Source organism: Chanodichthys erythropterus, chromosome 13, assembly GCF_024489055.1.
Source record: "Chanodichthys erythropterus isolate Z2021 chromosome 13, ASM2448905v1, whole genome shotgun sequence".
Lineage (NCBI taxonomy): Eukaryota > Metazoa > Chordata > Actinopteri > Cypriniformes > Xenocyprididae > Chanodichthys > Chanodichthys erythropterus.
Genome location: NC_090233.1, coordinates 5,947,933 through 6,164,416, shown reverse-complemented (window position 1 = coordinate 6,164,416; position 216,484 = coordinate 5,947,933). Strand labels below are relative to the sequence as shown.

The following is a 216,484-nucleotide window of genomic DNA, read 5'->3' as shown; positions in this document are numbered from 1 at the left end:
TCAGACGAAGGGGTATGATAAATTTCCAACATAGCCGACCGAGCGAGCAGAGCGACCCATAAATGTAAGTATTTTTTTTAAGATAAACAGTATTTTAGTAATAAATAATCACTTGTTTTATGTTGCCTTATCTTGTGTTCATGTATACGGTTATGTTCTCCGAAAAAAGATTTGTTAAAATCGCTCTGAAAACAGTTTGCTAATGTTTTTTACTTTATGATAGTTCCACAACATATTTTTTTATATTTTATTGAAACCCACGTTGATTTGACAACATAAATTCAAATCCGGTTGCGGCTAACTTGTCTTTTTGCCGCATGCCTGATTAATGTATTGTTTTGTTGTGGTTACGTCCATAAATACGTGTACGTCACATGATATAAACAAAAAGTGCATTCAGTTTGCGTGCTTATACATCAGTATTGTATGTTCTCTATCAACCAGGGACTCCTGAGGAAACACGCAGGCTCATACGTTTTCGTGCAGAATAGCTGTCGCCCAAGCAACAGAGATCACTACAGCTATCGATGGCATCTTAGAAGTGTGTGATAAACATCGGCACATCTATGACGTAGGAGCTAGCGACGACTTATGATGACGTGTAACAGTATAGTAGTGGTGTCCCATTTCTTAGAGGAATATTTTCAGCCCTACCCCTTGACACTGTTTCAAGGGGAAGGGGTAGGCGTAGGGGTATAAAATAGAACTGGGATTGGGCCTAACTCAGTCGTTACCATACACAGAGAAAGATAATGGCCTTTCAGTGGTTAAAAACCTTTTCTGCCTTTAATACTGTCTTTAAGTGATAGTTCATCCAATTAAAATTCTGCGGTTAACTCCAAGTCTTCTGAAGAGACAAAAATTATTTATATGATGAACATATTAAAGGGTTAGTTCACCCAAAAATGAAAATTCTGTCAATTATTACTCACCCTCATGCCATTTCACACCTGTAAGACCTTCGTTAATCTTCGGAACACAAATTAAGATATTTTTGTTGAAATCCAATGGCTCAGTGAGACCTGCATCGCCAACAATGGTACTTCCTCTCTTAAGATCCATTAATGTACTAAAAACATATTTTAAATCAGTTCATGTGAGTACAGTGTTTCAATATTAATATTATAAAGCGACGAGAATAATGTGGTACACCAAAAAAAACAAAATAAGGACTTATATAGTGATGGCCTTTTTCAAAACACTGCTTCATTAAGCTTCGGAGCGTTATACATCTTTTGTGAAGAATCATGATTCGGATCGTGTCAAACTGCCAAACTCCTGAAATCATGTGACTTTGGCACTCTGAACCGCTGAACTCGACACACTGATTCATTATGCCCCGAAGCTTCCTGAAGCAGTGTTTTGAAATCGGCCATCACTATATAAGTCGTTATTTAGTTTTTTTGGCGCTCAAAAAATATTTGTCGCTTTATAATATTAATATTGAACCACTGTACTCACATTAACTGATTTAAATATATTTTTAGTACCTTTATGGATCTTGAGAGAGGAAATGTCATTGCTGGCTATGAAGGCCTCACGAAGCCATTGGATTTCTAGTAAAATATCTTAACTTCTGAAGATTAACGAAAGTCTTGCAGGTGTGCAACGGCATGAGGGTGAGTAATAAATGACAGAATTTTCATTTTTGGGTGAACTTTAATTTAGGCTTTCATTTATATATAAACATTGGTCAGCACTCATTTATAGAGCACATCAAACATGGTAAACATGGGCTGCATTCGAAAACTGAAAAAAAGCTGCCTTCAGAGGCATTCCAAGGTAGGAAGGTATCAAGGCACATACAAATCCAAAGTTAGCTTCACTTTCTGTCTCATGAGATACCTTCATCTGATTGATTTTTGATAGATGTATCCTTCGCTGCCTATGATATCCCACAATCCTGTGCTTTCCATTCTATGACAGTTGAGCTAAAAAACAAAGATGGCATCTGAAAGTTGTGGCTGGTGGTCCGTTTGTGTGTAAATGTATGTTTTTGACCATTGTTTCCATGTCATTTCTAGTGAGATATTGCTATTGTAGTACTTAAATATTTACTTAGTTGTCACCAAAGCTCGCGCCATATTGCTGTAGATGGTTAAACCATTGCGCTGCCTCAGAAGTCTGTCTGAAATCAGTTTCTTGAGGTACCTTCATGCACAAATGCTCCCTGCAGTGTCACTGTCTTATGGGGCAACAAACAATAAGTCAGCTGCCCAAGTTTTCAGATGCAGCCATGGACATTCAAGCATACTTTTGCTTGACACCTCAACAAACTTCACTGGTTCTTGTGGAAGCTCAAACCCGCTTGCGTGACACTAAAAAACAAACCATATTGGTTCTCGCATAACGTTGAAATATCATTTACATCATACGAATGAGCCAAGTCTAAGTCGCTGTTTGGATTTAAATAGGCAAAGTCTATGACTGGATCATTATAGCTATTATTATTATGTTTCTAGCATGTTATATGTTTGGGAACAGTTCTTTTAACTCTAATTGATGAAGTGTGTAGCTTTTAATTTCTTAAACAACCATGTAGAAAGACATCATGGCTATATTCCAGGATAACATTCATCAGGCTCAAATTGTGAAAGAATGGCATGAAGAATCATTTTCACACATGAATTAGAACCTCTGAATCAAGACCTTAAATCCACTTAAAGTCTTTTGGATGAGCTGGAGTTTACAAAGTGCTCGACTCTTACATGGTCAATACAAGATCTTGATCAAAAATTTATTCACCTCTTGATGAAAATAATATCACAACATTTATTTCCATCAAGAGGCGCATTATTGTTTGGTCAAGATCTTGTATTGACAATGCAAGAGTCGAGCACTCCGTAAATACTACTCCAGCACATCCCAAAGACTTTCAATGAATTTAAGGTTTGCTTACTGATCGTTTGCTTACTATCTAATCTACCCAGATCTTATGTGGCATAGTAGGAGATGATCAATAATATTCATAATGCTAATGTAATAATCAATGTTTTGGCTCATCAGTGTACAGTCTGTTATGAATGCATTTACGCTGCAATTACAATTGCATAAAATGATGTGAATTTGAATATCCGCCCTATTTTTCAGAAGGTGTATTCAGTGAATGTGTGAGACTTATTAGCCGCTATAGGGAAATAAGAAGAATATCAAAGTGCAGTAAACTGTTTGCGCTACAAACCAGAGAGCTTATAATAAAGACAATACATTAAAACAATATGGTAATAAATTACAGTTCGCAATATCAAGCAGCATAACAAGCAGTTTTGCACAGCTAAAAATAACTGGAAGTGAATGACATTGGAAACCAGGCATATTAAATATATATATGGCCACGCCCGCTCTTACCGAAAAAATATAGGTGGATAGAAATACAAAGGAAAAATTAAATGTTTTAAATGTGAACAGTTATGCTAGCATCAGTCGGGCGAATATCCAATGCATTTTGCCAGCACAATAATTGGGGGGGGGGGGGGGGGGGGGGTGGGTTGGGTAAATTAGCTGTAAATTAGTAATACAAATTGGAGAAACGTTGCAAAAATCACGTAAACCCGAAAACAGCCATTATGTGTGAAATGTAACTTTATGGACAGCTGTTGAATGAACAGGAGTGTTGCATAAAGCTAGTTAATTTCCCCTGATGATTAATCTGGGCAGAATGGCACTAACACTCAAAAGGTGAGTCGTGATGTTCCAGCTGTAAACTGTTCATCAACAGGCACGACAGCAGCAGCTTCACAATTCAGACAGATAACAGCCTTGTCAGAATGCTCAAAGCCATGACAGCTTTCACAGGCTGTTAGACCTTGCATGCCAATTGTGTACCGGTGAAAATATGAGCGAGTTTTAAAATCTACCAGGACTTTAGTGATGACATCTTGATTTGGATAAAGTTTTCTAAACGAATAAGAAAATCAAATTATTTTACTGACTGACACTCTTTATTTACCAAACTGAGTATACCAATTAGGCAAGTTGACAGGTTAAAAATAAACCAAGCACTCTTTCTCAACGACGGGACCCTTCAGAAGGATATGCCGAGCTGCTGGAGCTGGCTGACTTATTTTCTTATCATTTGGTTCTTTTGTGTTTTATTAGCTCCAACACAACAATAAAAGATGTTCCATTCATTGTGTGCAAAGAAGAATTCAAAGAAAAAAAGGTTGGAGTATAAATTAAAAGGAGAAATGTATGACATTTAACAATATATATATATATATACAATATTATTTTAATAGCCTAATTAACCGTTTTCTACAAATATTTATGCTGTTTTATCAGCAGCTTTGACAGTAAGGTTTTTTGCTCACTAAGGCTGCAAAAATTCTGTAAAACAGCAAAAATGTTAAATAGTATTACAACTTAAAATAACTTCTATTTAAATAGGTTTCAAATGTAATTTATTCCTGCGATTACTTTAGTCTTCAGTGTCACATGATCCTTCAGAAATCATTTTAATATGCTGACTGGGTGGTCAAGAAACATCTCATCATCAATGTGGAAAAAAGCAGTGCTACTGGATATCTTGTGGCAACCATTATTCATTTTTCTTTTATGAATAGAAAGTTCAAAATAAAAATAATCCAATTTACATGCGTAATTTGCAGAAATGTTTTATTTTTTTTATTTTTTTTACATTCTCTGGAAAGTAAAGAAGTTGAGTTCTGAAAGTTCAGTGTACTATGAAAACTAGTTTTTGCACTAGGTTTTCAAAGATAAAGGAAAATTTGATTTCTCAAGATATGCCTCCTTCAATAAACAGCTCTGCTGCAATCCACTCCTCACGCTATATTGCATTTTACTGTATATGACTTGATGGATTACAGAAGGTCCACACAGAGTGAAATAGGGTTATATAACGTTCTTTATTGAGTTCCCTTTTATCAAGGGCAATGTGACCATATTCATATAAAACCCGAAGTACATTCTAAAGACACTCATTACATAGAATATACTACTATACTGACTGCATTCTGAAGCTGAAGAATCGGACAGTCAACATCACAGGCAAAAGCAATGTGTTGAGGGAGAGAGTGTAAGATGCCCTGTGAATAATTAAGCTTCTCAATATACCGACGGCCTATGGAACCTGTGCGCAAGAAGCATGCAGATGCATTCATTAAAGGACAAAAGTTAAACATCTTTTTTTTTTTTAAAAAAGAAAGAAAGAAAAAAATGTGCAATATGGTCAATGGCACAGAATGGAGAAGCTTGCCGTCTTCTAAAAGATAAAAGGGCCATTTAGGAATGCCCATCCTCTGTTATAACAGTTGCAGGTAGGAGATGGAAATTTGTCGTGGTCCCTTTAAGAAGATAAGCACTTTGAGAATGGGAGAACAGTATGAGAGCACGCCACTGAAAGAACAGACATGCGGCTAGTGCTTTACGGGGTCTTGGTTTAATAACAATCAGTGTACGACGGGGCACAGGAACACAGTATTCAAATGATAGTTGCAAGTTGCAGTAGTGATTCGCCCCCTTGGCGCATGCACGGGTCAACTCGAGCTTAAAATCAGCACTAAGAGCAAACATGGTTCAGCCCATCAGATCAGATAACTGATGTTCAATTTAGACAGCTGATGCCTCAATACATCTATTTTTTTTTTCTCTAAACCTATGATGCTTAATTACATTGTTAAGTGGATAGTAAAACACCATCTAAGTGTGTGACCCCAGGCTGATGTTAGAAAGTGAAGGGTTAGCAAGAGGGGCTCAGTGGGCCTATTGCAGGGTAGGAACGAAGAGCAAGATGGTATGTGGTGAACAGCTGAAGAAAAAAAAAAAAAAAAAAAAAAAAAAACACTGAGAGAAGCCAAGTTTCCCTAAAACACTTCTCACTGAGAGGGAACAGAACACATCGTTTCTCCATAAACAGTCCAGTGGACGATCTCGGATGTCAATAAATACAATGGAGGTCAGCTTGAGATGGGTCTTGCGTTCAGCAGGAAGGTACTTTAGGCCAAGGAAAGAACTGTAGGAAGAGAGTAAAAAGTATTAAGGCCCTGATTTTCTTGAAGCGAAATCGAAGAAAGAACTGGTTTGATGTCAACAGGAAGTGTATTTGGAGTTTGAAACGGCACACCAAAGCGAAATTTCCAAAAACGTTTGCATAAAGCCCAAAGTGTTCTTCACTGTTTACATCTACGCGAGGGTCAGCGGACAGTACGCGAGACGTGAATTTCATCATCAGAAGAGCACACGCGTACTGTACAAGCACCGCCGGATTTCATCTTTTTGCAGTAATTAGTTTATGACAACCGTGCCCTTGGGCTGTCAATTCACAAGTTACTCAAAGAAAAACTGCATAAATGGAACAGACCAGAACGCATGCAAGCTACAGCACCAATGGAGGCCTATGTAGATGACAGATTGTGCAAAAAGGTTAGAAAGTACCCTCATTTGTACAACTCTAGCATGAAAGAACGCCTGTGTACGTGTATGAATCAAATGAAGTATACTTTGCAAGGCTGTACATTCGACTGCGCACGTACACTAGCGTACGAAGTATACCCTGGGCTTAAGTCCGACATCAGTGTATCTGAGCGTTTGGACACGTAAACAATGAAGAGCTGCTTTATGTAATTCTGATTGAAAGTCATTACGTTTTTTTTTTCATGTTTAATACAGTAAAGGTGCTTGCTTTAAAGCAATCTATTGTATGAAGTGCTATATAAATAAACATGAATTGACTGGAGTGCCGAATTGCTGAGCTTGTGAAAAGATATCCACATCACTATGATCAGATGCTTTCTTAACTAGTGTTTTCTTACTGCTAACATCTGTTGTGCGTTTATTTTGTTACGGAGAGGAAAGCACGCAGCACATATTAACATATACATCTAAACGTCAATCTCAGCGAGGGCAGCATCAGGATGTTTGCAAACACTGAAGAATGTATTTGTGAAGAATGATAGTAGCTTTTTGGATTGCAATTTTGGTTGCACAACACTCAAGAGCAGCAGTTACAGAACTCACCACTGATGGCCTCTTGGGCGAAATATTTGACATCCATATCTTGATCTGATGCCAGTTTCTCCAGCACTGGTTTTACCTCTGTCTGCAGACAGCTGTAATCAAAACATCAGGGGGACATGATGCTGAAGTGAGTCACATTAAGGGAAATTATTTTTTTTTTTTTTCTGACCAAATGTGGATGATCACATACCTGCTATCCAGCACAGGTCCAATCTTCTGAAGAGACTTTGCCACATTGAAGCGTACATTGGCTACCTGGTCATTTGACATCTTCAAAACTACAGGGAGCATGTGTTTGGTGGTAATCTCCTGACCACACACCTCAGACAGAGCCTAAAACAGAGTTTCACACATCAGTGCTGCTACAGGGATTATGAGCTCTGTTCCCAATCCCTGCTGCCTATCTAGACAGTATTTAAGGGCATCATACACTAATTTCTGAAGTCAAGGATGGATCCAAAAGGTAAATTATAGATGTATTTTATTCAATTAAAAAAAAAAAAAAAAAGTTCCATGTTTTGTTTGAAGATCACCATAGCTGCATGTGAACAGTGCTCTAAAATCTGTTACTTATATAAGGTTGAAATTCAGGCCACATCCACACGAAGCCAGAGCTTTCCCTATCCAACCTATTTTTTTTCCTTGCCTCAAAAAATATCTGAGTACACACGAAACCACTGAAACTGACTCAAAGCGATGTAGTATACATGCCAGACCAGTATGCTGTGCTGTAATTCTGCCTCAGAGATACACTAAAAACAGTGTCCAAGACTTGGAGCATGCACATAAACGCTGTATACAAACTTAAGTAAAGCTAATAGGCTCAGTAGATTCTGCGGCACGAACACAAGCATGTAGTCTGCTATTGTTGTTGCCGTTACGCGATGTAGCGGTGTCTGACTAGGGTCAAGACATGGGGTCATGACATCATCGTTTCACAAAATATACGGTTTGGCTGTACACACAAGAATGCAAGGGTGTCATTTTTAGATTCAGGCTCACAAAACGCTGGATCTGTCTGGACGAAACACCAATACGATACAAAATTCTTATGTATACATTTAAACGTGTCTCCGTGTGGATGGGCTCTCAGTTAGTACGCTGCCTTTGAAGGCAGTTGCCTATGCAGATTAGAGATGCACCGATCCGCCTTTTTCGTTTCCGATACCTGGGATTCAGTATCGGCCAATACCGATCCGATATTCAAGTAATAAGAAAAGTGCTAAATTACCTAATAAACTATATGCCTCACAGGCTGTGACGGTCGGCATGACAACCGCGCCACTGTGGTCATGGAGTGTCACCGCCGGTAGTGTGGCGTGTATATAATATATAATCTCAAAGGTCGGGTTAACCGAGAATTTTCCGTCATTGATGGACATTTTAGCAGTGACGGAAAAAAATCTGCCATCTGTCCGTCATTTTGACAGATTACTGAGGCTGATGCTGCTTGTAACTGTAATTCTCACCCCTGTCCAGTAGGTGGTGAGAGCGCTCCAGTGTGGCAGCAGAGCGCGAGTTCTCCAGAACAAAATCAAAACGATGCGTTTGATTACATGCACCCAGTTTGTCCATTTTATTATATACTATAATACTTATGCTTACATAATTAAGTTTATAATCCATTTCATTTTGTTTTAAATAGTCAACAGCAAGAAAAATTAAACAAATTAAGTTTATGGTCAACAAATGGCTTTTCTGAGGTATATACGTGACATTGTTTACAACACTGATTGAACTGACGTAATACAGATTTCGGTAAGCTACTGCAACTTTCAACATTTTTTGATTTTCATTCATGTTTATTTTCTTCTGTAAAGTAGTAAAGAGGAAGAAATGATCGCGTTCACTCAAAATCCTCAAAAAGTGACTCATGGAGTCACAGCGCGCAGCAGAAGCGCTTCGCATTGAAAAGTTTAAAGCACAAAGTGAAGATATATTGATGCGTATTGTATTACCGGTATCATTATCTACAGATGAAGTATAATAATAGAAACACTGATTCATCTTGAAGTGAGTTTCATTGTGTTGACTGTCGTAACCGAACACGACACGCAGTCTGAATGCTGAATGGAGAATGATTGACAGCCGCAGCAGAGGGAGGCATTTACGTGAACTTTAAATATTCATCTGTACCTCAAATTAAACTATGGAATGGCTTCAGAACACTTGGAATATAGTGCACAGAAGCACCTTTATGGTGCTTTTTAATGTTTTTGTGCCTTTTGTGGAGCTTAACAATAACACACAATGGTACATGGAAAGTATCGGATTTGGATCGGTCCCGTCCTGCCGATACCCGATCCGATAAAAAAGGCAGTATCGGAGCCGATAACGATCTGAATATCAGATCGGTGCATCCCTAATGCAGATAAGAGAGTTCACTATGTTTCAGAACTTACTGGAGATGCTGTTCAGAGCTCCAAAACAGCATTGCAGCACTGATGATATAATTATACGATAACCATAAAATATTAATATTATGTTAACATCGTAACTAAATAAGCACGAGTATGTGTAGTATGTGGCGGTATTGCAGTCATAAACAGCAAAGACCACAGTGTGTACTGTTTTGGGACTCAAAACTCCCTCTCCACCTCCCTACACTTATGTTGAGTGTGATTCATTGGCCAAAAAAAAAAAAAAAAGATGAATCTGCTTTTTTGGTTTTTTTTGTTTTTTTTAAAACTACAGATTTCCCAATACTACCGTTATAGTAATTTTTTTTGGCCACGATAATAGTGTATTTAAAAGAGTGACAACCCTAACTAATGCCAAACGAAAGTTTCAGATATCAACCAAATATAATTTCATGGATGTTGCACCATTCTACAAAGAGAATTATTATAACAAGACAGATCGTAATCTATTTTAATACAAAACAATTTAATGTCAAAACATACGTCAAACTGCGCTTTTCCACCCAAGTGCATCAACACCATGCCTCTATGACTCAGCAGCTGGTTGTTAAAGCTGATAAGCTCTGACTCACATTAATGCAGAAGAGGGTAGTCATCCTGTGCAGGTAGTTGGGGTCATTGGCCATTCCCAGCACTTTGGGCACAATGGTGTTCTGTGCCCACTCGGCTCCAAACTTCTCCACCAGCTTCATCAGGTTACAGGTGGCTGCCTCTCTGATGGCATAAACTAAAGATTACAGAGACTAAAGAGTTAGTCTACTGACAGACTCCAACACATAACTGCGGTTTAAATTTTTCTGCTACAAGCAAAAGGAATTGCAAAAATAACTAGATTTTCTAAGTCTCAGTCCTACATTGTGTAGGACACATTATGTGCCAGAGTTGAACACTTTCTATAACTTCAAATAAAAATGTAACCTACCATGATCGACAAGCCAAGCCATGCACAGAGAATTGAGTTTCTCATCAAAGAACTCTACACCCTAGAAGCACAAGAAAGAGAAAAAAAAAGATGCCTCATATCAGTTAGCTCAACTTACAGGACCCCAAAGCGACTTGGCGGCAATAAGCTAACAAGATGATTAGTTAAAATGCTTTGAGAACAATAGAACAGTCTGATCCCTATTTCAGGATAAAGCATTCTAGGACATTGACAGCTGGGACTCACCAGCTGTCCAGCCAGAAGGGGCATATATTCGATGATTGCCAGCCGCACTCGCCATTTTGCATCCTCAGCTAGCTCAACAATAGCCGGAAGTAGAGACTGTGAAAGTTGGCGGATTCCAATCACCTCGTTCACGCAGTCCAAGTTGGAGATGATGTTGAGGCGAACCTCTGGACACTACAGAAAGGACACAACAAAATTTGTAACATTCCAGAAAACATGCTAAAAAACAAAACAAAAAAAAAACACCACCATTGGCAACTAATTGAAATAAAATTAGTTGACATTAATTACTAAAACTAAGTACAAAATATATTAAAGCTAAATTGAAATATTTCAAAGTTTTTCCTTCTTTTGTGCTAATTCGGGAAAGTAAAATGCGCATGGCCGCACTGGCATTCATAATTGTTCTTATCCACTGGCGCGGAGAAGAGTGAGCGTTTTCAGTTCATTCCTATAAAATAAAATTTCGCAGTCTGCTAGTGACTCTCGTCACGTGATAAATAAAATTTGAATCCTGCTGCTGATCTGTGCTGCGACTCATTTGGCTCATGCAGAATTGAGCAGATGGGTTCAGTTTTTCACTGTAATGTCTTCTCTAACTGAACTAAATTAACTTTTATTACTGTAAAAAAAATCTAAACGGCAGTGGGGGGTGGGCAAGTGATGTAACCGGTGTTGCGGCTGAACACCAGTAACACCAACTATCGCAGCAAGCCTACTCTGCATGCAGTCAGCAAAGATGTTAACCATTTCAGTGTCAATTTTTGATCACAATCACAGGTTGACAACTATGTGGTAGGATTGATTTTTTTTTTTTTTTTTTTTTTTTTTCACAGCACTAAACAGGACTAACACCGAAGAGGAAACTGCTTCCTGTTTTTAAAACATGGATCAATGCAAGCTGCTGTCCAGGAGGTGGCTTTGTTCTATTTATTTCATGCAGTCTGTGTGACTGACAGATGTTCAAAGACTACTCCCAAGCAACTTAGAGAAAAGCGATTGCAATACAGACAGCAGCAAGCAACAAAAAGACCCAGTAAAATAAAGAGATGAGACGTGAGATAGTGTGCTGCACTCATCCATTCATCTCTCACTTCAATGCTTTCTGCTTTCAACTAAAAGGCTAGCATTAGCAATGCCTCACCTCGACAGGATCAAAGTGAGCAGTTGCACAGAAGTATCATCTGTGACTGGAACATGACGCAAATTACCTCAGCCAGACCTCTCACACACACACACACACACACACACAGCAGGCTTACCTCATCTTTGAGCTGGGCCAGGAAAAGGGGAAGCAGGTGCTCAATGGTGTTGTCTTTGCCTAAGATGGTGGAGAGGCCCATAATGACTGACGCCAGCGCAGACTTCACATGCTGATTAGTGTCTGAAACAAGTTCCTGTTGACAGAGGAGCAAACAATCAATGGAAATAAATGGATCACAAAACAGTTCGGATCATATTATGGTTTGAGTCACAGATCATATTTTTTAGATTAGCAAATAAATAAAATAAACAAATAAAAATTGAGGGTTCTAGACAAATGTAACTTTGCTTAACATTTAACTTATAATCAATTTAAGTACTATGATACCACAGCAAAAACTCCTAACTAATAAAGTTCAAACCTCCTTAAAAGACAAGTGAACAGACAGTAAAAATAAGAATACAAATTAAAAGATAAATACTATAGAACACTTACAAATAAAGTTAGGCCAAACAGTAGTATTCATGTACAGAAATGTAATATAAATACAATTGTAATTACACTGCATGCATAGTGTTCACTGTATAAATTAAATATAGATGAACCATTGTTAAAGTTGTTTTGTTGTTTGACAATTAATGACAGTTATTTTTAAGCTGCTGTCACTAAATGCATGGAATCAATGTACAAATGCACAACCGAATGCATGGAACATGCATATACAAGAACCTATGCCTATACAAGAATCCTTGTCGAGACGGGGATTTTGAGATCATTTTGTGTGTGTGTGTGTGTGTGTGTGTGTCCATTCAAGCTCAAGGAGTCGCGAAACAGAGCTCAATTGTGTGTTCGCGCGCCATCTGAAAGACACCTCTGTGAGCATGCATGCTTTGAGTGTGTGCGCACAGAAAACAATGTGGGATTGAGAAATTAGCCTCTTATTGCATTTGAATTGTTTAAAATGCTTGAGTGTTTTAAATTGTCAAGACTTGAAAACACATACAAATAATAAACTTTCACTATTAAAATGGCTAAATGCAGTTAATCCCTGAATCACATGTGTTCCCCTAGTAATACCTGAAGGCTACAAAGTGTGAAATCTCACTGCACCACATTTCCCTCAAAATCAACTATTACATACATAAGTTACATGATTAAAAGTGACAGTAAAGACATTTATAATCTTACAAGAAAGATATATTTAAAAAAACAAAATGCTGTTCTTTTGCATTTTCTATTCAAAGTATCCTGAAAAATTTGTTTCATGGTTTTCACAAAAAATTAAGCAGCACAACTGTTTACAACACTTATAATGATAAGAAATGTTTCTTGAGCACCAAATCAGCATATTACAATGATTTCTGGAGGATCGTGTGACACTGAAGACTGGAGTAATGATGCTGGAAATTTTAATAAGGAATAAATTATATTTTAATATATTAAGAAAGAAAGCAATTATTGTAATTTGTCAATTGTAATGTTTCAATATTACGGTTTTCACTCAGGAGACTTTTACATTGCAGAGGGAAGAACATGTGTAATGCAATGTAATAAAAAAATTTAATAAAATAATGACTGCACTTGGAACATGTTGAATGTTTCTATTGCAATGAAAGATATGAAAGCTCTCTCTATGAGAAAGATTCTAATGTACATCAGCTACACTAAAGGTTTGGAATAAAATCTGCTGTGCTATCATGAATCTGGGGAATTTTTGGATCTATGCTGTGGGCCAATGCAGGTATTTTGGTGGGCATATACAAAACAAATGACACATTCTCAAAAATACATATATTAGCTACTAGAACACCTGTCCAACAGCGGTTTGAATCTACACAAAGACATTTTCACCAGAACAAGATTCTTCTTACAACCCAGGAGAAAACACTGATACACATTAAGTGAGCCAGTGCAGAAAAGTGTTCTAGTGTTGCTACAGCCAGTAGGTCAGAGTACAGACACAATGACACACTGTTAATCTGATCTTGTTTAAGTCTTAGACACTTGGAGAACAGATGCTGACTCAAGAGTTATCTGCCAGTAACTGATCCAGGATTGGAACTACACACCAATTAAATGTGATGAGCACTGGAACAACAAGGAACAAGCGATCAGCCTGAAAAGTGACAGATTGTAGAGGGTTGGTCGACAACATCTCTGCAATGTGAGTAAATCACCAGCATGTGAACATTTCACACAAGGTGACTGAAACAGGTCTTTAATTAGCCAATGGCTAGTAAAATGTACGATTTCACTTGCCTCTGATTGAGTTAGAGGCAAAAAATAAATTTAGAGCAGATATTTCATTGCCTTCTGAGCTTTACGCACTGTTGTTTGGCTCATAGCGCCCTCTGTAGCCTTAACTTACATACGCACTAAACATAAGAGTAAAAGAGGCTTAAGTTCAAGCCACGTAAAGAGAATTGATGCGCTAGATCTAAATGCAGGGCTCGACAATAAGGATTGCCCAATGGCCAAGAGTTGATGGAATGGTCACTGTCCCGATCAGGCCAGTGCTGCATCGTCATGAAAGTTTATCATTTGCACGTGTTTTTTAGCCTTGCCAATTTAAACATTCGAGCGCAAGAAGACACGAAAGAGAATTGAATTCGGTACATTTGAAGTGCACGCCCAGAAAGTGGCTTCTGACAGCATGTGAATACAGAATTAAGTTATCTTTCACGTCGTCTTGCGCTTGAACGGACAAATTCACACATAATTACGTCGACATTCCCGTCTTGGTGAGTATCCAAGTAAACATTCATTTATGTATTAAGTGAACGTAAACAGTTGAGAAAGACAAAAGTATCAGTATGGATCCATGCATTATGTCTTAAAGTGACAGCAGTCTAATAATCCTGCTGCTATCTGTGTAATCAAACAACAAAAGACTCATTGTAAAAAAAAAAAATTAAAAAACCTCACTCACTGCTCTAGACTGAACAACTTTTGAAACTTTTTAGGACTCATCTATATTTAATCTATACAGTGAAGAACATGCAGTGTTATTTTACATTTGATTACTTTTAGTTTCTGTACCTAATCTGTATCTAACTACTTGTTTCTATAGCCGTGTTTCCACTGAAATTACCTGGAACAATTTGTCCCAGGAACTTTTTCACCCCAAACCTGTTGCATTTCCTACGTGGTCTGGGGTACAAGTGAAGATCAGGCAAATTAATCTGGTGACGTAGGACTGACACACTTTATAGTTCTCGCTGGATTTCGTCCTCCGCATATGAAAAAATGGTGACTGAAATAAAATGCTGCGTGAACTCAACCAAGTCTGGTGAGTAAAATAAAAAAAATAGCCAAAGGCGACTCCAGCTTTAGTGTGTCCGTAATGAGCTGACTGAGCATTTTACCTTAACACAGGGGAGAATGTGTGTCATGATGATAGTCTCTCTGCTGTCCTCTGGCAAATTTTCACAAAACTCTGAGGATAAGATAAACAAACAATTAGGTTTTTCACAAAAAACTAATTTCAGTAGCAAATCCCAGTAAAATTTCAAAATTGTCAGAAAGTCACCTTTTTTCTAAAACATGCTGTGATTCATATAATGCAATTAACATTAAGCAAAACAAAATATGAGCAAACTGCACAAATTTGGATTTCCTGAATAATGAGAGAGGCCATGAGGCCAAGGTTTTTTTTTTTAAGTTATTTCCCACACACCACTTTCCCATTAAATTTGTTAAATACGCTTGGCAGTATAATCAACTTTTATAATGAATGCCACTATAATTTAAGCTTATTTCATACTTCCATTTTTCATCACTGTTCTGTTCTGAATATTAAAGGATTTGATGGGGGTGAGGTGAACTAAAATTCGTTTATAGTGTTTATAATGTTTATAAATATTTTGTTTTATTTACTGGTATTTTACATTTCTGAATGTACTTATAAAATGTGGCGTGCACCACTGTCTGACATATAGACCAAAGCTTATTACTTACTATTACTTATTTAAATCTATTACCCACATTAATAGCAGAGGTACTCAACTTCATGGTGACATTACATGGCTGCTCTGATGCCATCTCTCACCTTTGACTTTGTTTGCAGCAGCGGCACGAACCTCAGCCTCACAATCTTTCAGAAGGTTCTGGAAGGCTGGCACTAGGTCATTCTTTGTGATTTCTGGACCCACAGCCTTCTGCAGCTGTAAATTCACAGAGACAAGCATGTCATTTCATATTTCCATTTCACAGTAGCACCTCAGCATTTTCTGCAGACTGAAGGACAAAGGCACTTCCGATGCACGCTAGGATACAATGAAGTCTATTCTAGCTCTGAGTGTGAGATGAGGTACATAACTCATTTCTAAAGCAGGTCAAAAATGCCTGTGTTCATCGCTTTTTACACCCAGGCTTTTTCTAGGGATTTATATGACAGCATTCAACATTTCTTTTCCTGTAAAATCATTTCCTGTCAAACATTGAGTAGCTCAGGATAATACAAAGTCATCCAATGACATAATAAAATAACATGGAACTGCATTTAGGTCAAGTTGCACAACAATACACAACAATGTGTATCAGAGCAGGATTATAGAGACCAGTGAACTGTTATGAGGTGTCATCCTGAAACTGTGGAACCAGCTGTTGAACCTTAGCAGATACATACTAGGGAAGAGGCTTCCAGGAAGCTTATATAACATTAGCGATATAAAACAAAGTTACAAAGGAACACAAATACAGATCATATAACCGTGATTGCTGAATCACTATTCAACAGTAGAGTTCTGCAACTCCTGAACCAAAATTCATTTATGAACCTTACAAGATTTAGTGATTTGAATCAGTTTGACGAGTACTTAATTGGATCAACTGTCAGAGTGGTTACTCAGTTTCTATCAGACTCACTTAAGCCAAGCTCACAATAAAAGATTGAAGCTTGTCGCTTTTGATATATCAGTCAGCATCAAGAATTTGCTGATTGCAGTGTGCCCGGTATACTAGAAAGGCACGCACAGATTAGTCACTTCAACAGATTACAGATTTGTTTGAAACTGCTCCCACTGAGTAAGAGACCAGCACTGAACAGTCAAATTAAAACTGCATTCTGTAGCATTAAATTGATTACACCTGACAGTGAAGACAGTTACAAAAGATTGCTATTTTAAATAAATGCAGCTCTTTTGAATTTTCCATTCAAAGAATCTTGAAGAAAAAAAAAGATCAGTTTCCACAAAAATATTGAGCAGTATTTAATTCTTGAGCACCAAATCAGCATATTAGAAGGATCATGTGTCACTGAAGACTGTAGTAATGATGCTGAATTCAGCTTTGCATCACAAGAATAAATTACGTTTTAAAATATATTAAAATAGAAAACATATTAAATTGCAATAACAGTTCACAATAATAGCCTTGGTGAGTGTAAGAAACTTCTTTCAAAAACATCTTACTGAGCCCAAACACTTGAGGAGAATTATGGACCATTTGGGAAGGGAGCTTACCCACTGCATGCAAACAGCATTTTGTGGTAAATACTTGGATTTTCCAATAAAATTTAATTGCACATAATTAACAACATGGTTAACACACATAATTATGCTTACATCAGAGAATTTGTCTGCAACCATGTAGCGAACCCTCCAGGATTTGTCCTCTGCTGCCTGCCGCAGGGTGGGCATTACCAAAGCTTCCAGATCCTCTTGAGGCAGCAGAGTGGCAATGCTGACGCCAGCTTCCACAGCCAGGAGACGAACAGAGTCCTACAGTGATGTAAATGTTTGCATTCAGATGTCAGGAGAAAACACTTTGATATTTACCATACGATTCTGCTTCAGCACTGAGTTACATAAACGCAATGAAAACCTTTCAAGACTGCTCTGGTCTTGTCATGCAACGTGTGTTCAGAGCCTTTAGCTGTGGTTTGAGTAATGACGGAATAAGAGTGTGTACATTTCAGTGAGTATTACTGAAACCAGACCTGTTCATCAGATGCCAATGCAGTGAAGAGGGAAATGATGTCACTCTTAACATACTCCAGCTCCAAAACTTTGGCAAATTCACCCAGCTTGGAGGCGGCTGCACGGCGCACCATGGGAGTATCATCAGAACACAGGGTGCGGAAGTGCCTGAGGAGAGACGGTACATGCGTTAACATGTTTCCAATTAAACAGAAAATGAAGATGATGAGGTAGTAATTTTCCTTTCCACTTGGATTATTTTAACATTAACACTACTATAACTATAATTGCACCGAGTCTAAATGGCTATTCATGCCAAGAGTGAATCATCACCACAATAAACCATACATTCCTATGGCCACAGTCAGAACAGGGACAAATATATGCCTGTTGACCGTAGGGCTGGGCGATATATCGAATGCTTTTGTCACGCGCATTTCGTCAGTAAAGCCGGTTCCCTGATTACAGCTAAATCGCCATCACCTGCTTTCAAATGAAGCGGCATTTAATAGACAGAGCCGTAGTTTACTGATAAGCCACGCAATATCGCGTTCAATATCGACGCCGATTCATATCGATATTGAACGCGATATTGCGTGGCTTATCAGTGAACTACGGCTCTGTCTATTAAATGCTGCTCCATTTGAAAGCAGGTGATGGCAATTTAGCGGCAATCAGGGAACCGGCTTTACTGACGAAATGTGCGTGACAAAAGCATTCCATATATCGCCCAGCCCTAGTTGACAGAATGTGTTATACATTCAAATAGAAACGGCAAGTAGGTAACGACTTTTGTTGCAGTTTGACTGTATGCTTCCCCATAAACAGCGTTTTTCATTCCTATTGAAGTTGAAAACGCTCGCTCTTCTCCTATTGCTCCGCGCCAGTTTTTTGAGGGGTTCTAGCAGACCAATCACAGCGCTAGTTACAAAACACAGGGGATGGCTTGAGGGAGAGTATATCATGGGATAATTTTTCATTTTTGGGTGAACTATCCCCTTTAATCTATCAAATAGATTTGGAAGAATTGGAATATAGTGCACGAAAACTTTCATGGTCTTTTATAATGTGTTTTGCCTTAAAGAAGCTTAAAGGCTAATTTATACTTCTGCGTCGAGTGTACGCCATAGCTATGCCGTAGGTTGTTTGTACCCCGCATAGCCTACGACGTAGCCTGACATACACCTCTTCAAAAATGTAACAACGCGCCAATTCTACGCAGACCACTAGCGCTGTGATTGGTCTGCTAGAACCCCTCAAAAAACTGGCGTGGAGCAATAGGAGAAGAGTGAGCGTTTTCAACTTCAATAGGAATGAAAAACGCTGTTTATGGGGAAGCATACAGTCAAACTGCAACAAAAGTCGTTACCTACTTGCCGTTTCTATTTGTAAGCTTCTGACAACACGACAAGCTGCTGCTTCTTCGGCTTTTGCCTCGATACTCAACATTACTGTGGACACTGCCTACTAGTGGTCTGCATGCATGTCGACACAGACAACGACGCAGAAGTATAAATGAAAACGGACACATAGCCTACGGTGCAGAGGCTCCGGCATAGGTTCGATGCAGAAGTATAAATCAGCCTTAACAGTAACAACCATAAGTACACACAGTATCAGATTTGGATCTATCCAGTCTGATCAGCAAAAACTGCAGCACTGGAGGAGATACCGATACTGAACATTGGATCGGTGCATCCCTAGTCTGGTTCATATCTTACTCAAATCAAAAGAAACGTTTTTCACTTTGTTTTAGGATAATTTTCATTGTCAGATTATTTTCATGACAATTAAGCACATTTTCACTCTAAATACTATCTGGTGGCAGAAAATCACAGTTCTGCAGTAGCAGTCAAAGGAAGCCACACAATAAAAGATTAAAAAAATAAATTAATCTTAAGTTTATATCTCACAATTCTGACTTTTTCCCTGCCAATCCAAGTTTAGTTTATTACAAATTGTGAGATACTCATTATTCTGTCTTTTTTCTTCAGTTTCTATCCCACAATTCTGATTTTTTTTTCTCCTCAGAATTAAGATGTAAACTCAAAATTGCGAGATATAAAGTCCGAACTGGGAGATGATGCATGAAAAAAGTCATCCAAAGGCATAACAAAACATTTTTCTCTTATTCTGTGGATTTTGCCCAATTTCCTCCACTTGTTATGTCTTATCTCTTGCACTGCTATTTTTAATTTATGCTGATTTAAATAAAATAATTGCATTACATTCATCTTTTTACTATAATACAGCAAAAAAAAAAAAAAAAAAAAAAAACTATTTATGTATTCAGCAAAAGCTGATTAAACTTTACAAGGGCACATGAATGCAAATAAAATAATTATGCACATGGAAAAAAATCACTGATAAATACTGTAATATTCCTATCAAAAATTATTTAGATTTTTTATGGTGTTTTTAAAGTAATGCTGAGAAAACTCCACAAGATTTTTAAAGTCGTTGAGTTGCTGTTCTTCTCTCACTAAACAACCATCTAGCGGTTGTTGTGTGCACATTAAACAACAGATCAGCGACATCTATGTCCGGTCTACAAACTACACTACACAACCAAACACAAGAGAAAAGTGATATAGGAAATAGGGCTGGGCGATATGGGCAAAAAGTCATATCTTTATATTTTCCTATTTGCATTTAAAAAATGCAAAATGCCTACAAACAATGTTCATATTGAAGGCTATTAAAACAAATATAGTGAATGCAATCATGTAGTCTGTTATATATGTGCAAAAAGGCGAAATTACATTACATTCTAACAAAACATTACAATCTACAAGTAAAAATTATGCTTTTTAAAGCAGATGCTTTTTAAATTCACTAAATTAAAATGAAAATAAAAACAAAAGCACAGACTAATTAGCTATATTAACCTATATTTTGATTACACTATTGCAATAGTGACTTTACAGTTACTGCTATAATAAAAATACACTTACTTGTAGGTTTAAAATTCTGCATTTGACACATATGTTTTCAACAACAAACATTTTAGCACAGTGTATTTTAGTCAGAGTTATGGCGATCCTACATGTGCTCCGTCTGTTTGGCCCACATGGGCGCGGCGGCGCTCCTTCATGGAAGTCTATGATGAAGTTTAGAGGAGATTCGCTAGCAGAAGTATTGCCTCATTCTGTATCGTATATAATAAAAATATTTTGATATCATACAAACTCGATATACCGCCCAGCCCTACCAAGAAATAACATAAGATCATGAGTGAAACTGGAGAATTTCTTTGTGTAGCCTGCAAGTAGCTTGTGTTACAAGAGATTTGCAGCAAAAGAGAAAAAAAAACAAGAATATGAAGAAGAGAATGGTTGCTGATGTTCTGTTGCAGGTCTATGACTCCTCTTGAACTTTCCCTCACCCTGTATCTTGCTCTCTCACTGGCTGCAACTCATTGCCAGTATCATTTCCTGTCAAAACACATTTCACACTACATGTCTCACATGAGTAGCAGACAGGTCCAGGTCCGGGCATCAGCACTTCTCTCAGATTGTGTCTTTGATAACATACACAACGCGACCATCATGTCAACAAACACTATACTGTATACGATTTTGGGCATTTGTCAGCAATTTCTACAAAACTGCCATCAAATGGGTTGTTTTTCATCAAGTTTTTTTTTTTTTTTCCTTTCAATATGCTCTTGGTGTAAGCAGTCCTGAATTTAATACATCAATATTTCCAAACTGAAAAAAGTAAAACACTCTTCACAATTATGCTGAACTTACTGGCGAATCTCAGCTTTAACTGTACTGGAAACTCGTGGGTAGCAGACACTGAAGAGACCACAGGCAGAAGTACGTGACGTAAACCAGTCACCGCTGGCCAAACGCTTCACCAGAGGCTCAAAGTGCACTTCCAGGTCCACTGGAGAGTGCTCATGGGAGATCTTCCGCAGAGACTCCACTGCCTTGTCTCGCACCACTGTCTCTTCAACTGTAGCCAGACTCTCCAAAGGGGGCTGAAAAACCCAAGACACAAGTAAGAAAAGTCACAAGAAAACAAATTCAAATTCAGTCTTTCTTAGTTCAATTATTTTATTGAGTCAATTTCTGAAACCAAAAAGCTTACAAGGAGACAGTGCACATATTCAGGACCTCCAACCAGCATGGTGAAGTTCCCCAGTTGCTCAGCAAGAGCAAGCAGAACTTCATCTTCATCATAGATGGTATCTGATCAATCACAAAATATGAGAAATTGAACAAGAAGCATTCATGAGTGAAATGGTTTACTACATCTAAAATAAATGTGTTATTGTGATTTTGGCGATGAAATAAACCAGCAGTCTTCAAAAAACCTTACCTGTGAGGAAAGGTAGAAGTTCAGTGCGTGTCCTTTCCACCCCCAGAGCTAAGGCGATGGTGGACAGTTTCTTAATACTGTTCAATCGTAACTATAAGTAGAAAAGACGAGAAATCGTCTAAATATATTTGATGGTGAAACAGCTGACTTGCTGAGGGACCAAACAAACTATTGGTCTCTGTTTCTCTAAAAGATAACTTGATAGATGACACTTATAATAATCACATCGTTCACAATTCATTGAGACCAAAAATACTAAACCATTAATTTTCTTACTTGATTCCTATCCTGCATCTTTATAATAGGAGGAAAATTAGCTCATCTATTGGAGATCTTAACTAAAAATCACTTCGATATATCTTAACACGATACACAAAATGCGCAATACATATTCCACATTTCATAAACTAAAAGTTGTCTAATAAATTTTACATGTTATCTTGTAGAGCCTTAACTACTGAATCATCATCTCTTGAAATGACAAACTGTCAATGTGTTCAAATGCAAACTAATTCAACAGTCGTGTCAGGCTTATTCTTTACAAATTTTAACGTGCTTTAAAATGGCTTTAAGTTAAAATAATGGGATTCTCTATTTAAGTAAGCTAGTCAATGACATGTTTACAGGTAAATCACAGAACAGCTAAAGTTATTAGCAATCATACAAACTGTTCTGCGTCACACTTTATTTACAAATGAAAGAGGGTCATTGTTCACAGATGAAATAATATATTCGGATTTGCTAAATTACACAGTGGTGGCTTTAGCTGCCAGTCAATTTAATATATAATATTGCAGTCTCTTAATTCCTAAATTATGTTCTTGTCGCTACCGGGTGCTAACCAGTAGGCTAAGCTAGGACAGGCCCATGTTACCGGTAGTTTAGCTATTCGTTTCAAGTCAAACGTACGCGTTTGAGTCTATTTCTATTAGAAATTTGTGTAAAACTACGTATCTTGTTTACCTGAACATCTTCATTTCTTAATTCGTCAATTAGCACAGCAATAGGGTAAAGAGAGTCGTCGCTGTCTGCTCCCGCCATCTTGGATGCTAAAGGCTGCTTAGCTAGTTCCTACTACGGGGTTTCTCACTGCTGCCTGGAGACAGTGCACGAGCCCAACCCAGCACACTAAAAACAGCGCACGAGCTCGAGATGCGCGCACCCCAGTGTTGCATAAATCAACTGTGTTTTAAAACCTGATCCAAGAGATCATTGTGTGCAATGGTTGGAAACAACAAATTTGAGATTATTTATAACATTTAATCTATTTTTTAAAAAATGTTGCATATTTATTCCCCCAATACATTTTGAGACAAAACCTACTATAAAACTGAAAAGCAAGTTGAAAATGAAGTGTTTTTCAGTTATTCTTGACGTTTAAGGCTATTCTATTTGGAGGGAATAATAAAACCCTAGCTTCAAGGACTGAAAAAAAGATCCACTGTGTTCAAAAAGGCAGGAGAAGCAGAATAGGCCATTATGAAAAATAAGAATAAATATAGCCTATATAAATTGTTGCCATAACAGTGAAGAAATAGATTGGCTATGAAATATGTGGTCCCATTTTTAATGTTCTGATCACCATGGAGATTTGTTTTGTGGAAAATGTTTTTAAGATATAGCCTACTCCATTTGTTTAATAAAAACTGAATAATAGAGTTCTTAGATAAAATGTTATGGAATATTCTGGAAGTGATTAAGAATGATTGATGCACCATCAGCTGAAATGGTTATTTTGAATAAACAGGCTATGTATTTAAATGTTACTTAAAATATATAAAGGGGACAAATTCACTTTCACTAATTACTGCACCTTTGTATAAGCATGCAGTAATAGTACTACAGTGTACTCAGTATTCTGCATGCATTGAATACAGATGAGACTTTACATTTGCTAAAGCATTCAGGCTGCGTCTGAAATCGTGATCTCTCTTGAGGCTACCTATTTTGAATAAGTCATTACTTTGTGACTGCTAAAAAATTCTATAAAGTATGAATGTAATCTGGACATACTACATTCACCATGCTGTCATGCGTTAGTTGTCACTTCACTGCCATTCACAAATCCTTTTATTTCAGCTAGTTGCCAATGCAACATTTCTCATTTTTGTTTAGTATAAGTTGAAGTACTTAAAGGAATAGTTGCTGAACGAAGTTGGACATAGTGGTGTATTAAAGGTAAAAAATGATATAAATACTGTTCGGTTTCTCGCACAAACCGATTGTTTCGTGTCTTAGGACATCAATGTGCCGTCACGAGCCGCAGGGTTTAATTTGGATTTGTCGATGGAAGTTTTTTCGACTCTTATTGTTCAAGTTCCCAATCACTGCTATTATTTGACTGACAGACGGCAGCGGTTGCAGTTAAAAATCATAATTTGCGTTCGACTGAAGAAAAAAAGTCCTCTACATCTTGGATGCACTGGGGGTAAGCAGATAAACATCAAATTTTCATTTTTGGGTGAACTATCCCTTTAATTACCTAAATTATTGTGAGATGATGCCAGGCAGGGGCATGTTTAGGTTATTAGGGGCCCTAAGCAAATCTCTGGGATCGAGGGGTCTGTAGTGTACTTCTTTGTAGTGAGTATCTGTGATTTTTCCCTCCCTGCCTCATATTCACCCATCCCAGAGCAACACCCCATAAGCAACGCCACACTCACTAATGCATATAGTATGCAACTGATCTAGGCTACATGTTATTGAGAGCATTTTGAAAGACTGCGTATGTGTGTGTTATCAATGTGTCAATTTATTATAAGCAACACAAGACTTTAACAGCCAGTGACATTTACAGCTGAAGAGACTCTGGACTGATTTTCTACTGTTTAGTGTCAATCACCATCTAACTCAGCCAGTTAAAGGTGCAATATGTAATATTTTTGCAGTAAAATATCCAAAAACTACTAGGCCAGTGTTATATATTTTGTTCACTTGAGTACTTACAATATCCCAAATGTTTCAACTAACCAACGTGTTGAGCTATATAACAACAATTTGTTTTCTGTCTATAAATATATCAAAACAGTTGTTACCAAAAACGTGTGATTTATTAAAGCGTCTTTGGTGTTTCGATGGTTTCTACAAAATAAAACCGAAAAACCGAGGGTTAACGCGGGTATGACGCAATTGACAGGCGACTCCTCACACGTCCCGGAGCCTTGGTTAAAACTGCAATTTTCTCACGATTTACATACAGTACAGTCCAAAAGTTTGGAACCACTAAGATTTTTAATGTTTTTAAAAAAAGTTTCGTTTGCTCACCAAAGCTACATTTATTTAATTAAAAATACAGTAAAAACCGTAATATTGTGAAATATTATTACAATTTAAAATAACTGTGTACTATTTAAATATATTTGACAAAGTAATTTATTCCTGTGATGCAAAGCTGAATTTTCAGCATTGTTGCTCCAGTCTTCTGTGTCACATGATCCTTCAGAAATCATTCTAATATGCTGATTTGCTGCTCAATAAACATTTATGATTATTTTTAATGTTAAAAACAGTTGTGTACTTTTTTTTTCAGGATTCCTTGATGAATAGAAAGTTCAAAAGAACAGCATTTATCTGAAATACAAAGCTTATGTAGCATTATACACTACCGTTCAAAAGTTTGGGGTCAGTAAGAATTTTTATTTTTATTTTTTTGAAAAGAAATTAAAGAAATGAATACTTTTATTCAGCAAGGATGCATTAAATCAATGAAAAGTGGCAGTAAAGACATTTATAATGTTACAAAAGATAAGATTTCAGATAAACACTGTTCTTTGAACTTTCTATTCATCAAATAATCCTGAAAAAAATATTGTACACAAATATTTTGTACAATTGTACACATTAAATGTTTCTTGAGCAGCAGATCAGCATATTAGAATGATTTCTGAAGGATCATGTGACACTGAAGACTGGAGTAATGATGCTGAAAATTCAGCTTTGCCATCACAGGCATAAATTACTTTGTGAAATATATTCAAATAGAAAATGTGTAATAATATTTCACAATATTACTGTTTTTACTGTATTTTTAATTAAATAAATGTAGCCTTGGTGAGCAGACGAAACTTCTTTTAAAAACATTAAAAATCTTAGTGGTTCCAAACTTTTGGACTGTACTGTATGTAAATCGTAAGAAAATTGCAGTTTTAACCAAGGCTCCGGGACGTGTGAGGAGTCGCCTATCAATTGCGTCATACCAGCGTTAACCCTTGGTTTCCGGTTTTATTTTGTAGAAACCATCGAAACACCAAAGACGCTTTAATAAATCACACGTTTTCGGGAACAACTGTTTTGATATATTTATAGACAGAAAATGAATTGTTGTTATATAGCTCAACACGTTTAGTCTTACTGTTTAAATCTAATTTTCTTGATTTTTTGCGAGTACCATGCTTTACCATGCCTCAGAGAAAAACACTATTTTGTGAAGTAGCTAACATAGCATAAACAGATGCAGCTTTAATTTTAGTAACAGTAATACATAATTTTCTCTATCATACAATACGTTTTAAAATTAATGGCATGCCATTTGTCAACACAAGCCATCCAATATTTAATATGATATTCTAAAATCGATCCATCTTACCACAGTGTGTCTCAAACAAGTCTCACAGCAGCTGCTGAGCGAGCACACAGAGTAACGTTATAACATCATTTTCAACACTCTCAAATGTATCTAATAATAAACAGAGCTGTGTTACCTCATACTCATGACCGGAAAAAGCAGAAGTGGCGCCGGTGACTGTGGCATAAAAGTTCTGCTGCTTGTGAGGCGTGTGTTGCGCAATCGCTCCACCGGCCTCGTTCAGCTCCGGCAACACTCAGTCCTGCTCTGCTTCATACTACAGTAACGTTAATAATTGCATCCATGAACATGATTTCTTCCCAACTCCAATCCCTATTCTTTTGCACCGGCTGTGAGGTGAAGACCACATGTCCCAAGATTCCGCTCTCAAACTTGGCGTCATCAAGCTACGCCTTTGTTTTGAATAGGCCTCTAGCGACCTCTAGCGGAAAAAATTATTACATACTGTATCTTTAAGATCTACATTTAGCCTTAGATGTTATATGAACGTGGTCCCTGGATCATAGGTTTTATCAGCTGGCAGTTTTCATTGTACATTTAAGAGTGCAAGTTGCAACTATTATTAACAATGGAAAAATGAAGCTTCTCAGCATGTCACAATATCACCCTGTTTTGCACCAATTCCTGCCAGTCTGCCATCATAGTTATGAATTTCACAAGTTTGCAATTCGAGTCAATATCGGTTATTTTGGGTATATCAGGTAGGCTACAGTACATGGCAAATGTTCTCAAGAAAAAAAAATATCTCAACTAATCCTGTATAATACACATGGGAATCAGTATTCTTTTTAATAAAAAATAAACTTATAATAGGCTTACTAACTTTAAAATTATTTCTACTCCAATACGTTTTTTTAAATATAAACATTTAAATAGTGGCTGTCAACTTGATGGATTTATTCAAACATGCATTATATAGGTGCATACATCTATTGCCAGGATGGAGATTGAGAAGCAAATGGTCAGGACAATACACTTACCTGCTTTCATCATATCTGAGGCTGTGCAGATGGTGGATCACTGACCTAAATGTGGATTTAATGTATGATGAGTGGAACAGACTTGCTTTTGAATGCCAGTGTGATCCAATTTTGTGCCCTGACTAATATTTTTAAAATAAGCCATATACATGGACGTCATTTAAATAGCTAACAATTCTATCCAAAAATATAAAATGAATTAAATGAAAATATATGAATTTAATATCTGACTACTTAATATTATAAATCTATATAAAATGTAAATATTAAAGGGACTATATGTATAACCCAGAAACTCTTATTATAAGCGACACCGTTGGCCGTTAAGTGATCTTACCCTCATGCCGTTCCACACCCGTAAGACCTTCGTTAATCTTCAGAACACAAATTAAGATATTTTAGTTGAAATCAGAAATCAGCTCCGTGAGGCCTCCATAGGGAGAAATGGACACTTCCTCTCTCAAGAGCCATAAAGGTACTAAAAACATATTTAAATCAATTCATGTGAGTACAGTGGTTCAATATTAATATTATAAAGCGACAAGAATATTTTTGGAGCGCCAAAAAAAACAAATAACGACTTATCTAGTGATGACCGATTTCAAAACAATGCTTCATGAAGCATCGGAGCATAAATGAATCAGCGTGTCGAATCATGATTCTGATCGTGTGTCAAACTGCCAACGGCTGAAATCACGTGACTTTGGCGCTCTGAACAGCAGATTCGACACACTGATTCATTTATGCTCCGATGCTTCATGAAGCATTGTTTTGAAATCGGTCATCACTAGATAAGTCGTTATTTGTTTTTTTTGGCGCTCGAAAAATATTCTCGCTGCTTTATAATATTAATATTGAACCACTGTACTCACATGAACCGATTTAAATGTTTTTAGTACCTTTATGGATCTTTTCTGTGACTTTTTAGTAGCTTGTTTTCTAATGTTCAGAGTTGATCTGTTTATCAGAATATGTTGCCTGTCACCGTTGTTGAGATTTACAGGCTGATTCTTGATGTCTGTGTGCCTAAAATATTTATATATATATTTTTTGTGATAAGGACAACTTTAAAAAATAAAAATAAAAATTGTATTGTAGAAGTTGATCCTCCGCTGTAGAATCACAGTGCTGCTGTAATCAATAATGTAAATCTAACTCAGAGATTGGGCTCTAAATGAGTTCAGTGATTCAGATCAAATAATGATTATGTGAAAACTTAATCAACACCACCTGATCATCTTTTAACTTTGCTTGTCTGGTTGGTTTTAATGCAGTTAAAACTGCCCAAACAAAATCAAATATTAAAACTTCAAGGGTCAAGAGCTCAACTAAAACAAACCCTGACCTCGATGATGGTAACTTAAAAATTGTGATTTTCTCCTTTGGTGAAAAACTATAAAAAAGGTAAATGTTTGGAAAAAATGTCTGTAGAACAACCAAAACAAATGTTCCAACTGCTCATCAACAGCTCCTTGAATTCACACACACCACGACAAAATGGCGTCATTACCTGCCGCAAACCAGTGTGTAGGAGGTGTGGTCAGGAGAAAAACTTCATACACCCACAAATTAGTAGAATATACTTATATTTTATAAGTTATGCAACCAAACTTAAATATTGAAGTATATTGTAATTATATTTTTAAGTAAATATAAAATCCGGGCTAAGAGTGCAAAAGATGAAAGAATTTTCATTTTTGTGTGAACTATCTCTTTAATCTTTGCATACTGTAGGCTACTCACAAAAAAAAAGATAGTTTGCTTATATTCCATACATATTAGTATGCACTTTTACTCCACACAAAACATCAAATCAGTTATGCAGATAATCTGAATATGTATGTCGATCTTTGCAGCACTTAAAAACTTAATCACTGTATAAACAATAAGACATGATAAAATGAGAATCAAATCCATTGCAAAAGTAATAGGGTCATGAGAACTGTGAAAATGGTTAGGCCTATTTAACATGCACAAAAAAATGTCTTGTATGATTGAATGGGCTTGTGTCTGTACCATCTGTTCTGCATTCAGTTGCTAATTTGTGTTCAATTAAAACACATTGACATCCATTATTCATACTGGGCTTGCTTTTGTTAGTTTGCGTTTAGAAAAAGGATGCTGTTCATCTTCACATAAGCATTGATCCAGCTCACCCGGTGACCTGAGATCAAGCTTGTAGTTTCTTTTGTTGTTGTGCAGGTTTGGATAAAGGTAGGGAATGCAGATCACCATCAGCATGAAATGACATCAATCTGGAGCCCTGGATACAGGACGCACAAAGCATTTTCAAGCAACGATCTGTAGCAAGAAGCTGCTTCTCAAAATAGCATTTATGAGCATGGGCAGAGCCACACAGCATAAAAACAGCTTACAGTTTTAAAAGGCTGAGTAATTCCTGGTTTTACCGTGTCGTCTGCCGACATACAGCGCCAGGTGGCTGATCCTGCCAGGATGGAGAAGCAAATGGTCAGGAACCTTACTCTTACCTGCTTTCATCATATCTGGGGCTTTATAGATGGTGGATCACTGACCTAAATGAGGACTTGACACATAATGAGTGGAACAGGCTTGCTTTTGAATGCCAGTGTGATCCTTGACTAATGTTGATCAAATAAGCCATATACATGGATGTCATTTTAAATTAAAATTCTTTGCTAACCACCATCCAAAAACCATCAAATTAATTAAATGAAAATATATATGAATTTAATATCTGACTTAGTATTATAAATCTATATAAATTGTAAAAATTCAAGAGGCTATATGTAGAATCCAGAAACACTTGTTATTAGTGACACCGGTGGCCGTTAAGTGAACTGCAGAGAGCAACTTATTGTTCATGCACACGTAACGTACAAAAGACTGAACGTGATTCAAGGCCCCGATATACTCACAGCAAAGTTCTTTTTCGTTCTTCGCATAGAAGTAAAAAGTTGAAAATACATTTGCAGCGAACATCCTGATGCCGTCAACGCTGCTGAGAGCGACGTCTAGATGTAATGTGCTGCACACTTTTCTCTCAATAACAAAATAAACACACAACAAAAATGACGGGTGCAAGCAGCAGTTAAAGGTGCCCTAGAATTAAAAATTGAATTTATCTTGGCATAGTTAAATAACAAGAATTCAGTACATGGAAATGACATACAGTGAGTCTCAAACACCATTGTTTCCTCCTTCTTATGTAAATGTCATTTGTTTAAAAGACCTCCGAAGAACAGGCGAATCTCAACATAACACCGACTGTTACGTAACAATCAGGGTGTACGCCCCCAATATTTGCATATGCCAGCCCATGTTCAATCATTAGACAAGGGCAGGAGGTCTGGATGTGCACAGCTGAATCATCAGACTAGGTAAGCAAGCAAGGACAACAGCAAAAAATGGCAGATGGAGACAAGAGCTGTCGTTATTGTCATTATTAAACACTTGCAGTCTGTATAATTCATAAACAAAACTTCATTCTTTATAAATCTCTCCAACAGTGTAGCATTAGCCATTAACCGTTACCCACAGAACATAGCCTCAAACTCATTCAGAATCAAATGTAAACATCCAAATAAATACAATACTCACATAATCCATTGTATACGTGCAGCATGCATGACGAACACTTTGTAAATATCCATTTTGAGGATTATATTAGCTGTGTGAACTTTGTTTATGCTGTTAAAGGCAAGCACGAGCTCCGTGGACGGGGAGCGTGAGCATTTAAAGGGGCCGCAGCCTAAATCAGCTCATATTTAATGATGTCCCAAAATAGGCAGTTAAAAAAATTTATAAAAAAAAAAAAATCTATGGGGTATTTTGAGCTGAAACTTCACAGACACATTCAGGGGACACCTTAGACTTATATTACATCTTTTAAAAGACGTTCTATGGCACCTTTAAAGGGATAGTTCACCCAAAAATGTAAATTCTGTCATCATTTACTCACCCTCATGTTGTTCCAAACACGTAAGACTTTCGTTCATCTTCAGAACACAAATGAAGATATTTTTAATTTCTGTTCCTCCATAGACAGCAACTGCCAATTTGACGCTTCAAAAAGTTCATAAAGAGATTGTAAAACGAATCCATATGAATCAAATTTTCCTAAGAGACAAGATTGTTTTATATGATGAACAGATTTAATTTAGGCTTTTATTCATTCATCAGCACACATCAGTTGTGGTAAACAGAAGCTCAAGCATGTTCGCTTGATGTGCGGGAACCAATGAGGTTCATTCTTGTGTGTTATGCAGCACGTTTGAGCTTCTGCAAGAACCAATGAGGTTTGTTCTCGCACATTAAGCAGGTTTGGTTGAGATTCTGTATGTTCGCTGATTAATGTTTATATGTGAAATAAAAGACTAAATTCAATCCGTTTATCATATAAAGCGTTCGAGTCGCTTCAGATTCTTAATTCATATGGATCAATGGAGAGTACAGAACTGGCTCAGCTTCATTTGTGTTGTGAAGATGAATGGAAGTCTTAAGGGTTTGGAACAACATGAGTGTGAGGAAGATAGAATTTTCATTTATAGGTGAATTATCACTTTAAGAAAGCATCTGATCATAGTGATATGGACATTTGCACCAGCTCTGCAATTCAACATTATGTCGACAGATGAGGTGATTAAAATTACACCGTTATGATAGTTTGATAATAAAGTATATTGAAGACTATAGACTATATTTGAATTAATCCCTTTTCTTTGCATGACACATTGACAGCTCTTTCTGCATTCTCCTGAATTTGAATAAGCATTCATTTCATGTGTTTTCAAGTCGCAGTCCATAGGTTTTGCCTCTTTGTCGCCATCTCTGTTTGAAATCTGCAATTGCAGTTATTTGCAGAATTATCTTTACATGGGTTGTGCATCAGCATGGCTCCTTAGCGCGGATGAATCTAATGTTTACAGTCAGTCACCACACCGGTGTGGATACTGTACTTCAGAATCACAGATTGTACTCTTGGAAGTATGACCAAAATAAGAATTTTCACCAGAAAATGTCATCTGAACAAGTAAGTAACATGTCTGACACTGACCAACTGAGGAAAAAAAAGCATTACAATAAATCACATTGCCAATGGAGATTAAATCTAACGATCTCTTAGCTTGTATCACATCAAACCATGCAAATTATTAATATCGTTATACTTTGTTCTCAAATTGTTCATGTTATCAGCATTGTGTGACTATGTGTATTTAGTGTGTAGTCGCATTACCTGTAGATTTCAATTTCTGTAGCTACTCCACAGACTGAAGTCTTTTGCTTTTGTCTACGGGTGAATCTCCAGTTGTCACTGATGACTGTCATTTGGATCTTTCTGGATTACAATCTGCTATCAAAATGATAAATTTAATTATTGCAGCTGCTGTGAGAAAAGGCTATAAATGATCCACCACCTGCAGCATCCTCACATGCCTTCTTCATGTAAACAGACGTGATGTAATGACGCAAAGACGGTGACATGCTCGAATTTTCCGTGGAAACCTACCAGTACCGATCTATTTATAAAACATTATTACAAGCTTACCGTTGTGAATCGGACTAAGGTAAGGAGATAGTTTTGAACACGATTGATTTTGGATCATTTTTATCCAAAAAAAAATTACAGGCTGCAGCTTTAAGAGAGAATCTCGGAAGCACATGTAACCATCACATTCTTTGGATTTTCCCGACAAAACCATCCCGAGTCCTTCACATAAAAATCAGTTCATAGACTTCCTAGGAAGTCGGGGAAGGTTTCGATTTTTTGGTTTTGTTACAAGCTGTTCACACATTAGCAATACAAAAAGCGATTAATTCATGAAAATTCTTATATAGCCCCCTATAAATATTTTCTATGATCAAATCAAAATCAAAATCTCAACTCAAACAAAGTTTTTCCAAACTAACTTCTAGCCAAAGAAATATTTTAGGATTTTTTTTTTTTATTATTATTTTAATCTGACTTTTCCAGGCCTGCACAACAAAATTTAAAAACTTCTCTGTTTACAGATTTTCTTTGACTCTAGGAAGCCTTGGGTGTTGTTATAATTATAATCCAATCCAACAAACATTGTCAGACCAATGAATCAACACAGACTTTTTACATGCCTAAAATTTTCTCCAGGCATAAAAATAATGGCATAAAAATGAAATAGAAAATTACAGCCTACTTTAAGTACACTTAAAGTTCTGGATCATTGCTATACTTAACTGTAAATTACATTTAAACTATGAAGCATAGAACAGTTCCTGGAAAACTACATCTCATCCATGTTTCAAAGAGGTTTCTGCGTCATAGTGTATAGCGTCAATGGAAGGATTTAAAAAGGATCAGAGTTCCCTGTAGTGTTGTGGGGCTTAACATGTCGTCACTGTAGACATCTTAATCCCACGAGCCACGCATTCATTGCCCTCAGCATGTTTACATACACCCACAATCTATTCACCACAGCATACCTATATTCTCTCTTACAGAACCAACAGTGACACATAGGGGAAATGATGCGTGTTTCTGTGTGATGCTGTTCAGTGATAAATCTGAGTCTCTATGGACCCCATAGCTGCAGCACTTTACTCAAAAACATCATACAAATATGAGCAGACTCTCTTACTCGTGGTTTCTAAATAAAGCTGTACAATTTTAAAATGTTATTTGGCACTAGAAAGTTCTTAGTTAAAGGCATAGTTCACCCAAAAATTGAAAATCTGTTATCATTTAACAGAAGTTGGTCCAAACCTGTATGAATTTCTTTCTTCTGCTGAACACACTCACACAAGCACAAAAAAAGAAGAAGATATTTTTAACTTCCATATATGGGGGGAAAATACTATGAAAGTCAATGGGGTCTATTTGGTTACTGACATTCTTCAATATATCTTCTTTTGCATTTCAGCAGAAGAAAGAAATTCATACAGGTTTGGAACAACTTGGGGGTGAGTAAATGATGACAGAATTTTTGGGTGAACTATCCCTTTACTGCAGAGCATCTGACCTCAAATTTTACACGATTGATTTTTTTATTTAAATCATTTGATAGAGACTGCTGAAGTGAATTTCTAATTGTATGTCATGGTCACGGATCTTTTAATTAATGTAATTTCTTAAAAAAAAAAAAAAAAAAAATCTTTTTATATTTATATTTAATATATTTTATCTTTTTTACTAAAATAGTTTAAATATAAACAACTTATATTTGCATATTTAATATTAAATGTAAGATTTAAAAAAAATATTATATAAGACAAATACATATTTTTCATTTTTACAACAAAACTAGGAAAGCAAAGATATTATTTATATATTTAATATCAAATAGATTTTTTTAATTTTTATACATAAAAATCATTTTATTTGTTAGTAAAAAAAAAAATGTAAATATGTACATATGTGATAATTTTTTAAAAATATATATTTTATTAATAATATAATGTATTTTATTTTTGTAGCAGAGAACCAGGAAAAATGTATTTACATTTTTAATTAAATTCAAATACGTGAAATTTAGAAGAAAATATATATTTATTTATTTATTTGGAGCAGAGAAGAAATGTATTATTATTTTAGATTTAACATTTTACATAATTTAGTGACTTTTTCAGGTTTGAAAATAACAATTCCAGGTTTTCAATAACCGTGAAAACCCTGTAGTTCACAAAGACAACTAATTTTAGTGTACCCATCCCAGAAATGACTTCTCCGGCACAGCCACACATTAAGACAGCCTTCTTTTATTTGACAATCACAGTTAACACTGATATGATTCAGATGACAAACATGATTTGGAATGTAAACACTCAGTTGTTCTGGTCTGCAGTCTGACCTCACAGTCAATGTCCACTTTGACAGACGATGGAACTGAAGAAAAACTTCAGTTTTTGGTGCAACTTTCATCCTGAGATGCCGAGGCTGACCTGGGCCAGTTGCTCAAACAGGACAGATGGACAGAAGTTCGTATCTCTGGATGATGACACATGAGATCTGGTTTGTGTCTGCATTCATGGAATGCAGTTCATTGTCCCAGATCAAGGATGAGGTCATGACAAATGAGGGACCATATAGTCCTTAAAGGGTCATCTAAACAGAAATCTTCTGAAACACTTCAGTAAGATGCAGAGAAGCCCAAGCAGGAATAAATGAACAGAAGGCATGGAATGGATTGGAGATGATGGGGAAGATGGGTAAGGCATCCATGCTCTGTGCTGGAACTGTCAACAGGATGGGCGGCAACGCTGATGTCTACATACAGGCCGGCACTGCATGGCTTGATAGCAAAGTTGCTCAAACAAACTCCGGCATTCATTCGTTCATTTACACTCACACACAAAAACAATCCCACATGTGTGCCAGAAAGAGTTGCAGAGGAGCATCTTGGGACCGAATGATGAAGCACTGTAAGAGACAGGACTTATGGAGGGGTGCGATTATGAAAAAATAGCAGGAAAGGCAGGTCAGGCTTGCGTTCTTTTCCGGGTGTGTTTGGGTCGTTTCGGTTTCAGGATGACATATCTGCTGTAGGTGGTGTATTGCTCAGACAGAAACGGGATAAAAAAGGCCCTGAGGAATCTGGAGGACCTGTGTGGGAGAGACACGAAAAGGCAACAGCACCAGGATCACGAAAAGGATGAAATACACACAAAATAGTTTACAAGCGCCATAATCCTAAAATCCACTTTCTTTAAAAAGAAACTATTTCTACGTTTATTTCGCCATCATGAACTGGGCAATAAAGACAAGCCGAGCTCATTACTGATAAATTAGGTCAAGGATAATCTCTCTTAGGATGATTAGACATCCAGAGTCACAACAACTCATGATGAGTGCTTGAGAATGATGTCATAAGCATCTTTAAAAGGACAAGCGGGCCCTCTAGTGGATAAGCACACACCCTACAATTTTCAATGACTCTTTACAGCAGAATTCATTTACTCTGAATGAATTACCCACAAGTGTCTCTTGTGTGTTAACAAATTTCCACTCGTTTTGAAAAATGCCCATATACTCCACACATAAAGACTTGCCTGGTAGTGTCTAGAAAAGGCTTGTCAGCGATAATGCTCCACTCCTCTTTGTTAGTGGCGTATCGTGGTTCACGAGGGGCTTCTGTTTCTGTTGCCAGATCCACCAGGTAATGACACTGCTTCAGTTCTACCTGAGAGCCAGAGAACATGGAAAATGACATATGTACTTCACATTCAGCTACAACACTGACATATGCAGAGACATTTAAAGGGCACCTATTATGCCCCTTTTTACAAGATATAATATTGGTCTTGGGTGTCCCCAGAATGTATTTGTGAAGTTTCAGCACAAAATACCCCACAGTTAATTTATTATAACCATTTGAAAATGTCATTTTTGGGGCCTGTTTTAAAAAGAACTGTTTTGGTGTGTACCACCTTAAATATAAATGAGCTGCATATCCCCGCCCTGCCTTTGGATGAGGGCGTAACTTGCATACCTATGGCAATAAACAATGGCTGAGAGTGAGAGACCCGCTGTTTTGTATGGCATTCAGCCGTACATGTTTGAACCGGAATCAGACCCAGATGATGAAGAGACTCCGGCAGAAGAAAAACAATTGAGAATGGAGCAGGACGTTTCTGAATGGTTATTTGATACATTTATGTACTTATAGAGTTTTAATCGCGTCCCCTTTGCAATTATGGATGTGCAACACACACACACAGATACACACACACACTGTGATAACGTTCGCGCAATTTTTTGAAACTACGAACACAAATACTGTGATAACGTTTGCTAAGTACGTTAGATACACACTATACAAACAAGGTTTAAATTATATACACAGACATTCTACGACGACGACAGCAACTTTAGACGCATTTGTTATTGAATTGGCTGACATCGACTGAAATGACTATTTGCTCAAAAAACATTAAATACACTTAAGTTACTTCTTCTGGAGGTGACGTTGGATCGCGAACAGTAGGCAACGATCCACACTTGAGGATTAACTTTGAGGCAATGATTCTCGCAAACATAAATGTATTTTGGAATTTTGAGTGCCGCCTTTCCTTCGTAAATAAAATCCATCCACTGCGTTTTCAGTGGCTCTGATGTCGGAAGTAAGTGAAAACTACTATGTTCATTATTACATCCCACAACAGAACACTTATGTTTCTTAGGAGACATAACCGCTGTCGTTGAAACAATGGAGGATGGTTGACAGATCACCGACGGCGGGGTCTATGCCAAAACCAGATTGTCAATCAAACCACATGGATGGGGCTTAGCGCAATTGTACGTCACAGTGAGAGCAATCTTAGAACAGGGCGTTCTGAGACAGTGCTTATGAATTATTCAGATTGTAAAAATAAACACTGGATAGATTTTTCTCATTCTAGGGTGGTTTTGCTCACACACTGCCAACACACATTTATGGTCAAACACCATGTAAAAGTGAATTTTGCATAATAGGTGCCCTTTAAAGGTTGTAGATAAGTAACACTAACATTATCTCTAACATTATCTTTCTTCTAACTTGTGCATGTTTTAAAAAAAAAAAAAAAAATGGTAAAAAGAGGTGTATAGAGCTTAATAGTTGATTTTTCTAAGTAAAATGACTATTGTCATTGTGTTTTTTTTTTGTTTTTTTTTTGCGCATTTTGAAGTATTGCATCAGAAGCGAGTGATGGAAATGCCAAATTTCCAAAGAAAAATCCCTTCATTCACAAAAAAGTTTTACGCTTGCTTAAGGTTGTTCGACTTGTGTGAAAAAGAGTTAATACGAATAATGGGAGATGGAATCACATTTGCCAAATAAATTTTGATGTAGCGAACATTAAACCCACATGACTAATCAGCCGTTTCCGCTGATGGCATTTTATTTACTGTTGGTTACTAGGTTACCAGGGCTGCGTTCAGCCCCGACAAAACGTTGCAAAACGTTTTTAAACGGAAACGGTGGCGCGTTGAACACCCTGTTCTGATGACACAGGAGTTGCAACTATGGCAGCTGAGAAGGCCATTTTTTGTGTTCTTTTTGAAGAATTTTCGAAGCCTGATGAAATCGGTATAAATATGTGTTTAATACTGCAAAATACGCTCGATGTTACAGTTAAAAGAACATCCTAATCGAGTGAAGGGATTTGTTGAAACTTCTAATTGTTGATACATTTGTCTCGCATTTCAGCATGAAAAGACAAACATTTCAGGTGAAGGATAATCCATTTCTTACCGCTGAGACTGTGTTATGATATATTATTTTTATTGTGAGTATTAGGCTTATCATTATTGATGATCAATGTTGTTGTGCTATTGTAATGTTTACCATTATATAATCAGAGGAGAATCGAAAAGTTTATTAAAGTGTCACTTCACAATACAATAACAAAATATATAAGTATAGTATTTTTATGTTTCATTAATACCCATTGTGCGAGCTGTCTCTTTAATACCGCGTGGTTCATATATATCCTGCCGCTGATTGGGTTGACATTTCTGACACGCCCACCAAACAAGAGAAAACGTATATCTCAAACCTGTTGCACACCGTTTCCAGGAAACATGTCGTTCAACCCAGAAAACGTAGCAAAACGTTGCGCACCGGTTTGAGCTTGAACGTGCCCCAGGTTACCAATACCACCATCATCCGCTCAAACAACTTGATGGAAAAGCACCTAAAAGCACCTTGTTTTTTGTTTTTGCAAACTTTGAAAATCAAAGAAGGCTTAATGTTCACAGAAGATGAGGGCCCATGCCAACATGACACTTCAGTTTTAACGGCAGAGAGTGCATGGTAAAATGTAGCTAAATATTTGATATTTAACAACTGTTTCATGATAGAAATGTTAAATGATAGTAATATCCAGTATTATAAACAACTAAATTTTTGGTAACAAATTTTTCCATTTTGAATTGAAAATATGCCATTATTTACATGATTCATGTGATACCTAACTGAAAAAAAAAAAACATTTTGCGTTTGACATACATAGATATAAGAGTGCATAAAAAGAAATAAAATATTATTTGCAAATAGTTGTTTTAATTGACTACTTTACCACTACAATTATACCTAGAGCTTATTTTTCTTATTTCATTTTTCTTAAATCCCTTTTAATCCTTCAACTATTTAATTCCTTTAAATAGGAATTACCAATTACTAATTACTAATTTTTACCATTAGCAAAAAAAAAAAAAAAAAAAAAAAAACCTTCAAGACAAAAAAAAAAAAAAAAAATCATGTTTAACTGTCAACTTCCCAGTGAAATACATCACATAATTCTTGAGATCCCCAAATAAGTGAATTCACTGTTACCAACTGCCAGCAACAAGGCTTCTGTATTTAATACAACAAAACTGGAAAATGAATAAACTTGAACTGATCACTGCTTTTGAGTATCCTCTCACACATTCAATTCAGCTTAGTTATAAGGCTCAATAAACCTGCGAAGTCAAATGCAAGTCCCAAGTGTATGTGTTGGGTCACTCACATATCGTGATGTCTCCTCAAGATTCTGATCATTCATGTCTGATGGAAGTATCCAGGTGGCATCAGGACCCATGGCATATGGCTTAGGTAGCTGACCCCTGAACTCTGACTGGATATACTGTAAGTGCCAGCTGTAAATGAATAAGATATAGTTAGTATATATCATAGACCTATACTACCGTTCAAAAGTTCAGGGTTCGTCAGATTTTTTAATGTTTTTGAAAGAAGTCTCTTATACTCACCAAGGCTGCATTTATTTGATCAAAAATACAGTTAAAAAAATGTAATGTGTTATATTATTAATATTATTTTTATTTGAAAATTACCCATTTTATATTTCAATATACTTAAAAATGTAATTTATTTCTGTGATGGAAAAGTTGAATTTTCTGCATCATTACTTCAGTCTTCAGCGTCACATGATCCTTTAGAATTCATTCTAACATGCTGATTATTACCAATGTTGAAGACAGTTGTGCTACTTAATATTATAGGATTCTTTAATGAATAGAAAGTTCAAGAGAAAATAATTTATTTGAAAGAAATATTTTGTAACATTTTACATGTCTTTACTGTCAATTTAATCACAACTCATACTCACTTGTTGGGCAGGAGAAAACTGCTGGGGAAGCGGTACCACTCTTTCCCCACACAAACATTGACAAGCCTTCCCTCTGGAACTGTATGGATTGCAGGATCTTTAGCAATGCGATGAAACTCTGGATACAAATCCAGCGGAGCATGGTAGCCTTAAAACGAACAACAACTCCAAGTGAGACAGGCATCAGAAAGGGAGTATTGAACTTCACAAGGTAAAGAATATAGTTTTTATCATTTTGTTTATCAACTTCATCTGCCAGCTAGATAACCCTACCTTTGGAGGCAAATTTCAGTAGAATTGGTCCAAACCTCTCTCAATAACCTTACTGTTGAGCCCTTCCGTGATTTGTCCTTACCTCTGAAGAGGGCCACAGATCGGGACAGTGAGAGCACTCCAAACAGCAGCACAGAGCCGAGAGCCAGCCAGTTGGAGGAGATGGTGTAGTGCTCCAGACGATAGCGCTGGAATATGAAGTGATAGCACTTCTACATGGAGAAAAACAGACAGAAAACAGATTTACACAACACTGGGGAAATATGCTAATAAAGATGTGCAGTTCTCAAAATGTGCTAATTCAAAAATACAAAGATATTCTTTAAAAGAATATTGAAGCTCCATGTACACTATTGTTCAAAAGTTTGGGGTCAGCAAGTTTGTTTTTAAAAAAAAAAAAAAAAAAAAATCAATACTTTTTATTCAGCAAGGATGTATTAAATTTATCAAAAGTGACAGTAAAAAAAAAAGTTTAAAAATCTATTAAAAAATCTAGCTTTGCTATCACAGGAATAAATTACATTTTAAAATATATTAACATAGAGAACAGTTATTTTATATTGTAATAATATTTCACAAAATGACCGTTTTTGCTCAGTATACTAATCATACAAATCATTCCATATCATAGTATTAAAAGTCAAAATTGATGAATCTTATTTTTTTTAATGGATTACTGCATTATTTTATTATAAATAATTTATCAAAATAACTTCCCCTCCCTCTTGCAACGACATCTATGATGATGTGTTTACTGGCGCGAGGGCGGGGCAAGTAGTCACTCACATGAGAGGACAGCGATAGCAAACAACAATGATCCAGCCATCCAATCTATTCCCAATGAACAAAATCAAGCCTCGCTCCACATTTTTCTTGTTCAATCGGGTCCTCCCTTGAAATCGGGTCTCCACAAACTCTCAGTTAATGATAATCCTAATTATATAAGAATTATATAAGTTTAAAATTCACAAAACAGTGCATAATAAAACCAATTGATCGTAATTTCTTAAACTTAATTAACTGTCAATCAATTAATAACAATAGACTATTAAGTGAATAATTGAACATTATTAATTTGTTTAATTTATAACAAATATTTGGATATTTAACACTTACTGTAATTTAACACAATAATAAAGATGATTGTGAATACATGTAGGGTAAGTGCAAATGCGTGTATAAACTAAGCTATCAGGCTAACTGGGCTAACTAGCTTACTAATACAGACATAAATGGTCATTATAACATAGTTGAAACAGTATTTATAATAACATGATTTTAAAGGAATTGTAAATCAGGTGCTAAAGAGAGTATCTATTAAAAGCAATTTGAATGGGATTGCTTATGAAGACCCGATTTCAGGGGGGACCCAATTTGTCACTAAACTGGTTCGCTCGGACATATGTCACAATAGGGAAGAAAAGACTATAGCAACTTCTGTTTCATGCAGACTTAACTGCAATCTAGAAATTCTAACCTGCAGCGAGGATAGTGCCACCGCCCCACACAGACAGATTAGAGGGTAGATGGGAAACAGAAAGCGTTCCTCTTTATGTGGACGAGTGAAGAACACCAGCATCCATAGGTACATAGGAGACAGTGTTAACCAGTACGGCCTGCCCAGGTTGTGAACTGAAATTTATACAATAAGAAACACGAGATTAACAGTATGGCCAGTACGTCACCCGCATGTCACAATTACTTTGTTGGGGGTTTTTGTTGGCAATTTAATGGCTTAATTAAATGAACGTCAAAGACACATTTTTCTCTCTTACCATTGAATCTTTGAAGCAGTGCCTCCATAAGTGCCGTGAGAGGAAGAGAAAACAGGGCCAACACAAACACAATGTTGAAATTAAGAAAACCATTCACAAAGTAGTAATGCCAGGGCTCTGTGCCTGTAAGAGAAAAAAAACAACACACTGTAATAAAAAGGTTTAAGCGTTGATCACTGATGCCATCTGATGGAACTAAGAAGAATTAGCATTTATGTGCTTAAATGTAAACATTTTTTTTATTTGTTTTAAAGGTGCAGTATGTAATATTGACAGCTAGCGGTTGAAATGGGTACTGCAGTCCAAATTCAAAGTATTCCATGTTTCCTAAATTTCAGCAATCATACAGCATTTTTATGCATTAGTACAGTAAATAAAAATAATAATTACATACAGCATGTTTAAGGATGAGTCAATATTTTCTAAATGCATATACAAATAATTTGAAGCATACCATAGAGATCTGGCCCATGAGGAGTGAACACATTGTATAGTATTATGTTCAGAGGAGCAATCACCAGCTTGCCATAATAGTAGCTGTCTACTACAACAACAGGGACCTACAGAAATATATAACAATGTTAAGTTTTATCAGTGCTCTCATGTCAGTATAATACAATTATTCTGGATATTTTTGATTTTAAAAAGCCATTTGCTATTATTAAAATCTCAGTGTATGAAATCAGATCAAAATGACACAAAAACATTTAAGTGGTTTTCTGACATGTATAGTTTTGTGTTTAAGCCTGATCCAGAGATTGCATTATTTGGATATTCTGTTTCTTTGTCCTTTGATAACCTTGATAAATTCTACAGTATATGGCAACCATTTCTGGATCATCTTAACCAGTTAAATGCTAGCTCTGATCAGTACTGTAGGGCATAATATGCTGTCTGCTCTGCCTTCTACTGAATGCTTGTTTGATTGTGCTTTACCACTGGAACTGCATATACGCCCTGGTTCTTAGACTTTTTATTTATTTATTTTTATTATTATTATTATTAAAGGTTGATGAGATTAATAATTATTAATAATCATTTATATTGTTGTTTTTATTGTTAATATTATCAGTTATTGATTCATATATATTTTCTAAATGTATTTTTTTGTTTTCTTTTGCTTTTTGTAAAATGTAAAATTCTAATAAAAATACCATTTAAAAACAAAATGACACAAAAACAACCTAAGACAGACAGAAAAAACTATGAGTTTCCCAACCAGAAATAGCAGCAACGCCACCAGAGTCCACATGATAAAACTCTTCCACTTCTTCTTCAGCAACAGCAGGTCAAAGGCAATGGGTATGCTGCAAAATCAACCAGTAAACAGATCCTAAATTCACCTAGTTGGATGATCAGGATTATTTCTATGGCTTTTTGCCAAATGTGAGTAAATATTGACTTTGGTGAGTAAATGAAAAAGTTACTAGCCATTAGGAACTGCAGGATAATTCATGGATTAAACTGCAAGAACTAAAGTTTGACCCTTACTTTTTATCACTATTTTAGTTTTGTTTTTTGTTTTCCTTCGTATTGTTGGGAAAGTATAGAGTACGTTGGATAGTAGTGGTGAGAGAGAAGTGGGATCAGGACATGGCCCATGTTGCAGTCAAACCTGGGTTATTTACCTGATGAACATGTTCTGTAAATGGTCAGATTTGTAAGTTACATTAAGTGAAACAGTAATTTGCACCGAAAGTTTGGACGGTAAGAGTGTAACAGGTGTTTTAATGTTTTTGAAAGAAGTCTCTTATGCTCACCAAAGCTGCATTTATTTGATAAAAATGCCAAACGATGTAGTATACATGCCAGATCAGTATGTGGCGCTGTAATTCTGCCATAGAGATACACTAAAAATGGAAAATAACTTGGAGAATGCGCACAAACCTTGCGCACTGTATACAAAAGTAAATCTTAGAAATAAAGCTTTACTTTAGTAAAGTAGCTTCTGCGGCACAAACACAAGCATGTAGTTCGCTATTGCCGTTACGTGACGTTGCGGTGTGTGACTAGGGTCGAGACGTGGGGTGATGACATCATTGTTTTCACAAAATATGCGGATTGGCTGTACACACGAAAATGCAAGGGTATGTTTTCAGATTTATCCACTCTGGGACCCGGTTTAAAAAAAAAAAAACGCGGTTTCAGGCTCCCAAAATGCCAGATCCGTCTGGACGAAACGCCTATTTGATACAAAAGTTTTACGGATACATCGGAACGCATCTCTGTGTGGACGGGCAAATATGTTACGTTGTAACATAGGTTTGTAACGGATTTGAATTGAATTGATTCCATTGAATCCTTTCATCTGTCTGCGTTGGTAATGCACTTTTACGTCGTTGTTTTTGGCGATTAGGACATACGCACTTACGCACCATTTTAAAAAATATAGCAATACCAAAATACAAACAATGTAGAATAGCTTTAATACAGCGTGCGTCTCCCTCAGACTGTAAACGAAGCTCGGGCACACGTCAGCAGCGTCACTGCGGAGTTGTGAACCCGGATTGACAACAGACCCGGAAGAGAATACAATGCTAAATATAGTCGTAGTTTTTGTTATTTTTGGACCAAAATGTATTTTCGATGCTTTAAAAAACTTCTAACTAACCCACTGATGTCACATGGACTACTTTGATGATGTTTTTATTACCTTTCTGGACATGGACAGTATACCGTACATACATTTTCAATGGAGGGACAGAAAGCTCTCGGACTAAATCTAAAATATCTTAAACTGTGTTCTGAAGAGGTCTTGCGGGTTTGGAACGACATGAGGGTGAGTCATTAATGACATCATTTTCATTTTTGGGTGAACTAACCCTTTAAGCTCCCACAAACAAAAATGTGAGGAACAAAAATCAGGAAAATAATTTTTAAAAATAAATCAGCTAAATAATTCTTCTCATAAAGGACAAAATACAACTTTTAATATATACATAATGCAAAATACAGTTTCATGGCTGATTATAAATAATGGCAGGAAATGTTGGCAGTTGTGGTAGAAATAGTTTTTTCTTGTCCATACACAAAAATATTAATTATTGACCATTTCTTACCCCAGCAGGGCACTGAAGGGCCAGCCCACTATGGCCCCCGCTGCAGTACCCAGCACAGCCAGACTCGGGCGCCCCTGGAACCAGCCAGTCATAGCTACCACTGTACTGTACATACAAAACGTACTGGGGAGGAAAGCTGCATATAACACATACACACACACACACACACACACACACACATTAACCGGCAGGGTATACAGAAGTTACATCCATCATCGATTTTCAATGAGATCAACCAGATAAGGCAAAAATGACCCATTTGATTTGACTCACCTGCAGAGGAGCAGAACATCCCTGCACTCAGGACAAGGAATGCCAGCAGAAGCCGCCCCACGTGCAGGCCAAACTTCTTACACACGGCCCTGTGCGAGACCCATGACATCAGACCTTTAAGCCACTTTTATTGCATCACACTGTAAAGTTCACCTATTTTAGCCCAATGCTGAGGTGCCATATGTAGTATGCTGCACTTACTTGTAGAAGTAGAGCTCACACACACAACAGGTAAATGCTAACATGCAGCGCAGGAAATAAAACACAAGGACCTAAATGGGAACAAAATAAACCAAACAACAGCAAATTAGTTAACATGTCCACATGTCTAAGCAGGCATATAATGAATAGACAAAGACAAAATAATAGCTGAATTTATAGAAATTAATAAAAATATTTGAACCCTTTTCAAGCAGTGACTGTAGGATTTTGAAATCATCTTTTCACACTGAGGACAATTGAAGGACTCAAACACAACTATTAAAAAGGTTCAAACATTCACTGATGCTCCAGAAGGAAACACGATGCATTAAGAGCCGGGGGTGAAAACTTGAAGATGTATTCATTTTTATTTAAAGATTTTTTTTTCTTCCTTTTTTTCCATCATGGATCATCTAGGTAACAAATGTATGTAAACTTTTGAACAGGGTAATTTTTATAAATTCAGCTATTATTTTGTCTTATGGACTATATGTAAGCATCTTTTATGTAAAATATCTTATTCAGTACAAGGTGTATGAAAAATTTTGACCACAACTGTACCTATAATATAGATACTTTGAATACAATGTAAGCTGCTATGAATAAAACTGTCTGCCAAATGCATACTGTAAATGTAATTTAATGAAAAACTCTATATTACAGCTGAGAGCCATTTAAAAATACATTTTAATAGTCCTCGACAGAGTTGATTAAGCAAACGTAAAACTGTAAAATTACACTACAAAGAAAAAGAAAGTTTTACTTTCCATCACTGTTAGAAATAAAGGATTATTACATTGAGTTGCATAAGAGGAACCACAGCTTTCTCATGGTTCTTTTCTTCAGATTTGAGATCTGATTTTTCCAGGGAGCTTAAAGGGTTACTTCACCAAAAAATGAAATTTCTGTCATTTACTACTTACCCTTGTGTCGTTCCACACCCATAAGACCTTCATTCATCTTCGGAAAACAAATTGAGATATTTTTAATGAAATCCAAGAGGTTTTTTATCTCCCATAGAAAGCAATGAAATTACCACATTCAAGACCCAGAAACATAGTCAAGACATCATTAAAATAGTCCACATGACTGCAGAGGTTCAACCTTAACGCTTCATAACATTAAGGTTGAACCACTGTAGTCACATGGACTATTTTAACAATGTCTTTACTACATTTCTGGGTCTTGAATGTGGTAATTTCATTGCTTTCTATTGGAGATAATAAACCTCTCGGACTTCATCAAAAATATCTTAATTTGTGTTCTGAAGATGAACAATGGTCTTGTGGGTTTGGAACAACACAAGGGTGAGTAATTAATGACAGAAATTAAATTTTTGGGTGAACTAACCCTTTAAATAGCCACCTCACTGTTCAAAGAAATATACTTCTGCATTATAGAACTAGAATATAGTAACCAGTCTGGGGTTGGTCACAAGATTACCTTGTTGGTTTGTAATATTTTGGCATGAAAGCAGGCAGGAAGGGCATGGAGCCAAAGATACGCATAGGAACGAATCGCGTAGGCTGGGGAATATTCCCATGTCTGCATCCCTGTTCCATATAGCAGGTAGTGAGTCTGGCCAGCAAAAAGAGAAAAATAAAAAGAATGTTTTAAGAATGTTTGGTAAACTTTTCTTTTATATACTAAAGTGAGTAGTTCTCAGAAGAAGGTTGAAATTCAGCAATATGGCCCATTCATAAGGTTTATACTTAAGACTGTGATCAGGAATAGACATGATAACCTTCTAGTTAAGACAAAAAAAAGTTCTTGAATCTGAACTACACCCAGACAGTCACTAGTGGGTTGGATTATTACATACTCCAGGGCATCACATGACACAACAGTGACACAGATCAGGGCTCAACAATAAGGATTTGCTTTCTGCTGTCCCAGTTAGACCAGTATTGGCAATAACTATAAAAATATAAAAAAAAACATTTTTGTGTTTCAATAATTTTGTTAAGAAAAAACAGCTATAAATGCAAATTAAAACAAGTGTACATCATATGATATATATATATATATATATATGACCTTTAATATTAATTTTCAACCTATTTTAACTATTATATTATTCTCACAAAGTCATTCTCACTTTTACTAAATCATTGTTAGTCAGATAATATTATATAATAATATAAAATAATAAATAAATATAATACATAATATTAACATGGTGACATATCAAAATCAGCAGAATTGCAACAACAATAATGAATAGGCTGTATCACCGAAAACCAGAAAAGTGTGCAAAGCATAACACATAAGACGTAATGAGAATGCAATGCCAGGCCAACAGGACAAGTGACCATCAACTGGCCCAAAACTCAGACAATGGTTCTGGGCTATTTCTATTACTGCACCCTGAGAGCTTAACAAAAACTTGTGAAGCAGGAAAATATGTAACTCACTGGCTCCCAGTAATTGTAGGTTTCATCACAGTCAGAGATGTTACTGAGCAGCGCAGCACAGAAGCGGGCTGAAACCAGGCACTTGAAGGCTGTGGAGCCCTCAGGAGCCCACACCTGTCCTGCCTTACCGGATGACCTGTAATGGAGAGGCGGGGTATAGGAGCTAATGTGCTTATCTGGGAGCAAGCTAATAAGCAATAAGGGAACAGAGCATATGGTTATACAATGTTGTCTTTCATTTATTTAGCATTTAAAACAGCGTCAATCTAAAAATAAGTGAAAACTCATCCACAAGCATAATCATTACAGATGTGCGTGAGAAATTCGCATAGACAGAAAAAATAAAAATAAAAAATAAAAAAGACAACAATGTCAGGGGAGTGTTATTGTTTTCCTCCTGCGCTGTTCAGCTAATGACAATGTAAGAAGATTATGAAATTGGACGCGCGAATGTGCACCAGAGATACACAATACCAAACATGCTTAAGTAATATGAAAATGTTTCACTACCTAGTGTCACTAAAGTATTCCAGCTCAATTACAAGTATTTATTTTAAAAGAACAATCATTATATAAACATTTTCTTTTTTTAGCATATGTTCTAAGGAGCGCTGACCAGCGTTACTACCCGGTAGAGCATGTGAATGAATGAATGATTGAATGAAAGCCGTCATGTTACATTAAAGCGAGCTTATTCGTGTCTCCTGGATACATTTGAGCATTTGAGTCTCTTCCAGGTGTGTGCGTGTTATTTAGACAGTCTGTGGACATTTTATGTGTTTACTATCTGTATTAATCGCATATACAGACAGACTGACGTTAGCGAGCTAGCGACCTGTCAACACTAACGTACACAATGTTACACCGCGCGTCAGCAGGACTGGCTTATGGTTACTTACTCATTTCGGGGGTCACTACACTTATTGTCCTCAACACATTTGTCGTCTTTTGTTGCTCGGCTGTCAGCGGTAGGTGTGTTGTTCACGTTGTTGGCATCTTGTTTGCTTCCCCGTCTGTTGCGCTGACGGAGACCCTTCGTCGCCATGTTTCTACTGGCTGTGCGTGACGTCATCATTACTCCGAGAGCAGCGCAGGTCGACGGAGAGCCATTAGTACACAGACAGCAAACATTACCCCTATCTGCTCACTGACTGCTAACCCCTGTTATTTTAGTATCTTTGAGATACTATTATGGTTTGATTTACTATTATATATATATATATATATATATATATATATATATATATATATATATATATATATATATATATATATATATATATATATATATATATATATATTATTATTATTATTATTATTATTATTATTATTGTATTTTATATATAGCATGCTAAATTGATGTTTGTAGCAGGGTTGTTATAGTTGACTAAAAGTTTAATGGTTTAACGGAAAATTATATATATATATATATATATAGAATTAATAAATAAAAATTAATTCTATATAATTAAATATATAATTTTTATTTTTGTATTTTCCGTTAAACTTTTAGTTAACTATAATAACCCTGCTGCAAACAGCAAACATTAATTTAGCATGCTTTTAATGACTTACTTAGCTTTTGATGCTTCAATGACCTAAAGTACAGTTTACTACAACTAACGATATTACATATATTTCATAACACAGCTACAAACATTTTCTCATATATACTCATTAAGTACATTTGGCTTTTATTTAAGCCAACTGAACAATTAATTATATTAATATCAGTATTATTACTTTATAGTAATAATGTACCATTGTATTATGGCACAGTGATGGTATCAGATGGTAATAATAACAACATGCTGCACCATCTCTTACGAAAATTATTTTGGCGCATCCCAGGTGAAAAAATACTATAGTAAATACTGTAGTGTTTTTGAACCATGCTATAGTAGCCTAAATTATAGTATACTGTATATATTATAGTATTTACAACACTTTGTTAATGAATGCTACAGCATACTGTAGTATTAACTATAGTGAACTGAAAAACTGTAATAAATACTGTAGTATACTTTAGTTTTACTACAGTAAACTGTAGTGTATATTGTAGTATAATATACCCATATAGTTGTAGAAAACTAATATTGAGTAATACGTTTATATTACTATAGATGTTATATTATCACAGCCAGGGAAAAAATAAATAAAAATAAATAGTTAAACGGTTGGTATAATGTATTTAGGTTGCCTTAGTAACTTAAAATAATATTTTTGTCTTGAATAAAATCAGTTCATTCCAATCCATTTTTTCAGTGTATCATAATATCATGTTCATGTTTGTTAGTGGCATTTTATATATTAACAAATGGCCCTAAATTGACATTTAAAAATCTACATGTGGAATTATGACTTTTCTTCCACATTTTTAGTATCAGTTAGATTTTGGCAATAGCCTATTGAAGCAACCATAAACAACGCAAAACAGGAATTTTGAGTCTGTGATAGTGATTCCTACACAGAAAAATCACTTTCTGCCCTCCAGCTGCATTTTGCGAAACAGCAATGACGTCATGTGCAAACAACCTAATAGGTTGTGTAAAAAAAAAAAAAAAAAAAAAAAACACTTGCTCCTCTTCATAACATAAGGATCACGTACAACATGTTATGATTTTCTGTTTATACCTTCCTAAACCAGCACAGTACAGACTTTTCTCCATCTTGTCCATTCTAATTTTCACTTCCTGCCCTCCATCTGAATTTTGCACATCATCAGAATCACGTGATTGAAAACAAGCTATAAAGAATAAACACATTTTCCTGTTTTGTTTAAATTTGTTGTCAAAAGATTTTACACTGAGCCCTCAGATTATACACTTAGTATTCTCAAACAGGACCTGTAGTCCCATGATCAATAGTTCAGCGCGGGTGTCATGATATATGAAATCAAAAAACCTTGCACACTTGCTAATTCTCCACACTTTAATGCTCCAAAAATCTTCAATGATAGAGTTTTTAGGTTTAGAAAAGACCCGGAACAAAATGTTTACCTCTTTTTGCTTAATGAGTAGGTTACACCAGCAGTTTAAGCATCCCAACACTGTTTGACCAAGCGGGTTAGTTTGAGTAATCTGACAATAGGCTTTATTTTAGAGATCCAGTTTAGTTGACGCTACTGCCAGGAGAATAGAAACGACACACATATAAGCAATAATACAATTTACAGTCACAACTGATCATACACATAAACACAGACATTCCAGAAATATCACAGTATCAAATGCAGCTTCAGAGATATTGTAAACATACATGTGCCCTACAAAGAACCTAGAAAAATATTTAAGTATTATTTAAAAAAAAAAATGCATCAGATTAAATGCTTTGCAGTTGTGAATAATTATGTCTCAGAGTTTCTTAATTAAAAGACATCTCTAAACATGCATAATTAAAGAATATTAAACAAGTAAAAGTAACACAGTACTACTGAATTTTTGTAAACATTTCTTGGATATCTCCCACAATATGTATAATTTAATTAGCATAATGATAGGATTTCAAACACAGCAACAAAAGAATCCCTTTATTTCAGATAGTTTGATATGTCAGGTTTAAATAAATGGGAATAATACCCCATTGTATTTGCTAAAATTTAAATTGAACCACTCACTTGTGTGTATTTATAAAAAAACTACAGAAACAAATCAGTCAAAATAAAGACTCACTCTTCCATTTATGAAGCTAAATTTCAACTTTAAAAATTAAAATCTAAGATTATACATTCATTTGATCCTCTTCACCTCAGCGTGACTTGCAGGCGCAGGGGTAACAGTCTCCGTAGCTGATTCTGTAGTCCCAAGACCTGGCTGTGTGAGAGGGCGCGATCTGATGACTGATATGTCAGCCTATAGCACAGGCTTGCATGACCCATGTGAGGGTGTCTGAAGCGATCTACTAACGCCACATTTTTAACAGAACCGCAAGAAGCCTCACGCACAAGTGAATGGAACTTCAGTTCGTCATAGATTTCTGGGTCCATCCAGAAACTGATATCATGCGAGTAGCTTGATGGGTACAGGGAGAAAGGGCTGAAAGGTCCAAGTGGATTGAGCTCAAAATGCTTAAGAAAGCGAGGATCGGCACTCCAAAGTAAGCGCCAGTCAGAAATGCCAAAAATCACGGTGGCTAAATGATCCAAGTTTATTGAGATGGCAATTAACTGTAAACCTTCATCGAGGGATGAAGAAAAAGAGGGTAGAGATGCGATCCGCCCAAACTTGGGAAGCATCTTTGAATTCATCCACACTTGCTGCTCTAGGCCTATTTGTGCCTCTTCAAAGGAGACGCCGTAAGAAGCGAGCAGCGACTCCAAACTATCTTGGAAGCACTGGAGAGGATTGGATACTGTAGGGAACATTCCCACCAATAGAAGCTGGTGGAACGCAGGAGAACGGCTCAGGGAGATGGCCACTCTCTGAAAGACCAGGCCACTGACTGCATGAAGCGTACCAGGGCTGAAGTCCTCATTCTGGGTGATCTCTTGGACATGCAGCAACAGAGACGGTCGTAGTGCATAGCTGCCAGTAAAGCTTTGTTGGTCATCCATAGACTCACAGTTGTTTTGCTCATTTTCGCTTTGATCAAATATATAGGTATCAGTAGGTTTAATCCAGTAGACCTCTGACTGGGTCAGAGTGGAGTCACATGCCTCAGGTGTTTCTGGTAGGCAGCTTACTAGTTCTGGGAAGTCCTCATTCATAGTGCATACTGGCCAGATTGACTTTAGCTCTCTAAGTAACTGCTCCTGGACAGTTTTCACTGGATGATGTGACTGCTGACCAAGGAAATTCCTGACAGGAGACACAAGAATCCAGTAAATTGATGAAAACATTTAAATTCATGATGCATAAGCATACTGACAAAAAAATTATGTTATATATTAATCTTTTTGGTAATATAGTATATATAGCTTTTGCTGTTAAAAACACAAGATGCAGGTCAGTGGAATGGAAAAAAGCGCAAGATGCGTTTTAAAAAAAAGTTTAACTTCTTTTAACTTAAGCGCCACATTTTTAGATTTGCGTGTCATACGTGAGACACTGCAAAAGACACAGATTAAAGTTTGATCTCAGCTTGACAATGTCACCACTTACAGAAGAGTTTGCAGAGCATATAAATGATAAATCAATTCCATGAGTCACCTTTAGATTTTGAATGTCCATTATCTTAAAAAGGTATGTATGTAAGATTTTTGGATTAAAATATCCAAAAACAACTAGAGGAATGTTATATATTTTGTTGCCTTTTGTACTTGCATTACATCCCAAATGTTTCCAAGAATGTTTAAATCCAAAGAAATAAGGAATTTTAACCAGGACACGGACCGTGTCCATGCGACGTCTATCAAAGACATCATACCTGTGTTACCCTCGATTCCCAGTTTTATTTTGTAGCAACCATGGAAACACTAAAGACGCTTTAATATATTATGTTTTATTAGACAAGGAAACAACTGTTTGGATACATTTATAAACGGAAAACTAATCATTGTTACATAGTTCAAAATATTTAGTTTTATTGTTTGAATCTTGTTTTCTTGATTATATTATTATTATGATATTCTAATATCAATTTAGCTAACTACAGTTTGCAACAAGTTTCTCATAGCAGCCGCAGAACAAACACACAAGAGTAATGTTATAATTTTCAACACACTCAAATGTATCTAATATGATAAACAGTGCTGCTTTATCCTACGCATGAACGAAAGAAGCCGAAGCAGCGACTGCGGCATAATAAAAGTTCCGCTGCTCTTGAGCCATGTGTCTATCGCTCCAGCGGCCTCGTTTCCGCTCCCACAGTACTCGGCCCTGCTCTGCTTCATACTACAGTAATGTTAATAATTTCATTCATGAACATGATTTCTGTCTGAGTCTGAGATTAAATCTTATAAATATATAGTATACATTTTAAAGATTAACTTTAAGTGACCTGTAAACAGTGTTGCGTAAGTTACTCTAAAAAAGTCATTCATTTCTAGTTACTAATCACATCTTCAACAGTGTAATTAGCTTACTATACTAATTACTCTGTCTAAAAAGTATTGCATTACTTATTACTTTTTAAATCCCATATCATCCTCGACCAGTTGAACAAAGCACGGATAGACATGAAACTCTTTTAATTCTTTAATATAAAACTGCATAAATTATTTAAAGGGAGAAGGTTACATTCAAAATATACATTTTAACATTAGACGTTAAATTGATTTTAAATCCAATATTGTTTTAAATAGAATTGTTCTATAATCGATACAGTATTTAATGCAATTACATCAGAAGTAACTAATTAAATTATAGAAAAATTAAGAGTAATCCTTTACTTTTTTAAGGGAAAAGTAATTAAATTACAGTATAAGTTTAACCCAACACCGCCTGTAAATGATGGAGGATAATCAAAATGTAAAAATATGGTAAATGTGCAATTAAATATTCTATATAAACAAGACAAATAAATAAGAAAATCTCTTATACTGGACAATATTGTATAGCTATTTCATACATCCCTAGAATAATGCAACATAAAAGTGGTTCATATGACTAGTCTACTATATTGCTAGTCTTTTGAGTCCATGGCATAGCTTTGTGTGAGGAACAGACCAAAATGTAAGACATTATTCAATAATAATCTTCCCCTCAGCTGTAAAGATTCAATCATATATGATGCCACTGACATTAGGTAGTGAGACATGCGAGAACCAACGGTGTTGGCATGATATTTTTGTAGTCCATGTGACAACTGTTGTATTTAACCACTTCTATGATACGTTAATGGTGCTTTTTTGCCATTTTGATGTATGAAAGACTCAGTCCCCATTTAGTCAATGATATGAAAAGGAACAAGCAGGAGATCCATGAAAAATTCAGCTTTTGTGTTTCATGGCAAAGAGACCGCATTTAGGTTTGGAATGCCATATCGGTGAGTTCCGTTTTTCACCGGAAAATAAGTCTGATTATAAACCTCTCATAGCAATCTGTCCTGTAAACTTTCTCCTCCAAGACCAATGGGCTTTGTGTCCACGATTAGCTTGTTTAGTCTTCTTCATTTAAGCTTCATGCATTCATTTTTTTAATCAACACTTGAATTTGGTCAAAATGTCAATATTTTGAACAAAAAGCTGAGAAAGTCATGTTTTTGTCTACATCCGGCCTGGATTTAGAACAATGTTTAAAACATACATGGGGTAGATCGAGTCCATCAACACCCCCAAAGCTCCTATACCTCTTCATGGGTTCGACATTTCATTCGGTAATGTTAGGCTATTTTGATTTATATGCTGTTCAAAGTTTGATGATCACATTATTTTACATGTGCAATAAGCAATGCATCTATCGTTTGTTTCTTGCTTCTAATTTGTTTTTCATGCGTACTTGTGTGTGTTCTATATTCTATATGTTTAATGTTAACATTATATAAGTCACTTCTGAATAAGAGGCTACGTTCATACTGGGCACTTAATGCTCAATTTCGATTTTTGTTCAGATCTGATTTTTTTTGTATAGCTGTTCACATTGTTGTTTTAAATGTGACCAATATCAGATTTCCAATGTGAACAGATCATGGTTCTAAACTAACCTGCATGTGTAAAAGAATGATACAAGTGGGGTTGCCAGGTTTTTACCACAAAATCCACTATTCTCAGAATTAGTCCAAAACTAGCCCAATTGCGTTCCGTGGGGTATCCCGGTAAAAATCTCTTTTCGGGGGTTAAATATAGCGTTAGTGCGGTCGCTCCAACCCATGGCATCAATGAAAAAGTAACTAAATTCTGCGGGAAAATCATGGACTTGCCAACACACACAGTGCATTGTCATACAGAAGTAAACACTGAGGGCATTACAGTAAGCAATTACGCATTTATTTATAATGTGATCTGCCGTGGATGCCAGCGAAATTAAGCGCAGGCAAAATGAAAAATAAAATCTGTAGCGTATGTACACGTATCAGGATAATCAATAAACTTTGGAATGTTCAGAACGCTTTTAGCATGCTGGACTGGGTTGTAAAACCCCCCCAGAGACTGACCAGATCCACATTCCAACACCCCACACACACAGGGACACACAAAAACACACACACAGACAGACACAGAAACACACAATCATACATTTTGAACTGTATTTGTAAACTACCACTATGCTGAAATATATATTTCATATATTTTTAGGGCCTATGCATGTTTCCTAGTGTTTAAATGAGTGTATTTGTGCTAGTGTGCATTTTAACGATATAATTTTGTCTGTAAACCATAACTTCTCTCCTATGCCTTTCTGACCTATCGAGTTTGGTCTCTCCGTAAAGCTCCGGACACGAGCTATTCACTGAGATATGTCACACCACTGATAAATGCATTTTTCTATGTGTTTAATGATACTGTGAAGAACGCACTCCATTTGGAGATCTGATCTGAGAGTCATAAATCATGCAGATTAAGTCGTGAGGCCAAACAAAGGAAAAGCTTTCCCGCCAACTTTGCACCCATGTTATTGGCTACCCCACCTCAAGGAGGTGTGTCGGCTTATCTGTCATAAAAGCAAAGACGCACAATTTCTGTGTTCTCTCCCGATTGTCTCACGAGCATCTCGTGCACGTTTTTCCCGGACCCCTCCGGTGACCACGCGCTGTCATCGCGCTCAGCTTCGGGATCGCCATCTTCCAGCGAAACTCACTCTCGTCCTCAGTTCAAACCTTCCCGCTGAACGGAGGAAGCCAACGAACTGCACCAGCGCTAACCTGAAATTCGACACACGCAACCAATGCAAGTATACTGCCGTTTCTCAATCTTAGATGATGAAACTGATTTCCGTGCTGGCTTAGGACTGGTTGTGAGTTTGCTACTTGCCTTCTCTCTCTTTCCTTCTCTACTTCTATTCTTGTACATAGGTGTGTATTTTCTTGTATATATATTTAGATGTATAACCTCTGTATTCGTAGTTTGCATATATTAAAACGTTATTCATGCTCGATTGTTCTGTTTGTTCTTTCAGCGGAAAACCCAAGTCACTTTAACGTTTTTTCGATCGCTTTATGCTTTAGTTATTTTCATGGCCAGAGAATAACTCCGTTTATAATATTCTGTGAGGGACTTAGTTTGCTGGACAAACGAGCAGTTTCTCTAAATAATTATTAAACCAGAACTAATCATATATGTAATTGATTATAATTCGTTGTAATTGATTCACAATATATGTTTAATTCCCCATTGGGTCGATATATGAATCATAATTTATTCCTAACCTTATGAATTATTATATTCATATTTCATCCATAAATTGATTAATAACCGCTACATTTCGTTACATATATTATTTGGTGGAGGATTCGCGAGCAACGTTTTAAACTTGGTTTTCGGTAAAAGAGCAATGTAGAATAATTTTGTATGATTTAACTTACATGCGCGCTTTATTCAGTGAGAAGACGCACGGGTCCTCACTACGCACCGTTAACAAGCTGCTGTTTGTGTCTAGAAACACTGCAGGCATAGCCTTGGTTGACCGTGAAATAAACTGCAGTCCATTAATATTCAGACTTGTATGCGAAAAGGCGACAAATTTTCTGCAATACAGCTAATATTAATTTCCGCTTGAATAAACGAGTTGAGTCGTATTCAGCGTGTTTTGAGATCGTGCGGCAAGATTCCCACTAAATCTCTTGAAAGGCCTTTATATTTACCCGCTATTAAATCTGAATTTCTTGTGTCGTCCAAAAATTCACAATAGCCGGTTTGCTCCTGGGTTACGTCGTTTGGACTAGCTACCCAAACACGTGACCCCACTTACAAATCTAATCGGAGAGCAGTTCACCTGGTTTATCGATTGATGTGTAAAATTTGGAGCTATATCAACATTCTGATCCAATGTTGACTTGTAACCCGCGGCGAAGGAATCCCGCAAGCGTTACATATTCGCGTGCATTAAAGTTTGCACCAAAGGGACTGATTCCCAGAGTTGTGTACCCGTGAGTAAAACGGTACACATATATTTATGAAAGAATCCGCTGAGGTTCTATAGTTGTAATCGTGACCGTGCAGTTAAAACAGCGTAAGGGTCAGAACCCCACAAAGCGCTCGTTTTATATCACGAATTAAAGAAAGGGGATGCAGTAACTCTGACCAGACGCCAGAGGGCAGTCTGCTCAGGTGTGCCACCCCTCCCTACTTATTGGTTGTGTGGACTCAGTGACGCCACCGCGTGGACGTTCTGAGTTAAAGCCGCTCCATACTTTGAACTGAAATTATCTCCAAGTTATCTTTTGCTTCTCTATACTGCGGGGAGTTGTAAAAGTAATTTGCTTTTGGTGGTTATGCTTTCCAATCATTGTTGGAATGTGGTTTACTGATTTAAATTTAATTTAAACACGTTTAAATTTTTAATTTAAATTGTTTCCCTTCCAACAAGGGAATTCACTTTCTGAGAGTGCGCCCCCTGGTGGACACTGTCAGATAAGTCAATTCTCTTTTCCCTTGTATTCTTTTTCCTGTATTCACAGATCTACTCTATTTTATTTTATTTCAGTTTATTTATTTTATTTTTATTCTACTTTGTGTTATTTCATCCATTCCCTTTTTGTCTTTTCTCTCTCGCAAGTTATTTCTTTAGTTTTACTTTGGAAATTCATTCCCTTTTTTTTTTTACTTAATGTTTTATTTTATTCACTCTTAGTTCTGGGTCCTGTGTGTTATTGGCTGGCAATAATATTCACGCACACCCAAGCCTCCCTTATTTCATACACTTATTTTGAATTTAATTAAATAACATTTAATTCAATTTTAAAATTAAGTAGTGGCAATCAGTTGGCATTTTGCTATCAACAAGCAATTCTCTTTAGGAAAAATCTGCAAATAGGGAAGGCTTTCTCTTTTCTTTCTCCCATTCTGTTATTCTATGCACTCATTTAAATTTAATTGAACAAGTTTAATTCAAATTTGAATCAAGTGCCTCTGAATTATCCTCTTTTCGCTTTTTCCCATCCTGTTATTCTATGCACTCATTTAAATTTAATTGAACAGAGTTTAATTCAAATTTGAATCAAGTGCATCTGATTTGTTTTTGTTTTATGTTATTTTTACTTTTGTTCTGCTTCTAGCTAGTTCCTTTTATACCCCTACTCTTTTATCCTACACACTTAATTTAGTTAAATTCTATTTAAACAAGATTTAAATTGAGTTTAAATTTACAATTAAGTCGTGTTTACCTGACTGTTTGTGCACTTGCAGATAAGGCCCTTTAGCGCCCTGGGGTGAGCTGACGGTTGCTCCAGTGAGTTCCAGTGAGTGGAGCTACCTGGCCTGGCGCTTCTTACACTAACCGTGTGTGAATCGTGGACATTCTGACCTCGTATCACGGGCAACACGCAAGGACATCAGCGAGTTGTGTATCAGGTACAGGGAGGCAACGAGACCCGGGGTGACAACAAGCGGCAATTTTGTTTAATTTCCCTGCTCAGGCTTCTGCATGACAGAACCGCCCATTTGGAGTAACTGCCCGTAAAGGGGACAGACTCTGAGTTCAGGGAAAACTCAATCTTGACTGGTCACTCGGGCCGTTGGCGCAAATACCTTGCCAAAGTGCGCAATTGTGCTGGTGTTCCCTGTTTGAGAGGTTGCACCGTGGTACAAAGGGGACAGGTGGCCACGGACACCGCAGTAGAGTGTTTGATCGTCGAGGAAAGGTGGCCTGCCATTGAGTTCTTATCTGAGCACCCACGATTCACCCAGGCCTACGACATACAGTCACTTCACCTAATTGAAAGCCACAGAATATTACATATTCTTCAATTACTCAGGTGCGGGCCAACCCTTAGGCTCTCGATCCATACCATCCCTCTAGGTTTTATGATGCAACCGTGCACTCGCCTGACACCGTCATAAACCCAGCTGGAATAGGAAGTTTAAGTTTCACTTCTCCCCTCTAGCCCTTCTGTTTTAGTTTATTGCGATTCTATTTTGATTCCTTTCTATTTGTTTACTGCTCTATTTCTCATTTAATTGCATCCTCCCTGTTCTGTTTTGCTTCTCTACTGTGTTTGTTTCTTTCAGTTCATGTAAAAGCAGAGCCTGTGAGAGCCATCACGGAAAACTGAGTAATAGATAGACGACCGAGCAGCGAGAGTCATCAAAGGACTCTTAGGGCTACCGCCTGTCAAAATCTTTATTCAAATCCGGCACTCACCCACACAAATTGACCCGCGTGGTCCTTTTGGCTATCGACAATTAAGTGTCTAGCCTACATTCCACTAACTGTCTGCACCAGTTAACTGGAACCAAACCAAAGAATTATATAATCATGCATTATTATAAGTCGTTAGCCCTGCGCGTGCTTGCATTGGTTCTGTTTGTGCTGTCTTTCTCTCGCCAACAGCAAGCTAACGTGTTCAGAGCAGCCAGCCCCAGCACCCATGGGGACGGACTCAAGACCGGGTTGGGCTCCCTGACCAGCACAATCCTGCCCAACGACGCTGTGGTTCCCCAGCACCTTAGCAACGTGCAGCTGGACGACAACCTGAATCGACTAATGGCCCACGATCCAATGCCGAGCTACAAAGAGTGGGCGAGAGTCATCCGAGCCATCGCCCACAACCTCAAGCTCCAGGCGGAGGACGCCCGGAGGAATCAGGCCCAGATTCATCGTCACCACGATCAGCGACTCGTCGAGACCCAGGACCAGCGTTGGACAGCGGACGAATCCAAACCCGAGCTGCAGGAGGAGCTGCAAAGACTTCAAGCAGCCCTTGGAGCGTAGAAAACTGACTGGAAAACTCCAACACAGCGAAGCTCCCCTAGCCAAAGCAGAGACTACACTGAAAGACAGACACACTAAAGCCCTGACCTGTGAAAATCATCTCAAACAGGCCCAGAAAGGAGTTATGGCTCCGAAACAACAAAGAGACTATGTGAATGAACTTGACACTGGTTACAGAGTACTGAAAAGTGGCATGGGAGGGGAAACACACATCACCGAGTTTCCCCTAACCAGTCAAGAAGCCCTAATTCCAAATGGGGTTAAAAGTCCACTGCCCAAAACGTCCAACGGCCAAGAACCTTCGCCAGCAGCTGTCACATCCAACTGCCAGCACCTGCGACAGGTTCTGATCCAAAAGCTTTCTGACCCTGCATCAGATCAAGGGCTCCCTGCTGCCATGGACCTAAAACGGGGCAGACTGAATAACCCATACACTTTCTACAGCCGAATGCAAAGAGGGTACTACGGAGCACGTAACCAGCCAGCAACGGAGGAAGATTTCATCTTCAACCCTCTGCTTCTCCGAGAGCTGCACCCTGCGGTGAGTGATCATCTGGCAGCCTTGGCCTGCTCAAGCAGCATGTCTATTCAGCAGCCGCGAGACTTGGTCGACGAAGCTCAAGCCAAGCAGAGAACTGCGTCTAAAAAGACTGTAGAAATTCCAACCAGTTACCCAGACTCCGATCACTGTCCAGAAACCTGTCCTTACCTTTTTGAAAGACTGAGAAATGAAGCTGAAAGACAAACTCAGACTCTCAAGTCACAAAGATGTGAGCTGAATGTGCAGTCGCACAGTCCAAATGAGGTCCACCTTGAACACACAGCTCCCACACACCACACCATTGGTCGAGTGAGCCTGGTACCTCCTGTGTGCGTAGCGCAAATGGACACGTTTCTCTGTTCCACTCACAAAGACCTGCTAGACTGTTTTGAGCCCTTATTGAACGCCAGACCACTGAAAATCTGGGCTCAAGTGTGTGAACTTCTGCTTTCCCAGTCACCCAGGCCACCTGAGCCAGACGGTCAGGTCACAGAGGTCGCGGGAAATCTCCCAGCTAACCGCGGGAACCCGGTCTTAGAGCACAGTTCAAGTTCGCTACCCGGCACACTTCAACCCACCATAGACTGTAGCTCCCTCTGCTCCAAGGTCATGACAGACTCACAGCTGAATGATGTAACTACAACAGACATTATTCTCACACTGTGGGCAGACAACTCAGCCTTCAGCCACACGCTGTTAAGTGCCCTCATTGAAGGAACACCGGACCTCCCATTTGTCAACATGCAAATACGCTTCCCATTGGACTTTCGTCTGTCAACCATGATGACCGTCAAGGACATCTGCGTTGTGAACTTCAAATGGAACAACCGGCATTTAACCCATCACTTCCTGGTCCTTCCAGACATCCTGATGCACTCTAGTGCTCATACGGACAGTGCAAATGAGTTGTTGTGGGCCCCAATGACTGTACAGCTTCCTGTTGTTCCTGTCAACACTGCCAACTTCCTGTCAGGCCAGACTATCCAACAGGTCTGCATCCTGATCAACATACAGGAACCTGTAGTACCACCTTACACCAAAGGGGGTGCTGTTTGGATCAACATACAGGAAATTGTAGTACCACCTTACACCAAAGGGGGTGCTGTTTGGCTCAACAGGCAATGTGGTCAAACCCTAAGCCACATGCTGGGCTCCTTCACACTGTCACCTGAAGGCGTGGAACTTGGACTTGCTCTAAAAGCCACACCGCTAACTGAAGTGTCACCCTACGTAGTTCACAGCTGGCTCAACGAATGCATGGTCACAGACATCAGCATTCCCAAAGCCCACCATCTAGAATGGATAATGGACCACGGCCCCTATGACTTTGAACGCAAGTTAACAGTCATTAACTTAATACCAGCTGCCATGGTCCCAGAAGGAAGCTTAAGCAACACAAGTTTCACAGCATCCTTCAAGAGCATCTCCATCACTTCCATCAAACTGGTACCCACAGAACAGGTGCACAGAACGGAGCTGATGGAGGACAAACACCTTGCAGTACCCACAGTCGCTAACCAGCCTGCCTGTGAAACTCAGGAAAGCGCTGCACCTCGGACAGCCAACCTGACAGCTTACACTACAACAGAGGAGCCCTTCCCAAGGTTTGAGCCTAAAGGCCAACAGATCCAGAAAGATGCAAGTGCGCTAAAGAATGATGCAGACTGTCGAAGACTCAGAAACGTCTTGCACAAATTCAAAGTGACATTTTGACAAAGACCTTTTATGCTGTGGTCTCACTAAACTTCACACAGATGCTCCTCCCACCTTAATCAGGCAGTACGAAGGTCACATCGCCCCACATGAACCAGTACAGGAGGTTGTTCATTCAACAGAAGGAAAAGGTGTTATCTGCCCATGCAACAGCACCTATTCAGTCCCTACCTGGTCCATTGTCAAACCAGACAGCAAGTGGCGACCCACCAGCGACTTCAGGAGGCTGAACCAGCAGGTGCCACTGCCACAACGTGCCAGAAAGCACAAGTCTGCACGGAGCGGAGATTCAGCTGCCTATCAAAACTGCTATAACAGCACACCAGCGTTGACACTTGAGATACTGGTACCCCAACAACAGCGACCAGCCTGTCACAGATACCTCAAAGAGAATGCGTGCCAAGGAATGCCCACGGCCTATGTCGATGGACGTTCCTACAACCATGAGGGCATCCCACAGGCAAATGCAGGGGTACGATGGTTAAGAAACCAACCCTGCCAACCACAGAACAGCAGGTGGGGTCCCCAGTCATGTCAATATGGTGAAGCAGCAGCTACCCTCAAAACCCTTCACGTCTCCTCAGCTCATAACATCAGGGAACTCATGTGCACAGACTCACACGTTGCCAGACCTTGTTTCACATGCCATCTTCTGGGCTGGAAACAAACTGGTTTCAAGACTGAATGCAACAAGCAGGTGAAACATCAACACATGTTCCAGACACGTGATCACCTCACCCAAGCACACGACATGATCGTTTACTGGGAAAAGGTGAAAAGATGCTTGAAGCAACCAGGGCGTGACAAAGGTGTGAACGACCAAACTAATGCCCTTGCCAAGACTGGCACACTGCATAACAAGCTATGGTCACACCCACCCCATTCACCCACCCTTAGTGTGGCAACAACAACCCGCAGCCAGCGGACTGTTCCTGCAACATTTCCCACCTTACTGCCACTGCCACTGACAACCAAACTTTCCAACATTTCCATTCGACATGTTTTGTACCACCACTCAGACCCCTCCAACCTCCCGTTCCCGGCATCTGGTCCCACGGCGGCCCCTAGCAACAAACGACTGCACGAGACCGACCACATGCTGCGTGTGGGAATAAACTTTCTAAAGTATGTCCCTGATGTCCTCACAGCGCCAAAGCTTGTACTGCCACAGGGCCAAAAGGGGGGTGAACTGATATACACCCACGACACACCATGTGCCAAACACCATGGCACCAGAACTACGGACGAGACATTAAAACAAGTGGCGCACTGGCCCAGCATGCAGCAAGATGTGGCAGAGCACGCCAGAGGATGTCAAGTTTACCGTCATGTACCGTCATGACTGCAAACGCAAAGCACCGAGCTTCACTGCAAAACCGAGGAATCACATTTCCACGGTCAGTCGACCAGAAAGACTGGACGGTAAAACCTCCTCTGATGCTCATGGCCATCACAGACACCGTACAGGAGTCAACTCAGGTGTTCCCCACAGAACTACTGATGGCACGGCAGGTGCCACTGCCGTTGCATCTGTACCAACCAGGAGACTTGAGTCTCATCACAGCCTGCTCCCCTCATCAGCAGCACAACAAGCTCCGCCTACAACTGAGAAAGCAACTCGCAACACAGAGCCAAACCCTGCAAACCACCTGCAAATCCTGGAAAGGTATTGCGGTGGTTCTCCGCACTCACAGTTTCCTGCTGATCCAAACTGCGAACTCAAGGAAGCAACTGTTTACAGTCCTCCAGAATGACTTTGCCCAAAATCAGCTGGTTATAGCTCTGTTGACAGACCTGCTGCGAGAAATTAGCTTCTCTATGGACAGAGTGGCTATGAATAGGAGTCCTCAGTATCCTACACAAACTGTGCTGGACTTTGCTACTGGCAGACCCAAAGACATGGTCAATGTCAGGTGGCGGTAACGTAACACCCATGCCAAGAAACACACCTCAGTTGCGGTAGCCTACCACAACAGCAACCCACGGCTGTGCCCGGCTCCCCACTTTCGCAGGTGTAGTTTCACCAAAGACTTTCAGTACTTCTGCCCAAACCAGCTCTTCCTCAGAAACCACACTGAAGGAATGGGCCGGTTGCAGCCCATGACCAGCGACACACGCTGCCCGGCCAAGCCTCGCACCCCAGTTATCGGAACACAAGCCGAGACTGTGGGTGATCGACTGCTCATCCACACCCCCACTCATGCTGCCATCGTAATCTACAATCAGCACAACACCGCCACTCATGTCAGGCTGCCCAATCCAAGTAAGAGGATCCATTTACCCCTGAGTTCCATCCTTTATCACAGCCACCTGGCAGTGCACTGTCTCTCAAGCAAAGAGGACCAGTCAGAACTGGAAATCCCATCTTCCCCCAGGGATCACAATCACACCTTAGATCCAGGAATGGAACTGAGGATTGACAAAGGGGGGTCCCAGCTAAGTGACAGTACTCCTATTGATGCAGCCCTCCAAGCACTCTCACGACTGCCTGTCCTGACCAGCTCACCTAGAGCCCGAGCTTGGACTGCTGCCAACACAATCCGTTGCCTCTCCATGGCAATCAAGTACGCACTCGCCCTGGCCTTCATCCTATCCCAAGGGATCAAAGGGATGCAAGAGTCCATGAACAAGGGCTTATCTGCCCTCCCTCAAGGACCAGTAGGAACCACCTGCTGCGTGACCATCCGGATCCATGTGCCATCGAACTTGGTTACCGTCCAACGAAGTCCGCACAGGAACTTCGTTGGCCGAAAGGGGGAATCTGTAGCGTATGTACACGTATCAGGATAATCAATAAACTTTGGAATGTTCAGAACGCTTTTAGCATGCTGGACTGGGTTTTAAAACCCCCCCAGAGACTGACCAGATCCACATTCCAACACCCCACACACACAGGGACACACAAAAACACACACACAGACAGACACAGAAACACACAATCATACATTTTGAACTGTATTTGTAAACTACCACTATGCTGAAATATATATTTCATATATTTTTAGGGCCTATGCATGTTTCCTAGTGTTTAAATGAGTGTATTTGTGCTAGTGTGCATTTTAACGATATAATTTTGTCTGTAAACCATAACTTCTCTCCTATGCCTTTCTGACCTATCGAGTTTGGTCTCTCCGTAAAGCTCCGGACACGAGCTATTCACTGAGATATGTCACACCGCTGATAAATGCATTTTTCTATGTGTTTAATGATACTGTGAAGAACGCACTCCATTTGGAGATCTGATCTGAGAGTCATAAATCATGCAGATTAAGTCGTGAGGCCAAACAAAGGAAAAGCTTTCCCGCCAACTTTGCACCCATGTTATTGGCTACCCCACCTCAAGGAGGTGTGTCGGCTTATCTGTCATAAAAGCAAAGACGCACAATTTCTGTGTTCTCTCCCGATTGTCTCACGAGCATCTCGTGCACGTTTTTCCCGGACCCCTCCGGTGACCACGCGCTGTCATCGCGCTCAGCTTCGGGATCGCCATCTTCCAGCGAAACTCACTCTCGTCCTCAGTTCAAACCTTCCCGCTGAACGGAGGAAGCCAACGAACTGCACCAGCGCTAACCTGAAATTCGACACACGCAACCAATGCAAGTATACTGCCGTTTCTCAATCTTAGATGATGAAACTGATTTCCGTGCTGGCTTAGGACTGGTTGTGAGTTTGCTACTTGCCTTCTCTCTCTTTCCTTCTCTACTTCTATTCTTGTACATAGGTGTGTATTTTCTTGTATATATATTTAGATGTATAACCTCTGTATTCGTAGTTTGCATATATTAAAACGTTATTCATGCTCGATTGTTCTGTTTGTTCTTTCAGCGGAAAACCCAAGTCACTTTAACGTTTTTTCGATCGCTTTATGCTTTAGTTATTTTCATGGCCAGAGAATAACTCCGTTTATAATATTCTGTGAGGGACTTAGTTTGCTGGACAAACGAGCAGTTTCTCTAAATAATTATTAAACCAGAACTAATCATATATGTAATTGATTATAATTCGTTGTAATTGATTCACAATATATGTTTAATTCCCCATTGGGTCGATATATGAATCATAATTTATTCCTAACCTTATGAATTATTATATTCATATTTCATCCATAAATTGATTAATAACCGCTACATTTCGTTACAGACAATGATGTGACAAAAGAGAGCAGAGTTTTCTTTTAACTTTTATGATAAGAGCCGTCATGTTTTGCTTGAGAGCTGTCTCTGTAATACTTACGAGTTCTGACACATCACTGCCCTTCTACTGACTACCATTTGCAACTTTCTTGATAAAGTTGGGTAGGTAAAATCTTTGAACAGACTCCCATGAGCACAGAATCATGATCAATGTTGATCTCGAGTGGCGTAAAAATCGTAATCGCAAAAATTGCAAACATCTGACCTGTATCGGATTTAGTACCACATATGGAAGTGGCACAAATTGGAATTGAAAAGATAAAATTCCATGTGGTTTGTGCTGTTCACACTGTCATGGAGAAAACAGATGAGTCACATGTAGGCAAAAAAAAAAATCTGATTTGGGCCACATTTCCCTGCAGTGTGAACGGAAATTGGTAAATGCCAGTCTTCCCTTCTGGGTAAAACTGACACAACACGGTTTTCAACTAAAAACGTATATGCTTTTTGGGCATTCATTTATACATTCATTTATATATATTTTGGGTGCCTAAAATGCACTTTTCAAAACAGGTTTCAAAGTGCAAGTTTTTGAATACAACTAAGAAAATGTGAATTTGTGAAAGTTGTGATGTCATGCACATGCGAATTACATGTTGTGCGTAGTGTTTCTTTACAAAGTGACATCGCCAACTACTGGCCTGGCATGCATAATACAGAGTTTTTAGAGCAGGATTGTTTTGACAACATTGTCGTCTGTATACAAAAAACACAAAGGAAAAACTTTTCAGTATTTAGTACATCACAGTCGTGTAAATGTACCCTTAGTTTCACTATTATTCAGTAAGCAACAAGTTACCACTCACCTGTTCATATAATTACTCAACTCTGCTGGAAGCTCAAAACAAACTGTCTCCTTCCCAAAGGTTTTCTCCATTTTCAGTTTCTCTGGCATGGTGTGCGGGAGACTCCGAGTGAAGATGTGGGTCAGAGCTCCCTCTACATGAAAACCTTTGTCTTGACTCCTTAGCAAAAATATTTTATTTAATAAATTTAAAACTGAATGCCACTGCATAATTGTAACAGGAACATTTAAAAGTTCTTTATTGAAGGTAAATTATACACCATGTTAAATCACATTTTAGTGGACTAGGTCCACTTGTCCAAGTGCAAAGCAGTTTACCTGTAACCAGTACATCTGTAACCTTGATACATTTCACAGTCAAAGGGACGGATTTCACTGAGAATTAGCCCTGCTTCTGCTGCCATGGCAACCACCTGCCAACTATTGTGCCATTCTCTCATTGGACTGTCACATGGAGTGCCACCTTGTCCATTGCACAGGGTGACATGCACTTCCCCATTGTCCTTCAGGACTGCAACGGCACTAGAAAAAAAAAAACACACACACAAAACATCCAATCATTATACATGAAACATGCAAAACATCAGAAGACTTCGAAACTCTTGATCCCCTCAGTATTAACATTATATAACGCTGGAAGTCAAGCTTATGTAACACCCTAATAAAGACCTTGTTGCCACAAAAGTGTCACTTACCTTTGGAAAAATTTCACCAACAGGATGCGGTTCTTCTTTACACCACTTTTACGCCCACAGTGAGGGAAATTGAAAATAACACAGTCAAAAAGATGATCCTGGATGGCTTCGTGCTCCTTTAGGCATGTGCAATCCACATCAAACAGAACAACTGATCCTGCAATGGGAATTGTTGGCAAAGACTGTATTGAATTCAAGGCCTCTGCAGAATTATCATACAGAATTCAAGGAGGCTTTTAACCCTCCTCAGTCGTTTCATAGCAACCGGCTGTATAAATTTATGGACTCGGCTGCAGGCATGCAAATTCGGGCTGTGATACTTGATAAGTAGGAACAGTAGGTCTCCTAGAAAATGTTTACATATATTGTGGGTACTGAAATGGAACAAATATCTTTCAGAAATCATGAAAACAGGACAGCAAAGACGCAAGAAAGCACTGTAAGAGTGAGAACATGCACACAATACAGTCTTGACAACATTATCAGGATGAAGAATCCCATAACCGACCTCTCTCACGGAGTTGCTGTATATTCAATACGGCTCCCTCCTGTCTGTATGTTTGAATCTCGCTTTCAAAGCAAGTGGCGGTCACGCCGACATCATCGCCTGCGTTCTCGCTCAAAGCTGCTGAGAACGAGAAGTTGCCTTCCCCAACAAGTAGCACTTCGCGTGTCTTGGACATTTCCAGAAAATTTCACGTAAACAAACCAGCAAGCTGTCACATTAGTAGAACAAAACTTTTTGATACATTCTGAGCAAGCGTTACAGCGTCCCGTTGACTATCGAGCTTGAACTGAGCGTTGAGCGCCTGGCAGGACACAATGCGGCATTAACGTTAGACTGCATGTCACCATGACGCTCTGACATCTGTCGAGATACAGCTTGGAATCTAATTAAAATACCAAAGCTTTTAATGCCGGTGTTTGGGAGCTAACGCAACACCTGAAGACCAGAGGTGGTTTTAAGAGCAGGTTTTCGTCCCGTTTGCGTATGACAGTGTCAGTGAGAAAGATAGAGGTGCAATGTCATTAGCTAGCGTGCAGCAGCAGTGAAGTTTCCTTCCCCGGGGAATGCCGCATAGTGGAAAACAACAACCGATTCTTCTACCACCGTAAACAAGAGCACTGGTTACTATGAGATACGCCGCTTCGTAATCTATTAAAATAAATAATGTATGCGTCCTGAGAGAGTAGAGTCCGGTAAATAATAAAAAGGAAAGAAAAGAAAAAACAATGCAATAAAAAAAATATTACGACGAGATTATTTCTACCGCCAGTCTTGCGTACATTTTCAAAACAGATGTAATATTTTATAACCAAAATACTCATGCACTGACTGTCCACGTTCCAGTTTGCATCCACGATAGCACGCAGTGGCTGTGTTGCCAGATCTTACTAGAAAAATAAACGGCTTGCTTGCCATCGGTGTTGGAGAAAGTTACTTTCAGAAGTAATGCATTACAATATTGAGTTACTCCCTAAAAAGGTAACTAATTGCGTTACTTAGTTATTTTTTATGAAAAGTAATGTGTTACATTTCTTTTGCTTTACTTTTTCTCACTTGGGCTGGGCTTGCTTGTTTGTTTTTTAAATAACAACAAAAAAAGTTATATTTTTGGCAAATGTAAAGGCCCTTTCACACCAAAAGTCAAATGAATAAGCTGAAGGAAATGCAAATTCATGCCTGAACAGTAGAGGGCGCAGCTCAAACAAACGTCTAAAGTCAGTTTTGCTTAGAATGGTTGAATTGGATTATCGAAAGGTCAGCAGCAAAGACATTGGTTAATAAAGTGAGATTAAATACATCAAGTATATTTGTTTAATTTAATATGTTTAATTATTGCAGGTTTATTCTAAGTTTGCATTTCACAGTTTTTAATTATTTTGAGGAATACTGAATCTGTTTTTGTGCAAGTGAGATGAGTAAATGCTCACATTAAGTCTAAAACTACAATAGCCGTCATGTTCACACACTCCTGCACTCACGATTCTCTCAACATAAAGTCAGGAGAGCTGTCAGTCAATACATGGAAAAACAAAGTAACTTGCGTTACTTATTTGAAAAAGTAACTTAGATATTATGTTGTAAATTTATAAAAGTAATGCGTTACTTTACTAGTTACTTGAAAAAAGTAATCCGATTGCGTAATTACTCACCTCAAGTTACTTGTAATGCATTACCCCCAACACTGCTTGCCATACCAAAATAAGTACTGAAATTGTAATCGAATTGAAAGCGATTTCAACTATCGCAAATAAAATCTTATTTAATGGCCTCTTACCAAATAAATGGACATAAAATATTGAGTTGAAATAACTGTATTATCCCTTTCCACTCTCCAAGAACTGTACTCATCAAGAGTGAGTAAAAGAAGTGTCAAAAATCACTCTGGACCTCTCACACCTATAGGCCACTTCCTCTTTGAACTGTTGCCGTCCGGCGCTATAGAGCACTGAGCATCAGAACAGCCAGGCACAAGAATAGTTTCTTCCCTCAGGACATCTACCTCATGAACTGTTAAATGCGCCACTGGGCAATAAACATGTGGAATACAAAACACTATTTATACTAATATTTATTTAGCACACCATAATAGGGATGTGCAACGATTAATCGTTAGCAAAATAAAAGTCTGTGTTTACATAATATGTGTGTGGAGCCTGTGTATAATAATTATGTATATATAAATACACACACATACATGTATACATTTAAGAAATATATACATGTTTAAATAAATAAATATATATTTATATATATTTCATAGTACATATAAGTATAAATATTTTATATATAAATCTAACATTTTTCTTAAATATATACATGTATGTGTCTGTATTTATATATATATATATATATATATATATATATATATATATATATATAAAACTATTATAAACAGAGACTTTTATTTTGCAAATGATTAATCACGATTAATCGTTGCACATATATACACCATAACTCTTATTCACATTCCATTGCATTGCATTTAACATATACCTGTCCATATATTGTCCATTGTTTATTTTGTATATTGTGTATATTTATTTTTAATCACTTATTGTATTTTTATCATTTGGAACCATGGAAGCTTCTGTCACCAATATAAATTCCTTGGCCTGTGTAAACATACAATAAAGCTCTTTCTGATTCTGATTTAACAACTATTGGTCATCTAAATCATGAATCTGTGAATCGTGAATACATCTGAATTTATTGAGTTACTCACTGAGAATAGATAGTTGGGAAACGCAGAAACACTTGACTAAAAAAAACTGACATTATGTAGAGTGCTCTTAGTGATTGACCAACTTAAAAAAATCGCTTATAATAAGCGGACATGGCAACACCACTGGTCACCACGTTTATGCGTAAGAGAGGTTATGGCCAATGAAATATTTCTTATAAAAAAGAAGGCGGGTCTACACTGTTTGATTGACGGATCACATTAATTTAGTTCAAAAAGTGTCAACGCTTTAAAGAATTAAACAAATGCATGCAGAAGTATATTGTTTGACATCCCTTGATGAGTTAAAAAAAAATAATAATAATAATAATAATTTTCACTTTTTCATAGAGGAAATACATTTTTACTCCCGATCAGCAAAACAGGAAGACGTGTTCAAGAAGAATAGAAAGTGAAAGGCTGACTTGGGTATAACTAAATAAGAAAGTTTAGACTCGGAGTGTCTTGTCATTTCTTGTCCACTTGCGAGAAGTATTTAAAGTAAGTTTGTTTTCTTTGAATATAATATAGGACTATCTTGATCAATGAATATGTCGAGAAAACAAAATTAAATTTTTTACACGAACTATATGGCGGAACTGCTGACATATTGTAAATTGTAAAACACATAGGCTTAATTCATTTCAAAATTGACAAATCTGACACAAAAGTCACCTAAAGAACTGGCAGTTTCATTTTGAATATGTTTGTAATGTTTGGCATAAATGCTATAAATTAGAAATGCTTTTTTCTTATAAAAGTTGTTGTAATTTAGACACAAGGTGGTGACTTTGAAGCTATAATATAGTTAAACACAAATTTTCATACTTTATTTTTCATACTTTGTTATTTCATAGTTTTGTTGCCTTTATTAGTATTCTAAATTATAGAAAATAGTAATAAAGATTAAGCAGATGTGCAGATGTGTCCAAACATGTGGCTATAGTGTCAAATTATTATTATATTTAATCCACAGGATATTAAAAAATGTCATCGATCCCATTCTTTGGCTGGGAGGCATTCTATGATGAAGATCCTCATCTTCAGGCAAACCAGGAAGCCAAATCAGGCAGTCACTATACGATGTATCACGGCACCTCTGTGCAAGTAGCTCGTCAGATCATAAAAAATGGGTTCCGGCAATCATCAGATGGAATGCTGGGACCTGGAGTTTATGTGAGCCGTGACCAGAAGAAAGCAGAGCGCTATCCTCTGAGATCCCCAGCTACTGACAGAGTAGTGCTTAAATTAAGTGTCGACTGTGGAAAAGTCAAAAAAATTGATAAGGACAACCATCCCCTACAGAAGACCTGGCATAGTCAGGGCTACGACACTGCCTGGGTACCTCCTAACTGCGGCATGAAAGCTGTGCCCAGCGGTCTAGAAGAGGACTGTGTCTTTGACCCAGCGCGTATCGAGGTCACAGATATTGCTCTTGCACCCAACACGGCCATCTTAACTGAACTCAAACAGCTCATTGCTCAAAACCAAAAGTCTCCATCACAACAGAACACCTCAGGTACTTGTACAGTGTGCAAGTTAAAACTAGGACCTGCTCATACTGTACAGCCATGCTGGGGATGCGGAGAAACTATCTGCGCTCTCATGATCAAACACAAGTGCGATTCCTACTAATCAGAAACTGGTCAGGAAATCAAGAAGGATGCTTCATCCAGGAGGCTCAGGTTTTAGACTGGTTTGTTGTCAATGTCAATGCATGTTTAAACTTGAACTGAAAGCCACTTTATCTGTGTATACAAAGATTTTACTTTCCTCAGTTCTCAGGAACACACAATCATCTTTGACATTTATGCTCTGACAATTTCTTTTTCCTGATGATATGTGCCACCATATTTGATGTTATTTACAATACTGAAATTTTATATACAAGTATTGATTGCCTATGACTGTGAATGATCTATACATTTTGAAGATTTTTTTCAGTTAAAAATGTATTAAAAATACATTAATTTTGTGCAATCAGACTAGTTATATTAAATATTTGACAATAGATGAGTAGTGCTATTCCTGTTCTTATTTCAAATAGGCCTCAATAATATCTTTATAATATCTGTTCTTTTATTTTATTTATTTATGACAATATTATATAGAATATTTCATTATGTAGTAAGAGTTAAAGGGATAGTAGCCATCAAAAAAATCATTATTTCTCACCCTCAAGTTGTTCCAAACCTGTATGAATTTCTTTCTTCTGAAAAAGATATTTTGAAGAATGTCAGTAATCAAACAGTCAATAGTATTTTTCCATACTATGGAAGTCAATTGGGTCCATCAACTGTTTGGTTACTGACATTCTTCAAAATATCTTCTTTTGTGTTCAACAGAATAAAGAAAATCATACAGGTTTGGAACAACTTGAGCGTGAGTAAATGATGAAAGAATTTTCATTTTTGGGTGAACTATCCCTTTAATTATAAAAACAAAATCATAAAATCTTGCTTTATTCACCATTACGCCCTGAAGGATCTGCATGGAGGCCCAGTAACCTCCTGTCACTGTACCTTGCCATCTAAAAGACACGTTGGATTTAAATGACTAAATATCTAGCAAATTATGGGATGAACAATAACCTATTACACAAATTATTTTCTTTAAAAAGCTGATAGCAGAAAAACTTACAGCCGAGAAAGTAAATAATTTGGCATACTATGACCTTTTTTAAGTAAGCTATAAAACCTTCCCCTAAGACCACACATTAAAATGTTCCCACATTTATGTACCAGTCTTTACTGATGGATGAATACATACACATTCCACTGGACAGGCATTATAAACCTGAAAAGTATGAGTCTACAACAAAAAAAAAAAAAAAAAAAAAAGAGGGAGAGAGAAAAAAAACAGATGTACAAATGTGAACGTGAATTATACAGTAGCTATGAGGTTGCAAACAACATTTTGAAACCACAGGGAAAGGTAGCCATGATTTTGAAAAAAAAAAACATGTTAAAACCTCATTTGTGTTTGCATTGTTAAGACATGGTGAAATGCAAAGGATGCTACTTTCAGCTGTTTTGCTGCTCTTTATGTTGAATTATGCCTTTTGCAATGAGGTCTGGAATCTCAACTGCGAGCCATGGTCCAAGCTTAGGAAAGAACAGAGATTAGTTATTAATATCAAATGTAATAACTTAAAATGCAACAAATTAGATTAGGAAATGAATAACATAATACATATCATTGTAGACATGTAACTTAACTTACTCCCAAAGCCATTAGATGAGCCAGACCAAACTTTGGCACATTTCTTGCCCACAGTGGCTTGAAGTGATCCGTCAGGCAGATTTTCCCACCTCTGTGAGATAAAGATGGTTTTGAAAGATCATTTCATAATAAAGGTGCATTTTAACACAATATTACATAATTGGGATGAAAACTGAAACTATAATAAACAAACCTGTACATCTTCGCTGTCTTCCCATCTAACTCAGGAATAGCCACTTCAGGTGCTGTGGCGGGATATGTAACTGGAATCTGGACATTGAGATGAAGTTAAATGTGTTATCTGTGGTCTTTAACAAAACAAGTTAAATGTGCAGTAAGTGAGTTCAAAAGGTCTTACATCAAATTCCATGTCAAATTCATATTTTAGAAGCTCGTGGATATACCAGCATTTTCCAAACCACCTACACAGAAACCGTAGCAAGATGTTAATGAAAATATAATAACTCCCAAAAATAAGAAATAGCTAAAATGGCAATAACACTGACCTTGTGCCCTCTTTGTTGGACTCTAATCGGAACCAATCATTGTCAGCTGCTTTGTTATTTTCAACATACTGAAAGGCAACGGAATTACTTTAAGAAGCGCGTATATTTTGTAACATTAAATTTATATATGGTTTATACGCAAACTGTTAATCATAAATGGTAATGAACTGTCTACGTCAATAAGACTGAACACTTTTAGCTTAATGACACGTATGGTTATTCATTCATAGGGCTAGCATAGTAGCTCCCTAATATGGTTTTGTTCTTACCAAACAACAACTCACCTTTATAAGAGATAAATATTCTTCTCGAAGTCTCTGAACCCATAGTTCTTTGTCTCTTGGTCCTGAGTTTGTTTTTAAAAGCGGTATTTCAGAAACTGCCTTCCTGGTGGCTTCATCTGCCATGTTGACAGTAGCGATGTGCGATTCGTAAGCGAATCGTTTTTACGAGTCGGATCTTTTCAGTGAATCTAACTACACGTTTTTATTTTTACTTTATTAAATCATATCAAATAGCAAAAAGGCATTAACATATTATCATTGTTAAACACTTTAACAACACGACCGAGCAGTATATCGTAAACAGAAATAAAGAAATAACATAAATAAATAATAAACATGAAAAGCTAATTATAAGAGATTAAATTTCGGGGGGTTTAATCCATATAAATTGCCAATAATTTAGAGAGTTTTAATCTCGCTACACGTTATAAATTGTTATATGTGCCAACAGATGGATTTAGTAGAACATGTCAGGGACCACATGGTGCCGTTAAAGAACGACTGAATCGGTTCATTGAAATTAACTTTTCAAAAGAACCGAATCTCAGAAATGAGTCACACAACTCATCTAGCTGACTCGCAGGAGGAACCCAAATGTACGTACCCCATGACGTCACAATATGTTATTTAATGTGGTTTATTATTAAAAGAGCCTAACTTGTATTATATCACAGCAATATCTAATGCTTATAACACTGAGTGGCGAATACGTTTTATTAGCTATTCAAAATGTCGTGTTTTCAGAATGAACAGCAGTATGTTTCTGCACGGAGGTGTTTCAGAGCTGCTCTTCTTTAAATGACAGCACTGATCAGCTGGTTCCGCCGCTAGAGTCTATAGTTGAGTTGTTACATCCCTCAGCATCCATTCACCTTACTCTCTTCCAGCGGTCACTGCATGTATAAAGCTTGCATTTTAGTATGATTTCAGGATATAATTTTTGCATACTGTAACTGCACAACCCACAATTATTCATCGTAAGTAGACAGACTTTCAAAGTCTACCATAATATTCCCAAAATGCATGATTATTGACGACCTCAAATGCATTAACAAATATGCAGATGCGTTATTATAATTGCTGATTTGTGTACTTGAAGTTGAAAATTATATACTCTCCCCCCAGTATTTTTTCCTGTATCCTTTTTGTGCACCATATGACCAATATTGTAATTTCTTGATTAATGAAGAATGCATGATCCTATGTTATATATATATATATATATATATATATATATATATATATATATATATATATATATATATATATATATATGTTATATTTTATTATTATTATTATTATGTTAGCATGTCAAATTGCTGTTGTCTCTCACAGTTCAGAAGATCAGGTTGAAAGTGTGGTCCTCTCATTGGGCTTTTGGGTTCCCATGGGCAGTGTGCTGGCCTTGTCAACCCGGCCAGGGCGCCAAAACTCCCCCTTTCCACAAGATAGACCCTTGTCACGGTGGGATAGGAGAGATGGACGGCTGCCTAACCCGGGAAGCTTTGATGGTCTGCACCGCAACTGTAAAGGTCTGATATTCTTTTCTATCTCTATTGATTTTTCATTCATTTGTCATAATAAGTGAAGGTCTATTAGAAGTAAATTTTAATTTCTTGTGTATCTAGATGTGTTTCCACAGCAGATTGAAGGTGTAAAACTGGTGATAAATAAGACCCTCAGCAGTTTTTTCAAGGTATGTTCATACATATGGATCAATTATGACACTATTCAGGACAGTTTCACTGATTTTAATGATCATTTTCAGCACAATTTAGCACGAAATATTTTCTCAAAGAATGCACTTTTGTTTCCTCTCTCCTCAGGTCAGTCACACATTTCACCTCAGTGCTGTTGCTCCGTCCAGTTATCGCTTTCACGCTGAGCACCTACAATCAGACACTGACAGCAAAGAAACGGTAAGAATCTGACAGATCTAGGTCTTTTTCTTGCATCTGTTGCTGTTCACAGTGGTTTTTCTGTAGCATTACAGCTGAGGTTAGGGAATTTAACAACATCCTTATCAAAAATCATTGGTAAGAGGTAGGGTATGTTTAAGGCAGGGATGTCAATATTTGTTGTATTATTATTCTTCTGCATGACAATTTGACTGGATTATCCTGCAAATGACATTGTGTATACACATTGTGGTTGTGTATATATTAATTAAGCAACTATGCTGTCACATAATAAACACTCAGCACTTTCGATGTAGATTTAGTTTGCAATCAGGGCAAAATGGCAGGAAAATTAGACTTGTGTTTTGTGTTGAATTAGGAGTACAGTAATAAAAACATAATAATAAACTTTAACAAAATTATATTATACCGTTCGGTAAGTCTCTTATGCTCATTAAGGGGCCATTCACACAGAATGCATTTTTGCGGTTTATCATTAGTTAACTTTCAAATGAAAATTAGCCCAATATTTACTCACCCTCAAGCTATTCTAGGTGTATATGACTCTCTTCTTTTGGATGAAAACAGTCGGAGAAATATTAATAAATATCCTGAGGCATCCAAGCTTTATAATGGCAGTGAACAGGGGTCACGAGTACAAGCTGAAGAAAGTGCTTCCGTCCACATCCATCCATCATAAATATGTGCTCCACAAGGCTCCGGGGGGTTAATAAAGGCCTTCTGAAGCGTTTGTGTAAAAAAAAATATCCATATTTAAATGAAATGAAATGAAAAAAAAATAAGCACAAGGTCTACAGACACGTTTTTTTAAAAGTTGAACTTATTTTAACTTGTAATCTTTAACTTTAACGTGCCACATTTGTAGAATGGCGCATCATGCATGAGTCTAAACTAAGAATAAACTAAAATGAAATAAAAGCTATCCCTAAGAAAATATGTCAGTATTCTGCCAAAGTTTGTTTGATAAGAATGTTGTTTTTGAAGGAATAAAGATATTGTTTTGGGAACATTCCCTACAACATATAGACATGAATATGGACTGGTGCTGGCTTTTGACATTGTTCAATAACTTGAATTCCTTTTCTCACCAAATTGTAAAGAATGAGTTAGGTAACTTATTTACCACTAATAATTAGTTATTTTTAGATTATGACTCCTACTGCATGTAATGCAATGATTGAATACATTAGAAACCTGTATTACAAGCTTCTAGGTTTGTTGGAACATATTTGAAAAGCAGTGCATCTTCATGGGCAGTAATGGACAGGTTTAAATAATAATGGACTAATTGCTTGAAGTATGTTGGGTATAAATGTATTTGATAAGTTCAATATAATGAATTTCTCCCTCTTACAATCCAATGATCTTCTGTATATAAAGGACACACCTATGTTAATTGGGGAAATGGACTCCTCTGGCAGCTTAAACGCACACTCTTTGTTTCATCTGAGTGAGAAAATAAGAGCTAAAGCAGTATTTCAGGTTAGTAGCAGTATGACTCAAGTTTATTTAAACACTTTTTAATACAATGTGGACTGACGTCATATTCTTTTATAGACTCAACAGGCACAGTTTGTCACATGGCAATTTGAGACCGAGTATAGAGGCAGTGACTTTACCGCAGCGATTACGATGGCCAACCCTGACATTTTCAGGGAATCAGGTATGATCGTGAGAGTTTCTCATTAAAAACAGAAGACAGACTGATTTATAGATGTCACAGGAATGAACAACACAATGCAGAACATGCAGAACAGGTTTTTCTGCGGTTGCACTTGTACTTCATTTTGATGAATTGTTCTGTTTGCCCATTAAGGAAAATTGTTAGATGCTATAATTTATTTTCAAAGCTGATTGAGTAGCAATTCATATTAAACTCCATGAGAGTCATCCTGCTTCTGTAAAAAAAAAAAGTTTGAATCAGTTTTTTGTCATTAGAGGGGCTGTTTGATGTTTGAAGTTAATGAAAAACTTATAATTAATTTAAATGAAAAAAAAAACATAAAAAATAAAGATTATAATGAATGACAATTAACTGACATCGAAGAACAGTGATCATGCGAATGTGTGAAAATATTGAAATACTACATTAAAAACTCAGGGGGTACTTCAAGTGTTTTGTCTGACAAGAAAAAAAAAAAAAAACATTTAGGAATCCCTGCTATTAGGAAAGCATCACTTGGGCCAGATTGCTTTGCAACGAATAACACCACATTAAAGCACTCAAAACACCTTAATATCTGAATAGCAAGAATCTGGCAAAAAGCATGATATTAAAACTGAAAACATCCACATAATGCACACTAAAACCACTCAAACACCTTCACAGCTGCATATCAACCATATAGCAACACACTAAAACCACTCATAACACTTAAACAGCTGCATAGCAACATCCTGGAAACAACTGCAAACATCTTAACAGCCCCATAGCAACACACCAAAATAGGGGTTTCCAAACCTGCTCCTGGAGAGCTACGTTCCTGCAGACATTCCAACCCTGCTCCAACACATGCCTGTAATTTTCACATAACCCTGAACAGCTTGATTAGCTGGATCAGATGTACTTGATTCAGGTTAGAGCTAAACTCTGCTGGATGGTATCAACTCAGAACACCTTAGGAATTGCATAGCAACACATTAAAACCATTAAGAACAAATTAGCAAAACCCTTGCAACCCTTCAGAACACCTTACAACTGCATAGCACTGAAAAGAATACCTAAAAACATATTAGTAACTGCCTGACAACACTCTGGCAACCATCAAAAACACTCACATAGCAACAAACTAAAACCACTCAGAACACCTTAGCAACCTCATAGTAACATGCTATTGACACTGATTGCGATTGATTCCAATCTCGAATCAATCTTCAGGCCTTCACTTGTTCACACAATTCGATGCAAATCTTGATTTAATCTTCAGGCCTTCGTGTGTTCACATAATTTGATTCCATTTTCGATTCAATCTTCAGGCCTTTGTGTTTTCACATGATTTGATTTCAGTCTTGAATCAGTCTTCAGGTTTTCGTGTGTTCAAACGATTTGATTTGATTCCAATCTCGATTCAATCTTCAGGTCTTTGTATGTTTACACAATTTGTTTCCAATCTTGATTCAATCTTCAGGTCTTCAAACGTTCACACGATTTGATTCCAATCTCGATTCCATCTTCAGGTCTTCATGTGTTCACACAATTCGATTCAAATCTCAATTCAATCTTCAGGACTTTGTGTGATCACACAATTCGATTCTGATCTCGATTCAATCTTCAGGTTTTCATATGTTTACACAATTTGATTTAGATTAAATCTTCAGGTCCTATAATCTTAATGTCTTTATATGTTCACATGATTTGATTAAAATTTTGATTCAATCTTCAGACCTTTGTGTGTTCACACAATTCGATTCTGATCTCGATTCAGTCTTCGGGTTTTCATATGTTCACACGATTCAGTTCCAATCTTGATTCAATCAACAGGTCTTCGTGTGTTCACACCATTAGATTCAAATCTCAATTTAATTTTCAGGTCTTTGTTTTCACACGATTTGACTCAAATCTTGATTCAATATTCAGGTTTTCGTGTGTTCACACAATTCGATTCCAATATCAATTCAATCTTTGGGTCTTCATATGTTCACATGATTTGATTCCAGTCTCGATTCAATCTTCAGGTCTTCGCATGTTCACATAATTCGATTTTTTCATCTCAATTCAATCTTCAGGACTTTGTATTTTCACATGATTCGATTCCAATATTAAAACTAGAAGAAAAAAGGAAGAGATGATTGGTTTACATGCTGCTTAAACTGAGGCACTACAGTGATCTGTCACAACACATAAAGGTGCCCTAGAATTTAAAATTGAATTTACCTTGGCATAGTTGAATAACAAGAGTTCAGTACATGGAAATGACATACAGTGAGTCTCAATCACCATTGTTTCCTCCTTCTTATGTAAATCTAATTTGTTTAAAAGACCTCCGAAGAACAGGCGAATCTCAACATATGTAACAGTCGGGATCATTAACATGTACGCCCCCAATATTTGCATATGACAGCTCATGTTCAAGGCATTACACAAGGGCAGGCAGTATTAACATCTGGATCTGTGCACAGCAGAATAATAACTGACATGATCCATGATATCATGATATTTTTAGTGATATTTGTAAATTGCCTTTCTAAATATTTCGTTAGCATGTTGCTAATGTACTGTTAAATGTGGTTAAAGTTACCATCGTTTCTTACTGTATTCACGGAGACAAGAGCCATCGCTATTTTCATTTTTAAACACTTGCAGTCTGTATAATGCATAAACAGAACTTCATTCTTTATAAATCTCTCCAACAGTGTGTAATGTTAGCTTTAGCCCATTAGCCATGAAGCACAGCCTTAAACTCATTCAGAATCAAATGTAAACATCCAAATAAATACTGTACTCACATGATCAGCATGCAGCATGCATGACGAACACTTAGTAAAGATCCATTTTGAGGGTTATATTAGCTGTGTGAACTTTGTTTATGCAATGATAGAGTCGAGAGCGCGAACAATTAAAGGGGCAGCAGCCTAAATCGGCACATTTCTAATGATGCCCCAAAATAGGCAGTTAAAAAAAATTAATTTAAAAAAAGCTATGGGGTATTTTGAGCTTAAACTTCACAGACACATTCAGGGGACACCTTAGACTTATATAACATCTTGTAAAAAAAACGTTCTAGGGCACCTTTAAAATCACTCCCCAAAATGGTATTTATTGTTTGAATTTCCAAGAAGTATTACTGACAGAATTTGAAATCTGAGACTTTGTTATTTATCAAAAGTAATCTACTCTGTCTTGTCTGTCAGCATGTTGTCAGTGTCATCTTTGCTCTTCTATGTTTTTACTGCATGAGAAAATAGATGTGTTGCGTGACAGCATAAGAACAGTGACAACTGCATTAGAGTTTGCAGCCCTGCTCACATTTTTGAAAATATGTAAAACTCTAGTTAATGTTGTTATCTGTTTGTGCCTTTGTTTTTATTCTGTGACAGTTATCATGGTTGCACATTTTCTTCAGAGCGTATCCCCGCAGCTGGTCCTGGGGGGAGAGCTGGTGTATCATCGAGGTCGAGCAGAAGAAGGAGGCATACTTACCCTGGCAGGCCAGTACTCAGGTTAGACTGGTCATCTGCTTTAGTTCAATGGTCATCCATTTGTTATACACCAGTGTATGTCCAAAGGTACAAATGTCACATCTTTTTTGCCTTAGGGCCAAACTGGGTTGCAACACTGAATGCTGGTAAAGGAGGTGCACATGCTAGCTACTACCACAGGGCCAACAAACAGGTATGGTGGTGTTGATGGATATTATTGTTTGTACTTTTCAATGACAAGACACAGTAATAGTTTCGTAAAGCTGCAGACTGTATTAATCCATATCTGCAGATTCAGGTGGGAGTGGAGTTTGAGGCAAGCACTCGGACCCAGGAAACAACCTTCTCTTTTGGTTACCAAATGGAACTTCCTGAAGCTAAAATGGTCTTCAGAGGTTAGAAGATATACTGACTGTGCAATATATCCCAAAGTACAGTAACTATGCCAACACTGAAACTGAGAAAACCTTTTTGAAATCAATTGTCACTCTGTTTTATTGAATTTTAGCATAGTTGAGCCAAGCAATCTGCCTCAAAACGGATCATAAGAGACCCAATTTCAGTCAAAATGACAAAATATGTGGTTTTAACATTTCGCCTTTGCAGGGCAGAATATCTTAAACTTGTTTAGCAATGTACTCATTTTTTTTTTTTTTTTTTTTTTTGCTTGTCATACTCCCTATTGCAACACAAGTGTTCAGGAAGTAAAATCCCATTCAAAATCTACATACACAAAATACTTGTCTTCAGTTGCAAGCCCTGTCATTAAAGTCCTATACATCTTCCAGCATTTGCATGTGCATGTGCATTTGGCTATTTCTGCTCTGAGCTGCCAATAAGAGTTTAGTACATTTAGTACAGTACAGTTTAGTTCCGTTTAACACATTTTACCTTGTTCAAATCCACATACTTAAAATTTCCCCTAAAAATAGCACAGAATATGTGAAAAAGTTAGCAGATTTCATCAAGTCAAGCAATAACAAACTTTTTTAAACCTTTTTAAAACTGAATTTCCACGAACTCAGAGAGTGTTACGCAATAGAATATCCGGTTTCTGTAGAAGCTCCAAGTCTGTGTAATGTGAGTGGATTGTGACTGTTGTTGTCACTGATTTGTAAATAATTTAAATTAACTGAGGAAAGGTGGCATATTTTATACAGATTTTACTGTCACTTTTGATCAGTTTAATTAGTTATGTATATGAATGGTAGTTTATGTATATTGGAGAATATAACACTTACAGCCATTGGTCTTTTAAATGCCTAATGATTAAAATTATAATTAACATGTAACTCATAATTCTGTCAATCATTTTGATGTTTTTTTTAGGAATGTTGGACAGCCGCTGTATCATTGGCGGGGTTCTGGAAAAGCGGCTCTACCCTCTTCCTGCCACCTTGATCATGGGTGCCTTTGTCAATCACAGAGCAGACAAGTTGCAGGTCGGTCTTGGGGTCAGTGTTGGTTAGATATGAATCCTAACTCAATAGAGGCACCGCTTAAGACTTTTGGGACCCCAGAAAACCACCTTCACGTCTGTCCAAAGACACTGGTCCACCACAGACTCCGGACAGAACAGGCAAGCCAACCAAAGCCCTGTTCTCCATACTGGACAATCATATGCCGTTCATGGCAAGCAGGAATGAGGGCTAAAAAAGACCAGGAACACAAAGCTGTCTATGTTGGTCCCATCCTGTATCAAGGGTTTTGCTGTTTTGGTCTTATGTTGGCCCCTAAGTAACCTGAGGTATGTTCACAGATTATCTAATTTAAGAACAAGGTGGCAACCTCAGCAACTGTTGGCAGAGACCATACAAATGTAGTGACATAAATGAGTGTCGCAAAATTTCTCTATTAAAGATTTATTTTTTGTAGCAATCTCCAGTTATAGTTTAGACTCCAAAAACAATATGTCAAGCCAAACATATTGAAGATTAGCAAAGAGGCACACAATTTATCATTTGTCATCCATTAACTTCCATTTAAATAAAATACCCTTTGCTGTCCTTCTTAAAAGCTAACCTTTTCATCTTTAGGGGATGGACTCTGGTGTAATGGCACGTGTGACAGTGGAAGGAATAAAAGTGATGCATTATGCATAAGATTTTACAGCACTTTTTTCTGATTTGATAAAAAATCAGACTAGCGTCAGAGCCATGGAGTGGTAGTGCATGTTCTTATGAATCATAACAGCCAAAGGCTCACAGGAATGCAGGTATGAATACGCCCTGCATCATATTGGCCACATACACGTTGTGTCAGGTTTGACAACCGCATGTAACTGCGGGAGTGAATCCCCTAAATCCCCTAAAAAAAAACTTAAGGCCCGTTCACACGGAGGATGATAACTGTAACTATAAAGTTTTAATATTTGTTCTAATTCTATGAGAATAGTTATATTCCACACGACAGCTATAACAAAAATGACAAAGAGGAGCGATATCATTGGAATCACTTTCAGAATGTTTTTCTTTTTCAGCTGATTAACTATAAAAACATTTGAGAATCATGTTTAAATTTTTTATGAACTTTAAAGGGTTAGTTCACCCAAAAATGCAATTTCTGTCATTAATTACTCACCCTCATGTTCCACATCCGTAAGACCTTCGTTCATCTTCAGAACACAAATTAAGATATTTTTGATGAAATTACATTCAAGGGCCAGAAAAGTAGTAAAAACATTATTAAAGGGTTAGTTCACCCAAAAATGAATTTTCTGTCATTTATTACTCACACTCATGTTGTTCTACACCCGTAAGACCTTTGTTCATCTTCAGAACACAAATTAAGATATTGTTGATGAAATCCAATGGCTCAGTGAGGCCTGCATTGACAGCTATGCCATTCAAACTCTCAAGGGCCATTTATGTACTAAAAACATATTTGAAACAGTTCATGTGAGTTCAGTGGTTCAATCTTAATATTATAAAGCAACGAGAATATTTTTTGTGCGGCAAAAAACAAAATAATGAATTCTCAACAATATCTATATGGGCCGATTTCAAAACACTGCTTCATGAAGCTTCTGAGCTTTATGAATCTTTTTTATCAAATCAGTGATTCGGATCTCCTATCAAACGGCTAAACTGCTGCAATCACGTGACTTTGCCACTCCGATTCACTGATTCGATTCGTAAAGCTCTAAAGCAGTGTTTTGAACTTGGCCCATATAGATATTGTTGAAAAGTCTTTATTTTGTTTTGTTTTTTGGCGCACAAAAAGTATTCTTGTCACTTTATAATATTAAGATAGAACCACTGAACTCACATGAACTGTTTCAAATATGATTTTACCTTTATGGACCTTTGAATGGCTCAATGGAGGCCTCACCGAGCCATCGGATTTCATCAACAATATCTTAATTTGTGTTCCGAAGATGAACGAAGGTCTTACGGGTGTAGAACGACATGAAGGTGAGTAATAAATTACATTATTTTCATTTTTGGGTGAACTAACCCTTTAAAATAGTAAATAGTCAATGTGACTACAGTGGTTCAACCTTAATGTAATGAAGTGACGGGAATACTTTTTGTGTGCAAAAACAAAACAAAAATAACGACTTTATTCAACAATTTCTTCTCTACCCTGTCATTCTCCTACGTCTAGTCAGAATACTGCACAAAAAGTATTCTTGTTACTTCAAACCATTAAGGTTGAACCACTGTAGTGACTAACACTTTAAGCTCTAAAAGGTGAAGTGACAACCACGTTTAGCTGCTGTGTTTACATGGCCCATGTGATTTAAGGTAAACTGTTTTGGGGTGCTTTGTCTACTTCTGGTACTTTTATGTCCAATGGGATGATTTCAACTTTTTAATTTTTGTTATATGAAAGACACATTCAAATGATCTTAGAAACGTTTACCATGCCCTCATCATTTATTTTTGCTAAAAATAAATGCCACTTCTGTAGCCTATTGTCAAAAGTATTGTAGACACCTTTGTCAAATTTTAATATCATGGTAAAAAAAAAAAAACTGCCGGAAATAAAGAACTGAGTGAATGGATATGTTTCTGTCTATTCTCAAGCGCCTGTCTCACAGCTGAATAATATTATATAGAAATTTTATAATAAGTTTTTTGTGAGGAATTCTATAAACTGAGTAGTCATTACCACAAGTCACAGATACAGGATCATTTTAATGAAAGAAGTGTTTTACATTGCATTCACACAATGTGATAAAACTGTTAAGAGACATATGACAAATACAGATGCAAGATCATTGCAGGTTAACCCTTAAATGCATACCTCGGGTCTTTAGTGACCCGGGACATCATTCATTGCCCTCATCCTCCTTCATTTTTTAAGTTAGACATCAACCTTCTTGGTATTCCTCAATCAATTCATTATAAAGAATATAACAAGAAAAAAATCATAAAATTATAAAAGAATGCCTATTTTTGTATTCCTTTTTTTTTTAAATTGTATAGGGTCGCTAATGACCCGAGGTGTGTATGAGTGTACATATATTTTTTCTGCACAACAATAATTGAATCTTAGATGACGGAATAAGTGCAATTCACTTTTATTTCACAAGGAGGCAATGTCTGATACACAATGCTGAGGTGACAACTCATTTAGACAGAAAACGAAATAATGAGAAAAATATGAAACGGCTCAGCGATTTACTGCAGAGCAAGTACTGAACGCAATCAAATATGACTGTAACTGTTACTGGATTGATCTGGTGAAGCTGTTAGTGATCGAAAAATTGATTTTGAAGATGTTGAAAATTATATAGTTTTGAGAATACGTTTGAGATTGCGAATGGGCTCATATTTGCGACCTCGAACAAAACTAGCCCATTATTTGCTGAATTTACTGCGAAATGAGCTCTGACGAGTACAGTGATGATGGCATAAAACATCTGCTCAAACGGTAACAAAATATGCTTTATTTTATTCTTCTGTAATTGTTACTCTTATATCAGAGGAGTTTTATATTATCGCGACCGTTAGAGATCCTTCCGTGTTAGATATAGATCCGGGTCGATAAAGACCCGAATATATAAGAATGATTGGCATTGACATGCATTTGAGGTTTAAAGGATTAGTTCACTTTCAAATGAAAATTAGCCCAAGCTTTACTCACCCTCAAGCCATCCTAGGTGGATATAATAATAATGATAATAATTCCTTATACTTATAGAGCTCTTTTCTGGGTACTCAAAGCGCTTTGCATATGGAAGGGGGAATCTACTCAACCACCACCAATGTGCAGCATCCACTTGGCTGGATGATGTGACGGCAGCCATATTGCGCCAGAACGCCCACCACACACCAGCTTATTGGGAGAGGAGACAGAGTGATAAGGCCAATCAGTATATGGGGATTATTAGGAGGCCATGATTGACAGAGGCCAATGGGCAAATTTGACTTTGACTATATGACTTTCTTCTTTCTGATGAACACAATCAGAGATATTTTAATAAATATCCTGACGCATTCGAGCTTTATAATGTCATTGAACTGATGAATGAAAATGCTTCCATTCATCATAAACGTGTACTCTGCACGGCTCTAGGGGGTTAATAAAGGCCTTCTGAAGCGAAGCGATGCATTTTGTTGTAAGAAAAAATATCCATATTTAACAAGTTTTAAAAACTCTTGCACTTTAAAAACGTATGATACGTCCTAAGCCTTCCCTATCCAACTTACGGAAAAACTTAACTGACGCGACACCAGTTGACACTAGGATGGCTTGAGGGTGAGTAAAGCTTGGGGTAATTTTCATTTGAAAGTGAACTAATCCTTTAACTGCATAATATACTTAAAGGGTACGTTTACATGACAACAAAGTAGTAAAAACTGAAAAGTTTTTCCTTTGCTTTTTTCATGTACAGACAACAAAGTAGTCAAAACTTTCCCTATCCCGATATACGAAAATAATTAAAAATGCTGTATTATACATGTCAGGCCAGTAGTTGGTGATGTCACTTTGTAAAGAAACACTAGGCGCATAGAGACTGAACATGTAATGTGCATGCACATGATATCACAGTTTTCACAAATTTGTGTTTTTGTTGTTTACATGGGGACGATAACGGTATCTTTTTCAAAAACTTGCACTTTGAAACCTGCTTTCAAAAGCTTGCATTTTCAGGCCCCCAAAAAGCCGTTGTTGTGTAAATAAATGGCCAAAATGCGTAAAAAGTTTTCCATTGATAGTTTTAGAATGATGTTGTGTAAACGGCCCCTAAAACAGAGGTCTTCAACCCTGCTCATATGGACCCAAACTCTGCAGGAAAGTGGGTCCCCAGGAGCAGGAGTGATAAAATATAATAATGATAAAATATATCCCACAGAAAGGAAGCTGTTAGGATCTGTGTTTGTTAGTTGCTGTTTATCTGAACAATTCGCCTCTCAGGTGATGCAGTTAAACAAACTTGCCCGCATTCTCCACCAATAAGCTGTTGGAAAACACACCTTGACTCCATGAAGACACCAATATGCTCAAGTTTACTGAAGACAATTCTCGACACTTCCAAAAGTCATAGAAATGAGTAGGAGGATCCAGCTTCAAACTAACTTAGAATACAGAAACACTATATTTCCGTTTTTTTTTTTTTTTTTTTCTCTTGAGGACTCCATAGTTTTGCGGGAGAATGCAAAGTTTCTCGGGGGAACACAGTACTTTTGCAGGGGAAAACAATCACAATAACAGTTTTTAATTACATATATAAAAAATAAATTTAATAAGTAGTATTTAATAAAGTATGGGAAAAAAATCTGTTGATTGAAAAAAAATATATATACAGTGGGTACGGAAAGTATTCAGACACCCTTAAATTTTTCACTCTTTGTTATATTGCAGCCATTTGCTAAAATCATTTAAGTTCCTTTTTTTTTTCCTCATTAATGTACATACAGCACCCCATATTGACAGAAAAACACAGAATTGTTGACATTTTTGCAGATTAGTAAAAAAGAAAAACTGAAATATCACACGGTCCTAAGTATTCAGACCCTTTGCTATGACACTCATATATTTAACTCAGGTGCTGTCCATTTCTTCTGATCATCCTTGAGCTGGTTCTACACATTCATTTGAGTCCAGCTGTGTTTGATTATACTGATTCGGACTTGATTAGGAAAGCCACATACCTGTCTATATAAGACCTTACAGCTCACAGTGCATGTCAGAGCAAATGAGAATCATGAGGTCAAAGGAACTGCCTGAAGAGCTCAGAGACAGAATTGTGGCAAAGCACAGATCTGGCCAAGGTAAAAAAAAAAATTCTGCTGCACTTAAGGTTCCTAAGAGCACAGTGGCCTCCATAATCCTTAAATGGACGTCCAGCCAAATTGAGCTATCGGGGGAGAAGAGCCTTGGTGAGAGAGGTAAAGAAGAACCCAAAGATCACTGTGGCTGAGCTTCAGAGATGCAGTCGGGAGATGGGAGAAAGTTGTAGAAAGTCAACCATCACTGCAGCCCTCCACCAGTCGGGGCTTTATGGCAGAGTGGCCCGACGGAAGCCTCTCCTCAGTGCAAGACACATGAAAGTCCACATGGAGTTTGCCAAGATGGTGAGAAATAAGATTCCCTGGTCTGATGAGACCAAGGTAGAACTTTTTGGCCTTAATTCTAAGCGGTATGTGTGGAGAAAATCAGGTACTGCTCATCACCTGTCCAATACAGTCCCAACAGTGAAGCATAGTGGTGGCAGCATCATGCTGTGGGGGTGTTTTTCAGCTGCAGGGACAGGATGACTGGTTGCAATCGAGGGAAAGATGAATGTGGCCAAGTACAGGGATATCCTGGACAAAAACCTTCTCCAGAGTGCTCAGGACCTCAGACTGGGCCGAAGGTTTACCTTCCAACAAGACAATGACCCTAAGCACACAGCTAAAATAACGAAGGAGTGGCTTCACAACAACTCTGTGACTGTTTTTGAATGGCCCAACCAGAGCCCTGACTTAAACCAAATTGAGCATCTCTGGAGAGACCTAAAAATGGCTGTCCACCAACGTTTACCATCCAACCTGACAGAACTGGAGAGGATCTGCAAGAAGGAATGGCAGAAGATCCCCAAATCCAGGTGTGAAAAACTTGTTGCATCTTTCCAAAAAAGACTATAACTGTATTGGATCAAAAGGGTGCTTCTACTAAATACTGAGCAAAGGGTCTGAATATTTAAGACCATGTGATATTTCAGTTTTTCTTTTTTAATAAATCTGCAAAAATTTTAACAATTCCGTGTTTTTCTGTCAATACGGGGTGTTGTGTGTACAATAATGAGGAAAAAAAATGAACTTAAATGATTTTAGCAAATGGCTGCAATGTAACAAAGAGTGAAAAGTTTAAGGGGGTCTGAATACTTTCCGTACCCACTGTACCTGGCAAATTTGGTCAGAAATGTTAGCTTCTTAGTATTAACTCCATAAACTCTTGCCTAAAAGCAATAGCACACTCACAGTTATACCTTTTGGTGTGATTATCAGCACGGTTGTTATTACCTGATATACTTGTGCCAATGGTCAAATCATAGCCATGCTGATATTAATTTACAATATTACACTTATACATACATTTTTACACTTTTGTTTGTGTAATATTGCAAAATTACTGAAAATTGTGGAAAAGAAAAAGACACGCAATGTTAGAGGAACATCAATCACGTGCATTTACGCACTGTAATAAAAGAGAAAAACATCTCACTGTAAAATGTGGACTTATCTTGCGTTTCCTGATTCATCTTCACTTTATGGTGTTATTTTGCATGTATATACAATAAACAGAAATAACTAGTCTTAAGAAGTTCCTGCTATGGTATTGACCATTTCGGATCCATCACAAATATTAAAATAATAATAATAATAATAAGTTTTAATATTCTAAAGATCAAATAAGTACCTTCATAATCATAGTGGCCACTGTTCCTTTTAGTTTTATGAATCTAATTTAATGTTAAAGGGGTGGTTCAATGCGATTTCACTTTAGTTAGTGTGTAATGTTGCTGCTTGAGCATAAACAGTATCTGCAAAGTTACAGCTCTGAACGTTTAATGCAAACAGAGATATTCTCTTTTAAAGTTATGGCAGTTTATTGCCTACAAAAACGCCCGGTTTGGACTACAACAAGCTTCTTCCCGGGTTGGTGACATCATAAACCCTTGCTAACATAAACACTGCCCCCGGGAACACCCAACAAAGTGGGCGAGGCCATGTGGCGCAGCATAATGAAAGCGGAAGAGTTGTGTTCACTGGACGCGACGCGTCAAAAGATAATAGAAAGCTAGCAAACAGCAGTGACAGCATATCTAAACACAAATACTAAATGAAATACCATTCATAAATGTCCTTTAAAAGCCGCGATTGCAGAGGTTCTGCTTTACCCTCTTCATCTGGGCCTGATTCGGCTCAATTTGATACAGCAATACAGACGCCATTATTTACATTTCCAGCTTAGCGCGTAACTACGAATGGTAAGGGGCGTGGCGTTTCCGGACGCTTCAGTGAATCATGATACACTGGGCCAGCTACCAACCTGCCAACCAATCTGAGCACACTGCGTATTTCGGAGGGAGTGGCTTAATAGAAGCAGGAAGTCAAATGAGCCGTTCATATGACAGTGGAAACAGAGGTGTAGAATAAACGTAAAATATATGAAAAATGCAGCGTTTTCAAAAAAACCCGAAGCATTAAGACATGTTAAACTGCGCCCCAAAAACACAATCAAGCCTAGAAAAAAAACACTGAACCACCCCTTTAAAATTTTCCATTAAGTTTTCATACATAAATTTATTTTGCACTTGCACTTGGGTCACTTGCAAAACATTTAAAATAAGCTTGTTTAACCAATATATATGTGAAAAAATAATATTAATAAAAATGTTCATTCATATCCTGAAGCTTCTAATTAATGTTCATAACAACGTAATCACATTTTGACAGAGCTTATCAGTTATTGTGATTGCAACAGATGCATACTGGGTGGAGATTGATGAAGATGCCAGGTGAGATTCCACCCTGGAGACTGGAACAACCTGTTTGCATGTTTCAGGTAACAGGGGAGGGGCTTACGTCCCAAATACACCTTTAGATCTGCAGAGAGGTCAGGACTTGTTTGATATGTTGGTAGTGTAAACCCGAGGACAGTTCTTCTACCATTTTATGTACTGTATAATGTTTAGACAGAGAAATGTTTGGCTGTTTTATTCATCTTTTTAAAATTGCCCTGGGGCATATCTTAGACTTGACGTACCCTCAAGAGGTTTCCTGTAGGGAAAGACTAACACTTTTATAGCAGTCATATTTGGTTTTGATCATTTGCTTAAACCCGATCTCAGTATGCTGCAGGTGCTTAAGATGGATCTGTCTTCAGGGCTGGTGTTTTATTTATAGAACCAGAGATTAATCAAATATGGTAAGTATGACTTTAATTACTAACTAAGGCTTTTACTGAACAGTTATTGTTTTTAGTATTATTATATTCCTCCTACTGTTATCGTAATAATTCTATCCGATACTGCTTTTTTTTTTTTTTTAAGTTGTTCTGGCCCTTTAAGTCAAATATTGATAGCACCAGACTAATCATGCCAATTTGCATGTTTCTATTTATGTAATGTTGTCTTTTGTATTATTATTACTCCAAACCTCATGTTAAATACTATCAGTGATCAGTTGTAATTATATGTCTTGTGCTGTATAATGTTTTTGCAGGGGAGATTGAGGATAAACTTTCAGCCATTTTTAAAAATGATTTAATGACACAATGACCTGCTTTCTTCTAACCTGCATGTTCACATTGCTCCAGATATTTCTGGCGCCATCTAAAGGTAGTGTACATTTTTAGTATGCATCTGAATTATGATATGTAATTCAAATGGTAACCTGACTTCCCTTCTTAACCTCACAATATAAATATATAAATACTATTTTGTTGCATACAAACACCCTGTAATCGTCAATACATGTTGCCTTGTATATTCATTTGTATTTTTTAAAATTAGTTTGTTTTGTAATTAATGCTGCATCTTTTTTTCTCTTATTTACAGCAATGCTTTTTCCTCCAAAGAACCTGACTGTAGGATTATTGGATTTTAATGCTACAGCTGAATGGCTTCCCGGACAAGGAAACCCTTCTGGCACCAAATATACCTTGGAGTATACAACTGTACAAAACATGTACCTGACTTCTACTCTTTTAATCTATTCTCAGAAAAATGCTTTTCAACCTATTGTCAAATAGATTTTTGTTAATGGTTTATTAATGGTATTTTCACATAGGTCCGGAGGAAAGTGGATTCCGTCTCCAAACTGCACTAACATAGCCATACTGAAATGCGAGCTTACCTTTGATGAGCTCCATTGGCATTATTTTGTAAGGGTCAAGACCACGTTTAAAGGGATGAACTCCAACTGGACAACTACATCAAAGTCTTTCCAGCCATATGGAGACAGTAAGTTCAAATGTATTAAAAGAGGCTTTTAAAATGAATGTCATAAATTGTTTTTGTCAGAAAAGTTCAAATAATGCTCTTCTGAAATGGTTGTGTTTGACTCTCTGTTGGATCTTTCTGTAGCTCGTCTGAGTTCTCCGGATGTAGAGATCTCATCTGAGCAAAATTCCATTAAAATGAATTTTAGTCATAGACTGGAATTAAAACCAGAGATCAAACTGGAATTCCTGCTGTACCTTTTTGAGAAAAGTCCTGCAGGGGAATCAGAGGTAATCACTTACGAAGAATATTTGTTCCAATGTACCATTACCGATTATTAGAGTGAAATTTCAGAATGTTCACAATTTAGAATGGATTACTTAATTGAAATTAGTCCATATTCCCTTATTTTTTAATTTTTTTTTTTAAAGTTTATTCCTCCGATATCAACCTCAGAATCTCCCTACATTGTCCCTAATGTGCCATCTGGAAAGAACTACTGTGTTAGTGTTTCTGCCAGCCATCAACAAGCCTCGAAGAACAACAACTTCAGCACCACCAAATGTACTTTTCTATTAGGTAGTGGATATATTTATATATATTTCTTTTCACAAATGCAGTATAAGATCATTTTTATTTATTGGGGTCTGTAAGATTTTTTTTTGTATAGAAATTAATACTTTTATTCAGCAAGGATGCATTAAATTGATCAAAAGTGACAGTAAAGGCATTTATAATGTTACAAAAGATTTCAAATTTCAAATAAATGCTGTTCATTTCAACTTTATATTCATCAAAGTATCCTGAAAAAAATGTATCATGGTTTCCACAAAAATATTAAGCTGCAAAAAGTTTTCAACAATAATTAGAAATGTTACTTCAGCTACAAATCAGCATATTAGATTGATTTCTAAAGGATCACGTGCCACTGAAGACCAAAGAAATGTCAGCATTGCTATTACAGAAATAAATTAAAATATGAGTTATTTTAAATTGTAATAATATTTCACAATACTATTTTTGATTAAATAAATGCAGCCTTGGTGACGTCTTTTAAAAGCTTACTGACCCCAAACTTTTGAACAGTAGTGTATGTATGTATATTTGTGCTGTATATATGCTAATGTGTCTTTATGTTCTTAAAGATTCTACTAGAAGCTTTGTGCTACTGGTGTGCGTTGTAGCCATTCTGCTGATTACCTTTTCAACTGGGATTGTTGTGACTTTTGGTTGTTTTTATGACATGAGGCTTAAAATCAAGAATCTCCACATTCCAAAAGCCTTGGTATGTACTAGAATACTTTTGATGTTGATCATGTCTTATCTTGACTTGAGAATTTATGTTGCATTTATCATTTATTATATAAGTAATTCACTGCGCATTATTTGAAAGTTTTTTTTGAACATGCACCTTCAAAGTGTTTAATATTTATATATACATATTTATTATGACTATATAAACCCCAAAAATATTTGGACTTAAAAATGCCTGCATTAAATTGCATCATATACAAAATATCAAACCAAGTGAATTCTGCAAACAAATAATGCTAGAGATGTTCTCAGATCTAACTCCACTTTTTCAATATTTTTAACCAACTGGCCAAATGTAAAGCAAATACATTTGTACATATTTAACTGCGGAAACTTTTACCATTGTTGGGCAAAATTTCACGTAATGGCGAAAGATTCCCCATGCAGATTTCACAACAGGTTTAAGTTGGCCGTGTGGATTCCCCTTGCTGACCAGCAGAAAGCTGCTAGGTTTGAAAGTGACTTCTTTGTTAGCAATGCTTCATACATTGCTAAAATATTGACCAGTTTTGGGGAAAGTTACTTTTAAAAGTAATGCATTACTCTCTAAAAAAAGCTGAGTCCACCAAAATTACCCGTAAAAATTTGTCCCAGGAACTTTTCTTCCCCCAGACCTATTGCTAGCTGCATTAACATAGCAGTCTAAAGTACCATGATGATAGTCTGGTGACGTAGGACTGCGCGTGACTTTCCAGTTCCCGCTGGATTTCGTCCTCCGCATATAAGCTTAATATAAGCAAACAACTCTTACTGCACGCACCGCAACTGACTTTAAAAAAAAACAATGGTTGAAATCAAATGCTGTGTGAACTCAACCAATCAGCATGTTCAGCACCCAGGAAGTGTTAATATAAATATAAATATTTTATATATAAATATATTTTTTTCTTAAATATATACATGTATGTGCATGTATTTATATATACATAATTATTATACACAGAACACACACATATATTACGTAACACAGACTTTTATTTTGCAAACGATTAATCGCGATTAATCGTTGTGAAGCCCTAATTTAGATCCTGGTTCCTGCGGTCGAAACACACCCAGTACCACCCCAAAGTTCCTAGTTCTTGGGGAAAGTTCCTGCGTTGGAAACGCAGCTAAAGTAACTAATTGCGTAACTTTTTATGGAAAGTAATGCTTTACATTACTTTTACGTTACTTTTTCTCACCTGGGCTGGGCTTGCTTGTTTTTTTATTTTTTTAATAACAAAGTTCTATTTTTGGCAAATGTAAAGGCCCTTTCACACCAAAATTGAACTTAATAAGCCTCAAGCTGAAGGAAATGCAATGCACAGGAGAAGAATGTTCAGCACTCTTTCTTCAGCAATAAAAATTAAAAAACACAAATGTGATGTTTATATAAAGTCATTTTTGCTTATTAGTATGGTTGAATTGGATCATTGAAGGTCAGCAGCAAAGACATTGGTTAATAAAGTAAGATTAAATACATAAAGTATATTTGTTTAATTTAATATATTTAATTATTGCAGGTTTGTGCAATATTCTGAGATTGCATTTCACTCTTTTTATACATTTTGAGGAATACTGAATCTGTTTTTGAGTGAGATGAGCCTGCTGTCATTTAGTCTAGAACTACAATAACCGTCATGTTCATACAGCGCACACGCCTCTGCACTTACTCACGATTTCCCTCAACATGAGGTCAAGAGAGCTGTCATTCAATACATGGGGGAAAAAGTAACTTGCGTTACTTATTTGAAAAAGTAACTTAGATATTTTGTTGTAAATTTAAACGTAATGCGTTACTTTATTGTTCTTTGAAAAAGTAATTACGTAACTCAATTTACTTGTAATGCTTTACCCCCAACACTAGTATTGACAATAGACAATTCACTTTTTTGCCAGTGAAATTTCTCCCAAATTTTGTGACCACACCTTAAGAGTCAAAATACTTTTTTGGGACACTATATATATGATATGATAAATATTTAGTAATGAATGGTAACACTAATAATGTTTCATTTGTTAACATTAGTTAACTACATTAAAGGGTTAGTCTACCCAAAAATGAAAATAATGTCATTAATTACTCACCCTCATGTCGTTCTACATCCGTAAGACCTTTATTCATCTTCAGAACACAAATTAAGATTTTTTTGATGAAATCCGTTGTCTCAGTGAGGCCTCTATTGCCAGTAATGTAACTGAACCTCTCAAGATCCAGAAAGACATAAGTTAAAACCATTCATGTGACTACAGAGGTTCTACCTTAGTAGAACCGTTTTAAAATCGCCCATCACTAGATTTATTGTTGAAAAGTCGTTATTTTATTTTTTTTTACACAAAAAGTATTCTCATCACTTTATAATATTAAGTTTGAACCACTGTAGTCACGTGAACAATTTAAATATGGCTTTAGAACCTTTCTGGATCTTGAGAGGTTCAGTTACATTGCTGGCAATAGAGGCCTCACTGAGACAACGGATTTCATCAAAAAAATCTTAATTTGTGTTCCGAAGATGAACGAAGGTCTTATGAGTGGAACGACATGAGGGTGAGTAATAAATGACAGAATCATTTCTTTTTTTGGTGAACTAGCCCTTTAACATGAACTAACAAGGTGTAATAAATAAATGCAATGCATGGTTGAAGACAACTATCATTTATAATAATACAGTGTTTGTCCTTTACAGATCTTTATTAAAATAAATAATAGGGTTATAGAACAAACCCCTGAGGAACTCCAAACAATTACAGTTACATTTCCTGTGAACACAGAGGATTATGATTCTGCATTGGAGGAGGAGTATGGCTACCATAAGAGGGAAAACATTACAAATGTAATAATTAACCCATCATCCATTGCCAATGTCAACCCGCCAGAGCAATCTGAGGAGGCTGAGACATCAAATCAGTGTTTATACACACTAGCTACTGATTTGGAACAAAGTCAAGAAAGTGAAATATGCGAGAAGGATAATGATGATATGCATCCAGTTACCCCTGCGTCTTTATGTATTTGTACTTCAAACCATTCAGAATCATCCACATTTCTACAAGCAACTACTGTGAACGTATTTGTGAACTCAGAGGAGGATAGATATTGTGCAGAGGAAACTCCCTGTTCTTCTGGCAATGAATATGAAAGAGAAGTGCCTGCTGAAGAGAAAGAGGAGGAGGAGGAGGAGGAAGAGGAAGATGACCTCTTGTTGGCTGACCACTCCTCAGAGAGTGGCTATGAACCAAGACATGCTATAAATGATTTATGAACCGGAGTTGACCTTTAGACTTCCAAATTTCCACAGACTATATATGAAGGCTCTCAAAGAGGATCTACATATCCTGACCCTACTTCCAAAGGTGGAGTCCACCTGAGCAACCCAAGGAGACATGCAGAACTTGGTGACATAGAAAATCGGCATATTCAAGACATCAGGGAATAACACTTGAGCAGACACTAGCGTTTCCTTTAGGAACCTTTATTTTTAAGAGTTGTCAAGTGAGTCCTGTTGAACAGATTTTGGAATAAGGAAAGCATGCCTACATTAGAAATAAGCTGGAGCTGGACATTCTGCAGCATGTCAGAGTGACGCAACTGGTCACATGACTAACCATCTTGTCAATAAAAGGACACATTGTTGACAGACTCCAGGTGCTACATGAAGCAATTTATGATGCAGTGCAATACCTGACTGACCTGAAGCATTGGACAATTGTATCTATTGTGTATTCTGTGTTGAAAGTCATACAAAACACCATTATTGAAAATTATTGTAGGTATACATTTACACAAAGTGGGTTTAAAAAGTGAAAATGTTTTCATTTCCAGCTTTTAATTGAAGAAATACTAGATTTTAATGTTGTCTTTAACTTAGACCTGGTTTCACAGACAAGGCTTAAGCTAGTCCTAGACTAAAATGCATGTTTGAGCTGTTTTATCTGAAAGCATCTCAAACTAACATATCTTAAAATATGTCAGTGCCATTGTTTTGTCTCAAGATGCACACCAGTAATGTTTTTTTTCTAGGGAACGTTAAACGCCCTAATTAAACTAAGGCCTAATTCTGGCTTAGTCTAAGCCAGACCTTCTGTGAAACCAGGCCTATAGTTCTTAATCTTAATTCCACAGATGAAACTTCTGTGGAAACTTCTCCAAAATCAAAATGACTTGGAAAATAGTCGCTTTAAAGATAAATGGTGGTCACATCAAAAATGGATTTGATTCAGAAGTTTATTGATAAATAAGAAACTTTGGTAACAAGGTTTCATTTGTTAACATAGTTAAAGCTGCTGTCCGTGATATTTGGCCCTCTAGCGGTTAATAAACAGAACTGCACGCGTCTTGTGGAGGAACATTGTAGCCGGAGCTACTTTTCTCCATGCATGTTTATGGCGAGTCACGCAGTTACTGTGATACTCTGCAGCGAGTCCTACCAATCCGGTCTGAAATAGTCCGAATATAAACACTTATTATAAGTGTACTATACTGATTCAGGATAAGTAATAACACGGTGGGGAAAATTGATTCATGTTGTATATTCTCATTATATCATTTTTGTAAATTTTTAACAAAAAAAGTTGCGGACTGCAGCTTTAACTAACTTACTTTACATGAACTAACAATGAAAAACACTTCTAAAGCATTTACTGATCTTAATTTCAGCATTTACTAATACATTTGTAAAATCAAAAGTTCAATCTGTTAACATTATTTAACAGACATGAACAGTTGTTTTTTTTTTAAACTATCATTTACAAAGATTAATAAATACTGTAGAAAATGTGTTGCTCATTGTTATTTAATGTGTTAGGTAATGAGAACTTATTGTAAAGTATTACCGAAAGTTTTAATTTCCTTATTTTTGAAAACATCCCCGCAAGCACTTAAAAAGAGTAGTGTAGTTCCCACAGTTCTTCTATGGAATTCTCAGTTTCTTCTGTCTCTTCCTGTAATTTTAAACTGACTCAATAACAGTGAGATCAGATTTGTGTGTGGGACATACCTTCTGTTGTAAGATTCTCTGTTCAAAGAAAAGTTTCACTGAATTTTTATAGTATTTGTAAAAGTAATGTTTGGAAATTGAAAACTGATATTGGCTACTGGTACACTAAACAAACAAACAAACAAACAAAAAAAGATATATTCATGCAATTTTATTGTGCCAGCTTTATTTTCATGTCATCTCCTTCCATATGTACAGTATGTGAATGTGTTTACGTAACAGGTATTATTATCGTTGGTCATTGCTTGAGAGTGTGAAAGTTTTGTTTACATGAAATACTACTGACTGTAACGCTGCATAATGCCTCACTGAATGCTGTCTTTAATGGTGCTAAGGAGGCAGTTTCCTTTATGATTGAAGAATAATTAACCCCTCCAATAAAAGAATCATGAAAAACACTGATGTTGCTATACATTTATTTTTGTTTACAATTTTGAAGTTGCGAATAAATACTGAAAAACATAAATATGCAATAGTGCCACTATGGAGTAAATATAATTGGTTTCCTTCTATTTACACATTTGGGTGATTATTTACCAATTGCCATTTGTAGAAAAAAGTTAGAAATCTCTCATTGTATTCTCTTCCCTTCTTTTTCATCCACCAGTCAGTCTCCCCCAAACAGAGAAGAGAAAAACCCTTTCCTTCCGTCTTCCCCACGTACACGCAACGACTTGGTGGTGCGTGTGCCTCTTTGAAAGCCTGTCTGTTCCTTGTTTTTTTCCTTTTCCTTCTCTTGTTGTTGGAGTTGAACCTGATGACAGATCACCAGACGCATGTCCTCCTGGAACAGAAACATGTTAGTTAACAAAAGCAAAAGAAGAGCAAACTATTATTTACAATAATATAGTGTTTGTGTGTCCTTTACATTTCGTTATTTTAGGAACTAAAAGGGTCCTAATACTAACTCCTGAGGAACTCCAAATAATTGCCGTAAACGCAGAATACGGTCTCTGTATTTGAGAAAAACATCAAGGACGGCTCTCTGTGCAATGCATAGTAGATATACATTTTCTAAAGAAAATGTGAGTAATCCTTTCTGTGCAAAACACAATGCTAGGATGTTCAGGGTGGTTTCTAGGGCATAACTCTTTAGAAAACAAAATCCAGTAGATACAGTTGTGGTCAGAATTATTGGCACCCTTGGTAAATATGATCAAAGATGACTGTAAAAATAAATCTGCATTGTTTATCCTTTTGATCTTTAATTCATAAAATTAGCAAAAATCTAACCTTTCATTGAAGGAAAATAATTGAAAGTGGCCAAAACACGTTGGCCACAATTATTGGCACCCCTATAATTTTTTATTAGTAAAATATCTCAAGTATATTCCTATTCATATTTACATTATTTTTAGCACCAGGGTGATCATGAACATGAAATTGTCCAGCCATGACTTCCTGTTCCATAGGAGTATAAACAGGAGGAGAAACAAAGGCTAAATTCCCATAATCATTCATCACAATGAGTAAAACCAAAGAATATAGTTCTGATGTGCAGAAAAAGATTGTTGAGCTTCACAAAATAGAAAGTGGCTGTAAGAAAATAGCTGAAGCATTGAAAATCCCCATTTCCACTATCAGGGCAATAATTAAGAAGTTCCAATCAACTAAAGATGTCACAAATCTGCCTGGAAGAGGACGTGTGTCTAAATCATCCTAATGCGCAGTGAGGAGGAGAGTTTGAGTGGCCAAAGACTCTCCAATGATCACAGCTAGAGAATTGCAGAGATTAGTTGAGTCTTGACTCTCAGAAAGCCTAAAAGAAAAAATTATCAAACAGCACCTACATCCCCACAAGTTGTTTGGGAAGGTTTCAAGAAAAATCCTCTGCTCTCATCCAGAAACAGTCTCCAGCATATTCAGTTGTCAGACAACTTCAAATGGGACCAGCTTCTATGGTCAGATGAAACTTAAAAAAAAAAAAGCAGCAAACCCACCAGATGGATTTGGTGCACACATGGATAAAAAATGCCCCATGCCCACAGTTAAATATTCTGCTGGATCTTTAATGTTGTGGGCCTGTTTTTTCTTGATTGCTTCTGCTAGAAATCCTATAATGAGTGAACTGAAGAGAAGAAGCACCAACATGGAGCTGGGAATCTGAAGGATCTGTTGAGATTCTGCATGAAGGAATGATCTCTGATCTCTTGTCAGGTGTTCTTCAAACTCATCAGGCATTATAGAAGAAGACTTAGAGCTGTTATCTTGGCAAAAGCAGGTTGCAAAAAGTACTGAATAAAAGGGTGCCAATAATTGTGGCCAACGTGTTTTGGAGGAAAACATTTATTTCATAATGTGATTTTCCTCCCACTTTCAATTTAACAATGCAGATTTATTTTTACAATCATCTTTGATCATATTTACCAAGGGTGCCAATAATTCTGACCACAACTGTATATCAAAACTGATTAAGAAATCAATTACAAGTTACCAACCTGCCAAGACTCAACTTCCTGTGACAGTGCCACTTTGTGTCTGATGGTGTTCAGAAGCTGCTGGTTGAGTGCATCACGTTCTTGTCGGGCCAAAACGATTTCCTCTTCCAGGACACTTATGGGAGGGAAGAAAAACATTGAGTAGGACAAAACAAAAGTCAATTTCTAGCTGACCACAGACTATTATGCAAAACATCCCCCATTCATGACAGAACATTAGCTTATCACTTAATCTCTGGCATTAAATATGACATACAGAGAACAAACCCACTGAAAGGCACTTTGATCCAGTTCTTACCTATAAGAAGGTTTACCAGGACTGTTACGAAATGGCTTTACCTCCTCCTTCAGCCCTTCTAATTCAGTTTCTTTGGACTGCAGCTGATGAACGAACAAAACATCACATATCCCCTTAGATGAAAACTCTATCTACAAGCATGCTGTTGTGATGACATCGTATTATGTAGCTAACCTCTTTCTGTAACCTTTGAATTTCTTCTTCTTTTTCTTGCAGAATGGCTGAATGGGCTAAAATGGTTTCTTTTGCCTGTTGGAGATCAAAATGAAAACAACCAGTCAGCAGAAATAGAAAGTGATCTGCCCAATCTAAAAGGAGAGCTGGGTCAGGAGAGAAACAAGCACTTACATTCTTAAAACCCAAAGATAGTCCATAGTCAATTCACATTACATGCAGTGCGGTAAACATTTGCTACAAGCTATGCTGAAGCATGCACACCTATCTTTTCACTAAGCAGGGGTTGAGAGCTACCTGGGACTGTTGGATCTCACTCTGAAGTGACAAAGGGAAGCAGGTAGCCTCCCCCAGACTGGCCTCTTCTCCCAAGGCTTGAACCCTTTGCTGTAGGGTACGGTTGACCGTTCGAAGCTGAAACACTGTGCTGTGCTCCTGTTCCAGCTGTGAAAGAGCCAGAGACACCCAGGCTGAAACTCTCTAAGGGTGGATGGACTCTGACCAGCGAAACCTGACCAGCAGTCAAAGCTGTTCCATGAAACCTAGGATGCCCAATTCCCAATTATCTAAATTTGGTGCGATTCAGATAATAGTATGTCACGATAGCCATTTAGTACAATATATCCAGTGGATTTTCTAACGCTGCGTCTGAAATCGAATACTTCTCTACGACCCTGTAGAGTGCAAAAAACACATTATGCCAAACGAATACATAGTAAAGTGTCCATCGAATCTCGGAGGAAGTAGTGGGTCATCTGGGCAATTTTCACCTACTGTTTTTTTTTTATTTTTATTTATTACTATCTTATGAGGCCACAGGAGAGGATTAATCAACAGAAGTGACGCAACTGATGCTGGTAGGTCATGTGAAAGTAACAACATGGCGGATATAAGAAGTCCTAATTACATTCATAGTACCCATATTTATACTATAGTAGTCAAAAATTTGAAGTGGATCAAAAAAAGCTCAAAGTTGTCCTAAGGTAATTTTTAGAAAATAAAAATCAAATTAAATGAAAATATAATATAAATATAATCCCTTTTTTTATTAGGATATTTTATTAGTGCAATGATGGAATGGAGGTGCCACTGATCTACAGTCAGCTTTTCCCATCCCAATAATTGTTTAGGTTTAAGGGTCAAGGTTTGGCTGGTTAGCATAGTCCAGTTAGCCCCTGCTGGTAAATGTTATAACTGCAACATCTTTTTCCATTGACATGCCATTTAAAAATACCCATATATTCAGACTAAATAAAAACTTCTGTAAGCAATATAGATTATAGTTCAAAGGTTTGGGGTTGGTAAGACTGTTTAATGTTTTTAAAAATTGCTCAGCAAGAATGCAAAAATGTACACACCCATTTAGAAGTTTTTAATTTTAGATGCGATTGGTTAAAATGTTTTTCAAATGTATTATTGGTAACACTTTACAATAAGGTTCATTCGTTAAAATTAGTTAATGTATTAACTTACATGAACTAACCATGAGCAATACATTCGTTACTGTATTTGTTCATCTTTGTTAACGTTAGTTCATAAAAATACAGCTGTTCATAGTTTGTTCATGTTACTAACTAATGTTAACTAATGAACCTTATTGTTAAGTGTTACCGTATTATTATTAAATGTAGTATTATTTTTAAATTGTATTGTTTTTAAAAAAAATGATGTTTTACAATGCATTTTATTGGGTTATTTGGTTAATTTGTTGGGGGGTTAGACAGTTTACAGCTGTGCAGCTGACTAATATTTTTTCATGATTCTTTGATGAATAGAAAGTTCAAAAGAACAACATTTATTTTAGATTTATTTTAGATGCGATTGGTTAAAATGTTTTTCAAATGTATTATTGGTATACAATAAGGTTCATTCATTAAAATTAGTTAATGTATTAACTGACATGAACTAACCATGAGCAATACATTCGTTACTGTATTTGTTCATCTTTGTTAACATTAGTTCATAAAAATACAGCTGTTCATAGTTTGTTCATGTTACTAACTAATGTTAACTAATGAACCTTATTGTTAAGTGTTACCGTATTATTATTAAATGTAGTATTATTTTTAAATTGTATTGTTTTTTAAAAAAAATGATGTTTTACAATGCATTTTATTGGGTTATTTGGTTAATTTGTTGGGGGGGGGGGGGGGGTTTAGACAGTTTACAGCTGTGCAGCTGATTAATATTTTTTCATGATTCTTTGATGAATAGAAAGTTCAAAAGAACAACATTTATTTGGAAAGTCTTTACTGTCACTTTTGATCAATCTAATGTATCACATTTCGGTAACACTTTAAAATAAGGTTTCATTGTGGCACTGTGGGAGGGAGGTTTGGGGTGTGATATAGGGTTGTGACATGGAAAAGATTTATTCAGACTAATTTGTATTTTGTATTTTATATTGTTTTGTAAAAACCCAATAAATATAATGTTAAAAAAAATTAAAATAAAATAAGGTTCCAATTGTTAACATTAGTTAACTACATTAGTTAACATTTACTAAGATTAATAAATGCTTTAGAAATATCATTCACTGTTAGTTAATGTTAATTTCAACCTTTACTAATACATTAAGATCAAAAGTTATATCTTGACATTAGTTAATGCTTTGTGAACAAACATGAATATGAACATTTTTATTAACTAACATTAACAAAGGGTAAGAAATGTTGTAAGAATATATTATTCATTGTTAGCTCATGTTGTGTTGCATTAACTAATGTTTACAAATGCGACCTTATTGTAAATTCTAAAAAAAAATAATAATAAATCATACTGATCCCAAACTTTTGAATGGTAGTGCATATACATGGCTGATATTTCATCATATTAAAGTGAATATTTTACTAGTGCTTCATTATTTTTGGAGGACTTAAAAGCATGAAATGGACTTCCCAAAAGTACTGGAAATGGGTGTATGTAGATGAGGACAAGTCCTGGTGCAGCTTCACAAAATGCTAGATCGAATGTTGATTGCAGTGAGTAAATTCTATTTATATGTGGTATTTATATGACAGACAATTACACACAGATTCCCTCTCTCTCCTTCTGCTATGTGCTCTCCTGCCATCATCAGGCACATCCTCCTCACCTCAGTTTCTTTATCTTTCAGGCTGGTCTGTAGCTCAATCACCCTCTCTCTTAATTCATCCCTCTCAGATCTCAGCCGGTCGTTGTCTTCTTGAGTTGACTTCAGTCGTTCATCCATACGAATACAGCGCTCTTTCAGGACCCTGTTCTATGGTACAAGATTAGTGAAAAATAATAGACAGAAACAGTGAATCAACAAACTTTCTTTGATTAGTTTGCCATAAATCAAAGTTGATAATCTCATAATATCAGCCGATTAATTGGCTCAGCAGATACAGTGCTCAGTGTAAATGAGTACACCCCCTTTGAAAAGTAGCAATATCTCAATGAACACAAAAACAATATACAAAATGTTGACAAGATTAAGTTTAATATAACATCTGTTTAACTTATAACATGAAATTAAAGTTAATAATATAACTTAGATGACACATTTTTCAGTTTTACTCAAATTAGGGTGATGTAAAAATGAGTACACCCCACAACAAAAACCACTACATCTAGTACTTTGTATGGCCTCCATGATTTTTAATGACAGCACAAAGTCTTCTAGTTATGGAATGAACAAGTTTGCAACATCTATCTTTTTCCATTCTTCAAGAATGACCTCTTTTAGAGACTGGATGCTGGATGAGGAGTGATGCTCAACTTGTCTCTTCAGAATTCCCCATAGGTGTTTGACTGGGTTCAGATCAGGAGCCAGAATCACTTTCACCCTGTTCTTCTTCAGAAATCCGTCAGTCGTAGATGCGTGTTTAGGATCATGTTGGAAAAGTGCACGACAACCAAGTGCACAGATTGATGGTAGCATCTTCTCTTTCAGTATAGAGCAGTACATCTGTAAATCCATGATGCCATCAATGAAATGCACCAGCAGCACTCATGCAGCCCCACATAAGGACACTGACACCACCATGTTTCACTGTAGGCACCGTGCATTTTTCTTTGTATTCCTCACCTCTGCAACGCCATACAGTTTTGAATCCATCAGTTCCAGAAACATTTATCTTGGTCTCATCACTCCAGAGTATAGAGTCCCAGTAGTCTTCATCTTTGTCAGCATGGGTCCTGGCTAACTCTAGGTGGGCTTTTTTGTGCCTGGGCTTTAGAAGAGGCTTCTTTCGTGGACGGCACCCATGCATGCCATTCCTCTGCAGTGTACACCATATTGTGTCACAGGAAATAGTCACCCCAGTTTGGCTTTCTACTTCTTCAGATAACTGCAGTGAACTTGCATGCTGATTTTCTTCAACCCTTCTCATCAGAAGACGCTCCTGTCGAGGTTTTAACTTCCGTGGACGACCTGGACGTCTCTGTGAGATGGTCGCAGTTCCATCTTTTTAACATTTTTGTACCACTTTTGCTACAGTATTCTGACTGATAAGTAAAGCTTTGCTGATCTTCTTGTAGCCTTCACCTTTCTGGAGTAAAGAAATTATTTTCTTTCTCAGGTCTTGTGACATTTCTCTTCCATGTGGTGCCATTGCTGACAGCATGAAATGGGAAGGGGTTTTAACACCCTTTTATAGTCAACTGTCTGATGGACACCTGTGTAATGAATAATTAGACTCACCTGTGGTTGAATTCTTGTTAGACATTTGTAGTCTAAAATTTAGCTTTGCTCCAGAGACTTTCAGTGGGGTGTACTCATTTTTGCATCACAATAATTTGAGTAAAACTGAAAATTTGGTTCTCTAAGTTATATTATTAACCTTACTTTCATGTTATAAGTTAAACAGATGTTATATTAAACTTAGTCTTGTCAACATTTTGGAAATTGTCTTTGTGTTCATTGAGATATTGTTTAAAATGTTACTTTTCAAAGGGGGTGTACTTATTTATGCTGAGCACTAATACTACTTTGGATCACAACTTTCTGTATATACCTCTGCTTGCAGACTGTCCAATCTTGCAGAGTTTATGGATTTGCTGAAACTTGTATCCTCCATTTCTTCTCTCAAACCTCGAAGCTCAGTGCGCAAAGTGTGCTCTAAAGCCACCGCCTGGATGAAAGAAAGTGGGGGGAAATATGTATCATCTCTGACTGCTTCTGACATTAGACAGATGCCTAAACCCACTGATCTACATTCCAGCCGTGTATTTAACTTTATCAGTGTTACTACGTCACTAGACACATCCACCCACTACAGCTGAATGCCTCTGAAAAGATTTGCAAGAAGTTGTTAAAACCAGGAAACTGGGGAATTAAAGCTCCTGATTGGTCACCTCTGCCAGCTGTTCCACAAGTTTTTGGTTGTGGTTGGACAGCTGAGTGAGTTGCTCGCTCTCCTCACGGCGCCGGTCACGACTCTGAACGTGTTTTTGTTCCAGCTGCGCACGCAATGCTGTGATGTCAGCCTGTAGTTCTGCTTCCCGCTGACTTGCCTCAAGGTCCCGCACCTCCAGACGTCGCTGCACCACGTGTTTCTCCTGCTGCGTAGCCTGTTGCACATCAAACTTTGTAATTCACACACTTTAAAAGAGTTCCTTAATGATGTAATAAGATCGACATAGAATCATATCTACCTAAATGGCCTTTTATGCTGATTTGTTTATTTTGAGGTTCTTGAAGGTATTTTTTCACCTGTGTTAGGTGGTATAATGGGTATAACGTAACTACATAACAGAAACTATTAAGCAGCAAAAAGGGTTCTGCTGTTTTAACAAGCCAAAACACTATTTGGGACCTGCACAAACACCTTCGGAATGAAGAGCCACAATAAACTATTACTGTTGTTGCTTCTTAAGTAACCATTTCACTATGCAGAAAATATAAACACTCAAAATCAAGAGTATTTTCCTCAAATATTTTTATTTTTTGTACTTCTTTTCAAGCAAGTCCTCTAGTAGACTGTTGCCAGTGTTTAGCTTTAAGTGAGTCAAGAAATTATGCTACCGTTTAAACATTTGGGTCCTTTCTGAGTAAAAGTATTAATTTCTTAAAGTCCCCCTGTAGTCAATCATTTTATCCCTTAAAATTCATCTTTGATCACCAAAATGATATGTTCAAATTTTTTTAACGCTGAAAAAAAAAATATTCATGCCTTAAAATAGCTTGAATGTAACTCTACACCCTTGCTTCATTTAGTATATGCAAATATATGAATATGCTAATGAGCCCCGCCTACATTCATTCGCACAAGCTCAGAGATCCATTCAGTCAACTAGCTGCACAATGGTATCGCTTTTTACAACGTCGGACACATAACGGTAATTAATGATTGGCCTTTTGCTTGACTACATTGATCAAACAGCTAATAATGTATTGCTAATGTTACTCGACTCCATTGCTTCAGAGTGGTCATAGTTAATGATATGCTAAAGCCTGCCAAAAATGTGGTTTGAAATCGCTGGTGTTGACGTGATTGGTTACAAAATAGTTTGTGATGTAAGAAACACCAGCGATTTCAAACCCCATTTTTGAAACTGTCTTTAGATCACTGCAGTTTTAAAGACAAAATTCTCAGCAATGGTGTTGACTTATGAATTTGTACATGGTTTATCTTAAAAGATATTAAAAACACCACATAGACATATAAACAACATTAAAAACTTGATTTTCACCACAGGGGGACTTTAACAAAAATAATGACACCACATTTTTGAATGGTAGTGTACATCAAATTTATAAAAATCTTTTAAATATTTTTTCCATTACAATAATAAATAATTAGATGTAAAAGTAAAATAGACACATTTTGGGATGTAAAGCCAGGAAAGATTTTAGGTATTATTTTGACGGTTCTTTTAAACATTTTGTAGTGTTATACAATGGATTTAATTTGGTTATTTGTTATTTTTCTTGTGATTATATGCCGTTATTTATTCTTCATATAATGACTTGAAGTAGCAGCAATGTATCATGTATGTGTACAGCATCATAGAGACAAATTTCAATACAGTATAAAAAAAAGTATATTTCAATTAAATTCTAAAAATTCCCTTAGCTAAATAAAAAAAAACCAGTGTAGATTGTTAACCAAACAAGAAATCAGACTCAAATGGTGCGAACATTTGTTAACTCATCATATAAACAAACATGGTAACTGTATAGACTGTTAGTTCACCCAAAAATGAAATTTCTGACATCAAGTACTCACCCTCATGTCAGTCCAAACCTGTAAGGGTGAACCACGTGACTACAGTGGTTCACCCTTAAAGGAACACTCCACTTTTTTTGAAAATAGGCTAATTTTCCAACTCCCCTAGAGTTAAACAGTTGAGTTTTACCATTTTCGAATGAGTTTTACTATACTCTCATTCAGGCGTAATAATCAAGGATCTTTGCGGCCGTTCCATGGCTGCAGCAGTGCAATGATATTACGCAGCGCCCGTGAGCCCCTGCTTGCACAGGGAACGTGCCAACGTCCAACAATAATAATGACTTTATTCAACAATATTTCTTCTGTGTCATTCTCCTATGCTGTTTACGTTCAGCACTTCCAGGTTCTATGACTCAGAATTGGCCGACGCTGTTCACATGAGCAGCATGATGCATGCGTGTGATGCTGACGCAGGAGCCGGTCAATAATGAGTCGGCGTTCTGACATAGTAGATCCTGGAAGCGCTGAACATAAAAAGAATGACAGGGAGGAGATGGAATTGATGAATAAATCGTTACTTTTGGTTTGTTTTTGTGCACAAAAAGTATTCTCATCATTTCATAACATTAAGGTTAAAGGTGCCATCGAACGTTTTTTTTACAAGATGTAATATAAGTCTAAGGTGTCCCCTGAATGTGTCTGAATTTTCAGCTCAAAATACCCCATAGATTTTTTAAATTAATTTTTTAACCTATTTTGAGGCATAATTATAAATGCGCCAATTCAGGCTGTGGCCCCTTTAATTGCTCGCGCTCTCCGCTCCCTCCCGAGCTCTCGACTCTATCATTGCATAAACAAAGTTCACACAGCTAATATAACCCTCAAAATGGATCTTTACAAAGTGTTCGTCATGCATGCTGCGTGCATACATTGGATTATGTGAGTATTGTATTTATTTGGATGTTTACATTTGATTCTGAATGAGTTTGAGGCTGTGCTCTGTGGATAACGGCTAATGCTACACTGTTGGAGAGATTTATAAAAGAATGAAGTTGTGTTTATGAATTATACAGACTGCAAGTGATTAAAAATGAAAATAACGACGGCTCTTGTCTCTGTGAATACAGTAAGAAACGATGGTAACTTTAACCACATTTAACAGTACATTAGCAACATGCTAACGAAACATTTAGAAAGACAGTTTACAAATACCACTAAAAATATCATGATATCATGAATCATGTCAGTTATTATTGCTCCATCTGCCATTTTTCGCTATTGTTCTTGCTTGCTTACCTAGTCTGATGATTCAGCTGTGCACAGATCCAGACGTTAATACTGGCTGCCCTTGTCTAATGCCTTGAACATGGGCTGGCATATGCAAATATTGGGGGCGTACATATTAATGATCCTGACTGTTGCGTAACAGTCGGTGTTATGTTAAGATTCGCCTGTTCTTCGGAGGTCTTTTAAACAAATGAGATTTATATAAGAAGGAGGAAACAATGGAGTTTGAGACTCACTGTATGTAATTTCCATGTACTGAACTCTTGTTATTTAACTATGCCAAGGTAAATTCAATTTTTAATTCTAGGGCACCTTTAAACTACTCTAGTCACATGGACTATTTAATGATTTCTTTTCTACCTCTCTGGGGTTTGAAAGGTGCAATGATGTTGCTGCCTATATGTGGTTCAGAAACCTCTCGGATTTCATCAAAAATATCTTAATTTGTTTTCCAAATATGAACGAAGGTCTTACGGGTTTGGAACAATATGAGGGTGAGTAATAAATGACAGAAATTTAATTTATGGATGAACTAACCCTTTGAGGTCTGCTCACACCAAGAAAGATAACCAAAAAAATTACTATATCAATAACAATATTAGTGTCCACACACCAGCAGTGTGTTGTTTTTTATTTGTTTTTGTTTTTTTTATAAGTGTGCGTCCAGTTACCATATGTTGTCCGCTGCTTTAAATGCTTGAACTTGTTAAAGTCAGGTGGATTCTGATTGGCTGTCACTGTTTTATTATTTTATCAACTGGAAAAAAATTATTTTGAAAGTGATTCTAACGATGATCATTCCTTTGTGTTGTTATCGTTATAGCTGTGATGTGGACTTCCCAATATTAATTGAATTAGAATGATTATTAAAACTTAGTTATTGTTATAGGGGCCTTTATAGAGACTCCATCACTTTTGACAAAAGTCATCCACATTCATACCTCCATCTCCCTTTCCATCTGCTCGATCTGAGCAGCCAGCTCCTCATTTTTCTCCAGCAAAGCTTGGCCCACTTCAGCTGCCAAAATCAGGTCTTTTTCCAGCAGAGAAGGGCTGCTGTCATCCTGAGGTGAGGCGAGAAGATCATCTGGTCCTATTGTAGGAGCCATGATCCGGTGACTGGAGGAAGAGTGTGAAGAAGAGAAGGGGAAGAAAGAATCCTCCAGGATGGGAGAGGGCAAGTTCTCCTTCTTGGATGTAAACATTGGTTCGTCTCTTGAGTTCACGGCTGAGCAGGACTCCCAGTGACCGTCCTGATAGTCAAATGTTGTTTATCTGCATCTTTCCCAATCTAAATGCCTGGGTTTTCTTTAAATTTAACAAAAACACACCGGACACGTGTTATGTTCTTCTTGTGAACTCAGTTGGTTTTGTATATCCTTCAAAAACTGATCAACCCTAGTGTGTGTCACATGTAAGGTGTATTTGAGGCTGAAAGTTCCTCCAAGGGTGGAATCGTCAGTTGATTTATTGTTTGCTTTATCTTAAATCTTCCTTATAAATCTCCCTATGAACAAAAACATGTTGGAACAGGTGACAATTGTGTTGGAACTCACCCTGAAATTTATGACACAATGTAGATGTATTCATTTACAATATCTAATCCTCCTGGACTGTAAAGAGCTTGGATTTCTTCCCTACATGCGTGTCTTTACAAACAACACATTATCCAGAACTACCTTGGGACATTTCTATTGTTGTCTAGGAGCTTCTTTTGTAGACATGACCAGCATAACAAAGTTTCAGTGTTTCTCTCACATTCCAGTAGTCATTCAAGACTCCTCAGTGACCCAGTGACTACACCCTTTACAATTGGCTAAACAGGTTTTAAAGAGCACAGGTGTCTGAGACATAGGTGACTCTAACCTCCTTAAATCTAAAATGCAGATATTTCATCACCATTACAGTATATAAAGCATAGCTGAAAAGTGTTTTCCTGGAATTAAACAGGCTGCTTCCCTGTCTGTGATTATAATGGAGGAAACATAAACATGACATAAATGGATGTCATGTAAACAGAACCTCTGTTTAAAGTGGTTATTACTAACATAATGTTGTAGTTATGACACTGAAATTGTTGAATCAACTACAGCGTTAGTCTAATGTAGTGTAATTAAAACAACCCAAACAGTTCGTATCAACTTCACTGCAATTAAAAGCTTAATTAAAAGACTTAAGAACTTGAAAGAGTGTGTTATATTCAAAATAGTTTTCTTTTAAAGTCAGAAAGCGTCTGCTAATAGTATAAATGTCTCTATTCAGAACAAGTAATGCTTTGTTTTTCCAATTCCTACCTTGGAAGTTCCTGCTCCAAACTTAGCATGAAAGGTGACAGGGAGGTACTACTAGTCGCCTTGGAAGCGCTGCTGTAAAGCTAATTTAGCCACACCTTCTCATTGCGTCATCAGTTTAATGGGAGGAGCCGAGTACCTACAAGCAGGGTAGGTGTCACTGACGTCAGACGTTCAGGTGAGATAGTTTGGAACTAAAAATAAAACTCACACAAACACATACACATTTATTTTATTTATTTATTTATTTATTTATTTATTTTTCTACCCCCTATAGTACACAAAAGTTTATAAAAATGAGGCACAGTGTGTAATTTTTCATATTGATGTTTACACATGTTTATTTTGAATTGCAATGCATTATGTTGAGATTTCGGGTTAAAGGAAATGATAAAGGAAAAACTTAACGGATAGTGTCCACTCCTGGCCCTGCCAGCACTGTGTTTTATGTTTTACTTTTACATTTCGTCTTTATCTCTTTATATAAAGCATTAAAAACAATTAATTCTAATTAAAATTCAGTATTAAAACTTTTATGTCTTTTAATTAATCTCTAAACTATTTTTTTAGAACTACAAAATGCTTTAGAGTCTTCAAAGATCATTATAATAATGTTACGAAACCGTCTTCTATATAAAGCGTTGTATATGATTCAATTCAATTTCAATTCACATTTATTTGTATAGCACTTTTCACAATACACATCGTTTCAAAGCAGCTTTACAGAGAATGTCAACATTACAATTTAGAGAATGCATTTAGCTAATAATGTAGGCAAATAATTTACAATTATTGTTAGCAATTTAATTGAAGGTAGAAGCAATGAGCTCCTGGAAAAAATGAATTGCATATTAACAATAATTAGGATATATGGAATTGAATATGAAAGTTAAGTATTCATAATTTCCACAGTGTCAGATGTCAAAACTTCTCAGCATAAAAGAACCTATTCAGGGGCTGTTAGGTAACCTGCTCAGTGCTGCCACTTTGTGGTTAAAGTCACTCACTACATCAAGGTGGAGGGAGCAGCTTAGTTCATACTGTTGCATGCAAACCAGCTGCCAGATATAAATGACTGGAGATGATCAAGGTTTCACATAAAGCTAATTTAAATGTAGCTTTGTTGGACTGCTTATGGTATTCAAAGGTGATCCAAATATGAAAATGGATCAGAGAGCCCATAAGGAATATTTTGTTGAGTGTTGATTTTTGCCACTGTGAAAGGATGGGTTGTTCAAACCCTGGCAAAGGCCTCAGTCTCGGTAACCATGGGACCTGTGGCCTGGCTCTGTCGCTCACTATGCTAACAATGAACTGAGTGTGGATTCAGATAGGATTAGTAATATCGACACAAGCGAGAGCCTGTGAAACTTGCAGCAATGCTTCCTGTTTTCATATTTTTCTCTTGCAGAGCATGAATGAAGCTACTTACAGCAATGGGCCCAGCTCAGAATCTTGACTTGTAGCTGTAATACAAGAAAACCCTGTTAACTAGATAATTATGCTTGCAGTGAGTTAATGTAAGTAGATTGTTGCATTTTTTTCCTTCTGAAAATGGGAGGGGCTTGGCCTCAACTGGGCCCCTCCCACTTGAGCTTTAGTCCTCTTCAGACAAACTAAGAATCAGACACACAGAGATGGAGAAACACTGTCGTAACTGGACTCTTGTCCTGTTGCTGAGTGGCCTCCTGCCACTGGCTACTCAGGCTGGCAGGCAGATGCCAAAACTCTCCGACAAGAAGCTATGCGCCGATTCAGAGTGTAGCCGTGAGTAATGCTAACCAGCATATTTTACAATAGTTTTTACTACTATACTTTATTTAGGGTTGCATTTCAGCATATGTAACTTTGGATTTACATCAGGGTTGCTTTTGTTAACATTACTTATTAGTTAACATGAACTAACAATGAAAAATACTTTACTAATCTTTAATTTCAATATTTACCAACACATTAATAAAATCAAGAGTTGTATCATTTATTTTTTACTTAATGGGCTTGCGAACATAAACTAACAAAGAACAGTTGTATTTTAACTAACTATGGTTAACAAAGATGAATATTTTAAAAAACAAATGTAATAATAATTCATATATAAAAATAATGTTAGGGTAACTTTAAATATGTTGCGTTCCAGTTTTATGTAATAGGCCAGTCTTGTACAGAAGAAGAATAAAAAAACAATTTCTTTAATTTTATTTATAATTTACAAATAATATGAACATACTTTTCTTTAGATTATCTGTTATAGTTTATATGCAGTTGTAAGAGAAAGTGTACATTACATTTTATGAAGCTACAAACCAACATTTAAAGTTGTTTATTATTAGTTTTTATAGCTTTTTGTTTATTTAAATAATTCTAAAAATTTTCAAATATCAAGTATTTAATCTCCCAGTTAATATGAGGTCCAAGAAACTGCATGCATAACAATAAATAATAAATAATTAAAAAATTTACCTTTTTCAACTTAAAAACTTAAGTTTTTCAGTAATTAACTTGGTTGTACAAGTCATTTCAACTTAAATTATATTAAAACTGACTTGGAAAAATTGAGTTGAATCTTGTCTAACTTAAAGAAAAGAAGTTGCCATGACTCATTTTTCACAGTGAACAAATTTAAAAGGAGCAGGCCACACACTGTAGGACGTGTTGTGTCAACTACACATCTAAACGGAGTGGTTGTGTATTCACAGATCCCATTCTCATCGCGAGAGCTCTGCAGGATTATTACCCGCAAGACTGTCGCTTCATTCACATCCAGCAAGGCCAGTCTGTCTATGTGTATGCCATGCTGAAAGACCGTGGGAACCTCTTCTGGGCTGGAAGTGTAAGTACAGTCTAGCTTATAACAAGCCTGATCTGAATTGGAAACATCTCTATGGCAGTATTTCAATCATTAACATTTCAAATGATTTTCTCGTAATATGTGCAAAAACAAATGCTTTCCCTTGTGAAAATGAAGACACAAAGTTTAACAGAAGATAACTGTTTGTGAAGGTTCAAGGGTCGTATTATGGAGAGCAGGAGGCGCGTCTGGGATTCTTCCCCAGCAGTGTTGTTGAAGAGACACATGCTTTAATGCCTGCTGAGGTTGAGGTCAAGACTGATGTGCGTATCTGAACAAAAACAAATGTGATGCATGAACAAATACATGCAATAAAACTATCAAGGAACATGTAAGATTAATTATATATATTTTTTTCTTTTCAGAAATGGGACTTCTACTGCTATTAGGATTGTGTGATGCTTCATCTGGAATATGATTATTGATTCCACTCTGCACTTTATAGTGTGTCACTACTACATTTATTATCTCTACTCAACTCTTCAGATAAGGGAAACATACAGAACAGTGACTGTAGACTGTATATGCTTATTGATGCAATAGTTTGAATAAAACTGAGATGCTGCTACTTGGCTGCTTCTCATGCATGTGATCAGTGTTTCTATAGTATCACGTGATGTTTTTGGTAAGAAAAGTTCTGAATGAGAAGTAAAGAGAAAATCAATTACTACTCAACCGAGAAATGATTACATCTGCCTTTACCTCGATACGACTAACTAGCAGCAGGTATTTGGTTTCAAGCGGTTTCAAGCCACTGATAGATCAGTTTCTAGTTGCGTCATGTGCGTTTCCATGGAGACCAAAGTCAGCTTCGTGTATTACTCGGCATTCCTGAAGCAAGGTGAGTGCCTGTTCACAAATAATTCAAATTATTTTACTTCAAACTAGGTAAATAAAATGTAAAGCGCCGTACTCGTACGTTTATGAGCGACTACAACAAATATTACAGTTTGGGTATAGTCTAGGGTGACTTTACTGATGAGAATGATTATATCATTACTTTAAAAGCATTAGAATAGAAAGGCTGTAACAAGAAAGAACATTATAAGACTTTAAAATCCTTATTTTAAAAGTCTTATAATGTTCTTTCTTGTTACAGCTGTATCAGGTTGTAAAATGTAAAATGGCGAAGTTGTAAAATGGCGAAATATGCACCAAGTATAGAAAGCTAACTGTTAATTAACTAGCCTAACGTTATATCACTTGGCAGAAAAATATCTCTTTTGATTTATTTTAACAAAACTGTTAATGGGCATTTTGTATATTGTTATGGTTGCAGGTTGTTTAAAACAGTGTTTACATTTTTTTAATCAAAATGAAGCGGCTCTATTCTGAGACGATGTCCAATAAAAACAAGGAGTTTTCATGGATAAGAAACGGCCCTGCTTTTCATCACGTGCTCCGGGCGTCTGGGCAGTCTGAGGTCTGGTATGATTTCACTGATGAGGCGAAATTCCAGCAGTACGGCTGGCGATGCTCCACGAATGAAGACTCTTACTCAAATGCCACCCTCATTGGTAACTGGTCAGAAGAGAGGTTCGACACTCGCCGTACTGTGGCGTTACGACGGCCCCTTTCGCACCAGGTTGGTTTTGTTAAGTAAAACACTGCTCTGAGAGCATCGTGAATCACATTTAAAATGTTTGGATTGCATTAGATAAAATATAAAACCAAGATATTTTCTCAGAAATAAGTTGTTCAATAGAGTATAATAAATCATATTACTAAATTATTAATCAAAAATACTAAAATGTATTTGAAATACATTTATTTTGTGCTAAGTATACTAAAATACATTAACATGTATGTGCTAAATAAAAATACCCTGCAATTGTACTTTTGGTATACTAAACTGGTATACATAAATTTTGCTAAATTAGAACAACTAATTTTGTACTTAATGCACTTTAATTGTGTGGAAGTAGCACTGAGGTCTAAAAATACACTATCGGTGCGTTCCAAACGGGATATATCGCCCTCCGAAGGGCACTTCGGAGTGAAAATAATCATGGCCGCCATATTGAAGGGTCATTCCAAACCGAAGTGCTCAAAACTGGCCACTTCAAAGGGCCCTTCGGAATGAAGAATTTCGAAGGGTACAACTGATGGACACTTCGGGCCCCCATGATCCTTTGCACAAGGAAGCTGTTTGATGTCACAGAATGGGTAAAGGAGGTTAGAAGTTCGATTTTACCTATAAATGTATGTATAGTATTTTTCTATACTGCTGTAATATTTATACGATTATATTTGCTACATTATTGTGGTCAAAACGACATTGTACTTCAACAAAAATACTTTACAGCTCTCTTCATCAGTCCATTCAAATGTTTAAAATACATAGACACAATATAAATGGTGTGATAAACCTAAAATAAATAAATAAACTAACGTTAAACGAAGGGTGCAGCTTGCACAATCTAACGTTACTCCTCTTTGATTGTCTCGTTAAGATGACGCTGAAGTGCGTTTTTTTTTACCCCTACACCCTTCATCCCTTCGAAGCTCTCGCTTCGGAGGGTAAACCTTTTGAAGGGATTAGGGCATAGGGATGAGCCCTTCCGAATGGAACGCAGGGTGTATTGCCAAAAGTATTGGGACAACCCTCCAAATCATCAAGTGTTCCAATCACTTCCATGGCCTCAGGTGTATAAAATCAAGCACCTAGGCATGCAGACTGCTTCTACAAACATTTGTGAGAGAATGGGTCGTTCTCAGGAGCTCAGTGAATTCAAGCGTACCGTGATAGTTTGCACCCTGTGCAATAATCGTGAAATTTCCTCACAACTAAATATTCCACGGTCAACTGTTAGTGGCAAAGTGAAAGCAATTGGGAACAACAGCAACTTAGCCATGAAGTAGTAGGCCACGTAAAATCACAGAGCGGGGTCAGCGCATACTGAGGCGTACAGTGCGCAGAAGTCGCCAACTTTCTGCAGTGTCAATATCTACAGACCTCCAAACTTTGTGAGGCCTTCAGATTAGCTCAAGAACAGTGCATAGAGAGCTTCATGGAATGGGTTTTCATGGCCGAGCAGCTGCATCCAAGCCTTACATCACCAAGTGTCAGATGCAATGGTGTAAAGCACGCCACTACTGGACTCTAGAGCAGTGGAGACGTGTTCTCTGGAGTGACGAATCACGCTTCTCTGTCTAGTGATCCGATGGACGAGTCTGGGTTTGGTGGTGGCAAGGAGAACGGTACTTGCCTGACTGCATTGTTCCAAGTGTAAAGTTTGGTGGAGGGGGATTATGGTGTGGGGTTGTTTTTCAGGGGTTGGGCTTGGCCCCTTAGTTCCAGTGAAAGGAACTCTTAATGCTTCAGCATACCAAGACATTTTGGACAATTTCATGCTTCTAACTTTGTGGGAACAGTTTGGGGATGACCCTTCCTGTTCCAACAAGATTGCGCACCAGTGCACAAAGCAAAGTCCATAAAGACATGGATGAGCAAGTTCCATGCGGTGTGGAAGAACTTGACTGGTCTGCACAGAGTCCTGACCTCAACCCGATAGAACACCTTTGGGATGAATTAGAGCAGAGACTGTGAGCCAGGCTTTCTTTCCAACATCAGTGCCATCACTACCTCACAAATGCACTTCTAGAAGAATGGTAAACACACTCCTTAACCTTGTGGAAAGCCTTCCCAGAAGAGTTGAAGCTGTTATAGCTGCAAAGGGTGGGAAAACTCCATATTAAACCCTATGGATTAAGAATGGGATGTCATTAAAGTTAATGCACACATAAAGGCAGGCGTCCCAAAACTTTTGTATATATGATTGTGCTAAAGTGGAACTATTGCATGTATACTTTAGGTACACTTTAAATATCTTGCAGGATAAAATTTTACAATCCTTATTAATAGTGATATTAAAATACTTTTTAGGCATAATATTAAGAAATGTGCATTGTACAATAAAGAAATACTCCAGATAAAGTTTAATTATAATTTTATATCACTAAGTCTTAAGTGTAAGTGATATGTCAATAAATATGTTAATAGATTTGAAGTATACTTAGTATGAAATAAATATAGTTTAAATAGATTTTGGTATAGCTTTTTTTTTTTTTTTTTTACTAGGGCAAATCATTTTCACCATCCTTTTGAACATTGAACATCAATTGTTTAATCATTTTAAAACTTGGATGTGAAGGTGTGCTTGTGCTATCTTTCTTGTGCTATGACACTTGGTTTTATATTTTGCTAATTCAGTGATAATCATGCATTTTTAAGAGTTGATTAAGTGTCCAAATCCCAGTTCCTTAACAATCAAATAATTCTGAATTTGTTACTCCTCACAGTTCTCTCTCTATTTTGAAACCACATATTATTCCAGCTATAAGAAAGATGATGTTCAGCCGATTTACACAAGTAGGTTTCCTTAAATAAATTAGTATTATTTATTTATTGTAATTAAGATAATTTTTTTAATTCAACAAAATAATTATGCTTATGTAAAGACCCTGATATTATCACTCTATCAGCACCAAAGAGAGAGTCAAGAAGCTTCCCTGGCCACCAACCAGAACTGAATCCTCCGCACACTAAGTGTGTGCCAAACTCCTGCTACAGACTGGACTTCAAAGGCCCTCAGTTTAGAGAAGAAATGGCAGAGGAGACTTCAGAGCCTCAGTGCAGATAACAGAGACAAACTGAAGCCTTTGGCAGAAGAATACTGCTTACAAAATTAAATCAGCTTCAATATCCACGCACTGACTTCTGTGAGTGATCTATAGTTATATGTATGTATAAATCTTCTTTTCGTTGTATTTTTCTGAAGCATGTGTCTATTTTTTTGTGATATTAATCCGTGAAAATATACATAACCCATGATGATTGATGTTCCATCATTTTGACGTTAGATTACTTTGCTTCTTAATTACACTGTACTTTACTGCACTGCTTATTCACGTCAATTCATCTGGTGAAAAGTCAGAAATTTCATCAAGCATCTATACTTGAGTTTAAAATGTAGAGCAATTCACTACCAACACATACTGTATTTTGTAGTGATATATCAAATAACTATCATTATGATCAAGACTAGGAGTTGGAAAAACCCAGTTGACTACTAATATTTTGTCATACAGTTTGTTGAAAAGACATTTTTAATTTTTAATTCAGAAAAACAAGTGAGGTCACACTGGTTTTGAAAGTCCACAATATTTATTAATCATTATTTCATGATGTTAATAAGTTAATTCAGTGCATCAGCTGTGATTAATAAGGAATGTAAGCAGTTCAAAGCCATGTTTTTAAAAGCTCCTTCTCAATTATACCTCCTTGTGGGGATAATACAGTAGTTTAGGCCTTCACTTTAGTGAGTAGTGATATAAGTCTTTGTCAGAGCCTACTTATATTAGCTTTCCATATCGAAAATGACTGATATGGTTTGGTATATTAGCAGCTTTACTTAGAATAAATGAGCCATTGCTAAGAAACCAAATAGTCTCCGTGATTGTAAACAATATAAATTCTTGGCACTTATTCACATGCACAAACACCCAGCTCAAAATTACATTAATATATTATTTAGGGAGACATTTGACCTCATAGACACCATGGTTTCAAAACCTTGCATTAATAAACTTTTGCTTTCATTCCCAGCACATAGTAATAGTAACACTTGTTCTTGGAAACATGTCACTATGTACTTGCTATTCATGCTGTTTAACAGTATTTTTAAATGTTGATGTTTTTATTATTATTTCAAAGGGGTTCAGAAACCCATTTAACCCTGGGTTTTAAAGCCCTGCTCCTGCTATTGTCACGAGAACCCAAAAATACGGTGGAGAAAGTTTAAAGGTACACTTTGTAACTTTTTTTGTTGTTGTCAAAAATAACAAAGTTTAACAGTCAATCAATCCTTCTTCCAAAATGTGATTTTGTCTTGATTCACTATGGTAAGCCTATTATAAGTGTTTGTTTTAGACCTGTCAAGATGGTTATCTCAGAAAATTGCGTACATACACCACTCGCCTGTGCGTGTCTTGTCGTATCTGTAAATAGAAAAAAGTTCCTCCGGCTACTTTGATGCATGTATGGTGAGAGATTATAGAGGTTAGTTGTTAAAACGAGCGAGAAAGGTTGATATTGAGCACGCTAAATCTTAAACCTCCGAAGAATCGCCCATTTAAAAAAAAAAAACGCTGAACAGAGAAGTGTCTTCTGGCAAAAAGAGAACACGACAGAGGTCGTAATAAAACAAGAATCAACATTGGCTTGGCTTTTGTTGGAGATGGCACAAACTAAGGGATTTGAAATGTTGTACAAGTGACAATGGTGTTTTTTTACTCAGGTGAGTAAGGTATCTCATTGAACAGATAAAGTGTCATATGTAGCCCTCTAATAGAGTTCATTGTATAGCATTATCTATCGTGAAGGGTCATATTCATCCGCACAGTCATGCAGAGCCAAAGCACAACCAAAATCCATGAAGTTTTGTTTTTAACCGCTAGAGGGACAAAAGTTACATAGTGTACTTTTTAAAGTGTGAAGTAATGCATCACGGTATCATAAACTGCCTCAACACTCACAAATCAGGTCAAAACAATTAAAAAATGTCACTTTTTCAAGAGCGTATCCACATCCCCTTATATACTCTGGTCCTGAATCCATCACTAAAGCAAAAATAAATTTTACCTTTTCAAACAAACAAAAAAAGCTATTATGATTATGATGACAAATCAATTTAACGTATACAGAGATGAACAGAATAAACATTTTTCTCACCCTTTTGAATAGGACAATGCCAGTGCGCAGCGAATCACACCATTAATAATGATATTTTTTTGCCATCTCAATTTAATACAATTAACCATTATTTGCTTGTTTGTCTTTGTTATAAAAAATACCAAGGACAAATACTCCTACTCTCAAATACTTTGTCTTGCAGTCAAGGCTGCAAGATATACAAAAGCCCCTTTGTTGGTGGCGTCAGCAGCAGACAATACTTTATTGTAAAACAGTATTTCTATGAAAACCGTTTAGGTAATTCGTTACAGTTATTTTGATGCTGATGGAGTTTCAACCTAAAAACTGTTTTTTCTCTAGCTGCTGTAGCAAAGACAACATAAACATTTGGCCTGTCAGTAATGTTGGGCTATTAAGATATCCCCTTGTATTTTAGCAGGAGCACATTGGGACAGGGGAAGACAAGGGACATAATGTTGAAACATGGAAGTCTAGCAGCTTTACTTCTTCTGAGGCCCAGCCACGGCAGGCTTGTCTTCACGGGTGATAGGAATGGTGCGCTCCGGGCCGTCCGAGTGCTTGCGTGGGGCTGTCACTGTCAGAACACCATCGGTAGACAGGGAAGAAGTGACAGAGGTTGGATCCACACCAGCAGGGACACGGTATTTTCTTACAAATTCTCGTGAGACAAATCCGTGATCGTCCTGCTAGGAAAGCACAACATTGTTATGAGCAGGTGATAACGCGAATGGTCCGTCTTTCACTCTGTTTAACTCAATGTTTACTTGTGGAACAAGGCCAGTGATCTTGGTGATGACATGTGGATTTTAAACAATAAAGCCAGTCACATGGCACAGGTTTAGTTATTGGGTTGCAGCCCAGCTAACAAAAAGAACATTTTGCTAATGTTCCCATTAAGCTATGAATATGTTTTTTTCTGAATGTTCCCTGAACCATTCAAAATGTCCAGTTTTTAAAATGTTTTAGAAATATTATGTGAATGTTAAGGGAACATTCCATTTTATCATTCTTCAAACATTATGGGAACATTATTATGTCCTCTGATTGTTCTGAAACAAGTAGAAACATTAGACAAACATAAAACGTTTTAGAAAAAAAAAACATTTTTAGATCATTATTAAAGGCCAGATAACTTCGAATGAATATTCTTTTAACGTTACTGTTTGTTCACAACATTGCCAGAATGTTAGCCAAAGTTTTGAAAACGTTCCAGTTAGCTGGGAGTGTTCAGTTTGTATGTAGTAAGTTTCTACCTGACGATCCTCATGTTTAGCGTGAATTTCAATGAAATCTCCATTGATTTTCACTGACAGCTCCTCTGGTGCAAAGTGTTTGACATCCAGATTTAGTGAGAAACGGTCTTTTTCCATTTTCATCTACAGAAACACAAACACACAAATGTAATAATTTGTCTAGGCTAATCTAATGTTCACAATTAGTTCAAAAAGTACCTAAAATTCAAAAGAGAAATTCTATTTTTCAGTCCATTTCAGACATTTTGCTTTCCACATAACAGTATTCTATTACAGTGTCCCAAGGCAAAAATCTTAACATTTCTACAGACAGGCTTCACTTTATTTATGCAGAAATAATTTATATATTAATTTTTGATTTTAGGGTGAAATATGACCTGAAAAGTTATTTTCAGTTTTTGTGAGATTGAACCATATAATTAATTAAATAAATGAATAAATAATTAACTAAATAACCAAATTAAATTTCTATTTTGTTTTGTTTTTAATCAGCAAAATATAACAGATATTCTTCAGTGTGGCTTTTTAAAGATACAGTGCCAGACTATCATCATGGAAGTTTAGAAAAAAAAAATTCTAAATGAAGCTCTTCTCTGTCTGTATAAAACAGATATGGACACAGAGAATAACAAATGAAAGGAAGTTCATGTCTTAAAATAACGCAATAAAAATAATCCATAAATTATTTATGAAACATTATTAAAAGTACAGCAAGGATAATGTACAGCCATCCGTTTTCGCAAATTAAACCCCTTCAGGTTGATACAAGACCCCTCCAATTTGCGTCAGGGTCCTGTGATAGTGACTTACTGTAACAAATTATACACATTTTTTAACTACAGTAATTCTAATGTTACAAACTTAATGTAGATTAACCACAAAGTTTTTAACAGTCACTAAAAATGGGCTGCAAAGGTTTTTTAGCTCACCTCAGAAAGGCCACTGTCCACCCAGCTTGGCCAGCGCAAAAAGGAAGGTCGTGGGTAATACAGTGAGGGAATCACGTCGGTCTCAGTGATGGGCTCCCCAAAGTGCTGGTCAAAGATCCGGCTGGGAAAGAAGGATGGCCAGAAGGAGCGACGAAACCAGGGATGCTGGATGGCGATGTCCATTTTGTGTCTGGGCCTTAGCAGCACTCAGAAAACTGCTGCCTCTTCTGCCTGCGCACTTAAATAGAGCAACACCGACGGCCCCTGGCAGACGAGCCAGCTGTGGATCTTTCTGGAATAATGATGTAAACTGTTTGCCAGCCTTTGCCTCTTTCACTTCGGCCCTCCCACTGTCCTCTGCTTGCTACCCTGTCCCCTCTTCCAACTATTTCTCTCTGTAGTTATCTCAAGAGCTGATCGGATTTCAATTCACTCAGATACCAACTGGATTACAGTGCAAGCCCCCAATAGTGCTGATGATACCATGTGTTCAGAGCACTGGAAACTGCACTGTCTGGTCCAGGGAACCTGCCAATATCAAGGGAAGTCTCTTGTTGCTCGACATTCCGCTGGCTCGTCTAATGCCAGCAGAGATTAGGATGCCCACGAGGTGATGTGCCCATGCATATTTAGGTTCTGAGCCCCATTGGAGGTTTAGTCTTTACAGAAACTGACAATGAATGTGGCTGAGATAACTGTGCCAGGCTAAACACCATACAAAGTCAATCCCCATGAACAACCGCTTGCCTGGAAAACGTACGGGGACAATGTTACTTGAGCTGGCACACTGGCACATTGGACCTCATAATTTTGGAGGGGTAAGCAGTCTCAGCAATTGTGCTGTCAGTGAATACTCTCTTAACAAAGGCAAATGATGGTGGTTATACATTATTTTTTTGTTTCACCTGAACGTTTTGTGGATTTGGTGCCCTTTCAGTTCCCTGGACTTACTATTAATATAATCAGCAGGTGGGGGGGAAATCATGAATACTGAACTTGGTAACATTATTTGATTCACACTAGTGTTCAAAAGTTTGTGGTAGGTAAGATTTTTTTTTTTTTTTGATGTTTTAGAAAGAAGTCTCTTATACTCACTAAGGTTGTATTTATTTGATCAAAATACAGTAAAATGGCAATATTGTGAAATATTATTGCAATTTAAAATAACTGTTTTCTATTTGAATATATTTTAAAATGTAATTTATTCCTGCGATCAAAGCATCATTAGTCCAGCCTTCAGTGTCACATGATCCTTCAGAAATCATTCTAATACGTTGATTTGGTGCTCAAGAAACATTTCTTATTATTATCAGTGGTGATCCATGCATAGAGGTCACAGCTATTCAGAAAGCCATTTTCTTGCATATGCATGGGTTTTGATGGCATAGTTGCACATCAACCACTACAGTGGACACTAGTGCATCATCCTATACACTGCCACCAAGTGGCAAGCCATTGTATGTGGAATTTTGTTTTCTCCAAACGAAGATGGCCAACGGCCAGTCAGAAATGCTAAGTTGCTCCGGAACACCCATCCAATCCTTCTACCCTAGGAGACTCTTGCAGGTAAAAGAAAATGTTGTAACATTAAGTAACTAAGGAGTCATATCATTGTTACATTTTTAAAGTATTGATTTTAGATTAAGAGGAAAATCTGATTAATTATCTGGCCACTAATTTGGACATCATGCATCACAATATTTCAAAAAAAGTAATGGAATTATGTAATGCATGTTACTTATAATGTGTTACTTTACTTGTTACATCAAAAAAGTAATTGGATTATGTAATGCACATTACTTGTAATGCGTTACTTGTTACATCAAATAATAATCTAACATAATGCATGTTACTTGTAATGCATTACTCGTTACATCAAAAACGTAATCTTACGTAATGCATGTTACTCATAATGTATTACTCATTACATCAGAAAAGTAATCTTATTATGTAATGCACATTACTTGTAATGCGTTACTTTACTCATTACATCAAAAAGTAATCTTACATAATGCATGTTACTTGTAATGCTTTACTTGTAATGCATTACTTTACTCGTTACATCAAAAAAGTAATCTGATTACGTAATGCACATTACTTGTAATGCGTTACTTGTTACATCAAAAATTAATCTTGCATAATGCATTAATATTATAATGCATTACTTGTTACATCAAAAAAGTAATCTTATTATGTAAGTAACACATCTTGTAATGTGTTACTTTACTCGTTACATCAAAAAGTAATCTTACATAATGCATGTTACTTGTAAAGCATTACTTTACTTGTAATGCATTACTTTACTCATTACATCAAAAAAGTAATCTGATTACGTAGTGCACATTACATGTAATGCGTTACTTGTTACATCAAAAATGAATCTTGCATAATGTATATTATTATAATGCATTACTCGTTACATCAAAAAGTAATCTGATTACGTAATACACATTACGCGTTACATCAAAAAGTAGTCTTACATAATGCACATTATTTGTAATGCATTACTTTACTTGTTGCATAAAAAATCTTACATAATGCATGTTACTTTTAATGCATTATCCCCAACACTGCTCATTTCGGATGAAATTGAAAACACCTGATCACTAGTTATTCCACAGTCTGAAAACATCAATCGATCAATGTAGATTTCAGGCTGAGGTTTTCTCAGAGAGGAGAGCTATGTAGAAATGTGCTGTTTATGAACAATCAGAATAATCAGCTAATAAAAGTAAATCAACATATTCTGGTAGACTGAAGGGAGCGTGCATTTTCTACATAATCTGAGTTGGCTTTCCACAGAGTTGTACTTTCACCCATTGTTGAGATCTTTGATGGAATCATGTTCTCATGTTCTGAAATTAAAGACATGCAAAGTTCAACTTACAGTATACTTAAGATCAGCTGTTAGACTGCTGATTTATTCACCATGTGTTTGTGTATATCCTTTTTGTGTATATATATATATGCTATGCAGCTCCACAGTGTTTACTACAAGCTATTTGTAGTAACATTTATCACCCTCCTGTCTCAAGTGCGCAGTCTCTCTTCTCCGTTCCCCTGTTGTTTTTTCCACCCCTCTCCGATACTTCCTGCTTCTTTCACACTGTGAAAATTAGTATAACTGAAGTCTGTCAATCCGGTAAATTCTCCAGTTATCTTGGCAACCTGCTACAGAGATCAAAATGGCTGACCGCACCGTTCCTCATGCTTATCCAATGAGTATGGATTATGAGATGTGTACTCCTCCTCGAATCTATGATCAGAACTTTGCAGAGGGTAAGTAAAATCATTCTTTAATCAAAAAATTCATTTTAAGGCAAAACATCCTGTGTGTGTACATTTCTTTGATTCTGATATTACAGGCTTGTATGCTTTGAATGGTTTTAAAATACATTTTAACTTCCGCAGCTCTCATACAGTAGATCTATGTTTGATTTTAACATTAGCTATAATAAGCAAAACATTTTGATTGTCAGAAATAAGAATGAATCTATATTCAATTAATTTTATTGAACATCTATGTTCACTTGTACTATGACAGTATTCACCTTACAATGAAATATGATGCCTCACCAACAACTTATATTTAGAATTCCACACATGACATGACCAAAATAACCTGTTGTCCCCATCATGACTAATTACGAACTAATCTTCTTATTAAACAATTCAGCAGCAGGTTTGGAAATCAACTGTGAAGACTCCACTCAGTGTTAAGCTGTAACAGAACTGCGCAAAGATGTCACGTGTAATAGGATTAAAATAGAAACTGTAAGTGGAACCATGTCTTGATCTGTAGCTGGCATCACAAATATAAATAGACTCAACATGCACATTTCCTGTGTCTTCTAGAACACTGTTTACAATTCTAATCTAGAAGGCAGATCTTACTATTTTAATGCAGTTCCTGAGGTACTTAAACAGTAGCAAATTGCTTCAGAAAAAAATTATATGATGCTCACTTTTTGTCCAGATCCCTACATATGTACTACTAAATACATCAAATATGCAATTCATGCATTGCCACCCATCTTTTCATGCACACCAAAGATAAATTATTTTATGACAAACAAGGTTAGTTCAGGTTGTATCTGATATCATGCAGCTGGAACTTTCTCAGAACTTTTATTTATGATATAATCATTCATTATGATTTATGATTTAATAATTTGTATTTGTACAAAATAATACTTTTTTATTTAAAATATATTTAAAATAAAAAAAAAGTATTAAGATTTACATTATTCAAGTATGAAATATAACAGAGTACATTTTTAAGAACTTGGCACTCCCACAGTTATGCTCAGTTTTGGTTTCATTTTCATTGTATTCAGTTCCTATTTTGCCTGCATTAGTTATCTAGTTAGTTTTCCTTTGGTCTCTATTCTCCCGGCACTAGTTTGTCACCTTGGTTACTCATTAATTAAATCCCATATGTTTGTATTCATTATCTTGTGTATATAAGCCCTTCAGTTCTTTGTCTAGTGTTCTTTGTGTTTATACACATTGTTACTATGATTCTTCTGTTGTTTTATTAAAGACACTTTACTATTTGAAATACTACTATTCTCAACTTCATCTTTGTGGGGCAACCCTTAACAGAACAACATACCTCCCAAACTGCAAATATTAGGGTGACCATATGTGCCATTCTCCCAGGACACGTCCTGTCCAGGATTTCTAAATTGCCTTAAATGGCTCGAGCCCTTGCTTCTTTAATTGTGAAAATGGTCATATCGATGTGCCCCCGGAACGCGATTTAGGAATGCAATTTCTACACGGAGGTCTGTGCAAGCCACTGTTCCTATTGACATTCTTCATGCAATGCATTAAAATGTTTCCGTATTTGCAATGCTTTGACCGTTCTCTGTAGATCCAGCCTTCTTGCAAGCCACGATCAGTTGATTATTTATAATGCATGCTATTGGTAAAATTATTTTTCAGTCGTTACCTTCCACAAATATGAAAACCAAACCAAAACTGGGACATTTTATGCAACTTAGAAATCCTGGACAGGACACGTCCTGGGAGAATGGCGCATATGGTCACCCTAGCAAATATACAACAAATGCCATCCACCTAGAGGAAGAACTCTGGTCCTTATTTCAAAAAGGATGGCCACTGGAGGATTTTGTGGATCATTTTCTGGAACAGTGCCATCAAGTTAGTTGGGACTAATACATAGATTATACGCTGTGGGTGGCTGGTTGTCCACTGATTGTTGAGGAGGAAGCTTAATCCAAACCATCATACCCATCCTAACCCTGCCCGCCCAAAATCCTTCAGTGGACCTCACAGAACCGAGTCCAGAGCCCAGCCAGCCATCACCCCCAAGAACGGACATGAAGCCAGATCCCACTGCAGACGGGGAGCATTTGCCTGCCACAATGAACAAGCCAGAGCCTACTATGAGGACAGAGCCAACCATCGCCTCAGAGCCCGAGCCCCATTGTGAGTCTGACCAGGTATGTGAGCCAGCTACATCATGTCATCGTGGGATTACTGGTGGAGAAAACTCCGGCCACCATCCCACGGCGAACTGTGCATTCAGACCGCCAATTATCCACCTCTCCTCGATTTTGTTTGGGAACTAATGTTTGGTCTCAAAGAATCAAAGTATACACGACTGCGTTATCTGGAATCCTCTCAAGTGGAACACCTCTACATTCCGATTGGTTGCTGCCGAACCATGTCATAGCTCATTACCATAAAGTTGACCTGACTTTAAAGTTGACCAACTCTCCTCGATGCCCACACCGCTTGCCGCCGACTCGCATTGAAAATGAATGACTTCCTGGCACTTTGATGCTCTCGTGGGCATCGTCGCCACTGGTCCCACCTAGCTTTAAATCTTCTGTGTCTTCATCGCTGCTGGCACTGCCCAGCATAAAGTCTGTTTCGTCACCCTATATCATGTCTATGTCATCATCGTTGATCCCACCCAGCGTCACTATCCCACCTCCACATCCTGATTCAGCCAGTCTGTTAGCCCCGCATCTTCTAGTTCCCTTCAGTCCTTCGACTTCTCCTCTAACACCATTCTATTGTGTGGATAAGCCTCAGGTCTTCTGGTCTCCAGCCTCACCCAGGAAAGTGGATCCCCTAGCTCTGCCTCTAGCCGCTGATCCTGTCACTCCACCTCGGTCTGTCGGCTCCACCTTGGCTCCTCCCTCCCCACTTCTCCACCAGATACCATCATCCTAAACAGCTCCACCAGGCTCCCTCGTCTCTCTGGCTCCACCTTGGGCAGAAGCCACCCTGCCCAAGGCACAAACATATGAGCCTCAGCCTCCAGGACCATCAGTGTCATCCGATTGAACAGTTATGCTCTGTTTTAGTTTCAGTTTCATTTTCATCGTATTCGGTTCCTATATTTCTTGCCTTAGTTTTCTAGTTAGCTTTCGTTTGTTTTCTGTTTCCTGCCACTAGTTTGTCACCTTGGTTACTCATTAATTAGATCCCACCTGTTTGTATTCAGTTCATTATCTTGAGTATAAAAACCCTTCAGTTCTTTCCTGTCTGGTGTTGTTTGTGTTTATACACACTGTTACTGTGATTCTTCTGTTGTTTTATTAAAGATACTTGACTATTTGAAATACTTCTTCTCTCATCTTTATCTTTGTAGAGCAACCCACAGGCATATGTTTTTGTAACATCATACCCCTTTCTTTTTCAAAGAAAGTCCAACTTGCACATTTCAAGCGTGAAGGGTAGAAATTATAATATATCAAGTTGAATGGAACGCAGGATAGGCATTAAACATGATTGGCTGTGATTGTGTTGAGTCATGCAACATTGTGGAGAGACACATTACATGTCATTGGAAGCATTGTGAGAGCATGATTATGATTTTTTTCCCCTTCTCACCCTCTCAGCACTGAGTCCCAAGGACCTGCTGGCCCCTGTCCTGTACCACGGTTATTACATTCGTCCCCGCATCAACAAGCAGCTTGAGAGGGGCTTCTCTCAGGTAGACAGTGAAGATGACTGGTATCGAGTTTTGCTGGATGTGTGCCAGTTTACACCGGATGAAATCAGTGTGCGAACTGTGGACAACCTGTTGGAGGTGACTGGGCGTCATGCTCAGCGAATGGACCAGCATGGCTTTGTGAGTCGGGAGTTTACCCGCACATATATCTTGCCAATGGGTGTGGATCCGCTGCTGGTGCAGGTGTCTATCTCACATGATGGGATACTGTGTATCCAGGCACCACGAAAGACTGAGGACCTGGAGCCTAAAATCAACCAGCTCAAGATTAAAGTGGACAAGAAGGAAAGCAAAAGTTAATGAAGTGGATTGATATAAGCAGGCCCACATGGAATCCCACATGGAAAGTCCACAACATATTTCAGGATGTGTGGCCATGTGTGTATTTTTGCTAGATAAATTATGTTTTGTAATAAACTTTTCTATATAGCTAGCAAGTATTTAAAATTGCCTCAGTTTTGTTTCATCCAGATATTGCAAAAATGATGACATTTTGAAATAGGTTTCCCCAGTTCGTCTGCAAACGCAAACGAAATCAAATCTAAACGGAAGTAGCGACAGATCTTTTCTTCCATGACATACATCTATGAAATAGATGTCGAAAAAGAAAACAATTTAAAGGAGTACCTCATTTTAAAATGAAAATTACCCTAAGATTTACTCACCCTCAAGCCATAGGTGTAATACTTTCTTCTTTCTAATGAACACAGTCGGAGTTATATTAATAAAAATCCTGACGCTTCCAAGGCTTATAATGGTAGTGAACTGGGCCAACGAGTTTGAAGCTCAAGAAAGTGCAACCATCCATCATAAACATACTCCACACGCATAACCTGATATTGCGGAGTTCAACATGTTCCTGGGTCAACATTTTTGTTGATCCTGGAACAACATTCAAATCAACCAATCAGATTTGAGGGACAAGTTTACAGATTATGTCAAGTTTAGGCTTAAAATTGTGAATTGGTGCTTCTACATCAGTGTTATTCATCTATCATTTCCCTCTAATTTTTGGGATAACTTATGGGTAGGGTTAGGTTTAGGGGTAGGAATAGGGTTAAGACTAAATTTTCAGACTAGAATGTTGTTCCAGGATCAACAAAATATGTTGACCCAGGAACGCATCTAACTCAGCAATATCAGGACGTGCTCCACGTGGCTCCGGGGGGATAATAAAGGCCTTCTGAAGCAAAGCAATGTGTTTGTGTAAGAACAATATTCATATTTAACAATATATAAAGTAAAATATCTAACTTCCCTGTTGACAAAAAAAAAAAAAAAAAAAACAGCATATGCTGGTTAGGTATGTTTTGAAGCATGGCCAGGTAGCCTTCCCTATTCAACTCGTAAAAAAAAAAACTTTTGTAACTTTTGTAAGTTCAGTACGGAAGGCATAGGACGTAGCTTATGCACTTTTAACTGTGATGTTATACTTTCCTCGTAAGTTGGAAGAAGGTCTGGTGGAAGCTATCACTGTTAAAAATAAATGTAATTTTACAGGTAATTGTGTCTTTTTTTTTTTTTGTTTTTTTTACAGAATTTTCCCATTTTGTTATTATACCATGAAATACCTGTTGTTTTACAGATATTTGCTGTCATTTAAATTTCCACTTTTAAATTTACAGGGAATTACATTAGATTTTTTTCTGTAAAATAGACAAAAAGGAAACAAATGTATAACTACGGAAACCAACAGTCATTCAACATGTTTTACTTACTGTTTAAAGATAATTGTGTTGGTTAAGGTGAGTTTAATAATAGTATTTCAAATTATCACAGAATTCATTATACTATATGTGTTACATATAGTGTAATAATTTTTTAAACAGAAACACAGAAATGAAAGTTCTCATTTAGCCGAAAACATAGCCAGAAAATAGTTTTGATAACCACTTTATCTCATTTATTTAATAATCAACACTCAAGTGGAAATGAAGTTGTATATCTCATTTAATCATTTAAATTGCACATAAGGCAGATCTATATCAACTTTTTAATGATATAATTATGTTTTTACTCTAATTTGGTGTTAAAATATAAACATTTAAATGGTGGCTGTAATAACTTCTTTTCATGAAAAATTTATTAAAACATACATTAAATAATGAAGACAACACGAGGTGTGTTGACACTTGTAGATCAGTTCTTTTGGTCCGGACCCCCCCCAAAAAAAAAAGAAAAGAATAAATTTAGTTCTGGTTTGCTTAGCATTAACATTGTCATTTTAAAACTGAACCTAAAGATACAAACCCCCCTATAATAATGCTCTTTTATGGGCTGTATGTGCGTATGTATGATGGCATTTTGACCAGCTGAGAACTTGTAAAGAGTTTATGAAAAGTGTAAAATAATCAAAACAGCTTCAGGAATTTCTCCGTTGCACACAAACAATGGTTTGCAAGGAGACAGCGTTTCTGACACCTGTACAGAACTGACTTTCCAGAACTGTATTAGCAACTTATCTCCTATGACGAGAAAAGGTATGCTTCAGCATTATGTCCTTTTTAGTGTCGCATCTGGTGACAATCCTGTTTTTGGTTTGTTTAGATGTCTTTGGTCCATGTTCACACTTATGAACCGCACTTAAGAACAGAGAAATCGCACCAGAGTTCGTTTTAATCAAACCAAACCTGCCAAGTGTGAACACACCATAAATACATAATGAATATAAAATGAGTTTATGGACATTGAAAGGTTTTCCTGAGGTAAGACATTGTTTACAAGCTGTTTTATTGACATCTTTCCACAGTAGAAACACTGATTGAGCGAGTACATGAAACATGATAATTTCAGTCAACTGTACTGTATCGTTCAACATACCTTCTGATGTTCATTCATGTTTATTTTGTGCTGTATCAAGTAGTAAAGTGGAAGAGATGATCGGTTTATGTGCGCTCCGAGCTGCCCCTTTGATGTCACCCTTTATTAAAGAGCATCAAAACAATATTAGTTGTTTGAATTTTGTTATAAAAAGACAGACTTTAAAAGCACAGATTTTGTTTCATATCAGAAGTAACAAAGCACAAAGCTTATTGCAATTATTGGATGGTTGGATGGAATTAAGTCATTTCAGAATTGTACATACTGTATAATCATGCAGTTATCTAACAATATAAATAATTTGGGCAATTTAATTTACAGTCACTGTTAGCAAATTAATTGAAGGTATAAACAATGAGCTAATGGAAGTAATGAATACGTTACCAATAATTACGATATATAGCAATATTTGGAATGTGCACGTTGACCCAGAGTTTGTGTCATCTGAATTTCGAGCTTTAAACTTGCAATTGCAAGTTATAAAATCAGAATTGCGTGTAATAAAGTTAGAATTGCAAGATATAAAGACGCATTTCTGACTTTCTCACAATTGTTTTTATCATGCAATTCTGACATTTTTTCCTCAGAATTGTGAGTTATAAACACAATTGCGAGCTATAAAATCAGAATTGCATGATATAAACTTGCAATTCTGACTTTTTTCTTAGAAATGCAAGTGTATATCTCCAGTGAACACTAAGAAATGTTCATTTCCAGGTTATCGAAAAATAACATTCTTATTGTACCATGCTACTTAGAGCATGTGGTCAGGATCAATTCATTAGCAGACAGAGTAAGAACCGAACAGGTATTGTGCACGGTCTTAATTAACTAACTCACAAACACATAACTAAACTAACAAACACATAACATACACAAAGCAAGGTCACACACATACGTAGGTCAGAATGAGTAATGACAGAGTTGAACCGGAAGAGGTACTGTTACTAGAGCTATAGGAAAAAGTCAAAGACAATCTGGAAAGGAATCATCAGATTCTGAGTAATAGTTTAGGTAAGTCTTACAAATCAATATTAAATCACTGTTTAGTGTTAAAATGTACGATACTTGCAAGATGTCTTTAGGCTGAGGAGCGTCAGATCGGCAGGTTGAGAAGAGATCTTGAGGATTTCGTCTGAAGTTGTTGCCAATCTTTTCTATGTTGGATGTTGAGCACATGGCTGGTTTGTAGGCCGAGGCCTGCAGGCTTAGGCCTACAGGCCTTGGCCTGAAGAGGCCTACTGTTACGAATGGGAGGCTCAAGCAGGAGATCCAAGTGCAGCGTTTTATTAAGAATGAGAATGGTCGTACAGGCAGGGTCAATCAGGAACAAACAGGACCAGCAAAAGACAGGCAGGGTCGTAGTCAGGGTACAGGCGGTAGGTCACAAGGCAGGCAGATATCACTCAAAGGTCGGTATACAAAGCAAGGATCAGGACAGGCAGCAACGGATCAAAAACAGGAACAGACAAGGTCGAGAACAGACAGGCAAACAGGGAATAAACGCTCGGAAATTGTACACTGGGGAAACAATACTTCGCGGTGAGGTGGTGTGTGTGGAAGTCCTTTATAGTCCAGGTAATGAGCTGCAGCTGGGTGTGGTGATCAGTGATTAGTGTGAAGTGTGTGCAGGTGAGTGACAGAGAGGATGATGGGAGATGTAGTCCAGGAACAGTGACAGGAACAGACGGTGATCATGACATAATGCCCCCCTCCCAGAAGGCGCGTCCTCGCGACGTGAAGGAACAGCTAGGGAGGGGGGGGGGGGTGCATTGGAGGTTTAACGGCAGACGGGGACGGAATCTCCAATGCAGCCCCAGGGATTCAGGCAGCCACGGTGGGTCAGGTGGCTCAGGCGGCCATGGCAGGTCAGATGGCCTGGGCAGCCACAGTAGGTCGGATGGTTCAGGCAACCACAGCCGGTCAGGTGACTCGGACGGCCACGGTAGATCAGGTGGCTCGGGCGACCACGGCAGGTCAGGTGGCTCGGGCAACCACGGCAGGTCAGGTGGCAGCGGCAGGGCGAGGAGCTCAGGTGGCGCCGGCAGGGCGAGGAGCTCAGGTGGCGCCGGCAGAGCGAGACACCTGGGCGCAGTGGGAGAGACCTCTGGAGTAGTCTCTGGACCCCCAACGGCCTCTTGAAAGGCTTCTGAGCCTTGAGGAAAGAAAGAAGCCTTCTTCCTCCTTCTCCTCCTCTTCCGAGGGTGAGGTGATGGTTCACCGGTTGGAGTGGATTCTGGAGCGAACTCAGTGGATGGAACGTCCCCTGCATCCTTACGCACTGCAGGGGCGGCCATCTTGCCCGTGGGCACTGGCAAAGCAGTCTTTTCGTCCATCGCGTCCAGAGCACTCGAGTCCATGGATACCGGCGAACTTGAGAGCGTTGAAACGGGCTCGCTTGAGAGCGTTGAAACGGGCTCGCTTGAGAGCGTTGAAACGGGCTCGCTTGAGAGCGTTGAAACGGGCTCGCTTGAGAGCGTTGAAACGGGCTCGCTTGAGAGCGTTGAAACGGGCTCGCTTGAGAGCGTTGAAACGGGCTCGCTTGAGAGCGTTGAAACGGGCTCGCTTGAGAGCGTTGAAACGGGCTCGCTTGAGAGCGTTGAAACGGGCTCGCTTGAGAGCGTTGCAACGGGCTCGCTTGAGAGCGTTGCAACGGGCGAGCTTGAGAGCGTTGCAACGGGCTCGCTTGAGCGCGTTGCAACGGGCGAGCTTGAGAGCGTTGCAACGGGCGGCCTTGAGAGCGAAGCGGCCGGCGGGCTTGAGAATGAAGTGGCTGGTGGATGCTTAGGGATGCCAGCCGCTCGAGCTGAAGTCATCGGCGGATCTGCCACACTGCAACGCAGTCCTCTCCGCTCCCTGACTGATCTAGAGACGTGACGTGACTCTGGGCGATAAGCGGCGACGTGACGTTGCTCTGGGCGATCAGCGAAGGCGTGACGTTGCTCTGGGCGATCAGCGAAGGCGTGACGTTGCTCTGGGCGATCAGCGAAGGCGTGACGTTGCTCTGGGCGATCAGCGAAGGCGTGACGTTGCTCTGGGCGATCAGCGAAGGCGTGACGTTGCTCTGGGCGATCAGCGAAGGCGTGACGTTGCTCTGGGCGATCAGCGAAGGCGTGACGTTGCTCTGGGCGATCAGCGAAGGCGTGACGTTGCTCTGGGCGATCAGCGAAGGCGTGACGTTGCTCTGGGCGATCAGCGAAGGCGTGACGTTGCTCTGGGCGATCAGCGAAGGCGTGACTCGTGGTAGAGGCCGCCATTTTGTGTGTGCTCTCGGGCTTGGCAGCCATTACAGGATTCACCGTTGTGTCGGAATCCTCCGCGACTCCCACAGTGAAAGTCAAACCAACTGCAAGCAAGGCAAAGTCCAGGAATTCTATGAACGATCCGCGGGGACCATTGGTGAGTACACAGTCCTTTAGTGGTTCGTTTAATCCGTAAGCGAAGAAGTCAATGAGGGCACAGTCCGGCAGATCAGATAGATAAGCAATATCCAAAAAGTTCTGAATGTGCACCTCGAGGGTACGGGTACCTTGGTGGAGGCTGATCAGTTGCATTGCTGGGTCCATGTTAAAACGGGAAAGACGCTCACCGAAGCTGCTGGATCTGGTAGTGGCGAAGTATTCTGTTACGAATGGGAGGCTCAGGCAGGAGATCCAAGTGCAGCGTTTTATTAAGAATGAGAATGGTCGTACAGGCAGGGTCAATCAGGAACAAACAGGAGCAGCAAAGGACAGGCAGGGTCGTAGTCAGGGTACAGGCGGTAGGTCACAAGGCAGGCAGATATCACTCACAGGTCGGTATACAAAGCAAGGATCAGGACAGGCAGTAACGGATCAAAAACAGGAACAGACAAGGTCGAGAACAGACAGGCAAACAAACAGGGAATAAACGCTCGGAAATTGTACACTGGGGAAACAATACTTCGCGGTGAGGTGGTGTGTGTGGAAGTCCTTTATAGTCCAGGTAATGAGCTGCAGCTGGATGTGGTGATCAGTGATTAGTGTGAAGTGTGTGCAGGTGAGTGACAGAGAGGATGATGGGAGATGTAGTCCAGGAACAGTGACAGGAACAGACGGTGATCATGACACCTACAGTAAGGAGACGTCTGTTCAGTGGTCCAGAAGCAAGGAGAAGAGAGGGAGTGGCATTGTTCTCTAGCTTTGTAAGGCTTGATTTTCCTGCTAAACGAAAACTGAGATCAAGCATCCTGCAATAAAGCAATAAAACTCGCCTAGAGAAGAAGATCTCAGAGAAATAGCAAGGGGCAACACCTTGCCCTAACTCCAAAAGGACAACGCCTCCCCACCACACACACACACACAAAAACTGTCCTTCCCCCTGACTGAAAGTTATTCAAAACGTATAATGTAACTTGTGTATTTTTTGTTTTTCCATATCAAGTTTGGTATCATTTTAAATGTCTCTGGTGCGATTGGTAAAATGGTCTCAATTTAACAGCAGTCACTAGAATTATGAAGAAGATGGAAAACTAAGGAAAATTCTGTCCTCTTTTTGGGTGGTGTCTCTTCTCCTCTCCCCCAAAACAGGTGTTGGTGTAATAAACATTTACGATCCTTTTGTTCTGGTCCTGGTATAAAAGGTAAAGAGCAAAGCAGTCAGTGGGGATCTTCTGTAACCAGAACCCCCATACAGAGATGGGTGAATGTCTGAAGACATTCATGTATCACTGTGTGTATATGCATTTCTTTGAGTAATCGATGTTATGCATTTAACATTTCTGAATTGGCTTCTAATTGTCTAATTGTAATGTAATGGGCATGATATATTTTTACTTGACAAATAAAATGTTATATTTGGTTGATTCTGTATTATTCTTAATCCATTATTTCTAGTAGATCAAAACGAAGGTATTACCTCAAATCTGTGTTCAGGATTGTTCATACGAAAGGTTTAATAGATGGAGCATGGGGCATGTCAGTTAAGTCCATTTCGATTTCTGAATATCACTGCCTTAAGTTGCAGTTTTCGTAAATATATAAAAAACTATGCTTTTTGTTATGAGTTAGCAGAGCGCGACCAACTTAAAGGGTGTATATTTACTCTGCATCCAATGTTTAAGGTCAGACTGACGAGTTTTTGTCCGGGAAGAGTGCTCAAGTCGGCCGAAGTAACTCTTCTAAAGCGATACCGGGACTGCAGTGAACGAAATTATTGAAGATATAAGGTAATCAGAAATAACGAATATCTAAATTAATACATAACAAATGATTAATTTCTAACTGGAAACACAACCTAAGAGTAATAGGCCTAATCATTTGAAATTGGAGTCAGATTAAACGAGTGAAATTAAGTGAACATTCAGAGACGCTGAAAAGGCATACACGCGTTAACCTTCGCCCAGGCGTGTCGGATTCCTGTGGGGTTCCTTACAGCTTTTAAAGGGATAGTTCACCCAAAAATGAAAATTTGATGTTTATCTGCTTACCCCCAGCGCATCCAAGATGTAGGTGACTTTGTTTCTTCAGTAGAACACAAAAGATGATTTTTAACTCCAACCGTTGCCGTCTGTCAGAACTTGGAACTTGGGTCAATAAGAGTCGAAAAACCTTGCACAGACAAACCCAAATGAAACCCTGCAGCTCGTGACGACACATTGATGTCCTAAGACACTAATAACACTATTTATATAATTTTTTACCTCTAAAACACCACTATGTCCAACTGCGTCCAGCATTCGCTTAGCGAGGTCTGATCGCGCTCTGACAATGAAAGTGATGTCTCGCGCATATGCTTCAATGAGTGCTAGACACAAATCTCTACCTTTCATTACAGCCGGATGATTAGCTGGTAACTGCTCACATCTCAGCCTGCTACATGCAAAACTCCGACCTTAACCTGGATGACCTTTACTTTCAACTCCACCTTGCCAAGACAGAAGTGCTTGTGGTTTCAGCCAGCCCCTCCTTTGTGTTATAACTGATCAGTTAAACTTCACAGACCACACTGCTAGAACTGCCTGATTTGCCTTGTACAACAAAGATCAAGCTATTCCTATTGGAACATGCTACACAACTTCTCATCAAAGCTCTTGTTCAATCCAAACTGGACTATTGTAATGTTCTCTTGGCCACTTGTATCAAAGTAAAGGCACTGATGTTTGCTTACAGAACAATAACTGGCACCCCTGTACCGAAACTCACTGTTTCAGACTTATACACCCTCCTGAAGCTTGTGCTCTGAAGGTGAACAGCATCTTGTGGTGCCATCCCAAAGAGGCACAAAATCATTTTCACTGACCTTTACCTGGACTGTTCCACGGTGGTGGAATAACTTGACTAAGTCCAACCATTTTAAAGAGACTTTTTTTTTTTTGTTTTTTTTTTTTGGGAACACATGACCCATTATTTCTGTTTAAAGGTGCCATCGAATTGAAAATTGAATTTACCTCGGCATAGTTGAATAACAAGAGTTCAGTACATGGAAATGACATACAGTGAGTCTCAAACGCCATTGTTTCCTTCTTCTTATATAAATATCATTTGTTTAAAAGACCTCCGAAGAACAGGCGAATCTCAACATAACACCGACTGTTACATAACAGTCGGGGTGTACGCCCCCAATATTTGCATATGCCAGCCCATGATGGAGGCATTACACAAGGGCAGCCAGTATTAACGTCTGGATCATAGACTGGTTGAATCATCAGACTAGGTAAGCAAGCAAGGACAATAGCGAAAAATGGCAGATGGAGCAATAATAACTGACATGATCCATGATATCATGATATTTTTAGTGATATTTGTAAATTGTCTTTCTAAATGTTTCGTTAGCATGTTGCTAATGTACTGTTAAATGTGGTTAAAGTTACCATTGTTTCTTACTGTATTCACAGAGCCAAGAACCATCGCTATTTTCATTTTTAAACACTTGCAGTCTGTATAATTCATAAACACAACTTCATTCTTTATAAATCTCTCCAACAGTGTAGCATTAGCCATTAGCCACGGAGCACTATCAAACTCATTCAGAATCAAATGTAAACATCCAAATAAACACTGTACTTAGGCAATTAGACATGCTACATGACGAACACTTTGTAAAGATCCATTTTGAGGGTTATATTAGCTGTATAAACTTTGTTTATGCAGTGATAGAGTTGAGAGCTCGGGAGGGGGCGGAGAGCAAAAGCAATTAAAGGGGCCACAGCCTGAATCGGCGCATTTCTAATTATTTAAAAAAAATCTATGTGGTATTTTGAGTTGAAACTTCACAGAAACATTTAGGGGACACCTTAGACTTATATTACATCTTGTAAAAAAACATTCGATGGCACCTTTAACTTAAAAAACGTTCTATGCGTAAGACTAGCTGGAAATTGTCACTGCACTTTTTGTTGCTTCCATTGCACTCCTAATTTGTAAGTCGCTTTGGATAAAATGTAATTGTATATGTAGAAAATAATAACAGCAATATTACAGTATAAAGGAATACAGCTACAATTGTCTTTTAATGTTGATATTTTTGCATGTTCTAAAATAATATAGTAAGCTTGCATTTCCTATAATTCAAGTAACTTGACATACAAAGTGTTATGTACAGTGATTTATGCTGTAAATGTGCATGTTCGTTCCTTTCATTAAATGTATTCTGTACTATATTTTGTTGATTTAGCAGAATTGGCTTAGTACTTAATTTAGAGATTGATTGAAGTTGTGAATGGTTCTGTAAAAATAAAGATTTATACTGTACGTATGCAAATATTTGTTTTTGAATTTGTGCTAATTACATTTTTAAAAATAATTTCCTAGTTGTTGTACATGGAAAATTTATTTTTAAAAGTAAATTACTGTAGATGGACTGAGCAGCTTTATAAAATAACTCATAAAAACCTTAAATTCGCAGAGATTAACCTGAAAGTTAGTCATTTTCTATGTAATTTGACATAATTTATTAGTTTTTCCACAGTTTAATAAACGATTATCAACAGTAATATACTTTAATTTAATGAAGTTTGACTGTAAAGTCAATGTATTTTTAGTTTTTGCATGTAATTCTGTGAAATGGTTAATTGCTGTAATTTAATGGAATCCGTCTGGAAACTCTACTGCCAGACTTTTTAGGGTTTTTTTTTTACTTGTTAAATATGGATATTTTTCTTACACAAACACATTGCGTTGCTTCAGAAGGACTTTATTAGAGTACGTTTATGATGAATGGATTGAGTTTCAAACTCGTTGGCCCCGTTGTCTGGGCTTGTTGGCCCAGAAGTCTGTCGTTTCACTGGAAGATAGAGTTATGACATTTTGATTAAAATTACTAAAACAGGGTGAATTTCAATGGGATGCTCAAACAGAAAGATTTTAGCATTGGAAAATGTATACATTATTTTCTTAAAATATAATAATTTTTACTTGTTTATAATTCACATTTATGTGTATATTACAATAGCATACAAGGCTAGTAGGGTACTACTACCTCCACAGTAAGGAATTTCTATGTAACCACAAGGAAATAGATCTCTTGTTGTTTTTTTCCAGTCATTGTTTTGTGAATGAATGACTGGAAAGATATTAAAATATACAACATTAAAGATATTGTCAAACATTCATGACCTCAAGGTCAGCCTCAACGATAGGGGCATTGCCGTTCGAGGTACAAAGGTAGCTTTCTTTAAGAGGAACACCTGCAGGACTCCAGTTACAGAGGAACAAGGAAATGGAATATGAGCAAATGCTCAACACTAGGCTAACTGTGCTCTGACTACGATCTCCGCCATGGGGAGTACTATAACCAAAACAGTGGAAAAGTGAGTAGCCAAAAATGTGTATCTTTGAATTGTTTTAAACCTACTGGGCATGATTTACAGTATTTATCTATTCAAAAGCTACAGGGTTCTATGACGTGATTGTTTTATAGCAGGATCTTGATAGGGAGGAAACTATTTTAGATTCATTTGTGTAACTAAATAGTGCTCTAACCACTATTTAACATAATGTTCACTTTTACAGGTTATACTTTGGGAAACATTAATCCCCTTTGTCTTTTCGTAATTGATATGAAGCTTTAATACAAATGCTGTTGAAAATATTTGACACTAGAAAAGCCAAACCAGATACAAGATGATGTTTGCATTGTTCAGAAAAGAAAGAAATGCTTTGTATTAGCATTTAACAGGACAAAGGAGTACAAAGTTGTCTCATATCCATTGTGAAAATGTTCATTTTAGCATAATTTAAAAAAAGTACTTATTACAGAAATAATATATTTTAAAATAACATACTTAAATGTTTTCAGACACCTAATTGCATGCTATTTACAATAAAAATTTTATATGCAATTATTTCATAATTCTTTTGTCTTTGAAATATGGTTAAAGTGTACTGACAAGTATTTATGGTAAACTTAAAATATTCTAAAATATTATTTTTACTGAAACTTGCCATGTAGATATATATATATATATATATATATATATATATATATATATATATATATATATATATATATATATATATATATATATATATATATATGTAATTACTCATTTGTAATGATGAAATTGCAATGTAGCACATATATAGCTATATTAACTATAAATGTAATATCAAATAACACTTATTTGACATTACAAAGTGTACTTTTTAGGGACTTAAGTAACAGTCATAAATGTGTACTCTCTTTACTCTCTTCTTACATTTATTTCATTAATATTAAAATATACTTGTAAGATTCAAAGTACACTACAAGGACACATTCAATACCATTAAGCACACTTCATTTTCACAAGGGATAAGACTATCAATGATTCACTTTGTCATTTAGGGAAATACACAACAGAACAAATAAACCAACTTCTGTATTTGAGTTGTTTGTTGTTGTTCTTTCCTTAGATGGGGAATAAATCCGAGAAAACTTTCACAAAAACGGGCAAAAGGAAAAGGTAACAAAAAAAATCTCAGCTACATTTATGAGATAACAAATTAAAAGGATATTGTTGTGATGTTTATTGCGATGTACATCTTTACAACAGGTCCACCTGTAGCTCCTCCCAATCAGGTGAGTTGGTTAAACTGGTCACTACAAAAAAAACCTTTTATCCAAATTCATGTAAATGTTTTTGTGACAACAGCTTTTTTTCCATAGCATCCCCGTGTTGACGTTCATGTGCATGACTGTGTGACAGCTGAACCACAGTATGCCCAGGTGAATAAAAAACAAAAGCAGAATGAGGATGGTTTACACTACGCAGACGTTCAAGTCCTACGATCTGAAAATGCGACCAGCAGGGGAAAACTGAATCAGACTCCAAACCACCACAACACAGAGTATGCAACTATAGACTTTACAACTACTGTAAATACACAGACCTCAGCTGAACCTGCAGATATATTCATCCCACCTGGAGAACTGCAGAGACCAAATATGAGGTTTTCCCATAAGAAAAATGTCCACTCAAAGCGAGCAGTTAAGGCGTGAAAACAACAACAACAACAACAACAACAACAACAACAAAAACAGAACAAACATTTCTTTTTTGAACATTTTATCCTGCTGTATTACTGTTGTGCCACTGAGCAAGACATTTAATTGTGCACTTCATATTCTATACATCATGATGTATAAAAACCTGTCATTTCAAAAGCAAGTGGTTGTTTGCTTAAAATGTGTAGCCTATATTATCATTTCTACAAATCAAAATGTATTTCTAACATTTGTTATACATTTACAGCAAACTGGTTTACTAATAGACAGTTTTATTCCATTATTTGTGTCTGCCTGGTTTACCGTATAGTTTTTTGGCTAAAGTCTCATCCATACAGTTTATTCTGACTATGACCTGACTGGAAGGGGTTGTATGACGTAGTTTTGTTTTGTTCCAGACAAAGTTCCCTTAAAGGATTAGTTCACATTCAAATGAAAATTTCCTGATAATTTACTCAACCCCATGTCATCCAAGATGTTTGTCTTTCTTTCATCAGTCGAAAAGAAATCAAGGTTTTTGATGAAAATATTCCAGGGTCATTCTTCTTATAATGGACTTCACTGGCCTCCAAACAGTTGAAGGTCAGAATTACAGTTTCATTGCAGCTTCAAAGGGCTTTAAACGATACCAGACAAGGAATAAGGGTCTTATCTAGCGAAAACGATCTGTCATTTTCTAAAAAAAATTAAAATGTATATGCTTTATAAACACAAATGCTTGCCTTGCAATTGCTTCTGCCAGACCGCCTTCTGTATTCTTCAAAAAGCTTACGCTGTATGTCTTACGCCTTCCCTTTGCATCTTACATATCTAATGCGGCGCCAGTTCCATTTTGGCAGAAGCTAGATATTTCACTTCATAACTTGTTTAAATATGGATAGTTTTTTTTACACAAACGCATCGCTTCGCTTCAGAAGGCCTTTATTAACCCAATGGAGCTGTGTGGAGTACATGTTAATGAGGGATGGATGTGGATGGAAGCTTTTTCTTCAGCTCATACTAGTTGGTCCCGTTCACTGCCATTATAAAGCTCAGATGCGTCAGGATATTTATTAATATTTCTTCGATTATGTTCATCAGAAAGCAGAAAGTCATGTACACCAAGGATGGCTTGAGGGTGAGTAAAGCTTGGGCTAATTTTTGAAAGCCATTTGAAATTGAACTAATCCTTAAATTTCATACTTCTGACCTCAAAGCATTGTAATCAATCATACATCATGGTCAAATGAAAACAAAATAAGACAGTTTCAGTCAAAGATAGCCTACATAGATGCCTCATTATCAGCTGTTTCTATGGGCCGCTATATGTAAGCCGTCCGCCATATTGGAACAGTCAAAGCTGGTCCATGAACACTCAAGAGCAAGTTAACTATGCGTCTGCAACCATAGACGCATGTATGAATATCTATATCTGCAATAGACTTCAGCAAACTAACACAAAGGCGTCAGCTAACATGACACTAAAAAGTTACCATAGTTTAAAACCTGTAATATTGAGTTAATACATATAAACACATCCCATTTCTTTGGGAATTTAAATCTCAGTAGTTTTTACAACAAGAAGCTGAGCAATGTTGTGGCATCATTGATTCTTAGGCTGCGTCCGAAAACTGGAAAATGCTGCCTTCTGAGGACACATTTCAAGGTAGTAAGGCATCAAGGCACATCTGAATCCAATGTTAGCTTCACTTCCTGTCTCATGAGATACCTTCCTCAGATCGATTTTTGAAGGAAGCATAAAGAATAAACATGGCATCCAAAAGTTGTGTTTGCTGCTCAGTTTGTGAGTAAATGTATGATTTTGACCAATATATTTCAATTTTGATATCATTTTTATCGAGAAATTACAACTGTAACAATTTTATATATATATATATATATATATATATATATATATATATATAGATATATATATATAGATATATATAGATATATATAATTAGAAAATACATCAAAATACAATATATAACATCAAATGTATAACAAACAAAAGTATACTAGAGGGGGCTTAAATAAAATCTAGAAAAAAATATTGAAAATTTTACAAATTTTTTAAAGTTTAACTGCTCTTTTTTTCAAAGAATATCGTAGAGTCAATATAATGTTCAAATTCTCTCTCAAAAGATATAAAACAGTTTTGTTTTTTTTTGCAAGAAAACTTGCATTTATGAATATGAAACTTTGCCATTAAAAGTATAAAGTTTTTTATATAAATCTGGTTGTGCTTGTTTCTACAATCCTCCATATGACCAAATACTACATCCTTCTATAACAGCACATATTGGTTATTAATATTTTTTGCTATAAAATCACAAATATTTTGCCAAAATGGTCTTACCAATGGGCAGTGCCAGAACAGATGAATCACAGTTTCAGGGCAACCGTCACAGAAAGTGCATTTAACGTCAATATCATTTTTAAATTTTACAAGGTAATGCTTCACTGGGTAAATCCTATGTATAATTTTGACTGATACCTCTTTGACTTTGTTTGTACCGGTAATTAAATATTGATTAGGTATAAGCCAGACCTTTTCCAAGCAATATTGTCTGTCCACCGATTCCAATAAGAGTAAATATAAGGCAAACATATAATATTTCTTTGAAATAACTCTCTTATAGATCTGTTTTCTGAATTAAGAGAAAAACAAATATCACCTACATAAGAGTTAATTAAAGTAGATGGGGACCATTGTTGACAATTAATTCTTTCCTGAGATCTGAACAGCATGCAGACTTTAGAGGATATTGCTCCAAAAACTTTTGCATAGTCCCCTGATGTTACAGGAATCCTGTAATATGCCAAAAACTCATTTTAGGTGAAAAGAAAACCATTCTGTATGTTTCATATGGACTTCAAACAGTGAGTAAAATTACTCAAATCTGCAGGAAGTTATGCCCTCTGCTGGTCATAATAACAGAACACTGATTTTGAGAACAACCTTCGAGGAAAATCTTTACTCACACTGTCACATAGGCTACTTAGCAACTAATAAAGAATGAATCAGCGTACTAAAGTTTCATTATTAGCTTATCATCATTATATTGCGTTATCTAACAGGTAGGCTATGATCTATAAAAACTAACTAAACTGATTAACTGATTATGATATAACGATATATCACTCTGGTGATTTCTCTGTCATTTTTAAGCTTTTTTTATAAATTAATTAATTCAGTTTAAATTGTGATTTTTTATTTTTTTATTTTTAATAAAAGGAATATTTATTTAATAGTAATTCTGACTATGTATGGGCTATGCTATACCATTCTAAGTATCAATTAAAATTTAATACTGTATATTTGGCATAATAAAATATGTTTTTCAAATAAAAATGAAAGTGTTGCCATTAAAACAGTCCAACAGATATAAGCCTAAGCCCTCGGTCCATGCAACAGCCAATGGCAACACGCTTTACAGCTCCACGAATGACGGAAGTCGTCACCGCTCGTCATTTGCAAATATTCTTACTATTAGGTGTTTTGTTAGCTCTCTGTGTTAAATGCATGACATAGTAAATTAAATTGACCGCAACAATAAGCTGGTTTAATGTACAGTCAGTTCGTACTGTTAATCCTCTCATCAGTCTGGACGGTCGCCGGAAATGACTTTTACTGGTTAAAGATATCACATCCGACCTGTGCATCATGAGGATGTATCGGCGAGTATTAGTGATTTAACAGCACAATCTCACAGCCGGAGACGCGGTTTTGCGGGGACTGACGTTGTAAGGAGGAACGCAATATAGGTACTGCTTTGTTAAACATGTCTGATTTGCTCTTGATTGATTTGTATTCGTTTCGGGGGCCTTTAAAAGCCTGACATGCATGAGGAGCCTGTTCATTGACGTCATTATGCATAGCACCTACAAATTATTATAAAAAAGTAATTATGAATATTTTCTCGTGATTTATATGCAAACATCAGTCTAGTAACGTGTTTAATTAGTGTGATAATATTTGCAATGGAACCAGCTCAGTTTCATTTAATTATTCATTTTGTTTTTAGCTGGTGAATTAATAACTCTCACTTTAAGTGTATGAATTGAAATGTGTGTATGTGCACGTATAGACATTTCAGTGTTCATGAATGTGCGGTTATTCGGAGTTTAGAAGAGCGTGCTATTGCTATTGCTACAGCAAAACAGCTTGAAATGGGCGTCTGATAGGTTCCTGTATTTAGTGACCACTGAATATATCCTGATAGAAACATGTTTATAAAATAAAATAATGGAGATAACCGTTGTAACGTATGGAAGTTGCGCGTGACATTTGTAGGTAATAAGATTTATTTAAAAAAAAAATCAGGAAACCATTTTAGTAAGTTTCACTAAAAGTATGTAAAACGTGCTACTACCATGTATGTTTGTATTATATGGTAATATTACTATCATATATATATATATATATATATATATATATATATATATATATATATATATATATTGGAATATCATGTAAACACCAAGGTATACATATGCTTATTATTCAGTGCCATAGTATTACTGTCTGAGACCTTACATGGAGAAATTCGTAAATGCCATTGTATGTAAATATGGTGAGATGGGTTAGACCAAAGAATAGACAGAATAGTAATAACAATTTTACGATATCATGTTATGTTTTATGACTTAATCTGTTACCTCATCTCATCCCATCAGTTCCTTGAAAGATGTTGTCCAATCTTCCGGCTGAACAGAAGGGAACAGAGCAGGTGCCTGCATCTGCAGCTGGTCCGTGCCATCGTGCTCCTCAGTCTTCGCTCTATCAGGAGCAGTTGGCCAAAGGATGCAGAGAATCCAGCAGGGAGGAGATTGAATCTGGTGACAGACCACAGCCCTCAGACTTTGAGAAAGGAATGAAGGAAGTTCATCTGGGGAATGAAGGAGCTCTGAGACAGATGGCGTTTGATCCGAAAAGTAGTAACATTGGAGTCGATCCTAGTGCGATTTGCATACACATGTGTACTCAGCAAGGTAATGTTGAATATATGTGGTAGAATCTGCAATGTTCCCTCTAAGTTTTGTTTTTACTGAGCAATTTCTATTTCTACAGAAGACCCCTTAGCTACCTGAGTAGAAACACCTATGTTCCCCATGCCTTTATAAATAAATAAAATGTAAAAAGTATCTTATACTCAACAAGGCTGGATTTATTTGATTTAAAATACAGTAAAAATGGTAATTGTGAAATATTACAATTTAATATATTTTTTTAAATGTAATTTATTTCTGTGATGGCAAAGCTGAATTTTCAGTACTATTACTCCAGTCTTCAATCATATATGTACAATTATTCTAATATGCTGAATTGGTGCCCAAGAAACATTTCTTATTATGAATGTTGAAAACAGTTGTGCTGCTTAATATTGCCATGGAAACTGTGATGCATTTTTTTTAACGATTTATTGATGACGTGCAGCATTGTAAATGTCTTGCTGTCACTTTGGATCAATTTAATGCATCTGTGCTGAATAAAAATATTAATTTATTTAAAAGAAAATCGTACTGACCACAAACGTTTGAACTGTAGTGCATAGAGCAAATATTTTGGTATTATGATAGTTATTGAATTGTAGGATAATTAGAGGCCACAATTTAAGTAAAAGTAACTTTTGTCAAGTTTTTTTGTTATATTAATCTGTATTTAACAAAAGACATCGCTTAGACTAATAGAAAAATGTACAAAATAATAATACAATAATATAATTCCAGAAAATAACATAAGAATACAATGTAAAATGGAACAACATGACAGAAAAATAATAATCCATGGTCTTTTAGGCCTTCCATGCTATGTAGCTTTTTTTTCTCATGAAAACTCTAGCTGACTTTGAGTTTGTCCCCGGTTTTTTTTTTGTCTGCTGCTGTTGCACAGGAGTACTGTAACTTCAGAAGTAACTTCATTCATCTTAGAGGGAATGTTGCAGATGTGTAATGTGAAAGACTTGGTTCCAAAATGTTTTGGTATCTTCTATGAGTAAAGATATTGCTTTTACGAAGCACCGCTTTTGATCAACATCTCTTTTGCAGAGGGCAAGTTCAGGGATCCACGACCAGCTGGACCATCAGGAGAGCAGCTTGGAGCTCTTGAACGATTTCTTGTGTCCCATCAAACTGAGATGAAACGTCTGCTGACTGATACCTTCGGATCTCTGACCCAACGTCTTGAGGCAGTGGAGAGGAGGATGGACCAGCTGTGTTCACAAAGCAGTGCACATACCCGCAGTTTAGCTCAGCTGCACAGTAAAGTTGGCCAGCTGGGAAGAGACATGTCCTTTTGCCATCCAAATACTTCAAGTGTTTCATCAGCTTGCAGTTTTGGTAAATGTTCATGTTTGCATAATGATATACTTAAATGAATAATTATATAAATTGATGCAAATTTTATTTTCTTCATACATAACCCAAGAAATGCTGGGATGAGCATCGTTTTCTGTGTTGACATATTTTCTGTTGTAACAAGAAGGTGGGGTAGGACATATTGTAGGGCCCACATACACCGATGAGCCATTACATTATGACCACCTATCTAATAACATGTAGGACCTCCATTAGCCCACAAAACAGTGGCCACACAGCGAGGGATTAATTCAACAAGGAGGCGATAGGTCTCCTGGGGTATCTGATACCATAATGTCAACAGCAGGTCCTCCAGTTCCCATATATTGCAGGGTGGTGGTGATGTAGTGAGAACCCGCTTTTCCAAGTCAAACCACAAATGTTCGACTGGGTTCATGTTAGGCCAAGGCGTTAACAGATCACCATCATGTTCCTCGAACCACTCCTTGATGATGCTGGTAGTGTGGCATGGTGCATTGTCTTGTTGGTAATGGCCATCACCAGCAGGGAACACAGTTGCCATGAATGGGTGCACTTGGTCCTCAACAATGTTCAGATACCTGACAGCTTGTGCTGTCAGGGATTGTGCTATTGGGATAATGGAGCCTAAAGTGTCTCAAGAAAACCGCTGCTGGCCTGTGTCCGCCCAACAGTGCATCCAGGTGCCATAGCCTCTGTTGGTAATGGGCGAATCCATGCTTGGCCTTTGATGTGATGCACCAGGAATCTTGATTCGTCAGACCAGGCCACTTTCTTCCAATCATCCACGGTCCAATCTCGATGATCTTGGGCCCATTTCATGCGCTATTGGCGATGGCGTGCGTTTAGCATGGGGACCCATCTGGATCATCTCCTACGCAGGCCCATACTCTGAAGGCTGCAATGAACTGTGTGCTGTGACACATTACCCTGGTCACCACTGTTGTAGCTGCTGGTGATTTGGCGCACTGTGGCTCTGCAGTCCCTGTGAACAATGTACAACAGTCTTCACTCCCCTTGGGATCAGTGAGCTGTGGACAACACATGGCTGGATGACGGTTCGCCGTTTGGCTATCTGTGCAGCACTTTTGATACATACTTTCTAGTGCTGTTTCCGAGATCAGATCAAAGTTCCGGGGCACCATGCCATCACAATTTGTCTTTTATCAAACTCCGATTATTCGGCAGCTTTTCCCATTCTGACACCGAACACTCTACTGCCCAAAAGCTGGTCCTCGGTTGATATATATACTGCTCTGTGAACTACACCTGCGGCACCGTTTGGTTGCTAGGCGCTAGGCTCTAGGCTGGGGTTGATCATAATGTGATGGCTCATCTGTGTATATCCCTTTTTAAATAGCCAGTAGCATTTAGTTTGTTACATCCTCTGACTATAATTTGAGTGCATCATTAGTATGGTCTGTTTTTTTGAAAATTTTCTAGATGTATGTACTCTAGAATGTACATGACCTCAAAGCTAAGCAAAGACATGGATTACATTTTGACATAAATTATTGTGTACTTACAGGAGCAGATGCAGAAGTGCCTAAAGACAACAAAGGAATCATCTCAAATGCCTCCTCTTGTAGACCACAATCTCTTATTAGATCACCTGAATCAAAAAAGGACCCTGTGTGTTCATGGGCATTGTCAACCCCTGCTCATAAGCCTGAGGACCTAAGCAGTGAGGGTCTTGCTAGGAATTGCAGTGGTTCCAGTTCATCATGTGGTAACCTAAAAATGTACTCTTCTGGACAAACTGACAATTGCTTGCAGGGTAACTACTCACCCGTCTCAGATTTTGAAGATCTGGAAATGGAACTGGAAGCTGAGAAGGACAGAGTCGCCTTAAGCTTATTGGTCGATTCTGTGCTCAGCTGCTCAGATGACAATGACACCCTAGGACTTTCTTGTAAACAGGAAGCCCTGTCCTCTGATAGTGACGATAAATCTGGTCAGGAGGGAGAAGAGAAAAATCAGCGTTTACATGTTCCTGAACACCCCCGGGTGCCTTCTGTTCAGTTTTTCAAATCTTCAGCTCCTAGTGTTGCAAAGTCACACACAAATACAGATCCTATTTTTTCATTTTCAAAAGATACAAATCCAAAGCCCTCTGGAAAACCAGTGGCATTGAAAAATTCCAGTAAAGACGAGAGTGAAAATAATCAGCAGCAGTCCTTTAGTCAAATTGCCTTCCCTTTCTCCACTAAGCCACTTGGAGCACTACCCAACCCTGAGAAACCCAAGGGTTGTTCGGTTCTCTTTCAGACTTCTAACAAGAAAGAAGATGAGATCTTGCACAAGATTGAAATTAATGGTGTTTTTCACTCTACAACTACCTCATTGAGTAATAGTACTTCAGACTTGGTTCACATCCCAACGTCACGGGATGTAGATGGACTGACATTGACAAATGCTGGAGAATCTGTAGAGAGCACAAAGATAAGTAGTAAAGAACAAACTATTGATTGTCAGTTACCATACTCAAAGGATAGTCCTTTAAAACTCTCTTTTCAAGGGTCATCAATCCTGCCATACTGTAAACTTGCTTTACCAAACCAATTGGTAAAAGGTGTAGGTGACCAAAAGTCACTAGATTCGCTTTTGACATTTCATCAAGCACACTCCAGTTCCCATCTCTCGGGCTCAAGAAATGGGTCCTCCAAACCATTTTTAGACGGTGATACTAACAAACTGTTGAATAAGCTCTCGAATACTGCCCACCGCTTGGTATCCAGCAGCTGTTCCTCAAATTACTTGGACAGACAAACTGGTTACAGCAGAACTGGATCCAAGCTCAAAACCTGTGATGGAAAGACACATCACCTTCGTGCATTTGGCGAAGTTGGAGAAACCCTTTCTTTGTCCTTTCTTGAGCAGGGAGGAGAGATATCCAACCACTGTCAGACAATTCTTGAGGACTCAACACTTGTTTCTCCTTGGTTGACTGGTAGACCAGATTGTTCTTCAAATGCTTTACCTATCAATCTGGATAAAGACTCTGCATGTTGTCCTAGCTTATCTCAACTTTTTCGTCCTACCACTCCACCTTTGTCTACTTTAAGCAAAGGGAGCTTCTATGGGGCAGGTGTTAGTACCGTCCTGGCTTTATCTTCTCCAACATCCTTCAGACTGTGGTTTCGACACAGAAGACTCAACTTTCCCCTTATACAGTTGTCACGTCCTGGTATCCACACGGTTGTGAGTCGGATTTTGGGGCGGTGCAGGTGTCATCCTTTTCGACCTCTGGTTGACTTCTCAGCCCCACCAGGCGTAGACAACGATCACCAGTAAGTTAAAACTGTTGAAGATAAATTTCTTTTGCATGTTTTGATTGCAAGGAAGTTTGATTTACATAATCATAAATGAATGTCATTTTGACCTGCATGCTGCTTGCACTTACAATTCAACCCGTTTTGATCTACATCTTTTCGTTGATAGCTATACACGACGATCCAGTCAAGAAGCTACACCCAGCAGGAAAAGAGCTTCAGCACGGTGGGCATATCCCCCTGCATTTCTGGCAATTTAGTCGACCCAATCATTGAAATTTTCTTTGTTTACCAGTTATGGTTCAGTTTGAAGGTGAAGTGCATCATTTCAATACAACTAGCAACACGAAATCAAATTGCAGAAAAGCTTTCCAAACCTGTGGAAGTCTACAGTGGCCCGGCATCTTTATTATGTTTCTGTCTTGTTTCCTTCAATCTCATTTTATGTTACCTGTGGGCTTCCTGTGTTTGGAATGCAATAGTAAATAGGGATGGATCCCTCTTCATTGTTGCTCTTTTGATTCATTCTATGAACATTGTGAGTGGGTAAATTTGTGCCAGATCTACTTCAACAAACTTTGGTGCATTTTTGCTACAGACATGAATGACAGCTTGTGTGGTTAGGTGTGTTTGAGCTATCCTGTTACTTTTCTAAGTGATTGAATGCACGATTTTCACCCAGCAGCCCAATAAGCGGGTAGAAAAAAAAACCGTAGTGACGGGGCCAAATCTACAAATTTATAAGGGCTTTTCACACTTCAAATAGTTAACCCTGGGTCATATCAATCCCCTGGTAAATGGAATCCTGGGCTGTCCTGGGTTCACGTTTCACACTGCTCATAATTTATTCGGGATTAACAATTAATCCTGGGTATTCATAAGCTTAACACTGTACATTCCTAAACCCTGGGTTAACTTTCTTATTTGCATATGTGCGGTGTCAGTGTCATTGATTTGATGAACGCAGCATGAGACCTGTTTTCATAAAAGCTCTAGTATTGCGCATCCTTGTATTGCCAACTGTACTATCGACATTATACTGAACGGACATTTCGGACTATAAAGGTAAGAATGAAATGGTTTCTTTACTGAAATTGTCGCATTTTCTCTCAGCATTTGATATTTTTCCTCTCAAACGGTGAATTTAATGTTTATATACAATGCGAGTTGTTTCTGTGACTGTCCAAAGTACAGAAATATGAGGCACACTATTGGTTGTCCAACATTCTAACAACACATCATACAAGTTTGGCACCCTGCTTCTAAATTACAAGTGTGAAACGTTTCTTTACCCATGGTTTAAAGTGGTTTTAGAACAAAGATAACCCAGGGTTAAGTGCAGTGTGAAAAGCCCTATAGAAATATTGAGGCTGGGATCGGCCCCCCTAGCAACTGCATAGCAACACCCTGGCATCCACTCAGACCATCTTACATGGTGTCATAACCAAACGCAACATTAAAAGATTTTAGCGACAATTTTAGCGACAAACAAGACCAATCTACAAGATGTGACAAAATTATTCACAAATCACAGCCAATCAGAACAGCATTTGGGCGGGCGCTCTCTCTACAAGCGCACTGCTGTCTCACACTCCTAATGAAACGGATAACTACATAATCAAATTAATAATAAAATAAAATAATTTCACTATTCTAAATACATACTCGGTGACTGATACAATCTTTGTCCCGGAAATACACTTGTTTGTTTGTGCAGTTCAGTTTGAACTTTCTTGTTTCCCTTTGTTTCCTAAGGTATTTTTAAGATCTGAGGTAAATAATTAAATCTCTCTTATTAAGGCTGTTAAAGTCACACAAAATTATATTTAAACTTTATACATAACACAGTCGATACCTGAGGTGTCAGTCACAACGTTGCATAAATAGAAATTATTCCAAAAATAGAATCCCCTGTAGAGTCCACTGTCATGGTTAGGGCAAAAATTCTGATTTAAATGGAAAATATGCCTTTTATCATGTTGCGGTGTTTTGTCATGTCTGGTTAGGACACAACAGCTGCATAGCAACACCTTGGCAACCACTCAGAACACCCTAGCATCATGACAGCACTCACCTTTTCTTCAGAAAATGTGAAAATCTAGTTGGGCTTTTCTATTTGGTTTGGTGGTGCTAGTAGTGCAGAAATGACTCACTTCACCTTATGTATTTTTTAAGTGATCTGCATAGTAAAATAGAATCATATCAATAAAATCAGTCTGTCTTTTCAGATTTGTTCATTCTATCATATTTAAAGCATGAAGCCAGTCCAGTTTTACAAACCACAGCAATCTGCACTTCTAAGCTGATCATTTAATCATGTAGATGTTGACTGATGTTATATTAGCAATCACCTGGTATTCTCTGAAATGCTTGATCCTTTCATTGTGTGTAGGAAGGCCATCTCATCTTCATCAGTGTGTCATCTGTCAAAAATTCGTCTCACACCAGAAAGGAGTCTGGATCACCCCTCACGGCACAACATCAGCCCCAAGTCGGTGCGATTGGATGGATCCCCTACTGAATCTGTGCCTAGTTTTGCTATTGTCAGTGCAAATGTCAAATACCCTGGTTTGCATAGTAGGGGGGCATCTAGAGAAATGAAACAGGTATTATATTATCTCTTCTAGAATTTGAACAAATTATTAAGAAAGAAGAAAAAACTCAAGTTGGCAAATGCACTCACCGGTCACATTATTAGATACACCTTGCTAGTGCAGGTTTTGCCAACCACACCCTCGTACCTTAAAAGTCACTTCAATCATCACCTTTCTTCCCTGTTCTGATGCTCAGTTTGAAATTCATCATATTGTCTTGACCATGTCTACATGCCTTAATGCAATTAGTTTCTGCCATGTGATTGGATGATTATATATAGTGTACCTAATAAAGTGGCTGGTGAGTGTATTTTTGGTTACAGACATTGCTGAACTGAAAGATTTCAGTTTTGTTTGCTCAAGGCTTGACATTCATCTTTCTTTTAGGTGGGACTCTATGATACTAATGCTGAAGCTCAAGCAGGTCAACGTTCCAAAAGGGTCTCCCAAATTCGTATTCGTAAGACAGTTCCCAAACCAGATAACAACCTTACTCCAATGGGACTCCCCAAACCAAAAAGGTGAGCATTCAACTCCTCTAGTCTTTATAATATTATGATTATGATGATGGTGATGGTGATGGTGGTGATGGTGATGATGATGATGAGGAATCTTAAAGGGTTAGTTCACCGAAAAATGAAAATTCTATTATTAATTATTCATCATGTCGTTCCAAACCCATACGACCTCCGTTCATCTTCGGAACACAAATTAAGATATTTTTGTGAAATTGGAGACCTTTCTGACCTCATAGCAACGTCATAACCAATTTCAAGGCCCAGAAAGGTAGTAAAGACATTTGTTAAAGTAGTTCATAACTTTGCAGATGTTGTTTATGCTCAAACAGCAACATTACACTAACTAAAGTTAAAAAAGTTAATCATATCATAATCAAGGACCTCTTTAATATTTGATTTGTATTATAATATTTGATAGTCTCGATTAGACTCATGTCATATCAAAAGTGATAAGACTTTTCAGTTTTATGGATGAACTCACACCCCGTATGGACTTTGATATTACTTTGGTCACTGTCACTATGGTTACTGGTAAGAGAATACAGGCTTGACTCCGGTTGCACGTTCACACAGACAGTATTCGAGATGCTACTGTTAGTTGCTGTTTGAACGGGACATTTCGAGACTCCTGTAAGTAAATGTGGTTGTCAATCCAAAAAACTGGTGGTCAAGTCAAGTCACCTTTTATAGCACTTTATATAATACAGGTTGTTTCAAAGCATCTGTACAGTGATAACAGGAAAATTATTCAATGATGCAAGCAGAGTTCATTTCGGCTGTCCAGCAGCTCTAAAAGAAAATTGTGTCATTGTTCAGCTGAAGTCAAATCACTGTTCAGTTCCGCTGTAAAAATCATCAATTATTAAATTAGTTAATTTCATCTACAGTGCTCAGCGTAAATGAGTACACCCCCTTTGAAAAGTAACATTTTAAACAATATCTCAATGAATACAAAAACAATTTCCAAAATGTTGACATCTGTTTGACTTATAACATGAAAGTAAGGTTAATAATATCACTTAGATGACACAAATTAAGGTGATGCAAAAATGAGTACACCCCACAACAAAAAACTACTACATCTAGTACTTTGTATGGCCTGCATGATTTTTAATGACAGCACCAGGTCTTCTAGGCATGGAATGAACAAGTTGGCGACATTTTGCAACATCTATCTTTTTCCATTCTTCAAGAATGACCTCTTTTAGAGACTGGATGCTGGATGAGGAGTGATGCTCAACTTGTCTCTTCATAATTCCCCATAGGTGTTTGACTGGGTTCAGATCAGGAGCCACTGAATCACTTTCACCCTGTTCTTCTTCAGAAATCCAACAGTAGCCTTAGATGTGTGTTTAGGATCATTGTCATGTTGGAAAAGTCCATGACAACCAAGGGCATGGAGGGATGGTAGCATCTTCTCTTTCAGTATAGAGCAGCATCTGTCAATTCATGTTGCCATCAATGAAATTCAGCTCCCCGACACCAGCAGCACTCATGCAGCCCCACATAAGGACACTGCCACCACCATGTTTCACTGTAGGCACTGTGCATTTTTCTTTGTATTCCTCACCTTTGCGACCCCATACAGTTTTGAAGCCATCAGTTCCAACAACATTTATCTTGGTCTCATCACTCCAGAGTATAGAGTCCCAGTAGTCTTCATCTTTGTCAGCATGGGTCCTGGCAAACTCTAGGTGGGCTTTTTTGTGCCTGGGCTTTAGGAGAGGCTTCTTTCGTGGACGGCACCCATGCATGCCATTCCTCTGCAGTGTACGCCGTATTGTGTCACAGGAAATAGTCACCCCAGTTTGGCTTTCTGCTTCTTTAGTTAACTGCAGTGAACTTGCATGCTGATTTTCTTCAACCCTTCTCATCAGAAGACGCTCCTGTCGAGGTTTTAACTTCCGTGGACGACCTGGACGTCTCTGTGAGATGGTCGCAGTTCCATCTTTTTAAAATTTTTGTACCACTTTTGCTAAAGTATTCTGACTGATAAGTAAAGCTTTGCTGATCTTCTTGTAGCCTTCACCTTTCTGGTGTAAAGAAATTATTTTCTTTCTCAGGTCTTGTGACATTTCTCTTCCATGTGGTGCCATTGCTGATAGCATGAAATGGGAAGTGGTTTTAACACCCTTTTATAGTCAACTGTCTGCTGGACACCTGTGTAATGAATAATTAGACTCACCTGTGGTTGAATTCTTGTTAAATAAGACATTTGTAGTCTAAAATTTAGCTTTGCTCCAGAGACTTTCGATGGGGTGTACTCATATTTGCATCACCCTAATATGAGTAAAACTCATATTAGGAACAAAAATTGAACCTTACTTTCATGTTATACGTTGAATAGATGTTATATAAAACTTAGTCTTGTCAACATTTTGGAAATTGTTTTTGTGTTCATTGAGATATTGAGAATATTGAACATTTTATTGAGATAAAATGTTACTTTTCAAAGGGGGTGTACTCATTTACGCTGAGCACTGTATAAAGCAGTTCTGCAGAAAACAGTGATGTCATCGTCTAGCTCAGTTAAGTTCTCATCCAATAAGTGTCAGTGCAGTCAAATCAATAATATTGTAGAATATTAAGTATAACCAACTAAGCAAGCCAGAGGCGACAGTGGCAAGGAACCCAAACTCCATCTGGTGACAGAATGGAGAAAGTAACCTTGGTAGAAACCAGGCTCAGTCAGGGGCTAGTTCTCCTCTGGCCAACAAACAAACACGGTGTGATTTATGATTCAGGCTGCATCACAAGTCAGAAATCAGATTGTGGATCAGTAGCATTTAAATATTTCATTGTGACTGTGTGAAAGTAGCCTTAATGACCAAATTAAAAGTACTTAAATATCATTGTGATGTTCATAGTAGTGTTGTAGTCAAGGCCACCTAAACCGAGACCAAGTCAAGACCAAGAACAGTGTGGGTTGAGACCGTGACAAGACTGAGTACAAATGCAGTCGAGACTAGTGTTGTCACGATACCAAAATTTTGACTTCGATACGATACCCAACTTCAGTATCACGATACCGATACTTAAACGATACTATGGCAAAAACCTAAAACAGTAGGAAAAGTAAATAAATAACATATGACAGAACTGTGGCTAGCATTTTTATTGGCCACAATTTTGATGTTGGTAAATTACATTTTTATATGATTTAAAGCTGACTTTCTTATGCTTAAATTACTTTGAGTCATTTTACTTGATTTAGAAGATTTAAAACACTTTCAAACTTTTAAATGCAGACTGACCACCCAAATCAAGATTACATTTTATATCAGCTGGCATGTACAGGTGGGCAAGAGGTGGACAATGTATGAGCATGAGCTAGTATGAGAACAAGTTATTTGTGTTATGCTATATAAAAGAACAAAGAAGCAAATTACAAAAACAGTAGTAAATTAAAAATAATCTTTTTTCAGATACACTAAGTTTATTTAACATATTTAACAGGTTTTGTTGTTTGATTAACATTAATGATGGACAGGCCTATTTAATTGGGCTGCTGAATGCATGGACGTAACTGACAAATATCCAGTTATTACCCACCTGTTTACGTCCACTTAAGCCATAACCGACTGTATTCACGCGAGATACTCCACATGATGGACATTTAGACATCTGTGTGCACGTGTATTTGACTATTCAGACGCGTGGAAAACTGATCGCGCGCGCGACAGAGAGAGAGAGCGAGAGAGAGAGAGAGAGAGAGAGAGAGAGAGAGAGAGAGAGAGAGCGCTTCTGTTGTGTGTCATTCAGCGCAATTCCGCCTATCCCCCCTTCACTAACTGCATGTAAATAACGAATTGTGTGATTGGATTGTAATTTTGTGCTACGACGATCTTCGACGACCATTTGGCTGTAAACTTAAATTATATTCAACTCGCCAAAGTGGCTAGTGGGAGTGGCTGTCATCAAGCCCTGCATGTAAGTGTTTTGACAGTGAGAATATTGATTACTGTAAATAATTAGAGCAATGTTATTAAAGCATAAATTGGTTTAATATAATTGTATAGTCCCTTCACATATTTGTTTTTTAAAATTAATTTTATTTTAGCAACCAGATATCACTTATTAGACTCAATAATACACCTCTTTGCGGATGTCTGCTTGCATGAGTAATATAAATAACACTCATTTAATTTTTGAGAGCATAAACATAACGCTGGTATCACATTCACTAACCTGTCGCTCTTTAAATTCTCTGTACAAATCGGGATGCAAGTTGGATGCTCCCTTCGCTTGCGTTATTTTGTAACGTATTTTGCAGACGGGCTTTGTGGTGTCCGTGGGCTTGCCCTGACTGTCGGCAATGTAAGCAAAATAATGCCATATTTTGCTTTGTGCATCTGCCGTTGCGCAGTTGACAGGAATAAACACGCACTCAATGTGCCTCAGAAGCAGCGCGCTGCACACACACTGCTCCCTGCTGTCGCACATTAGGAAATACAGCTGGCACTCAAAGTACCGGTACTAATAAAATGAAGAACCGTACCGTTTCTAAAAGCAGGGTATCGCGATACCTTTCTAGTACCGGTATATCGTGCAACACTAGTCGAGACCAAGACAAGAAAATGGTCTTGAGACTGATCTCGAGTAGTATAACACTAATTAATAAGACATTGATTATATATCATAAATATTTGTTTCAATGTCCAGCTCTAAAATGTTCCGACTGATTGATTGCGTTTGTGTCCCATAAGGCTGAAGAAAAAGGAATTCAGTTTGGAGGAGATTTATACCAATAAGAATTACAAGTCTCCAATACCTAACAGGTTTGTTCTCGCAATTTTTGTATTTATTTATTTTTGCTCTTTTTATGTTTTTCTGGAAATCATTTTCTGATTTCTTATTTTCATTTACACAGAAGTCTGGAGACGATATTTGAAGAACCGAAAGAGAAGAACGGCTCTCTGATCTGCATTGGTCATCAGAAACGAAAGCGAGTCCTAGACTTCCCAGATTTCACGCTGCCTCGGAAACGCAAGGCTAAAACTAACCTGGGTCCGCTGCGTGTGAAGGGGCCGCGAGGAAGGGCTCGTAGAGGTAGACAGGATGACGCTGATCTTGATGTAATGCTGATCGAGAGACTCACAGAACTGGAAGACTATTTTTCTCGCCAAGGCCTGGAGGTTTAAGCTCAGATTTTCACAAATCTATTCCCAATAAGTTACCAAAAATGTTGGTTTAAATCTTATTGCCAGGGCATGGTAAGAATTGGAGATTTACACATTGTTGTATACGGAACGAAAAGCAATAGATGGAAACGAACATATTCCTGTAGCAGTTACAGTTGAGACTTCAAAGGTATGATGTGCACTGACCCAAAAGATATTTGAATAATGAGTGTGTGTGTGTGTGTGTGTGTATGTGTGTGTAAATAATACAAGCACATTATAGTAAACCTTCACTTGAGCACTTTCCGTTTCCTCACAATGTGACTGCTGCAACTTAGTTGTTTAGCTTGCATTTGCGACACGTGGCTAACCAACATGTTCCTTACTGTCATTTTCAGGCAAGTGTGGGAATGACGATTAATGATCCTTTGGTTTATGCCCTTCATGGTCTCGACCTATTAAATTGGCAGCTTAAAGGATTAATTCACTACAGAATTTCCTGATAATTTACTCACCCCCATGTCAACCAAGATGTTTGTCTTTCTTTCTTCATTTGAAAAGTAATTATGGTTTTTGATGAAAACATTCCAGGATTTTTCTCCATATAGTGGACTTCAACAGCTACCAATGGGTTGAAGGTCCAAACTGAAGTTTCAGTGCAGCTTCAAAGGGTTCTACACGATCCCAGCAGAGGAATAAGTGTCTTGTAAAACAAAACGATTGCCATTTTCTAAAAAAATTAATAAAAATTCTATAATTTTTAACCATAAATGCTCGTCTTTCACTGCTCTGCACCATGCATTAAATAATCATGTTGGAAAAATCATGCTTGATATAGGTGGAAGAACCAAGCTGGTTTTTACAAAGCGAACGTGCAAAGATTAAATCAAACGGCTTTTACAAAAAAAAAGGTAAAACAGCGATGTCATACAATTTTGAAGTTGGAGGAGAAAATGAGACTTTTTCGCCCTACTGCGGTACTTCCGCCTACATCACAATTGACTTTTCCAATGTGATTTTTGAATGCGTGGTGCATCACAGAGCTAGTGCAAGATGAGCATTTGTGGTTAAAAAGTATATGAATTTTTAGTGGGTTTTGTTTTTTAATAGAAAATGGCTTCACTAGATAAGACTTATTCCTCGGCTGGAATCATGTAGAGCCCTTTGAAGCTGCATTAAAACTGAAAATTGGACCTTCAACCCATTGGTAGCCGTTGAAGTCCACTATATGGAGAAAAATCCTGGAATGTTTTCATCAAAAACCTTAATTTCTTTTCAACTGAAGAAAGACATAAACATCTTGGATGACATGGGGGTGAGTAAATTATCAGGAAATTAATTCTGAAGTGAACTAATCCTTTTAAGGGATAGTTCACCCAAAAATGAAAATTGTCATCATTCACTCACCCTCAAGTTGTTCCAAACCTGTATGAGTTTCTTTCTTCTGTTGAAAACAAAAGAAGATATTTGAAAGAATGTTGGTAATCAAACAGCTGACGGTAGCCTTTGACTTCCTTAGTAGGAAAAAAACTGACCAACATTCTTCAAAATATCTTCTTTTGTGTTCAACAGAAGAAAGAAATTCATACAGGTTTGGAACAACATGAAGGTGAGCAAATGATGAAAGAGTTTTCTTTTTTGGGTGAATTATGCCTTTAAATTTTATCATTACACTACTTTTTTTTTTTTTTTTTTTTTTTCCCGCATCTGGACAACTTTCTCTCTCTAGATAAAATTCTGAGGGATTTGCTGCCAAAAACAAGAATGCAAACTATTTACCAGGCATAGTGCAGTGATTGATAACTATATTCTTGTGAGATGTTTTAATGTATTTGACCTTAGAAATAATAAACTTTGTGTTTCTGCATTTGTTGTTCATGCTGGGCTGTCATGAATAAGCCATGGCTTTCCCTCAGCCTTTTCACCTTTAGCTGCTAGACTGTTTAAACTTCTCCGCCTGTTCTTCAGCTGTTTGACGTTGGTTTGAAATGTCTCTGTGTAAAATGAAAATTCTGTCATTTACTCACCCTTCACAAAATCCTGTTTGACTGACTTCTATCTTCAGAAGGGGGGGGGGGGGGGGGGGGGGCATATAATGAAAGTTAATGGAGTCCAATGTTGTTTTGAACCCCACTGACTTGCATTGGCAAAGCAGTATTCTTCGTGTTCCACAGAAGAAAGTCATACAAGTTTGGAATGACACAGAGTGACGAAATGATGTCAGAATTTTCATTTTTGAGAGAATGTTTTAAAGGTTTTTCTATTTATCCAATATGTTATATAGCCAAGAGAACATGCTGACTCCTCAAAAACAGGGTAGACAAGCGTTTGGTTTGTGTTGGTTTGTGACGACAACTCCATTGCTCTAATGTTAACTGTGAAAATGCTTTTATTCATCATAAACTTTTGGATTAGACTTTTCCAAAACAGAGCCAAGTTGTGATATGTAATACATGTTTGTTGTGAATTCTTATTTGCAGGCTTAATATCTGGTTGAAATTAGTGAAGCATTGACGGTCTTTCACTTTTCTGACCTGACATTTACTGGATGTTATATGCAGCTAATAAAGTGGTGATCTGCCCAGATTGGACAGATGTTTAGTTTTAGTTTTATCATTCCATTGTGAGATATACTGCCACAACTTTATTCTTATTTTTTGAGGATGAAAGCAAGGCAACATACTTTTTTTCTGGTGTGGTGTGTTGTCATATTTTTTAGTGTTTATTTAATTGTTTTTGGAAAGCCTTTATAATCACTTGTAATGTAGCTTTGGACCTAATTACCTATAGTCAATTTGCACTTCACCCCCAAAGAATCTGCGCCTTCACCTGATGAGCATCTCTGTGCCAGTTTGTGTTTGAAATGTGGTTACAGCTTACAACTCAGCCTATAGACATTTGTCTTTTATCTCTTTGAAATTTTAGTATTGTACTTGCAGGCCCAATTTAAAATAATAATAAGGCTGATGTGTGTTTTGCTCAATTATGCAGTGGAACCAGCTGTTAGATTTTTTTTTTTTGGAAATATTTTTTATTTGTATTGATTTTTATTTCCATACTACACTTGCTGTGTTACAGATTCTGTTACTGTTGTGTTTCTCTTTGAGCCCACCAACAGACCAACACTAAGTATTGCTTGAGTGCTGTCAATCAGTGTGATTTTATATATATTTTATGAATAAAATAGTGTTAACTAAGACTCTCTTAATTATCTTTTTATTTATTTTTTATTTTTTTGATGATGATGATGATGATGATGATGATAAACAATTATAAAGAAATAAAATAAATTATATTTCTTTATTTTATTATTTAACTTTTATCCTCCATGCTGATGTCTCAACTACGGAAGAGGATTAGGGCCAAGCAATAATAAAAAAATAAAACCATATCGAGATTAAAGTTGTTAAATTTCGAGAAAAAAGTCGAGATAAAATGTTGAGAATAAAGTCATTAAATTACGAGAAAAAACTTGTTAAATTTCAAGAAAAAAGTTGACATAAAATGTTGAGAATAAAGTCATTAAATTATGAGAAAAAAGTCATTAGATTATGAGAACAAATTCGTTAAATTATGAGAAAAAAAGTCGATAAAATGTTGAGAATAAACTCATTAAATTGCGAGAAAAAAATGGTTAAATTTCAAGAAAAAAGTCGAGATAAAATGTTGAGAATAAACTCATTAAATTACGAGAAAAAACTTGTTAAATTTCAAGAAAAAGTCGACATAAAATGTTGAGAATAAAGTAATTAAATTATGAGAAAGTCATTAGATTATGAGAACAAATTCCTTAAATTATGAGAAAAAAGTCGACATAAAATGTTGAGAATAAACTCATTAAATTACGAGACAAAAGTAGAGATAAAAGTTGTTAAATTTCGAGAAAAAACTCGTTAAATTTAGAGAAAAAAGTCGATATAAAATTGAGAATAAACTCGTTAAATTACGAGAAAAAACTTTACATTTCAAGAAAAAAGTTGAGATAAAATGTTGAGAATAAACATTTTTCTCATAATTTAGCAAATTTGTTCTCGTAATTTAACGACTTTTTTCTCATAATTTAATGACTTTATTCTCAACATTTTATCTCGACTTTTTTCATGAAATTTAATGAGTTTATTCTCGAAATTGAACAACTTTAATCTCGAGATGGTTTTATTTTATTATTATTGCTTGGCCCTAATCCTCTTCCGTACTCAACAAAACAAGCTATTTCTGGATGTATTTTTCTTGGTTGATTTATTCGTTTTATTTTTGTACCTGGTAGTATGACCATACTATTGTTTTGTACTGGCTAAATTTATATTTAATTTTTTTTTTGTTTAATCAAATATTTCTCAGAAAAACAGAAAAGTTCTTCTTTTTTTTTTTTTTTTTTTTTGGAAAAACCATATCCTCCTGGGACCCAGGAACAGACTTCTGTCCTCTGTAGTTGACATTATATTTAAGTGATTTTCTCTGACATCATACATGTTACAGTTAAGTCTGGATGTCCTGTAAAGAGCACATTTTCAGAGATACCGAATATTCAGAGGTTTCACCATGACCACTCCCTCTCCTTGGTCTTTAAATATGACTGACATTGATTTAATGATCAAATTTAACACACTTCCTTATGGAAGTATGATGATATTTTGTTATTATCATTTACATCTGAATAATTTTCAAATTGTTTGTCATAAATCAACATTTCAGGAAAATGCTATGGGGTTTCTAATCAAAATATGACCTTCTGTTATGAAACGGGACATTGATTTCATACATGTCCGCTGTAGAGGACAACAGGACTTAAATCATGTTTATAGTGAAAAAAATATATGAAAATTTTGCCAATTATTAATCCCATTATTACATTTGTTTTTTCATTACATGTTGCCCCAAGAACATATTAATATGCAAATTAGATTTAGTGTATAGATGCATTGTATTGAATGGAAAAACCCATGTGTGGCCATTTTACCCACATATTGCATATAGTTAAATGGTATATCAGTTAATTCCATTATATCTTTCATAACATAGTTGAGAATCATCTTTTATACAAAGTTTGGTTAAAAACAATCCTGAAGCCTAAAAATTGATTGGTGAATTAAAAAAAAAAAAAAAAATCAAACAACTTAGTCCTGGTGTCCACTACAGGGGACATAGCATAACATATGAATAAAATATAATTTTTCAAAAATGTTATTTTTTCATTTGTTTCTTCACAATATAATGACGTGAAAAAAATACTAAATTCCAAAAACTTTTTTTTATGGGTCCCAGGAGGAGGATATAGTTCAATCTCTCTAGGGCTGTGGTAACAAACACCCCATTCCAGTAGATTGCGTAAGTGAGTCTCGAAGGACAAAAGCACAGGAACAGGCTGCATACAAGAATCATGGCCAAAGCCATTGTAAGGCAAGCCGCCAAGTTTAGCAAAAAATCGTAGCACCTGCTAACGCTGTGTTGCGCAGGGAAGAAAACCAGGGGCCGTTTTTGAATGGATGTCTATGGAGGAGAGGCTTCACTACGCCGAATAAACTGCTTTTGTTAGAAAACAGCTTAGCGTTTAATGAATCGACAGCCTATCGGCTAATCTTCAACATGTTTGCTCTTAAATACTCTTCGTGGATTGATATGTTTCTAGAGTTTACACCGAAAAAAATGCTAGTTTTTAAGAGAAGTCACGGACAATTGCGCGACAGGTAGGATTCAGTTTACGGCACTTCTCATTCATTTCTATGGTATCCGCAAACAGTGATTGACTGTCGCACAACTCTATACCATATTCAATGACGTCAAGGCTGTAATGTGATTGGTAACCAAGCCACACGTGGTATAAGGTGGCCGTTACGCATTCTCCAATGGTAGAGCCACGGACTCTCGTATCTCCCAATATTAAGACCATCTCTGTCATGGCAGCGCTCGTGCGGAGGGTGTTTGTTGCTCACCTAGCAGGGGCGAGTAAGAGCAGGTAAGCGTCTTGTTATTTTGTGTTTTTGTGAAAGAATATAAATTACATTATACCTTAAATGTAGACATCTATACGTCCTGGCTTCATTATACCATAAAGTCGCTGACTGGCGAACCCGCTAGGACAGGTAACGTTAACGTTAAAGTGACAGATCCTGAGAGCCAGCTGATCTCAGAGCCAAGTTACAAGAGGTTGTTAACTTCAGGACGGCAGCATTAACATATGAGGAGGGACATGTTCTTTATTGTCTCAGAAGAACCTTTCTATAAAGTTGAATTACTTGGTTTTTACTGCTGGGCCCATTAACTATAATAATACAAGATCTGCTGACTGCTATGTCTATATTAGCTGAACGAATTTCGAGATGTAATATTTGTGTATTCACTTTTAAGTTGTTCATACCGACCGAGACCCTCAGAAATGCACTTGTTGGTTGTTTTCTACATGTTCTGTAGGTCTTGAGTGTTTCTAAACAGTGGTGTAAATTGTTTTTTGTGCAGTTTTCTGCAGCACGGTGGCTTTGGTCTCAGATGGGGTCATCACAGGTTATTCTCCAAAGGTCAGTTGCTCTCTACACACACAAACCCCCTCGGTGACAAACGCACCTGTCTTTTTTTCTTTTTGGTATTGTTATTGTTATTATTTGTAACTTGCAAGTGTAAATACATTACCAACCAAATATAAAATTTTTATATTCATTTATGCAACCCCTTGTTTTCTCAATCAAATGATAACTTATACACATACGCAAAAAAAAAGCCCCTTTAAAGGGTTAGTTCACCCAAAAATGTAATGTCATTCTACACCCGTAAGTCCTTCGTTCATCTTCTGAACACATATTAAGATATTTTAGTTGAAATCCGATGGCTCAGTGAGGCCTCCATAGCCAGCAATGACATTTCCTCTCTCAAGATCCATTAATGTACTAAAAACATATTTAAATCAGTTCATGTGAGTTCAGTGGTTTAATATTAAAGGGGTGGTTTAATTTATTTATTTTTTCTTCTTCTTTTCTAGGCTTGATTGTGTTTGTAGGGCGCAGTTTAACATGTCTTAATGCTTTGTTTTTTTTTTTGAAAACGCTGTATTTTTCATATATTTTACCTTTATTCTACACCTCTGTTTCCACTGTTTAACTTCCTGCTTCTATGAAGCCACTCCCTCCGAAATACGCAATGTGCTCAGATTGGTTAGCGGGCCCAGTGTATTGTGATTCGATGAAGCGTCCGGAAACACCCCCCCCCTTACCATTCGTTGCTTCAGTGAAAATGTATATAATGGCGACGATATTGCTGTACAAACAATAAAACATACTTACAGTTTGACGCGTTGCATCGCGCTGCTTGCGTCCGGTGTACACAACTCTTCCACTTCCGTAATGCCGGGCGACATGGCCTCGCCCACTTTGTTGCGTGTTCTTGGTGGGCGTGTTTTGCAGGGTTTATGATGTCACCCACCCAGGAAGAAGCTTGTTGTAGTCCAAACCGATCGTTTTTGTAGGCATTAAACTGCCATAACTTTAAAAGACAATATCTCAGTATCTGCAAAGTTACAGCGCTGAACGTTTAATGCACACAGTTTATGCTCAAGCAGCAACATTACACACTAACTAAAGTAAAAAAAAATGAAATCGCATTGAACCACCCCTTTAATATTATAAAGCAATGAGAGTATTTTTGGTGCGCCAAAATAACGAGTGATGGCCGATTTCAAAACACTGATTCATGAAGCTTGGGAGCGTTATGGATCTTTTGTGTCGAATCATGATTCAGATCGCATGTCAAACTGCTGAAAACAAAGCTTCATGAAGCAGTGTTTTGAAATCGGCCATCACTATATAAGTCGTTATTTTTATATTTCACATCTACTATGCTAATATTGAACACATGTTGAATAAGAAACAATAATGCAGCCAAGGCCAAGTTATTAGAAACGGAGATGATCGATTCATTGCTTAGCTGGGTCTTTATACTATGCGGTCTGTTAGTTTACCTTGCCTCCTCTCCAAGCAGTTTGTTCTTTTGTCACATCCCTATGCTAAAGCTATGCAGTCTATACCGGCAACAAAAATGATTAGTTAACCTTTCGACTTTTCAGGTCTAAGTCGTTTATCATGTGAAAGCCACATTCAATGTTATGAAAAAGAACCATCATGACAGAAATTTGCAAATGTATAAATTGTAAGAAATTTGGGACCAGAAATACATCACGTATTTGTAAGGGTAAAAAAAATATATATATGCGCTTTGTTTGTAAGGAAGGTTAGGAAATATGAACTAATTTTTGTATCCAATACGGCTGTCATGTCACTTGAAAAAATAACGAATGACTCAATAACTCAATAAATGATTTTTTTTTTTTTTTTTTTTGTCTTTAGCTTTATGAGTTATATAAATGAAAAGAAGAAATGTTACTTTGGCAACTAGTTATGTCTGTATGTATAAAATTGCTTTGTGTGTGTGTGTATATATAATATAATATAATATAATATAATATAATATAATATAATATAATATAATATAATATAATATAATATAATATAATATAATATAATATAATATATACATTTATTTAAACCTTATGGTACCTGGCCTGTTAGGCAATGCTTTGGCTGCAAACCCATGCATGGTTTTGTTTGAACAATGAATTTCTTGCTATGGGGTTTCTAATCAAAATATGACCTTCTGTTATGAAACGGGACATTGATTTCATACATGTCCGCTGTAGAGGACAACAGGACTTAAATCATGTTTATAGTGAAAAAAATGTATGAAAATTTTGCCAATTATTAATCCCATTATTACATTTGTTTTTTCATTACATGTTGCCCCAAGAACATATTAATATGCAAATTAGATTTAGTGTATAGATGCATTGTATTGAATGGAAAAACCCATGTGTGGCCATTTTACCCACATATTGCATATAGTTAAATGGTATATCAGTTAATTCCATTATATCTTTCATAACATAGTTGAGAATCATCTTTTATACAAAGTTTGGTTAAAAACAATCCTGAAGCCTAAAAATTGATTGGTGTATTAAAGAAAAAAATAAATCAAACAACTTAGTCCTGGTGTCCACTACAGGGGACGTAGCATAACATATGAATAAAATATAATTTTTCAAAAATGTTATTTTTTCATTTGTTTCTTCACAATATAATGACGTGAAAAAAATACTAAATTCAAAAAACTTTTTTTATGGGTCCCAGGAGGAGGATATAGTTCAATCTCTCTAGGGCTGTGGTAACAAAAAAAAATAAACTTGAAAAAATAACGAATGACTCAATAAATCAATAAATGATGTTTTTTTTTTTTTTTTTTTTTTTTTTGTCTTTAGCTTTATGAGTTATATAAATGAAAAGAAGAAATGTTACTTTGGCAACTAGTTATGTCTGTATGTATAAAATTGCGTGTGTGTGTATATATAATATAATATAATATAATAATATATACATTTATTTAAACCTTATGGTACCTGGCCAGTTAGGCAATGCTTTGGCTGCAAACCCATGCATGGTTTTGTTTGAACAATGAATTTCTTCTGAATATTTTTCAATTGATCTCTAAATGCCATCCTGAATGTCAACTGTCGTAAACATCTAATGAACACATTTAATGGTGTTTTTGTTTTATAATTGTTATTCACTAATGTTCAAAGGTTTGGGGTTGGCAAGATTTTTAATAATAATTTGTTCAGCACAGACTGAATGGAGAATGGAAAAAATTCAAATGATAGTAAGAGCTGCAGAGAGGTTCTTGGGCCCGTTTACACCTGGTATTAAGATGCATTATAGTCATAAATACAGGTGTAAACATGGTCTAAAACGTTCACTTTCACTTTCAACCACTTCCAGAGGTAGTAGAAAACGCATTCTCCCGGATTGCTTTCATTACTCATGTGTTCAAACAGCCACAAAAGATCGTCTACTCTCTGCCTTAATGCATAAGCATTATGGGAAGTTCGCCAGCCAGACAGGATTTAAATTTTTGGCTGGAGACCCAAGTTTGGTTTAAGACAAAAAAATGTACCAAGCACAATGTTCTCTCACCATTCCTGATTTCTAACACACGTGGCTATCAGAGCAGAAAGAAAGCTGATGCTCTCCATGTGTTTTTCCATCATCTCCGGGCGCATTCAAATGTAAATTGCACAAGCTTATTTTGTCCATTAGATTGAAAGATCTGTAAAAGTCCTTATATTTACCTGCCCATAAACCCTTCCCTTGAAGAAATCAGGGCAGAAGTGGTTGAAATTGGACAAAAGAGACTTTTTATATTAAAATATAAGCTGGAAACGGGTATGTCTCCTTCTTCTACTTGTGATCCAATAGACCTAAACGCATCCTAATACCAGATGTAAATGGGCTGACCTTGGGAATCAATAAGAGAAAGATTAATGGCAGATATTCAAAATAGCCAAGAAGTATGTTAGGGGTAATTATGCTGATAACTATCCTTCAGTGGAATGCTAGGAGTTTGGTGGCTAATGGACATGAATTTAAAGGATATATAGATCATAGAAAAAAAAACCTGATGTAATATGTATCTAAGAATCATAAACCCCAAAATTGATTTTGCTTTAAAAGTTTAAATTAAAAGTGAGAAGAGATAGAAGCAGTGGCGAATGTGGAGGTGAATCATGCTTATCAAAGCAGAATTGCCATATAAAGTGGTGGGTAATGGCAGAATATTGGAATATGTAGTAGAAGTATGGGGCAGGAATCAATAATTACGCAAAAATAAAATTCTACATTCCATGTAAAAATTGGTGTTGAGTGACAGAAATTATTAGGGGCTTAAACAAAGAGAGTAATTGGTGTGGGGATTTTAATGCACATAATACTGTAATGGAAGGAACAATGAATGATGCTAATGAGATTGTTATTGAAGACCTAATTCTTTATATCCATTTGGTAGATGTAGGTGTAAACACAGGCATGAAATCGGTACATGATCTGACCCCTGTCTCAAGCACGCTAGGTGGAGTACCTAATTGGGAAGTTCTAAAGGAATGTTCTGTTGGCAGTGTTAATTTCCCAATAGCTTGTTCAGTAATAAGTGCAAGTAAAATAAAAAAACAAGTTAAACCAAGGAAATACTGGCAAATGGTAATGTGAGAAAGCAAATTCCAGAAATGAGTGATGTAGGGTGGAGTCAACTAAAGATTAATAAAGGAAGTGACATTGAAATAATATATTTCACAGATTGCATCAGTAATACAAAATGTGTCATCAAAATGTATTCCAAGAAGTAAAGGGAGGAGGAAGGAGAAGAAGGTTCCTTGGTGGAATAAGGAATGTAATATTTGATAAAAAAAAAGAAAAGGAAAGCTTTTAATATACTGAAGAGAACGAGAAACCATAACTGGCAGTATTTGATACATTATAAGATAAATTAAGAGTGCAAAAAAGACATATGAGATACATTTCTGTAATAGTATAGGTTAAAGTACTTCAATATAAAATGTTTGGAACATGATTAAAAAGATGAGTGGAATAAGGAAAGAAATCCAGTATCCACTTAGTAGTAGGAATAAAGAAATAATAAATGATGATTAAAAAAGGTCCTTCTTTTTTGTCTTTAACTGGTCACATGCCTGTAGGTGGCACTGTTACAACATTGAACATTTATACATGCATGCATATATAAAAAGTTTTTATTTGTTTTGTTTTAATTTTAGTTCAAGTTTTGTTAATTTTGTGTTTTTGTCATTGTTGCTATTTTTATGCTATTATATATTGTTATTATGTCAGTTTTAGTTAATTATTGTAGTATATCAAGTTAAGCTAAATGAAAAATGTTACTTTGGCAACTAGGTGAAATAAAATAAGTTTAGTTTTTATATATATCTTACGATTTTATTTGAATTAACAAAAATGTTTTTGTATGGTATTTTAGTCATATATGTCTGTGTTTAAAATAGCTTTGTGCATGCATGTATGTATGTATGTATATTTTTATATAATATAATATATAATATAATATAATATAATATAATATGGCATGGTTTTGTTTGAACAATGAATTTCTTCTGAATATTTTCAATTGATCTCTAAATGCCATCCTGAATGTCAACTGTCGTAAACATCTACATTTAATGATGTGTTTTTGTTTTATAATTTTTATTCACTAATGTTCAAAGATTTGGGGTTGGCAAGATTTTTTTTAAGTGTCTTATGCTGCGTTGATAAAAATACAGTAAAAACCGTAATAATATGAAATATTATTTCAGTTTAAAATGTAATTTTCTAATTTAATATATTTTAAAATTTAATTTTTTCCTGTGATGGAAAAGCTGAATTTTCAGTATAATTACTCTAGTCTTCAGAGATCCTTTTAATATGCTAATTTGCTGCTCAAGAACCATTTCTTCTTATTATCCATGTTAAAAACAGTTGTGATGCTTCATATTTTTGTAGAATCCCTGATACATTTTTTTCAGGGGTCTTTGATGAATAGAAAGTTCAAAAGAACAGCATTTAGTTGAAATATACTTTTTGTGTAACATTGTAAAAGTCTTTATTTTCACTTTTGGTCATTTTAATGTTTCCTTGTTGAATAAAAGTATTCATTTCCTTTTTATATTAGGTTTTCCTGGACTACAGGCCCGTGTACGGCCTCTTCCTCTTCTTATAGCTACAGGCGGGGGCTATGTAGGATACAACCAATATGGGCAATACAGAGATCGGCAGCTGGAAAAGCTTGGCATTGAAGTGCCACCACGGATTGCCAATGAAGTTCAGGTAAGGTCAAACTTAGAGCACATTATTCTTTGTGTGTAAAATTCCCAAATAAAAACTGTATAACACAAGCTACTATTGCAAAACCTTGCCATTGCAAATGTGTTGTCTGCCATATCCATAACCTTTTTCCCACATTCTAATTTCGGCACAGGAGGTTGTGTGCAATGAACTATGGTATGCAACGCTTTCAAGTTTACTGAAATGGTGAAAACTGATACCAAATCAATCAATCAATTCATTCAACCCTGAAGCCATTTTGTGTTGTGTAGTTAAGTTGGGACACTGATGGAATAACTGTTAAATGTCTTCAATGTCTCTGGATACTGAGATACTCTGTGGAGCCAATGTTCAAAAGTGTGTCTGTGTGTGTGTGCTTTTGGAACTTTTTGGCTGTGTTTTTTGGAGTTCTTTAAATGGGAAAATGTACTGTATACTATAAGTAGTCATTAAGATTTAAAAAAAATAAGTAAATAATACTTTAATACAGCAGGGATGCATTAAATTAAACAAAAGAGGCAATAAAGACAATAAAGTTATTTTTTAACTTTCTGTTAATCAAAGAAATTTACATCCTGAAAAAATGTTTTCAACATTGATAATAATAAGAGATGTTTCTTGAGCTGCAAACAAGCATATTAAAATGATATATAGTATGTGACTCTGAAGACTTGAGTAATTATGCTGAAAATTATACTATAATAATATTTTCACAATATTAATAAAATCAAAAAAATGCAGCTTTGGCATAAGAGACTTCTTTAAAACAACATTTGAACTTTTGAATTGTATGGTTACATAACAGATATAAAATTATACTATAAAAATAGTTGTCATTATCTTGTATATAAATATCTATATTTTTATTAAAAAAGAAAGGGGCAGTTTCTTAATCTCTGTAGTTAGGATGAAATGATATTGATTGCTATTTCAATCGCATAAATGTTTCTCTGCTATATACACACTTAATCTTTAATTCACACACCATGCAATTTAAACAGAGTTCACTTCACAAAGGCTGATGGCATATATTAGCAACAGATGTTCCATGCTGCATTTTGTTTATTATCTGTGATATATTCTCAAATTCAAAGATCGCAATGAGAGAGAGAGCTTTTTTTTTTTTTTTTTTGGTTAATTTCACATACATTATATTGCTTGAACATCCAGTCTTTTCATAATAAGATGCAGACAAAATGGTCTTTCACCACTCTGTTTTCATTGTGGTGTTGCTTTGATTAAAAACCGAGTGTGCGAACATTCAAACAAACCTGGCTGAAAGTGTCAGTGTGACACTGCTGAAGATGTCAAGCTGTTACATGATCAAGATTTTGGCAGTTTGTTTAATTTGGCAAGCCAAATATCTATTGTTTGTGTAAGGTTATTTAAGCCTGATAAAATGGAAGAGTTTATTGAACTTACCTTTAGACTAAATGTAAAAACGTTTGTGTATGTGGTGTTTTTAGTATCATATTTGATACATCAGGCTTTTATGGCCAGTATAATATATATGGTGCTCATACTAGAGTAGGGAACAAGAACCCACTTCTGTTTTATTCAAAGGCCCGAACTGAGAAAAAAGTCAGATTGGTGCAGTTGCTGATATTTATATGGCCAAAAGGTAATACAAATTTTTGATAGCTTGTAATGTGAAACGGTGAGAAATTGATATAACAGTACAGCAGTCTACTGACATAAAATGCATATAAATATAATTTGCCACTCTATATCTACCAATAATATGTCATAGTAAGATGAAATTTAAATGCTTAGTTTTATGATCAAAGCTCTGTAGTTTATATTATGTGGGCAAAACTTAATGCAATACAATGATGACGGAGAGATGAACAAAAAACATTCCTCAAAAGTCTGATCTCTGTTATCATTCTGATCTGATCATTTCTGTCACATTTTAACATGATTTATTAAAAACCTAAACAAACCTAAGCTGCTAAGTTTTACAAGAAACTTGTATCCAGACCATACTAAAATGCCTTTTTAAAGGGATACTTAAAGAATTTACTTAAAGGGATAGTTCACCCAAAAATGAAAATTTGATGTTTATCCATCAAATTTTCATACAAGATGTAGGTGACTTTGTTTCTTCATTAGAACACAAATGATGATTTTTATCTCCAACCGTTGCTGTCTGTCAGTCCTATAATGCATGTCAATGGTAACACAATTTATAAGAGTCAAAAAATATGCATTGACAAATCCAAATTAAACCCTGCGGCTCATGACGGCACGTTGATTCCCTGAGACACAAAACGATCGGTTTGTGCGAGAAACCGAACAGTATTTATATCATTTATTATCAAATAAAACACCACTATGTCCAACTGCGTTCAGCATTCGGTTAGTGAGGTCTGATTGTGCTCTGAGACCACGACAGTGATGTCTCACAATCATTGAAGTATAAGCGCGAGACATCACTTCCGTCATCGGAACGCATTTTTTGACCTCACTAACAAGAGTGCTGAACGCAGTTGGACATAGTGGTGTATTAGAGGTAAAAAATGATATAAATACTGTTCGGCTTTTCGCACAAACCAATCGCTTCGTGTCTTAGGACAACAATGTGTCGTCATGAGCCGCAGGGTTTATTTTGGATATGTCTATACATGTTTGTTTTGTTTTTTGTTTTTTTTACTTTTATAGATTACCATTCACAATTTTTATACCGCTGACAGACGGCAACGGTTGGAGTTAAAAATCATCATTTGTGTTCTACTGAAGAAACAAAGTCACCTACATCTTGGATGAAAATTTGATGGATAAACATCAAATTTTCATTTTTGGGTGAACTATCCCTTTAATTAAAATAAATTCAAAGCCAAGTAGAGATTATGAACTGATTAATTGTGTTTATAAAAGGTTTTAATGAAATGTTCTTTGATGTAATGACATGTCAACAAATCCATGACGGGTATAATGTTCATTTGTTGTGTGGCCTTTAATACCAGTCAACTGATCTGGTTGTTTGATTTGTCAGAATCACCTGAGCGTCTGATGAAATTCACTGGTAGTGTCACTAGCGTCTGATTGGCCGGTTTTGTTTGAAGGCTTTCCCTAGAGTGCTGTAGTGTTTTATCTGCCCTATACAACAGATAAACATCAGCTTCCAACGTGGAGCTGCTTCTATTTGACAGTCGCTCATCGTGACCTGTTGATGACCTGTCTCTGCGGGCACTGGACAGTACTGTTTGCACACAAAACTGTTATAATGCAGTCAAGTCAGTTGTCACAACCTCTAAACTTCATCTTTGTGACCCTAAACATAACATGAGGACATTTTCGAATCCATAACACAAAAGGCAAAAGTAGAATGCAGAACCAACACAAAATATTTGTTTAATAAAGCGATGCACAGCAGCCCTGGCATTGACCGAGCACTGGTTTCTAAGGGTATTCAGCACTATGGCAGACTTGTACCTCACAAACAATAGCGAGATTTCTTCTTGTAGGCAAAGGGGGTTGGGCTTCAAAGCTGTGAAGGACAAGACTATTCATACAGTGTCTGAACAAAAGAAATAAAAGCTCTAAAATGCTATTTTTAACCCTTATGAGTGATTTCATTGTGTTCTAGCTATGTACAAGAAGCCATTGCTTTTGACATTTTCAGACATACTGTATTAAATTCACTTAGTATGTCTCTATGTTATGCATATGTATTTAGCTTACGTATTCATACCATTGAAACACCATTGAATGATCAGCGTTTGCTCTGTATGATCGGTGTTCACAGGCTGTCAGTCATGGACTCTTCACTTATATTGCACCTGATATATGTGGACCGATTTCAGTTTGTTGTAGATTTACAGATAAAGCAGTGCAGCGGAAAGCCTCTCTGCTGGAGATAACAGCACTCTTTGTGTAGGTGTGCCCATTTTCAAGAACCTTCTCAGACACACACAATTGCTTTGTTTTATTTTCTGCCTAGAGGTGTAGGATTATAAATCAATAAAGCGCAGTCTTCTGATGCTGATACTCTTTTGTCATAAAAAACCTTGTCAATCCGAAACCTTTTAAACGTTTTAGTTCATCGATTTCGTTTTAAGTGTCTTATGCTGCATTTATTTGATATAAAGGACACTTAATATTGTGAAGTATTAATGCTATTATTCAGAATAACTTATATGAAATTAGATTTTTTTTTTTTTGTAACAATGTAAGTCTTTTACTTTGCTCCGTAAAAAAGTATTAATTAAAAAAAAAAAAGTAAAACCCCCAAACGTTTGAATACTATTGTATTTTATTATTATAAGTAATACCATATTGTTATTTATGTTGGATTATTTGTTGATTTATTTGTGATTTTATTTGTTAAATGTAGTATATAAAACAGGAAAATGTTAACATTATATATTCTTCTAATACTCTTTTTATCATGATACTAAGTTGTCGCACTAGCACTAAATAATTTTTAAAATTATAATAAAATGCTATTCCATATTGTCAAAAATATGGCTAATGTCTAGCATTAATATTTTCATTATTATTTTTCCCATTTTAAGCTTTTGACACTTTTGGCATGTCCTTCACTTTCATTTTTGTATTTGATAGCAGCAGTGATGAAATAACGGAAAGTTTCAGTATAACTATATTTAGATTGTAGATTCTGGTTTGATGCATCATATAGTCTATCATGTGGTATATGCAATCTTCTGTTGCTTCTGAAGAGCAATACTAAGTGGGGGGGGGGAGTACCACCATTTCACTGCAAACCAAAATGACTTTAATCATAAGCTCTTGGTCTTATAATCGGTTAAATTTATTTCTTTGTGTCTACTGAATACATACTTTATAGCTGTCACTTTCTGGAGTTTGATGTCAGCTTGTAATATGTATGTTTATGAAGTGGGATGGACACTTTGACAGTCATCAAATAGGAAGTAAGCTCTTTCACTCATTGGTCTGGTTAATATTTAGTGATGACATCACAGCAACACACATGCCATATCTGAGTGGATCCTGGTACAGAGACAATGAGAGGAGTATAGTCCTTTTGAGAAGAACGACAGACTTCCTATTGTGTCACTGTGTATACAAGTGAGTGTGAAGATTTCCTTTTCTATGTCATTTCTGTTTTTTAAGCGGTTATGTGTTTTGAATTGTGGGCATGAATTTGAATTATTTCATCATCAGGTCATTATAAATGTAGAATAAGCAAAGAAATTTGAAAATTATTTCTAGAGAGAGATCATTTAGAGTGTTTCTTTATACAAGAATTTACATTTGTACAAATCAAAAGATGAGTTGAGACGAAAGGTTTACTTCCTTCCTGTTTTATAGGAAGCCCCACATTCATGTGATTTGCAGGCTGTCAAGGGTGCGGACTTCTGGTTTTCTGTAAAAGAATGTATGAATTCTGCAGCAGAAGCCTGTTTATTTCATAACATTAATTTTGCCAAAGCATAAAAAATAGACATGTATATTTTTGTGACGTCACTGAAATTATTACAGAAACATTACAGGATATAAAGAATACTAAACGGCATCTTAGTACATGTGAAAATGAGGATTACTGTCCATAGAGTCCAATGTCTTAAAACAATAATATTAATAATGGTGATTATGATAATAACAGTGTATAAATAAAAATATATGTAAATATGTTACTTGCATAACATATTAATTATATATGTCTGTATATGTATAAAAAAAAAATATGATTCATACAAATTGGTACATGATAGCAGTTACGGAGTTTCTGGCCTATTGTTACTAGGGGTGTAACGGTTCAAATTTCTGACAGTTTTAGAGTGGCGGTTTCGGTACAGTTTGGTATGTGCTATGTTCAGGGAAAAAAGGACTATGTCAAATAGGCATGTGACGGTATACAATTTTCATGTTGCGATAATTGCTTAAGCTTTTATCACGGTATATGGTATTGTCACGAAAAAAAACATGTTGACATGGTATAACAGGTTTAAGAACTCTTTCTTATAACAAAAAAAAAAACCCTGAACATTTAAATGAAATAACGCAGTACACAAATTATTAAGTAAAATGTTTAAAACAGATTAAAGTGCAAAAGAATTATAAAGAACAACAGGGAACGCTATATAAGGTCTCATTTAACATTAATGGATTAGCTAAGATTAAGGATGAGCAGTAGCTCATTCTTACAATATCTACATTTGTTACAAAAGTGATTTATTTATTTTTTTTGTTAATATTAGATACAACTGATCATTGTTAGTTTTAGGTCCATTAAATAATAATTACAACTTTTGACTTTAGTAATGTTAATAAACATTAACTAAGATTAATAAATGCTATAAGTATATATTTTTTTAATTGTCAGTTTGTAATAATGAATTAACATGAAGCCTTAGGTCATCAAGTGTTACTGAACAATAACAAATAATCAGAACATTTTCAATCATTAGGACATGTTATAGTCCATATTAAAAATGTTTAAGTTTGAAAATAAATAGCCTATTAAGTCTTTAAGTATTAAGTATTTGGTGCTGTGATGAACAAAGTTGCGAATACAAAAAACAAAACAAAAAATGAATGGCTGTTTGAAGCATTTTAAATACTGTAGTACCTCAGCTGCTTTGTTAACGGGGTTTCCGGGGTAACCGCTGCATTTCTGCTGTTCCATCAGCGCCCTCTGCTGTCAGAGAGTGAACGTGCACTTTCATTCAGCACGTCTCTTTCTCTGTCATAGGGTTTGTTTACATAGTGTGCATGCCTCTTGGACGCCGCATACAGTGGTGTTGTGGATTTTATACGGCTGATAGGTAAAGTATTTTTAAAGGTAATATAAAAATTGGAATAATTTGTAATAAAAAAAATATTATTTTGAGGTGCCCACGGTAACAATATTGTGTATATTCATTATCGTGATATATTGTACCTATTACCGAATATCAGCATATGTCTACTGTCAAATAAAAATGGAAAATAACAGATAATCAAACTAAAAGCAACAGCCCAAATACAAAAGAGCAAAGATAAAAATAAACCGCTTTCCAGGTTTTTCAGGTAGGTCTAACATTAGTTTTCAGGTACAGAAATTGGATAAAGTAATCAAATGTAAAATAACATTGCATATTTGACTGTATAAATTAAAGATTAATCCTTATTAAAGTTACAGAAGCTATTCAATCAAGAGCAGTGAATGATTTCCTAGTCTTTTGTTGTTTGATTAACATTAAACTCATAGACAGTACAGGGCTCGACAATAAGGACTGCCCGATGGCCCGGGGCCAGTGTGAACGATGCTCGGGACAGTAGACTGAACGGTCACTTGCCCGATCGGACCAGTGCTGTAGGGTGTGCGTTATATATCGTCTATGATACCGTAATTGTTGATTTAACAATCTGATATTATCAGTATGTCCCTCACTTTACAAAAAACAAACAAAAACACACCCATTGAGTGCACGCATGCCCTACATGACAATGGGTCTCATTCATGAAACATAAGCAGAACGAATTTTTGTGTAAATCGTGTGTAAAGTGGCTCTGGCGTAAATTTTCGGATTCATTAAAATGTTCGTATTTTCCAAATGTTAGTTGATACGAAAGAAATCTACACCTGCTCCCAGCCACGCGTAAATAGTGCGTTTAACATCCGAACGTTTTGCTCATTAATAAGGCTGCATTTTAATTCACCTTAATAAGGAACATTACATAGCATTTTGAAATAATATTATATATAGTAATTACATACGTTTTTTTCTTTTTACTTTTATTGTGAGAGCCAGTAATAGCATCTGCAAACGGAGCACTTTAATCAAATAATTAATTGATTTCAATAGGGCTGGGCAAACTAATGGCCCCAAATGGCCAAAATCCTTCGTTTGGTGTCATAATATGATGCCCATATATAGTTGTCAGTCGGATTTAATGGGCGGGATTTATGGTAATTGAGAATGAGTGTGCACGCGCGTCCCATTTACGACTGATTGGAATTCATTAACACACACACACATTTCACTATCACTTCTGACGTTTACGAAGTATTTGTAAATCAGGAGAAGAGTTTTCGGGAAGGTCTCTTTACGCGCAAATCACTCACATATTTACTCGTATATTTACGAATGTTTCATGAATGAGACCCATTGTCTAGTAGGTTAGACTAGTGCGCGTGCATATTTAGTGTATGCTTTCACTGCGTGATTTAGTCTATTAAAATGCCCCAGAATTCAAGAGGCAAAAATGACCCTGTATATATATTTTATATATATTTTGTAATTTAACTTGTTAACAAATATTACACAAAGAGCGCCATTTTTCTATTAGCATGATTACAAATGTGATCTTGATTTTTATTCAGCATACAGTTTAATGAACAAGAACTTAATATCAAGTGACTTGCATTTTAGACGCCAAATCGTCTGTTTCGCTGTATTTCGCCAATGAAAATAGTTCCAAAGTCCACAGAATTGTTTTGCGTCTCTGAGCAACACTTCCTGAATGAATGTATCAAAGACAACGAAAACAATAAATATGCTTATTTTATAGGCCCATTTTCTTGTCTTTTACTTTTATTAATTTTTTGTTGTGGGGCCAGTGAAAATTTTGGCAGGGCAAGTAAAAATTTGAACCACTGGCCCAACCGGGCCATTAGAAAAAATCCTTAGCGTTGAGCCCTGCAGTAGTAATATAAGGCTGCTGTCACTTTAAGACATAATGCACGGATCCATTACGTTCAATTAAGACGTAACCGATTATGTATGCTACGATACTCATCAAGATGGGCATGCTGACATAAATCGCATTTAAACGATTTGTCTTAGTGCAATTATGAAATAGCATAGCTGCAATTATTTTTTTATGCGTGGCTTGTCAATGAATTATGGCTCCAAATGTTAATCCATCTGAAAACATTTGAAAGTTTGAATCGCTTATAATGTGCATTTGAAAAAAACAACACACGTCAAACATCTTTCCAGACATGAGAAGCATTTATTAACATCTTGTCCAACAAAAGAAAACATTTAATAATGTTTTACTCCCAACGCCCTTCATAACAACAGTTGAGCATCCTTCTGTCAGATGAAGTGGCTTCTTACACAGAATATTGCAGTTGTGTGTTTATTAATCATGTTTAATTAATCAAAACGTTTCAATCTTCTGTTTATTCAGCTACAGCCATTGTATAGGATTTCCTGGAATGATGCGTGTTCTACTCCGGCAGCAAGGCATATTTGCAGTTTCTGCCCGAGAGCACCCTCTGGCTTTCAGATGGAGAAGCATTTACTACTGATCACAGAGCCGTACAGCTCTGACAAGCTACGCATGAAATAATTGCAGCCTTTGCCAAATCGTGTGCAATAAATTTGCGATAAGTCGTGCTTTTGTGTGCTCATCTCATTTGCGTCTTCTGGCTCTTGAATGTTTAAATTGGCTAGGCTGAAATGAGTTTAGTTTAAACACAGATAGCAACATGAGCTGTTCAGGTCTCACCTGCGCTCGCGCTCTATCAACACCTGGGTGATGACGGCGTAAATGACTGCTCATGTTCAAGCATACAGCACTCGCATTGAACAAAGTTTACTAAGGAGTGACAGTTTTGTCCACGTTTCTTTTTTTTTTTTTTTTTTTTTTTTTTGATCAACGCTGTTGTTATGTATTGTGGAGCCAGAATGCATATCCATTGACAAACATACATTAGCTGAACTCTGTCTGTTTTACACGTTATTTTTAACAAACCATGTTATAGCTACGTTGAAATTTAAGTTGAACTGTGCATGCGTGCCGAAGCATGGGTCGAGAATGGTACGGTTCCATTTTTTTTTTTTTTTTTTTTTTTTAATACCAAGAACCGTTACACCCGTAATTGTTACTGTCAGTGTACTAAAATGTTGTATAGAACATTAAGAAATGCATATTCATATAATAAAAAGCTAATTTAAAAAAAAAATGCTGTGTATATTTGGGGGTTGTTGATGTGGTGGAGTTTGTAGAGAAAGTGATTTCAAGATCAGAAACAGTTTATCGAAATAGTCAGGAGCATGTTGCTCTTCATCCTTCAGTTGAGGAAAAGATGAGAGGGGGGGGAGAGAGAGAGAGAGAGAGAGAGAGAGAGAAAGGGGGGATGGGGTCAGAGATGGAATTCAGGAGCACATGCTGACAGGATTGTCTGTTTACAAATCCTTCCCTCTCCCCGTCCTTTTCATATTGCCGCCTTCCCAGCAGCACCAGGCCTTGAATACAGCAGCTGCTTAGAGGAAAAGGTGGACCCATCCACTGGCCAGCCAATCGCAGCTCAGCATCCTACCCGTGACGAGCAGGGAGGGCCGGTCTTTGAGCTTCGCAGCGGAAAACCACCGGACCAAACGAACGGAGGGAGCGCAAGAGAGAGGGCTAAAGCCTGAGATACGCACTAATCTCTCCACAGTGATCATGTGTCAGCGGAGTCTGAAGCAGCAGCAAAAGGGGCCGATGCGGAGCACTGCGGGGAAATGGTGAGATGCTGCAGGTCTTTGCATAGCTCTCCCTCTTGCTACAATCTCCACAGAGTCAGGGTTGATGTGCGGCGTTTCCGCCCGCCGGGCTCCTCGGCGGGAGCGACAGGGGAGCCCGCAAATGGCGCCAACAACGCCGGCACGGGAGGCCCTGGAGCCCCGGGGGGCCCGCCTCAGCTCAGCAACCGGAGCCGATTCAGGTACCGGCAAGGAGTGTGTGAGATGCTAGGATGTAGTTCAGGCTGAGAATGTGTGTGGATGATGGGTGAGTTTAGTCGGTCGGATCTAGAGCAGTTGTTGACGGTGTACTCGAAGTGAGAGAGGACAATTGAAGGATCAATTGGGTTGGAAAGTGGGCGAGCGAGAGGGGATTATAGAGACCTCGCACGAACTCGGCCACCCTGCGGAGGGACGATCAGTGTGCGGTGGGAGTTAGTGTGACAGGACTCCGATCCCCCCTCTGCCACTGCCCCAGCTCTGCGATTGCATTTGGCCTAATTGTGGCGTAACGTTAGGCTGTTGGTCGCACTCTCTGTCCGATGCAAACTGCATAGTTTGCAGAGCTCTACTTGGAGCAGATGCTGTTCCCCTTGAGTGAGCGAAGAGCAGAGGGAGGCTCATATTCAGCCAGTGATTGGCCAATGTGTGCCTGCATTGAAGAAACAAGGGGGGCTGTGTAGAACAGAGAGTGTGTGAAAGAGGCTGAATCCGAAGACTTTTTACGTTCTCTTTTTACAAGCTGCCATCATCACCTCTCAAACGTCCTCCGCAGTTTTAGTAATGCACTGTGAAAAGCTGTGAACTGCAGGGTTCTTTGATGGATATTCATCTGCGCTGGACAGGTTGGGGGAGGGGTAGAAACGCTCTAAATTCAATTGAATGATAACCTGATGACTGAGAGCTCTCGTAAAAACCAACAGTCATTGTTTCAAGCCGTTCGGGCGCACTAGGGTGCAGCGCACACTTTGGCATATTAACTGGATTTGCCAACTGCTAGAATGAGGTTGCATAATGCACTGCGCTAAAAGTGTTGTGTTAAAGGTTATACCAGGGACTTGTACAAATGTAGTTATAGGATGGAAACATCATTTGCACAGAGGAGCTGCTGAATGGAAGTTATCAGGTTCGTTGTTGGATTGTGTTATGAGTATTTTAGGCTTGGGTTCCTCCTTTTATATACAAGTCTTTAGATTTTTTTTTTTTTTAGTCTTTCAGGGAAAAATGTTTGCCTGAAAGGTGCAGGCTGAGTTAGGCTGACTTTTTATACTTATATTAAACTACTGATTTGAACAAACCCCTAAAATTAAGTGTGACATTATAGAGAGATATTCTAAATAGAGGAGACTGTCCAATCATAACATTCTGCTGTAGTCACACCTCACTGTTGAAAAAGCAAATCACCTTTTTCACAGAGACTGTTTGTTTACATTTTGAATGCGCATGAGTTTTAATTGATCAATCTGAAAAATACCATTTTATTTGTGTTACCAGGCTCATTGGAAAATCATGCCTGTAACAACATTTCTGAAAAAAATGTTACTCTGCTTCTAGCATGTTTAGTGCCACTTTTTTTTTTTTAAATGTTCAGTGAGTGGTGGATAGAGCATGTTCAGCTTGATCCGAAACTGATGAACTTGAATCGGGCAAAGTTTATTACGTACATAAATGCATAAAAGTTCTTTTATTGTGATTTAGTACCAGAGTGTTTCCACATCGCAAGTGCAATGTACTGTACCAAGTGAGCTACCAAGCAAGTTTACTATGTCAGAATTACCATACATATTAGGGCTGGGGAAAAAAATCTGTTCACCTGAAGCGCTTACCCTGAAAGTGACAGCAACCTAATAAACCTGCTGCTGTCTTTTATTTTAATGTTAATCGGACAACAAAGGACAAAGAAAAAAATCACTCACTGGTCTTGACTGAATATCTTTGATTATTCATTTCATATTTGTGCTTTTCCTCATAATTTGATTCTTTAACCTTATTCATGAAGGTTATGGATCAAAAACAACAAAGGCAATGACTAGGCCTATTTTTTTTAATTAATTTATTTATTTATTATTATTATTATTACTTTTTGGTGGAGCCAGTAAAAAAATTTGGCCGGGCAAATAAAAATTTGAACCACTGACCCGACCAGGCCAGTAGAAAAAAATCCTTAACATCGAGTCCTGAGACGGAGATATGTGTTGTATCGGTGAATATTACATGACATCATATCTTTTACTAGTGGACACGAGAAAGTGAAAAATGGTGGATGGAGAGAGGTCTACCAATATATGACCTGCACCATCATGTATAAGTGTATCATTCAACTTTACCCCATGGTCTAGAGTTAAAAAAGCAAACAAAAATTGCAATACATATCGCAATACTTGTAGAATGGCAATTCTTAAAAATAACAATGCATATCGTATCAGCACGTAGGGCTGGGCGATATATGGAATGCTTTTGTCACGCGCATTTCGTCAGTAAAGCCGGTTCCCTGATTGCCGCTAAATCGCCATCACCTGCTTTCAAATGAAGCGGCATTTAATAGACAGAGCCGTAGTTCACTGATAAGCCACGCAATATCGCGTTCAATATTGACGGCGATTCATATCGATATTGAACGCGATATTGCGTGGCTTATCAGTGAACTACGGCTCTGTCTATTAAATGCCGCTTCATTTGAAAGCAGGTGATGGCGATAAATGCCGCTTCATTTGAAAGCAGGTGATGGCGATTTAGCGGTAATCAGGGAACCGGCTTTACTGACGAAATGCGCGTGACAAAAGCATTCGATATATCGCCCAGCCCTATCAGCACCCAAGTATCATGATAGTATCGAATCGGGAGATAGGTGTATCGTCCCAGCCCTAATACATATGAGGTTGGTTATGTGATGCAAATCTTCAAAATGTAGCCTATTAGTTTACAAATCATGCTATATAGTAAGTGTTTTGAGGTCATAATGTAGCATTGTCCAAGGAACTGGATGAAAATTGCATGTCTTCATTAATCGATAATCTGCTCCTGTATCATAATTTGTGTAGACGGTAAAAAATTATTTTTTTCTTACTGCCACTAGTGTCAGATGGAACCTGTATTGAATTGTATGTATAGGTATGTTTTGGAGTTTTGCAAAAATATAAGTAGAGGCAAGTGTTTTGTTTGTTTGTTTGTTTGTTTGAGCCTATATTGATTAGCATGATATATCTTTTCTTATTTGAAATTTTACAGTTCCAGAGATTTCAGTCTTTCCTCTTTCAGATACGTAGGAGTGGTACCAAGATGGCCGCCAAGTGCACTGACTGACTTTTAAGGGACTTTGAGCTTTATTATTTACATTTGCTCATACCAGAGTCATGACTAGACTGGTCTGCAGAATATGGTCCGATGTTATGCCTGCTGCAGTTTGTCTATTTATAGCAAGAGCAATAAAATTTGCACCTTTCTGTAGGCGAGGCCCACAAGTCAGATGCTGTTATGATGCAGGACAGGTCAATGTACTTGATGATTATGGAGGCAAATTGTGTAGCTTTGGCACAGAAAGGTTGCCCCCTCAGCCTGCACTAACCTGGCATGAGCTGGTGTTGCCATCGTTCCTATCATCAATACACTGAGGAGTAGTTTTATTTGTACTGCTTGATTACACACCCTGACCACAATGTAAATGTTGATCCTCTCAAACAAATATTACTGGATAGCACATTTTGAAAGGGTCAAAGTAAAGATGTTTTTGTGTGCAGCATTGCGAGTATACCTGGCAAAGTCGGGTGACTCATTCAGTGTCTGTGTTAGGCCATCTATGGCTAAGTCTCCTCTGTCCACAGGTCAGAACAAGTTTTCATCCTGATTAGGGTGGACACAGTATTATATTCTATAGATAGCCCTTGTAGCTGCAGCCCTGGACAGTCCATGTCAACCTCGCTGGTGCTGTGTCATCACTTTCAGGGCCAAATATGACCCACTTTACTGACACACTAAAGCTACTTTACTGACACACTAAATCTCATTTTAGCCAGAAGCAGTAGCTCTTAGTGTCATTTTCAATAAAAAGAAAGCAGTTATAGCCAAACAAGATGTCACGTTCCATCAGTTGGACCAGGATAGAGGTGCAACATTTTTGCATACGCTGTTCCAGTCTGCAACATGTTGATCTGGAATGTTATCCGCCTGTACAGGTGCTAAAAATAGCACAACGGTCTCAAAAAATAAAAATAAAAAGATTACTGGCGGATATCCTGCATGGCTTCAGTAGTTCTGTGCAAATGTCCCACTCGGCATGACCCACAAAAACCATGCATGTTCGTGCTGGTTAAGTAGATTTATGTTGATTAAAAGCTGGCCCTTTTTGTGATGATAACCTCATTCCAAACCTATGGAAGCTTGTTTCCACCACTGAATAAAAAAAATGTAATTGCAACTTTTTATCTCACAATTCTGACATTTTTCTCACAATTGCGAGTTTACATCTCGCAATTCACACTTTATAACTAACAATTCTGACTTCATAACTCGCAATTGCATGAGTAAACTCGCAACTATGAGGGGAAAAAAGTCTTTTTTTCTCTCAGAATTGGACTTTATTTCTCACAATTGTTTTTTTTTTTTTTTCCTTGCAGTTGACTTCATAACTCGCAATTGCAAGTTTATTTCTTGTAATTGACTTTTTATAACATTATTGCGACTTTATATCTCACTATTCTGAGAAAATAAGTCAGAATTGCAAGATATAAACTCACAATTGCAAGAAAAGTCAGATAGGGCTGCACAACGATTAATCACGATTAATCGTTTGCAAAATAAAAGTCTGTTACGTAATATGTGCGTGTTCTGTGTACAATAATTATTTATATATAAATACATGCACATACATGTATATATTTAAGAAAAAAAATATATTTATATATAAAATATTTATATGTAAAATAAAATATATATAAATATGTATATTTATTTATACATGTATATATTTCTTAATTTTATACATGTGCATGTATGTATTTATATATACATAATTATTATACACAGAACACACACATATATTACGTAACACACTTTTATTTTGCAAACAATTAATCACGATTAATCGTTGTGCAGCCCTAAAGTCAGAGTTGCAAGTTTATATTTACTCACAATTCTGACTTTATTTCCAGCAACTGCGAGTTTATATCCCACATTTGACTTCATAACTCGCAATTCTGAGTTTATTTCTCATTGACTTTATAACTCACAATTGCAACTTTATATCACACAATTCTGAGGGGGAAAAAAAGTCAAAATTGCGAGATGAATATCAAAAATATATCTTTTTTTTTTTGTGTGTGTGTGTGTGTGTGTATGTGTTCTGCTGAAGAAAGTAGTTCATAAAAGTTTAGAATTACATGAGGGTGAGTAAATGATAATATAATATTCATTTTGGGGTGTATTATCCCTTTAAGAATATTATGTAGACTGGCCCAGACCTTCGGTCAAGTATTTCTCCTCATGTACCATATCTAGAGCAAGTGTAACAGGAAGGTGATGATAAACCCTAAATGAGACTAAAGGTATTAAGCAGGTGAAAGCAGCCTTTGCTTAGACTGATGTAAGTGGAATTGAGCTGAAAGGAGTATGTGGTCAGTGTAGTTGAGAGGCAGTGTGAACGATCATGAGGTTAAGTTTACAGTGGAGAATTTCTATTCCTGTCTCTTTTCCTGATACTATCTCAAGTATCTTTCTAGCATTTATCATCTTCTGTTTATTGTCTTCTGTATGGGCGTCTTTGTGTTTGGTCTTTGGTATGTGTGAGTGGGCTGTGTGTATATTTCTGCATGTTTTATAAATGTTTCCTTCCTCCTTTCCACCATTTTGATAGAGCAGCCCAGTTCTGATTTTATAGAGTGAATCTCAAGAAAGCATGTTCAGGTAACCTTTTACCTAGGGCTGGACGATTATGGCCTAAAATCAAAACCTCGATTATTTGTACATTTTACCTTGATTTACGATTAATGAACAATTATTTTGTTTGTTTGTTTTTGGGGTTTTTTGCCCTCGTAGTTCTCTGACAAGGTTTGTACTGTAAATATGATTGACTATTAAAGGTTTTTTCAGTATTTTTTTTCCTATTGAAAGAGTGATCTGACATGACATAGCTCACTTTCAGCAGTTATTTTATCTATGGTTCATAACATTTCAAGATTTCTGCTCGTTGTAAATCAGATGAAGATAAATTGGCACAGTACCAGTACGTAATGAGAGTGATTGCGTGTGTGAATTAGTCATACCGTCTCTCTATTAATTGTGAAGCTGTGGGTTGTAAATTTTTACTTCAAACGTAGAAAAATATATGCTACAATAACTTTTGAGTTTCTAAGCTACTTTAGTGATAAATCACAGGACAGCGCTGACCCTAATTTTACCCTAAAATCAAAGAAAAGAAGAAAAAAAAAAAACTTTTATAAGATTGTTGTTGGTTTTTTTTGTGTGACTTTTTCATGAAAAATCTGCACATTTTCACCTAATTTTCCATTACCTTAAAACATTCAGATATTTTCCTTTTTTGAGTTTTTTGTAAATTCTCATTGGTTATTCTCATTATTTAACCAATATAGAAGTAAAATTAATTAAAAATATATTATTTTTACCGTAGTAAAATGTAATTATTTAATTATACAAATACACATTATTTTAATGAGAATTAAGCATATTTTTTCCACTGTAGTTATATTTGGTTATATTGTTTTAATAATAATTTTATATTATCTTAACTCAATGATACACTTGTCATTACTATAATAATATTAAATTGAATATAATAATAATTTTATATTGCATTGAGGTAATGACACTTGTTGAAATATAGGCTTACATGTCATTAAATGTAAATTTAAAAAAAACAAAAAAATGTAATTTTCTGTCATTGGTGTCATCAAGGATTTCACTCCTGTCATTTTTTTGACTTCCAAATTCACACAATTCATATTTTGTTTCTCAAGGTTTTTAGGGTGTAATATTATCTGGACATGTTTGACAGGTTTCATGAGATTCACTGTATAACAAGGGGTGCTCAATCCTGTTCCTGAAGGTCTGCCTGCTAAGCTTAGCTCCAAATTTATTCAATTAAAGCTGAACCGATTAATCAAGATCTTCAGGATATACTTGATAATTACAAACAGGTTGGAGCAGGGTTGGAACTGAACTCTGCAAAAAGGTTGTTCTCCAGAATTGGGCACCCCTGCTTTACAACATTTAGATCATCTGGACATATATCTTTAGTTTCCATCTTCTTTATACTTTTATATGTGTCTGTCTGAGTATTTTGAGCACTTTGGCATCATGAATGTATTGTGCAGGTTGCAGTTCCCACAGTTGGCCCTGCGGCGGCGCCTAGGCCAGCTGAGCTGCATGTCCCGGCCTACTGTCCGCCTTCGCTCATGGCCTCTGTCCTTCCTCTACTACATCCTGCCCTTTGGAACGCTCAAACCTCTCGCCAAAGTAGGCTGGAGGCCCACAAGCAGAGTAAGTACAGGTGGAAACATCAAAGAGTCAATAGACTTATGTTGTGTGTGTTTGAGTGTGCAAAATCTCACTATCCAGAGACATTAATGACATCCATCAGTGTGTAATCAGTGTATTATGGGCATTTGTGATTTTGTTATGCAAAACAGGTGTTACCTTATGGATGATGCTGTGATCATGTGAAGCCTTACTGGAACCATTACAGAATAACGACCTAGATCTGGGATCAGTTCTCTCTATTTTTTAACCCAGAGAAATAAAACCTCAAAACTGATGCAAGGTCAGCAGAAAGAGCTGCTGCTATCAGCAGATGGCTACTTGCATATGGACCTGCTGAGCTCTGTGCTCCATTGGGACTTGTGTGAAAAGAGCCATTGTCCCATGATGCAGCTCTGAACTGAGGAACACTTTGTCTCTAGACCCAGTCGAGGGCACCGTGCCACGGTGGTTCTGACACCACTATTGTTCACTTCCCACGAAAAAATTGCCAGTCAGCCCATGCTGATGCTCAGAAGTAGATACCGTATCTCCTGTGGCAGACAGGAAGTTACAGAGAAATAGAAAAATGTTTTGTTTGTTAATGTAAATCTGTAGTTCTAGAATGAATATATATATATATATATATATATATATATATATATATATATATATATATATATATATATATATATATATATATATATATATATATAATATATAATATATATATATATATATAATATATATATTTTTTTTTTTTTTTTTAACTCATTTACTGGATGCTTTTATCTACTTACAAATGAGGACCTTTACAAAGCAGTTCATCATAAAAGCCAAGAATAAACTAGGAAATGTACTAGGATATAATAGTGCTGTCAGGTCTTGTCGGTATCGTATTTGTGGTGGCATTCATGTGCATTCAACTCATAAAGCCGTAAATAACTTAAATGGGGGGATGGGGATACCACAGCGAAATACCACAATACTTAATAAGTACAAATATTATGATAGCATAAAATATGCTGCACAAAATATGATAGCATTGTAATATACAATAGTTTACATTGGCTTCCTGTATTAATTCCTAAAAGCAAAACACACCTGATGCACGTTCTTTGTTTTTCATTTTCTAGAAGTAGAGTAAAAAAATAAAATAAAAAAGTGCTGTATTTTTGTGTATTTAATTAAAGTGTTAGTTTAAAAATTAAAATTATTCCATAATGTACTCACCCTCAAGCCATCCTAGGTGTATGACTTTCTTCTTTCGGTCAAACACATTTGGAGTTATATAAAAAAAATATTCTGGCTCTTCCAAGCTTTATAATGGAAGTGAATATAGTAACCGTGATCTAATAATTATATTATATTATTATATTATATTATATTATATTATATATTATATTATATTATATATTATATTATATTATATTATATTATATTATATTGTATTATATTGTATTATATTATATTATATTATATTATATTATATTATATTATATTATATTATATTATATTATATTATATTATATTATATTATATTATATTATATTATATTATATTATATTATATTATATTATATTATATTATATTATATTATATTATATTATATTATATTATATTATATTATATTATATTATATTATATTATATTTATATTATATTGTATTATATTTATCAGTACAGTCCAAAAGTTTGGAACCACTAAGATTTTTAATGTTTTTAAAAGAAGTTTCGTCTGCTCACCAAGGCTACATTTATTTAATTAAAAATACAGTAAAAACAGTAATATTGTGAAATATTATTACAATTTAAAATAACTGTGTACTATTTAAATATATTTTACAAAGTAATTTATTCCTGTGATGCAAAGCTTAATTTTCAGCATCTTTACTCCAGTCTTCAGTGTCACATGATCCTTCAGAAATCATTCTAATATGCTGATTTGCTGCTCAAGAAACATTTATGATTATTTTCAATGTTGAAAACAGTTGTGTACTGTTTTTTTTTTTTTGTTTGTTTGTTTTTTAAGGATTCCTTGATGAATAGAAAGTTCAAAAAAACAGCATTTATCTGAAATACAAAGCTTCTGTAGCATTATACACTACCGTTCAAAAGTTTGGGGTCAGTAAGAATTTTTATTTTTATTTTTTTGAAAAGAAATTAAAGAAATGAATACTTTTATTCAGCAAGGATGCATTAAATCAATCAAAAGTGGCAGTAAAGACATTTATAATGTTACAAAAGATTCAATTTCAGATAAACACTGTTCTTTTGAACTTTCTATTCATCAAATAATCCTGAAAAAAAATATTGTACACAAATATTTTGTACAATTGTACACATTAAATGTTTCTTGAGCAGCAAATCAGCATATTAGAATGATTTCTGAAGGATCATGTGACACTGAAGACTGGAGTAATGATGCTGAAAATTCAGCTTTGCCATCACAGGAATAAATTACTTTGTGAAATATATTCAAATAGAAAAGTTATTTTAAATTGTAATAATATTTTACAATATTACTGTTTTTACATCATAAAAGTAATCCACATGGCTCCAGGGGCTTAATAAAGGCCTTCTGAAGTGAAGCAATGCATTTTTGTAAGAAAAATATCCATATTTAAAAACTTTATAAACTAGAATCACTGGTTTCCATACGCGAGTCAATTCCGGCCGAAGAGTGAACTTTGTCCTGATGGATGACGGATTGACGAACGTGGATGTGCAGAGGATAGAGCAAAACAAAACCTTGATTATGAACTAGAAGTCTAAAGCAAGAAATTTAATTAATTTTTAAAAAGAAATGTCGGAGGAGCTTGAGTTTGTTTTCCAGGCCTATTTGTTTGAACCGTGAGAGGCATCTAATCTCACCTCAGCTAACACTACACTCACATCCTATGTAATACGCTGGAACTCTATTCTCTCATGAACGCACAGACCGATGATACCGGAAGCTAGTGATTATAGTCTATGAAGTTACAAATATGGATATTTTTCTTACAAAATCCATTGCTTTGCTTCAGATGGCTTTTATTAACCCCCTGGAGCCTTATGGATTACTTTTATGATGGATGAATGCACTTTTTTTGGACTTCAAAAAAAACGCCCCTTCACTATGATTTATAAAACTTGGAAGTGCCAGGATATATTTTAATATAACTCAGCTGTGTTTGTCTGAAAGGAGAAAGTCTCATACACCTAGGATGGCTTGAGGGTGAGTACATTTTGAGGTGAGCTAACCCTTTAAGAGAAGGTACAATGCCATCTTGCTCAGACAAGTGACTTGAATGCACCTGATGTTGTAAACAACTCGTAAATACGAACTTCCCTGTAGGTCTTGAACGCACCATGAAGTTCTTTTTATGTTAAAAAGCAATTGATATTTTTAATTTTAATAAGTAAATAATAAATACATTTTTTGAAGAGCTTACTATAAATAACGTATCAATCTTAGCATAATGTGTATTTTCTGTTTAAAAATGTGAGAACCTAAAATGACACACTTTGTGGATAAAGAGCCTTTTTCTGGGTCGGGCAACATTTGGATATCCTTCACTTCCTGCTTGTTAAACCTATAACCATCATCTACAACCCACCACCTTGTAAGACTCCAACAGTGTCCGCATTTAGCCTCCTGTCTGTCAGCTGGGATTGAAGCTACAGTAATCCACTTACACTGAACTCCCAGGCCAGCTCCTGTACTATGAGCCCCTGTACTATCTGTAGCACTGATCTAGGATCACTCCTTGCCCACATCAATATTGATCAGTGCGATACACTGATCTCAATCCAAACACTGGAGCACGTGGTGCACAGAGGGTGATGTACAGTCAGTCACATGTAGCTGCTGGACTTATGCTGCCTTCACATGATCTTGGGATTATCGTAAATAAGAGTTTCCTAGGTTAAAAATAAATGAATAAATAAACTGCACACGAACGCCTTCTCATGCTGAAAGTTGAATGCGATAAGCTCATATCCACGACTTCAGCAGTGGGAATGATCATATTTCCTATAGCAGGTGAAGGCAGCATTACTACAACAGGTTTTAAAACACTTTAGATACTCGCTTGCATTAAAATTGACTGTATACATGTCTGTATAAAATGTTTTTTTTCAAATGTTTATTGCAAGGTAAAAGGCATTTTTACAAGCATTCTTTATTATTAATTCATAAATATTCATGTTTTTGGGGAGTACAACCATTTTGCATTCTGAACTTACCTTGCCTTGTTATGAAAAAAATGTGACATTTTAAGAATATTTTAAGTTGCCGAAATTTTGATTCATCAAATATTTATGGTGTGTTCTATTCAAAATCATATTCCTTCTTGATATCTGACTTCTGATAATAAAGCATTCTGTTGTCAGCTGATGTATAAAGAAACAAAGTGGCAATCATCCTGTTATGCTAATTTTAAAGGTTCCTAACTTTGTTTTGGAGGTCTCCTTTACATGCATCCAAGGTCAAAAACTCATTTTTTCATAATATACATTGCAGCATCACCTCTTTTCTCACCGTCTGAAATGGTTCAATCACTTTAAGTGTGTTTATGTTCCTCTTTGCGAACGTTTGCTGTTGATTATTATACAGATATTTGAGCATGCCGTCTTCAAACTCTTTCTTTTGGGTGTAGGTTACAATCTACAAGTCCATACCCACACGACTGCTCTCCAGAGCCTGGGGTCGCCTGAACCAGGTGGACCTGCCCAATTGGTTACGGAAACCTATCTTCAGATTGTATATATGGACATTTGGAGTCAACATGAAGGAAGCGGCAGTGGAGGATCTACAGCACTACAGAAACCTGGGCGAGTTTTTTAGGCGCAAACTCAAACCTCAGGTCCGGCCAGTGTGCGACTCGCACTGCGTGGTAAGTCTGGGTTTTTAACTGTAGAAAAAGAGGAATTTTTTTAATTTCCATTCACTTTCATTCAAATGCAAACCCAGGAGAAACATATGCATTGAATTTTCATTTCACATCATGTTGTGATCGTTTGGTGACCTGCCAGTTTGTTTTGGCTTTAACTAGTATAGGACCTAACCATTGTATATTGTTGTATTGTTTTTGTATATTGTTAATGACATATAAAAGAATATATGAAGTGTAGCATATGGCAGTGTAACAGGAAACCTGAGTAGATGGTAATTATTATTATTTATTTTTTTAAGTAGGTGGTTATAAATATTTAAATAAAAATATTTTAATATTTTTAATTATTTACTTGAAACAGAAGCCCTTGGAATGTTACATCATTTCCTGTTGCCTATATTTGTTATGGGTTCTGAAATAATTGCATGCTTAATCTAATGTTTATTTTGATTTTATAATTTTGCATATTCCAGCTAATCGAGCTAGTCTGTTTTTAATACAGTATGAAGAAAACTTACGAAATATATAATAGATTAATACAACGAGTGACCGTTCGCTCCACAGATCAGTCCAGCTGACGGCAAGATCCTTCATTTTGGCCGTGTGAAGAACTGTGAGGTAGAGCAGGTGAAGGGAGTGACCTACTCCCTGGAAACGTTCCTCGGGCCACGCACCTGGGCAGAGAGTTTAACAGCTAACAGAAGTAAGTCTCAATTAATTTGTCATTTGACCAAGTAGGACATGTTTCCGGAACAAAAATTCTTTGATGTCGGATCATAACATCAGAAAATCAGTTTACACTCACGTTCAGCAGAAAATAAGATGCATACTGATTGTCACAACAGTGACAAAATTAAAGCAGCTCTGATCCCATCCGCTCTCAGTCCGGGATTCGGTTCAGTGAAAGTAAGTTCATATAACATTGAAGAAAGACTTGTCATGTGAAAGCAATAATAAAAGAGGATTGAATTGGACATTATTTTACAGTAAGACAACAGAATGGAAAGCATAAATTAAATATACATTTTGAGATGTATACAGTCCGTATTGTGAATTTCTGTATCACTGTATGGTTGACTTCATATTTCTGGTTCCTCATCACATTTTGCTAACAATTTTATAAAATATCAAGACTGTATTGTCAAAATGTTTTGCACCAAGTGACTTAATGTAACAAGTGCCTGGAAAAGCTTGTTGAGCAAACTAACCATAATCCACACTACTGTTCAAAAGTGTGATGTTGGTTCTTTTTTTTTTTTTTTTTTTTTAAATGTTTTTGACAGAAGTCTCTCTTGCACAACAAGGCTACATTTATTTGATCAAAAATACAGTAATATTGTGAAATATTATTATTTTAATTTAAAATGCCCGTTTTCTATTTTAAATGTATTTCAAAATGCAATTTATTCCTGTCATGGCAAAGTTAAATTTTCAGCATCATTACTCCAGGCTTCTGTGTCACATGATCCTTAAGAATTCATTCTAATATGTTTTTTCAGGATAAATAGAAATTTCAAAACGACAGCATTTATTTTTGTAACATTATAACGTCTTTACATTATGTCTTTACGGTCACTTTTAGATCAATTTAATGCGTCCTTGCAAAATAAAAGTATTCATTTGTTTTCATATAACTGACCCCAAATGTTTGAACTGTTTTGCATCTCTAAAATCGCAGGGAAATTATAGATTGATATGAATATTGAAAGCACTAAGCCTTAAATCGGATCTGACCAACAAAGAACATCATGCAAAGCTTATAGACCATGTGATATAAACTCTCCAATATCTTTCATATTTTTTCCTGACAACTATTGAACTATTGAATCATCTTGGTTTTATTTTTCTTGTCCTGTTTAGATGAAGATGACCCTGGCACATTCCAGGATGCCCTGGTCACTAAGGAGGGGAATGAGTTGTTTCACTGTGTAGTTTATCTGGCTCCAGGTGACTACCACTGCTTCCACTCGCCTACAGACTGGAGGGTGGCACACAGACGGCACTTTCCAGGTCAGCGGCATAATATGTTTCTCTCTTTTGCTCTCTGTTATTTTGTTTTGCTTTCTGAAAATATGATTTGTTGTTAAAAAGATTAATCAACAGGGACTTTAGGTCTTAAATGCTTAAGTTATAAGCGTCTTTTCTAATCTGATGGCGACTGAGCAGTGCGATACCATCAGTGCCTGGTTACATAACTGAAGCATGGTTTATGGTCTGATACGTATGTTTCTATCATAGGTTCTCTGATGTCCGTGAACCCAGGAGTTGCACGATGGATCAAGGAACTTTTCTGCCATAATGAGCGGGTGGTCTTGAGTGGGGAGTGGACGCACGGCTTCTTTTCACTCACAGCTGTAGGAGCGACAAATGTGGGATCTATACGCATCTATTTTGACAAGGTTAGAATTGTTTTGCTCTGCAATTTGCTCATAGCTGAGATTAAAATGTCCATATTACTCTTCTTTAGCTCGTATAGAAGAATGAAAGTTTAAAGCAATAGTTTCCCCTGAAAATGAACCCTAAAAGCCTGACATATGAAAATTTATCCAAAAAAAAAATCGATTGTATAGTATAATAAATAACAGAATATGCTCATACTCAGAGGAAAAAATACCTCAGATTTCATTTTTTTAAATTCAATTTAATTCCTAAACTATGCAAAAAATATGCATAATTCTGATAGTGTGTAATGTATATCAAAAAGATCTTTATAACGGTATAGCAAACTATTTGCGTAAACTGCACATAAAATGAGTTTGCACTCTATATCTTACGATAATATGTCTTAGTAAGAAAGATGATATTCAATTGGAAAAACATAAATCAAGGCAATACAGTGATGACTGAGAGAAATAAAACAAATAAACAGTTTTTGGAATTATACTAAAAAAGAATAAATGATCAATCAGATGACTGTTGAGGGCATGTAGTAGATTACAAGATCACGATTCTCCCACGATTCTGAAAAGGCAACTAAACAAAATAACATAAATAGTTCTGACAAACTATTAATTGCTGGAAAAAATATTTAATTTGAGTAATTTAACACAAACACAGATTTGAATGTTCCGGTATGATTTTGTCAAATGTTTAAAAGATTGGGACGGGGGTGTTTGGACTTGACAGAATGGCGGTGTCTTTTAGTTTTTCGCTCCGTTTGGCCTAAAACATTCATAGTCATCCAGTTTGAATTGTTGACTTCAAACACAGAGGTTTTTCATGTTTTCCATCACAGTGCTCTCCCCATGTTAATGATTTTTTTCCAGCCTTTAGCTACTGCCTTCAACGTGCTGGATCCTTCACTGGACACCAAAAATTACTCACTCCCGCTAAACGTTTACTTAGTTCTTGCACTTGGGAACAATACAAGCCAACACCATTATAACTAAAAGTTTGCTAAGAAGTATTTCCTAATAAAGCAAGGCAGTATTTGACTGGTCAAGCCACCTTTATTTATATTGTGCTTTACAATACAATACAGATTGTTTCAAAGCAGCTTTACGGTTATAACAGGAAAATTATGCATTTTGGAGGTTGTTCAGCTGAAGTCAGTTCAGTGTTTATTCAGTTCCGTTGTGAAGATCATCAATAAAGTACTTTCATTTAATTTAATCTATAAAGCAGTTCTGCCAAAAGAAACGTCAACGTCCAGCTCAGTCAGGTTCTCATACAACATCGTCAGTAGACCTTTGAGTAATACTGGAAATATTAGTATGAATTACAGCAACACCTCCCCTTTTGCCTTTCAGATGAGGCTCATGTTCATAACAGTAATCTTGGGGGGAGATTTATTTAAAGTAATGTAATCGTCTGGTTTAAGCCAGGTTTCTGTCAAACAGCACATCTAGGTTTTGATCTGTGATCATATCATTTACAAAAAGTTCTTTTGTAGAAAGGGATCTAATATTTAGCAAACCAAGCTATATAATTTGTTCTTGTGTATATATATCTTTTTATTTGTTGAACATAAATTTTAATTTTTACCCTTAAATGGTTTTTCTTTGTATTTCCTACTTTGAGGAACAGACACAATTTCTATATGATGATATCTAGGTGAAAGAGTTTCTATGTTGGGATTTATCTGACTTCTGTAACGTGAGGTGGTTAGCAGATGGTTGGTTTAGACGGTCTGTCTGCTTCCTAACCTGAAGAGAAGCACCATCCCAGAAGGGATGAAGACCATCTCTATTCAAAAGGTCAAGTCTGCCCCAAAAACTTTTCCAATTGTTTATGAACCCTTTATTATTCTGTGGACACAACTTAGACAGCCAGCCTTTGAATGACGTCAGTCTGCTATGTAGGGGGAGGGGGCCAGAGCAAATTACAGTGTCCAGTATTGTACTTGCAAGTTCACACACCTCTTTAATGTTATTTTTAGTGATCTCCAACTGGCGAATTCGGACATCATTAGTGCCAACATGAATAACAATCTTTACGATTAGCATTAGGGCAGCACTTTAAATTTGCTTTGTCAGGCCCTCTCTGGCTTGTGGCAAACATTTGACTATGGTGTCTGGTGTCTATTTTCACGTTCCATACAATAGAATCAGCAATACCTAGGGCACTTTCAACAGGTTTCTCAGTGGGTGTGACACTGAGTGGGGAGAACCTGTTTGATGTATTAATCGGAATGGAATACAGTTGTTTTGTCCCCAAAACTTTGCTGTCTCACAGTAACCCAGTTGGCTCGGTCCATAGCAGACAGGTGGTAGTGGCCTTGGACGCCAACATTGCCAGTACATTATGGGTGTTGACGTTTTCCTACCTATTGGCAAAAGGAAAGACAACAGCCTTTTTACTTTAGTTCTCTCTAGTCAGGTAGTATATATATTCAACTGCATAGATAGTGACATTTTATTGAAAGTCCATTTTGTAGGTTGAAGTACCCCTTTAAGTTAAACCTGTATAATTATGCTTGGTGAAGAGAGATGTTTGTTAAATATTAGTATAAGTAGCCTAACATAAAGATGCTGAGCATCCTAATATCTAACAAATAGACTAATGGTGCTGATATTCAACAAACAGACTAAATAACTCACCTTTAATTGTAGGAAACGAAGTCCTAATAAGAGAGACTCTAATACAGATTGATGCAAGGAGACAGGGGATGCAGTGGACACAGAAACATGTGCTTCAGTATATCCAGAGCACTTGGACTAAGTTCATAGTTCATCTTGGTTCAAAAGTTCATAGCTGTTACATTAGAAATATTATGGTTGTGCAACATCTAGTTCATGGCATCCAGCTGTTTGTTGAGCCATTTTTGTACTGCAACTATTTTTAAAGCAGTCATCTGTCCGGTCTGGCTCCCGGGAGCAAGTAGCACACCATAAAGAATCCACACAAGACGTTTCTTTAATCTCACAAATAAACCTGTGGATTCTGCACAAAAACAGGAACATTGCTCACAGCAGGCGATTTGTCCTGCAGTGCTGAGATGTGTTGTTCACATAATATTTTTCTGCTTTGAAAGTTGTAGCTGTAGGCTTTTACGATGCTGACCGTAGGAGTGTTATTGTTCACTAAAACATAGATAGATCTAAATGTGTCTCCCTTTCCAGTCTTAAGCTGATTAAAGATCACTAGACAACCTAGTCAACTAATCAGCCATTCTGGTGGGATGGGAACTTAAATTTTAAGTTATACCAATTATCTTTCAAAGTGCTCAGGTTTGTGGGTTAAAGGGTTAATTCACCCAAAAATGAAAATAATGTAATTTATTACTCGCCCTCATGTCATGTCGTTCCACACCCGTAAGACCTTCGTTAATCTTCGGAATGCAAATTAAGATATTTTTGATTAAAACCGATGGCGCAGTGAGGCCTCCATAGACATATGACATTTGCAATGACATTTCCTCTCTCAAGATCCATAAAGGTACTAAAAACATATTTAAATCAGTTCATGTGAGTACAGTGGTTCAATGTTAATATTATAAAGCGACGAGAATATTTTTTGTGATCCAAAAAAACAAAATAACGACTTGTATAGTGATTTCAAAACACTGCTTCAGGAAGCTTCGGAGCATTATGAATCAGCGTGTCGAATCAGAGGTTCGGAGCACCGAAGTCAAGTGATTTCAGCAGTTTGGCGGTTTGACACGCGATCCGAATCATGATTCGACACGCTGATTCATTTATGCTCTGAAGCTTTCTGAAGCAGTGTTTTGAAATCGGCCATCACTAAATAAGTCGTTATATTGTTTTTTTTGGCGCACCAAAAATATTCTCATCACTTTATAATATTAATATTGAACCACTGTACTCACATGAACTGATTTAAATACGTTCTTAAGTAAATTAATGGATCTTGAGAGAGGAAATGTAATTGATGGCTATGCAGGCCTCACTGAGCAAAAATATCTTCATTTGTGTTCTGAAGATGAACGAAGTGTGGAACGACATGAAGGTGAGTAATAAATGACATTATTTTAATTTTTGGGTGAACTAACCCTTTAAGAGACGCCTGCAACAGTAGTTAAAACAGGTCTCCAGTTTGTTCTTCATTTTCGCTTGAAGTATATCAGGGCCTATCTTGTTTAATTGCTGTATAGCCACAGAATCACTCTTGTTGATGTATGATATTTTCTGTAAAACCAATTGTTTTTTTTTGTTTTGTTTTTTTAAAGCATTAGCAGAATATTGAGCTACACCGCTAAGAGTGGATTTGGCCTCATTTCTAATGGACCACAATCAGACCACTAGACGATAGAAAAAATGTGTAAAAATGTGGGTTAATGGGTGAGATGAGTGTTTGAAAGTAAATGCAGTAGCACCTCTTTTGGTGTATCCTGATATGATAAGTGGTATTTCAGTATCAGGAATGTGACCTCATTGAGCTGTGCCCCTGCCACAGTTCTTAAATTGCATGTTTTCCCTAAATCTAATGGATTTGGATTTTATTCGTATTAACATGAAAATGGAGGTTTCCCATCTGTTAAAAGATGTATTTTTAAAAAGCTTGTACCAATTTGGTATGAGTGCATTGACATTAACAAGCTGCTTTTTCCTTTTAGGAACTCCGTACCAACAACCCTCGCTACAACAAAGGAACTTACAATGATTTCAGCTACGTAACAAACAACAACCAAGAAGGTGTGAGCATGAGAAAAGGAGAACACCTGGGCGAGTTCAACTTGGGCTCCACTATTGTACTGTTATTCGAAGCTCCACGGGATTTTACCTTTAATTTGCAAGCAGGCCAGAAGATCCGTTTTGGAGAACCTCTCGGGACGATGTAACGCAGACAAGAGGGGAACAGAATCTGAGGATGGACACGCCAATCTGTGTGTAGATGCATTCAGGGTCTCAAAAACTAATACACTCACATTTGCAGAGATGTACTCTGTTTGAACTGAGATACATGTGTGTTCATATGTACTCACACAAACACCACTGTTGCATTATTGCCATTGGGTTCTCCCAGTCATTTTGTTAGGCTTTTTTGTTGTTGTAAAATACTTTTACGGCAAAGCTTAGACCATCATGTTGTAAAATATTTGTTTACCATGAATTGCCATCCAGTTTTTTTTTTTTTTTTGGGCTCTAAATTATTTTTATATTTTGTTTTATTAAAACAGTTGTTTTGTTTTTCTGTTTGCCCATATTGCCTTCGGCTGGAGTCAAACTGTGTGAAGGGTTTGAAGAGTTTCATTTCCACAGCTAACTTTGCAAGCCTTGGGAATGTATGAGAGACCATCATTATTTGGTTCCTTCGTTTTTCCCAGTCACTCATCTTTAAAACCTTTCTCTCCGTCCAACTTTTGCTCTTCACGAAGGTGCAAGCCATTTTGACAGTAAAATCGTGGCCACATTTTCTCACTAAGAAAGAGTTTTGGAAAAGACAGGTGAGAATTATCACTGCCGTTGTTCTCTGGCATTGAATTATGCCTTTGCTGGTTGGTCTAGCAATTAGTTTGGAGGTTAATGTAAAGTATTTTGCTGTCTCTACTTGATTAGTGCCAAAACGCAAGATATATTTTTACTAACACACATTTTTTTTGCCCTTTTGATATGAATCAGAGTTCTTGTAATCTTATGGCATGTGTTTTTCGTTCTTGGACTTTTCTCTTTTTTTTTGACTAACCAGCACCTAGCAAGTTTAACAGACTCTAGACCCTGAGCTAAGGATAAAGACCCTCCAGTCTCTCTTAATCTAGACCACATCTGTATGAAGATAAGGGAGAGGACTCTGGAAATTTTGCTTTGAATGTGTTCAAAACCAAACACTGGGCTTTTCTGTGCACCAAGCCACACTCTTGTGGAAATTCTTTTGAAGAAAAGTCTAATTCAATTCATGTAACATAGACATTAATTACAAACTAGTTCCAAGTGCAAGAAACATGTCATTAATAAATTTTGAAGATTATTTAAAAAGTTTGTTATTGTGATATTGCCATTATCATTTGATACCATCATTATGTCATGTTTCGACTGCAATGCTTTTTCAAAAGGGTTGCTGCTTCTTGACCAGGAACTCTTGAGAGCTGGCTTCACTGGCATATTTTTCTCTTCTTCAATTATGTATGTGAAGTATTCGGTAGATTTCATAACCGTTAAAGGTAAAACAAGAAGTGAAATGTTAATATAATACAGAGTTTATGGTGGATTAGTACACTAAGCTTCTCGTGACAGTTGTATATTTATACACAGGGGAATATAAAAAGGACAAATCTGACCATGGTATTTGAGGAAAGTCATTCATCATTACGTAATGCTGATTAATAATGAACAAAGTCTCAGTGGAATATGGATTAAAATGTCAGAGGTGCTTTGAAAGGGATGTATCAGGAGCGCTGTTCAAGCAGTGTAACGTTTAGTTCATTTAAAACTATTTAAAGGCCATGTTTATAATTATTCATTAAAAATGCATACTTAATATTAATTGAAAGACTGCATGGAATATTTGTACTTTTAAAAAATTAAGCTGTTACCCACATGACTATTGTAATGAATTGCAAGATTCATGCAGATTTTAACCTAAAATGTTCTGCTTTTGGTCAGACAAAATGTCCGTTATTTGTCTACTACCTTCTCAATTTCCAGTCAGGACATCTTTCAACTTATAAGCACACAAAGTGCCCCAGAAGGTGAACATGATTTCACCAAGTACAACATGTTCCAGGATCAACACTCCAATCAACCAATCAGATTTGAGGGACAAGTTTACCATTTATGTCAAGTTTAGGCTTTCAACCTGGTTTAGGTGCTTCCACAACAGTGTTATTCAACTATCATTTCCCTCTGGGATATGGGATAAGTTATGGGTAGGGTTAGGTTTAGGTGTTGGGAAAAGGTTAGGACAAAATTTTCGGATGTTGATCCAGGAACATGTCTTACTTGGCAAAATCACAGTGACCTGCAGTAGTAATAGGGAGTCGACTCCAAAAGTCTTTTTCTCATGACTTTTATTGGCAACAACAACTAGCAAACGATGGTGGCTCAACAATTCAAGGTAATCTCATCTTTAAATCGGACTTATTTGGCCAATCACGCTAAAAATGTGTTGTTTTAATAAAGGTATTGCCGACCTAAAGTAAATGAAGCAAATGGAGTCGTTTGGGAGTGAGGAATCGGAGTCGAGCACCCCTACAGTGCAGTTCTCCCCTCCCCGCACACAGTGACAGCGCGCCCGTCTGTTCACTTCTAGAATCTTCTCGTTTCTTCTCCATCCTCCAATCACAGTCAGAGCAGCGCACTCACGCGGCCGAAGGCACGCCTGTTTCGGTAAGCCTCGACCGTTACTTTGACCTTCAGAAATAATAAACCGAGTAAGCAAACATTTAGTGAGTATCATTTTATGTCACCAGCAGTTGCCCATTCCACTGCTGTGGTAATACAACATTACATCCTTAGCTACCTTCTCAATACAGTAGTTGACAAAACACCATTTATTTTATGTTTTATTATCTTTATTTCTGCCGAACATCAAAATACTTAAGGGTATCTGGTCATTTCAAAATGTTTATGACTTAATCTTTTATCATGTAGTCCACTGTGTGAAAATGAAATATATTTAACAAAGTTAAATAGGGTAATACGGTTATATGTGTAATATGTATGGAAAGTTTTATATTATGTATAAAACTAGGCCTATTAAAATATTTAGAGTGCAACATATGGACACGGCAACCATTCACATGCGTTTTTGTGTACATATTTCATGTGTGTCTTGCTAAGAAAGTTTAGACAGGGATATTTAGTAGCACGTTTAGTATCATATCATGCCTTAATATGGGAATAAATCGCCACCATGGTATTTTCATTCGAACCCATCGCTGTAACATTCCACACAGCACAGGGAACTGTCTTCTTTAACTGGTCTTCTGCGGACGGTTGTATTTTAATAAGCGCACTCCCCCTACTGGTGCTAATGGAAGTCTGCAGTGACTGAAGGGTCATTCCTGGGATTCGGTGCCTTTTGTGTCCCCAGTAAAGAGACCATGAACTTACTGCTTACAATATCAATTTTAAATCTGTCTTAGACATAAATAACATAATTTGAACTCTAAGCATATTAAAGTTGATTCAAAAAAATTGAGATATTTTACAGCATTTAAAACTACCTTATCACCATTTTTCCTAGCTTGCGTATCCCATTTTCATGATAAATACACTTACGTGATTTTTCCAAAAATCTTTACATTGTTGGGTATATCAGTAATGTTTCTCTCTAATTTATAATTTTTTTTTTTCAATTATACATTTATTTTAACAATTATAATAAAGGTTTTTTCAAAGTTGATTCAAAAAAAAATATTTGAGATATTTTACAGCATTTAAAACTACCATATCACCATTTTTCCTGGCTCGCGTATCCCATTTTCATGATAAATACACTTACGTGATTTTTCCAAAAATCTTTACATTGTTGGGTATATCAGTAATGTTTCTCTCTAATTTTTTTTTTTTTTTAATTATACATTTATTTTAACAATTATAATAAAGGTTTTTAATGCATCTCTCAAGTTATTGTCCACACTGTTATTTTTGACTCCTTTCCCTTCAAATGAATGTTGGAAATGACATCATAAAGCAGTCATCACTTCTTTTGGAGGGAAACTGACATGTCTGTTTTGACCAGTTTTATCTTTCAAATTTGATGTGGTCAACCTCAATATGTCCACTCTGTTAAGGGAAATATGAAAAAAATTAGTAGAAAAATCATATTATTAAAATTACAATTTTAAAAACCATGCAATTCTTTATTTGATAAACCTCTGGTTATCTTCTTTTTGCTCAGACTTGGTGAAGTTACTGGTTTTAGGTCAGAATATTCACGATAGTGTCCACCCTGTTAAAAGGTGTAGAGCTGTAAAAAGACCTAGAGTGGACACTGAGAGTGTACATAGTTATTATAAAAGTAATTTATATGCTTACATTTCTTTGGTGATGTTTTACATATGTTTCCTATCACAATCCAGTTCAAACAAAAAGTATTGTAAATATTGTAATTGGTTGTATGTGAGATAGGAAATCATGTATCAGTACATTTTTTTATCAGTCCATCCACTCTGTTATTACTTTGTCCACCCTGTTAAGCAGTTTTGTTAAACTCAATTTCTTAAAACAGCACAAATAATCAAATTAATTCAGTGACAATGAAAATGAATTGGAGTATCAATAACATACTTTAGAGAGTGAACAAAAATGCCTTTCAGGCCTTTGTATCTAAAAAAAAAAAAAAAAATCAAATGATGTGTTTGTGAGAAAGTAAATACATTATTCATACATAATATATATTTTGTGATAATTTAATAACTGATATGATAAAGGGACTCATCTATGAAAATGTAAACAATGCCCATAAATTAGAATCATATGTACAATTGTTGTTCATCTGTCCCCAACAGGGTGGACTTTTTTTATCTACCATTTCACTGATTTTGTTTAATAAATGGTTACATTTATTTACCCGAGCTTGACCAAAATCATTTTACAAATGTTTTACATTACCATATCATGAATACACAATTTCTTTTAAAAACTGAGTTTGATTTTCTAAATTTTATGATGTCCAAAATGCACAGAATACCAGGAAAGACACTAAAATTCATTCATGTGAGAAACAAATTAATATTTATTTCCATTTCCTAGTAAGGGCGAAATTTTCCCTTAACATTTTTCCCTTAACATTACTAATAATATATATATATATATATATAATATATAATATATAATATATATATATATATATAATATATAATATATAATATATAATATATATATATAATATATATATATATAATATATAATATATATATATATATATAATATATAATATATAATATATATATATATATATATATATATATACACACACACACATTTATAAATGATCACCATACTATCATTAAATTTACTGTTATTTTAACCTGTCATTATTAACAAGAGCCAAGCAGCCATACGAAAAATCACGACCACAGTTTTGGTCAAAATACCATATTTACTACAGTTAACCTATTACTCTTACAAAACAGTGTGTAAACTTGATAGCAGCCACCACTGTCAACATAAAAAAAATGACAAATTCAACAAGCTGTTTGAATGAGATCCTGTATATACAATAACTGTAAAAGTATACTATAAATTTTACAAAGGGATTAATCCATTATGTGTGTACGGTGTAGTATTGTGTTTAATTTATGTTTACGGTTTGATAGCAAACAAAATTACTTACACAAAATATCAAGCAATGTCAAGAAAATAGACAAAGTCTACCAGTTCCAATTTCCTAGCATGTTAACGGTTTTTAACTTTTACAGTAAGTGTTTCCCTCTGAATCCATAATTTCCCTGCGATTGAAATGTTTCAAATGTCTCTCCTAATCTATGTCTTGGCAAAATTTTGGTTTGCTTTCCATGAACTCTCGAACACTATAAAATAAATCTAAATAAATCTAATTGTTGTATATCAATAGTGGATAGTAATAATAACACTATCCACAGTAGGTGTCGTGCTGCAGATTCCAGATAACAAAGTTTCTGTACACCTGTAAACCGGCTGGCCTAGACTCCTTGTGACTGTAAATCTGTTGTTCCAGGAACTCGCTCTAAGGGCACTGCGTCCCAAACCGGTTCAGCTGCTAATATACTCCCTTTACTCAGCTAGAAAGAATTTGTCGTCACACAGGCTGAGTCACCTTGTTAGAAACGTTGAGAAGTAAAAAGACAATTCTTTATGGAGACAAAAGTGATTTTATGTATCAAAAAAATATATTGGTCATCGTGCCTAACATATAATACAGACAACGTTTTGTTTGGCATATTTTACATTACAATAGTCAGGCTCACAGTCTTATGGCCAAAGAAAAACTGTCCACGCCCCATTGTATTAAATCTAACTACCATAATATTGCATATAATAAAATAATAATCAGTACTATAGTTGTTTTATCTTACATTCAACAGTCTCTTTGGCAGGTTTACCAATAGACACAATGCGTCAGCAGTATGCCTACAGCAACCAGAAAAGCTTGTTCAATAGAAACTCGGATGCCACAACACTTATTCTGCAGGAAGAGTTGACACTGTCCTTTTGTATATTCTTTAGAAGAAGAACGAGGGATCTTCCTCGAGTTTCACTGACCTGTGTCTGACGGCATGTCAGGGTGTGGCTCAAAAACCAAATGAAACTTGGAGAAACCCACTGGGACATATTGTGAAGAGAGCCTCACCTCTGTGTGCACCACTAAAACCAGTTCAGTGCCATTATAATTTATAGAAACACTCCATTAATAATGATATTATTCAAATATAAGTAAGTAAGTGTACAAGAACAACTGGGTGACACTAGAATGAAAGGATTATCAAAGCATGCCATTGTATGAGGCACACATAGGTAAGGCATCTTCAAAGCCGTCCAATAAGAGCAATCCATCTGAACAAAGCACTGTTTGACAGTAATCCAAAAGTAAATATTTAATATAATATGTTTCAGTGTAGTCACAGAAGGTCAGCTCTTGTTTTGTATGATCTCCAGGTTACGTAATAGCTAAAGCAGTCCTAAAATCCAGTCATTTTAGAACTGTATGGCATTTGGCTTTCAAAATTTGGGAGGCTGAATGATGGTTCCAAACTGTAAACCCACAGGGTACATCATCTGGTCTCACTTCCTTCTCCGGCAGCGGCAGCAACAGGCGTAGCATCGTCCCACCTGCTCCTCATCGCTTTCCTTTACGGTGTATCCTGGCTGGTTGTTGTAAGGAGGGGGGTTCTGGCTGCCGTTTCTGGCCTCTCCGTAAACCGGAACACCTGAGGTGTTGTTCTCCCCTGGATTTTTGAAGCTGTTGTAGGGGTTTAAGGAGTTACGGTTGTTGTAGGTGCTCTCTAGGGTCATTGGGTTCATGATGATGGTGCTGGAGTCTCCCTGATCCCGCAACTTGGCACGAGGGATGGTGACGTCACCATAGGGGTTCTCAAGTGAGATATTCATGGTGTCAGGCTGGAGGAGATGGGCAAAAATGAATAATCAAGGGCCTCGGTTTCTGTTTCAGTCTGTTAAAACTCTTGGAACATCATTGGACCCAAATATCAGTTCTTTCTTCAATATCCCTAAGGAAAGAAAATGAATTTCATTGTTCGGAGATTGTTTGCTTGACAAGACATCTTACAAAACACATATTATACAACAAGACCCATTCACACCAATAACGCTAACTATATTAGCATTCACACCAATGCACGCTGCAGTTATGTCGTCTACCGCTGTAAATGTCTGAGCGTTTTAAATTTGAGTGGATTCTGATTGGCTGTATTTATCGTCCATCAGCTGGGATAACAATCACTCTGAAAGTGATTCCAAATTATATCTGGGTCGTTATAATTATTGGCCTAGTTGTGGGGTGGAATTCTATATTCTCATAGAATTAGAGTGATTATTAAAACTTTATGGTTATCGTTATCTTCCTTGGTATAAACGGCGTTCCAGATTGTACTACTTAAAGGGATACTTCACCCAAAAATGAAAATTCTGGCATTTACTCATCCTCAAGTTGTTCCAATCCTGTATGAATTTCTTTCTTCTGCGGAGCACAAAAGATGTCGGTAACCAAACAGTTGATGGGACCCCATTGACTTCCATAGTAATTTTTTCCCCATCAACTGTTTGGTTACCCATATTCTTCAAAATGCCTTGTTTTGTGTTCAGCAGAAGAAAGAAATTCATACAGGCTTGGAAAAATGTGAGGGTGAGTAAATGATTAAAGAATTGATTAATGGTGGGGATTCAGTGACCCATGTCTTTCTGTCTTTATGAATGAGTCAATGAATCACTCACTCAACTGATTCATTCAAATCTGCTGATTCATTCAGAACCAAAACTGACTGCAATTCTGAATAGAATGCTACTCTTACAACTTCTTTCATAAAAAGAAATGGCTTAATACTATGGTATTATGTTATTCTGAATTCAGCCTTTTAGAATGAGACATTGAATCATTCACTCAACCGATTCGTTCAAACGGTTCAATCATGAACTCTTTTTTGCTAGAAAACTTAACGGTTACGGTTTATCGTACTGTCGGTTTGGTTTGGATATTAAAAAAATTAAGCAACTGGCAAAATTGTGACGGAAAATGTAAGTTATTGACTTTATTGAACTGTTGTATAAAATCAATCTCACATTTGCAGTCACGCTTTTGGTTTGAAACCGCCGAGCTGATACTCGGAAAACAACAACTGATGATAGGTTTGTTAAAATAATTTCGTAACATTGAGGATTATAAACGCTCAGTTGTTATTGTACATTTTTATTGCTTAGTTTTTAAGTTATATTATAAGCTCTATGAATAAGACATCACTCTTTCAGCTATTTATTTTTCACCAAATCATTCCTAGATTCAAAGACTAATCTGTTACTTGTAAAAAAACAAATCACAATTAACTTTATCTGTGCCCGTGACCACTGATACAGAAATACAGATAAACTGCTTACCGGCAGAGGCCTGAGGGTGATTTGTTTGGTGGGAATCAGTTTTCACAGCTGCACGCTGTTCCTGCTGAGACTTCTGTTCTTCCGTGTTTCCAAAATAAGGTGAGACCAACCTGAACCACCAGGTTGGAGAGAAAAGGAGGAGGTGGCTATCCAGCTGACCGTGAGTCTTGTTTAAACATGGCAGTGTGTGTATGTAACCCCACCCTTATCATTCAAGCTCAGCTGAAACCACCAGGAGAGTGTGTGTGTGTGTGTGTGTGTGTGTGATGGGGGAGGAGGCTGGTTAAAGTCAGTTCAGGAATGTTAATATTGAATACACTATCATTATAGTTAGACGATATGTTGCAGTAACGATACAATGAAATAT

General features: G+C 36.8%; 16 protein-coding genes across 34 annotated transcripts; 9 read left to right on the top strand and 7 right to left on the bottom strand.

The window, feature by feature from the left end:
• Positions 1-5,757: 5,757 nt before the first annotated feature.
• ppp2r1ba (protein phosphatase 2, regulatory subunit A, beta a) lies at positions 5,758-23,119 on the bottom strand. The gene is made up of 15 exons (XM_067406964.1): positions 22,975-23,119; positions 22,012-22,102; positions 21,781-21,881; positions 21,438-21,670; positions 17,706-17,853; positions 17,332-17,487; positions 15,816-15,930; positions 15,133-15,203; positions 11,826-11,960; positions 10,564-10,737; positions 10,318-10,378; positions 9,968-10,122; positions 7,166-7,308; positions 6,976-7,067; positions 5,758-5,971 (listed from the first exon to the last, which is right to left on the bottom strand). Exons 1-15 carry the CDS (start codon positions 23,050-23,052, stop codon positions 5,955-5,957), a joined length of 1,770 nt encoding a protein of 589 aa, XP_067263065.1. The 5' UTR covers positions 23,053-23,119; the 3' UTR covers positions 5,758-5,954.
• Positions 23,120-35,280: 12,161 nt separating this feature from the next.
• alg9 (ALG9 alpha-1,2-mannosyltransferase) lies at positions 35,281-49,684 on the bottom strand. Of its 3 annotated transcripts, none has more exons than XM_067406273.1 (15): positions 49,512-49,684; positions 48,613-48,799; positions 47,642-47,776; positions 46,199-46,269; positions 45,998-46,086; positions 45,725-45,860; positions 43,885-43,972; positions 43,120-43,225; positions 42,666-42,788; positions 42,368-42,522; positions 40,973-41,102; positions 40,618-40,765; positions 40,018-40,147; positions 36,577-36,707; positions 35,281-36,130 (listed from the first exon to the last, which is right to left on the bottom strand). In XM_067406273.1, the coding sequence occupies exons 1-15, from the start codon at positions 49,682-49,684 to the stop codon at positions 36,007-36,009; spliced, it is 1,926 nt and encodes a 641-aa protein (XP_067262374.1). In that variant the 3' UTR covers positions 35,281-36,006. The 3 variants fall into 3 exon arrangements, with proteins under 3 accessions (XP_067262374.1, XP_067262375.1, XP_067262376.1); XM_067406274.1 differs by having other exon boundaries at positions 48,613-48,748; positions 49,512-49,663; XM_067406275.1 differs by having other exon boundaries at positions 47,642-47,781; positions 48,613-49,654.
• A 2,053-nt stretch (positions 49,685-51,737) lies between these two features.
• On the bottom strand, positions 51,738-70,711 carry fdxacb1 (ferredoxin-fold anticodon binding domain containing 1). 2 transcript variants are annotated; one of them, XM_067408124.1, is made up of 5 exons: positions 69,814-70,711; positions 69,306-69,462; positions 68,929-69,132; positions 68,612-68,770; positions 51,738-53,408 (listed from the first exon to the last, which is right to left on the bottom strand). In XM_067408124.1, the coding sequence occupies exons 1-5, from the start codon at positions 69,986-69,988 to the stop codon at positions 52,355-52,357; spliced, it is 1,749 nt and encodes a 582-aa protein (XP_067264225.1). In that variant the 5' UTR covers positions 69,989-70,711; the 3' UTR covers positions 51,738-52,354. The 2 variants fall into 2 exon arrangements, with proteins under 2 accessions (XP_067264225.1, XP_067264226.1); XM_067408125.1 differs by having other exon boundaries at positions 68,612-68,767.
• A 1,633-nt stretch (positions 70,712-72,344) lies between these two features.
• gig2p (grass carp reovirus (GCRV)-induced gene 2p) lies at positions 72,345-74,775 on the top strand. Its single transcript, XM_067406548.1, has 2 exons — positions 72,345-73,033; positions 73,509-74,775. Exon 2 carries the CDS (start codon positions 73,520-73,522, stop codon positions 74,165-74,167), a length of 648 nt encoding a protein of 215 aa, XP_067262649.1. The 5' UTR covers positions 72,345-73,033; positions 73,509-73,519; the 3' UTR covers positions 74,168-74,775.
• A 579-nt stretch (positions 74,776-75,354) lies between these two features.
• ufc1 (ubiquitin-fold modifier conjugating enzyme 1) lies at positions 75,355-76,709 on the bottom strand. Its single transcript, XM_067406549.1, has 6 exons — positions 76,545-76,709; positions 76,261-76,328; positions 76,113-76,176; positions 75,948-76,024; positions 75,755-75,845; positions 75,355-75,636 (listed from the first exon to the last, which is right to left on the bottom strand). Exons 1-6 carry the CDS (start codon positions 76,665-76,667, stop codon positions 75,556-75,558), a joined length of 504 nt encoding a protein of 167 aa, XP_067262650.1. The 5' UTR covers positions 76,668-76,709; the 3' UTR covers positions 75,355-75,555.
• Positions 76,710-77,402: 693 nt separating this feature from the next.
• si:dkey-71l1.1 (uncharacterized protein LOC569883 homolog) lies at positions 77,403-86,368 on the top strand. The gene is made up of 10 exons (XM_067407336.1): positions 77,403-77,521; positions 77,880-78,076; positions 78,173-78,240; positions 78,371-78,463; positions 79,844-79,945; positions 80,021-80,126; positions 83,501-83,623; positions 83,719-83,795; positions 83,895-83,997; positions 84,932-86,368. The coding sequence occupies exons 2-10, from the start codon at positions 77,932-77,934 to the stop codon at positions 85,069-85,071; spliced, it is 957 nt and encodes a 318-aa protein (XP_067263437.1). The 5' UTR covers positions 77,403-77,521; positions 77,880-77,931; the 3' UTR covers positions 85,072-86,368.
• A 7,947-nt stretch (positions 86,369-94,315) lies between these two features.
• crfb12 (cytokine receptor family member B12) lies at positions 94,316-100,067 on the top strand. The gene is made up of 7 exons (XM_067408313.1): positions 94,316-94,379; positions 94,599-94,728; positions 94,831-95,003; positions 95,127-95,272; positions 95,414-95,561; positions 96,128-96,267; positions 98,963-100,067. The coding sequence occupies exons 1-7, from the start codon at positions 94,316-94,318 to the stop codon at positions 99,536-99,538; spliced, it is 1,377 nt and encodes a 458-aa protein (XP_067264414.1). The 3' UTR covers positions 99,539-100,067.
• A 1,325-nt stretch (positions 100,068-101,392) lies between these two features.
• On the bottom strand, positions 101,393-114,959 carry bicdl2 (BICD family like cargo adaptor 2). Of its 3 annotated transcripts, none has more exons than XM_067406972.1 (10): positions 114,900-114,959; positions 113,547-114,112; positions 109,502-109,717; positions 109,162-109,278; positions 107,277-107,423; positions 104,480-104,626; positions 104,183-104,257; positions 104,009-104,091; positions 103,711-103,825; positions 101,393-102,056 (listed from the first exon to the last, which is right to left on the bottom strand). In XM_067406972.1, the coding sequence occupies exons 2-10, from the start codon at positions 113,808-113,810 to the stop codon at positions 101,880-101,882; spliced, it is 1,341 nt and encodes a 446-aa protein (XP_067263073.1). In that variant the 5' UTR covers positions 113,811-114,112; positions 114,900-114,959; the 3' UTR covers positions 101,393-101,879. The 3 variants fall into 3 exon arrangements, with proteins under 3 accessions (XP_067263073.1, XP_067263074.1, XP_067263075.1); XM_067406973.1 differs by having other exon boundaries at positions 113,547-113,913; positions 114,900-114,933; XM_067406974.1 differs by lacking the exon at positions 104,480-104,626.
• A 210-nt stretch (positions 114,960-115,169) lies between these two features.
• mia (MIA SH3 domain containing) lies at positions 115,170-118,249 on the top strand. Its single transcript, XM_067406633.1, has 4 exons — positions 115,170-116,663; positions 117,593-117,726; positions 117,897-118,007; positions 118,110-118,249. Exons 1-4 carry the CDS (start codon positions 116,534-116,536, stop codon positions 118,131-118,133), a joined length of 399 nt encoding a protein of 132 aa, XP_067262734.1. The 5' UTR covers positions 115,170-116,533; the 3' UTR covers positions 118,134-118,249.
• A 258-nt stretch (positions 118,250-118,507) lies between these two features.
• Positions 118,508-122,722, top strand: cfap68 (cilia and flagella associated protein 68). Of its 2 annotated transcripts, none has more exons than XM_067406631.1 (4): positions 118,508-118,585; positions 119,024-119,329; positions 122,047-122,116; positions 122,230-122,722. In XM_067406631.1, the coding sequence occupies exons 2-4, from the start codon at positions 119,060-119,062 to the stop codon at positions 122,385-122,387; spliced, it is 498 nt and encodes a 165-aa protein (XP_067262732.1). In that variant the 5' UTR covers positions 118,508-118,585; positions 119,024-119,059; the 3' UTR covers positions 122,388-122,722. The 2 variants fall into 2 exon arrangements, with proteins under 2 accessions (XP_067262732.1, XP_067262733.1); XM_067406632.1 differs by having other exon boundaries at positions 118,538-118,585; positions 119,066-119,329.
• Positions 122,723-122,910: 188 nt separating this feature from the next.
• On the bottom strand, positions 122,911-127,053 carry cryabb (crystallin, alpha B, b). 2 transcript variants are annotated; one of them, XM_067406630.1, is made up of 3 exons: positions 126,642-127,053; positions 125,713-125,835; positions 122,911-125,142 (listed from the first exon to the last, which is right to left on the bottom strand). In XM_067406630.1, the coding sequence occupies exons 1-3, from the start codon at positions 126,822-126,824 to the stop codon at positions 124,939-124,941; spliced, it is 510 nt and encodes a 169-aa protein (XP_067262731.1). In that variant the 5' UTR covers positions 126,825-127,053; the 3' UTR covers positions 122,911-124,938. The 2 variants fall into 2 exon arrangements, with proteins under 2 accessions (XP_067262731.1, XP_067262730.1); XM_067406629.1 differs by having other exon boundaries at positions 122,916-125,145; positions 126,642-127,044.
• A 265-nt stretch (positions 127,054-127,318) lies between these two features.
• hspb2 (heat shock protein, alpha-crystallin-related, b2) lies at positions 127,319-136,743 on the top strand. The gene is made up of 3 exons (XM_067408302.1): positions 127,319-127,459; positions 129,797-129,920; positions 133,520-136,743. Exons 1-3 carry the CDS (start codon positions 127,373-127,375, stop codon positions 133,930-133,932), a joined length of 624 nt encoding a protein of 207 aa, XP_067264403.1. The 5' UTR covers positions 127,319-127,372; the 3' UTR covers positions 133,933-136,743.
• An 8,364-nt stretch (positions 136,744-145,107) lies between these two features.
• zgc:193711 (uncharacterized protein LOC569781 homolog) lies at positions 145,108-148,491 on the top strand. The gene is made up of 4 exons (XM_067407831.1): positions 145,108-145,219; positions 146,304-146,353; positions 146,444-146,469; positions 146,557-148,491. Exons 1-4 carry the CDS (start codon positions 145,188-145,190, stop codon positions 146,887-146,889), a joined length of 441 nt encoding a protein of 146 aa, XP_067263932.1. The 5' UTR covers positions 145,108-145,187; the 3' UTR covers positions 146,890-148,491.
• A 1,853-nt stretch (positions 148,492-150,344) lies between these two features.
• wu:fi75a02 (serine-rich adhesin for platelets) lies at positions 150,345-165,265 on the top strand. Of its 2 annotated transcripts, XM_067406691.1 has the most exons (9): positions 150,345-150,642; positions 151,555-151,869; positions 152,926-153,216; positions 154,742-156,503; positions 156,655-156,711; positions 158,878-159,091; positions 159,467-159,600; positions 164,304-164,375; positions 164,468-165,265. In XM_067406691.1, exons 2-9 carry the CDS (start codon positions 151,566-151,568, stop codon positions 164,736-164,738), a joined length of 3,105 nt encoding a protein of 1,034 aa, XP_067262792.1. In that variant the 5' UTR covers positions 150,345-150,642; positions 151,555-151,565; the 3' UTR covers positions 164,739-165,265. The 2 variants fall into 2 exon arrangements, with proteins under 2 accessions (XP_067262792.1, XP_067262794.1); XM_067406693.1 differs by lacking the exon at positions 156,655-156,711.
• Positions 165,266-170,274: 5,009 nt separating this feature from the next.
• pisd (phosphatidylserine decarboxylase) lies at positions 170,275-208,984 on the top strand. Of its 11 annotated transcripts, XM_067405874.1 has the most exons (9): positions 171,175-171,232; positions 177,267-177,421; positions 182,351-182,470; positions 195,168-195,333; positions 199,949-200,185; positions 200,750-200,888; positions 202,046-202,195; positions 202,424-202,584; positions 207,201-208,983. In XM_067405874.1, the coding sequence occupies exons 2-9, from the start codon at positions 177,348-177,350 to the stop codon at positions 207,423-207,425; spliced, it is 1,272 nt and encodes a 423-aa protein (XP_067261975.1). In that variant the 5' UTR covers positions 171,175-171,232; positions 177,267-177,347; the 3' UTR covers positions 207,426-208,983. The 11 variants fall into 11 exon arrangements, with proteins under 11 accessions (XP_067261976.1, XP_067261975.1, XP_067261977.1 ...); XM_067405875.1 differs by lacking the exons at positions 182,351-182,470; positions 195,168-195,333 and adding an exon at positions 170,275-170,673 and having other exon boundaries at positions 171,174-171,232; positions 207,201-208,984; XM_067405876.1 differs by lacking the exon at positions 182,351-182,470 and having other exon boundaries at positions 207,201-208,982.
• A 3,520-nt stretch (positions 208,985-212,504) lies between these two features.
• On the bottom strand, positions 212,505-216,200 carry si:ch211-202f5.3 (uncharacterized). Its single transcript, XM_067407601.1, has 2 exons — positions 216,118-216,200; positions 212,505-214,736 (listed from the first exon to the last, which is right to left on the bottom strand). Exon 2 carries the CDS (start codon positions 214,615-214,617, stop codon positions 214,291-214,293), a length of 327 nt encoding a protein of 108 aa, XP_067263702.1. The 5' UTR covers positions 214,618-214,736; positions 216,118-216,200; the 3' UTR covers positions 212,505-214,290.
• Positions 216,201-216,484: the final 284 nt, after the last annotated feature.

Coding starts and splice junctions, on each gene's coding strand:
- fdxacb1 (XM_067408124.1), bottom strand. CDS start 69,988: ATGTCCAAGACACGCGAAGTGCTACTTGTTGGGGAAGGCAACTTCTCG. Junction 68,771..68,928: donor TACAGATGTACTGGTTACAG/GTAAACTGCTTT, acceptor ATTTTTGCTAAG/GAGTCAAGACAAAGGTTTTC. Junction 53,409..68,611: donor TTGAGTAATTATATGAACAG/GTGAGTGGTAAC, acceptor GTCTCCTGTCAG/GAATTTCCTTGGTCAGCAGT.
- alg9 (XM_067406273.1), bottom strand. CDS start 49,684: ATGACGTCACGCACAGCCAGTAGAAACATGGCGACGAAGGGTCTCCGT. Junction 47,777..48,612: donor CCTACAATTACTGGGAGCCA/GTGAGTTACATA, acceptor TTTGCTGGCCAG/ACTCACTACCTGCTATATGG. Junction 41,103..42,367: donor TGGCACTATCCTCGCTGCAG/GTTAGAATTTCT, acceptor TTCTCCATGTAG/AAGTGCTATCACTTCATATT.
- gig2p (XM_067406548.1), top strand. CDS start 73,520: ATGTCATCGATCCCATTCTTTGGCTGGGAGGCATTCTATGATGAAGAT.
- cfap68 (XM_067406631.1), top strand. CDS start 119,060: ATGAAGCGGCTCTATTCTGAGACGATGTCCAATAAAAACAAGGAGTTT. Junction 119,330..122,046: donor GACGGCCCCTTTCGCACCAG/GTTGGTTTTGTT, acceptor TACTCCTCACAG/TTCTCTCTCTATTTTGAAAC. Junction 122,117..122,229: donor TGTTCAGCCGATTTACACAA/GTAGGTTTCCTT, acceptor TCACTCTATCAG/CACCAAAGAGAGAGTCAAGA.
- si:dkey-71l1.1 (XM_067407336.1), top strand. CDS start 77,932: ATGGGCAGTGTGCTGGCCTTGTCAACCCGGCCAGGGCGCCAAAACTCC. Junction 78,241..78,370: donor CCCTCAGCAGTTTTTTCAAG/GTATGTTCATAC, acceptor CTCTCTCCTCAG/GTCAGTCACACATTTCACCT. Junction 80,127..83,500: donor TGACATTTTCAGGGAATCAG/GTATGATCGTGA, acceptor ATTCTGTGACAG/TTATCATGGTTGCACATTTT.
- zgc:193711 (XM_067407831.1), top strand. CDS start 145,188: ATGGGGAGTACTATAACCAAAACAGTGGAAAA. Junction 146,354..146,443: donor AAAACGGGCAAAAGGAAAAG/GTAACAAAAAAA, acceptor TCTTTACAACAG/GTCCACCTGTAGCTCCTCCC. Junction 146,470..146,556: donor CTGTAGCTCCTCCCAATCAG/GTGAGTTGGTTA, acceptor TTTTTTCCATAG/CATCCCCGTGTTGACGTTCA.
- ufc1 (XM_067406549.1), bottom strand. CDS start 76,667: ATGGCAGATGAAGCCACCAGGAAGGCAGTTTCTGAAATACCGCTTTTA. Junction 76,329..76,544: donor AATATTTATCTCTTATAAAG/GTGAGTTGTTGT, acceptor GTTGCCTTTCAG/TATGTTGAAAATAACAAAGC. Junction 75,637..75,754: donor CTCATCTAATGGCTTTGGGA/GTAAGTTAAGTT, acceptor TTCTTTCCTAAG/CTTGGACCATGGCTCGCAGT.
- mia (XM_067406633.1), top strand. CDS start 116,534: ATGGAGAAACACTGTCGTAACTGGACTCTTGTCCTGTTGCTGAGTGGC. Junction 116,664..117,592: donor CGCCGATTCAGAGTGTAGCC/GTGAGTAATGCT, acceptor GTGTATTCACAG/ATCCCATTCTCATCGCGAGA. Junction 118,008..118,109: donor AGGTTGAGGTCAAGACTGAT/GTGCGTATCTGA, acceptor TTTTCTTTTCAG/AAATGGGACTTCTACTGCTA.
- ppp2r1ba (XM_067406964.1), bottom strand. CDS start 23,052: ATGGCGGGAGCAGACAGCGACGACTCTCTTTACCCTATTGCTGTGCTA. Junction 21,882..22,011: donor ACTTCTACCTTTCCTCACAG/GTAAGGTTTTTT, acceptor GTGATTGATCAG/ATACCATCTATGATGAAGAT. Junction 17,854..21,437: donor GTTAAAGCTGAGATTCGCCA/GTAAGTTCAGCA, acceptor GTCTCTCCTCAG/GCACTTCCGCACCCTGTGTT.
- pisd (XM_067405871.1), top strand. CDS start 187,843: ATGGTGAGATGCTGCAGGTCTTTGCATAGCTCTCCCTCTTGCTACAAT. Junction 195,334..199,948: donor GCTGGAGGCCCACAAGCAGA/GTAAGTACAGGT, acceptor TTTTGGGTGTAG/GTTACAATCTACAAGTCCAT. Junction 202,196..202,423: donor ACACAGACGGCACTTTCCAG/GTCAGCGGCATA, acceptor TTTCTATCATAG/GTTCTCTGATGTCCGTGAAC.
- cryabb (XM_067406629.1), bottom strand. CDS start 126,824: ATGGACATCGCCATCCAGCATCCCTGGTTTCGTCGCTCCTTCTGGCCA. Junction 125,836..126,641: donor TGGACAGTGGCCTTTCTGAG/GTGAGCTAAAAA, acceptor GTGTTTCTGTAG/ATGAAAATGGAAAAAGACCG. Junction 125,146..125,712: donor CTAAACATGAGGATCGTCAG/GTAGAAACTTAC, acceptor GTGCTTTCCTAG/CAGGACGATCACGGATTTGT.
- wu:fi75a02 (XM_067406691.1), top strand. CDS start 151,566: ATGTTGTCCAATCTTCCGGCTGAACAGAAGGGAACAGAGCAGGTGCCT. Junction 151,870..152,925: donor ACACATGTGTACTCAGCAAG/GTAATGTTGAAT, acceptor TCTCTTTTGCAG/AGGGCAAGTTCAGGGATCCA. Junction 159,601..164,303: donor GGACTCCCCAAACCAAAAAG/GTGAGCATTCAA, acceptor GTGTCCCATAAG/GCTGAAGAAAAAGGAATTCA.
- si:ch211-202f5.3 (XM_067407601.1), bottom strand. CDS start 214,617: ATGAATATCTCACTTGAGAACCCCTATGGTGACGTCACCATCCCTCGT.
- hspb2 (XM_067408302.1), top strand. CDS start 127,373: ATGAACAACCGCTTGCCTGGAAAACGTACGGGGACAATGTTACTTGAG. Junction 127,460..129,796: donor GACCTCATAATTTTGGAGGG/GTAAGCAGTCTC, acceptor TAAATTCTCCAG/TTATCTTGGCAACCTGCTAC. Junction 129,921..133,519: donor TGATCAGAACTTTGCAGAGG/GTAAGTAAAATC, acceptor TCACCCTCTCAG/CACTGAGTCCCAAGGACCTG.
- crfb12 (XM_067408313.1), top strand. CDS start 94,316: ATGACCTGCTTTCTTCTAACCTGCATGTTCACATTGCTCCAGATATTT. Junction 94,380..94,598: donor ATTTCTGGCGCCATCTAAAG/GTAGTGTACATT, acceptor TCTTATTTACAG/CAATGCTTTTTCCTCCAAAG. Junction 94,729..94,830: donor TATACAACTGTACAAAACAT/GTACCTGACTTC, acceptor ATTTTCACATAG/GTCCGGAGGAAAGTGGATTC.
- bicdl2 (XM_067406972.1), bottom strand. CDS start 113,810: ATGTTTACATCCAAGAAGGAGAACTTGCCCTCTCCCATCCTGGAGGAT. Junction 104,258..104,479: donor GTGAGATCCAACAGTCCCAG/GTAGCTCTCAAC, acceptor GATCTCCAACAG/GCAAAAGAAACCATTTTAGC. Junction 103,826..104,008: donor CCTGGTAAACCTTCTTATAG/GTAAGAACTGGA, acceptor CCCTCCCATAAG/TGTCCTGGAAGAGGAAATCG.